Below are 258,055 nucleotides of genomic sequence, written 5' to 3'. Positions count from 1 at the left end.
ATCTATGAATTACATGAGAACTCCACATAAAAGTCTGGTCACAGATCTTATGGGGTACTACTATGTCAGTGGAAACGGTTGCATAAAGCCTTTTGTGGCTCCAGACGGTACTGCATGAAGTCTGATAAATTGCCCCAAGTGATGGCAATTGAGTCAGCATTGGACAGGTCTGCAGACTACAAATGCTTTGTGGGTAATGCAGTAGTCAGGTATTGACAAGGAAAAACAATGCATGGAATAAAAATGATATCTCTGGTCCTGCTGCATTGATTTAAAACCTTTCATAGCTGTCCATTGGGAGTCTGACAATTTAATAGCAGTGCTTTGCCAAATCTGTGACACTCTTTTAAAAAGGTGAAACATTTATAATAAGAGCATTAACATAGCAGAAAACAACTACTAGCAATATAAAGATCCGGATCGGGTTGCACCAAAAATAATGAATTGTTAAACCAGGTTAAATACTGCAAACTTCAAAACTAGCTTGAAATTAAAACATTTCTTCTAACTATGAAAAAAAGTATTTTTCCTTACTGTTCCCTTTTTTTTATTGCTCCATTAATTGGCCAAAAGGTTTTTCAAAAAGGAGGAGAAATTTGAGTTTTATGTCAAGCCATCTTGGGTAACGTGAGGCTGGAACTACATTACTTAAAAAAACAGATTTATCCACCTTGTTTTTTGTACAGATTAAACAAATAAGATACACCATGTAAATTAGTGAGTTTTGGAGGTGCTGTTGACTGAATTTGTTACATTTGCTTTCCTATTTCTTTATGTTAAGGTCAGCTAATCAGGCTCTCCATATTTAAAGTACAGACATATCCAGAGAGTCCATAGAGACCTTCTCATCTAACTCTCGGCAAGAAAGCCAATAAGCATAATTCCTATTTTTCTTTAAATATTAGATACGGACATGTCAACAGGATTAGGCTAAAGTCACCAAATTACAAAGATACTGCACATCCAAATGAAAATACCTTTCAGTGAGGCGGACACCTGAAGCCATTGGGATAACCACTCACGGCATTGATTAATGCCAAGACTATTAGAATGGAGACCCCGAACATAACAAGCCTGAAAAAGAGACAAATATTGTGTATTTATAACACCACTCAATATGGAATATGCAACGTTTAACATGTAGATCAATATAATATGTTTCAAGTTGTGTGGAGTGACTGACATGTCTGAGTTCGGAGTCATTCAACTGGTTGGGGCCCAGCCTGCTGAGGGCCCGATCCAGTAGGAGCAGCTCCATGGCGTGGCTGTTCAGCCGCCGGCCCATCAGGAACCCCGGGAGGCGTGGAGTCAGGAAGAGCAGGGGGCTGACGTTTTTCTGATGGGCCGTGAAGACAGACGGGAGAGATATTTGATGTGCAGGTTCACCGAGCCTTGAGCATTTCATGTCAACTGGAAGAGTGTTTGTTTGTGCAAACGTTGTGTGACGTTAGTGAAGAGTGAAAGGGTGCAACTGACCATCTGATCCAAACTCATCCTGTGTATACCCAGAGGCGGTCCAGAAAACAGGTTCCGGACTGCAAGGATTTCAGACACTTTGGGATTGGCTCCTCCTTGCACCTGAAAATGCACAGAGAAGTCAGTTCATCCCACTTTCATGGAATACTGGATACAGGTTCAACCTTGTTTTACTTGTATATGCAACCATGAAGAATGATGTGTGTTTCAGATTTAGTATTAATCTACAATGACAGACAGTGGCCATTTAGTCTGTAATGTTATATACTGTGTAATTTATATGAAATATAACTTAAAATCCGGAGAGTTAACTGCATTTTGATCAAGTGTCAGAACAGAGATGTTAACTATGTCGCCTAACCAGGAAAGGGAAAAATTAAAAAATCTTGACATTTTTGGACCAAATACCTCAGATTTGATTTTTGCACAATGAGATTTTTTATAAATAATCTTTAGTAATGTAAATATAACGACTTAGTGGGTAAAGGCAAACAATAGAACAGCTAGAAGAATCGGGTAAATTTAGTTCCATCAATATACTGCAATGTAACTTTTAAAACCAGGACAATAACGGTAACAATTCAACACCTATACCACATTAGATTATTCAAATCCAAGACGATATCTAGTTTCATATCACGATCTTACTTAACAGACAGTGTCATCTAAATAACAATTTGAGGCCAAATTCGGCCAAATTATTTAATATACTGTATAAAAAGAACTTGAAACTAGTTCCAACTAACAGCTACAACAATAAAATGCAAAAAAATAAAATTTAATAACGTAATATACAATACTATATCATCTTTGTGCAGAACGAGCTCTTTAACCTTTGATACTTTAAATACATGTAGATGATAGACCTTTGGGGTGGGCCTACAAAAACACGGAATCCTTGCAGCGCTTTAATTGTGTGAAAGGAGAAGATATGATCTTTTCTGCACACTGTCACATATTACTACAGTAATCCTGTAACCAATACACTCTGATGCGTTCACTTACTTTAGCACATAGGTGCTTCAGGCCACTCTGTAGCTGGCCGTCTTTGACCTGCTGACTTGTGTTCTCGAGCCCTTTGAGCACTGGCCAGTAGTGCCGGACCCTGTAGGAATGGTACAATTCCCGAAACTCTACTTGCTGCTTCTGAGTCCAGAAGTAAGGGACCAGGAGCTGGCGGGGGAAAAAGTACCTGGCAGTGTACAGGAGAGGATGGGAGCAGAGAGAGGAGGGACAGGTAAAATATATATCAACTGGGACACAATAAGAAGGAAATTCCAACACTAACCATTGAGGGACATAAATGAACACCATTTTCAAATCATTTCAAATTGCTTTGCTGAGTATGAATCAAAAGAGTGCCAATTGAAATGAAAAGATGGTCATTTCAAATTAACTCACATCAAGACAAAAACCAGGTAGTTGGCAAAGGGAGGGATTGATATCACCACCAGCGGAATGGCCTTCATTATGTCTCTGCGAAACTGTGAAACAAATGTAAATTCAGTAAAGCTTCTGTGAGATAACAAACATTATATAGCTGAAATTAAACAATAAAGGCAAAATATTACAATTGAAATACTGCTCACAAGTGAGGATATAACATTGTGAACATAATTCTATTACTGTGAAATCTGCTGCGGAACTTCAGAATTAATCTGATTACTTTCCTTTGTCATTTCAATAATGTATGTCTAAAACCATTTGTAAAATCTTCTTGTATACTGTCAGATGGCATCTTCCAAAGTAACAGTCTTCATATGAAATTTTACTTTAAAACTCAAGGGGATCTTCTGTAAAATCCAACTGCAATCCACACAATAGATGATGCTGCAGTTTTTGTATCATTAACTTGACACTTAAAATTGTTTAGTAAAGTGTACAAACATGATCAATAATCCATCAAATCATAATCCCTGTATCACAAAAGTTGTATACATGTGACAATATTTGGATATGATTAATGGTGGTGGAGGAGACCCACCTGTCTGAGCTTCTCCATCTCCCTGTAAGGCAAATCCTTGATCTGCACTCCATCAGAAAACATCCTTCCTTTGATCCTCTGCACATCTTTGGCATCTTGGAGCAGTACCTTGAATCCTGGAATAATGAATTAATGATGCAACATTCAGACTCCACATAAGATGCAAACAAAAAAGTGGATTAAAGTGACAAAAATGTAAAAATATAAATATAAGAAAGAGTGTTTCACAAAGTGAATTTGACATTGTGTTCCTGTTTCCGAACTGAAAACTATTCAACAATCTTAAATCAATTAATGTTCCATTCATTTTTTTTTTACTTTGGAACTTTGCTTACTGTTAAAAACCTGTAACTGCACAAGTAGCAAAATATTTGGTGTGCAGTTTAACTAAGATAAAATAAGATTTGCAAAAGGTATCTACAGTATATAACATTAGAAATATAGTATTCAAGATACTAGAGGTGAGTCAACGGTTGATCCTACCTTCCATAAAAGTGTGATAGAGCTGATAAAAGCGGGGAAAGCGCTTTTTGAGGAAAACTTCATATTTGGCATTGACACTCTGGAACTTGGAGACGACATATCGACCAATACCTCGTCTCACTTTGGATGACGAGTAGTGTCTGCACAGGGACAACCTGTTGAGTAGAAGAGGTGTACATGATAAATTAAATCATAAGCAATTAAATGCCAGAAATCTTCATGTTGTTTTGTTTTCATTGAACACACAATAACAGATATACAAGCTCTTGCAGGCAATATAATATGACACAATATTCACTTTTTATCTCAATAAAAGTGATACATTCAATACAATATTAAAATAGGGGGAACATATACACATATTTCGCCACAAAACCTTTCTATTTTACTAGAGTACATTGTGATGATAAACATATATATTTGAAATCATGTATAACCCTATGGTCAAACCCAAATAAAGGGGGACTCACTATTTCTCCACTTGCTCCAATAAATATGATATCTAGCCATACGAAAGATTAATCATCGAAATAGACGAGCTTGAGTTATCCATAAAAAAACAGAAATGTCAAAAGTCGGAATGTCATTTAACTTTAGTCATAAGCATTTTTTTAAATATCCATCTGTTTGACACATGGCATAACAAAACCACCTCCATTCTCAGGTGTTAAAGACAAACAAAATCACAGGTAGTTGTATGCTGGACGTGTTCTAATGACACAGCAAAGCATTATGATTAAAATATAAAGTCGACAACTAATTTTACATAATATATCTGTTTAAATATTTCTTATGAAACACAAACGTGTGAGCATGTCGTGCAGCTAGCTTAAGTTAGCAAGGGAGCAAGTCATATGCGAGTAAGACAAAGTGGCAAGTCGTAGACAAATTAAGTATAAAGCGTTTTTAACATACCTGGACCGACATGACACGTACGGAGAGTAAAGGCCATTAGTTATCGTGTTTGTCCTGAGACCACATAGTCGGGTCAAAGACAAATGGCTACACAGGCTGTAGCTGAACAGCGCCATGTTTGAGACACAGCGGAACATCCGCGTACGTTACCGTAATGACGCTCAAATACGGCGACGCCAAAAGCAGTTTAGTTACCGTAATGTCTACTGTATGGACTCGATTTACTAATATATATGAATATATCTGTGGATTTACTATTGTAGTATTATAGTATATGGTAGTAGTATGGTAACTTAAGACCAGTGGTGGAAAATAACATTACTCAAGTACTCTACTTGACCATATTAGTGTTAAATACACAAAAAAATCCATCCAAATGTATTGTAAGCAATGGTCGAAGAGTTTAGTAAAACAGTTGGTTTGCGACCAGTCTCTCAGACAATTAGATTTTTAAAATAGTTGATGCTGATCAAAATAAATTTAAAAAAAATAGCCCTTACATATTAAATCATCAAGAACAATAACACTTTACAACTGATAGGGATTATTCGTACTTTTTAAAAATGTAAATGTATAGTATTTTGGTGCTTTAAATAAATTTTCTTGCTAATACCGCTCTACTTTTACTTACATATTGTTATATTGCTACTTTTACCTGAGTAAATTATTTCAATACTTCTTCCACTACTGTACAGAAACGGTACTTGCTCATTTATTTCACATCTTTGGATTTCACTTAAGTTATTTGACAGATTTTTAAGCAGGACAGGCGTTTGTCGAACCGGAAATCACGTGACCTCACGACGTTCTCTAAAACACGTTCGGGGAGGGGAGACAAAATTATCAAACCCGCCGTGAACTGGTAGCGTGATCGATCGCTAGCTGGAGGGACGCAGACGCGAAACAAAGGTCTTTATAATATTGGAATGCGTGGAAATTACATTTGTCAATAGATTGTATTAAAACCAGCTGTTAAGAACAAAAATATTCCGTTTCAGAAAAGTAACGGCTCTTTTTCTCATCGGAATTAGCGTCTTGCCAAGTTTGCTAGCAAACTTGCTAGAAAACTTGGCGAACGTTACTAGCAAACTTTTTCTCCGCATGCGCTTTTTAAAGGCAATATTTGACGATTTACTGTTTACAGTGCAGTTTTTTTACGACTGTTTTTTTAAGAAAACACTCGTTGGAAAAAAAGGTATTAAAATGTATCTGCATTTTAAACTATTTTTAAAAAGCGCCTGATTGGAAAAGGCGCAGCCCTATAACGCAGTGGATCGGTTTTTAGAGTAAAACCAATCGTCAGTAACCAATAAATAATCTGGTGCTAAAGTAAAGTTGAATCTGGTGCAAAAATTAAATCAAAGCCAGTGGCGTCTACACTTTTACTAAAAGTTAGTGACTAGTATGCACGAAACGGTGTAACTATTAGTAGATTAGTTTATCATGAATGAACTTTAAAACCACATTAAAAAAAAGTATAGACCATATCTGCCCTCCAAGTTTACACTACGGTCATGTCTTACTATTCCTGTTTTGCATTCCAGTTGTACTACAACTACATGTGCTCAAGACCTTTGGTATAATATTGAAAATGAGCCTACACCTGCAAACACTTTCAGGAGGGAAATAATTTGGCACACCTGGAAAATTGGACAGTAACCTGCAGGTTAATTAATATGATTCGTTGTCATGGTTCTGCAGCTTTTTGAATGCTGCCACATGCTGTTGTTCTTTTGTCTACATTGGGTTTTTTTTTGCATTTTGTATCTGACTTTTCCAGTTAGCACAGCTTCAGTAAATCCCAGCTAGAGATGTCGACCACTATCAAATTTGGAACCACTAGCTCTCCATGCAACACTGCAGCTGCCGAGAGAGCAGAGTTGATCGAGGAAACTGGTAATATTCAAGACTGACATTGACTTTGTATTTTGCGAACAATTAATTCCGCGCTTGGTCTAAATGCAGCATTATATATTTTCAACATCTTAAGTTGTCATCTTTTTTTGGAAATATTAAAGGGTAACGTTTATTAATTTGTTCTCTAACTTAAGAAAGAGTAAACTGGGACCCGGAAAAAATTCTGCAGTGCCCTTTTGACAAGAACCACCTCATCCGGACCTGCCGCTTCCCTTACCATCTTATAAAGTGCAGAAAGGTGAGTTGAGTGATTGTTTACTGCGAACACCAGCAAGTATGGAAAATATTGTAGATTAACAAAGTGCAAGCATGTTTTGTCATGCATAATTGAACTGTAAATCTCCTTTTCTCTCATGGATGTAGAATCATCTGAAATTGGCCAGTGAGCTAAAAACCTGCCCTTTTAATGCACGCCACCTGGTCCAAAAACATGAGCTGATGCACCACACTGAAACCTGTGAGGACAGGATATCCGTGGACACTGAAGATGGTAATACAACAACTATATTGTAAAAATGTTTACCATGCAGAGTCAACATGTGCTTGCAGTGTTCCTGAGTGCACTATTATTCTGTTTGCAGAGGGAAGCACAAATGGGCATTGTAAATGGCAGGTCCCCGTCAGTACTTGGGTAAACCAGGACATGTCTGAGGATTGGGACACGGGTATATTATTGATCACAATTTATTGTTTTTGTACTTGGTTTCTGAATGAGTGAACAAACATGATGTGTTAATTAGTGAGTTGATTAGTTTGTCTTCAGAGTCAGGCTATTTATTTCCAATAGTGTTTATGCTAAGCTAACCGTTGTCTGCTTCATATTAAGCGTACAGACATGAGGGGTATTTATCTCCTTATTTAACTATCGGCAAGAAAGAGTATTTAAATGATTTTTAAAGGAACAATCGGTGCTTGCTTGAAATATTCAATCCACAGTATTATTTTTCTCCCTTGCATATGCTGAAGTTCTGAACCTGACTTTGTACACATTGCATTTATTTGTTAAGTTAACAGTTTTGTCTTGCAGAGGCTGATGATGCTGCCACTCCATTTGTGTGGGGTGTAAACACGGTCCTTAATCAAAAGTAATCCCACTTAACATATCATATTATATACATTTATTGCATTTTTGCACTCTCCTATTGTTTGTTGTTGTTTGTATTTTTATTTTATTTTTATTTATACCTTAATATGCACATACATACGCGCACTCTTGCACTTCTACTGTTTATTTTAATTCCTAAATTAATACTGTTATTCTTTCTCTCATACAGCTATTTTATTGTTGTTTTTATCTTTATTCTATTAGTATTATTGCATATATCTTTCATCCCTGTTTTGATATCTTATCTTTTTTTCTGTGTAAATGGCTGCTACGCGACACTAAATTTCCCTTTGGGGATTAATAAAGTATATATTCATTTCATTCATTCAAAAGTAGGTGGTCTGCTCCCTTTATTTTTTTAGCACTTGTTTGTGCATATTTTCGTTGTACTTAACTGTTTTGTCTCATTTCTTTGCAGACAGGAGGAGAGGCCCACCAACAACCTTGGTCCAAGTTTTCGAACTCCCAATACCCTCCCATGGTCTGGAAATTAAACCATAATGTATGTACCAGGTATACAATTAAAAGCTTAATGCTAGGCCTAGTTCATGTGATTTTGCACATTTTTTGGAAAGTTTGTTCTTAGCAAGTTTTTCTAATATGTTTTTAAAGGTGCAGTGTGTAGGACTTGGGGCAACTACTGGTGAGGTTACAGATTGCAACAAACTGAAACCTTCAGCCAATAGATCTCCCTTAATGCTACACGCAGTTTCTTTTTAATTTGCGGCACTCTAATTCGTAGTGCATTTTTTTCCGGCTTGCCTTCCCTGCTGTTACAGTAACAAATGTCACTGGTTGAATATTGTGTGCTTTTTATTAAAGATCATTTCAAATCATTTTGTGTGGTTGATTATAAAAATGTTTGCTTAAATCAATCGCAATGTTTAAAAAATATCAAATTGATTTGGTGTTCGAACGCAAAATTAAAGTAGTCTTTGAGCATGAGAGCAGCCTTGTAAACATGGTAACACTGTCACATGACCACTGGATGGCAATACTCGCCAAGCACTGACATCACTATCTAACTACTTCCCTTTTGAAACTTCATTCCTTTTGGTTTATTGCCATGATTAAAGTACCTCTTCTGGTTATCAAACTATTTTAAGACACTTTTATGCATGAAGTACAACATTCGGCATGTGCCTCACTGGAGTATTCAGATCCTTTACTTAAAAGTACTAATACTACACTATAAAGACTTTCTCTAAGTAAAGTCCTGCCAGTATCAGGAAAATGTACTTGCATTTTAAAAGGGTGTTTTACCTTTTCAGTTGATTTGAGGTTGGGTTATTTAACTAATGATTTTGTTCTTTATGTAATCTGCTTATTTTATTTATTTGGTTTGGCCTAAAGTGACACCTTCACAATGCTTTGTTTTTGTCGAATGAACAGACCAAACTTCAAAATATTTCAAATGATTTGTTAAATTGGAACCATCAAATATTTTTTAAGTAAAGTAGTTGCCAAATAACTAATTATTTCAACTTCACATTTACTGTAATTTATAGCAAAACACATTTTATAAACTTTGTTTTCTATGCAAAAAAAAAAGTCTTCATTTGTAAAGTAACTAACACTTTCTGATTAATGTAGTGAAAGACAAATAACTATTTCCCTCTGAAATGTGGTGGGGCAGGAGTAGAAAGTGCCATGAAAGACAAGTAAAGTTCAAGTACCATTTGTACTTAAATACAATATGTGTGCTTGGTTACATTCCACTAGTGGGCAGTTGGCATTAAAGTTGATCTTGAGAACATGTTGGAGAGCTGAGTGACCCCAGTGTGTCAAGTGTCAGGATAATCCAGGCTGGCCAGCCAGAGAACTCTGTCATATCTAAGGGACATTATTGATTTCATGTGATGACTGTCTATTTTAGTTGTGGCTATTATTAGAAGTGTTCTGTGCTGCCCTGTCACTATCTGTAAGGATGAGTATGGCTCCTCAGAGCGGAGTACATGCGGACAGCCCCCTCTATCTACCGAGGAAGCACTGCCTACTCTTGAACTTACTGTATTTTTGTTACTACCTGTCTGAGAGACATGTGGAAGCTTGTGTTAGTTCTGAACTGTTTTGTATTCCCAACTGAACCAAAGTCAGTAATGTTAGTTGGTGCTCAGGAGAACCCAGACCTCACTGTGTGCCATACTGGCAAGAAGGAACTGATGTTACATTACATAAAAGCAATTCGATCTGTACCAAGTTAAAAAAAATCTGCATTAAGCCAGATGTATACATACTGTACCTTTTTTAGATGTCCGATTTCTAAATGCAGTGGGTGTTTATCGCTGATCTTTTCTCTTGAGAATCTGTTGTGGAAGATGCTTTTCGATTTTACAACAAAGGGTCTTCAAAACAACATATTAAAGAAACAAACAAAAAAACAAATATGATTTTAAAGGAATACATTGAAATAGAAGACACTCGTATACAGCCACAACATATAATTCTGTATTCAAAGTAAGTCAAAGTACTGAAGTATTAGGAACTCAATGTACACATAACGTTTTGAAAGAACGTTTTTTTGTCAGTTTTATATTATTACATTACTCGAATGGACATGGGGAGCACATTTTTACTGCTTTGTATACCATTTTGTTTGTTCAAAAAGTAACAAGTTATACTATCTTTTGTTTTGTATAAACATTCTTAATCTGAAAAGTAAAATCTACAATATTTGCCCTTGAAATGTAGTAAAGTAGCATGCAATGGAAAATAGGAAGTAGCCTATATCAGAATTGTACTTACTTTTCAATGTCCATATTATGCATATAAACATACAATGTCAGTCTAATCTATGATGAAAAGGTTGGTATTTGTCCAATATAAACATTCTACCCAAAATCTTAGACCAAGCCCTTTTCCTCAAATATCAGTTTGTTCCAACAAAATCAGTAATAAATCATCATTGATAAAATATTGTCTAGAACAGTGGCCGCCAACCCGTAGATCGCGATCTACCGGTCGATCTCAGAGACTTTCCCGGTCGCTCTCCAAAAAAAAAATAAAAATAAATTCAGAAACACATTGGGCCTCATTCTCGAACATTTTCTGAAGTGTCTTCTGAAATGTTTTCTTATGGACTTCTAAAGACCAACGTCAGAAAAGATCTCCGGAACGCCGGAAAATGGGTTTTCAGGCGTTCACAGCTGTGCTCCCCGAACGAGGATTTCGCATGCACCTGGATTTGCATACAGAAACGCCCCGCCAGCTCCTTATAAAGGCATGCAACTGACGAGACCTGCGCACAATCGACAGACTCAAAGCGGAAAGCGAACTGCGGTCAACTCAGCAGACACTCGGATCTTTGTATTTTAATCAGCAGACAATACAATTGTATTACACCTCTATACTGACATTCACGGTAAACACTCAAACGACCCAGATCGGAAGCGAGCGAGGGTTTTTGCGAAGTTAGCGGTTAGCGGATAGATCCACGTGACCAACATCCGGTTTTCAAAATAAGGTATCGACAAATCGTATATATTGCATATATGGAAATGAGATTAAATTAATTATATTCACATTAAGTAAAACATGTGACCTTCAAGTAGTGAGTTAAAGAGAAAACACAACTCAATTGTGCCTGAAGTGTATTTATTATTTGATTTGAGGGTTAATGGAATATATCTGACTGATATTTATGTGTTCAGGACATTTCTGACCACATCCAAATAAAATATCTTAACTTTACCAATTCAGATATTTTACAAAGTAAAAGCTGAAATGATTGTGTATCTTTCAAATAGATCATTTCTAACATTTTGCTAAAATTATGCTTCAATTCAAACAGTTGATAAATACAACAGTTAATATTGGTAGTTCATAGCCTGCTCATTGGAAATGTGTTTTCTTGTTCATATTGTGTGCGGTTAACAAATCATTTCCTTTTTATGTTGCATTGAAATTAAGTAATTTAGTGTGTTCTTGGTTCCATCAAATTGAAAGCTGGACCAAAGTCAGGGGCTGCTAAGCCTTCTCTGCTGGCCTAAACATAATCACAAAGTTATAGCTATTTTATTATTTAATTTTGTAATTTAAAATTGTCTTTTTTTCTAAACAGCATCCCATCATGTGCGTATTTATGTATACGATATCAGACAGCAAGCCTAGGTATAAAATGCACGGCCCGCCACTGCAGTCTGGACAGTTTTTTTCTCTCAACGACTCAATAGGTAGATCTTGCCTGTCACCGAGGCAGAGGTTAGGGATCTTGGGCTTAAAAGGGTTGGTGACCACTGGTCTAGAAGTTTAATGTCAGTCCATATACAAATGTTTGCCAACCAGCACCATAAAATGAAACTATATAGCCTCAGTACAGCCTGTTCCAAATGGAATGTCCAGTCCAAGACTGTCCAGTCAGTACAATACTTGATATAACTTACTGATACTGATGACATTTCCATAAGCCTCAGCTGCTTTTTGTGCATCGTGCTAATGAGTGTAATAAGCTAATACATGTTATGATGTTAATATGCAAAACTAAGATGTTAAACAGTAAACATTATACTGCTAAACATCGGCATGTTAGCATTGTCACTGCAAGCATATTAGCATGTTAGCATTTAGCGCAAAGCACCGCTTTACAGCCTAGTACGTTGGCATGGTTGAGTCTTGTAAAAACAAATATAATATGATAATACCAGACTAACAATCAACAAACAAACAATTTTAAAATAAGGCTTTCTGCCAGTCTTCTTTTATTAACGTGACATTGTCATATTCTCCACGACATACGAGTCCTGCACATTGTGGAGTGAACAGTTTGGTCACGGAACTGGCCTATAATCTTGTAACTCTGTCTGAAGCATGTGATCCTCTATTATCACTGCCATTTCATACTCCACTCACACAAACTGCATTCAAGTTGCTCTCACTTTCCCCAGTTTCCACTGAGGCATGATGAGTAGATCATGAGAGAGCTGCCCTATTCACCTTATCGTTATCAGTGTCCCATCACCCATGTGAAGTATGTTCTGTAACTAGAGTGATGCTGGCTTTAACTGCTCTTGTTGCATAAGTCCGACATTTGTAAGTTATCAAGTCCTCCAACTTGTATATTAGGCCTACACCACAGTGGGCGTTACAATGTGACTACAGCTGAACGGGGCAACTGCAATTCAAAATATACACCACAACTGAAGTTAAATATACATCACAACTGAAGTTAAATATACACCATAACCCAAAATGTGTTCTTATTAATGCCTTTTAACTAATCTACAAATGCATCAAGGTGTAAGTGACCCTTTGTAAGAAGTGTACTTTCTTATTGAGCTGTAGTATTTCTCCAGTCATCTGAATTACTGCCCACATTTGAGTATTTTTCAGCTATTCAAATAGTTTTCAGGTTTGCCGCCCTATCTGAGTAACCCAGTCGGATATTTAAGTAGCTAACTTGATGACTTTATCTAAAGACCCCAAGTTCATCCTTTTGCGTCACCACCCGACCAATTCCTCTGAGCAGTCTGTAATGTCTGACCCATGGAATAGTGGTCAACATTCATCTCTACTACTGGGTCCATACAATCTAAATGTACAGTCATCAGTTATAAAAACGAAACAAAACTACTTACAGCAGGGCAGAAATGCACAAAATTCAACGAAACTGCTGAAACTTAGAGTCATTCAAAAGAACATTGCTATCTTATTATCTTGACGTTTGGCATTGGCTTGTAGTATATGTTGCAGTTTGTGTATGTTTTGACGACATTCATCTCCTCTTTCCCTTTGTGAGGGCAGACTGGATGCTAAAGTGACACACTATTACCTCTCAATCTATAAATGGAATTACAAGACTGGATGGGTCGGGGCAAGCTGGTTAACATGGTCATTTCAGTAGATATCTCTGCATCATTGCAACCTCTTCTCATTATGTTGATAATGACAGGGCTGTTAAAACAATCATCTTAAGCCTAGCTACAAGTACCATTTAAGGGCAGCAGTGGTAGGAAGACCTGGTTAAGAGACGAACTGAAAACAATTTGAGTTTACTTTAAATCCCCTGTGACCCTAACAAAGGAAAGCATGAAGAGGAAACTTCATTGTTAGCTCAGAAGTGATTTATTAATAAAATAACAATGCCCGTATTAGAGCACAATGAACCTAACTGGAGGAACTGGATTGTCCACAATTAGTTATACTCAAAAACTTCCTTAAACGTATGTAATGTAATCCAACAAAAAAAGGTTGAATGTCCTCCCTTCAAAATGTTAAAATCTAAACCAGGAAAAAGCAATGCAATAAAAGAAATCTCTAAAAAGGAATCAAACTCACTGGATGTTGGGTTGGGAAAAAAATATCTGGCTTTTTTTGCTGCTCAATCTTTGTGGTCCTCAATACAAACTGGTTTCCACAATTCTCTTCCATTTATTTCCTAGGTCACGCCCCTTTACACCTGTGGGGAACAGAGCACTTGACTGTGGAGGCGACAAGTTAAAGCAGGTGTAACAGTACGTCATATAGGTTCAACCTTGAAAGACTTTATTAAGCCCTCTGTAGTTAATGCGTTCCCTCACATGTGTGGTGGTGTCACGCTGTGGGGAAACCTTGCTTATAGAGGGCATTGTGTAAGCTCAGTGCATCTCAGTCCACAGATTCACAATGTCAGCTATCTTAGCCTCACGGTCGTTATTAACAGGTGCACTTTAATGATCTATATCTTATTGTCTTTTAAATAATCTTGTATCAACATTTACAAGATGTACATTCGTGGTGTATCACTCACACACACACACACACACACACACACACACACACACACACACACACACACACACACACACACACACACACACACACACACACACCATACAATGATGAAGTAGTCTGAGTCACTTGAGACCGGCCTGGGAATTCAACCAGATTCTAAATAGAGACCAGCCCATAACTAGGAGGGAGGTGACTGAGGGTAAATTTTTTCAGCAACTGGTCTGTTGCCAACTAAAGAATGTGTACTTCAGTCAGGCTTACAAGCTGCTGGCACACCAACACACAATGGATGCACACAATGTAAGATTAAACAAGAGACTAACTTATTTAATATTAAGTAAGAAATATTTTTTTTCAATGTTTATGTCGTTTACAAGTGCAAGTAAGGACGGATAGTAAAGATGACAGAAGCAGTTGGAATATGCAGTCTTACATTTTATTTCATTTTTGGTTGCAGTAAAATATAACTTCTGAGAATGTAAAAATAACCCCAAACAAATTACATTTCCCCCAAACTGCAGAACACAGTTTACGTGGCAACAATACCAGCAGGTTTAAAACAGATTCAAAATAATCTACATACAAGTCCAGTGTATAAGACGATAAACAATATATTAGCTGCACAATGTCAATTCATGATACATGAATGATACCACTGAATTTTTCTGTAGGCTTAACCTACTGTATCATATGGTGGCATTAGATATACAGCAAACTGGAGCTGGCAGGGACTCATGCTTTTGATATTGATGTGTGAACTCACCAGAGGCTGAGACGTGTATTTGAGTGGTTCTGTGAAAAAAAATGTAAACTTTGTGGAGTACCTGAAGTATTTAATCTGAATTTAAATATAATACAAAATTGTAATTGTTAAGATGAAGATATAATAATGCTTTGTAGGATATTTGATGTGCAATTTGCAGTCAAAATATTGTTATTAAAAAAGCAAGAGGATTGAACTTATTATATCTTTGAAATGGTGCATAATATGATTTGCATTACATTTGTAACTTTTTGGGCACCTTCTTGTATGTAAACAGTCACCTTTTGGTCCATGAGCCAGTCTGTCTGAAGAGTACACAAGTTCCTGGGAAAAATACTAAGAAGAGCAATTTCACGTACATGTTGCTTCTGCATGTTTTACAACTCACTTTATAACTCAGATGTAGGCCTTTTCCTCTAGAGCTGCATAATCCTTTAGGATTCTTTTTCATCAGCATCCTCAGTCTGTTCTCTTTGGCTCTCACATGAACTCCAGATTATATGTATCACAGCTCTTCCATCACACACTCAAAACGGAAGCGTATCCATGAAGATTTTGTCCACAATCTGTGGCGGGGGAACAAGATCTTCTAATTTAAGGTAAAATATACGCTGGTAGCCTTCAGTGCACAGAGTCCTGAGCTCAGGCAGCTTCCCGAGAAGTCTGGACAAATAATTTGGCCGCAACGAGTCAGAGCCGCAGCCAGAGATGTGATCTTTAAGGCAAGTGACGAGCTGGTTCTGCAAGTCCTCCACACGTTTTGGCTCCTTGAGACCATGTCGGTCTGCGGAAGAAAATAAGACACAGGTTTGAGTCAGAGACAGCCGTCATTATGCGTCATTGTTCTTAAATACTTTAAAACGCAAGAGTAACAAATCTGATCAATAGAATGTATCACGTTTTAATCTAATATGTTCCATTTTGCTCATTTGATTTTAATCAGCTATAAAAAGACTGCAACTCCAGGTTGATTTTGGAAAATCTTTATATAAAACATTACCTTCTAATAAGTGGAATATTACACCGCTAAAGCGGACACCAAGTGGTGTTGTCAGAAGTGTTAATGCTGCTGCATTGGAACAATCCCTTGGCTTTACATGTACACTTGCATTGTGGTTATGTTTAGTGTGCTGTGATATATTACTTCTTCTCTGCCCTATAGAGTACATGAGGTCGTGTTACATTCTGTCATATACAGCTGTCGTGTCAATCCTGTGTTGTGCAACAGCCTTGTATTGTCCACCAATGAAACCTTGTGCAAACTGTAGTTCTTGTTGAATAAAAATAACAATCAATAATAATAATAATCTGAGAAAAAAAGAGTGTGTTAAAGCCTGATATCTGCACTTCTTAAGACGGATGTGTACAATTGTGCTCTTACCAGCAATGATGACCAGGGCTGTGAGACAGGAGCAGGAAGAAATGTCTAGCTTCATGCGATGGAGACTTCTAGAAAACTCCAAGATGGAGTCAATCCAGTCACCAAAGCCTTGGACGCACTGCGTTTTGTGAAGCACTGCCCCATTGCAGAAGATGAGTGTATTCATTTCAGGATTGGAACTTTAAAAAGAAAAAGCAACACAGTTTATTGATTTTATCCAAGACATCAGGAAAAGTACACGCAAGCTGTGTAATAAACATGCTGACTTTTTTATAGGGGGGCGCACTCACCGATAAGCAAGACGCAAGATGAAGAGTTCGACAAACGCAGATTCCAGCAGCAGTTCCTGGTCTTCTGAGCAGAACTCAGAAAAACCTGGGATGCTCTTCGCCCACTTCCTTATGGTCTCCATGGAGGACGTGAGTAAGTCGTAAAACTGTTTGACGTCACTTACGTCAACTTTCTGGTTCGGACTGACTTCGGTTTCACCAAACTGAAATTGCACAGAACAGAGAAGTTCAAAGAGATGCGTAAGTCGGTAATACAATATGTCCAAAGCATTAAAAAAGCGGGATTGTGTTTGTTTCTTTTTTTTACCTTGGAATAATCCAGTTTCCCAATGCCAGGGTTTGAGTCGATATGGGCCCTCACAAGTGAAGCAATCATGCTCACTGGAGACACAGTGGTTGTCACATCCTGGACAACTTTAGGCTTTGAAGGCAGACGACCTCTTCGTCCTTTCAGGCTGTCCGTTCTCACAACTAAAAAAATGTGAGTTCAGAATCTAAATCAGAACTTTTTATTGCCAAGTAGTTACACAAACAAGGAATGTGGCTAGGTGAATGGTTAATAACAATAAACACAGTGCAATAGTGTGAGGTATATTTAAAAATAAGAATAATAGAAAATATGAAAGTTTACATATAAATATGGTAAACAAATAAACAACAGTACGTTAAAACATTCATCTTCACCATTCTAATTCTAGGCCATTCATCTGGGTTTCTAATGAACTCACCTTCCCTCACCATGCCCACAACGAGACACTTTTGGAAACGGCAGAACTGACATCGATTCCTCCTCCTCTTGTCTACAGGACAGTCTTTATTGGCGAGGCAAACATACTTGGAATTTTTTTGTACTGTACGCTGTGAAATAAAAAGAAGAATTACTCGTAACCTGCCTTTAAGACTGACAGAATACATGTAATCTTCTTTGCATTGAATTAGGGTGACTGTATGCATCGAAAAGTCTTATTACCTTGAAAAAGCCTTTGCATCCCTCACAGGTGCGAACCCCATAGTGCTGACAGGAGGCGTTGTCGCCGCACACAGCACAGCAGCCCTCATTTCCACTGGAACTTTGCAATTTGGGTGATAAGCTCCCATCAGTGCCATCGAGAATGCGTGCTTGCTCCATCGCCAAGGCAGGGAAATTCAGTGCTGACGGTTGAGGGTGGGTCAAAGTGAAAGGATCCTGCTCTTGCAAGTGTGGTTGACCCAAATGAGACATGTCCTCCACAGAACCAAAAGGAAAGAAAGTGGGCTCCTGTGGCACTGAGGAGTCCTCTGCCGCCCAGTATCCTGGACTGGGTGAGTATGGCCCGAAGGCTGAATCCCAGTTGGACGCATGCTGACTCTGGAACCGGGGGGTTGAAGGAGACAAAGTCGAAGCAGGGCTGCCAAAATAATCGGACCCACAAGGGGACACAGCTTCATCCGGGTAACTCAGCGTGAGCGCTCCAGGGTAGCAGCCGTAAACCTGGAGGTCATCCAGCTTGAAGGGGGTCTCCTGGCCAGACGACGGGGTGACGTGGGCAGGGGTTGCAGTAAACTGACATGAATATGCATCAAAGTCGCCCCTGTGAGTGTCCACCAGGGAGCTGATGCTTGGCAGGGAGGGAGCAGAGAGGCGGTCCCGTGGGCTGCTCATATTCACAGTCAGCCTGGAGATAAAGTCTGTGCTCTGAAGCTCCGAGCTGCCAAGGCTGTTCTCATAGAGCTGAGATCCATGCTGGGGGTGTATGCAAGTCATGGCTGCAAGACTGAAAAAGACGAAATAAAAACTGTTAGAACCAAACTGATTTCAGAACCGCTCAGCTAAACAACTTCACACTCGACACTGCGCCCCTACACCTGCCATGACTTGCATCCACTTGCAATGCTAGAGTATGTGCATTATTTATGCATCTAACAGTTAATAGGGGTCCCCCAATAGTGTGTTCATATCCCACTTCTAATAAATATATCTCGTAGATCTCAACAGCTCACAACCAAGTCTGCACCTCTTTGGGTCCACAGCAATAAACCCACGAAGAGTGAAGTCAATTGGACGAACAGTTGTCGAGAAAATCAAAGGACAAACATGCATGCATGCATACAGACAGACAGAGACTCTATCCATTTTAGTTTAATTTTAAAATTGTAATTTTACTTTAAGGTTAAATAGGTTACTATAATCCAATGTTCACACAGTGAATCAGAGACTTGGGGGGGCCCCAGTGCGTGAGGGTCCTGGTGGAGTTGCACAGGAGAAAACCAAGAGGGTGTTCTGCTCTAAAAAAGCAACTATCGTAAATCATTGTATCAAATAGTAAATATAGTCAGCGGCTCATGACTACAAGGTACATAAAGTGGGGGTTGACTTTCAGAATGGGGCTCACAACCAACCAACGAGGCACATGTAAGATACATGAATGGAAAACAGTTTGGTTTCCAAATTTCTATAACTCAAGCCCATCTTGGGACAATATAATTTGCATATTCATTTCACACTGTTCATACTGTATATCTTAACACTTTCATTTCTACCCTTACTGTTTATACCGTAGTTAGTCTATACCTCACTGTTTGAATTCTAAATATCACTCTGCACTTTACTGCTTTCGCGCTTCTGTTTAGATGCTGTACTGCATTCCTGCTGTACTGTGTGCAATGACAATAAAGTTGAATCTTTCATATATCATGAATTTGCCATGGTTTTTTGGTCCATAACAATAAACATAGTGTGAGAAAATAAAAAGCACTGCAAAAGTTAAGAAACATTCACAAAATATTATACTATACAAATATGCACAGTATAAGTTTTTAAATAATATATTTTGTGCAGGAATGTGCTAAATATTGGCAAAAGCTAATCCAATATATTTGTACAAAGTAGAGTCGTACTGTGACAAATGGGTGTAACACTGAGACCTGCAAGAGCTGTAAATACTTTCTGCTGAAAATAATAGGGAAGGGGCGGCTACTTTCTCTTCGATTTATACTAATTGTAATGCCCATGTGTTACTTGTAATATCTAAAAGAAATTAGTAGTTTCTGCATTCATGTATAATGTATTAATACAACAAATAAACATGTTTCCTACCTGTTAGGACCGTCTACAAGTGTTTTGAACTGTCTGTACTCCACAAACAGCCGTCAGTCATCTTCAGTGTTTCCCAGCTGAGGAGCAAGTCCCCGCAACACATTTATACTATCCGCTATTCTACCCATGACGCGTGCGAGGTTTCCACACAAGGCTGGCGGTGGGCGGGGAGATTTCCAGCCTCCGTCCAATCACAGCGCGCGTTCGAGAGAATAGACGCTGGATGACGCACTTCGGGATTCCGTTGACGCGCGTGTGCCGATGAACCGCAGCATTGTCCTCTCGAAACACACACACACACTCACACACACACACACACACACACGCACACACACACACACACACGCACACACACACACACACACACACACACACACACACACACGAACACAGCGCAGAGAAAGACACACAGACACACAGCTAAACAACTCAATAAAACTGAATATAGCTTCATATTTTGTGCAGGAGAAAGTTGACACACTGCCAGTTTGCATCAGTGTCTCTTGTTGTATAATACATTACAGTATTACAGATTAACTGAAAACATATGTTATGATAACAGGATGTCACAGAATCAGACATTATATATAAATAGAAACTGCTTATCTGGTGTGTACCAATGTATCTGCTCCAGTAGTTAACTGCATGCCCCAGGGTTCAAGAAGTCAAAGGGTGCAAGGGGCTCCAGGTTTGTTATGTGTGAGTTGGCATGTGCGAATTAAATTGAAAATGTATTTAGAAATATGCAAAAAGCACAATATCCTCTGACATGGTGGGTCCTGCTGTGAAGGCCTCTCTCAAAGAGGTGTCAAAAGTTGGTTGTTTTCTGTTTTGCATATTTCTATATTTATTCATGTTTAATCAAATTATCACACAGCAGGTATTCTTAGATAGGAAAACTGTGCACATTGCACAGGAAGTGGGAAGGACAAGAGTTTAAAAGGAGCAGGAACAGATTACTTTATCCAGTTACGTGTTAAAGCCATGTTCTAAAGATTGTATTATGGTATTCCTATAATTGAGTCTACAGAGGGTGGAAAAGTGTTTCACAATCTGGTGCAACAGAGAAAGCAGGCCACACACACTTCAAATAATATTTCTAAAACACGCTGAATATTTTAATAAAGGGACTCAGTTATGTGTCACATTGTCATCCTCGTTATTCTGTCTGTTCACAGTCATAGTTGCAAGAAGATCAAGAGTTATGTGGCTGCCATCTGCTTCGTCACAAAATGATTTGATGGTACACATTTTTGGCTTGTGAGCCCTTGGTAGTAGACGGTAGTGGAAACTAATCACCACTGCATTGACGAGGCATCTGTGATGTCATGCCAGCACTGGCTGAGCCTCCCTGCTGCACAGAAACTGATTTGACTGGTTATTTGATCTGGGTTACCAGATACAGGGCACATTTTGTGACAGTAACATCCTTTTGGCGCAGATTCAAGCAGTTATTTGTTAGAGTTCTCACTACAGTAACAGTTGTTGGTCTGTTATGATTTATCTTTTACTGTGTATCTGTCTGTGTTTGAGTAAAGTCTGACGTGAGAGTTGCAACGTTCTGTGATGTGCATGAAATGTGGCCTTTATCTGCAACTGTTCTCCCACACATGCACATGCACACGCACACACACTGTACTTGTTATGTATTATCACATGAGCATAGCCAGAGCTCAACCCACCACCTGTTGCTCCTCCAGAGTGCTATTTTTGAGTTGAGAAGATGTTTGTCATCGTGGAGAAATCCTCTAGTTCTTCAGGTCTACCTAGTTAAACCCTGAAAACCCGCCTCTGCTTCTTTATGGTGATATTTCACCAGCTTGACGTCTCATTTTAAATCTGCAAAGGACCAGGAGAACTGTAGAGGAACCAAGAGGCAGACCAAAGGGATTTCAGAGAGGCCGACTGCGCCGCTCTGACTGTTAAGGCCGGAAAGTAGTTTCAGTTGTTAAAGTAATTTTGTCTATTAGATTCCTGCTTTGCATACAGATGTAAATGAGGCAGTGGTAATGCTATCAGTGATGCTTTACACTGCTTGTGCACAGTTATTAATTGTTGATTTTCGCCTCATTCAAAGATTAGTAAATTAACAGAGATTATGGTTAGTTCCTTAATGTTAAGCGCACTATCTTTCGTTATTTTCATACCTGATTGTATAATTATGAGTGTCATGACATAAACTGATGATCTTTCATTAGATATGCAGATATATCTGATATAAGGCAATCTATCAGTGCACCAGTCTGAAACAATGCAAAACCATGCAATGAAAATGACCTCATCTTAAATATTTTAAAAGGATTATAAAAACCAAGCCTGTAGTTAACCTAACAAGTTGAGTTCTTCTCACACGTACCATAGCTTTTCACTGACTGAAAAGACACTGTGTATGTGGCATTAGTAAAGCAACACCTGATCCTCTACTCCATCTATGTCTGTTCTAGGACTTACATATAGAATGGTGTCTGACTCAGCTCATATTCTGCACCCAAAATATCAGCTTCTCCAGCGGGTAGAACATATGAAACTCCAGCACGAGGTGACTGGGTTCAAATATGCCTTTGTGCACACTGCTGTCTTCATGCTAAGCTGTCACATATAGATGGTTTATTGGGTGTGCAGGGTGGGGATTATTTGGAGCCTTGCAACATGATATGAAGCCATGTTTGTGTACATGTGTGAATCTTTATTTATTCCCCTGTGTGTTTTATTTACATGTGCACTAATAATCTGTTGTTCTTATACATTGAGTGTCCTGAACTATAGAAACACCTGCATGATGCGATGCAATGCAAAAGCCTTGTTAAATGCTTAACAAATTCAGTTTCAGTGACATGACATTGACATGACATTGGCATGCGATTGAGACGACCCAGCAATATGACAAACTACAGCCTCCAAAATGATCATAAAGTTGAACTAACAACATTTTGACCAACAACAGTTAAACATGTAAAGTAGCTCAAACTGACAAGCTTTACAACGGTAGCATTTAAAGGACTGTTTTTCCGTAACAATATTTGTGTCACTAATTTTCTGATTAATTAACAGTGTGTGTTTAGGGAAGATCTGACAATGACAAACTGATGTTTACCATATATACTGTTGACTATTTTCACTAATGTAGTTTAGCATGGTAGCATGCTATCATTTGCCAATTAGCATTGAACACAAAGTAAAGCTCAGGCTGATGGTAATATCATTTGTTTTGCAGGTATTTGGTCTTAAACTAAAGTATTGGGCAAATACAAAATATGATCTGATGAAGACCCAAGAGTTAACGTTAAGGGATCCATTAATCATAAAAGGGACATAATTGTCTGAACCAAATTTTATCCAATAGTAGTTGAGAAATTTTAACCTCAAGGGCCATTTCGTCAAATTGGTGTGATTTGCATGTCTTCACACTTCAAAATCAAACTTCATACCTTTTCTCTTTTTAGCACTCTGTAGAATAAACACTGACAATTGCACATGTTTGAAAAAGATCTGTCTCAGGCCATTTGATTATTCATAGGTTTTCTAAATGGAAGATGGTTCATATATATCAATATAATTCACCTTCATTCTCATAATTTTCATGTTTTTCATGGGGCACTTGTATCCTGTGTGGAAGCATCTGCATACTTTATATTTCTCCACTGATCATTAAATTATCTCTGCCAGGAGATAATGAGATCAGTCGTGTGTGCATGAGTGAGTGTGTCCGTGTGTGACTAAATGCATGTGTGCATCTGTCTGTCTCTCCAAGGCTAATTCATAGATTGTATAGAAGAAGTGGGCACCCACTGGTTTGTGGACTGCCAATTTTAAGCCTTGAGTTTGACGTTTTGCCCGTCGGAATCTCTGCTTTTCGAACTAGAAATGACATGAGAGAGTGGAGCAAAGTAAAGCCAAATGCTCATTTCTCATATCTCAAGAATCTCTCATGGTGGCTGTAATTCCCACTTTTTAAAATATAGTTTTCTTAACTTTTTCATATGATAAATTAACAAAATAAACTCATGAGTCAATAAAGATGCCGGTGTGGACAGCTGCATATAATCAAATGAGAGAGTATCCGATTACAGCAGTGCAGGTCGTTGCAGACACACCTGGTGAGGATCTGCACTCTAATGAGTGCACTTTTCTTGTTTGTCACTGTTTGTATTTCCCAAAGGGAGACAATTGACTAAATGATATCTGGGACAACGTATCATTGGCCAATTTGACGTTTGATATTGTCTGGTCTAAATAGTAGAATATGTAGGAAGGTGCTTTCATCTTATGGTGGTAATAGATGGAAAGTATAGACACGAAAAGACAGACACTACATCATGAAACAAACATGTTTCTTTTGTAAAACAGACATGTACAAATGTAAGAGGCGATTCCCATAGTGAAACACTGATCGAAGTTAGAAAAAGAACCACATATTTGAAGAAGCCGCTGTACCAATGACGAAAATATGACAAGTCCTCCTTGTGACTCTTCCTCTTTTTTTAACCAAACATACCAGGCATTTTTTTAGTCACTCTTATACTCTACCATGAGGCTGAAGTCACGACTGTCCTTATCAGGTTCCACTTTCCAGTCTCAGATGAAAAGAGGATCAGGCATCACATGTTAAAGATATTCTACATACAGCTCACATAAATGAGGGTCTAGTCTTCCACTTCTCCTCATCATAGCATTTACGGTCATTTTGTTAAACTCTTTGTTATGTATATATATCCGATACTATGTTTTAATCAGCTGTAATAAGTTATAAAACCGTTTACTCCGAGACAATGTATTGCTTTAGCACTTGTAAAGGACATCTTATGTCTGTTGTCACTTCAGAGTTCTCAACTTCTGCTGACGTGGCACCAAGGAGGGGCAGTTTCGCATACTCCTCATGCTCCATCTGGTGGTGCAACACGGGGCCATGACATTAAAAACTTTAAAGCAGTGGTTGGCAAAACTGCAATAAATTTGGCCCGCCAGAATAATTTGATAAGAAGCAGATGATATTATCAACTGTCAAAATATCCTTTGGAAAATATGCAGAATTAATAAATAAATAGATTTATTAATGGCATATTTAATTACCTAATATTGTGTGGCCATAAGATATGTTGCCAATGCAATTTAAATATAAGACAAATGTTTAGTTTTACCTCCACTGTGATCCAAACTAATACACAAACAAAGTGGCTCAAAAGTGGACCTAAGGTCCGAGGTTACAAATGTGATTTATTTTTCCATTCAAAGCTGTTGATGTTCAGGGTTTCAAATCAAGCTTTGAGTGTCTGACCTTTGGACTGAGAACTGAGGCAAAGAGACGAGGAACGCCTGATGATGACGCCAGAGTATGTCACTGCTGTTGTATTCTTTAATGCAGCCCAAAACACGGACATCCGCACACAACTGTAGTTTCTGACTGTGTCCTACACAATGTCACCACAGGGGGGGCCGTTGATTGAGCAGGTACAATTAGACACGCTGGAACTGTTCAGTAAAACATTATTAGACAAAACAGCATTAGTTTTTAATCAATTTCTTGAATTAGACATTGATTATGTCATCATCTAAAGCAAGGTTTTCAAACTCAATTTGGCTTGGGGCCACCGCTGGTATTGTGATCTCATCGGAGGGCCACACAGAAAGCGCACATTTTTTTTTTACATTCATAACATATTTTCGTCATAAAAAAGGCAACCAGCAGTTTCTATACATTTTTATAATAGTTTTTAACAGTGCAAATATCTGATCTCAGTGCAAATATCTGATCTCTGCTGCAAGTCAATAAGAATCTCCAGACTTTGGCCATCCAGCAGCATCTGAATCTTTTTTCTACTCCGTTTTTTCACGGAGCTATTTAATAGAAACGTGCAGTAAACGTTATCTTACGGGGCCGCGCGCAAACCTCAGAAAAACGCGCGGGCCGCACTAACACTGAACTTTGATGTCAAGAAGGGGGCCACAAACTATCGGCTTGAGGGCCGCAATTGGCCCGCGGGCCGCGAGTTTGAGTACCCTGATCTAAAGGCTTGGGACATTTTTTTCCCCAAGACCAAACTATCTTGATCCCTGCAGTACAGGTCAATATAGTTGTTGGTCTTGACTGCAAAAACAGAGCTGATTCAACAAGTAATCCCACTTCGCATAAATTGCAGGAAGACCACTCTTCCTCCCCTTGTTTACAGTCTCTGTGACTGATATATTATTGTATATCATATTATATTGTTGATACTGATGCATTCGTAGCATACAGAAGTGCATCTTACTGTTGTAGCTATTTTAATTGTATGAACTGGTTGGTTTATGTACAGTGTCAGTTTGAATACTGGTGACCCCTCCAAAGGGTCACAAGATAAATCTGAAGGGATGTGGGATGATTAATGAGAACGGAAAGACAAAAGAATTCTCTGACTCACAAATTTGTCTTCTCATTTTGGTTACCGAACAAATCCAAGAGGGGCATGACCGGTGAGATGGACAGGTACAGGCAACAGGTCAAAATGCAGGTAAAGCAACAACAACAAAAAAGCAGGACAGGAACCGTTCAGGTTCATTGCCAAAATCTGGCAGGGAATGATTGGGAATGAGCATGTGAATGGGAAAAGATATTGGATCTTAAAATGAAATGGGAAAAATGTTGGTTTTAACATTGGTGTGAGCACTGAAGAGACTGTACAAGTGGACATACCTGATACCTGACTTATAATTTTTTCCCATAAAGACATTTTGACGTTACAGTAGCAAAGAAATGTAAATAATAAAATTAATATATGGTTGAATCCCATTTTGCTGCTTCAGTTTCAGTGACTATCACGCTTGGATATAATAAGGACGTTGTTGATGTTATACCACCTGTGCTTTACTATGACAAGTCAAGATTTCTCCTGCAAAAATGGCCCTTTAGTTTGCTTGTATCCAACATGACATTTATGGTTGATCCCCCCCCCCCCCCCAAAAAAAAAAACAATGGCCTAGTATTTGTTCAGGAAGTGAAACATTACCTAACCTACCTCCTAAGACAAAATATGAATGAATATCAATGATGTAGTAAAATAAAATAAATAAATATGAAATATATGGAAATCAGACTGTACTATTACTCCTATTATTCCAATATATACATACATTTATTGCACAATAATCATATCTCTGAGGACAGAAAACTGTGTTTGTGAACCGATCTACCACTGGAGGGCAGCATCCTGTCATGACTGAATAGCCTCATCTGAGTAAATTTACTGGACTGACAAATTAGCTAGATTTACATATGCAGATGTAAAACATCAACAATTTTAGCAATATATTAAGCAATATTAGTTTATGTTGGTTAAAATATAACATTACATTATTAAAAGAAGGATACGATAATGACAACTATGTGTAAACAATAAAATACACATGGGAAACATGCTGCATGTCAGCGGCTGCTTATACACCTATAATGTAGGAAGAGAGAAATGGCCACAATGTACAAAATTAATTTTAAGCCTGAATTCAAACTGTAAGTGAGAGGATGATTATGTTGAAAATATGGCAACTATTCCCAGTTGAGATCCACAGAAATGAAAGTAAGTGGTTTGAAAGAATCAAAGATGTAAACGATTTACACATCTGATGTTATATATATATATAGATATATAAATACTAACGTGACAAACTATAACCGCCTTCTACATACTGAACTAAATCCCCAAACTCATGACAAACTCTCCACGATAGCTGTCAGTGCTGAACAATAATTTACCATCCAGATTAGATTAAGCAAAGATGACGCAAAGCTCGGCTGTGCTGTCATCAGAGACATTTAATCACAGCGGAGTTTGAATAATGAGCCTTGTCTTCATGCTTGTCGATGTCACCCGGGTGAACAAAATCTTTTCTGTCACCCGTTTGCAGGTCACAAGAATGTCCCCCTTTGAGCCTTCCCACTCTCACATTCCTCTCTCATCGGCTGCCCACACACACACACACACACACACACACACACACACACACACACACACACACACAAACAAAAAAACCCAGCTGGACAGTCCAGCACTGGGTTCCTTCTCAGGGGCCAAGCGGTCCATGTCACTGGGGGACAGTAATTGAGAGTCTCTGGGCACTCATAGATTATTGAGCAACTGTCAATCAGTTAAGAATAGGTGGTGGAAGAAGTATTCACGTCTTTTACCTGGAAACTAAGACGAAGGTCCTGGCTTGAAATTGTTTTTCAGCCAAGGACCCTACTTCAAGATAAATATACCAAGGGACCCCCTCATGTATGTCCAAATGGAATGATTTGACAGAGAAAAAATTGTACCCTTCCAGTTATGTGAACAGAGAAAACAAGAGAAATTTATGAAAGATATTAGACCTGTTTTAGGAATATTTGCACCATCGCAACACAGAAAAGAATAGAAACATAGCTATTCTTAGTTTTAGGACATTATATACTAATGAAAATAATATGTATATAGCTATGAATACTATATTCCACTTCTGACAATGTTTCCCCCTAAATGTTAGAAACCGTTCCTTTAATGGAGTAGTAGGAATCTGTAACACTTTACTTTAAGTGTAGTTTATTAAGTATAGTATATACGTCTTGTGGATCTTCTTAACTCATAGACATCTTTGTAGATACCACAGTTATCTCCATGTAGAGGGGTCATGAATGGGGTCACATGTGGGGAATCACTTTCTTAAAGCAGTCTATATCATAAATAATAGTTACATGTCAAATCTGAAAAGTAGCAATTGCTGTGAAATAAATGTGGTGGAATGAAAAGTAGAAAAGATTTAGGTAAAAATGTATATAAAATGCAAATATCTCAAAATTGTACTTTACTACACTTGAATGAAGTTAGTTACTGTCAACAGTCATAACACGTTTAGAAATACACGTTTAGGAAAACAACAAGTATACAGGAAGCACCTCTGCTTTAGTCAACACTCAAATAGGATCTCTGTCATCTGGTTTTCCGGTGGACACGGTTGTGGTCATCACTGCGGCCTCTGAGGTGTGGATAAGGAGTTGGAATGTTTTCCTCGGTTATAGGAAAACACTCAGGAAGCATTACATGAGGCCCCAAATCACTTGGTCAAGCCAGAAAGCCAGTAGGCAGCGCTGTGAACACCTCCAGGAACTCCCTATCTCCTCACACACAGGCCTGCACGGCCACACCGGCATACTGCTAGTGCTCTTGTTTTTGATTCCTCTCCAGGCCTGGGACTGTAGCCATCGGTGACTCACACATACTGGCTCTCGGCTGACTGAGGCCCTTTTTTCATCTTCAATGAGTTTCCTCTTGTTTTTCCAGATACAGTCCACGGATGAAATAGCGGTGTTATTGTCTCAAAGTTTCCTGGACCTGTTCAAGGTCAGGAACCAGTTGTTTAAAAGTAAGCAAGGGGACTTTATAAAGAGAGGGAGAGAGCATGTGTGTGTGTGTGTGTGTGTGTGTGTGTGTGTGTGTGTGTGTGTGTGTGTGTGTGTGTGTGTGTGTGTGTGTGTGTGTGTGTGTGTGTGCGGGCACAGGGGTTGATTGCACTGATGCAAGTGAAATCCCCAAACAATACAATGCCTTGCTTGTCAGTATGAGACAGGGATTGGAGAAACGTTGTAGCGGGTGGAAGAGAAATGTCAGCTGTTAAAGCCACAGCTGCCATTCAGATGGAAATGGATAATAGCTTTGCCCCAATGTGCTTATGTTTGGTCTCTTTTCAATACACAGTGAATTCCCCCGGTCTCATCAGCATGCACAGTACAGTCACTGTGGTGCTGAATTTAGCCTCAACAAACTGCTCTCACACTAAAGCAAAGAGACCCAATGATGGAACAGTGAGTCATGTGACAATTACCGGACTACAGGTGTTAAAAATTGGACGCAAAAGAGTGAGGACACAACCGTACCTCTACCATCTAAAATGATTGGAAAAAACAAGTGCAGTGACATGCTGTGAGATGTATTCTATTAATCATGTGATCTAAAACCAAATAGAGAGAAAAAAAGAAGAAGAAGCAGTAGTCAACAAACCACACATTGGCTAGACAGATGCACAAAGTTCCTCCTTTCTAAAAGATATGTTTATCAGTGAGGGTAGTTTTAGCAACACGATATCCCAACTTGGGGACTCTCTGCTTTCATAGTCGTCATTTGTGTGTGTCATCACCCACCTCAACGTTTCTTTTATTTCAATATGAAGTGTGTGTTTCTGGCTCATCATCACCATAGATGAGTCACTTCTACCTTCTTGGATTGAGAGTGAAGGCCTTTGAGGTGGAGTGAGTGTGGGCAACAAGTAAGAATATTTTGAATTGCGTCAGATAAGAGCAACTCTGTATACCATGAGCCCACTCAATATACAGTACATAGATATATACTCAGTGTGGTTCAGAAGTCAGTTCAGACCACACTGTATATCAATTTCAGATGGCCTTGATTACGTAAGAGGCTGTTTTTGTGGGTCGTCATCAAAAAAGCACAGTGTCATCTTCCTAAGAACAGAGAATTTCAGCTCAATGTAATCATTATGTTTTCTGGGAACAGGGTACAGTATCTCTGGGCTCCATCCTCTCAGTTTTCCTGAAGCTCGCTCTCGAAAAAAAAACCTGGTGAGTCAACATCCTCTCTCCTCTTGGACAAACACCACAGTGTACGGCATTCCTGCAGCCCAGACGCTCACTGCTCTGCAGCCTGGGATTTCAGGCGGGCATGCTGTTTTCATTTGCGCCGACATTGTGGGAGATGAGGACAACATGCTGTACTCGCATGTTGGCTGTACTGTTTCATCAGTGTGGACGTGGTGGTTGTATTTGCTCAGCATCCCCTGAAAAAAAAAGAATACGTTCAGAACAGGGTGATCCGCACCACTTCCTGTCTTTGGAGACAGGAAGAAGTTACTGCCGCCGTCGTCTTTCTTTCAAACTACGCATGGATATCTACTGGTCTGCACGTTGTTACACAAATCTATAGTTTTGGAGCTATAGATCTGGCTGTTTCAATTTCTGGGAATATGTTCCAAACTAAAGCCACATTGTGTTTAAAGATATAACCACATGACACTTCCTGCCATTGTATTTGAGGACTTTCTCTTTCTTCCTCAAACTCACAGCTGTAACATGTTTTATATAACAGCATTTCATTCCGGTGGTTTAGAAACGGCCCGGTTGATCCGTGGGACTAATATAGTAACAGTAGTTTTGCATATTAGACCTATTATACAGATATTAGTAGAATTTCATTTTTTTTTTTACATAGTTTAGTAAGCTAAGTAGCATAATTATTTGCTATAGTTTGACCTTTTATTGAAAATTATGAATAACATTAAACATTCTTATGATTCTAGTGTAAATATGTTTAGCATTAACAAAAACAATTGATTCAACTACAAGTGGTATTAAGAATTCTGAAATCTGACCTATAAGTATAGTTTAGTAGTGGCTAACATTTTAATGTTTTTCTCTCTCCGTGTGTGTGTGTGTGTGTGTGTGTGTGTGTGTGTGTGTATGTATGTGTGTATGTCGATCAGAGTGGAAGCAACTGAACGTTGGCAGGTGGTTCCTTATCTGACTTTGTGCTGTCCTCATAAAACCAAAACCTGTTTAATGACTGAACGTCCAATCTGAGGCCTATTGTATAACATGCAGCCTTCATGCTTCACACAAATATCACAAATCCCTCAAATTGAAGACAAATAACCTGAAAACTGTTAATTTTTTACATATTACTGAAGCTTTTCTAAGCAGGACATGATAGAGAGAGAGAGAGAGAGAGAGAGAGAGAGAGAGAGAGAGAGAGAGAGCGAAAGAGAAATGTAGAGTTTAAATTAAACACAGTCACATGTTGTATTAAGACTAAGTCTACGACTAGCTGTAAATTAGTCATTCATTCACCCCTAAATATACACTGACACTTGCCACATGCTGCTGATGTGTTTCCTGTGTTAGCATTAAAGCTAACTGGTCATGACTGTCTGACATTTGAGCAGCACAGGGAAATAAAAGCACAAGCTATTCAATGACAAAGACATTCACACAAATTTAAACAATAAATACATTAAATGGTTAGCGTGTGAGAGGGGTTACGTCTGTGTGTGTATGTGTGTCTATACACCAGCCATTTAGCATTGAACTATCATCAGGTGGGGGGACTCTAAAGACAGTTGGGAAGAAGAAAAAATAGTCCAATGATGCATTAGAGGCCTGAGATAACCAAAATGTTACTCCAAAACACTGCAATTCTCATGATGCAACTCAGTACATCATCTTTTATTAGACCGTTCCTGTTGCATTGGTCAGGACCAGGAGGCAACCTGCTGTGAAATGCTTTCACCCTAAGTGTTGCTGGAGTTTTAGACACTGTTAAAAAGATTTAAGAACTGTTAAAAAACCCTCAGTTACATTTAAATGTTCATCTTATATGCTTCATCAGGGCTGTGTGGGTGTTTGTTTGATTGTATTGATAACTCCTGGAAACAGTTGCAAACAAACCACACAACTGCCATCAGATGTTAATACAAACATTGCTCAACTTTGAACTGTGAATGGAAATATATCACTTTTTTTTCTAATTGACGACTTTCCGCTTTCAACCACCCAAAACAAAAAACACAGAACAGAAATCTTCCCTGTACAATAACCAGAAGACTTTGGAAGAAGATTGTTCGTGTTTGACGTCATCGCTCATAATAAAAGCTTTTTATGGACTGCATGAGTGGTTGATAAAATACAAAGTGGTCCAGCTTTTAAATAAAGAGGTTCTGACTATAAATGAAACATCCATTACAAGCTGCTCGGTGGAAATTATGAGCAGCAGTGTCAATGAAGAGGCTGTAAAAGCCACAAAGAGAAAATATGACCTTGAATATATCAGGTCACTGCTGCTGCTGAGAAACAAAATGCTGAATCTTTATCTCAGATTATGAAGAGCGTTAGTGTACTGATTCACTCAAACCCCGCTGGGCGGTTTTGTTTCCTTTTGTTGGTGCTAAACTCACTCTTTTATAGACATTTTTAGAAGTAAAGGATATTTTTTATCTGTAACCGTTGACCCTAAACATGTCGTTAATCCTCACCTGTTGTCTCGGAGGCAGGTGTGTAGTCTGGTGTCGTGCTTTCTCATTTTACTGCACATTACCTGTTCTCCCTCTTTGTTAAACACACAGCGACAGACAAACATGGAGATAATCACATGCACGCCATGCTGTCTTTTTTTTAACCGTTGTCTTCTCTTATCTTTATGGTGGATTTCCGTCACATTTGTCACCCACATCCTGTGCCTTGACGGCCCACTCAGTCTCCTATATCACCATCAGACTCCAAAGTGCCACACAGGCCGCCCACGCTTTACAACACCACAACTTTTTCAGTAATATTTCTCCTTCAAACTGGATTATTTCTTGCGTGGGAATAACGTTAGTGGTTTTGTCTGGTGTCATATTTTTGCATGTGTATAAATATGCTGCTAGTGTTGAGCACTATCACTAAACCGCTTCCTTATTTTTATCCAACAAGAACATCTGCACTGATCCATAAATTTGACCAGAGGCACTAACGGCCCATCAGAAACTGTGACGCACGCTTTGCTTGAGACAGAGCACTCTGGTCTGAGCCGTTTCACCACAGAGGCTCAACTACGTCCTGCAGGCTCTTCTGCTTCCTCTTCTCGAAGCTTCTCATTTCATATCGCTGACTGGCGGTAACAGGACCGGACCATCGCTACAGTTTTTTTGGTGACTGAAGACTGCAAATTCAGTTAGCATCGCACTGGGCCCCGAGACAAATAGCCAAAGTAATTTTTTTCCAGAAAATTTGCTCTTTGGCTTTCTTATCCTGCATAAATGCTCCTTGACAAGAACGAGAAAAGATATTGATCGACAGAAAATTAATCGAGCACAAGCAAAAATTACAAACATATGATGGTTGCACATTCTTGGTTCTAAATTATTGTTTGATAGTTGGGGTTGGGGTTTTTTTTGTTGCAGTATTTTGCTTTTAGACATCAGTGTGTAATTTTGTTGATCGTTTTGGGAACACGACACCTTTTGGAGCATTTTGTCTAAACAATGGATTGAAACTAATTCAGCCTCTCAACAGAATATATTTTTTTAGACATTCTAGTGACAATAAGACTCATTTAGGAACTTAATAAGTAATCATACATAGAATAGTGGGGAAATACGCTCAGGAAGCAGAAACTGACCTCCATCTGCAGTTCAGTCTTTGGATCAACAGTGGTGTTTTAGCAGTAGGGCAGCATTTACACATTTTAAACAGTACCGCTATAATTAGCTAGCCATCCCCTTTTGCTAACTGCCTACTGGGTTAATTGCCGAGCACCCTCCTTGTTTGGGCATTGTCTCTGTTAAATGGCCCTTTCAAACATTGTTTTTAGTGTACCATCATCTGGAATAATTACCCCTCGTTATGCATTCTGCCCATTCGCTCTAACCCCATGTTTCAAGCACCGGCAAGCTTGCATAACAATCCCTTATGTCACCCCCTCCCCGCTTCTCCTTAATGTCCACACAACAGTCGGAGGGCTCGGCTCCAACACATAGCCGCATACCATCGCTCACCATCATCAACGCTCCTGACGCATCTGTGAATGAGCGGCAGAGGACAAAAGAGATCAACGCTGGAGAGAGTGACCACCATGACCTCATGGGTCAGCTGGGAGCCAAGAATGAAAAGACTCCAACCAACCAACCCCCGCCCCATACACACACACACACACACACACACGCGCACACACACACACACACACGCGCACACACACACACACACACACACCACACACAACACGCCATGGGAATATGGGAGCGTGGAAGAGGAGGAATCAGCATTCGTTTGTAGGAGCTAAAAGAAAGCGGTTGTGTTTGGAATTTTTGGTCATGCCTTTCTCTGCACATTCCTCACTATCATCCCAACAATAAACTGTGTCATAGCCAAAACAACAGCCTCCCTTCTGGATGCCTCGCACCACAAAAAGCCTCAAACCGTCCGCGACCAGACATTCAACTCCAGAACTCGAGTGATAACATTCATAAATGGAGGAAGAGTTGTGAAACCTTGAAGACTTGCTCTATTTGAAAGCATCACATGCAGCCAGACACATTTCTGCTGGAGGAAATTACAAACAGATTGTGTGTGCACTCAAGGTCTGAGCGCTAATTTAAGTCTGGCAGCTACAATTCCCACAAAGTTGTGGCTTGTGAAATAAAAACAGCTTTTCTTCCAAGATCTGCACAAAATAACAAGAGTAAAAATGAACATTTGAAAATGACATAATTTATTTTTAGGAACCTCGACTTAGACGAAAAAAACAAAACATGATCAATAATCATAATCTAACATAGATATCAGAGTTGTCTCTTACTAAATGTCGTGTTGCACAATCAAATCGTAACGGGTCATTTACTCAGCTGTCAAAATAAAAAGTAGGTGCATGCAGTAAAAACTAAAACTAAATCCTTCATTCTGTACAGTAACATGTTAAAATAAATAAATAACTTAAAGAACACAAAGGAAACAAAAGTCATTTACAGCTGTGAAACATTAAGGGCTTCAGAACGTAGCCACATGATCATTGGTCAAACGTGCAGAGGTGCAACTGTAGAGCTATACACTTTGGTCTCGTCACTCTTTGGAGCCGCTTGCACTTTTTTCTTTGGCAATTTAGTTCGACAGTCAGTGGTGCTTTAAGTCTTTGGGTCTGTAAAGTTTAGGTGAACAGCTCCGTTTGCTGCTCACAGTTTGCTCTCCTCTTCCTCCAGCGGCCGGTTCAAGCCCGGGATGAACTTGAGGAGGCGCCTGCGAAAGCTTTTCTGTTTGGGCTTCCTCTGCAGCGAGTTGAATCCTCCCTGCTTCTCCCCCGAGGTGGACGACGCCGATGAAGATCCCCTCATGTAGCTGCGAGTGCTGGCGCTGCGGGTCAGCTGTGTCTTGGCAGTCGTGAAGAGTTCGCTGGCCGGTCGGAGGCGCTGCTGCTTCTGCTGAGGTTTCTGCTGCTCTTTCTTTTTGTCTGTGGTGCTGCTGACCGAGTCCACGCTGCGGTCCACCGGGTACAGGCAGGTCTGGTAGAGAGGGTCGTCCTCGGTGGCCGTGCTGAGGAAGCTGGCGCTGCTGCTGGTGCTGCCGGTGCAGTGCAGAGCTCTCGGAGTGGCGGGGCTGGGAGTGCCGAGGCTGCCGTACATCCCCGCTGACTCCAGGGACTCATAGACTGCAGCGTCACTGAGCACTATGCCTACAGGAGAGACAGGCAGGGTTAGGATGGTGGACACATATTTATTTACATAAACACACAGGCATGCAAGAAACTATTCAAACAGGGACGAGTACAAGGGATTTCTTAGTTTGAGTACATGGGAATGTTTGTTAGCTTGTTATTTAAAATGGATGATTGCAGGATTTCTCAATATGGACACTATGCTATGTTTTATATGTACAAGAATGTAAAAGCAGCATTGGCACCAAGTGAGTCAAGTTATCCTGGTGAAATCAAGGACGTTTCACCAACAAGACACATAAAACCTACCATGAACAAGCCTCTGCTCCTGCACCATCAACGACCGATATTCATCCCATTTCTCATGAAGAGTTTGCTACAAAAAGGAAGGCAGAGATATGTTAAATTATTAACAAACAATTCATGAACAACTCATTAAAAAATAATTACTTTCACCATGAAGTAACTTGTTTACAGTCAAAAATTATGCTGAAAAGATTTGCGCAAGTCAATTAAAACTATAACCGATCAACATTTTCCAGCTCATGTTTACAGACGTTTCAACAAACTTCTAAAAGCAACAGAAAAGTCAAACTATCCGTGTCGACACTGCAGGTGCATTGGGCAAAGTTACCTCTTGCATCAAAGGGACAGTATGTTTGAGACAGAAAACTGTACTGACAAATACACTACCAGGAAATGCAGGCTACAGCAAACAGGAAGATGACATAGTAGAGGGCTTTCTCAAATGCCACTAACTGACATGCAACTTCATTTGAAGATGATCGTAGCTCTTTTAGTTTTTTCTTTACCAGGGTACTATTTGTGAGAAAAAGGCGGGGAGGATTTTGAAATGTTATAGTCAAAAGAATAAATCATGGCCTATAATAACTACAAAGCATGTTGATTAAGCTGTTGAAGTAAAAAAAATGTAATGATTGTGAACTTTAATTAAAGAAAAATCTGAATTTGAACCCAACCACTGCATATGCAGAAATATTGATTATTCATATACTCTCTTGCCTTATCCTTTCCTCATGCGGACACATAGAAGATACCATCATTCCCGGTAAAAAACAAAAAGGTTGAATGCTAATTTAACATGCTAAAATTAAGTCCGTTCGTCCCCTTTCAATAACACGGATAGCACCACTCAGTGATGAATACATTTTCTGTTCCCGCGTGTTGAGCAGCAGGTTAATCTTTAAAACGTTGGATTTGTATCTCAGAGAGCGGCTGTGTTGCAGCTCTCACACACTTGTGGATTAGAGCGGGACAGCTGCTGTAATCTCTGAAGCAAAGCTGGCAGCTTTTTAACAGCCATGAGTTTGAGAATGTCTGCAGAGATCAGTGAACTGCTGATGCAACAGGTGGCGCTGGAGGGGAGACAGGTGTGGATGGGGGGTGGGGTGTCTATATCTAGCATGTAACATTGTGTGTGTGTGTGTGTGTGTGTGTGTATGTGTGTGGACATACACAAACAGGCCGACTCACTGCTGACAAATAGTGAAAAACTGCCGCAGCAACAGTAAAAACCCTCACCTTCAGAAACTGCAGCCGGGCTTCTAGCTCCGCTTTTCGGATTGAGTCACTGTAAACCGTCTCCAGCCTTTAAGCACAAGACCAGAAGGCAATAGAGTTATTATGCGTAACGGGAAGCACTTATTAAAACAACAAAGGGAGAAAATAGCTATTAAAAAAAAAAAAAAGTTGGGACCATATGAAAGGCTCTTCTCATAAGACGAGGCGGGAATGAGTCTGGTGTCAAACCGTTTACAAGAGAGGGAGAAGGAATATACAATTTCCACTCAAAACAGTTCAGCGAACCAAATCCTTTGAATTACATGAGTGGGTGACCAATTTATAGAGCTTGTTTTCACTTTAACAGTTTATAAAAGACCCCAGTTGTGAATGTCATTTGATGTCAGTCTATATAATCTGTGCCTACTCTGCCACCGACGCGGTTCACCTCACGTTTTCAGCAGCAGCTCTCGAGGCTTCACTAATTGTCCTTTTAATCTTTTACAGGCAGAGGAGGATGAGGAAGAGAGTGGGGTTCAGATTAAACCCCACTCAGCACTCAACAGCGATGTTCAAGATACTTAAACTATGGATGACAGCTCTTTTTTTAACTCAATAAAATAGTAGTAAAACAGGACATCTAAAAAAAAAAAAAAAAGATCCCTTTAATATCGTTAAACTTTTAAGCTACGACTAAGCTTTATTGGAACTGCTTCTGAATGTACCCCTCCAATTTGGGATTATGGGAGTCTGTGTCCGACTGTTTCAATAACTTTCTGAAACAGTCTGATATTGACACCTTCTTCACACAGGACCAGTGCCAGGGTTTGAACTCCCCCTCCCCCCACACACCCCCCCATCCTTCACACAACAATATTCAGCACTTCTGAGAGCCATTATCTCTGTATTTTAAACAAGATCACGTCTCATCCATCTCTGTGCTGACCGGCTTTTCAACCTCCTTTTGGCCATTACTATAAATACTTTTGCCTTCCTTATGTCTAATCTGTGAAATGTCAATTTCAGGCAACATTTTTCTTTTTCTAACTGTGTCTGACTAACAGCCCATAACACAAACATATGCAAATTACTAAATATAAACAATTAGAAGCAAGTCCTCACATTTTAGAAGCAGGAAGCAGCAAATGTTTAGTTTTCTTGCTAAATTATTAAACCAGTGGTTCTCAAAGTTGAAATAATGAATTCCTCCACATGTAAACTGACGTAAATTTGTATTAACCAATCATTAAAACTTGTAACACAAACTCAAATTTGATTGATATAACAATTTCTAGAACATCGCTTCCGTTTACTCATGAGCATCTGTTGTTTTTAGACACCAGGCTCTCAACTGAAGTGTTTGCATGTCCCTCTTGTAATTTACTTTATGTTTTCCTCTAAATAAATATTTCTAACAGCCTAGTTAGCAGCTGAACACTCTTGTTTGGTTTTTATTTCCACAAATCAGATTCTTTCAACTTTCAGTTTACAATTACCTTTATTGTTTCAGCCCCAGAATAAATAGAACATGTTCATTCATTAAATAGAACCAATGAAACCATTACGAACAATGATTACATTAACAATTGATCTGTGTACCTGAGTGTGTTGCCGCACGCCCGGATGAGCTGAACAATCTCCTTGTGCCGCAATCCCTCCACGGTGGCCTCGTTCACACTCGCGATGGTATCCCCTGAGAACACACACACACACACACACACACACACACACACACACACACACACACACACACACAGTTAACTAGCAGCCTCCAGGATGCACTTCAATCAACTGTGGCTTGAATTACTGCAAGATGCAACCAACTGAGGCTTGTTTGATTCCAAATGAAACCTCGACACATGTGCAACACAAATGTGGAAGTCGCGTGCGTGCAGTCGTTAATGAACTGAAGCTGATTTCAACGTGTTGAAGCCATATTTGTTTTCTTTATCTGGGAGACTTTTATTATTCCACATCAGACTTGTTAGATGTGGTGTGGACACTCATGCGTGACAGAAGCCTTTATGAGGGTTCAGCAGAAAGGCTATTTTCCTCTTTCAAAAACCACCACCTATTCCGCTTCATGCGATCATCGCTGTGTTCGCAGCGAGACACAGGGAACAATAGGGCGAGCATCTGAGGAATGTAGGAAGTGAAACTGAAGTGACATATGCAGGTTGACTAGAAGGAAGGAGTCGGAGGATCACCTTCCTCCTTTTTGACACACTGAGGGAAATGTTAACGTCGAGAGCGGCCAGCTTGTGACGTAGCGGTCATAAGTTTTAAAAAAAAGTAATGGAGGGCTGCAGGGATGACATATTTCTGTAGGCCAAACCGGAAGTTAGCGTCGCTCTGGATCCCTCGACAGAATGGGATGTTTTTTCATTGTATTTTAATGATTATTGTAGAAAAAAAGTTCTGTGGCAAACAAATGTGGACATGATACTTAAACGTTTGAGATCCGTGAAATCCACTTTTAGGATGTTTTAAGCATAAATAGAATCACCAGAAGTAAAAAGCTAATGTTATAAAAGAAACAACACAAGTCACATGGCTTCACGTCACCACCACTAAGCTAAAGGTGGCGGACTAGTGTTCAGGTGATGACGTTCAGTAGTCTCAATTAGCCACTTTTAGCAACCGCCTTTTTGAGACACATAAAAGCTTCAAAATTCCCAAATGGGACATTTACTGACAGATGTTGTGTCGTAGAACAAAACATTACAATTACGCTTGTGTTAACCACAGACTTTAATTCAGGCATTTAACCCCCCAAAAAAAACCCACTGACTTTGAGACAAAGGAATTTTTAGGGCAAAAATGCGACCTCATCTGCAGGTTTTGGGACTCATTCCTGCAGCACTTCATTTACACAAGCAAAGTGGACGACCTCAAACTCAAACACAGAGCTTCTTCTTCTCATCTCACTTTCCCAAATATTTACCTACTTACTTCTAAAATGACTGTCACATCCCATCATTGAGGTATATATTTATATTTAAAGATACACATAAGGAAACAACAAATGTTTGCCAATTAAAATAACACTTCCTTTAAAACTGGAATTTGAGCGGTTGTCTCTATCAATGTGTACTTCCCCAAACTGCCGGCCTGAAACGCAGGAGCGCGTTTGTTGACGTACGGTACACAAGTACCAGCTGGCAGACACAACAAGAGGGTGAGCTGAACCCAAAAAAAAAAAAAAACTCCTGACACGCTCACTTCCCCTCATGTCTATTATGAGTGTTTGCCCAGGCCTAAAATAAGTCTTCCATATAAAAAGGAGAAATACAAACACAAACTCACCAACTTTAAGTCCTGCTTGCTGGGCCGGGCTGTCATCGTGCACCTTGCACACAAACGTGCACATCTCCACTGAGTTCTGGTCTTGATGGTGCAGCCCGTAAGTCTGAAAGAGACACAACAACCACTCTGAAAACATATAGATGAATACTTCCTTCTACTTCATGTATAGGTCTGTCTCACACAACGGGATTGATGTCAACAGTTTGAAAATAACGTGGCCACGCACGACACTAGACTGACAAGCCACTGAATGACGAGCTGAGGAAGCCGTGATGGACAGTACAGGAAAGCAGATCATATCACTGATCATGCAGAAAAGTGGCGCAAACGTGCAAATAATTAACTTTGGTTCTCTTGTCTGATTGAACAGAAACTGCTGGTAGGCTTTTTCAACATTAAAGAACAGGTTCACATCTTTAAAAAAAAAGTACTGACATGCTTACATGTGCATTGAAAGTCACTGTAAGTGCCTCCTGTCCATGAATGCCTTCTGAATGCAGTGATTGGAAGAGATGGGGGATAAAAGCCTCTATCCTGTGATAAAATATACTCCAAAGTTGCACAAATGACAATTGTTCAGCGAATAATATGGTTGAGGCTTTAGCCAACCACGTTAGTCTTTTTAGTCCCTCTTTGTGTTACAATCCCTCCAAGAAAACACTGTCCATGGATGCACAAAGACCAAAACGTTTTGTATTTATCGGTACACATTTCTTTGTCCATGTGCTCAATCAATAATGGCTTATATTTTCAACTGAACATTAGAATGTATTTTCCATGTATTTCTATATAAATAAAGCAAAATGTATTGTTTCAGGGGGGTTAGGCCTCATAAATAGAGAACATTGTTTTAAGCCAACATTAAGTATCTAATATTTTGTTGTCTTAGAAACCGTTTTTTGTGTCACTTCCACTTATATTTGCATGCTCTTCCTTGTTTCAGACTACATTGTCTCTCTCTAAAGAAGGTCAGAGCACAGCAGGCAACAAATAGACTTCCCCTTCTCACGCGACCATCACTCGGTCAGTATGCGATTGAAATTGTTGAGTTCTGTTCCCTCAACAAAGAAGCTTGGTCGTTTTCCATCTGCTACATTCAAGTGCTCTTATTAAATGGATCCAACTTGGAACATTTGCAATGATTCAGATCTGCCGGGCTCATTTCCTTCTCAGCTGCCTGAAAGATAAACAAAACCAGGCAAATGTCGTTCGAACGCAAATATAAAATTTGCATGCTGGATCCTCAACTCCACATTGGCGTTGAGATAACCAGCTCTGAGGGTGTAAAACCACCAGGAACACACGAGACTCAAACTCATCTCTCTCTCTCCTGAACGTCAAACTGGCCCTTGTGATCTCACTTCCTCCTGGCCACAGGCGGGCAGGAAGGGTGGAAACCTCCGTTGAAACCGTAAATAGAACAATAAGTCTTTTCCTCGATGCAGCTCTCCACATCAATATTGAACCATTTCAGATAGCTATTTAAAGAAAGGAGTCTGCATAACAGAGCCGTTGTGAGGTTGCATCGCTTCAAGGCGACGGGGAGATGTCGAGGTTAAATGAGTGAAGCGTCGGCTTGCTGAGAGGGTGAGAGTGCAGCAGGTATTGGAGGCGTGTGAGCAAAACACTACTTAACATACGGACACTGGGACAAGGAAAAAAACATCTCCTCTTCCCTGCAGTCATGGGACTGACACTAGCATAGTTATTTGACTGATGCGTGACCTTTCACCCCCGCCAGAGCAGGCAAATGCTAGGATTAAGAGATTTACAGGATAAGATGTACACAAGTTTCAGCATCTGTCGACAGAGATGTGGCCGATCAGGGAAATCCTGTTAAATGGCACTCAAGATGCAACCAAATCCCGCCCTCTGGTATAAATCACTATTAATCCTCTTACCTGGATCTCAAAACCAAACGACTCCTCTTCATTTTTTTCCAGGACCACAACCTTTCTGGAACAAGACAGAGATTTATATTTATATCGATATACACTGCAGCTATCGCAATTTATTTTTCTACTCAGACACCCAGTAATCTTCTTTTTGGACTCATGGTAAGGATAATATTGAAAGACTCATTTATGGAACAGCATTTTTGTACATTACGCAAGGCCAGAATGAAAGGAGGTCAACACTATGTTTATGTCAATCTCTGGACTCCTCGCTTCCATATCTAAATTGCATTACGAGATAGCTCTTCTGGCTGCACAGGACTTCTTCTGTGTCCGGCAGCATCAAGACGTCACAGCTAAACGTACAGTACATCGGTCTGTTGGGCCGACGGACGTCAACACAGCATCTCACATGACGGGGCAGCAAAACACATGAAAATTCATGACGCCCCTCAAAGACGATTGTGCGTAACAATGGCTGCCATCATTGTGGATGAATGTTTGAATGAGGGCCTTTCACCGAGATCAGGCTGCTCATTTAGATTGAGGAATGGGACAATGTGGGATTTAATAAAAAAACACTTAATAAGTTGTTCGTGGTGAACTTCTATTATCGGAATGAGGCTGAATATTCTCACGAGTGATTGTCTAGCTCGCTATCATGTACTAGAGAAGTAAAAAATAGAGCCTGATTAAATATTACAGAAATGATCACGTAAGAAAGAACAGACTCACAAAATACTGCCATTAAAAAATTTATTTATTTATTCTTTATTTATGCAGGAGGACCTTGTGATTTATGATTCCCTTATTTAAGATGAATTGTTTTTCACAAAAAAGGATGTTCGCTAAAAAAAAAACGATGTCATATCTGTGACACAATAAGAAATACTTGTTTCTTACCTACATCTTAGGTTAAGTGATTCCAGTATGTTTTAGTGCCATTTTAGACATTTAAGCACATTTTGATGATTTATTGGGATAATAGCATCATAATAAGTTTGACCAAGCTAATAGTGACATGAAATATTCACATCGTCCCATGCCTGCTTGTGATCATTCTACGGTGGAAGATGAAAAGATCAGGGTAAAGAATATAAAGTATACGGGTAAATGTCAGTAAATGATGGAGATTGTACCTTTGTGGTTCCGGTTTCAGTGTGAGGGGTTTCCACTTCTGCAGCCCGCCACCCTGCGAGCAGAAAACGAAATCAAGACATGAAGCGTGTCAGACACCTGCGTGACGTTAACGCAAGATTAGTCATGAGGGTTTCCCCCCCGAAAGTACCAGGGCACACCTTTTGTACACATGAGTGAATCAACCGGTTCATCGAGTCTTGAAGCTACACACGTGTGCAGTTTGTTGTGTTCGTCTTTTCAAGCCACTGAGCCATTACGACGTGGTGGAAAACGTCAGAGGTGAAACCAGAAATGCGCGTCTGGCTCCTGTTTATTTACGTCACAGTCACAACATCTTAAGAGCATCTAAATTTAGCCTTAATGTCACACTAAATCTGCTACCTGCAGGCACTAAAACTGTGGACCCGTGTGAAACTTACAGTAATTTAGAGCAGTTTGTACAAATTCCAGCCCATTAAAGAAACAAATAAGACACACTGGGCTAAAATAACTGCCACAATGACTGCATTGAGTGAAAACTCAAGTCAACAGTAGGTCAGGACTGTGCCCTACCTGACTGTATAAATAAGGAAGGTATCTGTCCAGAAGGCTCCACTAAATCACTTACAATCAATCCTCCTCTGTTCCAACTCAATAATTTTCAAATGCTGCCCCTATGAAAGGCTACTTTGTGCTACAGTCTCTCTGCGCAGTAAAATGTTGCTTTCTTTATGTCCCAACACTTACAGAATTGTCCCGCTCCGGTCTCAATGAGTGCATTTATTCCCAAATACCCTCAGAGGCCGACGGGGGCTGCTGGAGCAGGATCTGTGTGCCTGTGTGTGCACAATGCACTGTTGTAGCCACAGTTGTATCCCTTCACTGTGTGTGTATGCAGGTTTGTGGATAACTGAGCCTCTCCCTCACTGTACACTGTCACACTTGTCTGTTCTAAACTGCTTTCCAACTGGGATGCCATAAACCCCAAAGGAAGTAAAGTTACAGAATTGGACAAAGCTTTATGAGAGACACAATAACAAGGAAAATGAGCTAGTTGACCCTCAAGCCATGCAAACTTTAAGCCAGTTTTATGCAACAGCAGCTGAAGCTGGTGTCATTCTGGACCATCGGAGGAGGGGATGTTAGTCCCAGCTCTTCATTCTTCAACATGGCTTCACTCATCCAGGCGAACATATTGTCATCACGTAAAAACTTTTGAATCGTTTATCTCAGATGAAGCAATCTTTAGTACGCTCTTGTTTTGAAATAGAGACAACATGCAGCAGAGTTTGAGTACTATATGATATATGTAGTCAATCTGATTTAAATATCATATCTATGATTTATATATAAAAAGGAATACTCCAATTTGAAGTTAATTAGTAGTTTCAATCAAGTATATAGTCTGTACTTATGACGCAAGTGCATTCCATATATTTTTAGACAAATTCCACATTTTAAGGTCAAAGTTAAATATCTTTTTAATTTTGGTCTTTTGGCCTAAATAGAGAAATTGTATATTCCATATGTTAGCATGTATTAGTACCACTTAATTGAGAAAATTCAATTACGATGATTACGCCAAAAGTTTGTAATGGTTTCTCAATTAACTACATGTAAATAATCTCTAAAAACATGTCCATGTCAATCTACTTCATTAGTCTGTGAATTAACCTGAAATCATTGCTCATGTCAGATCATCACTTTAATCTGTTCTCACATGAAGCACCTGACCATTATAAATCATCCAGCGTTTGGGTGGTCCCCACTTACCCCTGGATGGGCTACTGTTGACCTTTAGAGAAGATGACCTCTGTTGATAAACTGTGAAGCAGCAGAGCTTCCCAAACATTTTCAGAACCAAGAATATGGATGGAACGATTATAGCTAAAAAACAACAACAACAAAAAACACTCACAATAAATTGATCATGTGAATTTCAATTATCTGCATAATCATGATGATTATCTTCATGAGTGACTTGAAAAAGCTGCCTGGCTCGCCATCATGGCAGAGACATGAGTAATAGAGCCGGATAAAAAACTCACACTATGTTGCTATTTTGTATACTTTATTTATGCAGGGGGACCTAATGATTTATGAGTAATAGTAAGATTGTGTGTTCACTAAAAAAAGATGTGCCCCATCTGTGATGATACAAATATTAGTTTCCCAAAGTAAAACTGTAAAGTTATTCCAGTATGTTTCAGTGACAGTTTAATTAAGGACATACTGATGATAATTAATAGCAATTATTCTGGCCAGGATCACCGTGACATGACATTTTAATATCGTCTAATCAAGACTGACAACACTACACACCTCAGTAGACTGCACCCGACATAATTTAAGATGTTTACTTTTAGATAAAGCAACACAAAGCCCATGTGCGGTCTACACGTCATTACAGATCCTCCTTCAGCCAGCTGGAACAATCACTAAACTGGACACAAGAAAGCGTGCGTTTTTGCTTCGCTGGTCATCTTGTATCTCATGTTGTCCACTAACGTCCATCCAGAACCAGAACTGGACTTGTTTTGGCTTATTTCAAAGAGGAAAAATGTGATACTCAACAAGTCGAAATGGCAATTAGAGCTTAAAAGTTACTTTTAGCGGACAGCTATTAACTAAATTGATACCTTCAGACTCCTCGACCCCAATGAATGAGCACGCAGGAGAAGGGAATCTCTCAATAGTTCAATGCACTTTCTTACCTTTTTGAAGTTTCTGGGCAGCGTCCCTCCAGAGTACGCCAAAGTCTTGTAGTTGTAAACCTCCGAGGAGTTTCTCGGTAAGTCCACAGTCCTGCAACTGTCTGACTTTGACGAGGGGAAATAAATGTCGTTGTCTTGAGATGCGGGTCCACTCTCTGGCCCGCTGGAGTTCACCTTCTTCAGCCTCCTGAACGTCATGCTGAGCTCATATAAAGTTGTGGAAAAATAGAAGAAAAAAAAATTAAATGTCTTGTTGTCCTCTGAGAAAAAACAGCCGTGAAAGATGCTGACCGAGCTGTGAGCTTCAACGTGGAGCCAACAACTACAATTTGACTTGAGAGTGCTTCTTCTGAAGAGGCTGGGGGCGGGGACTTTTGTTGTGAAGGACACGAGTGAGTGCCAATAGGGATGTTGACGTGCATCCTCCTCTGCTGCCTTCATGAGCGCCTCGGACGTTTCTGTTTCACATTTCGGAAACTGGAAGTGTTTTGGTTTTGGGTTCGCGGGCTACTGTAATACAGCAAAACGTATTGGTTTTTAATCCAGAAATTTGTGGTATAACCAAAAAGGGGGGGGGGGGGGTACACAAAGCATGTAGTCAATGCAGAAGGATTAGTTTATTAATCAATTAGTCCATTGGTATTTTGTATTCATTTTAATCATAAAACGGTCGAATAAAATGTTGTCAGTTTCTCAAATGTGAGGATTTTCTAATTTATACATAATTTCAACCTGGAGTATGTCACTTTGATATTCAAGAAATGGCAATCTTTAACAATTGATCATGATAATAATGATCAGTTGCAGACTTAAATCAATGTTTTGATAGATAGATAGACAGATAGATAGATAGATAGATAGATAGATAGATAGATAGATAGATAGATAGATAGATAGATAGATAGATAGATAGATACTTTATTAATCCCGCAAAGGGAATTTGTTATATCAAAACAATGGCAAGAATTGGCCTAGTTCAGTGAATAGTTGTGAAAATGCATTGCAAAGGGACTTTACTCACCCTGGAAGATATTTATGTGATTTCTTGCACCTTGAAACGAAATGTACAAACACTGAGATTAGCCTTTGTAGTAAAGTAGGAGACAACTAAAATATGGAAACAAAAAACAATGTTTTTGTTTGTTTTTGTTTTATGTTTGTGAGACAAATTTGAAGAAGTAGTGCAATGCAGTTTTTTTTGGTTAAAAAGACAAAAAGATAAATGATTATTCAAAGCATTTTATATATCTTAAAACATGTCTTGAGGGGCTCTTTAATGGTCTAGCACATTCCCACCAGATATGAATAACATTTGAAGAGACATATGTAACATCATTAATCAATTTGGTAGCTCATGTTATGTATATCAATCTGACCAGCAGCTGTTCGTAACATTTCTAAACATACAGTATGGCGATAATGATTTGTCCAAAAGTATATGAAGGCAGCATTGGTTGCAGGCAGACCAAGCTCTCATTAAAGGTTTGGGGTAATATTACTCAGACAAAAAAAAAATATATTAATTCTCAGCACATATTTTTGCTTTGACAACAAAGAGATCAAGTTGTACAACGAGGAGTTAAGGAGTTAAATAGGCAGAGAAAACAAAAGTGTAAAGCCAGTGGAGCAGATCATGTTGCTGCTATCGGACGCCCCCTTGTGGTAAAATAAATAACCTACAACATAAATAATGACGTCTACCAAACACTGAAGTCCAGATGATTTATTAAAATCTCTACACAGTGTCTTATTTCAGGCATATTACATAAACATCTTCCAGATATATTGAAATTATATGATTGATGATTAAGCATTTAAATAAGATAAGTTGGAAGTGAAATATCTCTGCTTTCTTCCACACAAACATACGCACGCACACACACACACACACACACACACACACACACACACACACACACACACACACACACACACACACACACACACACACACACACACACACACACACACACACACACACAGAGGAACAGTTGAGTGGGCTGACTGCTGCAATAGATCAACATGCATCCCTCTTTTGGTACTGTTCCCCAAAACACTTTCAAGTATCTTTTGAAATGTACAAAAAAAAGTGAAATAACTATAGTCATAATCTGAAACATAATCTCATCCTAACCTTCACTTTTGGTTCCAAATTGACACAAATATATATCTGTCTTTCACATCATCTTTACAGCCACAACAAAAACACCAATAGTACGTGAATTATGTCCAAAGTGCACGTCTACACATAGAGCTCTGTAAAGTCTTCTACCAAAGCCATAACCATAGAGAACAAATTTTAAAGGCACATGAAGCTAAATATTTCTCCTTTAGAGTGATATTCACTTTAAACGTTACTTTAAGTTTCTACAGAGCAGCGTTTCCACTAACTGTGAAGCACTGAGACAGAAGTAGCAAGAGAGTTGGGTATTGATAAAAACACTGAGTACATTTGGTGAAAATATTTTTGCCACGATGCAAACATTTCTTACCATACAGTTGTATTCATACATTGCCATGCTTCGGTTATGTGTTACAGAGATGCAGTTATTCTAAATTTGACTGTTACGGTGCGATTATTCTACAACATACACATTCAAACTGATTTCCTATTTATTTTTTTAAGTGTCAGTCCTCTATTTACAAAAAAACAGTGCACGTGGCTGCTTCTGAGCAGTTTATTTGTAGTTGAAAAAACCAGATGATTTGGCCTGAGGACCCATCAACATACTGGCTTGGTTCTTGTGTGTGATGTGAATCTGAAAAGGAAGTATAGAAATTAATTAATTAATGTTTAATTTAAGTTATTTCAGAGGAAACCATGTCTTTGTGTTATGTACCGTGCAGGGAGGCTGCATCCACGGCTCTCCATCTATCTGCATCGGTAATGGTTTCTTCACCCTGAGGGTAAAGTAGAGAGGCGTCACGTAACAAAAATCAATGACCTTAATGTGAAATTAAAATGCCAAAAGGAAAGCCGACATTATGTAATAATTCTTATGTAAAGAACCAGAGGATTATCGTCAGCTGGTGATCAAAGCCTGACAAGTCTAAACATGTCTGTGAGGTTGTTTCTCACCTGATGGTGATCTGTGATGTTTTTGCAAGCCTCACAGCACTCTTAAGACCCGTGTATATCTGCCCCATCTCCATGGCTCCTTCGAGGCCGACCACTTCTAATCGACGGTCACTGAGATCTGACAAGAACACACAGCTTTGTAGAGACCAAAATCAGACCTAAAAAAAGTGTCAATATTAGGTGGACACAAACGTGACTCCAAATGGATGTTAATGCTCTGTGTATGCTGGACGTGTAACTGTCGGCTAACAAGTTGCCTTGTAAGCTTGTTGTGTTTACAGCTTGTTTCTAACTGACCTCAATTGGCCCAAAAAACAAGTTAATGCAGGTTGAAATACTAGAACAGCATGAAAACACGTCAGACCGACACTTTAATCACAGTGTCATTTACTGCATTTCATGATTTGTGCAAATTACCCTCTTAAAGAGATATTAATTGATTTTTTTTTTGAGCACTTGGAAGCAGCCGATCAAGCAGAAAACACAAAGTCTGACATCCGTTGTTCAGTTTTAGCAAACAGTAGTCCTGTTTGTGTCCACCTGACAAACGTCACACCATTATACACTCTCTCTTTGGCTCTGTTTGGTGCTGAACAGGTACAGCGAGTTCATCAGCACCTTTCTGCTAAAAATAGATGCCGGTTAATGAAAGTGAAGTTTGTTGGTGGTGAAAACAAAACAAAGAGCTGACAGAGGTTTAAAAGCTTCATGTGAGTGAATCTGCAGATGAATCAGATTAAATCTCACATGCACCCTGGTCTAATTTAACTAAAGACAAAATACCTTGGGAGGTCACTTTCAGGATTTCTGGGTCGACAACCACCTCGGGCTCTTCCTGACTCGCCATTCCCTTTGTTTCTCCTTTTTTGGTCTCACCCCATAGGTTAGAGCCACCGTGCATGCTGGGAATGTTTAGGACAGCAACCCCTTCTAGAGACAGGCTACTGAGGTCCAGTGGCGTACCAGAGCACTGAAGAAGAAACAACAGCAGGCCAGAGACAAATAAAGCATTAGTACTTCTTTTTTTTCTCTGACTACAGAAGTGTTTGTTTCAAAGACAAAATACAAAACTTGCATAAAGCTGATGCAACTCTCACCTCAATTGTTAGACTTTCGTTCAGTTTCTTGCAGGAAGCAGAGATGGTTTCTGAAGTGGCAAACTCAAAATACCACAGCTTGTTCTTCATTCTGCAGTCATAAAAAAAATGTATACTTTTTTTTTCTTCAGATTTAAGTGATAGTTAATTTTCACCGAACATTTTTTCCTTTCATCACACACAGCTCTTTAGATGGAGGAGGAGTGAAGTTGCAACGCTTGCTGCAACAAACATCTGCTGTCGCCACCTGTGTTCCTTTTTTTTTTAAATGATGAAAGTAAAGCTGACGTTCCTCTAGTCTGCTTTGTTGTTGAACCGTACATCTGTTAGAGGTCTGATCTTAAAACTGTATTGTGTTACAATACTGTGACTGGGACATTGATGTTTGTTTGCTGTTCATGAAGAAGTGCTCTAGAAACTCATACTATGTTTCACCAAATTGTTGGCTGCCTACCTGCTGTTAAATTTCTGGGGATGTTTCTCCCTCATTGTGTGAAAGCGGTGGGCGATGGAGGCATCCTGTCAACACAAAAAAACACAGTAATGGTCCAAACACAAAACTGAAAAATAAACACTTCCTCTTGTGTGACGTACTTCTGAGAAACTCACCACTCCAATAGAGAAGTAGTTGTTGATGATTTCATAGGGCACTGGGTCGCCCTTCTCCTGATTCTCATCTGGGATGACCTGCACAGTCCAGCGGTCCATCAGCACCTGTGAGCTCCCCTCGATGTCTTTAAGAATACGACTCAGATCCTCACCGTCATATCCTTCAAAAAGAAAACACAACATGACTAATATAGACAAATATTTGGAGAACTTCTCCTTTAATGAATCACATTCAAACAGACACATGAACAGCAACACCGGATGTATGCAGCAAGCTGTTTCATTATTCTATTACAAGAAAACACTCGCATTCATTTCTTACCTCCGCCCCATCGCAGACATCGTGCAAGGTCATTTCCTGTGCCCAAAGGAAGCACAGCGACAGGTGGTCGTACCAGCAGATTGGCTTTGTCTGATAGCAAGAAAAGGAAAAAGAGAAGCAGAAAGAGAAGCAGAAAGAGAAGCAGAAAGAGAAGCAAAAAGAGAAGCACGTCACAATTAACCAGAAGCTCATGGTGTGGCAGCTAACCTGTCCCTTTTATAGAGCTTACTGTTGAAGTGATCCATCAATCTCACCTATTGCGTCTAGAATCCAGCCAACTGTGCCGTCTCCCCCGCACACCAAGATCCTGTAGTCCTCCAGATTTTTGAAGAAACTCAGTCTTTAAAAAATATGATGGGGATTATAACAGCATAGCTTCATGTATTCAGGACAATGTGGTCTGAAATAATGTCATATTTATGTCATGCTGCTCATAATGTGTTGTACCAATTACTCACCCTGGTCCAGGTCCACCATTGCAAAGGTTGTGTACCTGCCGTGGATTCAGTAAATACTGAAATTTATGCAGGACTCTGAAATACAGGAAACCAGGCTAAACAACGTGCATGTATGAGACCTCCATTTCTTCATAAACACGTCTTTTTTTGGACTCACCTTTCTCCCTGCTTGCCACCACTTTTAGGGTTGACAAACACTAGAAGAGGATGGGTGTTTGGCACAGGGCTGATCTGTTGAATGACAAACACATGTTTGACTAACTGATTTACTGCACATACAGCCAAATCAAATTTAACCATGTCATTGTAAATATGCAGCATTGAAAAGGATAATAATAATACCTGAAGCACTTGTCCATCAGGAGTAGTATTGAGCTCGCTGTCATCTGTTGAGCCAGAGCAGCCATTTTTTACATTGTTTGGTCTCTCCTTTAGGGACGAAAACCAAGGTAAAGATCAAATATACCAGAGAAAATGTAATAGATCTTTCTGCCTTTTGAGTACAAAGAAAAATCTCTCCACACTACACTTGTCAAAATGTCCCACTGGTGAGAAAGGTTTACAAACAAGAAACAGCCCCGGGCTGATGTTACGCTCTGCGTTGGTGTGGCAGGCAGTGTTTGTATTGTACGTGTGCCCGAGGATAATTCTGTACCTTTATAACAGGATATATTGCCCATGGAGGCAGGATATGGTCTCTGAGGGGCCCACAGGTACACTCTGTTGGCTCCTGGTCTGCACATTCATCATGACGCTGTGAAACATAAACAGAGGCACATCAAATAAACTCCCAGCACAACAGTGATGACAACTGGCAGGATCCGAATTTATCTTTTTCAAGATTCATGCATTTCTGCTTCACTTACTGCTCACAGTGTAAAGGGACAGGGAAGTTAGGGGTTAAGAAGAGGAGGAAATATGCTTTTACAGACTGAATGTGGGTGCTTGATAACACAAATGCATCTTTTCTTCGCATTGCTAATAAAATATGCGTTCCTAAAAATCAGTCACGCGTCAATATACATCCTCACCATCGTGTGGCACCAAACGCAGTGTTTGCCCGTTAGGCCTTGATAGCTCTTGATCTTCTTCTGGCATTTTTCACACTTCCTAGAGTCACAGTTCCCACTCACCCAGTCGTGTGCTGGAACCTGAAATGTGAGATGAATGTGTTAATGTCCACATAAGAGCACTCAGACACGGGATAAAATCTAATATAGACTGTGAGTGTCACTGTAAATGTTGTTATGGAGACGAAGGCATACCCCAGTTTCTTTCTTTGACTTCACATACGTCCGGGTACAAGGGGCTGGGTTCCTGTTCGCACAGCGTCCGTGGACTGTGTATTTACAGCCTGCACAACACAACACATATCCCAGCTGTCATATGATGTTTGCATTATTATACATGTATGGCTGACAGAGTATCAATATACAAAGGTTACTGCAATTCTCAATTTTGACATGACAGTTTGATAAATGTCGCCCTCTTCTGGCGAGTTCAGGTACTCACAGGTGCAGCAGAGTCCTTGTTTCCTCAGACCCAGCAGCATGCTCTGGCACACATTGCAGTAAACAGGCTTATTGAAATGTTTCATCCTCCAAAGGTGCTGCCCATCATTTTGAGTCATCTGGTTGTTGAAGGAGCAATCATTAAATACGGTAATGCAAAAACAAAATGGTTGGAAAGCTTATTTGCAATAAATTAAATGTAACAAAATAAGATTATATCTGTTTCCCCTTTGTTACATTTTGGATCAAACTACACAAACCCTTTAATCATAAAAATTGTGGGCAAGGCCTGCATTTGTTTCCCACAACTACGCTTGGCTAACTTTGCCTTAATGAGATTGCTGATTATGCAGTATGTATGTATACATATCATGACATACGGTGTAACACCATATTCAAATCAACACAGACTATAATCTCAGATTCTTAACACAAGATTATTAAATTGCTTTCAATCTGTTTACAGGACGGCAAGTGCTTTTATCCGGATTACACACTGAAATGATTTTTTCCCGACATGATGAATCATCCTATCACTTACTGCATGACGCATTGCCAGCAGGCCATGAAAAAACACACAGCAACTGTGAGGGGGCTGAATTCAGCCACCCCAGGCTTCAAATGTCCATTGGTGGCTAGAAATAGCCTGAGGGGAAGTCCCAGGCATTGTTGTAGAGGCCAAACCCTGTGGCTGAGTCCAATCCATGATTTTAGACCGCCACAGTGAGCGCAGACACACAGTCTAACATAAGTGGCTCTTACATTCCTGGCAACAGATTAAAATCTCATAACACAAAACTGACCTTTTTCTTTCATGTATGACCGATTTCATGTATACACTGTTATCATTTATTTTACTTCTTTAGTCAGATATAGTTCCTAAAGATTGTTTTTTTATGCAAGTACTTTGTGAAATGTGGACAGAGATTCTGCAGAGTAAATGGAAAACACTTAAGCACTCTAATGGTTGCAGCGCGTGCATGAGAGGAGATGACATTACCACACCCTGTAACACTGAGTCGGCAAAAAGGCCCTTATCGTCTATACGGGTATTTATGGGAGGAGGCAAAGGACAGAAGAGAGGCATGCAAGGCCACGGTTTCACAAGAACAGTAAAAGTGCGTTTTAAAACCTGCTGTAAAATAAAATACATCTGAGTTAAGCATTTATGGCCAACAGCACAAAGATAAACATGCTGCTTTTAAAGTACCTTAAGACCCAACAAGACCAGCAAGGGAACATTGTTCATGCCCCCCTCCACCCACTCCTCCAGAGACACTGTACCGCTGCTGTCAGCATCAATTGCTGTCATCATGTCCTTCAGAACCTGATGAAATAACATTGGATTGTTATTATCCAATCAGCACACAAACCTCTAATACTTAACAAAAGACCATATGGTTTCTAAACGAGCTTTCATGTGTCTGAGGGACGCTTGCAGTTCAGAGTAGAGCATTCTGAGACTTACCGGCCTCAGCTCGGACACATCCCATCCGAGGTATTCTGCAGCATGCATCATCTGAGCAATAATCCTATCCACTTCCTGTTTAAAAACAACAACAAAAGACGTGTTTTAGTATTGTGGTGGCTGGTATGATACAGTACTACTAAGCCAGAATCTTTATTGTGATCTTGACAATCCCGCCTAAAAGACTTTCACAACAACTTACAGAGCTGTCGAGGACTCCGTTCCCGTCTCTGTCATAGAGCTTGAAAGCAACTAAAGAGTGAGGGGAAATGAAAGTGTAAGTGCTGGACCAAGTCATCACTCAAATTATCTTGGGCAGAAAAGAAACAAAGGACTCACACTCCAGCTTGTCCCGAGGCTGGTCATCCTCCAGCAGAGAGAAGTAACATGAAACATCCTTCAGAAAGACCTCCTCTGCAGGAGAGACAGGGGAGAGGCAGAAGGATGGCTGTGAACCATATCTGCACAAACAGCACTTCACACGCTTGTGGTGAGAAATGGATTTATGCCAAATAGGCCATGGCGTAAATTGATATGGACATGCTGCAAAGTAGCATGGAGGCAGTGAGCTGTGTTAATACATGGTGTATAATCTCACTGTCACTGTCTTCCTGGGTGGGTTCAGAGTTTTGGAAGGAGCAGAAGAGTCGCTGACAGAGGTCCACAGGGAAGTCCTCCACTTCTAAATACGTCTTCAGGAACAGACGAAAGCCTTCTTCATTGATGCACTGGAGGATTTTTTTTTAGCGGAGAGAGACAATTATTTTTGACTGTGCTTTTGGGAAATGTAAAATTAAATGTTTTAACCGTCTGTGTGTGTTAACTTCTGCATTTTTCACTAGATGACATTCACTATGTGAAAATCTTCTCTGTGATGTGTCATTTTCTCAAGAAGAAAAAAACACCCTTGTTTTGAGCTTGAGAATCATGTACTGCAAGTGTATCCTGTGGGTGTTGAAAGGCTTTTAAAAGCTCAAGATGTTTCTGAGAAACATTTAATCCAGTTTTCAAAGTTGGTGTGGTTGCAGGGTTTTCCCGTAAAAATGACCAACAACAAAGCTCCTGAATCCAGGTTTCCGTCCATCTGTTTGGCCTGGTAACTGGTATCTCGCATGATAATATGCTGCAGGACTAACAAGCAATAGTCCCTTGATAACGGTGAACCACAAACCCAATTATTGTTGACATTATATCATTTCCCTGGTTGATACCTCTGCAGTAATAAACCGCAAGACAGTAAGATAACAAAAACAAAAGGAAAAAAAGCCAAATGAAAGTAAGACCACGGAGTCAGCATCATAATTGAACACACACGCCAAAATTCACAAATAGCGTTATTATTCAGTGTGTTTTAAAAGCTATTAACTAGTACTTTATGGCAGCATTTATGCTTTCTCCAATAAAAAACATATCCTTCCAATTATCTAATTAAACTGGCTGTAGCCAGATTACCCTTCTGAAATTACTGCATTTGCTTCCTGCACAAATTAGTTGGCAGTGTCACCCCCTGATGCTACAGTATAGGAAAGTATCTTTTTCAATCACATTTGAGCTTACACTGCAGGGCAGTCAGCACACTGTGCGGCACAGCTTTGCTGCGTGGGCAAAACTGAGAAGGTAATTTACATTTGCAACCTCGCTCGATTGCGCTGAAGATATTTCTCTTGGACAGCTCATTCGACATGATCGATTGGTTTACATCTAATTAATTAGCACAAGAAAATGGGTAAGTGTGCAATATACATTTCTCAATAAACTGCTCTACTGAGAGATAAAATTCAGTTGAGTGATTTCTGTGAGTGAGTTTTGGACCTGATGGTGAACAGCAGGACACAGCATCCTGTCCCCTCACCTCTCCATGTCTGTGCCGGGCCAGACGGCCATCTGCATCAAATTCCCTCAGCACGTCCTTCACCTTCAAGCTGCAGTCTGGAAGCAAAGACACACAGGTCACACCGGGATGCAAATGTACTTGTGAAAGGCTAGCTCTCAAAAGTAGATTATTCACATATTATTCTACTGTGTTTTAACCATTTGTTATGCCACATTTCTGAAATATCATGTACGCATGCAGTATGAATACACAGAGAATCCAGAGTTATCAGGAAAAAAACCAAAAGATGTGAATGCTTTATTTGCACACAAAAAAAAGATGTGGTAGACTGCAACCTCTTCTAGATATGAGCGAGTGTATATGAGTGTGCATGTGGGTGGAAGTGAGGGGGGGTGGGGAGGGTGTTAAGCGCTGAAAAAGCTGCCTGCCCGCCCGCCTGCCTGTCTGTACTCACATTCAATGTACTGCTGTAGCTGGATAAAGTCGACAGGGTTCAGTTCCTTTACCTCTGGGTTTGTGGGGGTGGACATGGTGCCTGCTTCTGCACTAACTGCCTGCCTGTGTACAAGCAAGAGAAACAGTGAGACATAGTCGGATAGAAAGGAGAAGGTGGGTGCATAGTAGCCTGCCTCTTTGTAGAACATAAAAGCATGGCTGCAAGCAAAAGATAGCATCTCCCATTTCACGCTGTAAAATCCATGATTCTAGACAGAGAGAATCTCACTGAACATACAAAGTTTGTGTGAAGCAGAAAGAAGGCAGTAACTGCTAGAGAATATGTGGAGCCATGCAGAACATTTACTGTCAACACTGTACACATTTTTTAATTATAATTATATAATTATAATAGGTTTTCATGCCTAACCACCATTATATATTACTTTGGTCTATGTTCATAAACCCACAGTCCTTCTTTGATGTGTGTGTGGATACATTTATGCTATTTTGCTCTGAAATGCCGCTTCTCTGCCAAGCATTAACAATTGTGTGTTCTCACGTCTATAAACTGTCTTTATTTTAAATCTCTCACCACCTGTTCCAAGTGACTAGCCACTAAAAAGAGGTAGAAATCAGGTCAGGTTAACAGTACCCATGATACTTGGACACCTGGGATTCTCTACACCCTAAATTATCTTTCTATACTCACTGGCCCATATTTCATTTATAACATACCAGGTATAGGGAGCGTTTGGTTTAGTTCAGCTCAAAAGAGTACAATGGTGTTGAAATGTGGCAATACAAATTCTCATTGAGGTAAAAAATAAATAACTGGCTTGTCAAGGGACTGCCCCTCCAAACAAAAGGAAGAGACTTAAATGTCATACAAAGCAGAGAGTGAGCATGACATTTGAAACTAACAGAAAAGGAGCTTGTAATCACAGCAAGGTGGATACTGCAGTCTGCAGGATGAACATTTTGTGGGTTCGTTATGAAAACTTTTAGAAGTAAACATGCAGTTAAAGCATAATGGAAAGAGATTCACTAATGACAGGAAACAAAGAGACAAATGTATATCCATTAATCATTTAAGAAAGAGGAGTAACAGGTCAATGGAGGGGAGAAAGATGCTATAACATCCTGTACAACATTGCCGGCTGAAGATGCATGCCAGTAAAATACCTAATGCAGCTGATAATCATATAAAGGAATGTTGTTAACCAGAAAATGTGATCTTTCCAGGCAGGTCTATCCTAATAAGCATCAAGCTTAATGGTCATTACTGAATCAATTTAATGACTGCTGTACTCTACGTAACACCTATAGTTTTTACACTATGGCGTTTCCCCAGTAACCATTACAATCAATGCTTGTACATAGTTACACAATTACATAGTTTTGCTTAAAGGACCACAGCAGTGATTTTGCATGATTTTGCCAAAACATACTTAACATAACTGCTCTGTTATCTATCACAGCAAATTGCATTAAGTTTTGTCTAAATTATATTTTAGGGTACTGCAGTGAGACAATACACTATTTGTTTACACTACTTTCTTGGAGTGCACAAATTAAGAAAGTTTTAATAGTCTGCTAACTCATGTTAATACTGTATGGAAATTAATGGCAATGAGAGCCTGACACATAGTAGGAAAGACAAATTCAGAATGAGAAACTCTCAAAAGTTGATATCATGTCTGATATTAAAGACTATTCTATCATCAACTACCCAAAACTGAAGCATATAAATATAAAAGACTGTGTGGTGGTTTTCAGTCGGGCATAATGAATAGGACCTCACTGTAAATGTGTTGTTCACACTGTTGTCCGCAGGTGTTATCACACATTAAAGTGCAGCCGGCGCAGGTATCAGTGATGGCTGCCTGCACTTAACAGAAAATCTGAGTACTTTAAGGACAAAGAACGCACTGAGAAAAAAAAAAAAAAATCTCAAATAACACCCACCCCTTACATGTGATTGTATCCATTTGCGGTCTTTGGACTCTGAAAGGTTCACACTGTCCTCACTTAATTCCCTCAAAAGGTCAGCAGCGTTGCCTAGCAGTTCTGTGTATGCAGCCGATCAGGTGGGCCAGGACTGTATCAACAGCAAAGTGACACATGAAGGAATCATGAAAATCCATCTGGTACTGATCACCTGATCACAGCCTGAACCTCTGTATTCTAAAAATATGCATGTGGCTTCGTCTTCAACCACTGTCATATAAATTAGGTAAAAATAGTCATAAACCACACTTCTTTTTTTTAACTTGGGTGGTGTTTGTTCTCTCCTGTTTTTATGCTTTCCAGAGGAGCGTGATGTCGTGAGCAGCATCATGTCTATTTTGTCTCCTCGGCAGCTGAGTATTATCATCATTATTGTCTGGTTCAACAAGATCTCAAGCCTATCTGAGTAATCTGATTCCTCACTTCCTGATTAGATAATGATTTGCATGCACAATGCAGACTGGAAATCAGGACCAGAACATGGAGCACAGGAAGATGCCTTCCCTGCACTTAGAGATGAATAGTGTACTGGAACAAGCATGAATATTTTAGGTGGTTTGAGGAATGTCTAAGGCTTGTTAAGACTTAATACAGACCATGTGACAAACTGCTTCTGGGCTGGCTCTCAATAAGGTTACACTGTTGGACTTAACTTAAATGTCAGAAGCCTAATGAGGGATCAGTTTATGTTACTTTATAGAAGCATTTATGAGGTAGAGACTCTGTTTAAATGTGAGCTAACAAGAGTCACATAGCAATCCGTCAGTGTGATTTACTTTGATTCACTCTCCTGACAAGACAGAGGTACTATTTTGTTTGAACAAAATGTCACTTCATATAATCAGCACAGAATAAATCGTGCAGCACATGTTCTGAGCCACACTCTCCTGGCTTTATGTGGGGCCAGCGGTACTTCAAAGCAGTAAAGAACAATTTCAATGTTAAAATGGTTATTCGAGTAGCAACAGCTTGTGTGTGCAACTTCCACTCCCACATAAACCTTTGAAACCGTCTGTTTAGAGCCTGACACTCGCCTTTACTTCTGACAACTCAACTGAAAAATACCAAAGCAACTGCTATATAAAACAATCGACACAATGAAATAATTGGAGATTTGGAGTGGACGGTTCAGTTGGCATTTTCCTTCACATGCATGCGTTTAATTATGATCCCTTAATGTCTTAACGTAAAACTGTCAACAACCATAAAGCACTCTCTTCACAAGAATAATTTCAAGGTACACATGGGGACGACCTTTTTCAGTGCAGGCTAATATTTGTGCAAGCTGTCATGATGCCCACGCCTTATGTCAAGGAAATCTGCTGTTTTGCAACACTTGCAGGGTGCAAGCCATTGACTGTCATTCTGTGGTTGGAAAACACTGCGTAGGTTCTTTAAACAGAGAGCAAAGTCTATGTTTAATGTTTTGCATTTGTGTTCCTCCAGAAACTACATTTATTTTCACCGAGGTGCGTATAGATTGCATCAGTTTGACAGAAGTGGGAGGATGGACATGCTCGGTTGCTATGGAAAGTGTTTCCCTCCATCAGCTGCTCTCTGTCAGAGCACTGCCACGGGTGACTAGCAGGTAGAACGAGGCAGATAGGGAGGGCGCTGACTCTGGGAAGGAGGGGAACCCAGTCAGTATCTCTGTGGGTCTTTCCCCCCGCAGCTTCACCTCCTCCCACGCTATGAGCCTCGTTTGGCCTTCAAAACCAGAGGCCACGCTCTAAATTGCATTCTGCATGCAGATGCTACTGTGACTCATCGCATGAACACGGGAATACTCTCATGCTACTATAAATGGGCTGTTTGCTCAAGGGGTCACTTTGCAGGCCGAGCCAGAAGTTTCAAACAAGCGCTAATATTTGACTTCCTTAGTGGAACTATCATAGAAAAAAGCCACTTATACACATGTATGTATCCCGAGAGCCTCAGCCAGTAACCACAACTTCCCCTGGTCGTTTGATATCTTCACATGTTGCATACTAGAACATGTGTTGTTGATTCAACTGAAAGCATCCAAGCAGATATATAGTTTATATATTTATTTGTTAAATTATTTTATGCGTATGTCAGAGTTGTCAAGTAAAATATGAAAAAAAACAGGGTCAATAATGGCTATGCTAAATCAGAGCAACACAGGGTTTCCCTTGTCCCCTGCAATTGTATGGAACTATCTGAAGAATTGAGTGGTATGCAAACTACAGAAGGCGAAAGTTAGTAGAAACACTGGATAACTTGATCACAAACACAAAAGGGAAAATAACAAAAGACTATAACCACAGAATGAATCACAGATTCTCGGAAAATGTAGGCGAGGCTTTGTTCATTCCCTGGCTCTGCCCATCACTCTGAGTTCAGACTTGAATGTGAATAATATCATATTTTTTTTGTGTGGAGGCAGGCAGCCTTGTAGAACACCACGCTGCGCTCAGAGAAACTAAAACCTCGAACCTGCCCAGACTTGAGAGACTTCACACATGTTTGCACATATCAGGGAGTCTCGCCTGGTCCGCCCACAGATCTTTCCACAACTGAAAAATTAGACATTAAATGTCACTTTTTTTTCAATGATCCAATCTGAAAAACAACCTCCTCGTCTTCTTCACGATCGTTTCAGTAATTCATGGATCTGGGGTTATTTAGGGGATTTCAGTATATTTGATTATATTTGCTCATGTGAATTATTTTTGAAATATGAATGGGTGAGCCTCACTATAGGGACGAATACGTGATTTTATAAGTTGCAGCATTTGAGACTTGAGCTGCACTAAGACGAATTCTAATCACTTCTATGACGTGACAATAAAGTCTTGACTCGTGAAAGCAAGAGGGATTAAAATCAGTCATGACAACAGGACTCTGGCCGACACAAGGGAATATTATAATGAAGGAAGTGGAGGCTAAATGAAAGATACAACTATTACATTTAGAGAAGTGAAATAATCTACAAACAAAATGTATTCAAGCCATTGCTTTGCACGCCATATAGCAACCGCTAACATTGATCAAATAAACCGCAGATTGTAAAATGGGCTAAATTCTATCGCATTTACAGCATCCAGCCTCCGATGTAAACATGAACAATGTCCCGACCACACTATTGATCGTCTGTGCCTGAAAACTCTATTACAGCTAAAAACAGATGGATGCCACTTATCCCCTGCTTATCGTCATAAACACACAGCTCGACCAGGAAAGTGTAATTTGGGAATGAAGTGTCCTCAAATGAAATTGGGGGATTATGCAAAAAGGTGAAAACACGGAACTGTAAGTATCAACATGTTCCTGTATGTTTGGTTTGACCAGTTAGCATCATCGCTGAAAGTCCCTTTCACCATTTGGGAGCTTTGAGTTAAACAGTGACCACAGAGATGATGGTGGGACCGTGCTCACCATCATTGACGTCACACTGTGGAGGATTTAGTTATCCCACGAGTGACAAAAAGACAGCGGAAACCCTCTGAGGTGTTTCATGTCTATTTGGGCCGGGGTTTCACTGTCCCGTATGGAATAGCACCATATCCTGCAACAAGCATAATCTCAGATGGGTGTCACATGGGGCAATAACACGATAAATCTTGCTCATTTAAATCAAATTTACAGTGGAGTCCTTTGCACCAGGGTATCTTCAGACCCCAACTGCTTCAGATACCACCAATATCTAATCTGAGACTCTGTTCTCTAAATAGATTGAGAGAGGAAGGGTTCCCCGCGTGTAATTTAAGCAGCCTGGCATTAACAGTCATGGCACGTTGCAAATGGAACTAACATTATGAGGTATGAGTTTGAAAAAGAAAGGCATATGACTAACATGCATCAGGTCGGTTGTTTATTACTCTGTAATAATACGTCTATTCGCTGCCCATGCACGGAGCGGAAAGCCTTCCATTACTAAATGCGCAAATTGTTTACAACAGCACAAAAAAAAACAGGCTGACGTGATACACTGTACTAGACTGCGCTTCGTCTGCAGCGAGCCGTTCAGTGGCTTACACAGAAACTTCAATCAATGCGTCGGGTCCGGACCTCTTAACTGTGTGTTGTTGATCGTCGGTTACCTTTTCTGCCGCCACTCAGTTGTTATTTGACGGGATCGTCGCGGTCAGAAATCCTGCCTTCACAAGTGGCCGTTAACTTTCAATGGAAGCAGCAGCAGTTGGGCGAAGTGGAAGCAGTGAACTAGTGCGGAGCAGTGACTGAGCGAGCGGATCCCTCCTGTCAAGCACCGCCTCGGCTGCTCTGCGCCCTCTTTGCAAGCCAATACACACTCGCTGCACGAGCGTGCATCCATCTGCAAAGTTGCAAAAGTAACGCTCAGTTGAGTAACGCAGCTGTAACCTGTGACAACGCGGCACTCCTCTAACGCGAAAGGAAATCAATGCATTTTACATTACAGGCTACCAGTAGTATTATGACCTCATTTATAAGTAGTAGCTCCATTTTCCACATGGAGCCACAGTTCATTTGCAAAGTAGTAACTTTCTCAAAAGTATGTATTTGGTAACTCCCTATATGTTAGACTAGATAGAGATAGATATATAGACAGACAGACAGTTTACATACACGTTACAAATTAACCTACGATCACTGGTTTTAAGAAAGGGCATGCTAGTTTAGTTACTGTAGTTTAAATTCTTGGCATGTAACGTTGGCGGGAGTTAACGTTAAGCCCGACATGACACCTTCACTATTTTCTCATATCTGGACACCTTGTGGGAGCTATGTTTGTGTTTATTGCTTTTTATTATTATTATCATTAGTATTATTATTACAATTATTATTAGCCATTATTACTGATAGTCAGTAATAATGGAAGAAGGCGTGGTTGTCAACTATTACTACTATTATATGTCGTTTACTAGCAGTTCCAACGTGTTTTGCGCATTGATATAGAAGGTGATTAAACTGTTGATTGGAACTATGTCTGGAAAGTAACAAAGTGCAGTCACTAAAATACTGCACTATGTACACATTTTAGGTACTTGCACTTCAATTGAGTACTTCCATTTCTTGTTCTATATACTATACTTCACTACCTTTATTTGGCAGCTTACTCGTTACTTCATCAATTAAGACTTTACAAAATTGGTCTCTAAAATATAAAGCATTTTTAGATTAAACTACCCAAGAACATTGTATATTCCATTCTGCCAAAAAATACTTCACTCACATTCTCAAAGCAGCACTTGTACTTGTAATGCCTACCACAGATATATTATATTATTTAAAATTCTATCCATTTTCACATCTGCACTAATTTAGGTCTAAGATTCTCATCAAAATTGTCATTGCTTTCTGACTACTTCTCTGAACGGAGAAAAATCACTTTTTCCGTGTGGTAGTGCTACTTATACTTAATCTGAATACTTTCTCCACCAGGCATACAGGCCTCAAATATTTGTGCTGTACATTTTGTAGAAATGAATTAAGGTCAACGAAACACATTCATTAAATTATTCTGAGGTCTACTTAGCATGTGGCTTAGTACTACGCCTTGCAGCAACCAAACACGTCACATAATAATGTTTGTAGACAACACAACAGAGCCACGGGATTGGGTAAAGCACATGATTTCACATTCCAGTGACCACAATGGTGAGGGATTAGGCTCCACAATGAGGATGAGGCTGACAAGAGAGGATAGCAGACATGGAAAACATGTGGATGTCTGGGTTAGAGAAAAAAGGAGTGACACAGTTCAGAGCAGTCAGACCTTCATTGTAAAAGATTCCTCTTAATTATCTTGACCTGGAACGACAGCATTTCACATCCCACATCTCCTCCACAGACCAGATTACTAAAAGCAGCACTTGTTTTCTCAAAAATACTAATTTGTCTTCATAATCTATTCAGCTGATGTGCCCTCAAGAAATGCAGAACATGCAGATCTCTGATGACATGGTGTGGTAAAGTTAGGAACTGCGGGTATTTTCTCCTAATTAAGATGCTAAATACAAAATCTTGTTTTCCTGGCGAGCAAAATAAATTATTTTGGGATGAAGTTTGACATGTTTTATTACTTTCTTGTCTGTACAACACAGTACATAACAGACATAAAACAAACAAAAACATTTAAGAGGGAAAATAATAAAAGGGCACAATCTAAACGTATGTATACTGCACTTCTGTGGGCTTTCATACTGAATGGTTGAAGTCCTGTTTGTCTTACTACAGCAATAACTGACTAATAGCAAAACATTTTACCTCTCAAAAGCCATAAGAGTGACTTTACAAATATTTTTACATTCTCCAAGCTATGGTTTGTGGTGACATGTCAGTGAACAGATGTTTGCTTATTGTGAAGAATAAGATCAATGCCTATATTTCAAATCAGAAAAAAGATGTAAGAATTACCTAAAATATCAAGTGAACCATGATTTGTCAAACAAAACTCATTATACATTAGTTAAATCCCAAATGTTAAACTTCTAATTTAACACTTCAACTGGACCCAACATACAGACTATATTTACAACTGAGGCAACAAAGAAAACACAAAACCAATTTTCTTCCTGCAATGAACTTCAAATGCACCGAAAAAGGCAATTTCCATACATCAAATGGTAACATTTTCAAGCATGTTTGTGTAAAAGGCAACACAATAAATAAAACAAATGGCACAGAAGGTTTAGACAATCAAAACTCAGAAGCACAATGTCTTGTGAAATATTCACAAGAATCTAAAAACTAAAGCAAGCACACAAAGAATCTTCAGTCAAAGTCCCTGCAGACAGTGACACAAACTGACAAAACAGAACTGAGATCAAAAATCACAATCCAATTACAGTGAGAGGAATAAGAGAATGACATTTATAATTCAATATAGTATTTGTATTTACAAGCATTTATACAACTGAGAGCATCAAACTGGGGTTCAAGCTTATTACTATATTAGGACATGGAGCAGAACAATCAGATCATATAATGCGCCAAAATATAAACCTTGTAAACATCACATCTCACCTTTTATCTCAGATATCAGTCAGATTAAGTTTCTATTAGCCAGGTTCCTAATATATTTGTCCTTACTTTAAGGCATAGGTATGAAGCTTCGGAGTGATCCTCTTCTATGATTTTATTTGAAATAAGCCAGATTCCTTTCGAAGGTTTCACTCCAACGAGGAAAGCTCTACTCGTCGCAGCCAGCCACCGGGAAAAACCTCCTCCCCACGTGTTTCTGGATCAGGTCAGTACGCTGAAATGTCATAAGATCTCCTCCACTCCGTGTGCAAAGATCATGACCAGGCCTGGCTCCAGGATCATGTCCTCCCCCATATGCTGATTCTCACAGGCCATCACCACCACGGCCTGCTTGCCAGGGATACGCTTGGCAACGTAGTTTTCATAGTAGCGCCTGTTCATCTGCCGCGTCTCGAGCGTGGCCAGTCCCTGCGGCCAGTTTCGCTCGTGTGCATTCTCGATCAGGTCGTTCACAATCGAGAGAGGACAGCCGCTGTCGATGAGGGAGCGTTTGATGACTGCTTGAAGGACAGCATCGGGAGTGGAGATCATGCCACCCCACCGCGTCACTCTGGCAGGTTGCATGGAGTTCACCCACCTGAAGGTTTAGGTAAAGTGAAAACCACAAGAAAATTTAGGGACTGAGCCGCAGCTCTCAAGACAACGTTAATATTAGAATACAAACATTGGAGACTGTGAAATGTAACTTACTCCAAGATCTCGTTGTACTCAATGCTCTCCTCGAGGTTTTGGAGATTAGGATTAGCACTGCGGATTGCTCTCATGTAGGCTTTTAGCAGCTGAATGTCCCGTTTCTGGAAATTAAAAGCATCATCTTCAGTAAGTGATATCACAAAATACTCCAAAAGATAAACAGGAATATATAAAAAAGGCCTATCAATAATATTCCTGATCCTAAAACGTTTCAGCTTCGTCAGACTCTAATGTCGCTATCAAGAATATATATTGTAACAGCAGAGCTTTCCATAAACTACTAAATTATATACATTTTTAATTCTGATCAAATGGTTTTTGATGAACAAGCTGCAATTCACTATGCCTGTACATTTTACCACCAGACTCTGCTTTAAAACAATGCGAACATGACGACAGAGGTCCATATCGGTCTTTATCAGTCCCGCCCCAGATGCTCTACGAATAGGTTTGTGTGCGACAAGCTCAGCTGAGAGATTGCGTCCCGACGAGAAGAGAGCAGTCTTTAGTGTTGGACAAATATTTGCAAAAACAAATGACATAACACATTAAGAATTGCATTGATTGCACAGACAGGGGACATTAGTAATTAGACGGGCTACCTCGAAACTACAATTCAACAATCGCAGTGAGGATTAAAAAAAATCCACTGACAGCACTTCAGATGGTTACATGCCTAAATGAATGAGCAAATTAATGAATTATCTTTGTTACCATTGCACTTTTTACAGCAGAGCCATCTTTAAGATGCATTGCAAACACACACTAAAACAGTCAGTGTTGTCAAAAAAACAGGCCTATGTCTCCATATACATATGCCTATGAAAGTGTAAATAAATAACTAAATAAGGTGTAAATGCAAAAGTTATGATTAGTCAGGAATGGGCATGGTTTTAAATAATAATAGCTATTTACAGATTCTGTGGGCTCAAACGCACAAGAAGTTTGATTCTCCTTTACAATAATTTACTACCTGTTTACAATCCATTAGTAAAACTCAATAAAACATGCAATAATTAAGATGAGTGTGTACAATGGAACAGTAGTATTACAACTTGCTAGAGACCACCAAATGTGGGCTTTTACAGCCAAATTACCCCCCTAGCTGGCTACACTTTCCCACTAATTAATCCATATCCTTCAGTAAAAGGCCTTATAGGTTAAGTGATAATTGTGTATTAACATTCTGCTTCTTCGTAACATAACAATCGTGAAAAAATAAAAACTCGGGTCTCATTTAGTGATTGAATTAGATATAATGATAGCTACTACTCAGTAGAAAGCTTACTGTTAATATAAAGTAATCATGGAAAATAAATGTAGTATATAGTATTTCAAAAAGGTGTTCCACAGACGACAATATTTGGCTCAAAGTATTTTTTGGTGAACACATAAATGAGCAGGAAACTGTTCTTACTTGTTCCCCTAACTGGTGTTTATGTTCTGCAACTGTTTTCTCCAGATCCGAAATCTTTGTCTGTTGCTGCTGGACGACGCTCCGCAAGTGTTTGATGCAGTTATGGTTGGGGACCTCATCTTTGGGCATCTCAAGCCTGCAAGTGTCAGGGAGATAGAACATTGAGGATTTATTACCAGACCATACAGAGGACAGGTCATACATTTTTGCAAATCATATGTTTAACAGCATAAACATTTAACGGTGACAATTATTATTAATTTTGAGCAACTGATGTGTTCTGTTTAGCTCCACCTGCCACTTGAAGCTTTGGTTCAAAAGGGTGACAGGAAGTTCATAATCAATGTACCCAACCGCTACGACGATGAGTTCATTTCAGCCAAATAAAAAGCCACTAACCCACATCCGTCCTCGCAGTTGACCGGCCTTTTGGGGTTGTGCTGACAGTCCTTGAGGTGTGATTGCAGCTGGTCCAGCCGCAGTGTGGCTGTACAGCCAAAACCTGCATTGTCACAGCTGATCTGAAGTTTGGACAGCATGTTACGCATGATGCGGGGCACAGGCCGCAAGTGAGCTAGCGTCACTACCGTACGGTCAACAGGACATATCTGCTGCTGGGCAAACCACTGCGTTATACAGGCATTGCAGAATGCATGCTCACAGTGTGGAGCCTGAAATGAAGAGGAGAACACAGAGCCCAAAAAATTAAAACTTTGAAATACACCGATATGAAAAAGAGTGGGTAATCTTTCAGACAGGAACTTGCCTGCACTGGTTCTTCGAGCACTCCACTACATATAGGGCACAGTAGGTCTTCATCCACCTCCCCTTGGAACCTCGTAATGTCGTACCCCATGGTACATCACTGGGATCCACAACCTCCTGCGCAACGCACAAGCAAGAAAATTAAGATTTTCAGACAAGAAAAATAAATAAATGCGTAAATAAACACAAATATGTTGCGCCTACCTCACTCACAAAAGGCCTCAAATGCTTCCATTCAGCTCTTGGTGTAAAGCTGATCCATCACATCTGGCAGAAATAATCTGTCTGGTGAAAGAGAGACTCCCTGCAAAAAAATTATGATAGTCACACGGATTATTTTCTTTTCCATATACTATTGGATGTCGCTGAGCTACATGATGAATACAATAGATGCTGCTGATCTACAGACATATTGTCACGTTAAGCACTCTGATCACAATCAGACACGAACTAGACTCTTTCCCAGAATCAGTCTCAATAAAAGGCAACAACGAGAGGACTCCTTCCATCACAAACACATATTGTATTATAATGATTAAAATCTATAAAAGCTGTACAAGTGCAATGACTCAAATTTGAGCACACAGACACGCTTGAACAATCCGAGAGCCCACAAGTGACGTCCTCGATCCGTGTGGTTTTCAGCCTCATCCTCAACGTGTGGAAATGCACCAGTTTCCGAGGAGAGCCTCCTGTTGTCCCAGGTGACTTGTTGTGTCTGACCTAATTCCAGTGAAAGCAGCACACACCGGTCCGCAGGATATTTACAGATCATTTCCCCTCTCCCATCGCACTCAGCATGCCTTGCAAAACCAGCTAACCCTCCGAGCTAACGTCAGCTAACTTACGCGTATGATGCTATTACGCCATTACATATTCCACTACATCTCTATTCATGTGGGTTTGTAATGAGCTAAACTGGTGTCATGTTGAATGAACACCCCAACGCTTGAGTTCAGACGTCAGCATAGCTTTCTCGCCATGAATTAAACGAGGCTAACGCTTGAACAGCAGATAGCAGCGCCTACGGTCCCGTTGGTTTCCTCTGGATATTAGCCGTCGAGCTAACCAGACAGACCTCAGTCTGGACAAACCACACCGACAAACGGCTCATTACAACCGGCCACGTGGGGAGAAAACATTGTAACGGACTGGTGTACTTACTTGAACATGTGATACAACTGATCCTAGTAACGATGTTTGTGTGTTTTCTGACGTCTTACTGTAGCTAGTAGCTCGCTAGACACGTCCTGTGATACATCCTACACTTCTGTTTCGTCGCTACGCAGGCGGGTGGCTACGTCACGACGTCCAACAGGAGCCTTTGATTGGTCCGTAAAATCAATCAATCAATCAATCAATCAATAAACTAATCAATCAACCAGCCTATCTATCGATCTGAAATGTGTTCTTTCTTGAAAATGTTAGAAATATTTATTCAAAGATCATATGATAAACACATTTCCTACAACGGACAGGAATAACTAGTGAAATATCAGTGTTCATGGCATTAAAACATGCTTATAAATAAATCACTATAAGTAATATGTTGGAGTAATAGTATATCTCCATGATGACTGGATTACCTGTGGAATTAACTCATGTATATTTATTTTATTTATATATTCATTATTTCTCAATTTGTGAAAATGCATTTTCTTTATTCATTTAATAGTATTAGGTATGAAATGCCTCTCTCAGCCATGCACTGTTGCAATTCCCTGTATGAGGCAGAAGGTACACAGGAAGGAAATGAAGAGCAGCCAGCATGAAGTGCATGTAGAGTGTGTGAGGATATGGCCGAACAGAAGGAGCAGCACATTGAACATGTGAGTCATCATCAGTCAGTACCAGTGTTATCTCATGTCTTCACAATACATGTGGCTGTGTGAAATTAAAATCTCGCCCCAGGCATTGTTAATATTAGCTCAGTTAACAGGCACCGGATCACTGCTATATCTACATTTCTGTCTCTTTGACTTGAAAATGTTCTTTGGGCAAGTAGATTTCTGACCTAAAACATTAACGTTAAACCCAGAAGAACCTTGTTCAGTTGCGACATTTTCACATAAATGAAGATTTGATTCAAACTTTTTCAGACAAATATGTAGATGCGTTTTAAACTGTATTCAGCTTCACAGCTCGAAGCTATGCCAGTGAATTTAATGGAAATGCTAATTCAGGGTGAATCATGCTCGTAGGAGAACTACGTGATCCGAAACATTGATTCATCGTCAAGAATAACTCCAGACTCAGGAAATATTTAGCAATAGCACTTTTATTGAACACAAACAACCCTAAGCCACAATACTGAATGACAAGACCAATTGGCTGCAGCAAACATTTTATAAAATAGATTCAGGTTTAATGTCACTAAATTGTTTTTTTTCCTTTTTCTTTTAACGTCAGAAAGACAGATGCAGGTTTTTCCAAAACAGTGAATGATCTTTTACATATTTAACATTTTTGTAACAAATCATCATTCACATGTTTACACAAAGGAATAACAAGCCAAAGTGCTTTCAGGATTGCATTGTCAAAAAACAAAAAAAACAGAAAATGAATGGCTTGAGGTTTAGGTGTGACAGTGGGTGGGGTGGGTATGGGTAAGTGGAGCTGGACCTGTCCTGGAATAGGGGTGGGTGGATGGGTTTGCGGGGAGGGGGTCCTGGTCAGTAAACCTCAAACCTTTCACCTTGTCCTGTACCCCTCATAGTCTAATTGAATTTAAATGGCAGGGCAGTGTGGAGACAGGTGCCTGTAGCAGAATTTGGTTCGGCGAGGGAAAATGGATTCAAAGGCATCTGGCTCGAGGGGCTCAAACTCGCCCCCGTACAGAATTACAAATCCAACCTACTATCTTTGTGACAACCTGTGGTATCATTACAACTGCAGGGTAATCGATTGCTGACCCAGAATTAAGCTGTAAACGTTGAAATTATGCTTACTAAAGGGCTAGACAGGGAAGTAAATGTACAAGAGGAAACCAAAGAAATAGGTGTTAAAAAAATAAATAAAAAGCCAATGCACGGTTACTTATTTTCAAAAAAGATGAATCCTCTGACCATTCGCCACTGAATGTTAAAGGGGTATAGACTATCTTTATAATCTGCATCATAACATTGTCTGGCTTCACATTCCAGTGGTAATTTGTCGTATAAATGCTTCTCATAAATATTTTTTTTCAACGTCAAATAGACATATACACGTACAGCACAACCAAGCACACCTTTCTATGTATAATTACCATTGCTTATGATAAATCTGTATTCCTGTACTGTGAATAGCCTTTTTTTTTGTTTAAATCAGAACAGGTGGAGCGGCAAACAATACTCAAGGCTGCAAAGCAAGGAGGTAGGAGAAATGCTACTGAAAAACAGCAAGTGATGCAAACATGATCTTCCACTTAAATAATTGTTACACCAGACTTCTTGAATTATGCTCGTGCCAACAGTTCCTATTCCAGTCAGTGTTTAAGGAGTAGTGTGTCACAACTGAAATGTTAGATTTTCACCTTTTATTACTACTTTTAAATGAACACACAAAACAAAAAAATTGCTCCTCCTGATAGCTCAAGATGAAGACTGGTGTAGCAGTTGTGGTGATTTACTAACTGAAGAAATCTTAGAGGCTCATTCTGCCTTACAAAAATGTAAATCGTGTCTTATCCCTATACTTTCAGACTGGTCATATTCTAAATTGAGTAACTTCATTGGTCCTGTTGTCATCACAGGCGTTGAGAGCTGGTGATGGCATTGACTCCTTTACACACAGTAGAATAGTAGATTTGCAGTTTTGTAAATGAGGTAATCAGCGTTAGGCTAAATAGGGAACCCTGTCATTGATACACATGCCCACTTCTTTCACTAGCAAAAACAAAAAGATTTCCTCAATCAGCGGGATAGAACTCTGGAAAATTAAATCAACTTTGGAATGTTGGGATGGATGAGCCGTCTGTTTTATTCTTATCTGTTCTTCTTTGTTTTGTTTGTGATGGTGCACTGTAAAACTATTTGATTGTAACTCATCACATGCCCTGAATTCAGAGTCCTTCCCTCATATGGGCTCCTCTGTATTTCCACAGATAAGCCACTCAAAGTAAACAGGCAACCCTTTATCTGTCATATTTTGTTCTTTTTAATTAAAATGAAACAAGGCTGCCTCGGCAGCAGATCAGTGCCTGCTTTAAGTCCAGTTGTGAATGGATTGTTAATAGCTTGTGAGTTGCAATGAATAGGCAACATCTACAGTGAAGCGGACTAAACATAAAAACATGAAAGGGACTAGCTGCTACCAAAATGTCACAGAACATGCAGTATTACATCCTTTTCCTACAGTAGGCTATTCCTAATAGCACATTCAAAGGGGCTCCTAATGGACAAATTCTCTGATATGGCTCTGCTTTAGAGTAATCAAGCTTGGTGTGAGACGACCTCCATCAGCGGCTCACAGAAGGAGCAAGTCTATAAGGTGCTCATCAAAAGATCGCTGCCTTAATTCACGCAAATACGTTGTGTCATTCAGTTCAACAGGTTCAGAAGTAAAACACTGGAAAGTGTTCTGAACCTTTGTTTTCCTTTTGTGTAAATTATTCCCCCCACCCCTCCCCCGAAGACACATGCTCTGCTGGTGAAAACAAACGGCACTTTCAAAAGGGGAATGTTTTTCTAAAACCACAATCACAGGACCTCCATGTAACAAATTCAGAGAACACACAGGCTGTACAGAAGATATAAATCTCATGAGTTTCTTAACTGTACAAGCTTTAGGCTACACGCTGAAAAGGGAGGGACACGTAAGAACCCTTAATGCTTAACATTGAAAACAAATATAAGGCATTTCATATTTCCTTTTATCCGCATACATCACCGACAGCAGGTCTAAATATTTTTGAGAAAACATTTCATTCAAAGAGGAAGAGGATGCATATACACATCTACACATGCAAATGAAAATGTCTACCGGCTATAAACCAGAAGTCCAAACTATAATACCATCAAAGTCCATCAGTAAAAATCAAAAATATGCACCTATTCAAATCTATCAGTCAACTTGTGCACGGTTCTTTCTCTGAGCAGGCAGCTTTTAAAGTCGGATATCACAGTTTTAAGAATGAAATATCTCACACTCACACGATCAAATGCCACCTCTCTGAACACAAACAAAAGGACGACTTGAAATCCTTCATTTGCTACAGATGAGTGACTTTTGGTGTCAACAAAAAGGGCATATTAAATAATATTTTTTTCAACTGAGGAAGCAATAATAAACAAAAGGTTATTGCACTTTTTATCTTTTGTCTATTTTCAAAACGAGGTCAGCTTGAGAGAAGAGGATTCATGCCTTAATGTCGTGGTAAGACAACAAATGTTACGTCACTTCTATAGTATGATCACACGGTTATTAACACTGCACACAGCTACTACTGCAACCCTACTTGTAGTCAGTCTACCCTACATAACACAAAACAATATCTACAATCAATTTGCAACAGTCACAACAAACAGTTTGCCTTAACTTGATCTTGAATGCAGGTACCGCGTCATATCACAATTTGGTTCGTATTGTGAAGTTACTAATCGTCGATGAATACCAATTTGAGAAGAACAATCAGAGAACGGAGCTCTGAAATTCTAGACAATGGTCTTTCTACAGTTAATGTGTTACTGACAATCAAAACTCATGTTCTCTGCACTCAAGAGGAATCCAATGTTTTTCCTCTCATCTTTGCCTAAATTTGGTCGAAAGGCTCCTTCACGTCTTGGTGTTGGGAGAGCCAACCGAGCCCCGAGGTGCCTTCTTTGGATTTGTGCTTTCGTACAACTGATCCCCATCCACTCAATGTTTGATGTGCCTGAAATCGCAACAGTAATGTGCAATTTGTTCTGCCACCCAAAGGGAGCACTCAGTCACTGGAAATGCGTCATGACAACCAGACTAATACAGAAGGAGCTATTTAGGTGTTTTTTGTTTTTCTCTTCCTCAGATCACATTGGGTTGAAATAATCATGCTCAGAGGGAAAATGAGCTGTGTCGTGTACTTTCAATGTAATTTATTTTCCCCATTATAAGGCTTCTGGGAAATACAAATGGAAGACCGTACCTTTCGGTAGTTACAAATAAAAGGCACCATGCCACCACTGTGCTCGATATTACACAGGTCCTATTGGTGAGGGGGGGGGGGTTAATAACCAACTGTTCAGGCAGGGAAGGCAATCGGACTAGCATTAGTCATACAGTCAAATTGTATTGTTTTGACTTTCAGAGGTAAAGTTTTATAGCTACCTTCATTCCCCACCTTAGATTAGACTGAACCCTTTACCCTTTATGACCAGATAATAGACTCGTCTGTTGGTTGTAATGAAGAGAACGTTTTGAAACCGCTTTTCTGTTCTAAAAAGGGCATGTTTGTGAATGTTTAGGTTTGACATGCATATATTGAAAAGTCTCTCTCTCTCTCTTTCTCTCTCTCTCTCTCACACACACACACACACACTACAAGAGAGAAATCTACACGACTGGCATCAGGAGAAACAAGAAGAAATCACAGAGGATAAATGTCAGCGTCGTCACACAAAAGATCACTGATGAGGTAAAACTGCAGGTCCAATAAAAAGTACAAGGTGCAGTTGGCTGCCCCTTTGTAAGGTAGGAAACATGAGACATCTGCCAACACTAATCTAACACTTCCGCATAGATACATCTCTGATTTAGGCTGGTTTAAACAGAATTACACTACCCACAACAAGATAGACCACAAGATTTGAACTCTTTGTTAGCAAAGCTGTACAAGCATTTTTCATAAGAATTTCCTTTCCATCTGACTTTTTTGAGGTACACCACTTTTATCTCCAGGGTCCTTTGGCTCTGGATGACGGAGAAGCCAAAGTTGATTGTTTACGAGTGAATTCTGAATTCGTTCATTCACAGTGGCAAATATGGCGATATCCTAACCTCTCACAACAATCTCTGCACCATGGCAACCTTGAGCGATGTGCTACCTCAATTGATTTGTGTGCTTCTCGACACCCGAAGATGTCTGCAAGACAAAAATTAGCCAATAATTCTGTTTTTTTTTTTAATCAATCCAACCAAGCAGCTCAACTCGGCAGGTGATTCAACGTATCAGGTACTGCCAGGTATCGTTTCCTTTTTCAGCTTTTAAGGCAAAAGGCTCAACAGTGGATCAGAGAGTTGAATTGAAATTTGCCATTTACTTCAAGTAAGAACCGAGACTTCCATTGAGGCAAATCAATTCTATACTGTATATACCATGCTTTTTTTTTTGGACATCATTTTTTTTTCTCCAAGTAACGCGAGCGCGCACGCGCACACACACGCACACACACACACACACACACACACACACACACACACACACATTATAAACCATCTTGTTAAACAAACATACAACCAAGGGATTGCTTTGCCAATACCAAAGAGACTAACTATATTCTTCAAAAATGTCCAATTATACAATAGACTTCTATTAACACCAAATTTTAACAGAATACTTGCATTAAAGTACTAATATCCCATGCAAATATTTATAGTTTTTCCTTTGACTTATATAATTGGTGAAAAGACATGCAGCTCCAAACACAAAACTGTAATAATCCTGCCTACTTCTGAATTAGTTACTGACCAAGTAATAATGGTTTATGTCTAAAGGCAAATAAAGGTTTCTATGGCACTAAATGGGTGTAGCTTAGGTGCATTTTTGTCAAATATAGGCTATTAACGAGTATGTGTGATCATATCTACTGTAGACCGTTTTGTCCCTCTTGTTTTACTGTAAGGCAATCTCAATGGAATGGATGAACATAAATGTTAAAGTCATCTGAACTCTTCTCTTTCGTTTACCTTGTAGGCTACACTCCACACAAATATATATGTATAGAGAAAGAAGAGCGATATTACACAACAGCAGGCCTATTCTCCAACAATGCCACAAGAAAAAACCTATCCAGACCCTCAATGCAGGAAGACGACTACACATACTGTATAATATGTAGAGAATTAGGTTATTACATGCTACCTGTATAATCATATCTACACAAGACAAATGAAGGGCAACAGTTTAAAGTCAGGAGAAAACAAATTGTCCTGCTCGAAACTGACCCTACATTCATTTCAGTTAGAAAAATTCATGGCTCAGATTTGATGGTCAGACTGTAAACTCCTTGAAGATATGCATAAATCCATTGCTGCTTTACTAAGAGGTTGTCCCCTTTCGACACATTTTGGCAATTAGGCCTTATTTGTGACCAAAGATTATAACATCTAACCCGCATTTAAATCTTCCATTGGCATTTATGCTATGATTTACTGAATTGGCCTAAATGGATGGCAGTGCAATGTTTGTGCTGCACACAATTACACACGCACGCACGCACACAGACACACTCACACTCTATTGCTACAATTGGACCTTTCATTGCTTTTCCGTTTCTGACACCAGATATATTGTATATGCTCCACTCGCTTAAATTGTTACTATATCAAAATTGTGATCTAGCTCCATGCACAATCACTCAATTATCACTGGTAGACACAAATAAAATAAAAAAATGCATGTATAAGAATACTGTGATACATCAAAAGGATTCAGTTACAACTTGTATAGTTGCAGGGGCAATGGCTCCATTTACTGGTCAGATAAGGAGATCACAAGAGGAAAAGAAATCCCTGTTCGAAAAGAAACGGTCTGACAGCACCTACTGATGGCAGAGAGAGTGTGTAGTGTTTGAGGAGCCTGAGGTGTCTGTTGAATCACTGTGCTGACTTTAAGTGACTGAGGCCAGAGTCTGTATTATTAACAGTAGGCTGAGTAATGTAACCTTGTCACTTGTTTGGGCTGGTTGTCCATAGATAACACAAAAAAAGTCAGTGGGCAGTGGACACTGTCCCGAAGTACTTAGATACACTTTTTCTTTTTTTAAATAATGTATTATTAGAGTACAATTTCGTTGCAGCCTTTGCTGGTCTCTTGTAACCCTACCTTCCTGTATTCAGCAGCAACACACATGCATGTAAACATAAGTACATACATTACATCTGCTCTAATTTGCACACTTAGAACCTGAATGTACTAAAGTGCGTGCTTGACTATCTAATTAAGTGCTGTGGGATTACGGTTAAAAAGGAATTAAATTCTGGAACATCCCATCAAAAAAAAATAAAAAATCATCCTGCTGAGATCTGATTGAATTAATAAATTCTGCCTGCTGCCATTTCAGCACAGATCCTGAGATTACAAAACGTTTTGTACCTATCCCTAATGTTAATGTTCATAATATAACTGTTCCAATGAAAATCATAAATTGATCAAGAGAACAAAGGTTGGGGATCACCAATTACAGCAGCTCCATTTCATTTCTCCAGTTATGGAGGTTAATTGAAATGAAAACGATGAAACTATGACACTGACTGAGAACTCACTGCTCTGAAATGGACTTTGTCAGTTTTTGTAAATTAAGTAAATTCAAGATTCTTCGCAGGGGTATTTAACGTCATCTCCTAGTCTAGGTCCTCATCTCTCATCCAGTCAACTAATGTGTGCAATTGTGCCAGTTCATTATCAGCGGATATGAAGTTATCACACCGATGAAAACAATCCGACTCAGTGTAATTCAACCACCAGCAGATGGTAAAAAAAACAAACAAAACAAACAAAATAGCATAGATATAACATCTAAAAGTCACAAACAGCTCTAGTGGTCCGATACAATCATCTTTAGTACCAGAAATGGGATGAGGAGACAACAAAATGAACACCAAAAAAGCACATATTTGGATTTCTGCTATTCCTGAAATCTAAACAACAGGTATTGGCCGAAGCAAAGATCCCTCTCTCCTTTTCATCTTAGCCCTATCTGCCTCTATAAGAAATATCAACTCCATTGTCATTGACAATGCCGGGGCATATAAAGGTATGCCGAGCAATTCCCCTCCCACAAGATACTCTGGGTGCAACTGTGGTTCAATGCTGTTGCTATCGAATGGGTGGAAAGATAATCAGTCTCAGGGCTCATCGTATTCTGCCATTACGCAATCCAACTGAAATGATGTGTTACAGAAGGCATGGGTCAAAAGGCATTTCATGAGATGCCATAAAGGCAATCCAGTGCATTTGTGTTGACACTGACAGTAAAATGCCCGGCACACACAGAGCCATTCGTTTAGTCTTTAGGTAATTTTTTTTTCATGAAATAATAAAAACGGAAAAGAAATAAAAACACATTCCAGGGAAACAAAAGCCCTTGTGACAGTGATTGTCTATTCAAAAACATTAAAAAAATAAATAAAAAAGGCCAAAATAAAATATTGCTTGAAAACTGCCCAATGAAAATAACAGACATTATTCTTTAGCTGTTTAAATTGATCAGAGATGACCACCGAGAAGTTGAGACATGAGCTATTAGATGTTTAAAACTAGTTTACCAGCTCCAAGAAATACTCTTTTAATGCGAGTTTGTTAAAACCACAAAGCTGATGGCCGGTTCAACTTCAGAAAACAAACAAAAAGAAATACAAAAATAAACGTCACGAGTGCCTAAAAAACAAAACAGATTGCTCTTTTTCGATAATTAGGCCTTTTGAATTTGGAAATCTTTTCCAAAAAAAAAAAACACTTAAATAGATGGGAAATAAATTGAAATGGCTTGTTCATTTATGTGCTCAGATATATGATGCTTTGATGAGGTGTTGTTGGCAGATATTACTAGTAAAGCCCCCATCTAGAAATAAACAAGGCCTCAGTCAGTCACTATCCTACAGTAGTTCTCCAGTCCTACAAAAAGAGAACGTTAGGCCTACGGACCCTGGGTGAAGATGAAGCAGCTGCTAAACGAGTTGACGAGGTATATCAAGATCTATTGTCTTTCTCTATACAGTACAGTTCATCTCAAATAAATAATTTATAGCCATAATAGTGTTGATCAACTTTGGTCATAAGTTATATGCTTCGAAACATTCTAGCTTAACAAACACTTATTTAGCATCTTTAAAACAGGAAGTCAGCGTTAAGAACAAATCAATGTTACAACGCTGACCCAAATATTGCTCTCCTTTGGAAGGAGACATGCAAATGTATTCAGCAGCATTACCAAATTATCTTAAAATGCCAAACAATTCTAGGCCGTAAAATTAAAGTACACTATGGAATTAACATCTTTGTGACCCGTTTCCAAATTTCGGATTGTACTGTAGTACACAAGCATTGCACTCTGAAGCAAAATTTCGATTTTTCCCTTGTGTGGTTCCTTCATAAAAATACTAGACTAACGGACAATTAAAAACAAAAAAAAGGAAAGAAAATATAATCAAAAAAACAAACAAAGAAACTCTTTGATCATTCTTTTGGGAAGGCTGTATGTTCCTCTACAAGGTCACCTCAAATGATTTAACATGATATGACTTTCATATTGAGTGATATGAAGAGAAAGACGGGTGAGGATGCAGAGATTTCCATGCTCTTAGATGTTGGTTATATAATTATGTCGACATGGTTTTAAAGGGTTAAATTATTTAGAGACGGCCAGATTGCTAGTGTTTGTTTTGGATGCCACACTTCATCTGAGTGACCTTGTAGAGCAATCCGCCTATACATATTAAGCACTACCAGGAGATGGAGGAATGGGATCTAATTGCATATTAGGTTTGACTGCACCTCAAGAGAAGAACAAACACTCACACACACACACAGAGACACACAAACACATACATACACAGAGAACAGACATGTGGGTGGGTGCTCTCCTGGTCCTCTGGGCCTTGTTAAAGGGAGTCCCCCCCCTGGTGGTGATGATGGTGATAGCAGCTGACTGAGGGGGGCACGTGACCTCACTCAGACAGACACCCGTCCAGGCCAACCGGCGCACCGAGACGGTCTTTGACGTAGCCGTTGTGGAGGCCGTTGCTGGGCAAGGGGGCGCAGGCAGCAGTGATGCCGCAGTGCTTCAGCAAGTTGAGACCCGTGGAGGGAGAGACGGTGGGAGAAGGGCAGGAGCAGGAGGAAGGGTCCCTCTGGGGGAAAGGCTTCATGGTAGAGAGGATCAGAGCCAGGCAGTCAGCCACATCCTTGTTGGGAGCACAGGCCAGGGCTGGGGTATGGCCTGGTTGACGGATAACAGATTCACATTAGGGCTGAAACGATTCCACGAGAAAATCGACCATGGCTTTGTTTAACCAGTCTGCCCACACCAACTTCAGCTTCAGATATCCAACAGGTTCACCATATTCCTCTCACCATAAAACAAAAAAAAGGTAATGTCAATGATGTCAAGCTAAATCATTATTAACATTGTAAGACTCTTAGAATATCCAAACTCTAACTCACGTCAATGTAACACTTTATCTAATCAACCTGGGTGAGCTCTAAATGTCTAATCAAGCGTCGAAAGGCCTCACCTTCCTCATCCACAGCCAGCACAGTGGCTCCTCTGCTCAGCAGTGCCTGCACCACCGTAGCCAGGCCATTACGTGCTGCAAGATGGAGGGGCCTGGAAGAGGATGTGGGAAAGAGTGTGAGAAACAGCTGGCAGATCTGCTATTCATTGAGAATTTAACAACCACAAGAACAACTCAAACTTTCAATCAAAGTTGCAGCCTCAGAGTAGCGGTCAGATGTAAACGGATAACAAACATGGCATACACTATTTTTCAAGGCTTTTGTAGAAATGTAGGCGCACAATTATTTCCAGAAAATCCCAATAAATTCCATGTTCTTTGTCCCCTTTTTTGATGATAGCTTAAAAGTATGGCTAGCTTTCTCACATTTGCAGAGCGCTGTTGGTGGCGTTTATGAGTGTGGGACTGTGGATTTCCCCTAGAATCAGCAGGGCACACATCTCATGGGCCTGAGAGACAAAACAAAAAGAAAAAGTGAAAAGAATTGCGTGGGCATATGCCTACATACTACTTGGTGTATCGCATTACACTCAGGCGGTAATACTCAGCACAGTGGAGCTTTGCGTACCTTGCTGCAGGCCAGGTGCAGGGCAGTGTTCTTGTTCTCATCCAGCAGTGTCAGGTCAGCCTTAGCCCGGTGAAGAAGAATGGCTGAGGGACATCAAGACACAAAGACATTCATTTCCTGCTACTAAAGATGAGTTTGACAGCAATGTATTCTCAAGGAAACAAGTAGTTCTTAAGAACCCCACAAGAATAACCGGTCCAAGACTTACCCACGGTGCCACTGTGTCCCTTGTCAGCAGCTACCATCAGAGCAGAGCATCCACTGTTGTCCACTGCATTGATCTCTGTCCCATGGCGAAGTACCAGCTGAAGTCCTGCGACATCCTCAGCAAATGCAGCAGCATGCAGTGGGGTCCTGCAGGCACAGACAGAGACAGTCCAAACAATTATTACATGATCAGTGTTACAGCTTCAGGGGCTGTGTCAGTACACACTAGGCCTTCACGACCAATTACTTGATAAGACAGAAGTAGGATGACGTCTTGGTAAGACTACTTTTATGATGGGAAATAAATTTGATAATCAGCTTTAAAAAAATCTTTTAAATCTACTTTGCTTCCGAATCACAGTCGCGGCAAATTGAGAAAGTTAAAAGGGATCGTTTGGCTTATTTTGAAGTGGGGCTGTATGAGGTACTTGTGTGTGGTTTTTACATCACAATCGTACAGAAATGCCACCGACTCGTTTAAAAAAAAAAAAAGGCATTGTTATTTAATACGAGCTGTGTGTATTTTTCCATGGATTGAGCCTTAATACTTTCACAGTATTTATAGAGTACTTAGACATGTTTTATAATAAAAACATTAAAAAAAAACAAATAAACACAAAATCTCACTTCGTACAATAAATAACCTTTAAGTATTTGTTCTGCATTCTCACCTTCCTTTGGCATCTCTGGTGTTAATCATGTGGACCCCAGCAGACTCCAGCAGCCTATCTGCAGCACCGCTGTGGCCATTCATCCTGCAAGCAAGGCCGAAGGGGTTAATGAAATGATTTAATCAGAACCTACCTCAGTTTTGACAAAGTAAAACATGCAACCAAAGCACATGCCAACGTAATACTCACAGAGCACAGTGCAGGGGGGTGAAAGGGTTTCCCTCTTCATGGATAAATGTTTTAAATTCAAGTAAAACCTCCAAACAGTCTTCATGCCCTAAGAACAAACACACTCAGCATTATGGACAACAGATGTGACAGTGATTCATTGCAACATTTAGGGATTAGCCATTTCCAGTGGATTGAACTAAGCAAACCTTTGTAAGCAGCCCAGTGTAATGGGGTGTATAGTTTGTTGTCCAGCAGTTTATCTTGTTGGTCTGTTGCCACAGCGGCCTGCACCAGATTGGCCAGGATCTCTGTATGGCCTCTGGATGCTGCGTAGTGCAGCGGTGTCCTACCCTGAATGTCCCGACACAGTGCAGATGCTTTGTGCTCCAGCAGGGCTGTCACACAGTCATCATGGCCCAACACCGCCTGAACAAAGACCAGCAAAAGGCAATGAGATAATCTCCAGTGATACAAACAACTGGAACTGAGAAAAATGCCAATTATAACCACTTTACGTTATAGATAGACATAATTTCCTGCTCACATTTCTCTTTTAGGTATTCTACTGTTTGATCACAACAGCAAGAATAGAATTAACGCTATTTTCCTGGACATGGATCTATTTTTCTGAGAGCTGTCTTTGAATGATATTTAAGGTTTTTGAGCTACCATTTTTTGCGGTGAAAGTATTAACTCAGACAACAGAAGTCAACATTGACAATGTGAAGCGTTTCCCTTTAATTCTCACTACCAAATAAAAGTCACAACCAAAGTCTTGCTTGATTTTTTGTGCTGCAGTTTTGTTTTTTGACCTACCCCTCTGTGCAAAGATGTGCTGCTCCTCTTGTCCTTGGCATCTGGCAAGGCACCCTTCTCCAACAGGAAGTGGACACAGTCGGTGTGACCTCCCAGAACAGCTAGCATCAAAGGGGTCCTGAAAGGGACAGCAAGAACAATAAAGACATTTTTACTAAGTGCTGATTGGTCAGATTTGCTTGAGGCATTAAACTGTCTTTGAAAGCTGAATGTACAAACTGAAGCCGTGCTTTTCAAAGAAAACAACTCACTGGCCGAATTTGTCTGCAACATTGGTGAGATCTCCCTCCTCCCCATAATCAATCATCATGCGCAGGCAGTCTGAGTGACCATTGGAAGCTGGTATGACATAAAGCACAGGAGAGAATTAAAACACCTTTTCTCTGCAACTTAAAACGTAGACCATTCAGGGTAGTAACAATCAGAAACATTGCTGCGTCATGAAATCTTCCAGCAGAGAGCCGCATACCTGCAACATGAATTGGAGTCCACATGAGGCGGTTGTCATTGAGGAGACAGGAGGCCCCCTGAGCCAACAGCACCTCCACACAGCGGGCGTAGCCTTTCTGAGCGGCCAAGTAGAGCACAGAACGCCCTGCGGCATCCTGCATGTCCACATAGGCTGCCGTCTCCGTTAGCACACGCAGCGCCTGCCAGTGGCCCTTATCAGCCTGAGGGAGCAGAGAAGGGCAGTCACAACCTTGCATGCAGTCAGCATTAAGAGGTTGATCACAACCGGTTTCGACCAGAGTTGGTTAAATGTGAAACACTTACAGCGAGATGCAGAGGACTGACTGGAATGCTGCTCTCTATGTCTCCTAGTGCATTAAAGGACATCTCCAGGAGCTGAGAAATAAGCCACGAGAGAGGATTTCATTTAATTGAATTGACTGAGGAAATAAACAAACATGATACACATTCATATCAATCAAAAGTTAAACATGTTTTCATCATGCACAGCCTGCATACATTATCCCATTAATTAATCGTTTTGGCAAAACAACACGACTGGAAATATATTTCACTCAACGGAATAAATAATTGTGTCAACCTAAGTCGTATGGACCAGATCTGTGACATCTGATTGAGTGGAATACCAGGTTGAGTGCATTTAATGGGTGACATTTGAGTTTTAATGCACGTACAAAGTAAAGGGATTTCAGATAAAATACGTAAAAGCTCACCAGCTCCAGGTTCTGTTTGTTGCCGTGGTAAGCTGCATAGTGAACAGCACTGTAACCCTTTGAGTTGACCATCGATGGATCAGCACCGTTGTCCAAAAGATGCTCCAAGCAGCTGTTATTAGAAGACGACAAAACATGAGAGTATTATAGGAAGAATACCGCAACTCTCATCACTAACTTTTAACAGTGGTTGCCAGGCATCAGTTTTGGTTGCCGAAACTGAAAATACCGATTTGACATTTGTCATTTGGGTAACTGAGAAACAATGCAGTTATATCTCAGCTTAATAATTAAATTGTGACACGTCATGTGTACGTCGTATATGCTTTGCAGTATAATTTTTTATATACTTTTTTTTTTGCCGGGATGCCTCCCAAGTTCTAGTTTATTTTCATTTGACTCAATTTGCACATTTGTTTATGATGTTTGACTGTAGCGTGACAAGATTGACGAGCCTGTAACAACAAGTTGCGTCGCTGTTGTCTCTTTAACAGACAGCTGTGTGTACACAGCGTTGTCTAGTTCCGGTTCTCTCTGTTACAGCAATATTTAAATAATACTAATGCAACAAACTAATTACAGTCAACAAGGCCAAGAATTGGTGGCCAATTTCTCAAAATAGTTGCCGTACTGTTGAGCCTTGAGAATAATTCCATTCAGTGGCCTTTAGGTACAAATCTTCTCCACAAACAAACTTGGTGTCCGTTCATTGAAGTATAGCCTTGATCACATTCGTCATAGTAGTCATTCGTAGTATGACAGGAAAGACAAGAAAGAAAAAGAAAAAAAAACTCACAAGTACGACTCCTTCGCCTCATCCTCATCATTCTGATGGTTCCCAGAAAAATGACGATCAACTCTGAAAATAACAAGAAATGCTCTGATTCAATACACTTTCTTGATATATATATATATATAAATAAATAACATACACATCATTGCAAAAACACATTTCTCAGTGGTGTGTTGCGTAGATGGTTACACTGTTCTCTAATAAACCCAGGTCAAGAAACAACAATGTTCACCAAATGTTTGAATTTTATAATTGACCTGCAATTTGACAGTTTGACACAGAAGGAGGGAGACCAGCTGTCCAACCTGCTGAAGGCTTGGGAGGCGGCAGAGTAGTGCAGCGGCGTGCAGCCTGTCTGGTCAGGCTCGTTTACCTCAGCGCCAGCGCTCACCAGGGTCACAGTGCACTGGTACCTCCCATTAGCAGCCGCGTAGTGCAACGGGGTCCTATAGGGAGGATGAGAGGAGAGAGAATAGTCACTCAGAATAGTTACATGCATTAGGTGGCACGGCAATTACTGTTACAGCAAATGAAAAAATCTGACACAGATGAGGAGAAACTCACCTTCCCATTATGTCCCTCTTATTCAAGTCGGTACCACTACTTAAGAGCAAGTTCAGACATTCAACATTTCTGTAAAGGAAGATGATCATGGAAAGGAAATTAAGATGACACCAGAACATTTTTGGTCATTTTAACATGACAAAGCAGATTCTGCATCTTACCCTCCAGAGGCAGCAGCGTGTAGACAGGTCCTCCCAAAGTTGTCAGGGGTGTTTATGTCAAACCCAGCCGAAAGTACATGCTCCTTACTCATAGATGAAACTATACTGTACAGCTGACCTGTCGGGTAATAAAGAAACACACTGGCGGTAAGGGCTATGTCAAAGCGTATAAAATAGAGAGACTTAGTTAATCAGAGTGCACATTTTTGTGGAACAAAGACAAACCTGAGGAGAGTAACTTGCGACAACAGTCTGAAAACCCGTACAGCACAGCTAAGTGCAAGGGAAACATTCCATGGATTCCACGTCTGGAAATGACAAAAACATAAAAACAAAATATTAGAAATGAAACAGTCTGTTAAAAAGGGAACTAAGGATGGAGGGTTACGACTTTTTCAGTCCTGATACCGATACCTGGGCTGTAGGTATCGGCCAATATGGAGTACTGATCTGAAACCGGTGTTTAATTAATGATCTTAACATTCTTATATGTGTATGGCAACATCAAGCCTTAAACATTACTTTATAATTTGTAAAAAAACAATGTAATAAATAAATAAATAGATATTTACTAAAGTGTTGTTATTTTTTCTTAAAATAATACAATATAATTATATATATATATAAAATATAATTGTATATATGCAATATATATAAACATGTCAGTGCTGGCCTGATATCGGTGCATCCCTAAATGTAAACCTATTTATAACCAACTGTTTCACAGCATGTAAACATGAATGCTTCTTTGTCTTAAGGACTATACTTTACTGTGTTTTTACAACCTCATGGCACGATTAGACCCATCTGTAATACAACTTAAGACTTTTATGATACCTGGCCGTGTCTGCTCCGTTTGTCATGAGAGTGCTGATCAGCAGTTCATGGCCGTACTTAGCAGCAACGTGGAGAGGAGTATTGCCATACTTGTCCACACAATCAATTTCCCCACCTGATGGAAAGAAGGGAAGAATGAGTGACTAGAAGACTCATCAGGACAAACATCTTCTCACAGACAAGTCCGACAGCATGCTCACCGTTACCGTTTTGGATGAGGATCTGAGAGCGTGTGAAGCGTCCATGAATGGCTGCCATGTGCAGGGGGCTCTTCCCTTCTTTGCTCTGAAAAAAATAATGTGAATATAAAATCACATTATTTAATCTTGAGCGTAATTCAGTGATAATTACAACTGAGCATCTTAAACTTTCAAATTTACAACTTTGCATGAATATTTTGACAAGTTTGATGCAGAGCTTCTGCAGGGAGCAGTAGCTAAGAACAAGTAGTTTCCACACAACGCCATAAATTCATATCAATATAATACATTTTAACGTGAAAGGGCTCACTTTCTCATGGCATAATTTATAAGGTCTTATAAGCTATAAAAAGATGATTGATTTTCCTTCTCATGCAGTCCCTTTTCACACGTACTATGGAGATGTTCTGATTTCTAGCAGCTAAATACATGTGAAAGATAAATTCACAGAAAAAGAGTTTTGATAGGCAGGAACAGACTCTATTATCCCCATATCTACCCCCATATGTTAATAGAATGACTTTGGACCACAGCATCAAACCAAACACGTTTTCCTTTACATCTCCAATTTGAAATTTAGTGTACAAATCCTTGACAATGGCCAGAACTAAACTAAATGTAGTGCACGACCACATCTTACCATTTCATTTACACCACAACAGTAAGTAAAGTAAATTGAACATTATCATGTCCATGCAAGACATTTCATACCTGCTGGTTGACATCTGCCCCATTGTTGACCAGCAACTCCAGACAGAGGGCACCGTTGGTGGAGACAGCGGCCAGGTGCAGAGGGGTGTAGCCGCACTTGTTGGGCTGGTTAACATTAGCGCCATGGTTCACCAGCTCGGTAGCCACAGCCTCCTGTCCCATGTAGCAAGCCACATGGAGTGCAGTGTTTCCAAAGCTATTGGGCTCATCAATCTAACAGCAGAACACAATCAGACACCGGATCAGACTGAATCAAGAGCCTAAAAGGCAGGAGCCTGAGAAATCTTAAAATAAGTGTCCCATTTCAGCAGGTGATAAAAGACTATTGGTTAAACTCTGTGACATTTAACGATAAGACAACACAGCAGCTTAAAAAAAGAAGAAGTTAAATCCCTCACCTCTGTCCCCATCCTCAGTAGGTACTTTACAATTTCGAGGTGACCACTTGCAGCTGCAGCATGGAGAGGTGTGTAGCCCTGCTTATCCTTGCAGCTCTTGTCTGCACTGCGGGACACCAGCAACTTCACAATCTCTGAATGACCTACGGGAATCACAAAAAGGGAGAGAACATTTCAGCATCATCTTTAACAAAAATCATAATCACATTTTTTTTTATAAAAAGGATTCAAAGCAATAGTGGCCACAAACAGAGAGGTTTAAGTATGAGACACAACAATCAGCCATTGTAGTGTTTTGTCCCCAGATACTGACGCAAGTACTTGGCAATGTTATTGCTCATCATTTGAGTGAAACTTGTCATGAACAGTAGGGGCTTTTTGACAATGAAAATGTGTGCTGTGTGCAGAATTGGCAATAATTGGCTTACCCAAGTAAGCAGCACAATGGATAGGCTGTCTTTCCTTCTTATCGATGGAACTCAGGTTGGCCCCTTTGTTCAGCAGCAGCTTTACCATCTGTGAGACAAATAAATACAATTGTAGAAGAGGAAAAAAAAACTCATATTTTCTCAAGAAAACCCCAAATAGGAAGCCAATAACTGGAGACTCACCTCCTGGAACCCACTCTGAGCTGCGTGGTGCAGGGCAGTTCTGCCAGTGCGATCTGCCATGTTCAGGTTGCTCAGCTGGGACAGCAGTGCCTCTGCGCAGCGAGTGGCACGGTTGGCAGTAGCCACATGCAGTGGTGTCTGCCAGAACTTGTCTCGTGCATTTGCCTCTGCTCCGCGCCTCAGCAGCAGACCCACTGCCCTCTGGGGAGAAGGAAACCATCATAAGAGCTTAAAGCATACATTATATATGCGGTTTGCTGCATTTCCTTCGGTCAGCACAATGTTTTGGTGCATAAATCTAAATGAGTTCTATAATCATTGTGGGTGAATACATAATGGCATTAGAGGATGAAGTCATCCGACAAAGATAACTGGACTCTTCGAAATGGCAATGGGATATGATGTTATTGCTTACTTCATTCCTGGAAGCAGCCGCCCTGTGCAACGGGGTCAGCCATACATGGTCTTTAGCATTTACAGTGGCACCTGGCAGACACAAAAATAACACATTTACAGAAGTAACAAGGATTTTGTCAGTGGAATAAGCAAAACAACTGCAAGGTGAACTGGCAATGAGGGTCATGTTTATTGGAGTGGTGACAAAGTATCGAGTATGCACCACACACCATTAACACTGAGGACTCAAAATGAACACACAGACAAGTTTCAGTGATGCACGCAGCAGCAGCTCACTCACCTGATTCAATGAGGAGGTCCAATATATGGACGTCACCCACACAGGCAGCAGCATGAAGTGGCGTGCGGCGCTCTTGGTCCTGTGGGTATAATCAATTCAGGGGAATATGATTAAACCATCATGTTAACGGATATAGCTTAAAGGGCCCTCAGGGTCCTCCGTGATAATAACCCGTTTGCGTTGTAACTGAGAGTGCATCGTACATACCAGTGCATTGACATCCTCCTTTTTGTGCAATAATTGTTGAACTTCTTCAGCATTACGATTGAAGATGGCCTGGACCAGAGGAGGCTGCAACACAGAAATACCTGCTGAAATTACGTTGCACATCTCAACGTTGACGTTGATCCGGAAAGACGATTCGTTCGTTAACATGTAACGTCAATGCTCACTCTTCAGTGAAGTGGGTTAGTGTGCTATCGTGATGGTGCATGTTGCATTTGGTGCATTTACTGTAGCGGTAGGTACCGAATGCGATTAATGTTTCCTTCCAGGAAATACACCGAGCCCTGGCTGAGGCCTACAGGCCCTTGTCTACCTACTACGTCAGCCACCCAAACAGCTCTGGAGCTAACTCCGCTACATAGCTGGCCCCGACCCAGAACAGGGCCGAGAAAAGAACAGCAATAACGTATGTGTTGACGTATATATGCCAAACATCCTTGCTATACACAGGCGATTACATAATTATGTTTCCGACGTGCACTTAAACACGCACGACAAATAAGCTAAAACCGAAACCACTTGCTCCGCGAATAAAACGTAGTATGTTGCGCACAAGAACAGGGCTATGCCAGCAAATAGACTGCGCCACAGCACAAACACGGAGCGCCTGCTTTCATCGTACCTGGTCTGCAATGTTATGTACTCCCATCTCCCAAACTCAGCCAGGACGGAGCTCCTTCATGAGGATAAAACTTCGAGGTATATTGCGGTGCGCTACTGTATCCACTTGTCAGACTACACCCATAGCTGGTTGCAAACAGAAAAGCAGTCTTGATCTGTCACTGTTGTTGTCTGTATCCAATGTCTGGTTTGACGATACAGGCTACGACTGGACTGGTCCGCCTACAGGCGTGGCGGTCTGTTTCTTGCCTGCTCGGGGGAAATGGCGCCATCGCGTGACCGGAAACGGCACCGCGCTTACACCGAACGGAGGCGACAACATGGATGGCGCTCAGTTCTGCGAGGTCAAGTGAGACGTTCAGGGTCGAGGGGGGACGCGTCAGAGATGTTTAGTCAAAGTTATGTAACCTAGTTGTTATTGAGCATATTGTTTGTTGTAGCTTGAGAAAATCATTTTGTCTCACTTATTAGCGGTTTGTGGCGCATTTCCAACCGTATCTCAAGATTTTCATCAGATGTTATGTCATCATCATGGAGATGTTCCTGCCGTCATGATGGTCGTCAAGTCGTCTAATAATCATAATAATCACAATGTTATTAATAATAATCATATTTAACAATATCAGAGCTGTTCTCTCATTTAGAAGTTCCCATATCAAGTCAAATAAATAGTAAACTGACAATGCAAATAATTGGCATTGCTAGAAAATAGACTTAATGTAGGTTTAAGTCATTTTCACTGGAAGTTTTACATAAAAAAAAAATCAAATTAATGAGCTTATAAATTGCAAACATGAAAAGATCAAATACAAATACGTAGCTTAAAACCCTGAAGAAACATGAGCCTCCAACACAGTGGGGGCAGCATTTCACCCAGAGCCGTCTGGCCCGAACGCAGAAGAAAGGAACGGCTTGTCCCACCGGCGTTTTATTTAGACACAGAAGGTCGTTAGTAGCCGGGCGATATTTGACAATATTTAAAAAAAAAAACTAGCCCAAATAACTTTATTGTATTGCAAGTTTGTGAATCTAAACGTGGAGTGATGCGAGTATTGCTGTGAAATAACAGAGTAGTGCGGCGGCTCGTCGCGTTCCTCCAAGTCGGGGCTGGTTATGAAACCCTGTTAGCAACCGTTGGCTAACGTTACCGAGACGAACGTTGGTGACGAGCGGCAGGATTCGTCGTTAAAGTGACTACAACACGACTAGACGGTAAACCGCTAACTAGCTAACCTAGTTAGCGAGGACAGTCAGAACTAGCTTCTATATTACACGTCCGTCGGCACTAAAGCAGGGCGTTTGGACCGCGGGTCCTTGAATCCCACTGCCCAGAGAGAGAGAGAGCCCTTTACTTTCGCTTCGCAGACCCAGGATCGGTCTTCCTCGAACTGAGTGGCTGGTTTGATGGCAGCCACGGCCAGTGCCCGGCGGTTACCCATGGGCGTGCGGACGTTTAGTGACTTCCTCCAGATCGCCTCTGTGGGCTCCACTCGCTCGTGTCGCGCCGGGCTGCAAAGAGGAGGATGCCTGCGACAGAACATCAGGTAACGTTAAGTCTGTCCTGGAAACACCTCGAGTCCGACAACACGGAGTCAATGACACCGTCTCTTTTGCACCGAAGGTCATAATTGTCGTATTTATGTAATTTCTAAAGTATGACGAGGACTTATGATATACTGTTAGCTAATGTAACCAGCTATACTTGATAATTCATAACACGTATGTTGCATATTCAAGCAGAAGACACCTGTGATGTAAAAGGTTTATGTTGTCGAGTGTGAGAATGTCAATTACAAATTAGAATAAATCAATCGACCATTACAATTGTACGGTAATTTGAGTAATGTAAGACCGAGATAGTTCAGATAGGAGGTAGTTTCTCCACATTTCACAAAGCTGAGTGAGAGTCAGACATCACGTGAGGAGAGAGCAACAGCTTATTTGAAGTCTAAACAACAACAACAAACGTTATCTATGGCAGCAGCAATTAATAACAACGTATTTATCATGATTTTATCCCATCATCATAAATATGTTATTGCAAAACCACCTTCATAATATCGTGATATTATCTGAAGGCAATATCAGCTGCTATTGTGGACTACTAATAGCGATGCATTAGTAGTCCATAACACAGTTTGTAAGATTCTACAAGTTACCTACTGGAAAACACATTGCAAAGTGGTATTCTGAGCCTGAGTGGGTGTCAAATTACATAGCTTTTTGCTATTCACAGAAGAGGCCCAACTCAGAACACACCAGCACAGACACAACACAGAGACCTTCCACGACCTCCTGGTTCAGCACATTATGTGCTCTCATTGACTTTAGTACCTGGAAAATGGAACATAGTGGGCCTTTCATGTTGTCTGTGGCAGGTTGTACTCTTTCCAGAATGTGGCTTACAGAAAAATATATCTCTTACTTTTTAGACACCTGTCGTCATGTGGCATTTTGATGACAAGAACGCCCAAAGTGCTCTGCCTTCACGACTTGGACACAATGACAACGGCTCCTCAAAGCAGAAACTTCATCAGTCTCACCAACAAAAGGAAGGAGTACTCCGAGCGTAGAATGCTTGGGTAATTTTTCAGCATGTGCTACTTATAACTATCATTTAAGTGTTGTTTTTTGTGTGTTTTTTTTTTTTTTAATTCCTTAACCATGCAATGCTTTCTGCCATAGGTTCTCTATGCAGGAAATGTATGATGTGGTTGCCAATGTTGACGATTACAAGCACTTTGTGCCCTGGTGTAAGAAGTCCCAGACCGTCATGAAAAGAGCAGGCCACGCCAAAGCTCAACTTGAAGTCGGATTTCCTCCAGTGGTGGAGAGATACACGTCTATGATCACTAATGTCCGGCCTCATCTAGTCAAAGTAAGTGCCAGTACCTTCACTAAGTCTGTCAGCCATGCGAATGATTTTATATCTGATGTTTAACGTGATATCGATGGATGGAATATTGTATTGCGATGGTTGTGTTTGATGTTACTGCGATGTGAATGCGAATAAGTTTAAATGTCAGCACCTGACTGAAAGCAAAGCGGTTTAAGACACAACAGAATTGTTAGTTTAAGCGAATAATGTTTTTGATTCGAAACAAGCACTCATTATTTATACATCTCATTTCTAATCACATCATTTCTTTCTCTTTTGGGGGATTTTAGGCAGTGTGTACGGATGGAAAGCTATTCAATCACCTGGAGACGATATGGCGCTTTAGTCCTGGTATTCCTGGTTACCCTCGCACCTGCACGGTAGACTTTTCTGTAAGTAGCCTTCGGCTTGCTTCCTGTGGTGAAAACACTTTAGTGCCAAAAGTTAATGAGGAGTTCAATACCATTTTCAAGTCTGTACAGTAAATATGAAACCTGAGCCAGCAGATATTTGGCTAGCTTTGCATAAAGACTGTCGGCATCGCTAGCCTGCCTGACGTGTCCAAACGGCTCGTTCTGGTTTTTCGAGTGGTTACGTGTGGGGACATTTATTTTTATTTTTCTCTCGTGTCTTTCCTGGAATCTTCTATGTGGGGAGATACCCGGAAGTCCCTGCGCCTTTCTAAAAAATACTTCACCTCATAACCGTAGATACCTTTAGACATAGCCACGCTAGCCGTTTCCCCTTTTCCACTCTCTATGCTAAGCTATGCTAGTCTGCTAGTCGAAGCTTCAAATGAATGACAACAAAAAAGAAAACTATTCCTAAACTATCGTATAGTTGCCATATTTTATGACTTGTCTACTCTCTCTTCAAGTGATTGTTTTTGTATCTTCAACAGATATCATTTGAGTTCCGCTCTTTGCTGCACTCCCAGTTAGCCACCATGTTCTTCGACGAGGTTGTAAAGCAGAATGTTGCCGCGTTTGTGCGGCGAGCCGGTAAGCTCTACGGCCCAGAGACTCGCATCCCGCGAGAGCTGATGTTTCACGAGGTGCATCAGACGTGATCTCAGCAGCTGCATGTTCTCATCTGGCCTTAAACCATACCAACCTTTATTCCCTTTATCAACACAAACCTGCATGATGCCTCTTAGTCACCCATCACTTTACGACTCCAGCGCCACATAGACATACTGGCCTCTGAATATGTTAGACATCCAACTCTAGTAAGCATTGTGTTGGACTTCCTTCCTCAACACACTCTTGTTTATCTCCTGTGTGTTAAGTCTCTCCATTTTCTGTCTACCTCCACTCAAAGGATGCTTGTTTATCAGAAGGAATCCACCATTGCTCTCGCTTCCATGGCAGTTACAAGCTGTACTTATGTAAACCAAACTGTAAATCATTGCAACATCATGTTACCAATGGTAGAGTGGACTATTACTTTAAACGAAAAGCACAGTGACGCTGAACAAAACAGCCTTTTGCTCTCTACAGGGATCAAGTCTTATCGTGTGATCTCAAGGTTGTTATATGCCACAGTAACACGTTATCAAATCTCAGTGCGTCAGCTGCTCATACCAGAATCGTTGCCTCTACTTTTACCATTTACATTAATTTCAAAGTGAAGTTTCAATATATTATTTGACATAACGTGGTGCAAAAGGATCATTAATATCGTCCTATTTGATTTATTCATCAGTGGACATTTGCAAATTCTTACTGTTTTATTGGGGTTCAAATTAACGTGCCATGTTGGGGGCGTTGAGTGTTGTCACTGTATGCTGTGACAATATCTTTGATGTGCAACATTTTTCACAGGGAAAAAGGTAATTTCTTCATTAGTCAGCTGTGCCCTCCATTAACTTGAGGTTTGGGATGTTTTGCTTTAACCTGGATGTTCATATGCTGTGGGAATTGTGCTTTTGGACATTGATACTTGGCCTGCCAATTTGAACAATGTCTTATTTTGCAGCCCAGAACAAGTAACTATTAGGAGATTAATAGAGGCGGGGAATCTTAACCTTGCACCAACCAGAGCACCTGATCGACTGGAGAGTACTGTGGGGATTACAAATCTAGATTTTATATATTTTTTCCAGGTTATCACTAAATAATCTACTTTATATCACATAATTTATTTTAATAAGCTGAGTTATCAAATTAAATTGATAACTGCCTCGTTAACATCAATATTTAATACATCTTGTAAAAGTTTCCCTACTCTGCTTTTTGTATTTTACAGTTCACTGAAGGTCATCAGAAGGATGTTACATTTCTATCATGAACATTGTTGATATAATATATACTTGTGGGCTGCAGAATAAAACATTATCAATAATGTATCATTGTCTATGGGTTTCATGCTTATTTTTGTGTGAAGTTTCGCTTTTACTTATATACATTATGATGCATTTATATAACTAACAAAGAGGCAAAAACTGTTTTGTGTAGCATTATTTGTGCATGACTTAAATTCGGATTTATATCTAATTTGTAAGCATCCCGTGGCGTTGTTCCATGATAAAGGGCTCTTACGGTTCATTGATTGTATTTGTCGTTTTTAGTGTTGACTATGTTCAAGTTGCAAAATGTCAATACAAAAAGTCCGTATTTGACCTTCGTTATAATAGGCAGTACATTATGTCCACATGCTCCAAGTTTCATACCCTAATAAAATAGTATGTTTAAAGCTGTATTTTGTCCCCAACACTGACGTGCTTTATTTTCTCTGTTTAATTTGGAAATTAAGAATAGTTTATCATCAAAGCATGAAGAATGTTAATTCAATCAAACTTGGTCTGTGAATCACTATGACTTAAAAAAAAAAAAGGAAAATGTCCAACTTTTTAAAAGATTGTTAAATGCTATTTTGAGTGTTGTATCTTTATGGATCAAGACATGGTGCTCATTGTCAGCAATGTTGCATCTTGTAAGAATGCATTTCATCCCAAGTTTGTTGAAACATGTTTTATTTTCAGTATATTGCCCAAAGATTGAATTTCTTGCCACGTTTTTTTTCTAGTAGTTGCCGATACTGTGTAGATCCAAAAGAGATAAAGTATTATATGATCACCGCAGTTTTCCAGCCCCAAAGTAACGGCAATTGTGTGAATGACCATTAGTCTCACGGTGGCAGTCTAGTATGTATACAGGGATGCACATCACTGTTGTATACAATAGAATATATTATCATCTTTCATACACTTAAGCTCATACTTTTTTCTGTTGCAAGCTTAAGTGTATCCTTGTAAATACTGTATGTATTTCAGAGCTTTGTTATTTAAATAAAAAATGTGGAATTTGTTCCTGTGTGCATTTTGTTTTTATTTGCAGAGTCAAAGACATTCAAATGAAGCATTGCTGAACTTAAACGCCACAAACTCGATGTGTCCAGTGTCAAAGGGCGGACATAGCTCTCCAAAAGGCAGCTGACCGGCACAAGAAACCAGAGCAGGGGGATGGTATGTGGGACAGTTATTAATAACAGCACATAGAAGAGCTGGGTGTTCGGACATATCTTCTTTCTTAATCATGTCAATTGTATTTATGATCAAACTCAGGTCTAACCAAACATCTTGTTGCAGATGAAGATGCAGAAGTGAATAGATGGAAGATTGATGGCGCACCAGAAATGAGGATTGTCCCTGGGGATTCAAAAGATTGTTTTCAAAATGCAATTGTCTGATACTGCAAGTTTCAACAGGAGTGACTCAAAGTTTGGAGTAAATGCACCGTCTACCTTATATTTAGACATGTGCACGACCCTGACCTTACGCTTCAGTGGTTGTGTGCGCAAATAATTTAGAAATGCCACATAGTTGGAATGGTCTCCTTAAAGTGAGCGCAAAGCATTTATTTTACAGGGCCTTTTCTATACCTCTAAGAAAATGAGATCCAAAAAGTGTTGATAAAAACCTTTATTCATTTTTTTGTCATTAGGTTTTCCTTAAGTTTATCTTGCCCTTTTGACACATCCAGTCCCAATCCAAAGTGTTTCTCATGAATCCACCTGCAATGAATTCTTATGTACAACCATCATGTTCCTCTACGATCAAAATAACCACGACTCTTGAGCACCCCACAAGAAAAAAAAAAAAAAACTACAATAAAACAAATGCGCCTGATAAAAGCCAGAAGGAAGATGGAAGCAGAGCAGCGATTCAAACATCTGAGTGAATTACTGACTAACAAGAGTACTTTGAAAAAGAAAAAAAAAGTATGCACGAACTTAAACTACACAAACATGGAGTGTTGACAAACCCAGAACTTAAGAGCAAGCTTGAAAAATTCAAGTGAAACACCTGAAAAACCAACAGAGCAAGGCAAGAAATCGTGTATATACAAGATAGCTGCAGTTTTTCTTTTTGTTCGTTGTCAGAATGTCACAGCGCACCTGGACATTAGTGATGGACACTACTTTATTGTTGGTAAACTATGGTAATCATTGTGGTCATTACAAGCAAGTGATCGCACAAAGCTCATACATTCAAGCTATACATATATATACCTATGTACACAAAGTATAAATAAAACCACAAAATGAGCCCAAAGATTATAGTTTTATACATTTTCATCACCAAATAAACTCTGTAGAAAGGGACACAATCAACAAGGGGGGGGGGGGGGGGGGGGTGTCTATGAGACTAGAAATTAGGAAATCCAATCAAGCAAGTGCTCATTTTGGAGTATTTGATGTTTAAAGCGCTCTCCTGTGGGGATAAAGTCACAAACATACACTCAAATAAGACAGGACTTCAACAAATACAAAGCCCCCTATCGCACTTTTCTATTCAAGCTTGCTCTTAAGGATTTACTACAGGTTGTCAATTACAACACCCTTTGCTCAAATCTTTATTATTACTGTACATTCTTTACCATTCAGAAAACCTTTTGAGCAGAGACCCATTAAAAAACAGGAAAGCATGTTAACAAAGAAGAACGAATAGTTTCTATATAGACAAGACAGTTATTTTGATCATAGAGGCAATACAGGTCACGATTTAAGAAAAAAAAAAGTTGGAGAAAAAGGAGGGACCAACGATTTAAAAAGGGGCAGTATCTTTTAACTGATTTTCACAATTTTGAATATATCTCTTGAACAGCTTGGTAATTATATTGGTAAGGACCTTAAGTGTTAACTGGAGTGTTCATAAATGGGAGTGAAACACATGGATAGACTGGGAGGGATGACATCTAGGACCATTGCATAGAAAGAAACTAAGCGGGGAGCCTGAAATGGAGGAAAAGGGTCTTTTGCTTGGGGATATCCTCTAAAACAAAATCACTGCATTAGCCAAAAGCAGCCACGGTTGAGTGCCGTATTTAATTTGAGATTTTTAAAACAAATACAAAGGAAGCATTATTAACTTCCACAATTCCCTTTGAATGCCACTGCCTATTTATAGTTCAGACCCAGTGCCCAGTGACAAACACAGCACTGTAGAGGGGATGCTAGCAGACTTATAATAGTACATAATTTTAGCCTATTATGGAGGTACATTTATGTGTCTGAAGTTTTCACCTCTCATGTTCCAAATGTGGAGACCCTATGGGAAAACTGGTCTTTTAAACTAAACACACACTCAAACACTAAATGGTGTGACGGTTAAAAAAGGCCCTCCTTTTGTGAAATGACAATAAAAGTGTACTGTCTCTTTGAATCCCATTGAGTCCCTCGAGTTGGAAATGACAGGGGGGTCAACCACTTATGTCTGCCTTTTGATGTTTCCACCTTCTCCCACCCTTCACACTAACCCCCAGCTCTTTTCAGGCAGTTCTTCAGCCTGACTTGGCTCCCACCAGTGTCATCAGTCCATTTGTACTCATGGACTTGGGGCGCTCCAAGGGGAAGCCCAGGGCTCTACTCCACACCAGCTGAGCCAGCACGCCGAGGGCCCGGGACACACCGAACAGCACAGTGTAGTAATTCATCTCCGTCATCCCATAATACTGCAGACAGAGGAAAGAGAGTCAGGCCTGTCAGGATCTGTAACTGCCACCCAAGGGTTGACAAATGCACGATCACCACACATCTCTTACCTGCAGCAGCACTCCACTGTGGGCGTCCACATTGGGCCAGGGGTTCTTGGCCTTGCCTTGCTCCAGAAGCACATTGGGCACAATCTTGTAAAGCTGGGCAACCATCTTGAACAAGGGGTCGTTGGGCAAGTGCTTCAGGGCAAACTCACGCTGACAGGTGTAACGTGGGTCAGTCTTCCTCAGGACAGCATGGCCATAGCCTGGCACAACCTACGAAGAGAGACAACATGTTCCTTGAACTTCTGAACTGTTCCAACTCCTTCTGCTCGTAATCTTTGCACAGCCTTTTAGAACAGTTATTAGGGTGTTAACGGTTGGTTGGTAATCTTATTTAAAACATCCGGTATCTGTCGCAGAACTGTATTAAGCCCGTCTAAAGGGAAGAACAGATAGACATCTTTCACATTTGTATTGAGTTTTAAAACTCAGCCTATCAAAAAAATCAAATAATCTAATCATCTTTAAAAAAACAATGTTAGTATGGCAGATATGAGCACTGAAGAAAAAAAGAGCAAAAATATAACTTTTCCCTGATCACACTTTCTTTTGCCACAGATACAAATTGCCGATCTTGATGATGGTTAACACACTTCTAGAATTGGTAGAGGAACTGGTGTCTTTACCCTTCCAGACTTCAGAGTGTTCCAGATGTAATCCCTCATCTTCTCATCAGACACCTCTCCGCCCAACTCCTTCTGCAGGGCAGTCAGCCACACCAGTACCTCCTGTGGGATGCCGAATATAATACATTAAACACAATTAACATTAATTCTTAATACCAGAACGTATTATGAAGAATTTAGAGGTAAATGCATATCATCAAATATTGGAGATTTCTAAGTGGCTATTCTTCAATAAAATAAGTCTGCTAATACTGTAGGGTGGAAGCAAAAGGGAGCAGCAAAAATATTAATATATATATAATATAATTTTCAAGTGTGGACACGCATATGACCATTTTCAACTTATCATTGAAAAGATGAGTGTAACTACGCCCTTTGCCATAGTAAGAAAAGCACAGGTGTTACCAATAACATTCCAGATATGCTCAAGTGTCCCAGTAAGACATGGACACCAAAGCAGCAAAATGTCCCCTGTGAAAGAAATGCCTATTGGGAGACTAGTTGAGGGATGTTTATAAAATCCGCCTTTGACAAAATTGCATTTTCTGTATGTGAAAATATTGATTTGCGTGGTACAAACCTGATTAGCCAGGCCATGCAGAGGACCAGCCAGACCATTCATGGCAGCACTGAAGGACAGGTAGGGGTCAGACAGCGCACTACCCACCAAGTGGCTGGTGTGAGCACTGACATTGCCTCCTTCATGGTCACTGTAACGTTACAAAATAAATATAGACATTCAAATAAATAAAAAAATTGCCCCAGCAATCCTCAAAAGTGACATTTTGTCTGAGATTAAACTGGCATTCACTACATTTTAACATTAAGTGGCAGACGTCACTGATTGTAATAGAAAGAGTGTCTATTTACCTATCCCTTATGTCTAAACAGTATATTGGTGCACCCCTCCATGTGCAGTGTGATTGTGAAATAAATTCACCTTTGATAGCACATTCTGCTTGGTACATAGGTTTGATGCTTAACAAAACTGCAGGTTGTGTAAAATCATATCACAGTATTTATTACTGTACCTCTTTGAACTTGTGTGGGTAGCAGCCAGTTCAGGAAAGCAGTAGATAAGAGTAGAAGTTGCACCACACAAACTTTGGCTGACATGCCCATGCATGGCTAAGCAAGACCTTCATGTAAGGTGCCTTGAGTTATTGATGTTAACTGAACAATGTTTAATGGTCCAAATGTTTATGTTTTTACAGATTAGCTCTAGATATGACAGGCTTTAACGACACAAGGGTTACTTGAGTTAAATAACACTCATTATTTTAGTATCAAATGTGATTTAAGTTTAAAATTAGACAGTTATTTCAGTTGCTTGCTTTACAAAAAGCATTATCCAACCCAACCTGCTGTATTGTTCCCTGCTCCTTCACCATCTCCAACAAAAACAAAATGACCTACAAAATCAAAGCTAGTTTACAATCTGATAGGTAAGCTTGAAGTTGCACCTGTGGATGGTGAGGTAGAGCCTCATTAGCTCAGTGAACTCAGCATCGCTGTAGCCCAGCATGTTGCTAAAATTGTGGGACCAGTCCAGGTTTGAGTCGATGGCTCCGATGCTGCTGCCTTCACGGTACAGGTTGCGGTAGATCTTGGCAGCAATGCAGGGCAGCTTAGCAATCAAGTCCATGGAGTCTTCATAGGCAAACTAAGAGAACAAACACAAAAGGGATGTACTAAATTAAATGGCAATGCATTTATGAGTCAAGATATCTCACTTTGGCCACACGTGTTTGATGAGAATTTAGAGATTTTCTGTATGAGTGTCGACATAAACTCACCTCCCAGTACTTGGACTTGTGGACTCCCTCAGAGTATGCCCGTGCAAAGCTGCTCTCGCTGTTCAGAGCTGTGATGGCAGCACTGAACTGAGACATGGGGTGCAGGTTTGTGGGGAAATTATCCAACATGGTGACAACGTGAGAGGGAAGTGCTGCTCTCTTCGCCCACTCTTTGGACACCCAGTTCACCTGGAGGAACAGGAGCACACGATCTAAGAGCGGGACCTATATTCATTCTCTGTTCTTTCAACATCTCATGATAAGATAACAATGTCTGCTACATGCATGTACATATATTACATTGTAACAGAAACCACAGAGCAGGGAAAGGTAGAAGGACAATATTTTGTCAGGAGAAAAATATAGATCTAACTTATTCTGCAGATGCATAAAGAAACAGAATATCAAAGAACAAAGGGTGAAGAGGAAAAAGAGTGAAAGGTTGTCAACAGCTTAAAGGTGAAGGCTTATCAGTCAGGTGACCCTTATATGACTGTTCAAGGAGATAGCTGGAAGCAATAAAATGTCCATTTAAAAAAGTAATGAACGTGTCTTGTTCCCTAGTTTTAAAACTATCTTCAGTTTATATAAGATGATTTTCTGGAGTCATACATAACTGACGAGGTCATAACAAGAACATCTTGTGATCCACCTTCCCATGTTTATAACAAGGCAAGAGTAATTATGTTGCCACTCACATTATATGAAGTTCCTCTTTGAAGCACATGTCACCTGTAACTCTGTGTGTCTCTGTGTGTGCCTTCGATACCAGCACTGACAGATGGATGGAGCGAATGCACAGCTGCACAGCCCTCCCTTGTTACAACTAGGGCACAATTATCTTTGAAGCTCCAGCGCTCCTCTGCCACTCACCTGCTCCTCAGTGGGCACCTGTCCTGTGACCAGCAGCCAGAAGAGGCCTTCGGGCAGCGGCTCTTCGCCTCCTGGAGCTTTAGGCAGCATCTTCTGACACTCTGGAATGCTGTAGCCCCGGAAACGGATGCCCTGTGTATCAATGGAGAGAGAGAAAAATATACAAAGTATCTTGAAATACACCATCAAGTGAGTGATGACAAGCTGTCAACATGAGCTCTGACTCTACCAATGAATATGTAATTCCATGTGGTGGCCGGTTAAAGGCGGGGCTGGTAACCTTCCTCAATTTAGTTTTTTACACCCCGACAGCAAACAATGAATCCAATGTGCTTACAAAAAAAGAAACAAAATCCTGTATCTGCGGCTGGTGCAGGAATGTAATAAGCCTATCCAAGCATTTGATTCGCCTGAATGTAAGGATTAGACGTGCTACCTGCTTGTCTACCCATCTGTGTGTTATTTGGCCCGTGCACTCATTGCTCGTCACCAGAGACTTTCACAAGCTGTTAGCTTGACAGCTGACAGCAGTGTGTCGTTTACATGTATTATGATACGTTAATTAATGATTAATGATGAATACATTTTGGGGGAGTGACTTTGGAAAGAGGCCTTAAGGGACAGGCAATCAATCTTGTCGACTTTCCTTCTAGATTTAGTGACTTCTGGAGCTATTGCTGCTTGCTTATTTCATTGGAAAAGAGTTGGAAACACTGGGTTGGATATTCAGTGAGATAATTTTGTTAACCAGCATAGTTTTTCAAGATGACCAACCATGTCTCGAACAAGATATATGACAACAGTGCTGCTTTGCTAATGAAAGCTCTCAACTTCATCAAGATAAGTGTCTATGGGGCCGGCTAATCTCCAAAGAGCATTCAAATTATAAAACCACCTGAATGCTTTGAGACACTTTTGAGGGAAACTGACCTCATCAGGATCCAACACAGAGGTCTCGTACACCAGACCCTTCATCCCCCGCATACCTCCATAGATCTGTGGGTGAAAACACAAGCATATCGTGACCTTACATATTGAAAACAGTCTTGTTCCATGCAGTTGTGTGTTTGCAATAACAACAGTTATGCAACATTAGACCTTTAAAGCCCAACAGCAAATGTTGGCAATGGCTGCCAAATCTTTATTTTATTGATTCATTATCAAGCATGAAAACGGGTCAGGGGTGAAAAAGGTGAGAAGGATATTACCCCTCTAGGGGGGTCCGGGGGCATTCTCCCCCGTAAGAAAAATTTAAATATTCCATATTTTAAAGCATCAATCTGATGCATTTTAAGATGCTTTTTTTTGCCAACCTGGGGTGAGCTGGAGAAACTTAACTTCAGCCATGAGTCAGAAATTATTATGGCCTCCTTACTAAGTATTATGCAAGCCATTTCATGCCAGCCTGTCACTGGGTCAAACATTTACAGTCAGACCTGCAAACTCATAAGGGGTGAAAAAGGTGACACCGGCAGGGCGGGGGCGGGGCGGGGTGGGGGGGACTCATTGTCCTCTCCTTATATGTAGTCAGGTGTCGGTAGGTAGAACCGCCAGTACCGCTGACTTGCCGCTCTCCTGTCTGACGTCACACGCTGCCACGGACTCTCCCTGCCAGTAATCTCACTCGCTGTCTCCCAACAACGTTAGCTAACTTGTTAGCAAGCTGACTAGTTTGCCATTAAAAAACTGGTGGGAGGGAAATGAAGCCGCTGTAGACATCTTAACGCTGATTGGCCAAGACTCGACACGTCAAAGGTCTTCTATTGCTAAGATGATCACGACCTCAGTTGTTTTCTGTGTCCCACTCCAATCTCAGAAACGGCGGACAGTTGACGCCCCACCCCTCTCTCCCAAAAACAAAAACTCTTCGGATCAACACCATTCATGTAGGTTAAATATTTTGGTTTCAAAACGGCGAATTTCGCCGAAAGGTGAGGGATTTTCATGTCTGATTATATAATACCCCCCCGACTAGGCAATTAATCCAATGACAAATTCATCGATCATTATAATTTTCTTTTTTACATTTGAGGTTATAACAATTAATTTACCCCAAATTAATATCTTGGTGTAATTAATATTTTATTCTATCATCTTCTCCTAAAAACAAACAAATCTAAATGTCAGATGCCAGACTGGACCTCAAATTCAAAAGGATTGCTGTGAAGCATTGATTCATATAATCACTGTATGTTATAACAACCCTTTCTCTGAACTGGAGAATCAGTATATTTACTGAAGTACTTCACTTCAAACTTTAAACGATTTGGACATGGATTTATTTAATCACGAGAATAACATACAGTTAAGATAATCACTGGCTAATGTACTTTTCAATCAATGTGGGGCAAGAGAAATAATCAAAAAGATTTACACACTAATGACACACTTTGTTACGCAAGTTTAAATTGATGCCTTTACTATCAGTTTGTGCATAGCAGTTGTGAGTTGTGTGGTTGTGAGAATCCATGTCCAATTTGGAGAGCTTGCAGGGCACCACATTGTTGGGTCTCCATCTTAAATACTTCCTCACTAATGATGATTGTGGATTGCTGCAGCTTGTTTTATGGAGGAATGCATGCCATGACCGGGCGCAGTCATTCTTGCAACATACAGACACGCGCTATACAAATGATCTTATTTTGGTAATGGATGACCTTGGTGTGTGTGCACAAGGATACATATATGAGAGTTGGCAGTGTACAGTATAACTTTGAGTGACTCAGCTAAAATGTCTCTGTCGACACAAAGCAGTATAGCTTCATATTGTGGACTCTGGGGAGATGACCGAACAGTGATACCTGACCGGATACCTGAGTAAATAAGGCTGTACCGGCCTAGACAGATTAGGTGACGCCAATATGACCTTGTCTAATCCACATCACTGTAGATGGCCTAGATGCTTGCTCCTTCCTTCACTGACACAGTGGATCAGAAGCATCTTGGCTTTGTTGTTCTAATTTTATTCTGATCCCTTGACACATTTAACCATCCAACACCTCAAGAGTCACTCACCATGTCAACATTAATCTGTCCTATGTTGGTTTTGCCATGCTGTTGTTTAAAGTTCTTGATCCTGGTCTGTTCTTTAGGGATGAGGTCTGCCAGGGTATCTTTCAGATTCTGTAGAAAGAAAATGTTCAATCAGTCAAGCCCTGGTGATCGTGCATCAACGTAAAACACATTCCTCCAATGTGAACTGGGGTTAATTAAACAGACTTTATGTAAACATTTTAGTAAAAAAAAATCTGTCGATACACAAAGGTCAGCGTGTTCCGTTAATACTACAGAAAACAAACAAGTGTCTTTTCCAAATGCCACAGCATAATAACCAATTTATAATTTGAATCAAACAGACTACTCCGGAGTGAACGTAGTATACTTACTGTTGTTGATGCGCTGGCATTTCTGGCAGCCACAAGGAAGGAGGTGGCATTCTGTGGAGCAGACAACAACATAAAAGGACTATTAGGAGTATTACTAGCACAACCACAAATCCTAATGAAAAAAGTAAAGACCACAGCAGCATCTTCAGGCTTATTATGGTCCTTACATGTAAACCTAGACAACCAGCTCACATCATGAGACACCATCATTCTGACCTGTTTACATCAAACTGACTGTGACCACTTACATGCTTGGCGTTAACTCTACCAATTAAACATGGTAGGGTCTACTCTAAATTATAAATCCTTTATTCCTCCCTTACATTGACATGCACTTCCTCTCTAAAAATACATCAAGTGTTTTAACGATCTCCATTTTCATCCCTTTGGAACGGAGTTGGCTGTTCCTATGTTAAATGATGGTTAAGCCTTGGACTGTTGCTGGAACAAGACTCTGGGATGTATGAGAAATAAAAAACAAAAAACTACTGTCTCTGTTTATGAAAGAGTTTGGCGACTAGTAATCTCATTGAAAGCTCAGTTGTGAGAAGTTGAGCTTGCTGCTGCTCACTATTGAAACGAGACTCCTCTGCCAGTTTATCAAAATCATCAATGGGAAAAAAGGGAGGAGTCTGAGCCTGGGGGACATGGGACAGCTGGCTCTACTCACAATGGGATCCCCTACCTTGTCACCACAACTGGTAAAGGACCAACAAGCCTCAACGAAAAAACAAAAGGGATCTTGCGTCAGCACACACATTATACAGCCGAGTGAGAGATTACGTAACAGCTCAGGGCCTTAAATATAGAGCAGCAGTTTTACTCAGTCATTCCCAACGTCCTGTTTGGGAGACAGGTTAGAGCAACTACACCGCTCAGAAGGGTACGGGAGTCAACCCAGAGGCTGTGACTATAAGAAACACATGAAAGTTCTCATAAGTAAACGAAACTAAACATACAACCTGGCTGAAGATACTTTGTTGATACACAAAAACACATCTTCTGAAAAACTGGTTTCACCTGAGGCCAGAAACCATATTGACACCACCACACGAGTACTGTCCCTGCACTCAGAGCATGCATCACATGATTTTCAACGAACAAAACATGTCATGGCCAAGAAGAATGTGCTCACTACTAATATCTACATAGTCTTAATTACAAGACTGATAACTGGGAGACGATACCCCCAGTTCAAGGAAGGACATTTCGTCACTGATTGCTTGAGGGGGTTGCAGGGTCATTCAGTGTCAGCAATGTAGGCTGAGAGGTCAGTGGAGTACAACACTAGGTGTCAGTCAGCACCTTTATCAGTGATTGGAAGTTTCAACATACGAAGCCTTGTGGTAACATTATGATTATACCAAGTTAATTATTAAAGCAATATATTAATCACACGCTAAAATCCGCCATCTGAGGCAACACATGTAAAACTGATCTTGGATGTCTCAATCCAGACTAAAACACTGTTTCCACAGGGTTGTGCCACTTCTACATTTTTGGAGAACACGCAGAATATTTGGGAGAACCTCATCAGACGATGTGACGCTAGAGAACTTAGAGTTCTCAACCTGAAGGTCGACGGGGGTTGAGAGTTGAGACCGGAGTTAATCAGTGTCTGTAGCCGACCATAAATAATACTTATTTACTGATAACAATGACACGGAATATGCGAAGTGGTTCCGACTTAAAACAGTCTAACGTAAGTCACTTAACGTCTGGTGAAAGAAACATGCCCAAACAGGCGGTGACGATAACAGGCCAGCACAGGGAGCATGTTAGCTAACAAGAGTTCACCAACAGTACAACGCAAACGTAATCATTACAGCATCCCCGTATAAAAACACCGATACATCGAGGATACTTATAAAAGCCGTCACACTGTTTTTCGTATAATTATTAGCCGAGCTCTTAGTAAACAGGGTTCACGGTGTGACTGACAGGGCTAAGCTAGCTCACGCTCACTAGCTTGCCTTGCTAGCCCGCTAAACTAACGTTAGCTTCTGTAGATAGCATGAACAACTTTGACTTATAAAGTGGCATCAATGCCGTTTCCAAGTCCTCTTACCTTTGTATTGAGAAGTTTAGGCGCTAACCTACTGACAGTCAGAAACGACATTGTGTCTGTGTGACTCTGTTATTTCAATTGTTCTTTAAAGCTAGGGAAGCCGCTGCCAGTGCACCACGGAGCTTGTTGAAGGTGCCCCTCCAGAAAGCAGAAGGTTGAAGGGGGATTCAGGCCCGCACCTAGAGCGATGTTGATTGGACGATGGGCTGGGTCAGGCGCAATAGCGTAAAGGGATTTGATTGGCTAGTAGACCTTTAGGTGTGCGTTGATTGGATAACGGCTCTTTCTCTGACAGTGACGATAGGTGCAGATCAGGGTCTGTTCAAGACCGAGGTTTTAAAAACTCTCTCCACTTTTCTATCCAGTTGAAGAAGAAAATATCGCGATACTGAATACAGTTGACGAAGCGGTTGCAACGACCCTTCACCTAGATATTGTGGCAAGGATTCTCCTCTACACTCATTTTAATTGATCAAGTTTGACTAGTACCAGTGCTACATATGTACCGGTGCAGTTAAAGGGCGTCGGGGATGTGGCTCCAATACATTGGACTCTGATCTTTACTGAATTTAATTATACTTTATCCCTGAAGAGGAAAACAATGTATGTTATAATGTTATATATGCCTAAATTATCGTAGGCCACATCTATGCATTAATTATAAATGTATAGTGATCTTTTTTGCATTCTCACCTAAAACTATTTTATATGGATGTGTCTGAAGAAATAAAGTTGAATACTATCAGTGATCATGATCTATGTTGAAAGCAGTAATAGCTGATAATATTAGCTGTGAATGCCACACAGCAGTACTTTTGCAGAGATGAAAGTCAGTAATTACCAAGTGTTAGCACATGATCGGATTGTTTTCATAATTATTATCTATCCAAATGGCTATGTTAGGCAGTCATGGTGTTTAGTGAAGGAACAAAACTAGAGTTTTGCTGTAAAAGAAGATGTTCAAACTTTATTGTCAATGATTGTTGGAAATAGGAGTGGCCGGTTGTTTAGATTCAAGGGCATTATTTTTCAAACCCACTGCATGCAGTTTACCGGTATGGTTTGGTTGATAGTTTAATGGTCAAAACCATGGTCAACTTATTTTATGGACTGTAAGGTAATGGCTCAACAAATTGTTCAAAGATATAATTTAATTCTGCAATACACAAGAAATGTTTAAAATGATAAGATGTACCAAAACAGAAACATACTGTACTTCCCAACACAGTAAAAAGATAGTCCTACATAGATGTTCTTGCACCAGAGCTTGTGGTGTAAATAATCACAGTTGCATCCTCATTATTTATCACAAAATGCAAGTGATGCAAAAAGAACTAGTGGATAAAGTCCACAAAATGTATTTGGCACATTAAGAATGATCCATATCAGTCATTTAACTTTATTTAAAGACCTAATACAAATAACTCAGATTGTACAATGTTACTTTAGAGATTGTGGAGAGTCTGACCAGGAAAGTGACCAGCAGGGCCAGGTTGCATGTCATATTAGAGTTTAGGATTAAAACATCTTGTATGCATTGTACATTTACATTTTTTCGAGGAATGGGTCTGTATAAATCTGAATATTATTTTGTAGTCCAATTGTGTCAATGTGTTCCCTTCTGTTGGCATATTTTATACTTTTAACCCTGATGGATGAAATGTAAATCTGCAAAACACAGACAATGCTATATAAACTAATCCACATCATGCAGCCATTATGACATGCATGTTTTTAAATCTTTGTAGACCTTTGGCAGAATCAGTAGCCTTCAAATTCACACCATATCAAGTGAATTTTGTAAACAAACTGCCTCAAACTTACAGTATAACAGCAAACATAACTGTGTGCAACAAGATATACAGTACATCAATGTTTCCAGAATGTATAGGAGGTGATCTGATGTGCTTGGTCCCCACTCTTCTGCTCGTGTGCCTGGTAATTCGACCCAAGGTAATGCATAAAATGGCATTCAGTCCAAAGATAGTCCTTCCAGAAGGAGGGAAGGGGCTCTGGTCTCAGTCATCTTCTTCCTCGTCTTCCTCTACGGGATCTAGGAGGATGCTGTGCTTCAAGCAGGATTGGAGGTAGTTCACCACTGTCCGCTGGAAGTGCTGGATGCTGTGTGCCTCCCTCAGTATGTGGCCCTCATCTGGATACAGCTGCAGGGAGTAATTGGCTTCCACCTTCACCAGTCGGCTCAGGAGCTCCGCGCTGTGCTGGAAGTGTACCCTCGCTTTGGCCAAATACACACATACATTGCAATTAAAGGTGAGAAAATAGAATGAAAAACATAACATGTCACACAATCTCACCATCTGCAGTTCCATGAAGAATAAGGAAATTCTCATCTTTCAGCTTGTTAACCTCCTCCAGCAATGAGGCAGTCTGAAAAGATATGCCATCACAATAAAAGTGTTTTAGGTACACTTAGCTGAAACTAATGCAGTCTAACAACAGCCCTACAAAGAAACCCCACCTTCATACACATTTATATGTTGTTAAATGTTCAGTTTTTGTTGAAACTGTCAAGACTGCATTGGTTTTGGGGCAAAAAAAACAACTGTAACTGAGAATATTTCCACAGCCTCACCGAGTAAGCATGCTCCTCCTTAGCTGGAAGGCCTAGATACCTCTCTGAGAATGCAGCACCTGAAATAAATGGAACAACTTGTACTCAAATACATGAATTATGTCCTTTTCATCACAATTCCCATGGACTTAATGTTTGAATAGTTAATGACATAATCTCAACTCACTATAAAGCCTGAAGTCAGTTATTGGTGCCACAGCCGCCGTGCATTGAAAGAGCTTATCTGTTGCAGCTAGCATCTTGAGAGTTAAATATCCGCCAAATGCCTGCAAGGAGAAACCGAAAAGTGCTAAAACAAACAAAGCATGCAATAGCTTAAATGACTTCAGTAGGAGAAATTAGTTTCTAAATATAAAAAAATGCTGTAACCTTGCCATAGAGGACCATCCGACGATCGTCAATGTAAGGCAGTTGCATCAACAGCCTGTGGATATATCATTAAATCCTATTAGTTAACCAATTTACAAGCCATATTCTCACATGTCAATTATAGAGCTTTATTTTGTTTGCATAACTAAACTTACTCTACAACTCCCAAATAATCTTTGACTCTAACTGAGCCAAGCTTGCGCGGATCCACGCTGGTGGTCTTTTGTCCACGGCCAACCCCACTCCTGCCGTCCACCCAGGCCAGGGCCACATTGTGAGTGCCGGAGAGGACCTGAGGCCAGTCAAGGGCAAATTCTTCTGTCACCGACTGACTGCCAGGCACGCCATCCCTGAGCGACAAGACAAACAGGATCAGCAAGTACAGATGCTAGGGGTGGAAGAGTGAAGAAAGTCCAGGGATCATAGGTTGCGAAACAGGTGACATGAAATAACTCTTAGCTGCCGCTTGTACAGGGATGCTCACACAATGACGAGGAGAGGGTGCAGGTTGGCCTCGTAACCCTGAGGTAGAGATAGTTTCAAGTGTAGATCTAAGAAAAGAAAAATAAGGTCAACTGTCCACAGACATGTGAGGATTGCAGTTACATATAGAGCCTCTGCCTGACATACATCTGAACCTCTGAAGCACATACAAACTTCTAAAAAAAATAATTAATCTGACCAAAACATGCACAATCATACAAAGAGAATAATTGGCGCTGGCCCTTGAGCAGAGGTATGACTCAAATAAATAATTACCAAATCACCAAATATTTTACAAAATTAGTTGGACTATATGTGTCCCTTTCCAGGCTGAGAAACCCTTGCAGCCAGTGCTTAATATAGTCTGACTGCCTGAGAAGGGCACTCAAGGTGATCTGTGATTGCTTGTATTTGTGTGGCTAATATCCTAAACATCAAACCATATCAAATAGAACCACTGTGTCCTTTGTTGTACCATGGTTGTCTGCTGGGAGTGTCCTGAACAGAGTCTCAGGGAGCCTCTTGTCCTCCAGAGCTTTAGATAGAGGGCTGTTATCCTCCAAGACGACGTATCCTACAGGAGATTAAACACCAGTGTGTCAGATAATTAATACTAAATATCAAAACAGACGCACTAAGCTGCCAGGTTGTGGGCCAAATGATCTCCATGCAAACAGCTCTAACTGAGCGCTACAGACAGAGGGCAGTGTTCACAAGCCTGGGATTAAATAGTCTACATTCTGGTGGGCTTGAATATAGCTTCATCTGCAGGCTGTAGCAGGAAACTGCAGACAAGCCTTGTGTGTGCGCGTGTCATTATAAAATGAGTCAGACAAGCAGATGTAGCACTCACTGGAGGGGTCCTTTGTACTGTGAACCGTCACTTTAGGTATTCCTGGGCCTGGAGGATTTTTCAAAAGAAAGAAATTCTAAAACCAACTGTCTGAGCAGCGTGAAGCTTGAAAGCCTCCTCCTTGCTTTTGTGTTTCTCAGTTACCTAGACAATAGAGGATGAAGTGGGTTTGATTGGGGCTGAATTCAGCTTTAAAGAAGCGACATCCATCCATGAGAGTACAGGAGATGCACCGGCGCTGAAACACTCCATCCAGGTCCACACTTGGACACAAGAGAAAAGGGGTTATTGACCACACGGTAGAGGAATAGGACAGTCTGACGTGGTTTGATTAGCGCCAGGAGAGGGTCAATTAATTGCCAAGGTATTGAGAAAAGGTGTCAGTGTCCAGAGTCTAACTAAGCAGTTGACTTTTAAGGAACAAATGCGTGTTCAATAAGACTCAACATGAAAGCGGTTATACAGATTGCTCTGTATCGAGTCTCTCAACGACCCTCTCCTTACACATTTCATACAAGATTAATTACAGGCCAAGTTTAAACAAGCCACAGTCCCTCCTGCAAACTGTTGTGCCATCTCCTGAAGCCCAAAGCTATGTAATCTAATAAAAAGAAGAGGGGTGGATGAGGAAACAGAAAAGTGCATCTTAAATGTCAGCACAGATGGTCCTAGTCCACTGAGAGGGATGGGTTTTTTTTATGAATGTGTCAAGAGAGCTCTTGGCCTCGAGCATGTACAGCTCACAAGAATAACGATTCACATATCAACACATTAATGTGCACTTACTCTTCTGAATGCTTATTGAAGGCAATGTTGGCCAACTACTTTGGTCTAAACTGATGAATTTCAGTCCAACTAAATGTCAGGATGCCAAGAGGATGAACCCTTGTGATTTCTTTCATCCTCTGACTTTTCATCTAGCACCACCATAAAGTAAAAATGTCCACTTTACCACAAAAATATCTCACAAGATGGATTGGCATATGTTGTGTACAGACATTCATGGTCCCCAGAGGATACATTTTCAAAATCTCTCATCAACTATTCAATGGATTGACATTAAATTAACTTCCTTCTAGCGCCACCATTAGGTCATACCGTATTATATGTGCAACACTTTTATTTCTAACTGAATGCTAAACTGATGAAATTCCATCAGCATCCGCAATACGTTGTGTTTAGTACTAATTATCAAACGCTAACACGCAAAACAATGAACATGGTAAATATTATACCGGCTACATCAGCATGTGAGCATGTTGGCTAGCTGATGTTAGCATTTAGCTCAAAGCTCCACTGTGTTTTGGCTGTAGACTCTATTTCAACGTTAATAACAAGACGTGCTAGCATAGCTACTGTTCTAGCAACAACACATATCTTTGGGGTAATGTCAATAATTTGTCCGTTTAAATAGCTTTGAACATAATCTGTACTCTATCGACGCTTCAGAGGGAAACATGTTTACCTATAAAGGTGTCTGCTTTGTCTGGATTCCTCTGCACTCAGGAAATAGCTGATGATGAGAAAAACAAACCACAGACAAGTTATATCAACACTGAACCCCTTTGGGCATCTTAACGTCATCATACTTATTCTGGATATCAATTATTCATGACAAGAATACACAGATTTACATACTTCAGCATGTTAAATCCCACTTCAAATCAAAAGTGAAGTGAATGTGCATCAACGCATCATATGTCAACTATCCACCTCCAAGTAAAGTGCTGTGAGACAGAAAGACTTGTGTGGAGGCAAAAGCCGAATCAGCCCGTGGGCTTTGGGTCGGCAAACAACTGACTAGATCTTCAATTGACTTTGCTTGATTGTCGGTGATGCTCACGCCCCAGTCAGTCGGTTCATGAGGGGTTTCTGCCCCAAGCAGGGCAAAGACAGATTTAAGTGATAACCTGCTCTCTTCAAATGTAAGCTATCATTTAGTCTCTTCAGTGGCAAAGCATTTCCACAGCAAAATCAAGGTTAAAGACAGTTATTTTGACCTTTTTTCCACAGAGATCAATGCTACATGTTAAAATTGCACTTTGAGTTATTTTTAAAAAGACAATCTTATGTGGACCATTCACTCAGTGTCTGGCCTAACAAAGGAGTTGCTCTTCAGGCACTGACACATCTTGAAATTGCTCTCAGCTTACAGCGAGAGATGGTCTTTTTAATGACGGACACTATTCTACTCCAACCCCACTATTCTATTCATAGTAAGGAGCTGCAAGCTGTTAAAGCGCTGAAAGGTGATTAAACCCATCTCCGCACATTGTGACTCTCACATACATTTTTCCAGCCTTCTCGTCGAGGGCACAGAGCGAGGTGACGTCCCAGCTCCCTGATGTCAGGAAGCGAGGAGGGACGGAGGGGATGGCAGGCTGTGTTACACAGAGAAACAGAGAGGAAGAGCAATGTGGAAACCAGCCGATACGCAGAATAAAGATAGGTGCAGCGATACAGAAAGTGTGTGTCAGAGGATGGGGAGCAAAGATAAAGTTCATAAAGTTAAACCAAATATAGGCACTGATGGCTACAGAGAGAGTTCAGGAACAGAACATTTTAATGACAGTTTTTTTGACAATGGAACTGAAGTGAGCGTAACACAAAAAAGAAAACGTATGATTCGAAGCAAAGCCACTAATGATTTGTATGAGCCCAACGGTGTCACAACCCCTCAGATCTCTCCATATTATTTGCTCAATATTCTGCCTGGTTGTCTATGTCATTAACTGCCTTGTAATTTTAGGCAGAGTCTGTCCTCTGTCCTCTGGTTACCCTTTTCTGCCAGTTCCACCACCTGACCTGTTCCTCACCTGCTTCCCATTTCACTGTATACAACAGCCGTATTTATACAGGTCCACTTCCAATAGTTAGTTACTAGATATTTTTTCATGTGAAAGCTAATCACTCCAGCCAGCATTTTGGTTCTGATCCTGTTTACTGTACCCTGTTTTTGGCTTCCCAGATCCAGATTCCTGTCTACTCCCGGCCTGGTTAGTTTGCCCTGTTCTGGTTGCTTCCTTGGTTTTTGACCCTGCTTGCTTAGAATAAATCTCTTGGATTTTGGACTTTACCTGTGTGTGTGTTTTGAGTAGTGATGTGGGTTCTCACCTGTTCTCTGCCAAGAGACCCGGCAGCTATGTAACAAATGCTACTACACATCTGTCCACTAATGACAAAATGGCAGCAACAAATAAAAAAGAATCATCAAACCTTTTTAATTGCCCTTCTGGGCATGCATTAATTGCTAAATAGAAATGAACTTCCTTCCATGATGTAAAAAGCAAAACCAGACTTTGTAAGATCTGTGATCACAGTGTTTTATGTGACTCCTGTTGAAATATTTACGACCAATTTTGTCAGAAATCTTTCAAGGATGAAATGAGGAAGTAAAAGTTAACTGCCCTCAAAACTGACCTGGGCTGAAAGACCAGCGATATGGTGAAACTCTCCTCGAGCACCCTGTTTTGCTGGCAAGATTGTATAAAACACAGAGCCGTCTGCTGAAAACAATGGCACATCCTGTTGAGGAAAAGTATTGGGTTAAAGAAACAGACAGTCGTGGTGAACAGGTGTAATAAAATGTGAAGCAATGTGGCCACAACAATACATACCTGTCGTTTGTTTTGCATAATGTCCATGGCCATTTTGTGCTTCTTTTGATTTAGAATCACACAATATAGAGAAATGTATTAATCAAACTGTTTACAAAGCTAAAGCTAAGTATCATTGTTTAAATAAAGCTTATTATAATATTAATTATTAAATATAGAAATAATAAACTGTTGGCAATGGGTAACTGAAATTTGTGAGGATTTTAACGAAACGGAACAAGCAATATAATACAGCACTACATCACTGAGAATTCTTCTCATGCAGCAAATTACTTTAAATATGAATCCAGCTAGTAGATGTTTGAGAGCTTAAGGAAATCAATCCTTGCTCCCAACACAGTGTAAAAGAAGCAAAAATTATTTTAGAGCCGTATACTGCAGCGGAGGCCATTTGTGCATTACTAATGCTGAACGACTGATGACCGCTCACCTCTGAGCAAGCCCCCGTGGTGGCCTCGCACACGCAAAGCACTGATTGGTTCTGGGCACGATTCAGCCAGCGAACCGCGAGGCGTGTGCTGCTGATCCAAGTCACCATGGAGATGTAGCTGTCTCTGAAGAGGCGATGCAGAAAATGATACATGGGCAAAGTGGTGCAGAGGAATGAAAAAAAAAACAGTGGAGAGAAATATTGAGACATGAGTAATAATATCTGACAGGTGATGTCTAAAGTCAGCATTAACATAATGGTATCTGATACCAGATGGGCCTGTTGTTGCTGATACCTTATTCAGCAATTTAAGTCAGTCTCTGTGCATCTCTAGGTCTTACATTCAGAAAGAAGTTGTACCTGGCCCTGAGAGAGTCAGGAGGCATCATCTCCAGAGTGTGAGCTGGACCATACAGATTCACCACAAACAGACTGACTGATGGGATACTTGAGCCAGCCTGTGAGCACAACAAAAAGTATATAAAAAAACAATCAAATAAACTAATTAAAAAGTGGACGCGCCGGTAAATCCTTTTAGCCATTGCTTAAAGACAGTGACCATTCTCTGCCCCTTTGTTCCAGACTGTAATGTCTTGACAATTTATTTTATAAATTGACAATTAAATTTGGCACAGATATCAATGGTGCCCACAGAATGAATCCTTGTGACCTTGTTGCTCCCCTGACTTTCTTTCTCTCGCTCCACTTTGAGGTTGACTTGTTTAAGCCACTATTGGATGGATTGCCATGACATTGTAATAATTGGTTTAAAGACCTGCAAAACTCATGACATTCCCATCAGCCTCAGCTGTCCTTTATGTTAAGTTGCTAATACTGTGAACATGGCAAATATTACACCCATAGACTGTATATAATAAGTGGATGTACTCACTCACTGTGACATCACCTATTGGTTTGTGGATATGGTTTTGATGCTTTGAATTTGGCATTTTGGCCTTTGCCCTCTTAGATTTTTTCACTGTCCAGTTTTTTTGGAACCAGAAGTGATTCATATAATAAATAGGACCATAACCTGCTAAACGAATGTCATACTGTGTTGAAGAAAACTTGAAACGGGTGATTGAGACCATAAACTTGTGTTAACTGAGGTAATAAATCAAGTTAGAAGTAGGGCAATGTAAAACATTGTTACCTTGGGGTAGGGGAAGAGCACATTGGAAGGGTAGAGACCACCTAAGAAGTGAGGTATTTCCATCACAGGTGTGGCAGAGTTGTTGATGGTGAGGTACGCCAGCCGGGCCCCGTCCATAGACCACCAGTGGGCAACATATGTCAAAAGCACTTCCTCTGTTTAAAAAGAAAGTGTATGTTGTTATATCAGACTCAAAGCATATACCTGCTGTTCATAATCACTGTTGTCAGCTTGGTTTTACAGATTGTTCACTCTTTAGTTTAAGTGCTGGAATACACCCAACCTTCATAAGTCCAGTCAGAGAGCCCGTTCACCACATTCTGCTCCAGGTCAGTGGTGGTGAGACGCAGGGCTTTGCTGGTCACACTCAGCTTATAGTAGATATCTCCGTCAAACACATAGGCCTGGCATGAGCGGCACAGAGAGACAGAGCGAATCCATTATCAAAGATGGTACGGTTGAAGGCTTCGTCGCATGGCTGCCAGAATCGAGCGCCGGTCGGACGCCGTCCAAGAGTGAATGAATCATTGGCCAGCACAAGTGAGAGCCAATACATCTTTACTTGCCAGTTAATATGCTGCAGACGTAGCAGCAAAAAGCCAATTACATTACAGGGAAGGTAGATGAATGATATTATGAGTATAAAACAACTCCATTATAGCAACACAGTCTCTGCAATAACCCCTGAGATGGAGATCATCTCATAATGACAGAGACATGATACCATTGATGTTATAATTATGAAAATGATGTCAAAGGACTTTGTTATTATGGATTGTTGAGGTTGAGAAAATCTCCTTATCATATTGACAGGTGTAGCTGATTTAGATGATGTAGACAGCACATTGATCAGGTAAATGAGAGAGGGCTTACCAGCTGGCTCCCCTGAGGCCCCCAGGAAGCGTATTGTAGCACTGCCTTCTCCCTCTCCGGAGGATTAAGCTCCAGCAGATCCCTGGAACACACACAAACAATCATTACATAAGCCCTCTTTTAGGGACAAGTGTCCTGTTTACAGCTCTCTCAGGTCCATCCATGCCCTGGCCTTGAGCTTTGCTTGAGAGAGACACTGCACTGTGAGGACAAAGGAGCAAGATGCAGACAGGGAAAAACAAAACAGAGAATGGAGTTGGTACATGCAAGAGTGCAACATTTCTTGTTACATATTCCGAGCTGCACTTTTTTTCTTCCCAAGGACAGGCAAACATTTTTCTCCAAGGCATACTCAGGCAATGAACAATACTGCAGGTCCTCCCGAATTCCTTTATCAGAACCATTCCTCAGAAGCTCCAGGGATCATCCACAGCTTTCCACTGATATAATGCTGATTATGAATCTCAGGCAGTGAAATCTGAAGTACAGTGCAAACCTTATGGAACCTGGAAAGACCACTCAAGAATGAATGCATGTCTGACGGAAACATGAGGCTCTGATTCGATGAGACACACTCTGGGGGAAGTTTTTCAATCCGCAGGTCTGCTTGCATTGGTGACGCTCATGCCCAGTGCAGCCCATGCATTAGCATTCATGATTGCACCTACCCATTAGCCACATTGTAGATAGCATAGGAGGCTGTGAAGGACTGAGAGAACACCTGAAAAAGGTAGAGGATATCATGCACACAGGTGTGCCACACTTAGATGACAACACACATGTATTTTAGTGCTCACACATGCGTAAAAATAATGTGAAATACAAATGAAACAAAGGTTAGGGAGGGCCCTGCCGAGGCCCACCTTACAATTAAACAATAAGCAACAGGAAGATATGTTTGTTTCTTGTGACTTATTGCTTTTTTAAAGGGCAGCAATATTATGCTATAAAATGTAGAAACCTTAAATTATTGTATTAATAGTAGTTTAATAACAATGTAATGCTATCATTTCACCTAAAATAAGCAGTAGAAGCAAAGTATCTGTAAGTGGTGCATGATTACCAAGGTTAACAATTAAGCAAGATAGCAAGCGTGAAAGATAGTGCAGGAAACGTAAAGGCATAATGAAAAAAATGTACAATTTACAATATATCAACCTATTATGCCATTTATGCCACACAGCCACGGAACTCTTTTAAGACTGGCCTAAACACCTTTTTATTCAGGAAAGCATTTTTTGACAGCTATACATTTTTTATTATGGTTTGCATTAACTATGTTTTAACTATGTTTATATTTGTTTTACTATATATTGAGAACTGCAACACTACAATTAAACACAGCTTATTTGGGAGGAAAAAACAAAACAATCATTCTGTGGGTCCACAAAATCTCCCATTCAGTGTCTTTGGAGCAGCCACAGACTTAACACTCAGTGACATAACCAGTTTAAAACTTACTTCTCTGGTTTCTGGCTTTGATAGAGTAGCTCTATGTTCACAAATATTGATAGAAAACACAGCGGAATAATATATAGGAATTATTTATGTGGGTGGGGTTCCCATTTAAGAGAGAAACTAAGACAGACATTCTTATTAAATAGCATCGTTACAGCTAATATCTTTCCCACTGAGATCTATGGTAGCTGGCAACCCCGACACAGGCATCAGCAGCTCGATGAATAATTCAATTAACACGCTGAAAAAGACTAAAGTTCCAGAATCAATGTGTGTGAGTGTGTGTGTGTGTGTGTGTGTGTGTGTGTGTGTGTGTGTGCACGTGTGTGTGTGGGTGTGTTTGTTAACTGCAATTGACGACAGCATTACCTGATGAATTCTCGGTAATATATTGATTTGTATTATTAATTTTTTTCCTCTAAGGCAAAGGGTTGGGAACAGGCTATTTGCCCACTGGGCTCTCAAAGCCTGACCCTTCCAAATAACTAGTCCCCAAAGAAATTAAATGTCACATTCTCTATACAGCACACTTAGCTGTGAAATTGGATTTTTCCCCTGTGTTGTTTGTCTGTTGCTAGAAAATGCATGGATGGAAAGACACAGCGATAAAGAAAGAAAGGAATTCTAAAGGCTATCTAAAGAAATTGAAATCTGATTGCGACGTAAAGTCTGAGCATGATGGGCACAGGGCGTACAGCTGTTTCAATTACAACCAAAAATAACTGCAATGACACGAAGAAGAAGAGGATGACTTGGTCGAACACTACGGGAAAAAAGGGAGGGAGGGAGGAAGGGAGGAAAGGATGCAGAGACAAGGACTAATCTTGGTCCTGACAGGGAGTATCACTCTTCGAGACCACGGGGGGCGGCATCGCCATGTGCAACATGTTCAATCAGCTGTTCATGATTTGTAAATGAACCCAGAGATTCTGCTCATGATTTAACATCATGGGGCTGGTGACAGAGGCTTTACTTTATTGTGCGTTTGTGTGTGTCAGTGTGATAAACAGAGAGACAGTGAGAGCATCTGTCTTGGAGAGGAAGAGTGGATTCTAATGTGGCTGCCTGTAACATATAATAAATCCTCCAGATTGCTCTGCCCCCACACACACACTTTACCACCCAATCCATGTCTACAAAATGGGGGTGGGTGCATACAACACAGATTAAACACTCATAAATTAGCTTGTTAATACCGAGTTAAAGGAAATGTATTACAGCACATGTAACAGGAGCACAGCTATAATATATATTGTACCCTGCATGATACACAATAATATACCCAATAGCAACCTTCCCTTCCCAAGCGTTTCTTAGCAGCCCCATTATGCGCTGCCTTTGATACCAGCACCCATCAGCGTTTGCTGCAGAGTGTAGACACGACTCTGTTGGCATCTTATTTGTCCCTAAACTGCACTGTCTTGGCAGGTGCTGGTCCGTTTGCCTCCGCTCAACAATCCGAGATTGATCTTGCATCCCTCTTTTATAAAAAATATGTGGGACTTCTCTTTCTTACACACAAACCCATTAAATTCAAACAGGCTTTGAGGAAAGACATTTTCCTGTGTACAGGAAATCTGCTTGCTGTCGTTCCTATGTGGCCAAATCCCCAATTCACTTCTATGTACACCCTCTTATCAGAATCCATTTATTTTCACCCACCAGGCACAAAGCCCTCCCTAAAGCATCCAGAGCTAACACAAAACCCAGAGAAGCCTTTTAACTTTACCCAGAGCCTGCTCATGCATTTCTCACCGCTGCAGCTTTCTCCTTTTAGCATCTTTGTCTTTCTTTGATAACCATTCTGATTGATTTAAACTGGGCAGTGTATTTGAGGGGAAATGGTGCATATCCTATTTTTCTGTGGCTTCCCCCACCGCTCTCTCTGTTTTTCTCTCTCGTTCTCTGCCACTCTCAGCAACGTGCCGCTCCTCTTTCGAACAGCAAAGCTGGTGCCTGGCGCAAACTGCTTCAGTCAGCACAAATCCCCTCCAGAGATGGACAGAAGAAAAGTGTCAGAGAGTGAGGAAGAAGGAGCGAAGAGAGAAGGATGGAGCTGGAAAGATGAGTAGAATAGAGGAATAGCCTCCATGCACACTAAATGCCAACCATGCTAACGCAAACATATCCATTTCTAAATGACTCCAGGTGGCGTGCCCACTGTCTCGGATTTCCTCCAGTGTGAATACGCACTGAGCATACAGATGAGAGTAGATAATTCCTGCTGACATTAAAGAAAGTATGCTAATAGAATAAATCTAAAGCAATCCACAGATTGGACAAAGATCTGAGCCCTTTCTCTCCAGAGATATCTGAAAAGTGATTGAATGTATGTTAATCACTGAATAATGCAGTTAGAATGGATACACTGTGTTTCCATGATCATTCACCCCTCCAGAAAAGAAGTAACTAAACAAATGAGAGTGAGAGAGAGCCGCAAAAACTGATTTCTGGTTTTTAATAAAAATGGAGGGAAATGTGCTGAGGGATTTAATTTCATCCCAATTCTGTTCCCCTCTGTCGGTGATTACTTGCAAATAACACAACTTGCATGTCCTTTGAGGAAAGACCCAGCTATTTATTAATGGTGCGGGTATTTGCAGTGTGGGGCGGCAGGAGGAGCTGAGTTATGTGGTGTTAAAGTAAAGGGAGCAAAAATATCTGTTTTGTGTCGACCCAAAACCACCTGCGATTGGGATTCTTGTCAGCTTCTCATTAAAATTCCCCACTGAACTAGCGGGGCGATTTCATTACTGCAGCTCCAACTTTACCCCTCAATCTCCTTGATATCCCCTTCCCACATTCCTCCCCCGCTATCACATGGATCACTCACTCTAAGCTTTCCTCAACCCCCTGCACCTTCCGCCATCAACCAGTTTAAATATTTAACTAACTACCCATATGTTATCCCTGTCATGTGGCGGGGGGTGTTATGGAGCTTACGAGTGCCGCAGTAGCAGAACCAACACGCACGCACGTGCACACACGCAGAACCAACACGCACGCACGTGCACACACACACACACGGGCTTAGGATGCAATTCAGAGTTATTTTGCAGCAACCGGTGGGTGGGCTGCCAGACACGTTGAGCCGTGTGAGCGGTAACAGCCTTTGATATTAGGAGGATAATGTATGACCCTAGATGTCTTCTGAAGGTAAAGAGGTTGACGGAGCTTATTCTGGAATAACTCTGAGTCAACTTGGCATTCGGAGAAAACTTACCGGTCGAATGTTATACGCCAAGAGGACAGACGTCTTGTCAGCAGACACTTGAAATTTAGTAGCTGTCAGGTCCTGTTGAAAGATTAGACAATACATTATCAGCAACTTTCATTTGTTTTCCTGGGGAGACAACCCTGTCTCCTGCAAAATGATATTCCCTTACAGCTAAACTGCTTTCTCAATTACATTTAGAGGTAAATGTTCACAGGTTCAGATTTAGACCTGCTTGCTCATATCCACTGCGCAGAGGATTATGGGTCAGAATAGCCGGAACAGCATGCTCGCTAAAATACTGCAAAATGTTGCAGGAGGATGTCCTAGTATTTTTGGCATACTGCATTTGACAAATTTGGACCTACTAAATAGTATGGTTGTATTGGTATTAGAACGTACATATTTTCTCCTGGATTACAGCTGTATTTTAATGTTAGACATGGAAAGACAATTACAAAAAGCAAAAGATATCCTTTCTTATGTTCAGGCAACAAAACTAATTGGTTTTGTTACAAATATCATATTTTGGCTTGAAATGATAAAAGAAACCTGCAGCAACAATACCTGATTAAGTATAGGCAACAAAAGTACTTGTGGGGACTCATTTAATTAAAACTTAATTGTGATACGTAATCCACAATTTCCCTGGAAACGAACAATGAAGATATTTTTCTTCACAGTTAGACATTTTACAACAGCACTCAGGTTTCCTGGCTTATAAATTGGGGTCTTTTTGGATTCCCGGTTGAACCTTGAGAAACTTTTCAGGTCGGTTCTATTGTGCTTAAATTCTAATGTCTATGTTTGACACTATGTAGCTAAAATTGTGTCAGCCATTCATTTATTTTGGGAAATTCCATATGCATCTTGGTACTTATACAGGAATATTTATTTTTCTGGAATTAGTAAGAGCAGCAGAGATATCAAATCATATCATAGCGCCGAGGAGAGACTTGTTCTCAACCTGACAACACAACCCTGCTTTAAGCTCCTCGGCGATGACCCATATAAATCTGTCAGTGTCGCGCAGAGGCGGTGTTCAAAATGATGCCCTTGCTTGGGAAATTCTCTTTGAAGCCACATGTTGAGAGGGCTCACAGAGCAGCCATATTTGGGGAGAAATGAGCTGATACTGTCACTCTGCCAATTCTTTATTTGTCTTAAGTGTGGGATGTGGAAAAGTGGCACTTCTCTCTCTCTCGATCTGGAAGCGCTTATTGGCCAGTCGATTTGTCCAGCTGTCTGAGGATACAAGCCAATCAATACTGAAAGCTGTCCACTGTCCTCAAAAGCTGTGTTGCTGTAACTCACCAGGGAGCTGTTGTCCACCAGAGTCGAGGTGAGGTTGCTGTTGAGGCTAAACGACAGGACGTGTCCTTCTCTAGTGCCGAGAGCCACTTCATTTTCTGACAGGGTTAAGACAGTTCAGGGAAGAGGATCCTGTGTTATTACAGTGATGGCTTAAATCCACAGAGGCAGAAACAGCTGCTAGGTCTGCAAAACAGTAGCTCAGTTTCAGGTGAGATCGATAAAGTGGGATTAAACCAGCATGAGCACTTTGTCAGTCAGGAGTAATTTACGAGACCTTACCGTTCAACCATGCCACACAGGGGTCATGAACTTTCAACTCTTCACTCTCTAGATCCTCCATTGTGAGATGGGAACGGAGTAATAAGTGAGATTCATCTTCAGAGACAAACAGACAAGAGTTAATTAGTTCATCAAACAGAATGTCATGTTTATAGTGAAGCAAAGCCTGATTGTGTTTGAGCCTGGTCTAAATATCTGCTTCGGTTTGGTCTTTTTTCCACATTGACTTTATTTGAACGATTGAAAGACATGCAACAAAGGTCACTTCCCAAGGCACTCCTATTTTTTCTTTCATTTTTAAAGAGACGAGATTGGGAGCATTTCTATTCAAGCCTCTCAAAGACTTGCAACATGGTTGCTTGGATAACAACGCACACACAGAGGGAGGGCAACTTCCTTTTCTACTCCAGGTAGAAATTACTCCACCATATCTTTACATATCAAATAGTTGTTTGCTGCAATATGAATGCTATAAATGTCGTTTAATGCTTCTTTAATGTCATTAAACATTTGAAACATTTGTAAAATGCTTGCCTACGTAACCGCAAGTTCGACTTTTTGGGATATATGCCTATTCGCTTCCTAGCTACTAACTGGAGAGTTAGATCACAAGATGGATACCACTCTCACAAGTTTAATTGTGCATTAAATATAAGGCTACAGCCAGCAGCTAGCTATCTTTGCTCGTCATAAAGACTGGAAGCAGCTAGCCTGGTTCTGTCCAACAATAACAAATATGAAACCTCTGGTCCATTGCAGGCTGTTTGGGGATTGTGGTTGTGGATCTGCATACCTCTAAAGCCCCCTTTAACACCAGGCAATGGTGTTTATTACTTACATGACATTGGAAGACGCGTCAATAGAATAACCACCACCATACAATGGGTGAGATATTAGCAGACACATATAAGCCCTCAATATAACTGATATGTCACGCAGCTCTACTTTCAAATTACAGTCTATGTATGGAACAAAAAAAAGTGGGAATTTACTTTTTAAAACTTCCTTTTTGAAACAGATAAAATAAACAATATATCATATTTTAATTTGAGAGCTGTAGAGGTGTTCATTGTGTCGCGCTTCTCATCTAACTATATATATATATATATATATATATATATATATATATATATATATATATATATATATATATATATATATATCCCACTAACCCTTTAGTTCCCTAAATTCAACACATCTCTGCTTTGCTGCCTTTTCTCCTCCAAACAGCTCTTCTTACCGGGTGTGAGGAGGATGACAGAGAGAATGACCAGAGACATAACAGCCAGGATCACCACCATGGCTATTCCTATGCCCTTCCAGTTCCGCGGGGGACCATCTGAACTCCCCAGGTCCTGATATGAAAAGAACACACACAAACACGGGGATGAATGCGAGCACAGCAGTGGAGGAGAACATAAGTGCTGCTTCATCTCCACGCTCTCACAGAAATTTCTCCCTGACAGGCACATCAATACAGCAAGCCCCATAGAGGGGACTGAGACCAGTCTTTGCTGAATTACACACATTTTCCGTATGAGAAATGTATAAAATTGTGGCATAATATGACGGATCAGAATTTGATTGCAGCAGCAAATTTGGCCGCAAATGTGTCTTTATCATCGCCTCATTTCACCTGATACATGACTGATGGGCATGTGGTTTTGCAAAAAAAGAAAAGAAAAGAGTGACGTGGTTTAAGTTATAATGATATATGTGTTGCCTGAGTGCTTTTTATAGGAAAAGCTGCTACCTATTTCATCTGCTTCAACAGCAGTGGATGAAGTTGTTAACGAGGCAATGAAAATGAGGAAGAAGTAGATGGGACTATATAACTATACAATAAAATATAGACAAAGCTTCAGTTATAAAGAGAGAAAATGATTCTTCAAATCTGTGTATATCCTGCAAATGTGATCAGGGAGAGCTGATGAGAAGCCAGCATCTGTATCAGTTACCATTAAACACAATGGCATGCTGTTCCCAAGCTGCACTTCACTCCCTCATAACGAGTGGCTGGCACTGCTAGAGCCACATAGACGCTGGAGTCTGAGGGTTCAATCACACAGCAGCTACAAATTCCAGTCCTCATTATGGCTGCTCCACCTTTTGACGTAACCCTCACAGCCTTGCCTGTCCAGATCACCTTCCTCCAGGCATTAGGGAGGAGGGCAGCTGAAGGAAGGCATCTTGGCCTGCTGGTCAACAGATGGATGCTCCTTCGTGCTCCCTGCGTGACACCAGCTGTCCCTGACTCACCTAACAAATCCTCTCCACAAACATACACTCGTTTACCCCCATTGACCACCTGACTTAAAGCTGCTGGCACATAGTGTTTTAAAGTGCTGAAAACTGAGAATGCGCTCACATAAATGGAGTCAAAATGTCTTAAAAATCCATTTCAGAAAACTGAAACATGGTGAATTCAGCCGGGGCTGATGAGTAAAGGTCAATGCAGTTGAACCAGAAGCGGCAAGGTTTCTCCATTGTCTCTATGCCTGTTTGCCATTTATTTGTTCAGATAAAAATCCTCCATTCACAATGTGTTTTTTTAAAACACTTTTGAGAATTTGTCTCTCTCTCTGTAAAAAATCAAAAGCTAAGGCATGAAACCAAGAAATAAACTGTCACACACTTAGATGATTGAAACAAAAAGGCAAAGAGCAGTTTTATTTTATACCCAAGATGAATGGAAGACAAACAAGGTCTGTTCTATCGCAAGCGGTTGCCAGCACAGAACTCCTGCCAAGGTCTCATCTTTAATATATCTTCTTGGCTGCAGTATTATAACATATTCAAATTAAAACCACTACCAGTTACACATGCAGGAACAACTTTTAAGTAAGGGTTGAACCTTCAGGGCCCGTGTATCCATACTGGTCTTTCTAACAATTGGTTTTGTCTCATTCTACTGCGATCTCAGCACACAATCTCTCCACCATTATCCTCCCATCAGATAAAGAAACCTACAGCAGTATATGAAGGCTTTGGGAGCAGTCAACTCTGACTCATACTGTATCTTCAGCACTTTCTGTTTGAGTGAACGGTTAGAAATTTGGAAAATTGAGAGCTGAATGTCTTCTTACAAACTGGGTGTATGTTGTGTAAAATTGCTAAAACCATGAATAGCAATGTCTAAGTCTCTTTGTTCCACAAAACATATAAATAATTATATTCCAGGATCTCATAGTAGAAAGGAACATTTTAAATTAAATTCCTCCACTTGACTGATCCCAGCACACAGTATTTTCAATCCCAAGTCCTCCATCTAATTACTGTGAGCAACGTGAGAGCGGAAACATCATCCTAATGGGTTACCCTCCTATCATTCCCCTGAGCCGAGACATTAGACCGTACTTCCAATTAAGGTCACATCGTCGTTGTAACAGACCTGGGAGAATCCCACGTTTGGGAAAATGAGGAGTTTTGTCACACTTGCAAATGCGGTAGAGATGTACCGAGCAGAATTCCCAAAGTGAACATTGTCGAAGCTGCCAGTGCTGACTGGTCGCTGATCCCAATGCATGAGGGAATCTAGTGCAGCACAAATTGCAGGCACAGGGGAACAGATGACGAGCTGGGCTGTGTGAAGGGCAGGCTTCTGTCAATCGGGTTTTCTTCGGAGCAAGATCAAATATGAATCTAAGTGAGGCATCTAATTTATTCAGCCTCTGAAACCCCTCAGGAGTTGGAGAAAAAGCCTCGCTGAGGTGTCAGCCAAACACCAAAGAGTGTGAAAATACAAATCAAAAGGTAATGTTTACAGATAACTCTTCTGAAGGAATCCCCTTGAGAGGATTTTTTTGGCAAACCATACAGAACTGCATGAGAGAAGAGAAAGCTCTTCTGTTTGCCAGTGGAGCAAGGGGATTTGAACTCAACCAAATGAGCGAATCGATAAGATGGACGGTGGTGCACGGTCCAGAGGGAAATAATGAATAGTGGTAATACAGCCATAGAGGAGACTTCTAGGAAGACCCGCTCTGTTAAACACTGTTTCTTGCCAGGTATGACACCTCCATGTGGAAGACGCAGACCAATTCTGACATTTCTATCATTTCAACTTAAGAATCACAATGATCGGACTGGAAGCGTAAATTAAACTGCACACAAACAGATTACTGGCAAGATAACTGGCTTATTCTTCGCGGAGCACTGCACACAAAATCAAACAATTCCAACTGTATTGATTGAGGAAAAAAAGCAATCCACACTAAACACAATTTCTCAATCTGCACATCGAGCAACACAACTAGGCTGCGCAGAATCAAGGCAGTGCTGAGAATTCATAAATTAGACTCTGGAGACCTCCTAACTCCATCTTCGGTGTCTTTGAGGCATGAAGAATCCGACAATAAATCATAAGCAGAGGAACGAGGGAACCATTGCAGGCTCTTTGGGGCTTCTGGTTTTGGATTTGCATACCTCTAAAGCTCCCTTTAACATCAGGCAAATATGTGTAATACTTACATGACTTTGGCAGCTGCAACAATGGCATATCCACCACAATAAAAAAGGGGGAGATCTATTGGCAGACACCTCAATATAAACTATACGCTCCTTACTTTAACGATACACTGTAATCGCTCACAAGGGAAGGCTGTAGATTAGCAAGTACCATACGTATGTATTACTATGTCAATATCGCTCAGTGCCTCATTTAAAATAAAGGTCGTCATTAGAGCAGGCTGTAACTTTCGTGTGGTTGGGATAAATTGTAACCAATCTGCTGTAGTAATGAGATACTACAGCTCAATATCGATTCATATCTAGGATATCTTTCATCACATCCAGACACATTTCTGTGCTCCCACTCACTGTGCCATGTCTCCCTTTGTGTTTGTTAAAAATAAATAAAAAAGTGGGTGGTATAGACACCATATGAGACTAACTGGGCAGATTTATTTGCCCTCGAGGCCATTACCAGACAATGCAGCATACGCCTTTGTGAAATGAAAGACCTGCTGCTTTAGCCTCTGGCGCTGCAAGGCCGCGCTGTGTTCCTCTTTTTATGCTCCCCATCATGCATAAGCAAATGACTGTACAAAAGGGTATGAGTATGTATGAGGGAGCTTTTCCTCAGTATGTCCAGCCACTCTGTGACTAAGTTCCTGCCTTTAATAAACCAGCAGCATCAGTCAAATCCATGTGGGAGAGTTGCAGTTGACATGATGTATAGTGTTTCAGTGAAATATGAGAACGATATGGCATTTGTCACTCGGCTGAGACTCTTCATAAATACTCTAACAGTAATGAATAGGTTTATAATATGCTCATTATACACACAGATAATACACTTGGTCGTATTATCACATCATCAGTGCTGAAGATGAATGTTAAAACTATATTGACTTTGAAAAACAACTAATTCAATGTTTAGAACAAATGTCTTTCTTCATGCCAGGGATTAACTGAACCAGTGCATTATGTATTCCTGTCATGGCATTTCTGATGTGGCTTTCATATTTGACAGAGGGTGGTGACACAAGTCATTTATGTTAACGCTCTTTCCTCCTACTGTATTATGGAACGTCTAATACTGTGACACACAGATGTATGACACAAGTAGCAACACAAATCATGCCATAAATCATTGCATCTTCTCCTAAATGGAGACCGACAATCGTAGCCCAGGGTGGCCTCATTAAATGCTTCATAGTGTAAAGATTGGTTAGAGACCGTGACATGAAATGTTGCGACATTTGCAGGTAATGGATTGTTTATAATCCCCGCAGCCTTGTGTGGCCCCCTTTCAAGGAGACAATAATGCTGCAGTATTATCACACAGACCCTTCACCACGAGTAGAATAAACTAAAGGTTAGTGCGACACTTCATGTCAAACATTACTATGCTCATATTGCATACCAATTAGACATCATTTAACTGCTCCATAGTCTCTCACACGCTTTCCCCAGGGCAGCTCTGCACTAATCAGCTCATGATTGAAAATCTTTCCCAGGAAGGATGACAGTTTGTTGAGATTTGTTATTTAAGAGAGCTCACTTAGTAAGGTATTCAATTGTTGCTCAGCACTGTCAAGAAACAGCAACACAAGAGTCACATTTTTGGACAATAACTGGAAAGTTTGATTCAAAGAGGGAAACACTACATGTTAGAGGAGCTACATACATCATGCAAATCCAATTAAAAACAAAGTGTGATGTTGATCAGTGACAGAGATGAACTGTCAAGGAAAAGTCACAAAGGAGCAGGTGTGCATGTTATTTACAATTGAATGGGAGAGCTGTGTTAAAGAATAATTTACATTATAGATATTTCATTAAAGCCAGCATTTGGCATAGTCGATGAGGGCTAATAGTGTGAGTAAAAACACAAACAGTGGATGTATTGGCTCATAATCTTTGTTCAATGACAATACACCTACACAGCAGAGGGATAATCAATCATACAGTGCAGGCTGCAGGTTTGAGCCTCGTTGTCACTGTGCACGTCCAGACTGGAGGGGACATTTTTCTACTGGGACAAATCATTATCTGTGATTATTATACTGGGGGGGATGCTGATGCAGATATCATGGTATAAAAGTCTCCACGGGACAGAGGGACAATAAGAGTGCGAGGCTGTGGACGTCGAGTTAACACACCAGCCTGCACCGCAGTGCACAGTCAAGGCTGTCCAGGAGATGAATATTGACGGAAAAGTCTGAGTGGGCGAAATGACTAAAACACTAATTGATAGTCATCGTATTATATGAGGAATTCCCCACTGCACATCAGAAATTACACACATATACACGCGCACGCATGCACGCACGCACGCACGCACGCACGCACACTGGTCTAAATCTGAGGAAAAACTAAGTAGGGATAGATACCAAATTTAAAAAAGCACACATACCGGCTCCGTGGTCATGTTTTGTTGAGTTGTGGCAATCATTGTAATCCGCAACAAGCTCTGCTTCCGCTGTGGCTTCAAACCTCGTCGAGCAGCTGCACTGTTGTCTTGCAGAGCTTTTTCTGCATGCTCTGCTTCTTGCAAGTTTGTCCTCGCTGGGCTGGTGGTTTCTCTCTCTCTCTCTCTCTCTCTCTCTCTCTCTCTCTCTCTCTCTCTCTCTCTCTCTCTCTCTCTCTCTCTCTCTCTCTCTCTATCTCTCTCTTTCTCTCTCTCTCTCTCTCTCTCTCTCTCTCTCTCTCTCTCTGTGCACGGGTGACTCGTTCAGTCATCTATCTTTTTTTCTTCAGATTTCCAATCTGATAAAAACTATTGATTGGCTGCTGAGACAGGAGGTTTGGGAGCCATGGGCGACAGAAGCTGTTCCAGTATTCCTATTATTTACAAAATATTTAACAGCCACTTTTACACGTGAGTATTTATATTTTGATGCTATGATTGAAAAGTGCAATATTTGAATTGCATTGATATAATGATTAGAGAAACTAATCATAGTGTAAAACTACAATAATATAGCCTACCTAATCGTGTAGTGTATGCAATAACACAATAATACACGTACGTATATTAATTAGAAGAAGGAGCAATGCTGCAGTGCCTTAATTTCCAAAAAACCTTCAATGACATACTGAAAACATTTCAATACACCATATGTCGTCATGCACATGTCCAGGTATAAGTGGCCTGTATTCTATCAATGGATGAACACCGTGGTTTTCAAATGATAAATAAATTGTTCAAATAAGAATCACTTCTGTTCATGTCTTGTCATGAAGCTGATTGAGCAAAAATAACGATAGTGTTAATTAAAAACACGTTTTTAATGCTGCCTTGGTGACAGAGATGCAGGGCATTACATCCCAGCCACAGCATACTGACACTGTCATCTTAATTCCGCCTACAGCTTCTGCATATTCGTTATTTTTCCATTAATTCAAAGAAATAACAATTTCTTCGCCAGAATGGAAAGTATTTTGAAAGTTGTCACCGGAAGTCTCACGTTATTCTTCTCATTCATTCCTGTTTTTTTTTTTGCATTTTTGATCAGTTTGTTTCTTTGATTGTTGGATAATTTATCAAATGTTATTTCTAAACCAAACTATTTCATATTTGTGGTAATTCTGGGATCGTCCTTTCTGTATGTTTGTGCCTTTCCGTGGGATCGACGTTTTATTTTGAAAAACAAGCTCTCGGAAGTTATTTTCTTCCTTCTGTCCTGACGTCAGCGCAGTGGTCGTCGCTCATTGGCTAGCGGTGAAATTTGAAATGCAACGCGCTCATTGTAATTGTGTCTGCGGAAGGATGTGGACGAAGGCACGACAAGGTTGTCGCTAAAAACGAAAAAGAAGATTTAGGCGTTAAACACCACCAACAGGTTTTTTTTTAATCCTCCAGTACCGTAACGGTAGGTAACTGTTGCTATCTAATCTTTGCTAACATGTGAGCTAAGAATAACCGCCATGTTGTTTTTCAGTAATAACGTTACAGTTGGAAACGCTAAACTAACGTTAACTCGAACAGAAACAAAAGAAAGCCGTTGAACTAAACACATTGGCAATAAGGAATAACGCATGGTATGTAAATGAGCTTCTGGGTAGCTTACATCGCGGCTTATAATTACATGCATTGTTATCGTTGCCATTGTGTTTGAGAATAATTCCCATTTCCTCTTAACATTTGCCAGATCTTGCTACGTTGAAAACTAGTCATGCACCAGCCCAATCAATGTAGAACCCCTGTTCTATTAATTAATTTAACTGTAACAAATGTATCTCTTTGAAGGGCCTTCAGTTATATACCATCATGCAGACCGCCGTGCACAGCCTCCAGAGTTTATATGATCAGCTGAGGACGCAAATTGACATTCTCAACGAGAATATTGAACCCAGTAAGTAACGCTACTTTGTGATTATTGGGTTTATCTTTACTGTCTATCATTTGAGACATAGGTTCCGACACAGACGTCTGTCACAGTACTATGTGCCTCCTTTTTCCCAGACTTCATCCAGCTGGCACAAAACTTTGATGACTGTCGTCGCAAATGGCTGAGGGCAGAGCAAGACCTGGGCTCTTGTAAAGAGGTGCTTACAAAAGCGGAGACGGAGAGGGGAGCCTTGGAGGTCAAACTGAAACATGCTCGCAACCAAGTCGATGTGGAGATCAGGCGCAGACAGAAGGCTGAGGCTGACTGTGAGAAGTTGGTATGTTGGAGCAAATGCAGACCCTTGTTTGTTGCCATATGTTGATTTAGTCTGCTGTTAATCCACCTGGTTCAAGCAGTCTCTCATTTATGTTTTGCCTGCATTTCTATATTACAGGACCGTCAAATTCAGTTGATCCGGGACCTCCTGACTAGTGAGGGATCCTCCAACAGCATCCAGCTGAGTGCAGAACAGCGCTCAGCTCTTGCCTTCCTGAACACAAACTGCCAGGCAGCAGCCAGCCTGAATACCAGCCGAAGGTAATGAACCCTGTTGTCTGTTGCTGGAGCCATATGATAAAATACAGAGTACAATGTTCCCATTCATTTACTCTTCCATCTATTTATCACAGGAATAAAAGCAATTTTCAAAAATGTTTTTGAAGTGTAAATAAACTGTGTGGGAAACACTGCTGACTGGCTTGACACATGCATTCTGTTGCTCCTGATAGACTGACTACGATAGATGAGTCTGCCTCCATCTTGTCGGATATCAGCTACGACAAAACCGATGACTCCCTTGTAAGTACTTCCCTTTTTTAGTATCATGTAGTTACATTTACATCATATGCAGTATCAATGATTCTGATGTGCTTGATCTATGACAGGACTGGGACTCCTCCAATGTGAGGACAGTGCGACTCAAGAAAAGAGAGAAACGGGTATAATAAGTGCATGTTCACCATTTCTCTTTTAACATTTTTGTTTGGAAGATTGACTTCGAGTTCACTGGAGATACAGATGTCATGTCTGCGGTCTTAATTTCAGCGCTCCTCGAGAAATCATGTCGATGGTCCCCCAGGTGCCTCCAAACGGTCTCGATCAACAGGCAGAACGTTAGAGAGGGTAGGGAAAATCTGATATTTTGTTGCAAGCCTGTAACCAGCTCCTAAACCATACTGTTGGGCCCTTGCATAGTCTGGTTGTATGTTGTTGTTCTTACTGTTTTTGTATTCATTTGTGACAGGGAAATGAGACCCTGGTGACAAAGACTACAGTGACTGTCCCTGGGAATGGAGGACCTGTTGAGGCTGTTTCTACCATTGAGAGTGTTCCTTATTGGACTCGCAGCAGGAGAAAGACTGGTAAGATTCTTGTTATAACGGCGGTAAGCGTGGTTTATGATGGGCCTTGTTCTTCATATGTGGCTCAACTAATCCAGGCTAATCTATTGTGAGCCAGTTTAAATGACCTTGTTTATTTGAACACAACTTGATACAAGTAATTTGTTTGGGACAATTATATTATTATTTTTCTGTCAAAATCAGAGTCTCAAAATGTTGTCTTCACTCTGCCTGAAATTATTTTGTAAATCTTGGATACAATCCATTAAAAGTATGCTTTACATTTCAAGCCATTTTAAAATAACAGACTAATCTAAATTTATCATTCACCAAAGCATCTACCATACGGGGCCCTGTTGTACTGCAGCCAAAATAAAAATGTTTAATCAAAAGACACTGCTCACCTTCCTATTATTTGCAACGTTCTCATTATTTCTATGGGTGTCTTGAACATAAATATGCAGCAGCAGTGCTTTAACGGTACATTTTCTTATAACCGCAGTGGTCATGTCAGGTATTTATTTTTCTATCTCTTGCGCAGCTGCCATGGAGTGGGACTCTGAATCCGTCAAGTCTGAGGATCTCTTTAAGCAGCCTGGCAACCCTGAGGGAGAGATAAAAGCGGCGCCCAGCACTCCGCAGAGCTACGGGGGTGTCCGTCTTCACGAGTTTGTCTCCAAAACTGTACGAATGCCATTTAATCAGACTAGAAAAGCACCTCAAGGACAATATCTATTTTTGCCTTAAGGCCAATAAGTTTGATCAAACTTGGCACTAAAGCATGTTATTGTCTACTCTTAGAAACTGTGATGTCTGCACATGATATGCAGTGCATTTATTTGTCAAAACAAAGTGTAAGACCCACAATCTTTACTAGTGTTCTAAATCATGTTGGTTGTCTTTTTTTTTTTTTAAATTCTAGGTCATTAAGCCAGAATCGTGCGTACCTTGTGGCAAAAGGATCAAGTTTGGCAAGATTGCACTGAAGTGCCGTGACTGCAGGGTGGTCTCTCACCCCGAGTGTCGTGAGCGTTGCCCTCTGCCATGCACCCCCAACCTGGGCGCCACACCTGTCAAAATTGGGGAGGTGTGTGTGTTTCACTGATTTCTCGTTGGTTTACTTCCACTCTGGAATTGTATCCCAGTGCTGACTAGGGTTGGGTACCGAGAACCGGTGCTAATATGGCACCGGTTCCAACACGTCCGGTACCTACCGGACCGAAAAGCAACGCAGATTTCGGTGCTTCCTTCCGGTGCCTGAGCCGATTTAAATACTTTTTACCGTTGCACGGTATATAGATACTAAAAAGGTAACGCGGTACCCGTACGTTAAAAACGATTATTAAAATAGCGCGGATCAGAGTGCACTCGCTTCGGCGCTCTGTCTGCCTGCATGCAGAGCGGGGCTCAATGGGGCGGGGCTTAAGGGGACGGGGCTTCCAGCGCTCGCACACAGATCGCTGGAGACACGAGCATGAGCTTTTGAACGTCCATCCTCGGCTTGCTGGAACAAATCTCTGAAGTTGATATTAATGGTGACGTGTAGTCCAGTAAAGCAGCAGTTTGTAGAATCCAACAGTGTCTGAGTTCTGTTGCACCAGTCCAAATCAGGCCACCTGATGCTTGTGTCTGTTCATTTTTTAAATATATATTGTTTATAGTTTGAAGTTAAAAGGTTTGAAGCTGTAGTTTGAAGTCAAGTATATTTTGTATTTATTTATATTTCTACTATACTTAAAACAGTTAATATATATTGTTCAATTTGAAGAAAAAAAATTGCCTTGGCAATAAAAAAGTATCGGTTCAAGCACCGTTTAGGCACCAGTATCGTTTTAAAAGTATCGGTTTAGCACCGGTATCGGAAAAAACCCAAACGATACCCATCCCTAGTGCTGACAGGTTACCCCATTTCTCATTTGTTCCCAGGGTGTGCTTGCAGACTATGTGTCTGACACATCACCCATGATTCCACTTCTCGTAGTCCACTGTGTTAGTGAGATCGAGCAAAGGGGCCTGCATGAGGTGAGTGTCGTTTTCTTGTCCTAAAACCATGCTGAAATGTGGAAGTTAGTAAAGCCTCACACCCCAGTAATGTATTTCCCTCAAGCTGCTACAGAGAGCTGTAACTAAGATTTGACAATCTGTTCCTGGGAGATTAGATTCCAATGGCTCCAAATGTCTTGATTGCTTTCTGACTGTGCTGATGGTCTCTTTTTTTATATTTTATGTTTTGCTACGGTCTCACTTTCTCAAGATTGATATCACTCTGCTTTCAGTACAAAGCTAGAGCAAGGAGACCATTAGCTTAGCACGAAAACTGGAAGCAGGAGGAACCAGCGGACCTGATGCTGTCCAAAATGATGTCCGCCAATTGAATAATTCTATTTCTTCCTCTCAGGCTGGACTCTACCGTCTGTCCGGTGCGGATCGCACAGTGAAGGACCTGAAGGAGAAGTTTCTACGCAGCAAAACCGTTCCAGTGCTCAGCAAGGTGGACGACATCAATGCCGTCACTGGCCTCCTCAAGGACTTCCTGAGGAACCTCAAGGAGCCTCTTCTCACCTTCCGCCTCAACCGTACTTTTATGGAGGCAGCCGGTATGTGTGTGTGTGACTGGTGTTAGAAAAAAATGCTGTTGGTAGCCGTTTCTGTTGTGAAGGGCTTCATAAGGGAAAAAAAAGAATGGCACACAAAATATTTGCAATTCATAACTTGAAAACTTTGTGTAACCTTTTAATGGATGGCTCAAATTTAACCAACATAACTGCCTCTATTTAGTTTTTGAAATTTGTTTTGATAAGTGATGGAAACCTCCGGCATGAGTTTGCCTGGAACAAACAAGAGTTTTATCCTTTTTTTAATTTTTTTATTTTTATTATTGGATTCGAATACATTTGCTTTCAAGTTGTTAATAAATCCATACAGCCTCCCTCTCTGATAACAAAACAGTTTTCTTTCTCCCCTTTCAGAGGTTTCAGACGATGACAACAGCATAGCTCTGATGTACCAAACCATCAGTGACCTGCCACAACCCAACAGAGACACACTGGCTTTCTTAGCCCTTCACCTTCAGAGGTTAGTACTAAATATAATACTAATATGCCTAATTTAGCGCTACGCATATCCTAATACATCTGTTAACAAAATCCTAAATTGTGCTTTGTGCCTGGTATATTCCTGCTACAAACGTATTGCTGATATTCACAGAAGTCTCTCTGTAATTGACATTGTTTTCATTTTATTTGACTGTATCCTCTGAATTTAATTGGGTTGAATTGCTCTTGGCAAAGATGTGCGTTTATCTCATTTTTTAACTTTACATAAGGCAATTATTTTTATTTATTATTAAATTATATTTAACCCAGGGGTCTGAAACCGTTTTGATTTCTAATGCATTTCAAAATGTTCTTGTTCATCAGTGTGCTATTTCAACATTCCCATTATGTCACCGCAGCGAAATGTGTATCTCAGATCTGCAATTATATTATATCCACATAGGCAATGTGCATGGCTTAATTTTTAAGAAACATTTCCGGTGGCTGTGAAAGAATCGGTCTTATCGGCATTTTCCAAAAAAGTCTCTTGCACACTTGCTGCTGTTGTCCGTTAGTTAAGCCATCGTATGCCTTTGGTTGCCTACCCATGATTTAACCTTAAAATACATTTTTAAATGTTGTATATTGTATTTCATATTTACCAGAGACATAATCTAATAAAATCTTCCAGAGTTGCTGTCAGTTTGGCCACGAAGATGAACATCAGTAACTTGGCTCGAGTATTTGGACCAACTATTGTGGGTCATGCAGTTCCCAACCCTGATCCGATGACGATCCTTCAGGATACCAAACGACAACCTGGGGTAAGCCTGAATGGTGCATGTCTATTGCAAGTCATGTTTCTTTAATAAGGTAGAACTGTAATGTTCTGATTGTAACAGCAAGTGTGATTAGGTGCTACATGTCTCAGAATCCTGGGGGCAGCAAACACTTGTTATAAAACGGCTTCTTGTCAGAAATCCAACTGGTGTTTCTGGTAACTGTGTAGCTAACAAACACACTTTGTTTTGATAACGAAGCCAGCCAATAACTGCCCTTTTTCCATCATGTCATGAGCAACCGCTGTCTGATGTCATGCTGTGAGCTTGTTAAAGGGAGTTAGTCACCCTGCAGCACTTCATCTAACGGCTCACTGTGGCTGTACACATCGGTTCCTGCAATTGAATGCAATGCTGGAATTTTTTACTGATTTAATGAGCTAATTACAGAATGTAAATTAATTCAATGGCCACTGCTTAAAACGATGCCAACAGCAAATACAGACAAAAATGCATCATCGTAACTTGCTTTCTGTCAATCATAATGTGAGACAAAACTCAAGTTGCAAAGTCTAGATGAGGTAGGTATGTATGTATGCCCTACAACAACTACGAAGACCACCAAAATGCTAAATACTACATAGTCCTACACTTCAGAACATAATCACAATACTCTAAACTCTTTTAGTAATCCCCCTCTCTTACCCAGGGCATCTACACACAGTCAGCTCAGCACTGTTGTAAGAGGATGAGGCAACTCGCTGAAATATCCCTGATATTTTGCTTCTCTCTCTGTTCAGGTTGTGGAGCGTCTGTTGGGTCTGCCGGCGGACTACTGGGGCCAGTTTTTGATGGCAGAAAACTATGCGCCTAACTTGGACCACCTAATTATTGAGAATGCGAACTGCTATGCCACCCCTGAGAGAAGTACGAGCTCACTAGACTGTGTGTTTTTTTTCCTGCCGTGTTTACATGAAAGTCTGTGCCCAGTTGTTTGCTTTTTGATATATCATTGTCATATTTGTACCGTTGTAGTGAGCATGCTGGGACCTCTGACTACTCCAGAGCACCAGCTCAATAAAACCCCCTCCACCAGCTCCTTGTCTCAGCGCATGAAGTCCTCTCTGACACCCAGGTAAACACGCGCACACGCCCCTTCTGCCAATTTTTTTTCCTCCATATTCAACGGGCCTCATGCAAGAACCACTTGTACAAACTGATTTGTTCTGTAGGCATGTACAAAGGATTTAGGAGAACTTGCTGCATTCAACTATTTTCTCTGTATTATGAATTTTTGCTTTTGTAGGAACACAATATCAAAGTGGTCCAGACTAGTCATAGGAGCCGTGCAATTAGTCTAATGTTTTTCACTCATTACTTAGAAGCAATTTTGAGTTTGAAAAGCCTATAATTATGTTGACATCATTTTGTTTGACTTTAAATTAAAGGCTAATATAATTCTAAATGTATTTATATAGCCTAACGATATCGCCATTCATTTAAATTGTCTATTGTACAACACTACGAAATCAATATGAACATCTCAAACTGTTTTTGAGTTATTTGACCCAGTCATCAATTACCTTGCTGTGGGAAGATGTCTTTCATATCAGACCATTTCTTCTTCATTTCAGTGACAGTGTGACTCTCAGGTGACACGTCATTAACAGCACACTAATGTTTTCCCCCATTTCTTGGCTTTAACAGGTCCCTAAATTCTACTGATGACTATATACTTTAATTTTATGGATCTCTGAAAGCAGGACACGTAGCCTTATGTGGTATAATTGGGACATTAGTTATGCTGATATACAATTCTCATGAACACACACCTATCATTCCTCCTGTTTACGCTGGTCAGTTACAGTTATCTGATGTTCGTAGTGTTTGCTGAGTATGACGTGGTACACCTGTACGAGCCCAATAGAGGTGAAGGAAAACGATACAGCATCGTATTGAGATTTTTTGGCGTGGAAATATTGTATCAATACGTCAAGTATCAATCTTTTCTCCTATAAACTATTAATAAACCTAAATTGTTCTTGCATGAGGTCCAATGATCTTACAAGTACCCTTAGAACAACTGTTGTGTGCTTTAAATGTTTAATATATGTATGTCTGTATTTTCAAATTTAGATAAAAGATGACTCATTTGAACATTTAATCTACTGTTTAATATCTCATTATCAATCATTGACTGATTTATTTGCACCTAATTCAGTTAACTGCCACTATGTGCACTCTTTGTTGCAGATTTGGGAGCAAGAGCAAATCAGCAGTCGGATCTTCTCGTCAAGGAAAATTCTTTGCATCTCCACTCCTGAAATAATCCAAAGCAGCAACACAAACCTCTTCTTGATACTACAATAACAACAAATGTAATTTGCATTTATGCAGAAAATATGTTATGGTACCGCTTTTCAAAATTACTATAAACACCTCCAGGCTCTACGTCTTCTTATAATCGTTTTTAGTGTTTCACAATAGAAAGTTTTATTTTGTATATCGTGTTAGGAAAAAAAGTTATCCTTTTACAATCTATGCACACTTGTGTGTTTTGAGAGGTAAATGTTTAACAAGACATTCTACTTTCACCGCTTCACACATGGGAATGTACTGTTAAATACTATTTTTGAGAAATATGTTTGTAGGTGAAAATATGTACTGTATATGCACAGTTTTATTGGGACCTGCTTCTAAATTCAGTGATTTCTTCAGGCAGTTTTTCAACTCATGTGTCACTCAGAAGTTGAATAACTAATTTTGAAGCATTTCATTCTAGGTTGTAATTGAATGTGTGACTGCTCGTAACATTATCTTTTAATTTTTTTTTTGTCTTCATCCTCCAGAGAATTGTACATGTTTACAAGCTTGCTTTCCTTTTCATACGACAAACAGTTATAAGACGTCAGTATGGATCTTCTGCAAGCTTGACTGAGTGTGAGGTTATTGTTAATTGGCATTAATCTCTTACGAAGAGGGACATTATTATACCTTCCCTTGCAGCAGTTGTGTTTAGCATTGCCAGTGAGCATCAGGATTATTTACTGGTTTATGTCACAGGCTTCAATCTCTACGTTTGCTTCTCTGTTTATTGCGCTGTGTAATGTTTGTACTCTGGGTGGATGCTTATGAGCAGTCTCATGCAAAAGGCCATTACTTTGTAAGATTAGCCAGTTAAATTGTCGAGGCATTATTTGATTAACTATTGGCGCAAATGTTGTACATGTTTTAAAATCCATGTAACTTTTAAAATACATTTCTAACCTTTACAAAAAATGTCTCATGTGCCTTCTGTTAAATGATTTGTGCTGTTCCCTAGCTTCCTCAATCTAAAAGTTGGAGGGTGTAAAGGGAGTTTGTTCTAGGTTAACTCCGGTTCCAGTTTGACGTACTGTAAAATGGCCTCCTGCAAAATTACCAGATTAAGACACCATTTACACCATGATCTGTTATTCTAACTCATGACCATCTTAACGGCCATCTTATTGCAGAAATGCTCAACCTTTAAAACTTAAAGGTTACTCTTAGTCGCAAATAAATCTTACACAGAAGGCTGTTATGTAAAGATGAGGTCTGAGTTTATTTTACAAAATAACAGGACACTTTGTCAAATGTGTGCATATAGTTTGTGAGGTGTGTGTATATATTTGGTACAGTAGTTGAGTCTTAATGTCAACATTTCGGCCATGGCCACAGAAGAGGAGTGTTCTGGATGTAGTCCTGGAAGCCGGGGTCGGATCCCCACTTCCTCAGGGCCTGCTTCTCCAGGATGGGGATGCCACTGACGAAACGTAGCAGGAACCAGACGAAGAGAGGCGACACCACGCTCAGGTACTGGGGACCCTCCATCACAGACGAGGCTGAGAGCCAGAGCCCTGACCACTGCAAGATCTCCCCCAAATAGTTTGGATGTCTGCTGTAAGCCCATAGTCCACTCTGGATGAATTTCCCCTGGAGCCACAACAGTAAATTTGACCAGTTACACACAGCTAGTGATGCATTAAGGGGTTGCACAACACAAGGTCTATTAACTTACACTATTATCTGGGTCACGCTTGAAAAGCCATTTCTGTTGGTCAGCAATAGCTTCAGTAGCAAAGCCGAGGCCCCATACAGTCCAGCCAATGTAGTCCCTTGTTCCCAGAGGCGCGTCCCGCTTCTCGCTGTTCAGCATGAGGGTGGGCAGGAGGGTCATAAATACCCACATGGCTGAGCGAGAGGAAAAAATGAATAATCTTCAACCAGCCTTGCCTTAATACCACCATGATCTAAATGCATTCAACTTACTGCAACAGACCGCTCTTTTATAGAATACAAGCATACTAAGAGCTAGAAACTAGACTGATTTATTTATAAAAGGCAACTTGGGTGCTGAGTTGGTTCAGGACTATGGCAATGAGAGGAAAGAACCTGCATCACTTCACAAGTACCTTGAATGGTCCAATATATAAAGAAAGACCCTGGGCTGTCTCTGACATTGTTGAACCTGCGATCGTGACCGTCCTTCAAGATCCGCATGAAGAGGAATGTCCCCAGCCTGCAGAGCGGACATAGTTAGCGTCCATTCACATTAACCAAAGGCATTATTCATTAACCTGACGTTAGGGTTTCACGTTCATTAGTTCATTCTCTGAACTCGCCAAGGACCCTCCGTAACTTGCACCGAACTGTAGGTGTTAATAACGGATGGCATAATGGCATTCTCCTGTTTGAGTTTTATTCATCTGTGCAGGGGGCGACACTGTGTTTAACATTGGGGGTCAACTCTGCTTTACTGACCTGAGTCCCCATGCTGTCACCAACCCAGTCTGCACCTTCTGGCGGACATGAGTGGCTCCTCCCCAGACACGACTCAGGTGGGCAAGTAGTATAAATGTGCCAGATCCTGGAAGAAAGAGAGAGACAAGGTGCAGACTTAGGGCAGTCGGGACTTGGGCATGGCGGATGGCTCTACTTGTTGCACAGTAAGGCGTGTTCAATAAATCTTTTACTCAGGATACTGCAGACAATTGGGTCCAAAGCTCAAGGGTAAAATATCTCGGAGCACAGCGCAGAGTGGAGAAGAAGAAGAGGACAAGTCAAGTGTCGAAGTGATTCACTTGGGGAATTATAGAGAAATCAGTCATTGTTGTTGACAGGTAAGCGGCACTGTTCGTTCTACATGTAACACATTCATTGATTATTATTTGGTTTTCAGCCTGCAGTCACCTCTAACTTCGTCATTGCTCATACACTTAACTCTTTTAAGCTGAGACCATGTCACGAGCAACAATCACCTTCTTAAAACGGAAAACTAGGACTATGACGACAGATTATATTTATATCATTATTGATTAATCGGCTAAATCTATAAGATGTCAGAGAATGAGGAAACATGTTGATCACAATTAGCTATGACACCCTGTCACTGCTTGTTCGATCCGACCAACTGTTCAAAGCCCAAAAATATTCAGTTTACTAACGCATGAGAAAAAAAAGCTGAAAATCCTCACAACAGAGAGATTTTTGCTTGAGAAAAAAAAAAATCAAGTAATTGACTTCTGGTTTCAGCTCTAGAGCAGTGGTTTTCACGTTTGGGAACCAATGCTCTCGAGGACATGAATGAATCAGAGTCAGTCTTACTTGTTTAAGACTTTGTTATGTACCAATGCAAAAATGAGACCAGGAAGCAGTAATTACTAGTGGGGAGGCTGTGTCCATTCTTAATTGAGCCCCACAAAAAACTATAATAATTGGGGCCCCCTTGTTTTAAACAGAGGGTCCCGTGATCTCTGTCCACGCCCCGGCAGTGACACAGACCAGTTAAGTGGAGCTGATTGGATCTGCATGGCGCTTCTTAACATGAAGGCGGAGCTCTCTGGCTGTTTCACAACAAAGCTGCTTTAGATAACACGGGTTTCATAATGGTCACAATTTTTAAATTAAATAACAACTCACACAGCTGAATTATAGTAAGTCGCCTACATATAGAGGACAGAATATAAATGTTATTCGCTTCTCTTTCGAGTCGAGTTTACACGAATTCAACTGTCCTAAATCACAAGTCAGGCTGCACAATGTGACATTTTCGCCAGTATTTTTGTTTTCATTACCTGCCAAATCATAAAACTTCTCGGTCCTGAAGGCTGCAGCCAGGGCCCAGCCGGCCCACTGGATGCCCAGGTCGGTGGCGGCACATTTGACCAGCGTGCTCCCCATGATAAAGTCCTGCAGGTCGGCGAGCAGAGCTGGAATCTGATCGGGTTTTATCATAAGGCCACTCCTCCGACAGCAACAGACATATAAACACTCTGACTAAAGTTCACCGCTGCCGTTCTGCTCCTGGGAGCGGCTTGAACGCGGGGAACTCTGGGTATTGTAGTTATCAAAGGATTAATGCAAGAGGGAGCATCCAAGGGTCACTGAGTATGAAGGATAGAACCTACACAAACATAATAATTAAATGACTTGATAAACAAATGAACATGCCATTAAATGTACACAATAAATGTGGGCATTGATTAATTTATAAAATGGGACTACTCTATTTCTGTTTTTATTTGGTTTCATTTATTTGTTCATATTTTATTTTCAAGTTCTGTCGCTCCTAAAATGAATGGCAGAGGTTTACATTTTCCACTATGTTATACTTCTACTCAGTAATGGTAGTGTTCAGAAGCAAAATTAGTATTACCTCACTGTAAAATACCTATGCATTGATGTGTTAACAGCATTACATTGTTTATTGTAGTTGGTCATGGTAGAGCTCATTTGACTATAGTAGTATAATCTGTAACAATATATAATATTTTATGAGATTATCATGTGTTTTGTTAATATAAATCTTAATCTGAAAAATATCTACTACTAAACACATATGTGCATCAATTATTAAAGGTTAAGTGCCATACATTATATGATACAACTCGGAAATGGACAATTCTGCTGCATACTTGTACTTTGATAAAACACTAATTATATTGTAGTAAAGCTTTGAGTGCAGAACTTTGTATCACTTGTAATGGAGTATTCTTATATTGTGGTACTTTTACTTGAGTATAGGATCTGAATACTTTTTCCAACACTGCTGAGAGGCCTCCAGAGCCCAAGCAACATCAGAGCTTATCCTGCTACTTTGCTCACTGAGGTGAATATAAAGAGATTATTCAGATATGCCTCACTCTCCCCATTTTTCCACCTCATCTGATATCTTTAAGTTTAAATACTCTTTTGAAAAACCCATGAGTCAAGTGGTACAGCAGCACAGAGGTCAACTATAGAGTAGAGTGGAGTGATAGCATTAAAAAACCTATAGACATTTCCCACAATATCTAGGCATAACAAAATATCCAGTAGTAATATAAGTATATCATGTTATACATGTGTATAAGGATATAATATAATATAACATAAATATAATATACAAGTGCAATACTAATATGTAGTAATACAGTATCATGTTGTGATTTGAGTGCGTTAGTACTACTCCTATAGTATTAATACTAATTTATCTATAACTGTGCATATGGTATTGGTATGTTGTTTTGCATTAAATCAAATACTGGGTGGTCTTGATGTATTCGATATATACAAAAGTCTCTATAGTGAGCTCTGAAGGTCGGAGAGGGTAAACAAATGTAAAGTCTTAATTTGGTTTGTGAATATGTGAATGACAATTCTTTCTTCTCTGTTTCTCTTCATCGTTCAGGAATAGACACAGTCAAGTCCAAATATGGCCGAGAGCACAAGTCCAAAAGGCAGCACTGGCGACTTTGCTAAAAAAGTCCAAAGACAGCTGAGCAGAAGCAAAGAAAAGGTAACAGTCTGCACGTTTCTGTTACCCAAATAGCAAGAGGAAGGGAGATATTGCCGTAGCTGTTGCTTTGAGGTATGTACTTTTTTCCAGGTACTGCAAAAGTTGGGGAAGACAGTGGAGAGCAGAGATGACCACTTTGAACATTGTCTCCAACAGTTTAATGACCAGCAGGTAATCATTGCCCCGCCTAACGAGATAAGGAAAAATGTAGTTACTTACTGTTTGTTTTGGACAATAAAGTAGATTAAATTGTTTGAACAATTGGAAGGGAAAAAAAGACTGTCAGTTTAACACAGATCTATTTCCACTGCTGTCTCTACTGTGTATGTCAACACTGAGATGATTTATACTCAGAGAACCAAACACAATGAAAGTCAGAAATCCAAAGACAATTATGCAAACCTCTTGTCTATTCGCAGACTGATGGGAACCGAATGTACAAGGACCTGAGGAACTACATTAATTCAGTTAGAGGTGAACATGCTTTTTGCTTGTATATGTGGTAGATGTGGGTCCTCTGCAGGTCTCACATGGACGAGTCTTCTTTTTACAGACATGCGTGAAGCTTCAAGACGCCTTTCCCAGTCTCTGTATGATGCTTATGAGACTGGCTGGGCTGGAGAGGAAGATTTAGGAGCCATTGTAGAGGTCAGTACGATTATCAGTGATAAACTAAAGCTCTGCCACATTCACATTAAGGTTTTACAAGTCCAAAGGCAGCAGGATTTACACAGCTAGGGGACCAAAACCCCTTCTTTCTCCCTCTCGTCATACATATTTAATGAAACATTTATCCTGTGCCTTTTAATAAGGGGGAAGACCTCCTGTGGAATGACTTCGAGGTGAAGCTATTAGATCAGGCCTCACGCACCATGGAGTCCTACGTGAGCCAATTCCCAGATGTCAGGGTAAGACAAGAGGAAGCAACGCATGCAAGCAAACAAAAGTGAATACACAGACAGACAAAAGGCCTGAGAGCAAACACGCAAAACCCTACAAAGACACACAAGTACACCCAGGTACACACACTCACCATCTGTGCATTCCAATGCCCATCCTGTATTATTTTAGTTTGTCCCAATTCAAAGTATGTATCTGTCAAAAGAACCAGGATGTGCTACTGCATCTGGTGATATTTCGCACTATGCAAGCTTGCATTCTTTACTGTCTATTCTGACCCACAATCCTTTGAGTAGCTGATATATGAGCAAGAGCGTCAAAGTTACAGGTGCAATGTTATAATGGACTACATCCTAATTGAATATCTACTGCATGCAACAGTACGTGCTTTTTAAGGGCAGCTGCAGTATGTGTTAATAGTAAAAGTATGCAATTTGCCAATCTTTTCCAATCTGTAGGAGAAAATAGCCAAGAGGGGAAGAAAATTGGTCGACTACGACTCTTCCCTTCACCACCTGGAGGCACTGCAGACTGCTAAGAAGAGGGATGATGTCAAGATCAACAAGGTTATTGATAATTTTCTTTCTTTTTTTACTGTGCATTTCAACCTTCATTTGCCCAAAAATATACTTATATTTTCACTCTGAAGGCAATAGAAGAGATGAATGCTGCCAAAAGTGTCTATGAATGGATCAACACTGAGTTAAAAGAAGAGCTGCCTGGGATCTTTGAAAGGTTTGCTCCAATAATTTTGTATCTTTATATGAATTGATATATATATATATATATATATATTTATATATATATATATATATCATTATATAAAATGTGTTTTACATTATGATTTTATTTTTCTTTCTTAGCCGTGTGGGGTGCTTTGTGACAGTCTTCTCAGCTGTAGCCAATTTAAGAGACACCTTCTATAAGGAAACAAGCGCAGTGAGTTTTTCTTAAGTCAGTAGGCAAACAATATACATTGTTATGTTTTTTTTTCTTTTCTTTGATCAGTTCTGTCCTCTTTCAGCTCAACCTTGATCTACAGAATGTGTTAAAGGAGCTTCAGGCTCAGCATCCGGACAAAATGTTTGCTTTGAAGGGAATGCAACGGTGAGTTGTTCTTTTGAAATTTGAAATTTTATTTGATTTGACATTTTGAATGACAATAGTTCACCAACAAGTTATGTCATTTACTTATGACAACTGAAGCTCTGCTAAACTTCACAAAACATACAAAGTCTCTTCTCAGCATCATAAACTACTGATGCTAACAGGGCTTTTTTTTAGAAACATATTTTGGGGACTGCATTATGGGCCCAAAGCTGCAATATTCTTTTGCGAGACAAAGTGCTTTCCGATGGATTTTTTTGCAATGAATACTAAAGTTAATGTCTCAATTTGAGGATAGAAGCAAAATATTCAAATAATTTACTTGCTTTTTGTCTCATAATACAAAACCTTTTAGCTATGGCTCCCTGAGGAGACGGACTCTGATGTCCCCTAAGGCCTGGAAATCCAGCTTCTCTGACTTTCACAGGAGCTATAGTCCTAGACCCGGACCGAGGTTTAGTTTCAAGTCCCCGGATAAGCCTCGCCACAGCTCTTTGTCCAGAGAGAGCAGCACCCTCGCAGTCTCACCGCACTCGGCCCTTCCGGAATACCCCCCTTCTGAGTGCGGGGACCTGGACGCAGAGTCGAGCCACAGTGAGATCCACAGTCCTCCTGCACAAGAAGACGCTGCAGCTGGAAATGGGCATAAGTCTAGAGAAGACAGCAATGATGCGGAAGAGAAGAAGGCCACCAAAGAGGAGGAGCCGAAGCCTCCCGCAGATGCTGAGAAAGCTCCACCAAGTGAGAGCAGCTCTGAATTGCTGAACAACTCAGGTGATTCAGAGAGCTTGGAGCTTCAGCTGTCTGCAGCAGAGAACGGCCCGCTGCACATTGAAGAGAGAGAAGACAGCCCGGTAGAGCTCGACACCCCAAAACCAAACGGAGTGGAGAATGGTGACGTTTCTGGGTTCCACTCTGATACTAAGGATCTGAGCCTTCCTCTCAAGGTTTGTCATTTAGTGAGCTGAGGAATGGTGACACAGACCTCTATTCACCATTGTGTTTTTGTCATGACTCATATTTCACATTACTTTTCAGGATGCTTCTGCAGAAAAACAGGCAGCTCCAGACTCAAAGAGCACAGAGGTTTAAAGTATTCGGACTTAAGGTTCGTATATGATTAATGCATTATTATCAGTCATATTGTTTCCATCTATCTTCTTCATGTAACCATGTCTGCCCTGTGTTGATTTAAACAGGGAAGCAGAGGAGATTGAAGTCAACAGCTGCACAAGAAAAAAAATATGGAGACAGCCGCACTGAAATGATCAACTATAATTTCAGGAATGATGGACATGTGCATCGACTTGTCTGTTAGTTTTCTTATTTATCTTTTATTGAAATCAGTTGTATGTACAATACCGTTCATAGTATGGGTAAAGTCATATTTGTGTAACAGCCATGTTTCATTTGAAGTTTTCTTTTAAAAGTATAGATTATAGATTGACTTTTTCACAGGTTCCAATATATTCTGCACCAAAGATGTGAACATTTATAAGCAAATAGGTTGGCATTGTTAGAAACATTTCTTACTACAGTATGGTCACCGTATACTAATGTACATGTGCTGTAGACTTAATTTACCATTTTGGTTTGAATTATGTGGGAGTATATTTGATCTTTTTCTCTCACAAACTGGAATCAGTTAATTAAGTGTGCACTGTAAGATGAATCATTATGTAATTCTGAACAATTATCTTTTTTGTATCCTGTTTGTACTCATTTTTTGAAATATAGAAATTATTATGAAATGTGTGCCCAATAAATTCTTCTGTTTTAAAATGATCGGGACAAAAACAATGAGTTATCACTTAGCCCGCATTCCTCAGCTTTTTGTCATTGTGAAGCCAACATAATTTGCAATAGTTTGTATTCATTTATTCGCATACAAGCTACGATTATCTTCTGCTATAAGAGTCATTAATCTTTCATATTTAAAAGTTTATTTGAACCAAATGTTGAAAGAAATTTGAATTCCAGAGCTAAAACTTTGAGAATAGTCTGACCATTACAGGTCTTTACCAGTACAGTTCAGTGAAATACATTTGTGTTTTTGTTAAATTCATTCAAAGAAAGAGACATGAGACGTGAGAGTCATGTGACCACGGTATCTCTCACTTCCAGAATTGGAACAAAAAGGAGTTTTATTTTGGTAGTCAGAATCAGTTTGTGAGAATTGTGGCTGCAAATAACCTGTTTTGGGGGTGGGGGGGAGGTTGAAAAACGTGATTGTTTACCATGCAGGAAGGATGTTGGGTGCGACTCGAAAGCCGACCAGCACAGTGCTGGTTTTAGCCGCTTTGGCGTTCCCAACCAGCACACACAAAAGAGTCTCATGTAGACATATTTCACATTGCTGAATCCAAATAGAAATGCCATTCCATTACTAATACTGAAAAGCTGTGACAATATTTAATCTGACACGGCAAAATGACAGCAAATGAAATATGCTAGCAATTTACCAAAACTTGTATGCTTGACCCATACTAGGAATTCAAAATTGGCATCTCGCCCTCTGCTGTAACGATTTCAACCATTCTTTATTGATTGATTTATTTTAAATCTGTCACTCCCAGGTCCTTCAATGTCCATCCATCCATCATCCATAACCGCTTTTCTATTTCAGGGTCGTGGGGAGTCCTTCAACATGCAACACTAAATCGCTTAAGTACAGGTGGCTTTTAGCATTCAGCTACATTTGAATTGACTGTTTTACCCTACATATTTAAAAAAAAAAAAGATTAGTCAAATTAATAAGCAAATAATTGAAGAATCAATAAATCAAACAATTGTTTACTTTTCTTTTTTTTAAAGATTCTTCAAAATGGCAAAAGATTCATTGGTTGGAGCTTCTAAAATGTGAATATTTCCTGTTTTTGTTTTCAATGATAATAAAAAAGGAAATACATATATTCACAGTTACTTAATAGATAATAGAATGAACAGTAATGATAAGTAAATATAAAAAATATATCTTTGTTAATTTGCTAACTAGCATGCTCCTACTTCTCCACTCTGTTTACCATTTTGTTCCCTTCGGAGTGATACATCTTGCAATGAGCCGATCTTTGGCACGGAGAAGGGGAGGAAAGGGAGGGGCAGAAATCGAGCGAGTGCGCCGCATGACTCACGAGTGCTGCGAGAAAAAGTAGAGCTGCTTACTGTATTTCATAGGCGCAGTTTCAGACGCCTCAAAAGACTCTCACGCAGCTTGAATTTGAAACTTAAGTTAGCAAGTGTGCGTTAGTTTTCTCCAACTTGAGGTTGAAACAAATCGGATTGTAAAGCCAGCTGTTTCCATTTGCTCCGCTGCTGCCAGGTAACGTTAGGTAAGCCCAGCTGTGATGAACAAAGTCTAATTGTTAAGTGTGAGAAATGCGTCTCTTGAGAGTGTCACGCAAGTTTGAACGTAGTGTTAGTTGTTTCTTCTTCGAGGTGACATTGTGTCAAGTAAAGTAAGTTGGTCGGGACGAAGACGTTTTGGTTCCCTAAAAGTACTGAGACAAAGAGCCGGGAGGTCGGTAGTTTTTATTGGCGTTGACGGGTTAATTTCCATGTGAGTGAAACAAATGTCCAACATGGTTTCTTGAACATTGTTTGCGGAAACATTAGTGAGTAGTGTGGTTGTGTATTGGTTTGATTGTACGTGTTTCTTTTTCAGGTGAAGATAACCAGTTAGTCAACTGCCACTAATCATGAATAGTAAGTCCACCTTTTTATAAATCGATGTTAATTAAGTACTTCTGTCTGTCCTTTTTGTGTGTGTACTGCTATGACACAATTGTTAGGGTTGGGTGCTACATTTGGTAGAGTAAAATATTGAGGTTTTACTTTTCTGTAGTCTTTTAATTGCATGTTGCTTAATACTACCATTTGATTAACAATTAACATTAATCGATTAGTTGATCAGAAGTTATTCGGCAACTATTTACATCAAGGATATTCTTTTTTTTTTTTAAGTGACACACATTTGATGCTCTGTTTGTAAGATGTAATTGCTGTTTTTCTTTGTCTCACATTTATAGTAAACTAAATATTTTGGAGTTAGAACTGAACAAAACAAGACCATGGATGATGTCGATTTGTGCTCAAGGATTAATCAATTCGTTTGAAAAGTAATCTTCAGCTCAATTGATAAGACAATCACTAGTTGCAGTCCAGGACTGCATTCCTCTGAAAGATGAGATGTAGTTACTTTGCAGATTCAGCTTTTTACATACAAAATGGTTGTCCATCTTATACATTTATTTGTTGTCATTGACAATTTACCTGACAGTTTTATTTATTTAGTTAAGACCAGCTCCACCTCAACCAGATACAATAATGTGCCAGTAATAACACTCCAATAATATAACCTAACGCTCCGATTAGCGCCTCTCTGCAGGCTAATAGCATACTTTTATTTGTGATAGTTTAAATACCTTTTGCTGATCAGCGGAGCAACACTCATTTAGTCTATAAGACAATGATAAATACCCATCACAATACCACAAGTCTTGTTTTGTTCGACCAAGATCCAAACCACAAAATATTCCAGGAAATTCACACATTATAGAGCATTTAAAAAAAGGAGTACATTTTCTTTCAATCAACTTGTATATCTGAAAATACTTCTTTACTTCTACCTAGTAGAATTTGAAATGCAGGACTTGTGGCATGTTTTATAATGTTGTATTGTTACTTTTACTAATTTAAAGCATAGGTGTGGTCTCTGATTAAGTTGTTGCATCACACAGGGAATAAACAAGTGGTTGACAGGTTTGTTTCAGTGCGAGTCCTTAATAACCAGATTAGTGTCACCACACTTAATTTTCCCTCCTCGGTTGGCAGCAGTTACACAACTCTACTTGCAGACTGTGTGCTGAAGATAGCGCCCTGTGACATTCTTAACACATTATTTTAATCTTCCAGATTCAGATATGGCTCCTTCGACAACACTCTCCACATATATAAACACAAATGCGACAAAAGGTGAGTACAGTTTTTTTTTTTTTATTTATGATATGAACTCACTTGGCTCTGAGTTGCAGCCAACAAGTATCCTAATATCATGACTTTTAAACTTTGTGCTGTTTTATCAACGCATGTCATGCTTGTGTTTTGTCCAGCATCAGATATGGGGCTTTTAACATCACTTCCCACACAAGCTGACACCACCATGATTCAGGGTAATCTTTTTTTTTTTTTATATATATATATTTATGGCACACAAACCAGTCTCCTCCTGGAAACACACTACTTCCCCTCCTGCAAAGTAGAACAATCAAATGAACTCTTATACATCGTCTGTTATCAGTCACCAGCGGTTTAAAAAAACGATCTTGTCTTATTTTCCCTCAGTGGTAACGACAGCAGCCCCCAACAGTACAGACGCAGTGGTAGCAGGTAATCAGTCACATTTGAATCTCAACCTTTTCTTGCCTTAATGTTTTTGAAGACGGTATTTAAAAACAATATTTTTGCCTTATTTGTCCAGTGGTTATTGTGCTCATCCTGCTGACAGTAGCTGCTTTGGGATTCCTGCTTTACCGGTATCTCTGCCACAACAAGGGAGACTACAGGACGACAGGGGAGCCGGCTCCGGGGGAGGACCCCGATGACGAGCAGAATAACCAGGCCGTGAGCGAAAAGAAGGAATACTTTATATGAACCTGGTCAAGACACGGGTCTGTGGAAGAAATAGGACTGTTTATTTATCTATGCATCTGTGTTTTGAGGGAAGGCCGTGACTTTCTGCACACGGAGGGTGCAGGAAAAAGAAGGAAAAAAAAAAACATGTTTAAGATGTGTGTTGCAAAAAAGGCGGAGGTGCACAAGCAATACCAAAGATAAGATTGTTACACAGAGTGAATATCAATGGATGAGGAGCAGTTGACAAGACAACTGGGGTGTGTTTAGGTTTGCAGAGCTATGCATTAAACAAGTGGTGGGATTTTAGTATGCCACAGTTACATGATCAGTAAACACAGCCACAATCTGCTACACTTTTTATCCGCCATGTTTCAATTGTTCCCTCCACTATCTGCAAAGTGTTTCATTCAGTTTCCTCACCAAAAGAAACTTCTTACAAGCTGCGTTATGAAGCTATTTGGGTGGGGGTGACGTTACTTTTATATTGATTTGCTTGTAAAATTATAGTTTTTTTCCGATGCAATTATTTTATAAGTTAGTGAAAAACAATGTCCTTTTTGTATTGTTGCTATGGAGACACGATTACTGATTACTTCCCCATTTGAGATAAATGTGGAAGGCAATAAAACTTGTTTTTGGGCTAATGCCATAATACAGTGTGACAGTTTGCAGTGATGTTCAATGGTTCTCAAAGTGGTTTTCAAAGTTATAAACCATCAACCTGACTTTGAATCGGTGGTCAATGCACTGACGACTCAAATGTTTTACACCGTTTGTTCGATACATCTAGCTCCAATGATCACGTCCAATAAAATCCCATCCAAAAGTCCAGCACAAAAAAAAAACACTTAAGCATATGTTCCAATTTTTGTTGATAGTCGAGTAGATAAGCCGACAAAATATTGGACATAACTTTCCAATAAGCAACGACAAACTACAGAATCAAATGATTACAATGGATGTTAATCCAAACCGGACAGTATCAACAAGGACTGAATTTAATATGCTTCAGTAAAGGTGGGATTTACTGTGGACTGTTGGATTAAAATGCCAGATGCAATAAACTGGCGACTGTGTAATGCTCAGGTGATATTTGACAAAAATACAGATCCATATTTGACTCAATTCCTTTTATATCAAAGTGACAATATTTGAGTTATTGACTCTTTCGTACAGTATGTATACTAAACTAAGGTGGGAGAATTATTTATGACAAAAGTGATATTGGTATTAAGGCCAAGCAAGTAGCATCCACTCAAACAATCAAGTAAGTTGGTTAAACGATCAATTACCTGTGACGCAGTCTGGCCAGGGAAAGGCAACATTTAAGCTATAATCACAACAAAACAATAACCAAAAATCCCAGGTGTTATCGCAGGTCACAATCTTTAACTAAAAACCTGCCCTGTTCTAATACAATGTATATGTATAGAAAATTAAACAAACATGCAGCATTTCAAATTTCCAAAATAACCTTTATTCTAAACTTACATTTTAAATTTTAAGTTTAGTATAAAAAAGTTAAGTGCACCTAAGACCTTTTTCCAAAGTATTCCATCTTTTTGACACTCATCTCCTTTAGTAATCTTAAAAGATAGAATGTGTACCAAAGTCTGTCACATCACTTTAGTACATACATCTATTTTACAAAGTATTGTAAAGAGAATCCCTGAACTATAAATGTCCATAATCCTTTAACAGAGTAATCCATTTGCTGGCTGTGGTTGGCATAGCATCTACTGGTCAGCTGTAATGTTCAGTACTTCATATTGCTGGGACAAAGCCACCATTATGCTGCTTTACAAACAGATGGAAAAAAAAGAAACCTTTGCCTGAATAATGTTTTTTTATTAAGTTTTGATAGCTGTGGCCTCTTCCCCAGCGGCGCTGTATGAAACGACAGCGTGAGTGAGAATAAATGAACATTGAGCCATTTAAAGAAAAACACCCGAGTGACACGTCGGTCGTGTCTGGTATAGTAGCTTTTGTTTATGAGCTGCTGAAAGGAGTTCATCAGATGAACGAAGCACGTTTCCAGACAGCTGCTCTCTCCGACCCAACACAGAAATAACTAAATGTCGGTTGACAGCAGCAGCATTTGTTTTCTGGCGGCCACAGCTGTTAAAACTTGATATGGTGTGTCGGATACCCAGTGACACGTCGACGCTACCACACACCAAAATTAAGAACATCTACAAATATACGTTTCAAATACCATATTTACGTTTGCAAGATAGCGTATTATGCAAATATTCTAAAGTTTAATTAGCAGCACAAAAACGTGTTGGAAATGAACAATTATGCGGACAGTGAAATAGCCCAATTGCAAGTTTGTGTACACTTTAAGGCTACTGAACAACACAACACATTTTACTTTCAAATGGAATTAGACTTGATAGATTTTCTAGAAAGGGCCAGAATGTTTTTTTCTTCATGAAAACTAAAAAAAAAAAAAAAAAGAAAAAAAAAGTAGCCTCTAGTCTGCAACTACTCAGATTAGCTTTGCAGCGCTGATAAAAAAGTAATCACATTTTTACATAGCAACGGTGCAAAATGATGCATCAGTTTACAGATGTGATTAATCCACATAAAGTGACTAACACATTCTCTAACAATTGCTGTCATGTCAAGCTGAAGGTCTTGGTACCAACCATCACATACCTGCTTATTCGAAGACATGTCTGCTTTTAAATTGTGACATCTTAAATTTCAAGTAATAACCAAACATAAGTGCATTGTAGACCAGATTTTTGGTACAACCAGCTCATTGGTTATACAACAAAAAATGATTAGCCTAACTAACTAGTCGTGTAAATGTGGAAAGTAATGAAGGAAAAAAAGAAACACTGAAATATTTATTAAAGTCGCCTCAACCTTTTAAAACGACAAGAAACTAATGCTATCACAAAAGGTGACACTTTTCTACGGTGAATAAATATTTAAAAAAAAATTGATTTATGATTCTAAATTATACTGTGTAAAAAGACAGAGAAAACAGTGGAGGGTAGTTCTTGAAGTCTGTACAATAAAACATTTAGTGTATAAACTCTGGGTATCCGACTGAAATAGAAACAGGAGAAGAAGAAAAAAAAAAAAAAAAATCTAAAAATGTTACACCAACCACCCCTTCCCATTCAACTTACTATTTGGATTTACTTTAAATTTCTTTCCTTTAAGTTTACTGAAGTTAATTTGCTTTAAATTAGGGATATCCCCAGTGCTCTTTGGCACTTCACTATGTTCATCTACAAATTGCCCAACAAGGTACAGTAAACCACTTTGGATATTGCATGAAATCTTTTCTTAAATTATTTGCTTCAGTTTAGCTTACTTAATTTACAAGTGATTTAAATGTAACAATCTGTCATTTAGACTGTACAACACATTTGCTGTGATATTTTGGATACTGTGCAAAGGACGAGACAATTCTAGCTAAAAGCATCCAAGATGCTTATTCTTTATCTTTTTTTGTATAGTTGAGATGTAATTTCTCATGATCATCATACTGGTATTTACATGAAACTATTACACATCTATTAATTTAACTACACTAAAAGTTTTTCAAAAAAGACAAATGGATTTTTTTTTTTTTTGCGCTTCAACTGCAACTTTGTAACTGCATTTCACTTTCACCATAAAGCAGCTAGACTATAACGCGGGTCTGATATTTCAATATTTAATTTACGTTGCTTTTACAGGTATACAAGAACATCTCAATGTATTTTGTGATCCATTCGATCAAAAGGAGACCAGGTCTCTTGAACAAATACAGATGCCTGAAAGAGGTCCAATCTGGAATGACCAAAAGAGGTTAGACCCATTCAAGAATTATGGAATGAATTCTACGACATTAAAAATTAGCTTTTGTCCTCTCCAGGCAGTGGCATTCATCATTTGATCTCTAGGTCAGAAGTGGAGTACTGTACCTTTTACAAGGGCGCTAAAATATTACATTCCGTTAGGTGATATCAGTATTGTGGCATGGCCAAGCAGCCTGAAGAGGGAGGCGTATGGGATGGGGGAAGAACTGGGGCATCATTTGGGACGGGGGCACGGTTTAGGCATGAAGGAGGTGTTGAGGAGTTGCCGTTACCAGATGGTATAACCTCCACTGGAGCCACCCAGGAAGAAGTTATTCTTGCGCTGTGCCATTACAACATTGGCACCCTGCATGGCAGCCAGCTGAGCTGCATTGGGGGGATGTCCAGGAGGTGGTGGCTAAAGGAGAGAAACAAGCCCAAGCATAAGCATTGGTAGAGTGCTGATAATTTTTTTGATTTTCTGATAGTCTGCAAAAGCATCCTAAGTGCAATAATCCTGAATAATTGGGACTTGGTGGATACTCACTGGAATGGAAACACCGCTGCTCGCTGTGAAGCGTGCACCAGCATCAAAGCCACCATCCACCATCACTGTTGAACCAGGGGGGTACACAGCTCCCATGGGATAGTAAGCCATGGGGACATTCTGGCCCATTTGCCCAACCTGCATATGTGGCTGCATGGGCATAAACATCTGAGCACCAGGGTAGTGAGAGGACATCTGTGCCACCTGACTGGGCACCTGATGTGGAAGCATATATCTGGGCTGGTATATCTGTGGACACGCATATGAAAAAAGAACTGAATAGAACTGTTCACTGAGTATTCTTGTGTTATCATAGGATACATCAATGTAATAGTTACCTCAGAATATGCAGGTGGTGTGTCTGTGTAAGGAGGTGCCTGAGGAGACATTTGCATAGCAGGAGGGTATACAGGTGCAGAGCTCTGCTGAGGGTACACAGCCTGCTGAGGATATGAACCTGCAAAACAACATTTTACATTAAGCCAAATGCACGTCAATTAGTCCCCACAGTGACTGGAAAAACCTGAGAATCATTTTAGAGGTCAAATGTTTGTCAGAAACAACAGAAAATGTAATGTTTATTGTCAGGCTAAAGCGAAGGATGCCATATGTCATGCAGTAGTAGAAAACAGATAAATATTAAAATATGGACTGCAGACAAATTTAGCACATACAGCCTTGCTTGAGGGGTAAACACTAGTCCCAATTTCAGTGCCCAATGATTGATAAAGCCCACAAGCGAGATTTATTTTACTTTACACACACACACACACACACACACACACACACACACACACACACACACACACACACACACACACACACACACACACACGGGTTAACTGTTAACTACGTTTAAAAATACAGTTGGAAGTTATTGTTTTAATTACAGGGATTAAAAACTGACAAAACGTCAGAAAGAAAAACACATGAGCATCAACACAAACGTATATGACATATCTACATGAAGTTTAAATGCTTAGTCGATTATTTGCCAGAAAATGTATTTTGATGATTAATTAATAATGAAAGTTTTTTTTTGTAATCAAATTTTTTTTGTATTGTATTCTCTGGTCCCACTTTCCCCAAAGTAAATATATTCCGGTTTTCTCTATATTACTGTCCGGGTCTGATAATGAACGATGAACATCGTGTGCTATTTGCCGTAGCCACACAGGCCAATTATTCGAGCAAATAATCGGTAATTAATCGATCATAAAAAATAATCGTTATTTGTCGGCCTCGGCGCTTCCATCCCCGGTAGCAACAAAGGATCCGAGTATGCTCAAATAACGAGCATACAGCCGAGCAGAGCGACACAACACGCCGCATTATACACAGATAAATACGGGATACGTCTACACATACTGCATGTGCAACGTGGATTGAAATGATGGATACACATTTACATTCCCACGGATGTAAACTATAAAGGTAAAATCCTTGTTAGCTTTGCCTGTAAATTCTGCCTGTTGTGAGTGATGATGGCTAACTGGGAATATGTGACCTGGACACTAATGCTACGCTGATATATAAGGTGACAGTATATTTGAGCGGTCATTATTTACATCTTTAGTATGTTATAATAAGATATATACCCGCGATCAATGCGTGCGCTGAACAGGTAGCCAGAAAACGTCAGTGTATTGTCATGTAACCCCAACGTAGCTAAACGTGAAAGTCCGCTATAGATGGCCACAACCACAGCTCTTCATCCCGAGCTAAACCCGTCAGCGCCGGAAAACGGACAGCTGACTAATTATCCAGACGAGGTGTGGAGAAATACCTTTGTTGTTCATTGTTCTTGACTGATGCGGAGACTGAGGAATTTCAGATTAAACGGAGCTCTGCGTATCTTGTCACGGCCTTATAACAGGTTACGGCTTCACAATCATTCACTTCCTTGTTTTTCAGCTTCTTGTTGTTGTGGAAGTGGTGACGTCAGTCGTTCTCTATCTGTGGTTCGGCGCACTCGGTGTTTTAACTGCGCGCGCCCCCTACAGGTAGACTAAATATGGGGGGGTCCAAGAGTGACAAAATAATGGGACGTAGCTTTTCATGGTGAAGAATACAGGCTGGTATTAAATACACACACACACACACACACACACACACACACACACACACACACACACACACACACACACACACACACACACACACACACACACATTTTTGACAGATAGCTATACAGATGGATAGTTTTACTGCAGCCAGGTAATACATGAGACTGATGAAACAAAAAAACACATAAGGAGACACACTTATATATGTAATAGGAATACAAAAATAACTTAATTGAAAATGTGGCTATAACTAAAAATAGGGATAGTGCCTGACACTATTCTGTATGGTCAATGCATTATCTTGTATTGATAAATAACTCAGCAGTAATATACAAGGATGTTAATACTAATATTGATAGTAGTAAACTATCTGTGTTACCCATGCACAGATGGCCTGTGTCAAAGCAGACCGTTTGACTTGTCATAGTAGGAAAAGCATGTGTCACAAAAACATTAACAATGACTCTGTTTTATTTAAGTGTCCCTTTATGCCATGGCAGTGTGACAGCCAATTTCATAGTTGGTTTTCATGTATTTAGTATACTTTTTTATATTGTATAGTTGTCTACTGATTGGTTGGATTTCAGCTTATTTTGTGTGCTTTTTGTCATTTATCTTTTTTATTGTATTTTTTCTAAATTATGTTAGTGTATTTTTTGTTATTTTTTTGTTTTTCTCCATACGTTGTGACGAGGACCATTGTATACGCTTATGATACTGACCTCTCCTGTCACATTTTTATTTTTAAGTCTTTCGTCCAAATAAAAAAAAATCATCTCTTGCGTTTCCTTCTGTGTGTAGCTGATATAGCGCATTGGGCCATTGTTAATTGCTCTATATCAGTGAAACAGGCTCATTTGTAGTCCTTATTAAAGTGAGTAAGTTTGAAAAAACACTTTTTCCATTTACACTAACATTTTAATTTTATAACATTTACCCATTCATATTAATATTAAATTGAGATAATACAGTTATTATACTAACCTATAGCTGCATAATTGATTTGTTATAGCTATTAATATAGTAAGTTAAGCAAAGAGAAGTTTTAGGCAACTTTTCGTGTATAGCATTATCTATTATTTCACTGTGCCAATGCTTCTTTCTCCTCGGATTGTACTTTCGGTACTTCCCCTTTAAGAGAACCATGGCAGCTTGCAAGTCGAGGCAGACATTTTTCAATGCAAGATTTTTTCCGTGCATAAATTATGTTCATGACGTAGTGCTAAAGGCCAATTTTGTTGCAATTTAGTCCGATTTTACACCTCAAATAGGATTTTGAGAGACACCTCAAGGATTTTTGATTATCTGAGCTGTTGCAGAAAGGGCATCGTCATTAAATATTAAGAGAGCGGAGATCCCAACATTGCAACCCTCCTTATCAATGCAAATACCTCTTTTGTGTGCAGTCACAGCGCCTGTCTGGGAGCTGAGATGCATTTTTAATTATGTGTAACTGAAACAAACTGTGACAAGGACCTTTATAAAAGCGGAGGATTACAGAAAACAAGCTGCATTCACGCGGTAAGTTGAACACAATAACCGGAGTCTATTCGAGCCTGCGCCTCGCGCATAGCAGCGAAATGGCAGAGGAAATGAGTTTTGGTTAATATGCAATGTTCGTAATTAGCATAATTTATATATTTATGATAAAGAGAGGGAAATACGTAATATTCGGTCTCTAGGCACGGGTAGAGATGATTTCTGTCGCCTGTACTTGGTGGTTAGTGCTCGTCTTCAAAAGTGGCCGACGCGGCGAGACTTTTATTGGCCAGGATGGGGGTGGGGAGCTCAACAACACCCGCTGAAGTTTTGACAGATCCTCATTTCTAACAGGGCATTGCAGCAGGAAATGCACCATCTTGAATCTTTTTTTCTCATCTGCGATGAAAATGTAACCACTTCATGCCGATGATCAGCGTGGTTCATCACGTTTTCTGCAGCTGAAGTGCAACACAACATGGCCTGTTTTCCGGCCCCTCCAAATAGTCTGGTCCTGCAATGACAGAAATAGCCATGAATAAAAAAAATCTGTGCATGTGGGTTTGTTTAAACCAGGATTTGCCCCTAATTTGGAGATCATTTGGGGCTAAAAGGGGACACTCCAAAGAAACTTGATATTTATTTTTGAAATGGCAGCAAAACATTTGAAGGAGTGGATTAAGTAAGTTACATGGGTTATATGGCATCTCTACAAACTGTGTTACAAAAGGATACATGATTAAAAGAACAACAAAATATGGGTATGACACACACTTTAACAGGAGAAAATGACAACAAAACAATAGAAGCACCAAAGCTATAAACAGGGTCCATGACTCAAACATAAAAGCACATAGATACGTCTTCAGCTGTGACTTAAACCACCCAGTAGTGTCTGCTCAGAGACCCAGGACAGCAAACGACCCCTTGTGTTGTTAGTCCTGAACTGAGGTACAACTAGCAGGTCTTGTTCAGGGGAGCAGAGGTGTACTGCATTATCACTATTGTACTCGGGAGCAAGACTACTCAAAGCCTTGTAGACGAGGAGTAGGACCTTAAGGAGTAAGGCAGCTACATGTTTGGCACTCAGCAGAAAAATCTCTCTGAGCTGTCCAACAAGTTGCCAAAGAAGGAATAATTCATTATGTTTGACAGTACTCAGTTCCTGCCCTCTGAGTACTACCTCAGACAACCATAATGTCTTTTTTTATACCCTTTGCCATTCACTGCTCACATTTGTAAAGTACAGATAGCATCAGCACATATGTTTGTATTGTGTGTGTGTGTGTGTGTGTATGTTTGTTGTGTTTGAATTAGATTTGTTTTATCTTGTGTGTCTTCCACTGCGTTGTTATTTTTGTTTATTGCCACTGTGGCAGAAAAAATGGCCCCTCGGGGAGAAATAAAGTTCCTGAACTTGAACTAGAATTGGATCCTAAATTTAATCTGAAGCACATGAAAGTCGCATCATAACAGAGACGATATGAGAGCAATATGAGGTCTTATTGAGTAGTCTCGATGCAGTCTGGCAAGACAAACTGTAACCGGGTATCAGCATCTTGGCTTAGGCAGGAATAAAGAACATTGGAATAGTCTTAGAGGGAGGATACAATAGCATGGATAACCATTTCAAACGGCTGAAAAGATAGCAGTGGGTATATTTTTTGCAATATTCTTCAGGTGAAAGAAGCAGGTCAGAATAACTGTCTTGACAAACCATGTTCTATAAGTGGCCGATGGACGGAGGTTTTGGAGGATGTTAGTAAGACCTCGTCTGGGGGTAAAACACAGAACTTCAACTTTACTGTGAGTTAATTAAAGTATATTTTGAGACATCCATTAACTTATCTCAGCCAGACCCCTGTACAGCAGTTACATTTGACAGGTCACCGGGCCGTGTAGCAATGATACAACACACAACCAAATTGACGGATCAAGTGCCATTAGTAGTCAGACTTTGTTTGTTTGTTTAATGACGATTTGTTTTCCCAGAATGTCAGGAAAACAGTGACTGTGGTGGTGCAGCGAGCCATGGACTCCCAGGACCCCCCTGCCAAAGATGCCCCACTTACAATCAATGAGCAGGTAACACTCACCTGTCTGTTAAAACACGATGAACAGCCTTCTCTTCCCGCTGTAACCACTCTGAGCTACGCAAAAACCCTGATAACTTATGTTGTCTTCAAGTTCTTTGCTGCTGTTCACTCCCATCACCCTCCATGTGCCAACATACCATATCATAAAGGAACAATTAGCTTCCATTAAAGTTCATTGAAAAACCCTTTAGTGTTTTATCACCTAATAATGCCTGCTGCTCTAAGCTTGTGAGCGTTACTGGTCTTTACACGGCCATACTTAATATTTACCATACCATCATTTCTTGTGTTTTTTCTCCTTCTAGTAACATTCTGTGTAGACATAGTCAGCAAACAATAGCAATGCTCTTCACTGAAGTACTGAGGGGAGCTTGAAGAAAGCGTTGCTTTAGCTGCATGCTCTTATCATTGCTTTTTTTTTACTCATGCACTTTTCATTTGTGTCTCTTTTTGTGTGTGTGTTATGTTTTGTTTTGGCTCATTGTGTCCTAACATGTGCTCGGCTTCTCTGTTCTCCGTAGCCATTCACTGTCTGACTGCAGAAGTCTTTTTTCAGCCATTTAAATCCTGCACTTTGAAATTCCCTGCAAAGGCTACCAGGTATGCATCCTCCTCTCTGTTCCTGCACTGTGTCTCTGCACCTTGTCCTCCAGCCCAGGTTGTCTTGCTGCCTCTCCTCTAGGTCTTTCATGATTGCATACCATGAAATCATCAGTTAAGTCAAGTCATCAGATTTACCACGTGTGAATTATAAGTAGAGAAATACAAGTTATTGTTCAGCTTTTTGTTGCTCTTCAGGTGCTTCATCAAGTGAGACAGTGTTTTACAAACTACTCACACAATTACAACAAATGTATCCACTATAAAATTCTCGTAGAACCCAAAACATAATAATTAGAATAGAGTAGTTTTGCACATGAGTCATCTCATATTTTACTCCTAATTGCAGGTCATTGTGATGTCCAGCCATGAGACTATCCGTGTGCTAGAGGTAGAGGTCGATGCATCTCTGCCATCATCAGTGCCCGATGGGAAGAGTGAAGTCAAAGCTGAGGAGGGAGTGGCTCGACCTGCAGAGCAAACTGAGGCTGGCAGCTTACAGGACGGCCCCACTTCGCCCCAGAGCACTGGGGGAGTAGGTAAATCATGGCCATAGTAGAAAATGATGGAATGCAGATGACTTATTATTTATACTTACATGACACAGTTGTTCTGAAATGTTAATAACAGCTGTGAAAACCACTTAAAATGTCAGTAAGAACTAACCCTGGCTGTGCTCCTGCAGTGCTGAGTGAGCAGCAGGTGGTGTCTGTCGAGGTTCCTGCCCCTGCTGTCCAGACGCTGACTCCTGCTGTTCCCGTCAGTTTGTCCCTGTCGCAGCCCCAAGCCGCCATGCCCATCACTGTACAAGGCTGTCCACAGGTATTGAATTTACACACTGATTACATTTTCGATATTCATTTGAAGTCTTAAGAGAAAGAATGATGTAGTCAATAGTGTTGTTGTCTCTTTCGTTTATACTTTACACAAGAGCTCGGGTTGTATCAGCTTTGAAAGTGCGGGAAATGTCTTTACATGTCAATTACAGAGGAAAAGAAAACATAATACAAGGCAAACAGAGCTTTTAGGGAGGAATAAGACTTGGTTCCATTTTGACAACATTACTATTTATGTTTTGATTTATACATTAACAGTTTTCCCCAGACTTTTGCAAAATACTTGAACTTCATTTTTTTTTCATTTTTAACTTGCTGTCTGAACTGTAGCTGTTCTTCACCACTAGGATATCATCTTTAGAGGTCAGCCATTGTTTGTGACCTAGTGCATCAGTCTTGAGCCAGTTCTTAGTCTGGCAGCGAGTAGAATCTTGACCAAGTATTGGTCTCCTGCATGCACAGTTCCTTCCACGTGTCCCAGGAATAAATCAAGACACGATCAGGGTATATCCTAGCCTAAATCCTCAAAAAGAACAGAACGTGTCCTATCCCAGAACGGTTACATTTTCTCGTAACACCCAAATAAAAGTGTTTGGTTCCATGTGATCACATAGTCTCCATCATAGTTGATGAATAGTAATTTTTCTCTAGTGCATTGTAAATGTGAAAAGTGGAACAGATCTGATCCGAAACACCTGAACAACATAAAACAACATAAAAGAAATACTCAAAATAAAAAAACACTCAGTAGTGGAATGGAGATATATGGGAGTATTTGAGTCCAAATGCAATGAGAATGTATCACTGTTTAGTTCAGTAAAATGGCCTCTATAGAACTACCAGAATTCCAGTAAACAGATACAAATTAGGTAAAAAATATAATCTGAAACAACATTACTCTGTTCATCCCAGTCAAAAAAAGTTGATTATACTACATTAGGTGCTGACCCAAGAAGGTTTGGCCACTCTGATGACTGGTATGATGGCCCAGACCGGATCTCTGGGGCAGCCCTTGCTCATCCCCCTCAGTATGGCGGGCTCCATCGGGGGCCAAGGAGGTCTGGCCGTTCTCACCATACCTACCACCAACGTAGCTACGCTCCCCGGGCTCACAGCAGCTAGCACAGCTGGAAACCTTTTCAAACTACCCTTTGCTGGCCTCCAAGGTAAAACACAAACGATTGCACATTAAGGAGACTAAAAACATAACCTTTTCTAATGTATTTGAACTCCAAAATATATAAATAGAATAATTGATTGATAATAATGAATGCTAATTGAATTGTATATGACGCCACAACACTGATTTTATACATGAAAGTGTTTAGATAATGGCCTCGGCTATGTCTCTGGACTAGTCAAATAATCTGCAGGCCTGTACCTCATAGTGGTGCAACAGTACAGCGAGCGGTTTGTACGTCATTGAATGGTTACTTTGTTTATGGTACAGTTTTTTGCATCCCTTGTGAACATTGTATAGAGTACACCTGCTAAACATCAATATTGTCATAGTGAGCTTTTAGGTTAGCACTTAGCTCAAAGCACTGTGTGCCTAATTACAGCCTCACAGAGCTTCTCGCGTGTTGGTCGACTCAATAATAGGTTGCAAAATTCTTGCATTTTTACTCAGCTGCGACAGTCCTGAACTCTGTCCAGCCCCAACTGCAGACGAACGCTCAGACGATGTTCCAGCCTCAAGGTGCCATGCAGGTGACGTCTCATCCGACACAGGTGACCAACGCACAGGTTACCGCCGCTCAGGTGGCGGCGGCCCAGGCGGCCACTACCGTCTCTCAGTCCAACATATCGTTAGCAGCGCTCCAGACTGCAGGGCTCTCTATCAATCCTGCCATTGTAAGAATGCAGAACAATGAGTTATACTTTTTTTTTACTGTTTATTATATAATGTCAGTCATGTTAATTTCCTGCGCTTCTTACACGTTGTGTTTTTATGCTCAGATCAATGCTGCGTCTTTGGGAACTCAGCCCCAGTTCCTCAGTTCCCTCACCTCCACTCCTTTCATCACTAGTGCCATGTCCAACATGCCTGGCATCACCAGCCAGCTCATCACAAATGCTCAAGGACAGGTGGGTGCCACAAAATAATGCTTCTCAGTTTATTTGTGTTAGTTTGGATTTGACTTATGGTGTCTCTACTTTGTACTTCCAGCGTAAGGAAACATACGGATCTTTTACAAAGAAAATAACATAATTCTTCGTAGTAGTGTATCATAAGCCAGAATAGACTTTGACAAGAACATATGAACATATGACATATTTTGCAGGTGTTCATTTTGATGCATATTGATTGGTAGTCACACCCTCTCCAAAATGCTTTTGTGTTGTGTTTCTATTGCTGGGAATAAAAAAACGGCCTCAAGTTAACATCAATCAGCAGTGCTATTTCAAGTCAGTGGAGCATAAGACAGTTTCTGTGAAAATGGATTTGCCCTCTCAAATAGTTCCATGAATCAATCTTATCATTATTGCAGCTCTTATGATCTTAAGACATTTATTTTAACATTTTCAGGTCATAGGAACCCTCCCTCTTTTCTTGAACCCAGCCTCTCTGGCTGGAGCGGCTGGGACACCCACCCTCCAGGGTCTCCAGGGCCTCCAGGGCCTCCAGGGTCTCCAGGGTCTCCAGAGCCTCCAGGGTCTGCAGGGTCTGCAAGGTCTGCAAAGCTTGCAAGGTTTGCAAGGTTTGCAAGGCCTGCAAGGCCTGCAAGGTCTCCAGGGTCTGCAGGGCCTCCAGCTCCAGACTGTCACCCCACAGCTGCTTCTCAACTCCCAGGGCCAGATTATTGCCACAGTCGGGAATGGATCTGCAGTTGTAACTTCTGCTGCAGTTCTGCCCAAAGCTGCTGCTCCCCCAACACTTACCAAACCAATCACACAGGTAAACAACAAGCATCTGTCTGAATTTAGTTTTGAGGTCAGAAAGGACCAAGTCATTTCTGCTTTTAGACTTGAAAGCTGAAACCGACCAAAAATGACTGAATAACTAATTGGCAGATGTAACTATTATAATATGAACTATTCCTAAAGGTATTTAAATATGATTAAATATTGTAATTTGCATAATTGAGGTTATATACTGTATTTGTTTCCTCCCAGGCTTCAGTAACAACTGTCACTCAGTCACCAATTGTCATCGCCCCTCAGCCGTCTGTACTGAAGAATGCCACCACGCTCTCCTCCACAGTACCCATCACCTGTGGAGACATAGCAAAAGTGGGACAGCTTGTCAGCAGTATGTACACCTGCTTCTCATTTCCAAACATACGGTAGATCCATTTTATGTAGGTAGTTATTTTTAACCAGATTCCCCTCAACTGTAGAACCCCAGCAGGTAGTCAGCAGCGAGGAGGGCATCAATCTGGAAGAGATTCGAGAGTTTGCCAAGACTTTCAAGATCCGTCGGCTGTCCTTGGGGCTTACTCAGACACAAGTAGGGCAGGCTCTCACTGCAACGGAGGGTCCTGCCTACAGCCAGTCTGCCATTTGCAGGTAAATTACTCCCTAGTTCATGCTACCCTGTCTATGGAAGCTTACTTCAGTAATGTTTTGCAAAAACAAAGTACTCACTAACACTATTTTCTCTTCATAAAGTGTACAGACAGAGCATTTAATACGTGTATACATTGACTTAGGAAGTCTGTGATTATAATTACATGGTATCGCAAATCATAGTTTAGATTGTTTATTTCTTGGAAACAATTCCTTTAAATTAACATTTTGCTTCGGCTACACTCCATACAGAAAGAAATGCAGACCTCTATGAGGATAAGTTTTTATGAATTGTTAAAATGGTTCATGACCTTAAAGTGGCACTTTAATATGAACAGTAATGGAGTCATAATTATATAGAGTAAAAATAGTGAGACATTTTTTAATAGGTTGGTTAAAGCTCGAACCCGAAATATATTTTATAGCATACTTACTTCCCTGCAAACTGATTCTTTGCGAATTGAAAATGAGATGCAGTTAACACTGTGTGTGTTCGCATTAAATGATTTAACCTTTGTAACGCAGGTTTGAAAAGCTGGATATCACGCCCAAGAGTGCTCAGAAGTTGAAGCCGGTGTTGGAGAAGTGGCTGGCTGAGGCTGAGCACTGGAACCAAAAAGGCCAGCAGAATCTGATGGAGTTTGTTGGCGGTGAACCATCCAAAAAGCGCAAGCGGCGTACTAGTTTCACCCCGCAGGCAATAGAAGTTCTTAACTCCTACTTTGAAAAGAATGCATTGCCAACAGGTCAAGAGATTACAGAAATGGCAAGAGAACTAAACTATGACCGAGAGGTTGTGCGAGTATGGTTCTGTAACCGGCGGCAGACACTGAAAAACACAAGCAAAATCAATGTCTTCCAGGTTCAGTAACGACCTCGTTCTGGGAGGGTTCGCCACTGATCCTTTTGGCATTTTTGAACATTTAATACAGCAACACATGGTTGTGAATTGTGTTGTAACTAAAGGCCAAACTCCATTAAGGAGTATGTACTTTTTTTTTAGAAAATAAAGGAAATTACATATAATTCAAGTGTAATGACAGAGTACTACAAAAAAGTTGATATTGTATTTTAAGACTGTACATGTGTACACAACTCCTGTGTGGTGGGTTTTAAGTCAGACTGCATGGTTCTTTTATCATATTCAGTGAGGATAATACAGCGATAACGTCACATTTAAAAACATTTGGTGAACTTTTATACAAGTGATTTTATAGGCTATCCCTCTGAATTATAATAAGTGGCAGTGCATTGAGTCACATTGATTTTAGTCACATAATTGTCACTTTGTCACAATGGGTGACATTACAATGATATTTGAATAACATGCTTTTGCCAATGTGGATATTTTCAGAGTTCTTGCCGCTCATTTATTTTGTATTCATGTAGTATTTCTACTCCATGAGCAGCTTTGCAAACATAAAACAGCCTCTGTAGACTAAAAATAGGTAAAAGCATATAACCTTATTTTCATCGGAATTTGTTGTGAAATTAATGCCAAAACTGATTTTGCTATCTATGGACCCCTGACTCTGCTACAATCTTTTGGGACAATCATAATTTTGATATTTTATATTGATATTTACAAAGATGAGCTTAACATCTGTAGTCATTTCATGTATGTCCGGAGAGTAATTTTGGATGGTCCTTGGACAACAAATTCTTATCAAAATATTATTATAGCTCCAGCTATTGCCTATTATGCCACAACTGTAAACATGTTTTTTGTTGGTATTTTACAATGTTTGATTAATTTGTTAGTTACTGATTGTGCAAATGCACATACTTATGTGTGGGTGAAACGTGTGAATTCACTACAGTCTGCCTGTTTTTACACTTTCTGTGTCATGTGCTGATAATACTCTGAGAGTATTTCGTGTTTCCTCTTTAGTCACAGTTGTGACTGCTCCCTCAATGGCTTAACAATGGTGCTGCAGCATTATTGTTTCATCTCAAATTAGATAAAGTGTATGTTAAAAACAGGAACTTAATTGGACTATTATGAAGGCAGTTTAAAACATTCTTGCATTGCCTAGAAACCCTAGCACCAGGTTTTGAAATACTTATACTAAGCCGAATACTAATCAAATTACTAAAAATGCAATTACCGGTTCAGCCAAGAAAGGGGTTTTGTGGTTTAATGACTTTCAATCTGAATGAGTGTTTGCATGTGCAGTATGAAGTTATTTTCTGTAGTAACAAAACTATGGCCATTTTCTTTATCTTTGCCAATGCCAATTCTTCAAGAATTCTTTGCACTTTAGTGACAGTAGGGGAAGTAAAAGGGATACGAATGGTTTATGTACAGTGCAAGGTTTAGTAGTTATGAATGTGGAAGATTTTAATTTCTGCATTTTCATGTTCTTGAAGAGCAAGAATATTTGCTTTGAAAAATGTAGCAGTACTGGCAATTGCAATCATCAACTTAACAAACATCTATCACTAAGAATAATGTACTTTTATGCAGAAGAAATGTAAAATACTGCAGTTTAAATGTACATTTTAATATGAATTAATCACTTTTTCTGATCTTGTGAATTACATGGTGCATATTTGCCTTTTAAATTTTTTTTTATAAATGGGCTTATTTTGTAATGGACATGCAGTGTACCTACACATACAACATGATGAATATTACAAAGTTCTTGCTATAATATGTGTTTTCCTTCATGTTCAATATGGGAGGACAATACATAGTATTGTTTAATATACTAAGTTCTTAATAGAGAAAATAAGAGCTAAATTATAATAATAAAAAAATGATAGTCATTTGACTCTGCAAAGCACATAAAGAGTTCAGGTCTTTGCAAGAAAAGAGAAAAAGGGAAGTTGGATGCTTTTTGTCATTTCCTGTCAGATAAATAAACCCTGGTTTTATTAATCACTCCTCGTTGTTGTGTATTGATATATTTCATCATTTGCAATCATTGTAGTTGACAGTGACCCCTGGTCTACATTAAAAAATGGGTTGTTTTTCAAAGTAAAATAGCATTTCTAAAAGCAGGAAACTCCCTCGTTCAACCTCATGTTGTACCGGCCACAAGCGATGGGTGGCGGTAATGAGCGCCAACGTTCTTTGCTCGCACTAGGAAATAATAACACGAAGAAGACAGACGGAAAGTACAGCAGCTCCTGTTCCTTACGAAGCTAGATAAACAAACAAAAGCAAGACATTTCATGACATACATGTAGGAGTCTGAGCTCATTTGGACGTGTCTATATCCAGATATGTCTATCAGGAGCAACTTGTTCCCGTGAATCCCCAATAAGTGAGGCAAAGCAGGGCTAGCATCCTTCTCGCTCAGTGGTTAGCTCGTCATGTTTATTTTAGTGCTGGGGCGAAGGAGCGCGACATGATGGCATGAAACTGTCGCACTGTTAGCAAGTAGCTATCCTCCGCTCACCTAAAGGTATGTGGGGTTTATTTGTATTTTATTACGTTATTTAACTAAATAGAAAGTTAACAAATATATAATATTTCTTTCCATAGTTTGTTTATATTTTAACAGCGCACGGTTGCACTAAACGCGTGTGACGTTACCGTTTCCCTCAGTAGCTGTGCATTGTTCAGCATAAAAACCTGTTACGTTTCTGTCAATTGCGTCAACCTGCTGTTTGATCCATGTGTCTTGTTCTAGTTGGGTACGCTCTTCGATTAAACATCCACATGTTGCTCTATTTTCACGATTCCACATTCAATGAAAGATAAACTTATTATTTCACTTTTCCGGAAGGTTGTGGGGCACTTGGCGCAAGTTTAAACCGCAACTGCACTCCGAAAGATCAGCTAATCGCCACCATGGCATGGGCTCTGAAGTTGCCCCTCACGGACGAGGTGATCGAGTCCGGACTGGTCCAGGACTTTGATGCCAGTCTGTCGGGCATTGGCCAGGAGCTCGGCGCTGGGGCATACAGCATGAGGTACTGCACGAGTCATGCTCTTTACGTCTGCTGTTGGGCAGTAATAGTGCTGCAAGTGATACGATATTCACCAAAAGATTGTCATCTGATTTAATTTGTGACTATTTCAATACAGGCTTTACATTCAATACATAATGTAAATCTACCTCCAAAGTGAATCCACCTCCAATCCTCACTTTTTAATATTTTTTAATATCTTTTTATCTTTTTATTTTTGTCATGTATATTTTTTTCAAACAGTTATTTTCAAAATCCCGTCATTTGCAGAGAACATATTCTGTCACTTATATGTGGACCAGACTGGAGATTCTATATAAAGGTATTTGATATGATGGGTGTTGTGTCCACACGTATTCAAACCCCTTCACCTTTTTATGTTGCAGACATATCCTAAAATCCTTGTCAATCATCACTCAATGAATACAACGAAGAAGCAAAAACAGGATTATTTATTTTATTTTAAATGAGCAAATATATTAAAATCAACAAAAACTGAAATATAACATTTACACAACTATTCAGACCCTTTGCTATAACACTTGAATTTCAGTTCCTACACATTGATTGGAGACGACCTGTGGTAAATTAAATTGAACGGACATGATTTGGAAAGGCACACACCTGTCTATATATAGACTCACAGCTGGCAGTGCATAGTGCAAAAACCAAGCCAAGAGGTGGAAGGAACAGCCTGCACAGCTCAGACACAAAATTGTGTCAAGGCACAGATCTAGGGAAGGATACAAAAAAGTCTGCTGCATTGAAGGTTCTCAAGAGTACAGTGGCCTCCATAAGTCTTAAGTTGAAGAAATGCGGAACAACCAGGACTCAACCTAGAGCTGGCTGCATGGCCAAACTGGGCACTCAGCCTTTTTAACCCTCTTAACCCCAACATTTGCTGGCGGGACTAAAAAGCACGTTTTCTTGAGACAATTGCCAAAACTACAGTTATTTATAGCCAGAAGCTGTAATTTTTTTTAAAATTATTGTCAGATTTTCATCTTTGTTATGGTCCTTGAACACATCACATGCAACAAATGCTTCGGTCAGAAAAAGCATCCTAAGTAAAGCTTAAAATGTAATCAAAAACACTTTATTTGACATGCCTCATTGATGTCTTGCCCCAAATAATGGGTTAAAAAAAATCCCTGAAACTGCTTGGAGTTAAGAGGGGTGACGACATAGACCCTGATCTCTGGCAGAGCTCCAGAGATCCTGTGTGGAGAAACTTCAGAAGGACAACAATCACTGCAAACTCCACCGACCTTGGCTTTACATTAGAGTGAACAGACAGAAGTCCTACTCAAGAGCCCTTTAGGTGCTTTTTTTTTGCTAACTCCAATCTGGCTTTCATTGAGTGTGAGAAACATGATTCTCTTGTCTGCTGAAATCAAGATTACACTGTTTAGCCTCAATTCTAAGCCTCTGGTCCGGAGAAAACAAGGCCCCACTCATCACATGCCTGTAACCATCCCAACGGTGAAGTATGGTGTTGGTGGCAGCATCCTGCTGTGGGCTGTTTTTCAGTGGCAATGTTTAGGGACAGCTGAATGGAGCAAGGTGCAGACAAATCCTGAATTAAAACTAGGTCCAATCCTTAAATCCAGGTGTGCAGAGCTGGTTGTGTCATAGCCGAGAAGACTTGATGCTGTAATCGCTGCCAAAGGTGCTTTAACTAAGTGCTGAGTCAAGGTGTCTGAATACCTATTGTCAAAGTTTTATATTTTAGTTGTATGTTCTGTATGTGAAGTCCTGCACTTAGTGATGGCTGAGTGGAAAATATGCTGTATATGTGCAGATGAATTGCAAAGATTGGTGACTATCAGACAAAGAATACTACTTGATGAAATTTGAGTGGGGCATTCGACTTGTCCACACTACTATGTTTGCACTACTTTTCCATTGTGCCACTATGCAGCATACTACTGATACATCAATTTAAATAGATCTGCACACTGCTGTTTTTTTGGGGGTATTTTTTAAAGAGTTTAAAGTCTAAATATATATTTATGATGTTTGTGCTCTTTTTTTTAATGATGGCAATTATGTGAAATACACTTAGGGTTTACTGACTCAAGTGCTTTGCTTTGCTAGAGAAAGATTCCTCTGTATTGTTCCCTTTCTTGGCTGGTTAAGTGCTCTGTTAAATGATACTGTTCAAGCTACAAAGTGCATGCTTGTTCCTGAAATTCCTCTGTTGAGGAGCTATGAGATGCTGACTTGGTATTTAGTGGTGTTGGTGTCCTAGTTGCCTCCAATATACTTAATCAACTGCAAAGCAGACTAATGCAATAAACCGGCATTCAGCCTCAAGTGTTGTCAGACTCTCCATTTGACTCAACACTTTTTTTTTTATCATGAGGTGGAAAATATTCCGTTCTTACAATCAAATATCAGCATTACATCGTCATGGCAGCTCACTAATAGTGTTGTTCTTCTGTCTCTGTTCCCCAGTGACGTGCTTGCCCTCCCCATCTTCAAACAGGAGGAGTCCAACCTGCCTCCAGACTCCGACAACAAGATCCTACCCTTTCAGTATGTTCTGTGTGCAGCTACCTCGCCAGCCATTAAACTGCATGATGAAACACTCACCTACCTCAACCAAGGTCAGCATCAGGATCCCTGCCACACTGCACTTTTCAAATCTATGTAAATGTTTCAATATCAAGGGGTGCTTCAAGGGCTAATTCACAAAAGGATAGCATGGCTTTTGCAGCTGCTAATCCTGTACAAATGACAAAAACAGATTGTGATTCTTAAAGCACCCGTTAAGGGTGAAATGCACTCCTACCTGTGCTGCCAAGTGCTCATATGCTATTGCAATCATTTAAATGAGCTATTATGTATACAATTGGGGCACAATAGGCCCCTTTCTGTGCAAATGAGCCCCTTTGCAAAAACCACGAAGATCGGCACCAATAGCTACAGTGAAGTTATTAGCCTCTTCAGAAAGATGGTGGTAACTGAAGCGCAGAAAGGGTGTCCGCCAAGATTAATTATTGTGGGATGCAGTGGCGGAATGCAATGGCAGTTGTTTCATAAAAAAGTGTGTTTAAATAATCAATGACGGTATGCTAGTGTGCCTTGTGCGTAGCTGCATACAACTTACTAACTTATCGTTTCTGTAAATCTCTTGAAATAAGAGAATATTATTCATTAAAAATGTATAATTTCCCCCACGCGCAGTGGCTTATGTGGGCACAATGAAAGGAGTGTGAGTCCGAGCACAGCCCGGTCTTTATGGGCCGGTTCTAATCGACTCAATGTTCCTGGCTCTGGCTGACTCGCATCTGAAGCATTGGCCTCAAGTGCACTTCTACTTTGCAACACGGACACACAAAAAGGGCAATTGCACTCCGCTGCAAAACGTTATGGCCATGTTTACACTTTATTTTCATTATCGCAATGTCTTTGTGAATACAACTTTGAGACGAGGCAATAGCAAATGATGCACAGTTCATGGTGCTATCAACGGCCGCAAACCATTCTTTTTTAATTCGCCCTTCAGTTGCCTTTTGATATTTATTCTAGATATTCTATTAACTGGTTGACTGTATATCTTCATAGACACATTTAATGACTGGAAATTAGGGATAGGGGGGCAAAATCTAAATGGCAATTCAGCCTGTTTGTTAGTTTAATAATTTAGGGGTATATTTTTCTTTTGTGATACACAATCATGACTATCTTGTTTATGTGGTACAGCTGAATTGGCTTTATTTAATGTCATTCTGTTACCATGGTCAATGTACTTCACCATGATAACATATCCTATTGCTAAATAAATGAACTATATGTAAATTATGCATTATTATGATTAGTATAGCTTCAATGGTTGGATTTTAATTGTAAATATTTATTCACTGTATGGATTTTTTATTGCAGGGCAGTCCTATGAAATTAGAATGCTTGACAATGGTAAAATTGGGGAACTTCCAGAAATCACTGACAAAATGGTGAAGGTAAGATTCAGACACGCACACGCATACATGATGACGTATTTGCACAGGACCGTGGGGACAAATCAACATTCACATATTACCTTCAATAGCATTATCACGATCTGCCTAATTCTTTCTAAAAAGGAATCTCATTAAATTTCAGAGCATCATCCGCGTGGTGTTTCATGACAGACGACTTCAGTACACAGAGCACCAGCAGCTGGAGGGCTGGCGCTGGAACAGGCCCGGAGATCGCATCCTCGACCTGGGTGAGCACGAAATGAAAAATGCTGGTCTACTTTGATGGCTTAAGAAGGTTCTGGTTCTTATCTAGTGTATTGGATTTGTGTGTGGAAAGATTTGTTGCTGTGCAGCCTTGTATGCATGTTAACCATCCAGTAGTTTTCGGGATAAATTCAGGATGTTGACTGTTGGCCTGAACTATAAGTGCAGGGTTTAGACATTGGCAATATTATCGAGAAGATGGTGTGCATCAAGAACTCTTTTGATAACCGCCTGTTTTACATTGATCCATTGCAGATATCCCCATGTCCGTCGGCATAATCGACCCCCGGGCTAACCCTACTCAGCTTAACACTGTGGAGTTCCTTTGGGACCCATCAAAAAGAACCTCAGTTTTTATCCAGGTAGCATGACAGACAACACTTTGGTTTTCCTTAATTACTTTCATTCATTAAAAGACAACATCAGTAACCTGAGGCAATTGTAATCATTTTGGCATCATAAATCTAAGCTTGTTAACATTCAGTTCACTTGACATTTTGCACAAACAGAATAGATGCCATTCTGCAAGCAGTAATTACTAATAATGTTTTGTAATGCAGTTTATTTCTGTATTTGAGTTTATGTTTTTGTCGTCATTCTTGTGCAGACTTTTATTTTATTTTAAATTCCTTTCCTTTTTAGGTACACTGCATCAGCACAGAGTTCACCATGCGCAAGCATGGAGGAGAAAAGGGTGTCCCTTTCCGAATCCAGATAGACACGTTTAAAGAGAATGAGAATGAAGAGTACACAGAACACCTCCACTCTGCCTCCTGCCAGTTCAAAGTCTTCAAGGTGAGGGGAATGAGAGAGAGAGGCCAAAAGTGACAGAAACAACATTGATGTACTGCAATGCAAATATTTTGTTCTCTATGACCACCACCTGAATTGTTTCCACATGACCTGTTTCAGCCTAAAGGTGCAGACAGAAAGCAGAAGACTGACAGGGAGAAGATGGAGAAGAGGGCGCCACAGGAGAAGGAAAAGTATCAGTCCTCCTATGAAACCACAATCCTGACAGAGGTTAGCACATTACTAATGTGTGAAAGGGATGCATGATTAGATAAATAAACAAGTCATTAAAATTATTGACTTGTTTATTCAGCCGTGCCCAGCTGTTAAACGGCTGATCTAGACTATGACTCAGGGCACTGAAAACGCAGGTAGAAATCCACTGAGATGTATATATATGTGTGTGTGTGTGTGTGTGTGTGTGTGTGTGTGTGTGTGTGTGTGTGTGTGTGTGTGTGTGTGTGTGTGTGTGTGTGTGTGTGTGTGTGTAAGTAATAAATAAATAAATATATATATATATTACATATATACACACGGTTTATATTGTCTTAATTTGTATTTGTCCACCACGTTGCACTGCACTTTTACTGCTTCTCTTTTGCACTCTGATCAGATACTAAACTACATTTCGTTGTCCTAGTACTTGTACTCTGTGCAATGACAATAAAGTTGAATCTGAATCTGAAAAAGGTCAATGCAGTGTACAGACCCTGCTGCAGTTAAATGAGAGATTTTCCAAAAGGGACTCTGATACCTGGAAACACTGTTGCCACTGTTGTCCACAGGGACCGCCAAAATCAACACAAGATGAATAGTTCTCGTAGTAGCTTTAAATGTAAGGGAAAGCTGCAGATTGTAACTAGTGGCAGCATAAATATGTTTGGTAGGTTATCTGTATGCAAACAATATCAAAAGTGTTGTTCTCTTGCAGTGCTGCCCCTGGCCCGAGGTCACATACGTCAGCAACTCTCCATCTCCTGGCTTCAATACCACACCCAACAGCTTCACAGTGCCAGAAGGGTACAAGTGTTTCACAAAACCTGCCAATGCTTCATGATTAACACTCCTTGAATGTAATCAACCATGAAATACACACAGTAGTTTAGTGGTTTTGGTTGGTAGGGAACACACCTGATGTTTAGATTCTTCTAACTCTGGATTTCTGAATTCTTACATGGTTCTAACATGGTACGTTCTTCATCCTTTTTAGAAATGGATCGCCAACCCACCAGCCTGAGCCTGTTGTCGTTCAGGTAGTAGATGTAAGTTCAAGTGCATATTCACTGCCCGGCTACCTCTCTGAACCACTGCATAGTAATACTGACAAATGCAAAACTAGTAGATAATCTCAGGCCTAACCCTTAATAATGATGGACCAAAAACACAAGTTCAGCTCTTTTATTTGTGTTACAGGGAACCAGCTAATTATTCTATGTGTCTATGTTTTAACCTCGAAAGACAACTTGATAGACCATTTCATATTGTACATGCAATATATTTGGGCAGATGTCGAGCTTGCACCTACTAAAATATAAAGACGCCATTATAGGTGGGCGATGTCACCCAAGTAGGATTAGTTTTGATTAATACATATTTTAGAATGAAAGAATGACTTTAAATTTTTTTTTACAAAAAATAATAATTCAAAGCAGCAGGTTTCATTCAAGCTTCACAAAGCCTCTCAAAGTCACTTCACTTGGTTTAATTTGTCTGACTGGAAGGACTGAGGCCTCTCACAAACTTGTTTCATCATGACAATGTTTGCAGTATTTCAGGATATGCACTCTCCAAATCCTGCCAGTCATATTTTGGCTATTTGGAACATGGTTCAAAAGCTTAATTTAAAAATCCAGCAAGTTTGGACAAATTGTCATTGTTTCATGGCCTATTTTGCTCCAGGACCATGCACATGTTTAGAATTAGTGGCTCCCCTTATTGAGTGATGTTCAAAATAGCTTTACACACCCTCTTCAACACTTTCATGAAACCTATCCTCCAAGTATGTTTTGATGAGACAAAGAAATTCTGATTTACAGTTTGATATGTGTTGTGCTATTTTAGTGCCACCTAGTGGAAACTTGCAGTGTATGTTTCAGGTACATCTGTAGACATATCCTAATAGTGTTGTGATGATTGGACCAATGTTTTGACTCTGGTCCAGTTATGGGCTGAGCCATGTCAATATCTTAAAAACTAAATAATATATTTAAAATATTTTTGATATCCAATAAGGAGCCACAGACAAGTTGGTGACAATTACAAGAACGGTTTAGGAGGCCGTTTCCAGATCCTATAGGTTTTTTCTTTTTTTTTTTTTTACAGGAATATCACGATTTAGTCAAATCTGCCAATTTTGTTGTGTTGTTAGATGTCATTTTAAATGTTTTCTCATAGGACAGTATGAATAGTATGGCATGAGGTCATTTCAGATAATGGCAGTAATTTCATATGTGACTCGTACAAGCTAACTCTGAGATATCATTTGAGAATTTTGCAATTAAATGTTTAATTTTTTCCCTCAGAATTTGTTACCCACAGCAACACCACAGGATGCACAACAGTGGCTTTTAAGAAACCGCTTCTCACCCTTCTGTCGGCTCTTCACCAGCTTCTCAGGTAGTCTGGCTTTTAAATACAGACTTGCAAATTAACAGCTTTCCTTCAGAGGCCCCCTCTGACTTCCTCTAAACAGCTGGACAACAACAGCCCCTGTTCATTCCATCCCTATTACTTGTTTTCACTCCAGCTGCATGAATGAATGAAGACATACATCCACACAGAGTTTAAAACAGTTTTTTCAGTGTTCTAAAACTCTGGCAAAGTATGAACACTCAGTGTAAATGTAGCAAAAGATATGCGTTTTAAAATGGAAACATAGTAGTGTGGACATGGCCTTAGTGTCCTTTAGCAAGACACTAAATCCCTGCCAACCCCTCGGACTGTGGTCTGTAGGTGAGCCTGTATGGGGACCTCCCTCGTGGTAGGATAAGTGAAAGATGAATCCTTTACTTGCATTTATGACATGATATTTTGATAATCTTTCTGCACATTTGGCAACTGCTGGAGCCCCCAAAACCAACTTGTAATGTGTAATTCTTAGAGGGAAGGGTGTTATGCTCTAAAGCAAGGTCTTGTTTTTGTGTCCCAGGGGCAGATATGTTGAAGCTGACCCGGGAGGATGTCATCCAGATCTGTGGGCCAGCTGATGGTATAAGACTCTTCAATGCACTGAAGGGACGGTGGGTCTTCTTTAATCAAATCCCATCTTACAAAATGTCAACTTCCTAATGTATCACAAATGAAAGGTTTGTTATTTTCTCTCTGGATGCTGTTGACAGGGTGGTGCGCCCGAGGCTGACCATTTACGTTTGCCAGGAGTCTCAGCAGGCGAGGGAGCAGCAACCGAAACATGAAAACGGAGATGCTGCAGCGAACACTTTCTTTGGTCAGTGCATGCTCATGCCACCACATCCATCAAACATTGCAATAATAAGAAAAGCAATATTAGTATGAATATCCTCAAATACATGAAACAATTTGACAATATATTGTCTGATATGTAGTCATTGCTTTAAAACAAAATTATCCCACTGGCCTTCACAGTCATCAATTGAATAAGAAACAGCTGTTTCCAAGACTGTGACGTTTTATCTTGAATTTCCTTTTGCTGACATTTAAAGTCATACTTAAACATTTTGAGAAATATTGGAAAGATTAGCCTTCTTTCTGAGAGTTAAATAAGAAGATTGATGCTAATATGATGTCTGGACAGTACATTTTAATTGTAATGACAATGCTTATAGTCCTGCCATCACCGTGAGGGGGCCATTTAACCAGCCGAGACTGTGACCGTGTCTTAGAAATACTTGGGCATCCAAAGAGGGGGAGGTCTACTGTTCCGTGAATGCCATATGAGAGCAGTGCAGAGTGGCGGCCATGAGCAAGCCAGCGGGGCACACATGCTTAGACTCTCATGCATCAACATGCACTTATGACTGGCTAGGTAAACAAAACGCAGACCAGCTCTGATTTCAACAAACAAGGAGGGAGAGCTACTTAATTTATCTGCTCAGGATGCCATTACTCCACATGATCTTAACATGCTCTCAATGTTGTATAGACAATCACATCTGACAAACTCATGGTTATTAGAGGCGGACAAATGAGAACAAACACCACAAGATATCAGAAAGTTGCAAAGCAGCAGTGAGACCAACATGTTTTTCTCTTCAGATAAAAGAAACAGGATTCGTTACATTTAGAGATATAACTTTTTAATTATTGAACTTAAGATGTGCAGATTGTGATACCTTTGAACTGCACTAACTGGCCAAGCTAACTGGCTGCTGACTGTAACTTCATACTTACCATACAAACATTATAATTGCTCTTGTCATCCATGCCACTCATGGCAAAGAACAAATAAGCGCATATTTAAAACGTCAAACTTTTCCTTCTAATTGAACTGTATCTCTCTGCACTATTCTTTTTATTCTGCTGTGGTAGCTGCTCATGCCTTCTACTTTGTTCTTGAATTATTGTCCAACACGTTGACGTAGCTTTTAAACAAAAATGCATCACTTGCTGTGCAGAAGGTGGATTTTCATTTACAGAATAAGAGAATAAAGGAGCTATATTTAACAATCTAAACAATAATATAACAATGAACAACTGTTATATATGTAAAGATATAGTGGAGTAATGTCTATATGAGCAGATAATTAAGTCTGTCCCTCTGTGCGTGTGTTGTTATCCGAGCTTCTCCGGCCGAGAGTGCTTTCGGGGAGTGTTGGTGCATGTTAGCTTACCGCCGCTGCCCTGCTCTGCCCTGCCCTGCCCTCGTACGGCCGTCCTGACCCACGGTGTTGTCATTCAAGCGTCCACCTTGTGTACACTATTAGTGGGGTGTTCGCTGTGAGCCACCGGCTCTCCATCGAAATGTTGAGAGGCAATTAAAATGCTCCCAATCTTAAATCTTGCACCTTTTTAATCTCCCTAAATTCATATTGTCATCGCAACACATACTTGAGTGAGAAATATAAACGTGTGCTTTTGTACCTGTTCTTCTCTGCAGTATATCATGCCATCTACCTGGAGGACCTCACTGCTGCTGAGCTGACAGAGAAGCTCGCTCAGCTCTTCAACATCTCACCCAGGCAGATAAATCAGATCTTCAAACAGGGTCCCACTGGCATCCATGTGCTAGTCAGCGACGAGGCAAGTAATCCTTCTGCTCGCTGCCTGTAAACTGAGTATACACTGTACGATTTCATAAATGTTGTGGTTTCATTCCAACTGTAACTCATACATCTGCAGTGTAAAGCCAAGGCTCACATTGTATTTGCTCACACTGTATGTGTAAAATAGAAATATAAAACGGCCCGTCAATAAAGATTTGTTTGAAAGCTCCAAGGCAGGTAGAAGTTTGTCTGCCAGCAGATGTTTGTAACGTTACACCAGCAGGGCTCACACACATTAATGCTAACAAGGCAGCAACGTGCTGCCTTGATGATCATCTATGCCACCCTGATGCAACGGGCAACCTGGCCTCCATATTTTCTGTCCCAATGACGCGTTGTGTCGCCATGATAATTTCAGAAGCTGTGTTTGCCACACCGTGCAGAATCGGTGCGATAAAAGGCCCTTACCTTAGCAAATCCACTTCAACTGTGCCAGAGCCTGACGACGACCGACCAAAGTTTCTGAAATTTCTGTCACTTACACATTTTAGTCACAGATGATGCCAAACTGATGGACTAGGTGTCATTACACACGCTAGCAAACAACGTTAGCTTGTTTCCCTCCGACATTAAACATTTACACTCTTTTTAACAGATGATTCAGAACTTCCAGGATGAAGTATGTTTCGTTTTGGACACAATGAAAGGTAATTGAGTGTGGCATTAATGTGTGTCTATATTTAACGTGGAGCCTTGATGAACTTATCATTGCAAGTTTATTTATAACGCCCTCCTCTGCTATGTTTTTTTTTCCTTCTTTCCCTTTTCTTTCCAGATGACATAAACGATGGCTACCACATCATCTTGAAGTGAATGCTGCGCAGGAGAATAGCGTTGTTTTCTCCTTTTAGACCCGATCCAGTCAACTCCTCTAGTGCTTCATATTCTTCACTGTTCCTGGAGTACGTGGGGACGCCCCCTGAGAAACGTCTTGAGGCTGCTAAGAAGACCATGTGACTGAAGCACCGGGCCCTCTCCTCACTCTACCTTGTTGTCTTACTTTTGAGGTAGTGACTGTTACCACAGTGAAGTGAACAATCTTCTTGTCATCCTACCATTGTCTCCCTTACATGGTTGCGTTTTCCTTGGTTGCTTATGTCTCGTGAAAGAGGTTTACGGCACTACATCTGCTATCACTGTTTATTTGTTATCTGGTGCGCCAAAGCTCTGTGCTTCAGAAACAGTTTGTCATCTCTTTTAAAAACCAACAACCAAATATGCAAAAAAAGAATAATGATATCAGCCACTAAAGAGTTACTCTGACAGTACTTGACTTTCAGCCTGCAATGCAGCGCGATTGCTCCTCTTCATGCTGGGTTGGCTTTCTGGGATCCACTGAAGCCAGTCTGCAAGAAACACAGTTTAGCTAACACAATCACAGTCGCATCAAAGAATCACAAGAGACATAAAATCAGTTATCAGGACATTAAGAAAAAACGTTGGAATCCAGCTGTCCTCAATTACATCTGTGAGTCCTTTGAAAGCGAACAATGTCAGTCTTTCACTAGTTTTAAATGTTACTTTTGAGGAGGGAGAAGCTTTTCCTAGACTCCCAGACACTGTTAAATCCTTGTAGTTGGTGTAGAGTGTTACCTATGGAGCTTGAATGATAATGGAACACTTTCTGTGTTCGTCATCTCAGTGGCCACACCAGCAAACTGTCTCCTGTTCATGTGGTTTAAACTTTATTTGTAAATAGATCATTATTTTAAAAATGTTTTCATAAATAATGATGTGTTTCTTTGGCAGTTAAAAAAAAATATTTTAACCAATTATTGTTTTCGGATGTTACCACATTCAAATACTAATACATGTCATGGAGCTGCATGTGAAAATACATGGTTAGTTTATGTTCAGTCCATTGTACTGCTTTCATGAAATTGATAGCTTGACATTTTAGATACCAATTTTAGCCCCATGCAGCGTTATTAAAATGTGTCCTTGAGGTGTTTGAAAAGAAATAAATAATTGGATTTTTTTTATTTTTTAAACTATCGTAGTTCTTTATGGAAAACGGTGTCATTTTAATTAATGAATATTATTAAAAGCAAATGTTTGCCTTTCCTGGTTAGATGTGCAGTATATGCACATGTAATTTGTGTTGCCATATAAACTGTAGCTTTAACATTACATACTGTAAATCAGTCAGGTTTATGTTAAATGCTTTCTTATTTTACACGTCTGTTTCTGAACCATATGAACAAAGAAGCAGGAGAAAAAAGTAGAATCACTCCATTTCCCAGCATGCCCCAGCGTAGGGCATGCCTGTGATGTCACAATAAGTATATATACGGCTACAGGGAAGAATTTCTTCCTCCATTGTTACATTGTAACAAACCGGGCCGGGGCGAAGCCGAGACGGGGAGAAAGGCGTCTTCTCGGTCCAACATTTGCAACATTTTGACACCAATCTTAAGAAAGGAGGGAGAGAGGGGGAAAAAAAGCTAGCCAATTTCCGCGTTTAATGCGAGACAACGGCGAAATAAGCACCGCCGACTGAACCCGCCCCGGCGAGAAAAAGGATAAACGAACACAGATGTCAACGGATTTCTCCATCGCAAGCAATTTTTTTACATCAGGAAGATAACGACATTCGGCTCCTGTACATTATTCACGTTGCACCGAAAAATGTTGGGAAGTAAACCGCAGCTGATCATATGACGTTCCCTCTTTCTGCAGTTGGTCCTTTAAATAGATAGGCATGCAACATTTGAATAAAACATGCAGGTCTAACACACAGCTCCTGCTTTCTTTCTCCGCGACACATCAGTGTGCAGAACAATGAGCATGGAGCCGAAGTAGCCTAATATAGTCAGATTTTAAAGTGTTGCAAATTGACAGTCACGTAAGCTTTCGGCCAGACTACTTTAGGTTACCGTTGCACCACGGTTGCAGTCCGGATACTCGGTTTTGACACACAAAAGCAACTCATAGGGCGTTGAAAGATTGATGTGCAGCTAACATTGGGAAGGGACACGACCTACGAGTTGGTTGGAATAAGGGTCTCTGTTTCTGCCCCAGGTAAGAGACTTTAGTATTTCATTAGCGGTTTGCTATTGTGTTTTCTTTATGTCTGTGTGTGTGTGTGTGTGTGTGTGTGTAAAGCTGGTAAACTGGAGAGAGGGCGGTTGAGCTGTTGCCTATTAGACTGATTATATCCAACCTCCCCCAACGCAGTCAGTTGCTGCATGTACACAGTTGACCAAATACCTCGCCGACACTGCACATCCCTGAAGTGAAAAACGTTATACTACGAAGTCACAGTTGTCTGTAAGCTACTGTTCAACTCTGTCCTTAAAGGAACAGGAGGGCGAGTCTGATTTTCACAAGGGAAATGAGCCTCCTGCCATCAAAATCCAGCCTCTGCTCTATTTGCCCCATTAATGTTGGAGTCCCCAGGTGGAAAATGGTTCACATTCATGCTACAAGCATAATAGCATCTCGACTGAACATTTGAGACATTGCAGCCCCTTCAGGTGTGTTCAATAAAATATAGTTGAAAAAAACATGGATGAAAAATCCACATTAAAACTGAATTTGTGTACAGTTTGAATGATGAACAATACAACTACAGCATCCACCCTATGCATCAACACATGAATTAAACGACGGTGGTGCCATAGCTTTAGTTAGAGATATCACATCCTATTTTCTTATTTGTTCTCCTTTTACTTGTTCACACACGGCTGCAGCAGTTGTTTAATTATTCACTGTACTCAGAGCAGTTCCAGGAACTGTCTCTCTGTGACATCTTTCCAACATTGTCTCTCTATTACGCTTCAGGACAAACTACACTATACCATAGTATACCAATGTTCCATATTAGTCGTTTTTAAGGCTGGAAAATGCCTAATTTTGAGTTGACCCAATTAGGAATGAAGATGCAGCACGTTGCTGTGTGACATGTTAACCCAGACCCATTTAAACATGTGCCTCATACGGATGTTGAGTTGCATAGTAAACTAGTAATTACCTTTTGGAAGTGCCTTGTTCTTAGGGGATACTAATATGATGAGCTGACGCATGGGCACACTGTCTTTATGGAAAGCTGTCATGATTTCTCATTTATTTGAATTGAAAATACAAACCTTTGTGAAATGCAGTTTGACCACAGACCATAATATAACATGCTGCCTCCATTCACCTTGGTTGACCTCAACCTGCCGGTGAGATTGATCGTCTTAGCTTTCTGATTGACCTATATCGACCCCCTCTGCATTGCTCATAGCAGAACTATATGCGAGTGAAAAGCCAGCGAGATCATTTTTTTCCGAGGCTCTGCGTGTTAACCATGCTTGCCTAGTTGCCATGGTGACGTTTCTAGACTAGATGGTTTCAAAGTAGGATTTCATGTGAGACGTGGGGGGGTGAGGAGTGGGGGGGCAGAGGGAGGAAATGATGGAGCTGGAATACAGATGAAAGGAGCCCAAACAGCTGATGTTACCTTTTTGTTTCTGCATGGCATTGACAGCTTTCCTGACACAGGAACAGTTTGGCTTTAAGGTGTTCAATTAGTAAATATTACACGGCACCAACACACGTTATACACGCTGCCTCTCATAGATAAAAGGGTTTGAGTTATCCACCAGGAACTGCACTTTTTCCACGTCTTTTGGTTCTCATTTAGTGGAGAACGAGTGTGTTATCTGTGAAGGTGGATTATGAGTCAAAGGGCCCCTGGGCACAGACATGCAAAAGGCCCCAGCACCTCTCCTACATAGGAGACATACAGACTTAACAATTATTTAGCCTCTTTCTGGTGTAATTTTGAGTCTCTGTAGTCATTTTTTATCTGTGTGTGTGTGGTTATTTTCTTTCTCTTTGTGTTCGTTTTGTCCCTTTTGTTAGTCGCTGTGAGTCTCTTTGTGAGTTTTATGTTTCTTTGTGTTCATTTTGAGTCTCTTCCTGGCTTGTGCGTGTCTCTTTGAGTGATATTTTGTGGTTGAACGCCCTGACACCTTGAGCCCCCGGCCCTGTACCCAGTTCAGTAACCCACTCATGCCTCTGTTCCCTCAGACACCACGTTTCCATGGAGGCAGGTTCGTCCCTCAGCCTCAAACGAAGATATGAAGAGGTGGACCACAGCTCTCCATTCTCCACACCTAAAGACTCCGACGATGACATTTCCAGCAGCGACAGCGCTGATAGCTGTGACAGCCTCAACCCCCCTTCCAGTACTGCATTTACCCGTAAGGAACAGCAGGAGACAGAAGTTAAAGGCAATACACTCTAAAACCCACTCAAAACAATTAATTAGCAAAAGTAGTTAGTTACGCATGTGTAACATTGCATCCCAAATGTCCCCCCCCCATTTCCCCACTTCAGCCACCTCCATCCTCAGACAGCACAAGCCGTCACCGAGGGGGAAACGGGTGCGTTTTGACGTGGTGACGGTGTATTACTTCCCCCGGCGACAAGGCTTCACCAGCGTGCCCAGCCAAGGGGGCAGCTCTCTGGGCATGGCCCGGCACCACTCCTCCATCAGGCACTACACGCTGGGCGAGTTCGCCCGCGAACAGGAAACAAGCCACCGGCACACGTTACGCGAGCACCTGCGCCAAGAGAAGCTTAACGCTCGCAAGATGAAGGTATGTTTCATTAGATCAAGGGGTCTTGTTTTGCTACACCGTGCGTTAGATGTCTTACAAAATGTCACGCACCATTGATTGATCAAGATAGCGTTTTGTAATGAGCCCTTTGTCCTGTTTCACTTGACATGACTTGACACGAAATTTGAAAGGGAAAATATTGTACTCTTTAATCTACTAGATATATCTGTTTAAATTACAGGTTTCTTTTCAGTTTAATATTTTACATAATCCGTCCAATGTGCTTCGTAACGTTACTACATAACCTCCCCTCAGTGAGTCTGCGACTTGCCGTACATTTTTTTTTTTACGAAAGTAGTCTGCTACAACGGTCGCAATGGCAAACATGAAAATGGCCGCTGCTCTGACCATCCTGCTACGTTGATTTGAATGTCCGGTCTTCTCCTATTTTATTTCTATGGGTAAAACTCTCCCAATTTTCATCAGAAAAAGTCCGAAGAAAATCTACACAGATTTATGCAGCGGAACTGTTTTATCTTCCTCCTACCTCATTAATTATCTCAAATCTCCCTAGATTTATCTTGTGAGAGGTCACAGCCCCTAAAATGGATTGGAAGCACTGGAATTAGCTCTCAAAATATTACGTCAATACAACCAAACCAGCTTCAACAGCAAAATGCTGCTTAGGAATCAGCTACAAGTCCCAGTATGCTGCAGAGCAAGTACTTTCTGGTGTTATACTTTGATTGAAGGGCTTTCACTTTCATCCAAATACTTTTACATTGTAGTGTTGATACTTTTACTTAAATAAAGGAACTTCAACATTCTATACATTGGTAGCTGTGTTGTAATCTTAATCTAACATTAGGCTCTTAATCACATTCACTCTCCTTTCAAACTGCTATAACTGGAGAAGTTGGAAAGGACAAATGAGTAGATTCATGTTTTTGTCACAAGAAAGAATTTCCATAGAGCCACATTTTTGGTTGAGTCATCCTTATTTCAGACCAAATACAGCCACTGCCCTTTAAATTATGGCTCTGGTTACAAAATGCAGTTCCTTGATTTCTCCGACATTGTCCATTTGAAGGTTTTAGTCTGGAATGATGAAGCTGTTTTTGAAGTCTTTAGGGTAATTATGATGCACTTGAGCTTTAAATAGGGATTCAGTCGCTTGCTTTCTCGAGCTCACGCTCTAACTGTCGTCCACAGCTGACGAGGAACGGCACGGTGGAGTGTGCTCAGGCGGACCTGCTGACTCTGGAGGACGTATCAGATGAGGACCTTGACGTGGACGAGATGGAGGTGGACGACTGTTTCTTCCTTCAGCCGCTGCCCACAAAGCGCCGCCGAGCCCTCCTGCGAGCCTCTGGCATCGCCCGCATCGATGCCCGGGAGAAAACCGAGCTCAGAACCATCCGGCTCTCACGGGAGGAATGCGGCTGCGACTGCCGCTTGTACTGCGACCCTCGGCACTGCGGCTGCAGCCAGGCTGGCATTAAGTGCCAGGTAAGGGGTTGGCTTGTCTGTGTGCCTGTGCAGAAAGAAGAGAGCCGCTGTGCAGTTTCCTGAGGCTCAAATGAGTCTTGAATGCTGCTGATAGCCAGACTTGAATCACATTTGAAGTCATGTGGAATTCATTTTTCAAAAGGCCTTTTTTCGGGCCCCCAAAATGATTTCTATGTGGCAGAGAACCGCCTAAAGGACCTTTTGTGCGTGTGCACTACAGTCATGGCAGATTTGACTGTTTCAATTTGGTAAAATGAATCAGCCGTCATTTGTTCTTTTTCTTGTTAGAAATTGTGAATGTTGTATTCAAAGTATTTCCGTATGATACAGGGCTGCAGCAAATCAAATTAATTTGCTGCAGAGATGACATATTTTTGTTGGACAACCCCAGAAGTTAGCATCACACTGGTTCCCTCAACAAAAAGCCAATGGGATTTTTCCTTTAGATTATTGCAGAAAATAAACTCTGTGGCAACTATTCTGATAGTAGATTAATAGTAAGTCATTTTACAAGCTAAACATTTGATGATTCAAATGTTCCAACTTTTTGAGCTATATATAAATAAATAATGCACAGGTACAGCCCAGGTATTGTTGAGGTTGTTGATAGTTGAACACCTGTTAGAGGAATCATAAAATTCTTTCAGATTAGGGAAAATAAACCTTTTGACTTTGTGAATGATCTTTCTCTTTTTCAAATTTCACTCCACCTCGACCCGACGTATTACACAGTAACCAGATATGATCTCTCTCTTCTGTCGGCAGTTCTGTGTCATCTGTCTTTGTCCTTTGCACATATAACTTGAACTCAAACTTATCTAAATTAGTCATTGAAGTGTTAACCTTCTCTTATTTAAATAAAATAGAACTGGAACTGAAATGATCTTGGCTTTTATCCCCAGGTGGATCGAATGTCATTCCCATGTGGCTGCTCCAGGGATGGCTGCGGCAACGGAGCGGGCCGCATCGAGTTCAACCCTCTACGTGTCAGAACTCACTACCTGCACACCATCATGAAGCTGGACCTGGAGAAAAGGAGGATGCTGATACAAGGGACTGGGGACCAGTACGCTGAATCTGACCAGATGTCCTCCCCCTCCTCCACTTGCCCCACTTCTCCGGCCCTATCCTCCGTCGCTTGCCTGGATTCTGAGCTGGAAGAGAGTGAGGTGCAGACAGTGGTGGAGGTTCAGGATCTGCTGGCAGAGCAGGACATTCTGGAGCGAGAAAACGAGACAGCCGTGTTGCACCTGCAGAGCGCGGAGGAGCAGGAGAGGAGGGAGAGGGAGGAGGCCGAGGGGGAGACAGTGCAGCAGGAGCTGGGCGCTGGGGGTCTGGCGGAGGTGCCGGGTGTGGAGCAGGTCCTCCTGCAGGGGCCTTTCCCCACGGGGGCCACTGTCCTCTGCATCACTGACAACCAGGAGGAGAGCCCTTCTGACCTCCTCAAAGACTCCACTTCTCTGCTCTACTATCAGCTCAGTCCCATAGAGCCTGGAGCCTTTGAGACCCAAGATTCAGGAGGAGATGAAAGGAAACAAGGAGGAAGAGAAGAGGAGTCAAAGCCTGAAGAGATCAACTGCAGGCAGAGTTTAGGCAAGTCTTTGACCAATGTGATTCTGTGCTCGGAGGAAGCCGTGGAGGAGAGGCCCTCGAGTCCCCAGCAGAGCCTCCCTCAAGTGCAGTGCCAACGGGAGTCGTGCTTGGAGGGAGAAGTACATCCACTGCCTCCTGAAGTTTAGTTCTAGCTTCTCTGCAGATATTTTGCACAATACCTTCATCTAAGATGGGAAAAAAATTAATACATGTTTCACATTTATTACTGCTATCATCAATAATTATTACAGGTTGCAATCTCTTGCAGTGACTGTCATTGAATTAGGTGGAGCATGTGGTCGAGTATTACAATACATGAGGGAAGGGGGATGCTGAAAGCACATACCGATCACTAAGTAATATGGAAGTAATATGGATGCAGTTACAAGGCAACAATGTACGTAATTCAGTTGGGGGAGATGAATGCGGCCTTAATGGAAAAAAACAACATGAAAACACTTGTGTGTAGGAGTCATTTGTCAATGAGAAGGTACAGCAAGTAGGGCTTTGTTAATTTCCAACGTAGCGAACAGAAAAACACAACGTATGAATGCTGACATAAGCCTTTTGTTTGATGATGTCGAACACTATCAACACTAAACGCACACTTTTTTTGCAGTGTGCAAGAAGCTGGTAACTTCAGGGCTCGACAGCAAGGGTTGCCAGGTTGCCATTGGCAACCATTTAGAGAAATTTGCAACCAATTCTTAACCTGTTCAAAATAGGGACAACAAACATTTTATAATATTTGTTGAATTAGTGATATTCAATTATTTCTGTTCGAGTCAGAATCAGACAATGCTGCACGTGACAATGGCGCACGTAGGTTTACTAGCATGCACACAGTCATCTCTTTTAGAGACACTGGTAAAGGACAGTGGACAGTTTGACTAACCCATCTACATCACAAATGAGTGTGCTAATTGATTAAACTGACAAAGAACCAGATGAACCTGAACGAAAAAGAAAATTAGCGAAGTATCCCAGCATCTTGGAGCTGGGCCAAGAATTATCCTGCAAAGCATGTACAACACCTCGATAGCCAACACATCAAGTCCACTAACTCAAAGCAACGCGGGCAGGTAGCTCAAAATCATATTGAGATGGAGGCTGCGAGAGCTGGCACACGAGCCGGTGATCCATTCGCAAGATTTTCATTATTAAGCTGGCGTATAAGTGCATCGCATCTTATACTCAAAATATTAAAATGGCAACCATATTTCCAGTTTCAGTAACCAGAAGCTGATGCCTGGTTGCCAGCCTGGCAACCACTTTTTTTAAAGTTAGTGTTGAGCCCTGTAATTTAGACACCCAACGGCTCACTTTCCATTGCAGCAAACATGTGCCATCAAGCCAAATGAAGGCCTCTGATAGTGTCATCTGTGGAAAATAGACCTAATAATCCTGGAAATACTTGTTTTTGTGTACTGTATATGTGTTTGCAATGTGCAAGACGGAGCCGAGGTTGCTGCTTTAAAAAAAAAAAAAAAAATCTGCACGCACATTGTGAACTGAGGGCCGCGGGTGTTGTGCTCTGCTGTAATGAAGGTAAACCAACGCAGAGCGGCAGACTAACAATGGCCTTAGCTATTGCGCTCGCTCACCTCGGGCTGCTGGTGCAAATGCAGTCGAATCTGTCAAAAAACTAGTTTACCTGTAGTTACAATGCCTATGATATTACTTATTATTTCTCTGAGTAACGTGTCTTTTGTGGATTTAGATACTGTTGGTTTGAAGTCCTCACAGTCTTTGTTATTTTTGAGTGAAAGAAAATGGCTTTCATAGGCCACTGCTACACTGTACAACCATGTAGTCAGTCATGTCATGTGATGAAATGCCAGAATAGATCTTCCAAGTCCTCTCCTCTTTTAATAATACTGTAAGGAAGAGATGAATCAAGTCAAAATTCATAAGAAAATAGCATTTAAAGAGTCAAAGAAAGTAGTTATACAAAATGATGTGATGTTACTAATTTATGAAATAGATTAAAAACAACCTGAATTTGTATATTTTATGTTTAATCTGTACAGTATGTGTGTACTTTACATTAGTGTGTCTAAGTGAGAGAAAGTTGAGTGTGCATCTGTGTGTGCATGTACACGTGTATGTACTGTATTATGAAAAGGGGGAGGATACATATTTTATTCCTGAAAGGTGCTGATGTTCCAGATTTACAATTCACTGTTGTGTTTTCTCTCCCCACCCTCATGAGAAAATAGGATTTCATAAAGAACGCTTCTCGATGACTGACGTTAGAAGTAAAAGTGTTGGAGAGCCTCTTGTAGGAACGCAAAAGCTACTGCACTGCAAATCATTAATGTGGCGCTTCTGGAACGAGGTGTGTGTAAATGCAACATTTCCTGTCTTTTTTTTAAGATATGTCTGATTAATACTGATTTGCGTAAGTGTGCCGACTCTTCTTACACGAAATCTGTCTTTTGTTTTGCTGCCTGAAGTTACAGCTGTTGCTTTTTTGCGACGGCTCGCCAAACACAAGATATGCTGCCGTGTGTGAGACGTCTAATGTATTTCTTTGCCTTTTTTTTTATTGTCCCAATATAAATCTGCTTAAGAGTTGCACCAAAGCAGTGGTTTCAAACCTAATTAGATGATGCTCTCAAGCATCCCATTTTAACAAATCAGTCTCCTGTAGTTATTGTGAGGGTTTAGATTTACTGTGGGCCTTTTGTGTGTTCGCGTGACTTGCCTTGACATCGTGCCATCTTTAAAATGGTGATGATTAAAAGCTGCCTATTGTTGAGCTTTTGTCCTTGGCTTTCCATTGATAGACTTAGGTTTGGGACCACTGCATCAAATTAACTCCAGTACACTATGTGATTGTGTGTTTCTCTGTGTGAAAGGGGTGCGATTGTTGAAAAGAATAATACATTTAGACTTCATCTAAAAGCAATGAGAACTACTCTCGTGCTAATTGTTGCCTAAAGTGGAAAAAACGTTTTTTTATACAAAAATAAAAACAATAAAACACTCATTTTAAAAAGGTTGTAATATGTCTCTTGTGTTGATTTAAGTATCGAATCAATCTGTTGGGTTATTTCCATGATTTAAACCTTACGTTATTGATTACCTTGATTTGGCTGAATATAGACCATGAAGCTTGTGATTATGATCCCTATTTGTGATTTCAGTGTTCTCTCAACCATATGAAGGAAGCTGTGGATCTAATATATTTTCCTTAACAGTTTGAGGAGAAAGCTCCAATGAAACTATAAACGATATTTAATCTAACTGTAAATCAAGGAATCCCTGTCTGTCCTTCTCATATGTCAAGACCCGTTCATCCGGTCCACTTCACATTGGGTTGCATTGATTGCTTTGAGACTGGCACGTGCAAGTTGGGCACGCGACAAGTTCAACATGAATAGACTTTGATTGGACAGGTGTGCGTACAGTTGTCTTCAACATGAGCGATAGTCCAACTGGAAGCAGACTCCCTTCACTGCGTCTCCCCCTCGTGAGTAAACCTGCAGCGTCTCCTCCATGACTCGATACCAACTCCAGTGTTACAGCACAGCTCGCTAAATCCACGGTACTTTGTCACGTTAATATTCAAGCACTCGCCTCCATTAAGTGTATTGTACTGGTGTTTCTGAGCGCGAGTTACTGCGAGGGTTTTTCATGGGCGGGGTGATTTGGTGCCACTGAACACGTCTGGCTTTACTTTTCATCCTCTCTGTTACTGGAAATGTTGGTCTTGGCAGCGGGGGAAGAACTACTCAAAGCTTTAGTCCTAAAGGCCCTGAACACAGCAGCCATTTTGACACTGTAGGTTAAACACGTGATAGTAATAGATAAAGGCAAGGCACGTTTATTACAATTCAGCAACAAAACGATTCAAAGTGTTGTATATAACACATCATAAGCCAAAGTGCAAAATAAACCAGTTATAAAAGGACATTTAAATACAATTGTCATTTTAGTGATGAATAGCACACAAAAAAAGCTAAAAAGAGTAAGATGGGTATAAAACACAAGTTACGGTGATGAAATGAAGGCTGCACCAAACAGAAAAGTCTAGTGAAAAAAACAAAAAACTGACCGCTGCTTCATATTTAGTGTAATTCAAAAATGAATTATGATTCAATTCTATTCACTGTGTCACGCTCATTCAAGTGAGCCAGCACAATACCAAGGCGCTGGCCCACCCACATGGAACAAGGGCCACAATTAATGTAATTAATTACACCTGTGTTTCCAATGCTATGACGTCAAAGCGGCTGCTGTAAAAAAATTCTGAAGTAAGAGGATGCAAAAACTAATAATACTGCACAGTAAAAGTCCAGCATTCAGTGAACGAGTGAACGAGCACCGTCAGTTTAATGTACTTCAAGGTGCTAAATACAAGATTGGGAGCATTGCTGTCCTTTCGACAGCTCTCAACATGGTGACGGCTGAGCCGTAGCTAATATAATGCTGGATAGTTTGATGAATAATAATGAATTACACTTGAATTGTTATATTTTGTGAGTCAAATCTGAATCAACAATATAACCAGTATTTCTCTGGCAGTTACATGTATACAGATGGTTTTCTTTAAAGTAGAATTGCACAATGAGTAATTAGGCCCAGGGTACCGTTGAGTTAGGGGCCTTTTCTGAGTTAGAATTGGAGCAAAAATATTTAGTATTTTTCATATCTAAACATCACAATATATAGCTATTTGGGGCCTTCTTAGTCAAGTTGCCTACCTTGCCTCATGATAAAATCTGCTCTTGGTAGTCTGCCATTTTTTCCCCATGAACCACAGTGTATTCCCCTGTTTCTGACAGTAAGCAGCTGTGACTTCAGTGTGTGGCGCAACTATGTCATGGCTGGTGTTTTGCTCAGGACCCAAGGAAGCTTAGTGTTTTGTGTGAAGTTAGTTTTGGGCGATTCTTGAGAAAGCTGCAAGTAGCAACACACGGGCCAGTACTGCACTATTATTTTAGAAAATAAAAATGAGATAATGATTTTACTTAGTCTTTATTTGTTAGTTTTATCATTACAATCACTCACTGAAAACTGATGTGAGTGACCTAAAAGTGTGATGTCTATGGATTATAAGTAGTCGCTCTAAAAAAGAAAATGTGTCCTTGTTCAGACACTGGAGGTCACATCTGACTGTCTGCTATGCAGTGCATTCCCTGGCCACTAGATGGCCCTATAAACTCAGTGCACTCCTTCTCAACACAACCTGCTCTCTACATGTATGTCACATAGAGTTGTCATTCGCTGCAGTTGTTAGTCTGAAATTTGAGGCATTACATCTTATCCACGGCAAATGATTACAGTAACACTGGAGATGGTCTATTATGGCTCAACTGGTTTATTTTACTATGTGATGCCTCTTTCACAACCTATAGTTTTCCACTGTTAATCAGCTGGCTTTGATTCATCAGAATAATCAGTGGCAGTGAGAAATATCTTTTTCAGAAACGCCTATGTTGTCTGACAGTTTTGAGGGGGCCAACAACTGACCGTGTAAGGGAGCAATATTTGCTCTCTCCTCTCTTCAATGTCAGGAAGTTGCTAGGTCTCTACTCTGGGATGCAGGATGCAGAGTCACTGCTCTGACAGATACTTCCCTTCAAATAGCTTTAAAAACCAAATACTGATAAGCTTGGGTACAAACATTTTTCAAATACGTAATTGCAAGAATTCCTTTAAGATTTTTTATTATCTTAAAGAGAGCGATTGTATTGTTATATTGAAGGGCACAAAGACGATTTTGCACATGAAGTTCAGTTTACTCGTCCTGAGGATATTACTCAGCTTGTGAAAACAGAGTGTGAAGTTTAGTGGAGAGGTGAGCATTTATCAGGTGGGAAGACTTTAACAAAAGATGCTGTTACGATGCATTATGGGAAGTGTAACATCCAGTGTTTTTGGAGCTTGTCTCGTGTTATAAAAGGACTGCTGCTTCAACATGGATAATTCAAAATTTCCCAACCTGTTAGTTGCTGGTGTACAAATTGTTTCTTAACTTAAAGTTACCTGACTAAAATTCCCCTACTCCTAAGTGCCCGTCACTGTGTCCCATTATTCATTGAACAAACAGTTTGAGAGTAGGCCCAGACGCACCGGAACAAACACCACAAACAAACTGCCTCTGAACCTCTGGAACAATTGTGGAAGCAGTCCACCGCTCTGAGAACTATGCATCATCTGTTTAACCTTTCCGGCCTCTTGCTTTCTATTGTTTCACCTATCCAATGGCCGGAAGAACTCTGCCGGGCCTGATAGCTTCAGTGCTGATGATGGAGAGCATCTCGAGCCTGTGGAAATATTTTAAGAGGGCATTAAAAAAAAAACATCACAATCAGAGCAGAGAATGCACCCACAGCCAGAGTGTGTGTTGACAGATGTGCGAAATCACCAGCTTTATCTGGGCTTTAATTTGACTGTTGTGACTGGACCAAGCCATTGAGAACAACTGGACCTTATAGTGACGTATGTGAAATGGAAAGTTGCCACACCACTTCACCCCAGTCTACCAGTCTGTGAGTGCTGCTCCAGCGCCTGGAAAGAATGCTCTCTCTCTTTCCTTCTCTCTGTGACGCCAGTGCTATGGCATCATAAGGCCTTCACCGAAACCAATCCCTTTTAAATGGCACTATTCATAAAACCGGCTCATGGTATTTTCGCTAGTCTGCTGCCATGCTCTTCACATGTTGGCTGAACCGAGCAGGGCAATCTAGACCCTCCGAAACAAAGTTCACTCTGTGTGCTCAGGAGAGAGGATCTGAATATCCTGAAAGCGGGAAGAAAGAAACAATGACGGCAGTGAAAGTCAACACATAACTGAAAGCTGCTCAAACTTTCTCTTTGGGCCTTTCAGCGAAAGGACAATATATCATCCTTGACTTGTCTACATAAGTGGCGCCTATTTGCAAAACATAATTCTCTGTTACAGTCTGTATTCTCTAATATAATAAACTATTGTATATTTCTGTCAGGGATGCATGTAGGCTTATGAGCCCATAAAATGGTTGGTTTCTTTCTAACATAGAGTAGCTCATGTGTTATGGCATTAGTTGGTTGGACATTATTTGACATTAGATACATTTTTCTTTCTCAGATTGTTTCTTTTTCTTTCTTCTTCTTTTAATTTTTTTTATTGTATTAAGGTCAAAAACACACATTCCAGTATATCCAATATTTGATAGGAATCCAAAATGTGTAGTCCGTTAAGATTTCCTTTACTTCTTTATCCCTTTTCATGACAACTTCACCTCTACTTTCACCCACTTACACATTCAAACACACACCTCTCACAAGCACATCCTCATCTCTAACCCAAGCCCCCAGGAGGGACGGCATGTTTTGAAGCAAACGCTAGTGCGCTTGCTCTACGGGCCCTTTTTCCTGCACATCACTGCTTCTGGGATTGTCTGTCCCCAAGGATGTCCAGCAATTGGAAACTGGGTCGCCTAAAAGCTAATGTTTTATCGGATAAGTCAAATATCTCCCTCCAAAAGCTATCTAAGAGAGGGCACTTTCAAAATCCATAAGCGGATTTCCCAAAATGTCGATCCATTGCATGTATTACTAAGGAAATTGGAAAGGCAATTCCCCTTCCCATTTGTCATGATTTTCACAGTAACAGCTGCTTGTTGTCACAGAGAGAGGAGGATGGGCTGTTAAAGATCAGTCGGTTTTCAGGTGGTAACAGGTAGCCATGCTGGGGAAGAGACAGCTTTATTCTGGAAAACAATGTGTGTAGAGGAAAAGAACCCTGCAGTCACAGACGAGTGTTACCAATACTGGTCCTCTAAACTTCTAAAGAGTGTAGCAGCTTCTTTATGTTCTGCCGAGAATGATTATTTATAAATTAAAGTACATCACTCAATTGGCAGTTTATTATGTATAGCTTGCAGTCTAAAAAACAGTTTGTTTAATACATGATGATGATGTTTATAATAATTTTGTCGTGCTGTTGAATCATTGCGCTTCATACTGAGAGGTGTATCTATTATTTACTCTACCCTCATTTGTATAAATGTGTTGGATATAAGCTTAGGCTTTAAAGCAAAAGCTTTCCATCTGTCATTTGGGATAGTTGACTCTGTAGCATCGAATGCAGTCCTGGTTTGACATGTGCAAGAACTCACTGAGGCCAAAACCAAAAGATTTCTATTAAGCCATCACGCTCTGGGTATAAGATGGCACTTCCAGAAGTGGCAAAAAAGGAAAGTGAACAAAAGCAAAGCATGGCAGCATAGTCGAGTGACTCCAAGCAGAACCAGAAAAACAGCTGTGTGTCCACAGCTGTGTGAAATATGGTGTGTATCGCTCTGCCTGCTGGTCCCCAAGGACACGCCTGTCCCGGCTGCATCCAAGTTCCCTCTCAAAAACTCCATATACTGTGGAGGTTGCTTTAAAAAATAGCATGTAGTTTCTGTTCCGCGCATGTTTTTTTTATTGCTCCATGTTCTCGCTTCCTTTCAGTCCTGTAATAAAAATCATCCCATTAGCTAAGCAACTGGCTGTGTGCCCGGCTTTCATCGAGGTGGAGGTTTAAATATCTATATGCTTACATAGCCTCTTAACAGCAGCCAGCGGGTAACCTCATGCTAATGTTTTCTGTCTTAAGGAGAGAAAAAAGGTGACTTCATATCAGAAGTATCTGGAGAAAGAGAGGAATCTGCATCTCTTGTGTGACCTTTGAAGCTTTGAGGATACTTTTTATTTATGGAAACAAATCGTCAGTCTTTACAAACTGGCTGTTAATTTGTTGAAGGCGGTGAGTAATGTTGGCTGTTGACTGTTTTCAAATGTTTGAGGTTTCTCATTGATTACTTTATTCTTTATTTAAGTTCTCAACTGGCAACTGAGTAGTTATGACGTTAACGGGACAAAAGTGGCACATTCAGGAACTCATGCATTAATGATGATATTCCCTCATGTGGTAATAATATATCATTAAAATCATTTTTGTTGCAATATTACATGCAGATGTGGGAGGTTTTCATGGGCTCAAGGGATGGTAATGCTGGTCGGTTGGTCCACCGTTTTGGTTGGATTGCCATGACGTGGTACAGGTCAAAGTTGAATAACTTCGTAATAACTTCTAAGATCCCCCGACATCTCAGTTTACTATACTATATATTTGGTTCAAATACCTTAAAAACTTGAATTTCCATTATTCCATTCCAGTATTTTTTTTTAAAGCTGCAATAACTGATTCTTTTTTTTCCACATTGAGGCGGCGGAAACAAATTGCGAATCCAACACTGATTTTCTCCACACTGATTTTCACTTTTTAAAAGGGTTATTATGTTCATTTTCAGTTTCATACTTGTATTGTAAATACTATTGTATCTAGAACACGTTTACACGCTTTAATGTTAAAAACACATATGTATTCACCCTCTGTCGGAAGTGCTCCGTCTCTTTAAGCGTCTTCTCTGGTATTTCAGTGTTTTCCCGTCTACTGCATCTTCGATGTCGCCATCTTCACAGCGTCACTGCAGCCACGGACTCACTGAGTGTGTCAACTACTTGGAGTTTAGCAGCACTTCTACCTTCTTAGTTGTGACATGACAATCTTGCATACATCCTCACGACTCATTTTAAAGGTATTTGCTGGAGGCATTTCTCTGTGGAGTGAGCGTTTTGGTGCTTTCACAGTATTTATATAGCATATCGCATATTCAACACACATAGTCTAAATGCACTATCTAACAATGTTAGAACCGAACTGTTACTGCTCTAGATCTTGATGCTGCTCTCGCCTCTGGCTCACATGATCAATAGCATGTTTGTGGGGGTCAGACTTATGTTGCAGATGTGGTGGGAATAAGAAGGATATGTTTTTTTGCAAATCTGGGAAAGGATGTAGAATCACTTCCTGTCTTTGCGTCCTACTCCCTCATGGACAATTAAGTGAATCATGTAAAATTCCCTCATTGCTTGTGGCAAATGTCAAACCCCCGTCACGTCTGCGAAGTCACTCCTCAACCTAATTAATACCATATTCCTACATACAGTACTTTTGTGTTTTTTTTTGTTCTCTTGCTTGGGCAAACCTGTGCAGTGATAGTCACTCAGCAGGGGTCAGGCTGTGCTGGATTTTATAGTTCAGTTTTCAGTAGCACTCTTGTTTTTCGATTCTTTTTACCAAATGACCTCGTTTCCTGTAGCAAAGGGCTTCGGTCTACATGTAAAAACAATGCTTTGCCCTGTCGTCTCTGTGACTAAGAGTTTCCATACTGTGTGTGTGTCCGTGTGTGCGTGCGTGTGTGTGTGTGCGGGCTACGGCTTTTTTTTACCCTCATCGCCCTTGCTGTCATGGAAACATGTATGCAGAAGCAGAGAGGTGTGGAAGGGATGTTGGGGGTGGAGGGCGCTTTCCATTTGTGGAACAATCTGAAAGGGTGGAGTCTACTCGGGAAGCGTGCCGCTTAAGGTTACAGGTGCAGTTTAGTTTAAAGCTGATAAAGAATATTGTACTTCAGATAACTGCTTAGCATTGGAGTAATTAAGGTGATGAGATATCACAGATGTTTTTTTCAATGCATGCTGGGAATGAGGGCATTTAATAATAAATATAAAAACAAATTAACACAATATTTTAAATCATTTTGACAAATTGTATTAATTAATTTTTATATTTTATTATTTATTTTCGGTTCACATGTATTTCCATTTTTATTAATTTCTCTATGTATTCATCAATTAATTTCCATTTATTTGATAATTGATGCATTTAGTTCTACATGTCTGTCTTTATTATTTCACTGATTTATTGATTGAGTCATATATTTAACATGGTCCCAGTTTGAGTCCTCCATAGATCTCGGGTTACTGCTGGGAAAACAGCCGTAGCATGAGTCCAACAGGTGATGGACTGGATTGAGTGGCTTGTCATAACACTGCAGCACTTTTTCACAAGGGAACTACTGCTGAAAATTAATTACACATCAAGGATGACTTCAGGAGATTATTTATAGCCTCTCTCAAGGGTTTTTAGTGGAAAGAGGATCCCCTCTGAGAGAATGAAAGTATCAGTGAACTGCTCGCCTGCATACTGACAACATCCCTTTGACTTAAGAACTAAACAAAGTAATGTGAGGTCATTCATAGTTTGGATTTTTAAAGCTCTGCTCTGCATCTGTGCGCTGATGTTAAGTTTAAAGTGTGAGCAATCAGTAACAGATAACAAATAAGTTCAACCAAATGAACGTGACGTTAAGCTCTCTTACACTCTGGAATGCCAAATTGGTTTCTGTTTACTCTGTTCTTCCTTCCTTCTGGGCCGTTTTTTAGTTTAGGATTCAGATAAATCACTAACTAGCAAACCAGGCGCGAAATAAAGACAACAGAAGAAAACATATTTCTCTGTTCTCAAAGACAACTTTACTTGTATTGTCTCTGCAGGATTCAGAAGACATCAGTACTGGCACGCAGAGTTACATGAGCTGTGTAAACTGGAAAAGAGGGGCAATTATGCAGCAGCAAGAGGGCAGAGTTAGAAGGTCGTAACACTGCTCAATGTCAATTTGATCTCCTTCTTCTTGCTTTAATGACCAGACACTCCCAGCTGCTCCCAGAGAAAATGTTATGGTTCAGCACTTCCGTGAGATGCGATGGCTTTCCCATTGACCCCTCTAGGGAATCGCAAAGAAATCTTGTTACCGTGGATCTTCATTTGTCTGGGTTTTCAAGAGTTAACCGAGACGGATGAGGCATTCCTGAAAAACATCAGAGGACTCCGCTGTGATCTTGGTACAGATCTGCTTGACTCCTGTGTCAGACAGCATACTGGGAGCTGATAAAATATTTCAATAGAAACCCAAAACGCCGTCCCAGAGACTAAGCTCCAGGGGAGAGAGAAAGAGACGAGGAGTTCAAAATGCCATAAATTCTTGGCGAAATAACGTGAACTGGAGAGCGACTAGATGGTTAATGATTAGAATATGTAGCGATCTGCCTCATTTCCCCCCTGTGGCACTTTTTCCCACAGGCCATCACTTTCCTTGAGGTTAAAGCACTGATAAGTCATTGTTTGGAGTGAGCACAAAGGGTTGAATTATGTGCAATTACTCTTTTTTTCCTGGCCTGATAAAACATTAAGATTAGATTTTTGCCTGTATATATTTGGTGTTCGACTGCTCAGGGATTTTAAGTGGATACACTTATATTATGCAAGCTCCTTTCTGAGCAGATGACATGGCTGCCATCCCAGGGAGTTATGGGTATTCCCCATATTTTAAACCCTTAGCTAAAAGGTTTCTTCCCCAACTGTTCCACTATTAAAGTGATTTTCCACTTTAAAGGAAATTATTTAGACACAGTTCTTAAAAGGTAGCGTTCACCCTAATTATGAAAGACCATGTTTGCATGCAGAGAGTTTAACTGAGCAAACTCCATCTGCGGATGAAGGACATGTGATGATGATGTGATCAAATGCTGGTCCATGGGAGGAGATTGTTTTTGACAAACTTTGTTTTTATCCATGTTTGGAGATATTTGTAAACAGAGGACTGGAATTAAGACAATCGCTGGAAAATGACATTGAAGAAAAATTTAAAGCTACTTTTCTTGCCTGCGAATGCTTTGAAGAGCACTACGGCTAAATCAAACATTTCCCCACACACGCACGCACGCACACACGTGTGCCGTTGTTAGGTGTCTCTAGACATTAGAGTGATTAGAGGGCTCTGTAGTTTCACACTGACATCAGACTCTGACCCTGCAGGTCTTTCTTTACGTTCAGGCCCCATCATTAAGCTCCTGCAGAGTGTGGCCACTCACCCAGGGAGGGGAGGTCGTCTCCCAGCTCTTTACTAATCACAGCTACAGACCGGCCTCACCAGCAGCTGGCAGGTGAATCAACGCGCCCTTTGTCAAATCACCTGAAGGTCTGTTTTCTCCCCCTGAATCGTTGTTTTGTTTCTGATTACGGGGTAAAAGCCAGTGAGTCAGAGAAGTACCGTTGTTGGGTTTGAACTAACAGCTGCTCCTCATTCATTTCCTTAATGTTTCTTTTCATCGTGGAGGAGTCTTGTGAGGCACGGTCGTGTACTTATGTGGTGGATGTATACTTCATGGTGTTCATGTTTAGACCAAGCAATCCTCCAATTTATCTGCTTGTGTGTGTCATCATGAATTTATGGCTCTCAAATAGAGATTGCTGCAGGGCGGATGTATTTTTGGAGGCCAACTCCAAAAGGTAACCCTCGACAAAAGGCCAATGGGATTTTTCCATTGTTTTTAGGATTATTGCAGAAATAAAGCCTGATGGCAAACAAATGTTTATGATACTTAAAAAAGATAACTGTTGGAAATCACATACCTTATTTCAGGCATCGAACCCAAAAAATTATTCAAGAAACTCACTGACTTTAAGACGAGGGAACCGGAAGTTAAAAACACATTTCTGGGGTTTATGACTCTTTCCAGCAGCACTCTGTTGTTAATGGGCTTAAAGTTAGGGAAAGAACAATGAATCACATCACATGTAAAGGAAGACAGGTGGAGCTTCATGGGAGGGAGGAGAATGATCATTGCAGGATTGTGACAGGTGATACATGAATGTGGAAGGTTTGGGAACTCTTGCCGTCAATGATTGGCTTTAAATCACTGTCGGTGCAGGGTGTGACTCTATCAGAGAATACGGGAAGTTAGATCCCCATGCTGTGCTAATGAGGGTGCCCTAACCCAGCATGGGTGCTCCTGCATGTGGAGAAGGTTGCGGGAAAATTGAGCTGCAGAGTAAGGAAGTCCACAGGATCTGGGTAGAGATACCATAAGTACAGAGAAAAATGCTCCACAGTCTTAAAATGTTGACGTGAGGAAACTGAAGTCATATGTGTCTTTCATCTGGATGGTTCAAACAGTTATACATGTTATTTTTGAATGTAATAAGATTTAGGTAAAGTATGCTTATTCACAGTTATGAAGCTATATAAAGCGGCGGTAAACAGCCTGGCTCCCTCCAAAGTTAACAGAATGTGCCCACAACCAGGAAGCTAATGAACATGTTTAATCTTGTTTGTTTTATCCCGATAGAAACTGAAGTGTTAGAACTTTACAGGTGCTGGTTGATGGGTTTTGTTAACTCAATGCAGACAAAGCACGGCTAGCTGTTTCCCCTTGTTTCCAGTGTTCATTATAAGATAAAAGGACCGGCTTCTGTTAGCGCCATACTTATGCTAACGGGCACTGTTAACTAGGAAAGAAAGCAAATAGCCAAACTATCAAACCATTCCTTTAAATTAATCTCTTTGTTTGTGATGTTTGGATGAGTTTACACTTCATTTCTTTAGCTATTGTATATTTCTATTTAGAAGAATATTATAAAAGACTTGTGGAATACATTAGTCGGTGATTTCACAATAATAGTCTTAAGAGTCAGAATCAGATTTAGTTTTTAAGATACACATTATTGCTTTTTAATGCACTGCCCTTAGAATTGCATTCAATCTGTCTGATGCTTATTTAATAAGGAAAATAGTCACACATTGACAGCAGTACTTTCTTTGGAAGCCCTCAGTTGAGTAACGATTGCAGGATAATAAAATACCTCTCTGCTAAGAGAATGCTGTTTGAACATAAATTAAAGATGTTTTCATGGATAAAAAGCAGATCTCACATGTTGTAAAATATATGCCCCCAGCGCCATTGAACCTCAGTAATTAACACAATCTATATAATTTGTTTCATCACTATCATCACTTGTTGTTTACCTTTGGACAGAGACAAGTTAGCTGCTCCCCACTTTTTCATGTATTTGTGCTAAGCTAACCAGCTGCTGATGTTTAGCTTCATATTCACCGTTCGGTCACGAGAGTGATATCGATCTTCTCATTTAGGCAAGAAAACCAATGTGTGTTACCCAAAAAGTCAAACTTTTCCTGTAGTTTTCTGATGGTAAGATGCTTACTCTTTTCTGTTGAAGATGGCTTCCCCTATGTATCTTCTGGGAGAATACATTCCTGACAGATTCGCTTTGAAGCAGGAGATCAGTTTTATCTACACTCAGTTATTCTGTTATTCATTCTGTGTATGTCCAAAAGGCAGCCGCAGAAAGAATCAGCAACCTCCCATCTATGACAAGACTCCAGGAAGTCACCGCGCCCGGTCAAGAAACACGTACAGCACGTAACTCCCTGTAAAACCTGAATGTGTTGCATCACTGATGTGTCGGAGTGCAGCCACAGACCGAAGACACAGACAAAGATGCATCTTTGTATTACATGTCCTCATCTGTAAGGCCGCCTTTATGACAAACCACATTTACCAATGCATGCAATGGTGTTATTAACAGATGATCATGAGTGTTACATCTTTTACTTGGTGAATATCAGCAAAGAAAGTGCAGACCATCCTCAGATTAGTGGTAATGTGGTGAAAACACTCCAGCTCCCAGGAGTGGCGAACAAAGTGAGCTGCTGTTCTCATGAACTTACTGTTCCAGCTCGTCTTTCTCAAGTTTCTATGTGATGTGGGGTGAGAAAGACGTTGGTCTCAGTTTTCAGTGCATTTTCGTTTCGCTCCGTAAAGAAAGACGCACATGTTTGTCCTGGTGCCACCTCGACCTGCTTCTATCAAAAGGCTTCTGCAGAGAGATGGAAACGCCTGGTAGATCGAGGTTGGAGGAACCAGATGGCACCTGCGGAATTCAGCCTCCTTACCTGCTGCCAGGGTGTGAAGCGCCTAAGCACCTAAGTAGACTACACTAAGATAGTGTAGTCTGGGCACTGAGTTCATTCTGTTCGTCTAAAAATATCTGACTGACATGTGAAAAGATCATCTTTAGAAGCCTTTGCAGAGCCAAGGATCAAACATGTCTCTTGAAGTGGAAACATAATACTTTATAAATCATGTTCAATCTGTTTCAAATCAATATATCTCTGTTTGAGGTCTAAGGGCCTTTCACAATTCACAGCACTGAATTTACCTCATTCTTTTTTTGCTCAGATCGTGGTGACTTTAATTGGCTGTAGGAGTTTGCGGTTCAAGACATAAGGACGCCTGACATGACTGCTATGGAAATAGCACGCTATGAGCAAAGGAAAGCCTTACTCATAGAGCGCACACGGAGAGATCTACTCTCCAGAGCTGTGTCATCAACATGCAAGCCTCTCAGCTGAGCGAATGGGTCCTCCACAGCCAGTAAATGACCCCACCCAGCTGGGCTTTGCTGTCCTCATCCAAAAACCTTCGCTCTCCACCTCTCTCTAGCATTATCAGCCGGGGCCTGCACCACAACTAAGAGACATGAAAGCAATTATAGCAGCAGGCACGGGAACACACTGTGTAGGCAGGGTGAAGTCGAACCTGGGTAAGAAAAGCTCTGCCTCTGTGTTTGCATGTCAGGTTGCTGATCAATGATTCAGGAGGTTGTCAGGAAAAAGAAGGAAAACTACTTTTGATGAATGTCATGATTCAGAAAATGCTGAGATTATTGGAGCACATGATGATCAGTTTACCTGTTACTACAGCCTTAGAAAACTGCTGTGTAATGTTCTCTGTGGCTCTGGAGAAGCTTTATAAAGTGAGACAATGATGATGTCATCAGGATTATCTCAAGCCTTCACATTTTCAACGGAAAGCCTGCATTTCAAACTGTGGACGTAAAGTTTGTAAGACTGTTTCCCAGGCAGGGAGGGTCTGATGATGCTGAGATGAGTTGGATTATGGGAACTGTAGGTTCCAGATATTTGGAGCTTGACTCATTTTCGGACTTGTGCTTATTTAACGTTTTCAGTGTCTTTTTTCAATTGTTCCCAATGACCGCATGCAATAACTGCACCCAGCGTCTTTTCCTCTAAACGCTCCAGCCGCTTTGACCGCTTCTTGTTGAAAATCTTTTCAGAAAAGCATTGGTGACGCAACTGTAGAAAATGGAGGAGAAGCTTGTTTTGGCTGTGTCGGTCGATTCTGAACTTTATATGTCGCACAGACACCATCATAACAAAGGCCTGAAAGCCCATTTTTGGGAGCAGATTGGCAGGGCTGACAACGGAAGTGCAACACTAAATAGGAGTGCCTCTTTAGAAGCAGTATACGTGGCACTTTTGCGCTTTTTATCCCATCAAAGGATATAGGTTCCAACTCTGTCTTAAAACAACAATTGTGTGCCCTCATCTACTTAACACCGAACCCATTTTTTCCTCATGTGCCTCCAATGTCAAGTGATCTACAAAATCCACAGTCCTCATATTGAGCAAAGTTTATCTGAAGCTAATGTGAGGCTCCAGCGCTCTGGGTTAGACAAATCAAGTGAGTTCTTTTTTTAAGTACCAAATTCCCTCTTTTTGTTATCTCACCACTGTGCCTCAACAAGGAAACACTGTCCGTGCGAGGAAACCCAAAGAGGAAATATCGTTCTAAAAAGATTGTGAATTTGGGAAGACACCCACCCTCTCACTCAGACTGCTGAAGCCTCATATTCACTTTGGAGAATATTTTTGTGGAGTTTGTCCCCCATTGCTTTCATTGGAAGCAGACATGTGTTATTGCTAATGGTGATCATTGAGGGCATTTAGAGTAGAAATCCAACTTTAGAATATTTGTATTATATTTCTGTGTTTGAACATATTTGTTCTGATTGGGTTAATGGCCAGTATGGACAGCTGTGTGCATACTGTTATAAGAAAAAGTTGAAAAGATGTGAACCTTTCCCTTAAATATAAACCCCTTATACTTTACCTTCAATGCTTTTTAAAAGCGTGTCATACATTTATGGATTGACTGCAATTCGTCCTGGTACAGTATTATCAGCCATCAGATCTCAGACAGACAACTCTTAAAAAAAAACAAAAAACTATATGTTCAAAGATATTAGAGATTAATCCATCCTTTTGTTAACAACCCTTTTCTCTGGTGCTTACTTTTCTGGCAATAAGCAGTCAAATCTAGCATTTGCAGTATGATAAAACAATATTAATGACAGTGTGATTGAATGCCTATCCTAACAAAGTTTCCAAGTCTCATTAAGCTGAAGCTGCCAATAAGAAAAGCATATCAATCTAAGAGTGTATAGTATGCTTTAAAAATGGTCAACAGTAATGTATAATATGGACTTTACTTGTTAATGGTAAAAAAATAAATGCAAGGCCAATGATATTGAAATCACTTTTAGTTTCTGGATCCACCCCAGTGGCTTTCATTCTCACAACATCTATCTTAATATTTCCGAATCCAGATGATAATTCTCCTCAACGCTCACTTCTCACAGGCTCCTCCAACATTTTCTCTGATCCTCCCATCATCCAGAGGTCACTATTGTTCACATCACATGGGGGTATTACAAGACAACAAGGTATTTTTTCCAATCTCCTCAGCGGCTGAGGTCGGGCCAGATCCTGATGAGTCGAGGTGGGTCCGTCCAAAGAAAGTGGGCGCGCCCATGAAAGCAGCTCTTCGGGGAGTCCACCGCTCCTTGTTGCCCATGGAAACCAATGTATAACACAACCGAGTTCACTGGGAGACTCAAACGTTCCGGGTTGTCTTCATGTCCCCTGGCTGCAGGGACGTGACAGTGGATTTGTACATTATATAAACTGCATGTGCACATGTGTGGGAGTCAAAGTGAGAGAGAAAAACTGAGGTATGGGGGCCGGGTTTTAAAAGGGAAATTTCTGCCTTAACAGCTCCCGTACCTCGGCAGAACGCACGCAGAGGGCTATGCCAAATCACTAATAGAAACCAGACACATGGCGCATGAGGAGTGAGCCTTTCACGGCACAGCTCCAAAGGGAACCACTGGAGGAGTGACGCAAGAGAGGAGGTGGGGAGGGTAAGTTAAGCAGGCAAAAAGAAAGAAAGAATAGCGTAGATAACACACTTTTAACCGTTATTTAGCCTCACAGGCTGACTGAGAAGGGAGCGTTAACTCCCTATTAGTATCTGAAATTTCTCCATCCACACAAAAAATGAACACACTGACTGATAAGGAGGAAGCCAGCATAGCACTTAACTGAGATAACTTTTTAAAACTGAGCCTGCTGTAAATGTGAGAAAATCCTATTTTTCTTGACATCTTGTTGATTTGGTTTAAGGGATAAATCGACCTAACCACAACCACATGCACACACACAGATAACCACCCAGCTTCAGCTTTAAACTCACAACTGACAGCATATTGAAATGGAGCTGGCAGCGTGTTAGAAGATACACAGGGACAGAGAAAATGGGAAAAGTTGAGTATGGTGTAATACTGTTTTTTTATTTTTATTTTATTGGACAAAGTACGTCTGAAATGAGGAAAGAACTGGAGTACTTGAGTAATTTGGGGCGTTGGGACATCAGATCAGATGATTCATCTTCATACATTTTATGAATCAGATGTTTTCTTAAAAGAACCATGCCTTTTAATCTCCTTCCTCCTTAAGCTTCTTCCCTTCTCTCATTTTGTTTAAACGATCACATTTTCTACCCACATACTCTACTTGTCTCGTCTTCTCTTCTTTTGTCTCCTCTCTTCTCATTTCAACACAAACAATCACATGTTCTACTTGTTTTGTCTCCTCTTCTTTCCTTACCTCCCCCCTCTTCCCATTTTTATGTATTTTATACCATCTTCCCTCCCTTTGCCCGGCGAAGCTCCATGCCGGTCATGTGTGAGACATTGGCCGGGTACGAACAGAGGCTCCACTTCAGTCGGCTTGAACTGCATGTCAGGTCATACGCAGGGACAGTGAGTGCTCGTGAGTCTGGAGTGCTACTGAGAAATACACTGCCTTATTTAGAATCACAGTTGGGAGAGGTTTTGAGTCACAAGGCATCTGCAGCACAGTCTCTCCCAAGGGAATTCATTAGGGAGAATGAATCAGCATTTAAGCACAAACATTAGGTGTTGGTGTTGACGCTCAGCAGTCCTTGTCTGAGAAAAGGTATTACCATGAATGGTCAATTCTATTCGTAGTGAGACATTTAGTCTCCAGGTGGAAGAGATGAATCAGCTTTCACAGCTGTGACATCACTTCCTGAATGAGAAGGGGGAAACATAATGGTAATATTGTATTGTAGTTACATGTCGAACAGCTTGTAATGTAGTGAGGCTTTGAATAATACAAACGTGGAGGGGAAGATACAGCAAAGATCTGGCTGAGCTGATCATTATGAACTTTATTGTGTCACTTAAATTGTATGGGATATTTCATTCTTTTCTCTAGTTATTAAAATTGGCTAGTTTTTATAATGTCTTTTCTTCATGCAATGGCCCCTTTACCACTATTACTTTACTACCCTACTTCCAGTGCCCTTGCTCGGAACACACCCATCTTCATGTCAACCTTCATTTGAATCTAAACTAGACCAGGTTGACTGAGCATGGCAAAAGTGCCGCAGAGGTCCTCAACCAGTTTATCTTTCTGACCCTTGGAAATAGTCTCTGTGAATAGGGCTTCAGACAATGATTGACTTTTAAATTCGTGACATTACCAAATCCAGTTTGCCCGGGGTATATTTGAATCTCAGATTTTATGGAAGTAAACAAAAAACTCCCCCTTCAGTAGAGAAATGTGAAAACACCTCTCCAGGGCAAAACACATATAATTTAAACATAAAAAAAAAACATCTTTTGAGCAGAAGGGATCTTCAAGTAATTAGAGGTAGGAAATCTCATGCATATGTTTTGAAACTGCACTCATTAGTTAGTAAGACTGCAGCACCGGTGGTCCTTCGCTAAGCCCTAAACTGTGTTATATTACATTATCAGTTATGTGTGGTCAGACTAATGTGTTTTGTTGTTCTATAACCATAATGCATAATCGTATAATTACAGCACTATTACATAAACGCCAGATTCAAGTAAAGTGGGTGTGATTGTTGCGTTTTAAAATGACAAAAATGACACAGCATTAATGATGGCCTCAATGAGAGCGATCGTAATTGGAGACGTCAACACATTTTGCCTGAACAACATGTGACGGGAAATAAGCTGCAAAATGAGTCTCTTTTCCTTGGAAGAGCTGGCAATTCATCACCAGCACCAAAGCACAACATTCCTCAACACAAACACAGGAAGAGTGGGATTGTTTGTGCTCATTGCTCAGCTGTGGCCGCATGGCACTTTTCTAATAACGCAGCACATATTCCCCGCTAAAACATGCCAAGCGCGGCCAATCAATGTCGTATTCACAAAATGAGGGTTAAGCAGTGCTGAATAGGACCCGGCACTGTGCTTGGGATGTGGGTTTGGATAAATCAACCTTTGCTGTGCAAAATAAAAGTCAAGCTCTATTTTTAGTACAGTGCATGCTGTTTGAGCTATAAATTCCTTTCAGCCAGGCGAGTAGCCGAACAAGTATTAACGACTGTCCCAAAAGCAAAAAGGCCCACTTAAAAGATTTTCCATGGAGACGTCCTAGAGCTAGATGCAGAAGCAATAAAAATACCGTACTGGATTTTTTCCCTCAATACTACCTATTCTTTGAATTTCAATGATGATTTCAAACTGAATGTTCACGTCATATAATCTGCTGCTGCTCACGACATCTGCTTCCAGGCTCTTGTCATATTATTGAACAAATAAATGTGTAGAACAGGTGGAGATTTGGTGGAGATCCTTTTCTGATATTTTAACACATAAACCTGCGATGTGTCCGATTTCAAGTGGAGGAAAAACCTGCAGCTGAACCATAATAATACCGCTGACCTTGGACCCTTTCATTAGAGAAGACACTTCCCCTCCACGCTGTTTGCTTGTGTGCATGCTTTTGGTTTGTTTGGGATGTAACCCTATCCAGGTAGACGACATGCTCTGTGCCAAGTCTGCTCAAACGCCTTCATTAATCTCAAACCCCCACCAAATAACTGACCATGCCAATCATTTCCCAGAACCCCTCATGCTCTGCCTCGCTGGGACCCTTGCTCATATAAGGGAGGGGTATGAGATACTTCACCAGACGAACACGGGATGTGACCTCGCCATGACTTGTACATTAGCGAGATGACAAAATACCCTCTGCATGTTGGTTCACACCGGCTGATACTACTAATGCACTGATCATAAACCTCTGACGACTTCTATATAAGGCTGTGCAAGTGTTCGTGACACCTCGGTGGTCTGGACAGCATTAACATCAACATTGACTTATAAGGAGGAGCAGCACAGATTAACAAGGGGGGAGGGGGGGGGGGGGGCATTTTAACGGGCATTGTGACTCACCATCTCAAACATTGTTTTTTTAATGTTTATAGAAGATGACACAGATGAAGACCCCCCTGTGTTATTCATCAGCTCTGTACAGGACACACAATGCATCAGGAAGTAATCAGATAAGTAAAATTAGTTGGAATGATGGATATTTTAGTGAGAGTCACCAGAACTCATCATGTGAAAATTATTTTCATATTTGTCAAGCCATGTTAGTGGCATGACTCGGAATGGCAAAGTTGGACAAATGGTCAGTTCACTGATTCAATTCAGAATTAAATTCATGGGATGAATCCTCATTACCGGCCACGACAGTGATGCTGGAATTGATTTTACCTTGTGAGTCTGTGAGTGAGTCATCATGGCAAAATGTGGTCCTGTAGTAGAGGACTACCGTCTTCTGTAGCGGGAACTACCAAAGAAGCGGTTTTGAGTACTTTGTCAAGTGTTTATATGTCTGTCTGTGGACAGATATTGTCACCGCGATAGCATCACAACCGTGCAAGATGCGTTCCAAAAAAAAAAAAAAAAAAGGTGTGTAGTTGAGATCAAAATGAAGGTTGAGTTTGAAGATGTGTGTGTGGTCCAAGCCAAGGCAAGTAGGGGGTAGAATGTAGGGAAGGAGCCACTGCCCCCCTCTTTACAACCCTGGCCTGATTTAGTGTGGAGGCTTGGGTGTTCTGAAGATGGTCTCTAGTTGCTTCAGTAATCCCCTAATATTTCCTCTATAGTGCATGTTTTCTAGACTTCACTTACTTTCTCTATCGATAGATTGGAATAATATTTTGAAGAGACATGCATCGTCGCAAGATGATGAATCCTCATGACTTTGGTGATCCTCTGACTGTTCACATTTTAGATTTTAAATTAAATATCCAAAAATATTGGATGAATTGGCATAACATTTTGTACAGACATTAATGCCCCCTCAGGATGAATTTGAACAACTTTGGGGATTTCTTCACTTTGCATATTGCGCCATCAAGTCAAAATAAGATACATTATGTTACTTTGGTTTATGACCGCAAACCTGCAAAACCAAAACATTCAGTCTCACTACTTTGTGTTAGTGGCAATTAGAGTGAGCAAATATTTGCATTCTTACACATTAAGCCAAGATCTTGAGCATGGTCAATATTATGCCCGCTAAACATGTTAGCATTGTCATTTTGATATGTCAGCATGCTGATGGTAACAGTTGGCACCGCTGTGAACAGCCTCTCAGAGACACTGGGAGCTGAGGGCTATTGTCTTCTTACTATATAAATATATAAAAAGAAAACCTTAAAAATGTCTAAGCATTTGGCATGCTGTGTTGAGGGATCCTGCACTGCTTGGCTTTGAACACAATAAATCAGAGTGATAAATGTGAGCCTCCACCACAGGAAGAAACTTAAACATATGAACTAGAAACATTCAGGAAACTATAGTAATGCGTTCCACCCATCGGTGGAGATAGCTCATGATGATAGCAAATGGTGCTTTATGTCAAGCTGTCTCACTGCAAACACGTAGACGAGACCGTATGGTTTATGCCTTCATTGTTGTTCTATCATCAAGAAATGTCTCCCTCAGTGGAGGAAGTGCATGTCGCTTATTCAGCTGATGAAGTGTTGAAAGTCCCCGTATTGTGTCTACTGGTCCCATCAACCCTCCATTATCATGAGATTTCTCAAGTCACAACACAAGTGGCGCAGCCAAAGGCCTTTTCAAGGATGCTCTGCCCTCTTCAATCAGACATCTAATACAGATGTGTATGGTCTTAAAGCAGCAGTGGTTGATGCTCTGTCATGCTGTTTTTGTAACAATAACTTGAGGCTGTAAAAAAAGAAAGAAAATGTTTATGTTTATGTCTATGACTATAAGAAGAAGCAGTATCTATATTTATCTATTTTCACTTTAAGTGCAGTTTGTTTTTGTTATGGGAAGTTGGGCGTGACTGTTTCCATATGCGTTGTGTCAAACATGTGGCCAAGTGAGTGGGTGTGGGAAAGCAACGGCAGCAAATTGGAGGGAATGTATGAATGGTTAAATGTGTGTGTTTATTTGCGTGTGAAACAATACCCAGAGGCTCCCCTGTGATCACATTGATTCACTGCCCTCTCCTGCTGTACCCCCAGATCCACATTTTACAGCCACATTCCTTCACTCCGAGGCACGGCGGCTGCCCCGCGGCACGCCCGCCCCAACAGCAAAACACAGGAGGAGGTCACGGGGGCCACACCATTACTCGGAGAGACAAATAGGCCATCCAAATAAAACATGACACCCCGAACACGGGACCTGAATACAAAACCTGGACGACTGGCTGTGCACACATGGCTCGTACGATGTCATCTTTCAACTCAAAGACTCTTCTTTGCAAGTTCTTACAACTGGTTTAGGAATCATACCCTCTGAGGTTTATTTTACTGTTTACTTTCATTATGACAACCTGCACATCTTGCCTGCTGTGATTCAACTCAGAGTGTTACCAGTTTTACTTTTCACTGTTGATTCTGGTATTTAAGAGGATTTTCTTGTAAGCCGAGCTTGCTTCTTTATTTGTTTGCAGCCGAGTGATTGCATCTTGTCTTGGTTTGTCAGCTGGGCCACTCTGCCTCAGTGACCTCCCATTAAAGCATGTCAAGCATTTTATGCCGCCTCTTAAGGAGTTGTGTTTTCAAGCAAACAAGTCCAGTGAGGTTGAACAGAGACTAAACACTGCATGAAACCAAGTGCTGGCTGTAATTGCGGGCAGGACAGGGGACCCTTGAGTGTGTGTGTGTGTGTGTGTGTGTGTGTGTGTGTGTGTGTGTGTGTGTGTGTGTGTGTGTGTGTGTGTGTGTGTGTGTGTGTGTGTGTGTGTGTGTGTGTGTGTGTGTGTTGCACTGTAAAGGGAGGCTGCCGGAGCTGGTAGCGCCTCCCAGCAGCTTGCAGGCTGCTGCTTTACTGCTCTGCACCCTTTGACTGATTAGCAGATGTATATAAAAACACAACAGCTCATTTTAGGCGTTTTGTGGCTATTTAACAAGGCAACTAAATAATGGACAGTGTTTGGATCCTCTTGCGCCCCACACACGTCTGGGTTGACAGTTAAAGCTGAGAAGACGAAGCCATAATGCAGAAGGGCGGGTGTACTTTGCCTTGTAAGGAGCCTACAGGATGATTTCTCTGTCTAAAACAATCATATGATTCACTCAGCTACTATGTTGCTAAGAGCTTGTGTTGAAAACAGTGGACAGTGGATGTAGCAACAGGACCGCTCAGGAAGTCCACCCCTTCATGACAAATCTATCATCCAGTATGCAATGCCTCAGACGGGCTGCAGTGATCAGCGACACCTCATCACCCTTTCCTCCTTGTACATGGGGAATGTTACAGAGCTGAGGGGAAAGCAACGCCGATAGGAACATGCTGTGTGTTTGTGTGTGTGTGTGTGCGTAACGGAGAGGCAAAGAGTAGGCACTAGCTGAAACAGGAAGCCCAGGCAGGCTTTTACATTGGAGGAATTTCCTGCCTGTAAGATGTGTATCGCTGTGTTTTCAACGATTACAGGGAAACGGAGAGGAGGAGGAAGAAGAGAAGGCATTTCATGGCAGGTTTCAGGCTTACTGTTTAGATCAAGAGCTGGTTTGAATCCAAGCCACAGTAGCCCGTTCTTCTCAAAGACTAATACTGTACATGGAAGCTGACACAGTATAGCCTCATGTTCAGAAACCCCGTTTTCCATCATTATCTTTTAAATTTTCTTGCTCAACAAGACATTTGATCCACAGCAAAGTGAGTCCCAAATCCACTACATCCGAAAGGCTTAAAGGGACAAACACAAGTTAAATGCTCCCTGCCTCATTGTTCTTACTGTTGTGTGTGTACAAGCTAGTATCAAGTTTCCTGTTGTGGCCTTTTATTTGCCGTCTGTTCCCGGGTGGTAAACTGGTGTTTATTCTGAGACTTAAAACACTAACAGTTGCCTAACGGCAGCCATCAGGGTGTCTCCCCACCCGGCTCCTGTGGAGCCCATGGCGTCAGCTCACTGTTTGTGCTACAAAGAGAATTGACATGCTGGGGGTTGGTGCCTCGGGGAATAAAGATAATTTGAAAGTGGCAGATAGATGCAGTGATAGTTTGCTGAATTGGAGTCACAAGAGCGCACCTTAGGCCATGTCCACACTACTACGTTTCCAGTTTAAAACGCATATCTTTTGCTACTTTTACACCGAGCGTCCACACTACGACCGATTTATACTAGAGCACCGAAAGCGGAGGAGGTTGGAAACACTCCCGAGGGCAGATAAGTTTGAACACCCCGGGGTTACGTCCCAGTGTGGACGACACCCGTGTTCGCTACTTGATTGGGTCTTAGCAGGCACGACGCGTCCTTACCAAAGACAAAGCAGAGACCTCTCTGGCCCCTCTTTTCGCCGTTGCTGTTCTTCCTCCGCTGTATTTTCTGCAACTCAACCAACTGCAGTGTGTTGTTTAATCTGAACATTGGACAAAGCCAGGTTAAAAATATGGATACCTCTTTTTATCAATCCATAAATCAGAAAATAGTCTCAACAGTCCAAAACAAAAATGTTTTGCCATATTTTTGGAGACATAATGTTCTTTAAATCATGTTATGAATGATATATGGACAAACCCCTCAGTGAAACCCTTCAGAATAGATAGAAATGAAAATGGATTATTTGGTGTATGTATGTGCTAATAAAGTGGAGATAGCTGGGTCAGAGTACAAACAAAACTTTCACTTTAAATAAATTAAATTTTGAGAAAACAGCTTTACAAGATATGGATTGTAAAATGATAAACATTTTGACACTACAGATGCAGAGAGTGAGATGATAAGATCAATACCACACCAAGTGTTGATTATGTAACTGGAGCCAGGAAGCGGTTAGCGTATAGCTTAACATAAAGAAGCAGGGTGAAGCGGCTGAACAGCAGTTGCATGAGCAAACTGAACTCACACCTTCATATCTTGATATAACTGTGAAGATAAGGGCATTAAGTGGCCTTCTGGTTGTGCTATTAATAATTTGACAGAAAGTATATGCTCAGTTAGGAAATAGGAAAATCAATGTGTATGTGTGCATGAGCCTGTACATGTATATGCCTGGCCTTGCAGAAGTGCCAATGTGTCAAGTCTATATTTAAAACAGTTGGCCAGCTGTATAGAGTCCTGTAAAATGTTCTCTAAGTGTTTTGCTGCACTTCAGATCTGTTGCCATAGCAGCGAAATGATGATGTCAAAGCAGAGGCATTGGAATAAAACCACACCCCCTTTTTCAACAGAAATCGCAGTCGGAGGGAGATGGAAAATACTGTTCAGTTAGCCAGACCCAATTCCGCGTCACCAAAAGCAGAACAGGCTCTTAGGCTTCTACACACACACACACACACACACACACACACACACACACACACACACACACACACACACACACACACACACACACACACACACACACAAACATGCTTCACACTAGTGTACACTTGTGGCTTGGAGGTGAAGTTGCTACTGGATGACACACATGCAGACGTGTGAGGGAGGAGACGGAGGGGGCAAAACACTTGAAAGGAATCTTTCTCCTATCTCCCGGCAAATCCAGATCCTTTACGATGTCAAATAGATGAATGTGGGTGGATTGATAACATTTGAGCTGTGCCGTTTAATCAGGCAGACACTAAAGCAGACAGTGACTGAGAGCTGATACCATATTATCTCTGTCCAAAGGGTTTGTTCGCCCCCTTCAACTGACCTCATATATGAGGTCTGTATGTAAATGACAACGCTGCAGTGGCTTAATGCAGTGACCACGTTCCACAGTACACGCTGTAATGATGAGCCCGAGTGCACCTTACTTATTATGCATGTATGACAACAATATCAAAGAAAATAAGAAAGGATTAATTTGATTGAATAACTGTATATTTTAAAGTTTTCATAGTTTATGTAGATAGGCATACAATTTTGCTAGTGACTTTACAAAAAAATAAATACCATAGGTTTGCCTTTTTGAGGACATAAATAACAAATGGCACCATTTTTTTATTGTAAATATTTTTTTTCTTTTTTCCACGGCGGACGAGATGTTTTGCCAAGAAATGTACATTTACCAAGGTGCCAATCTGAATCAATTTCAAAGACCCACCCATTGGCGTCACTTTAGCGCGATTGGTAGCCCAGCACGTCAAACTCTGACTTTCCACTGCGGCAGCAGCGGATACGTTACTTGACAACCCAGTGCATCTCATACAGACGCTTAAAGGGAGCCGTATGCATCGGTATTAGACGTGAAGGGGCGTGACAAATTGTTGGTATTTGGCACCCTGGGAATACGAACGGGCTGGTCTGCACTGTCTATATATACGCCCCTGCTCTAATGACCTCCAGTGGCTTCAGAATTTCAGAAGTGTGTTTGTGGCAGATTGCACAAACATCTTCTCATCTCAAAGTTTACATACGATGGGGATTCTGAAAACCAAACCGTGACTTCAGAGGGAAAGTTTCGACTCCAAATAATGTTGATGGCTATTCTAATCTGTCTTTTCTGTCAACCACGCCTTGAATACTCTTTACAACTCATCCCGAGGACCTAAAAACAGAGTGAGAGACCCCTCAAGGATTAAGGCTTTGAACCATCAAGTGCCACCAACAGCTGTGAAGCGCCCCCCACCCCAGACACTTTGGATTTCTCCCATCAGTCTACGGTCAGACTTCACTCCCTGTGTCGGAGAGCTTCAGACAGGTTATAAATACGAGCAGCACTCGACAGAGAGTTCATGTTGCTTTACTGCCACACAGCCAAATTTGGCCCCTGTGTTCAATGCCCGAGGCTTCAAGTGAATCAGCTAAACCAACAGTTACTAATTCCAGCCGGCCAGGATAGGTTTATTAAAGGTCTCATTTCAGTGAGTAGTTGCTTTTTCGCAGCCTAACCACTTTCCTCGGTCTTGTGTGACTCAGAGGCAGGAATACGACATCTTCCCACCTCCCTCACCGAAGCGCACCAGAGGACATCATGTGTCCAAATCAGATGAACGCTGCCTGTAATTAGATATAAATACATATGGATCACACATTGAGATGTAAGGGTGTGTGAGAAAGGTGTAATTAGTGTGGAGTTGTTCAAATAAGTCTTTGAGAATCATATATTTGGGAGGTTTATTTGACCAGTGGAGAAGTGGCAGTTCATATTGCTAGTTGTATCAGGTTTATGGGATCATTGAAGGATCTGGTGCAAAAAAAGAAGAAGAAAAAAAAGTCAGTGAAAACCTCAAAAGATAAAGATCCAAAAGAGTACCTAAGTCACAGCTCGCCATCTCAATAGTTGATCTGTTGGTTGGCCATGTGAGGATTTCTTGACCTTCCCATCACCTATCTAACCCTCACCTGAACCCTAACAGTCACACAAGCTCAAGATAACTGTGAGATAAAATCAAAAGGAGGATTTTTGATCCATTGTTCTTTTTAGTTAATAATCTTGTGTCACAGATTAAAAAAAAAAAAGAAAGAAAAAAGTAATTGAACTCAAAAGTGACCACATTTACACCGCATTGGTAAACATGATAGATTAGTGGACCAAGAAGTGTCCTTTTCTTTTTTAGGGAACCACAGGCTCCTCCTCTTCCAAACTTTGTCACCGCTGTGGGAACTCCTCGCTGCTGCGCGTCTCGTGAGGAGGTGAGCAGAGGAGGCGTGGGCCCGGAGAGAGGAGAAGCAGACTGAGGAGAGAGGAGCTGACGGAGCATTAATGAGACATTGGCCGGTTACAGTCACAGGGATGCACTTTTAGCCCTAATCCACAAACATTCTCAGGCTTGATCTGCGGACTCTAACGCGCAAAAAAAAAACTGGGACAATTTTGACATTTCAAACCAATTTGAGAGGATTCATTTATTCTCAAATATGGGCTTGGAACGGTTTCGCGTAAAGACGCCGGGGATCGCAGCCCTCCTCGCCCGGTCGCTCCTTTGTATCAGCGGGCTATTACTCTCTGTTTCTGTATGCGAGGCGTTTAACTTGGACGTGGAGAACCCAGCTGTTTACAGCGGACCTAACGGGAGCTACTTCGGATATGCTGTTGACTTTTATCTGGCCGATTCTGCCAGGTGAGTTCTTTTAAACAGATGTACTGCCATTTCCCTTTTTTTTTATCTCATAAAAACGTAGCAAGGGGCTTCTCAGCAACAAGCCCCAGTGCAGACTGAAAGTTGTTAATAATTCTATCCGGGCGCCTCGAGAAGCCCAGTTTCTCACAAATATGTTGCGCGCCGCAGCGTCCAAACTTTCCACGGCGGACGAGATGTTTTGCCAAGAAATGTACATTTACAACTCTTCTGTTAAAGTTATAGAAGAAGTTTCCAATAGGAAACACGCAGCTCGTATGTGGGATGATGTTGTGGCGGCTCTGGCATTCAATCCATAGACTGTATGTATATCGGGGTTTTGTGTGTAAACTGGAAGGATTCATGCCCGACGCACATCGCACACGCAACTTACTGCAATTGAATATACTCATAAGTGAATTTGTGTTTTAAAAAAGACTCCTACTTTTTAAATGTATATATTCATCATGAAAATATAATTAACCAATATATATATTTTCAATCTTCCTCAAATCCTAATCTTATTGCTCTACAAAATGACATTTATTTCTGACCTTTTAACCTGCCTTCGCCTTTACACGCCAGGGAACAAAAGCCTGTTAACTGCAACCTTTCGCCATCATGTCTTATTGGTCTGAAAAGCTGCTGCTGATTGTGATGCTTCTTGGCTCAGTGGGGATGGGATCCCTGTGACACCCAGCATGCTGTGATTGTCTGGCATTCTTCCTTTTTGGCATCAGTCCTTTTGAGGGACTCATGCATACATGCCTGTGGTCAGGTCTAATAGTAGCATGAGGAGAAAATAATAGTGTGGGACATTTTGACTGTCCTAGGAGCATGTAGTGTTTATATCAACGTGGATGCAGCGAAAAAGAAAACTAAACCTTCTTGACATATCTGCATTTGTTTTGCATTACATTCAGTACACTTTGGTGAGCCTTGGACCCAAACCTGCAGTCGTCATAATCATTAACAAAAGGTTGTGCAGCCGCAGTCAAGGTTTCACTCAGACATAATCAGACTTCCTGGCGGAGTCTGTGTCTGCTGAGCAGCACCAGCGGCCCACTGTTCAACCAGCCAGCATGCTGGGATTTGAGGAAGGGCTTTGTGCCGAGTGGGCCGCCAGCAGCAGCTCTAGTTTCCCTGTTTCTCCTCTCCACTTCCCTGGACGGTCAGACTCTCAGACGTGGGGACATCCCCCTACTCTTCCCCTGCGCTGTCTCTTTAAAAGCCTGCTGCTCTTGGTCTTCATCTCTCTGCCTGGGAAGCAGCAACTTCAGGAGAGCGGTATGATTTAAGATGTGAAGCTTGAACGCATGAACCCCTCTTCTCTCTTCAGCCTCCCCCTCCTTACTTCCTCCTATGCTGATGTCATTCTGCAGCAGGGCTTTTTAATTCATCCATCCCCCCACTGTCTAGCCGCTCTCCCCATCATCTCTCCTCGACTCATTAAGTATGAAGCCGAGTAGACGTCATCTTAATGATGACTTCACCTGAACTTTTTCTCCAGATGGGATGCCATGCTCATGGGGGAGGAGATGAGACAATGCTCCTGTAGAACAAGAATACTGTTTAAATGTAGCCTCCTACAACTCTGAGCCCTGTAATTGTCCTGTGGATGATATGTATTCAGAAGTCAAATGTCAAACCAAACAAAGTACGCGAGAGCAGAATTAAGATCATGACTCATCGCTTTATCGGCAAACCACTCGTGTCTGCCACTTTTCAATCACAGTTTCTTAGAAGTGGAAGCATATCAGTAGAGTCATGAAATGAGTTTCTGTTATCTCTTGTTTTTTTGCCATCACATCATCATCGCCCACACTTGGGAGACATGGGGAGAAGCGGGGGAGTAGCTGGAATCCAGGGGTGAGGTCAGTTGAGGGTTGCACAGGGAGTTTCTTCTTGTCAGAAGGAGCTGCTGTTAGCCTGGCGCCGAAACTTGTGTTCATCACTGGTTGGACTGCAGCAGTTACATGAGCAAAATGAGACGGATGGCAGATGCAGAGACGAGGGAGGAGGATAATTCGACCATCCATAAATGCCTCTGACAGGCCTGCGAACACAAAGGCTTACTTTCTCCCAGTTTGACGCTCATCCTTGACAACAAGTTTATATACGCGGTGGGGTCTGTCGTGCCCTTCGGCCTGGTGTAATCAAATTAAGTTTGGACACTGGCATACAGCCCACCATGGAACAACGCCTGAGGATAGTCTCTGTGAACTGTGTATGAAGGCTCTTGTCAGAACACACAGGGAAGGCAAGAGGATATATGATCCCCTGTTGAGTCAGTGTGTATGTTATTTGGTCAACTCACATGCTTGTATGTCAGTCCCACGCACACCCTCCTCATCATCATGGGAAGAACTTCTGAGGGCTGACTCTCTCCTCAGATAACGTAATAATCAAACAACAGTAACTGCCTCCTCTTTTACTTTCGCCGGTGCCAGGCAGGGATGAGGGAGTGGATCACACTGAAGATAGGAGTCGATGGGTCAAGGGTCTGTAAATAATAACAGACCTGGTCTGGAGTGTATGAAAGGACAAGACAAGTTCTGGTGTCGGTTGAATGTTGGACTTTTGATAAAACATACATTTATAACCACTTGTTTTTAGACTTGAACTGCTTTGAGTGAGATTTATAGTGCCATTAAGAAACTATGTCCAATGATGGATGACCCTCTGATGGAGATAGTAATATGTTCCAGTCCCTGTATGCGCTTCAGTGACATGTCGGATGTGCACGAGTTTACGAATTGTTTGGCCATGACCAACACACGCTGGGGTCAGTCTGTCCATTGAGGTCCATTGAGGTCCCTCTCCTGAAGTTTACCCTCTCAAACAGAACAGGGTTAGAGTTGAACTAATGTTGACATTGGACTGAGGTCTCTTTTGGCCACTAATGCTGCAGTGTTTTCTCACAGTGGTCCCTCTCCACATATGATCACTCTCATTTGTGTGATTGTTTTCATTGGTGTCCTTTTCTATGGCCTTGTTTTGAAATGAAACCAGTAAGTGTTGGAGCTGCAGGAGCACAGCTTGTATATTTGTGTTGCCAAGCTTTTCTTCATCCAGGTTCTCGTCGTTGCATGCAGACAATGGGGCCCTTTGTCTGATGGCAGAAATTGTTTTCTGTTTTCCATTTAAGTCATTTTCCCTATGACTCATTTCTTTCTTAATTCATGGTCTTCTGACAAAAGCTAACTTCACTTTGTGTTATCAACCTTTGTACACACCTATGATAATCAGGCCAGTAGGTTGCGAGCGTTCGTGTCTGCAAAGGTCAGTTGGGACATACTTAGCTTGGCTACACTGCAGTCTGTCTCGAACATAAAGTGCCTGTTTAGCGTTGACTGGTCTGTAGGTAAAGGGGGCGGGGTTTAAATAATGAGCCTGTGTGTGTTTCACTGGAAAAAGATGTCAGTGTGTTTGGTGTTGATGTGTTTAAAGGGCCCGTGGACCTTGCTGTCACGTCTGCTTCATTGAGTTGGGAATGCCCGGAGGACGTCATGTCTACTTTGGAATGGAGTTAGCCGTTGGTCAGGGTCGTCCTGACTCATACGTTGCTAGATTTAATCTCTGACTGCCAGGGGGCCTGGTTTATTTTAACCCCAGATGACTAAATGACTCACATCTATGGGAACCTGATAAAGACTATCCTTAATATAGCAATACGCAAATGACGCCATCGTCTGCTTGTGCCAATATAAAATTCCACTGGCTGGAATTCAAATTAGCATCTCATTTTTGGAATGGAAATGTGACGTAACCTCTGGCCATTACTGTCTCTGGATGTGCATTTTATATGTATGCATGTGGGGGTGCACAGACAAAGTGTTTCAACAGCTGCATCCCCCCCCATCATCACGTTAATACAACAGTCTCTCTATCTCGAGGTGAGAGGACTGGACCCCCTGACGTGGGCATTGTGGAGAGGTGTGAACCACCAGCAGTTAAAGGATTTTAGAGCGGCTGGACTGTGAAAAGGGGTGGGAGGGGTTGCATTTAGGGGTAGAGGTGGGGAAACAGTATGGTATGAGAAAATGTGGTCGCTCGACCACGAGCCATTTTGATGTTTTTCAAGAGTAACAGGATGTTTAAAATGTCTCACTTGCCACTTGTGAAATGCTTCATTTTTTTTTGCCTTGTTTGTGGTTTAGACAGAGCAGCTGCTGGTTTTCACACATTAACTGCAAAAGCAGCCATCAGGATGGTATAATACAGACAGAATGATTGCTGCCAGCTGAAAAGTCGGAAGTTAAAGCAGCAATCATGAAATCAGCTTGGTGTGGACTTTGCTGATTCAGTTACCAGGATAGTGACTTATTTACAGCTACAGAGTAGCGTAAAATCATTAAGGCACAAAAAAACATTATTTGGCTACCTTGGCCAGTAGCACTTTCTTGCTTTTGAGGATACCAGGCAAATGGTTTTGTGGTGATAGCGGAATCAGATCCTCGACAGACTGGACTGTTTATCTGATCCACACTGGTCTGTGCGGGGCCACATCTCAATGGCTCCTTTTCAAGTACATCCTGGAATGTGGAAACGTCTATAGGTTGTCATAAAGGACTTGCTCCAGGCCTGTAAGCCACATACAGAACTGTTATCTGTTTTTTACCGTACCATCTGACCGTTATGACAAGAAATGTGGCTTCAGCTCCGCACAGTAGACTCTCTGTAGTCAGCACACGCCATCCCAGCAGGCACTGCTACTCTCATCATCTTCAGGCTCCTGGACAGCAGCACTGAGAACATGTGTGTGTGTGTGTGTGTGTGTGTGTATGTGGTTTGTGTGTGTGTTGGTGTGTGAGTTAGAGTAGACGCTCGTCCATATGGCAGACGTAAGGACTCAAAACGCTTCTGTTTGGCCTTGGTTCTGGGAGGACGTGAGGATATTCGCGTGGCTCCATATGGTCTAGAATAAGTCATCACACACTACTTGTCCTTCTCATTTCTGTCACTCAGCTGATCTCACTCTAAGTGCCCACGCGTGCTTTCAAAAAGTCAATATTGCTGCAAGATGACATCATGCACTTATTCATTAATTTGTTCAGCGTTTCAACTAACTGTCTCCTCCCATTGATCCAGGTACCATTACATTCTGTGGGTGAAGGGATTCTTTTGAGATGTTTGTTGCATTTTGCCTCCGCTGAGGGAGCGAGAGCAGTGAAGGTCAAGAGCTAGCTGTCTCTGGCTCAGATCAGGTCGCTGAATTTGAGTTTCTCTACTGATATGGAGCCACTCCAGTGTTTAAGCACTTGTTGATAGCTCTGTGGTTTGAAGGACACAACTCCTTTGTCTGTGCCACAGCGTTCGTTGAGCCGTGTTTATGACTGCAGGTGGTGACTGCAGCCGGCACTGGCAGGCTTAACATATGCGATTTGTCCTCCCCCTCTTTCTAGCTTAAAGCGGTTATAATAGTGTTCAAGTGACATCAGCTTTTGCAGCTGGGTGGAAGACAATTAAATGTGGAATGAGGCTAATGGGGCGGGGGGTAATGGAGGAATTTGCCCTCTGACAACCTCCTTCTGTAACCTCATCATAAACCGTATTAGCCATGGCCATGCGCGAAAGTGTCACATCAGCAAGTTCCAGCACTCTGCATCACCCCTAATCTCTCAACCCCACATAAAATTGTGGTTACAGTCTGGCAAATGTGGTGTGGGGAAGGATTTCTTTGTAGAATGTCCTCTGATTGCTGAAGCTTCAAATGAGACAAACCCAGTTCTCAGTCACAGTGAAGCTGTTTACGCATTCCTTCCTTGCAACCCGAATCGCTTACAGTAGTTTAATTAATGCTTCATAAGTGGCTGCTGTATGGCAGCTGGTGGGGTTGACTATACTCCACATGTTGAAGCTGCCAATGCTTCACATCCTCCTACTACCCCACTAGGGCATTGCTCAAGTCGCTCTCTGGTGAAATGGATTAGATATTCGTCAACGGCAACATGGAACTGACAAATGAGCATGTGAAGAATGGTTTAATTCTCCAGTAGACAAAACATGTCAGGGAACTAAAGATTGGTCATGGCTTTTCAGATTCATCATGAGTTTTGTCAGCTGTGATCCCCATCAAACTTGTGATGGTTCAGCTTTTAATCCCTCCGAGAAGAGAACAGCCTTTTGTCTCCCAGCTATTCTCGACCCACTGGGCTGAGGCCCCCTGGTGGCCCTTAGAGCGCCATCTAGTGGTCCACACGTAGATTTAATTAAGAAAATGTTAAGTTTTTTTTATGTGCTCAAGAATTCCTGTAAATGAATAACGTCAAATTAAAATGCTTAGTTTTAATGACAAGTTACGTTTGAACCTCACCACAACAATTATGGCACGTCATTGGGTCGAGACAAAATCTTTACTGTTAGCCAGCCAAATTCCTTGGGATGCAGTGAAATGTATCGGTATTTGAAAGGGAAAACTAATGTGGCAGTAAAAACTCCAAACCGTGTGGTGAGGAAGTTTGACCCTGAATACATTCAAATGGATTCCTAATAGCCAGAAGTGATGGGTGACGGTAAGCAGAATATTTATTTTCATTACAGCGGATAGTGGCATAACACACATTTACAGCCCACAGTTTCTTTTTTCATCATGTTTTTTTATTTATTTATTTATTTGGGAAGGGTGTCCTCAGAATTGTTTTTGAACAATCAGAAGTAGGAGTCAAGTTACAAAGCTTTCAGAACACCTTGGCCTAGACTCACTTTAGCCTCAGTGGTTTGGACACAAACTGATGAGTCTGTCCTTCAGCTGAACAGCTGAGGATTGCATGCCCCCCTACCAATTGCATATATTTGCATCCCCATACCAAGAGTCGGTCATACACTCCGCCTCCTTTCACAAAGGAATTTGTAATGCAGCACTCAGCCGACTCCGTTACAGCTTCATTAAATGCTAATGATACCCAATTCTACCTTTTTGAGCACACAGCTTGCTGATTAGGTGGAGGGCGGAGAAACACTAGTTTAGTTCTAGACTGATCCTCACCAGATAAAGACCCATTAAATGCTAATTCCTCCTCATTTAGTGCCTTTAGATTGTTATCAATCTGTGTGTGTGTGTGTGTGTGTCCGCACATCTGCGCGTATCTGTGTATGGTATTGAAAACTCGCTTCAACCGCCAACTTGCTGATTAAAGCATGATCTGCTTGTTATGTTATTTCCTGTTTTTTTCCCCCCTTCCTTTGAAAAGCTGCCTCAGCCAACTATGGCTGGACTGTGTTCAGATCTGATTCCACAAAGAAGATGCTGCTACTTCCAGTTTCCTTGGCATCGTTAGTGTATACATGTTCCTCCAGTTGTGTTGCTTTTTGCATACATGTGGATTCAGATTATTTGGAAAAGGTTTTTACTGTAGAAACATAAATTGGTTTCTGTTCTTCTGTCCGCTCCGAAACGTGTACGGCCCTGTTGTTCTTTTATTTAGTGTGGTCTGCTTGTGTTAAATATTTACTGACTGCGTGCATATCTGTGTGCGAGAGGGAGATCCTTAGCTCTCTCAATGTGAGAATCCCTGACCAGGGAGCCCCTCTGATTGTTAGATTATTGCACAGGTGGAGCTCTGATGCTCCACTTGGATATTTCTGGCTCTGCTTATGTGGTCAGAAAATCTCAAAGTCGTACTGGTTTGTTTCTATTTCTCTCTTTCAACATGTTTCTGCTCCATTTGGATTTGGCATTGCAGTGTATCTCCTCTCTTTGGAGGTATTGAGGCCATAGTATTGGTGTGGTATTAAACCCATATGCTCTGCTCTGTGACCTTCCCTTTGTTCTACACACAAAGCGCAGATGACGAAATGATTTGAAAGCTTTGTCCTGACCACCAGCGCACTCTGGCTCCCTTCTAAAATTTCTTCGTTAAATTTCTTTCCATAAGCCATCCCAAAACCTTCGTGCGTTTTGTCATCTGAGGTAATAGATAGGTTCAGTGGGATTAATTATCGTGGATTACAAAGCCTTGGAATATTGCATGGTTTAACTGCTGTTTTGACTCATGCTGGCTTTCCCGTCTTCCCCTGAACCCTGCTGAGTACCCTTCGGGCAAGAATGCTAAGTTTAACCAAAAATGTAAACGTTCGTGCACTGTTGGAAGATCTGGGGCAGGAAAGGGTGTGCTCTTCCTGTTTTGGAGCCCCCTAGACACCGTCTGGTCTCAGTGGTCCCTTGCCTCCTTTACCCACATCAATGCCAGTGACTGCATCTGTCTCTGTGATGCTTGTCGAGTCAAGTGGGTCCAGAGTGAGGTAATGGCTAAATCATCCACTTAAGACACATTATCTACTGGGGGATATTGTGTCCAACGTTACCATGCCCAAATCTCTGTTTTCTCCATTATCGTACCATCCCTCATGTTTCTTCTTTCCTTTTATCTCTGAAGACTCACCTGCCACCTCGCTGATTTTTTTCAAGTGGTCGGCTGCCCTTGTTGTAGTTGTACAGTGTAGCTCCCAGGACATGGAAGTAAGTTTAGTGGCACAGCTGAAGAAACAAGAGCATGACTCCACTTAGCCTGTCTGCTTTTCTGTTTTCCTATTGAACCTGTCCCAGAGGGACGCTTGTGTGACCATGTGAGTGCCTCTCCTGACTGCACAAATGAATGTGTCTGTGAGCATCACATGTGCACATGACATAGCAGCAGTTCCCCCTGGTTATATGGGGATTATGTAAAACAATGCTGCAACCTGTTAAAATGTTTTGCTTGTGAGTCAGAATACAGCTTGCTAAGCGGTTAAATGCGTTCATGCGTCATGTTCAAAGCTGTGGAGTCGGAGGTCCGGAATGCAACTTTTAATTGAGGCCAGGCTAAGAGCTACACACCTTAACAAAGGGTTGGTAAAGAAATGCGGATAACATTAGATTAATAGCAAGTTGTCTCTCTTTCTGTCATTCTTTTGCAGTGTGAGTGTGGTGATAGGAGCTCCAAAAGCCAACACCAAGCAGGTTCAGGTTACAGAGGGAGGATCTGTCTTCTACTGCCCATGGAGCCTCAGCCAAGCAGATTGTCACACCATCGAGTTTGATACTGAAGGTAAGCATGAGAATAGAGCTGTTGGGAAGGTCTGACGACTGTACAGCCAAACCAAATGCTGTTCTAATTGTATGATATTTAATTGTACACAGATTGCATGTGACTACCTGGTTTAAGAAACTGGATGTGGTGTTTAAATTCTCTCAAAACAGCAGAGGTTTGCTGCTTCTCTGTATGCCTTTGAAGCCATCGGAGCATTTCCTCTCTGCTCCTGTTGTCAGCAAACAGGTCCGGATCAGGCGTCAGCGTTCCACTCCACTGAGCTATTGTCAGCTACTTTGGGTTTTTGGACGCAGGGTGAACCTTTTTTTCCTGTTCCTGTTCTCTCTTTGGGGATGAAAAGGATAATGGGGTGTTGAAGAGGTTTTTGAAGGATACTCTTTCCTTCACCTAGGTCGTGTTTGTGTTGCCTTGCCCCTGGAGCTATGAGGGAGATAAGCAACCAATAAACAAATAGTTCTCACAAAGAAATGTCCTGTTTGTATGACGGGTGAAGCAGACACCGCCGGTGGCTCCAGTTGAATTCAGAATTAGGTGGTTTGAGAGAACACAAGGACATTCAAGAGGATGTCTAATGATTGGATTCATGTTTCAGTATGTTGTCAGGCTGCCCATCAGCCTGTGCACTATAGAGCCATAGCAAGGTGAGGAAAGGGACAACCAAAGTAAAATGACTGCTAGCTTTTAGATTGAACTTGCCCTAAAACACACACACACACGCGCACACACGCACACACACACACACGCGCACACAGGGACAGTTACCGTGGTGCTTTTGGCTTCTTTCCTAAGAAATCAAAGCGTAGCATCGTGGGCCAACTTAAATTCACTGTCTGTAATGCACAATAGGGAGGAATATTCCGCTGAGTGTTTCACTAGCCTGGTTTAACAATATTCTTTTATTGGACACACCACTGCTGGGTACCCTTTGCTCCACTATTTTTGCACGTTTTTTCCTTGCAACATAAAATGTGTCGTTGGCTGGAGGCCACAGTGAGTGATGTCATGTGCAAGCAGCAAGGCCTCACAGTGAAGGTTTGTCCCCTGGGCTGTCAGACAGTGTCCTTCATATTTTCTAAGGGCCTTTTGAAGCAGCTGATCAGAGTGCCAGAGCCGGTTCCAACATCTGGATCACAGCAGAACCACCATACAGCCGAGGAACAATCAAAACATGGACATATGCATGCAAATGGCAGCTGTTACATGGATGACGGTTTTCTCTGACGATTCTGACAGTAAATACGAGAACAATACAAAAAGACAGCGTAGAATCTTTTTTATGAAGTCCCAGCGAAGTGAAAGTTAAAGCATCTTAACTTCTGTCCTACAGAATATTGTAGTTCTATACAAGATACATTTATATCAAATGTCTAGCTACAGAGGACTGTCTCCACACACACCTTGTTGCTAAAAGTTGTAGATTGAATGATGGATGTCATGATACTATTGGTTGAAATGTCCTGGTGCTAGCTTACGTAAGCACACTTCCTATTTTGTTTTACATGAAAAAAAGATGATTGGATATATTGTCAAATAGGAGCACAATATTACCGCGGATGTAAACAAACCATTTTTCATTTCATTCAACTTTCTCCACTACGAATGCTATTGTAAAGGAGTGCTACCTTCTACTAGCGTATAGTCATAGTGTATGTCATAGGTCTCACTGTCTCTCGGTGTGTTTGAGCTCTGACCCACAGTGCATAGACCCTCTTAATTAGCCTAACTAATTGGGTCAAAGTGGCCAGAGACCCCCTCCCATCCACTTCCTCCTCCATGGAGATAAGAGCCTGTCTATGGATCTGGGAGGAGCAAAGGCGAGCGAGGGCAGTAGGGAGGGTGTGAGAAGGGCACATACAGGATGGGAGGAAGGGAAGGAGGGTTAGAAAGCCAGAGGGGAAGAAGGAAAGAGGGAGAAACTAGAGCCTTGTTCCTCCGCTCTGTCCCCCTCTGTTCCCCTGCTGTCGGTACTCCCACAGGGGCAGCTGATGTGATGAGTGAATTTGGCCATTTGTCTTCAACCCAACTGAAGCACACACACACACACACACACACACACACACACACACGCACATGCACATGCACACGCACACGCACACACAGAGGCTCTAACTCCACTAATGGCTGTCGTCTCACTCACGGTTCAAAGGCGAGAGTGAGTCCATGGACGCACTCCAGACCCCCACACTCCTCTGCTAGTCCCGGGAGAGACCGGGCCCGGCACCATGTCACATCAGCGCATCGTTCTAACCGGCCTCCCAGGGGGACCTCGGTCAGATGGCATGTTGTTCGTCTCTGGCTTCACCCCTCTATCTCCACTCTCAATCTCCTTCCGACTCTCCCAGACAACAAACATAACTTCTCATCACCCTTTCTGGTGACACAGAACTAATGCTGCAACTAATGCTACCATGCGAGAGCTTTAGCTTAGTAAGGCATTATGTGCCTCCCTCTCTTTTACATGGATAGATAACTGATCACAGTTATGCATTACAAGGGAGTTTTCTGCTGCTGCTACTGGTTGCTTTGGTAACATGACTCATACTAACAGAGTCACTCGCTGCCTACGATGCACGAAATACTCAACATGTGTACTATCTTTCAACCTAATTTTGGTATCTTTTTGATTGATTTGATTTTGGAGGCAGCCACAGCTCCTACCGTTCCCTGGTGGCTTTGCACTGGCCTTGTCAAAACAAACACCCATTAGTTATGAAAATATTAAAGTGTATGCTTTAAGAAAAAGTAGCATGCAGTTGAAGCAGATTAGTTAAAGCAACATGCGTACAAGGAGCCGTTTGAAGTGCTGGTGATGTTATTAGCTGTATGGCTAAAACACTTCTTTTCACACATGAAGGCAGAGCTCACAGCTGTAGGCTCATGATGAATAATGTTTGCAGGAAACCCCGATGTTGGAGATTAGGCAGAAATACAGTTGGGTTATTAAAAAACTATCAGCTCTCTGCATATTGCTTATTAAAAAAAAAAACTATAATCTCTCTGCTTATTGTCTTGGGTGAGGGGCAGCAGCACAGGAGAGAAAAGGCCGTGCAGACAGGGAGGCTAGGGCGAGATAGTGTCAGAAAAATGAATAGGAAGATGGAGATAATATTGAAAATGAAAACAGAGAGAGTGAGAGAAGTGTGTGCCTAAACAGAGATGACTGGGAGGTTGCTATGAGGAAGCCGGGCCAGAGTGTTATCCTTGGACTCCAGCCCCGTCGCTGTTTCGACAAAGACCCGGAGCAGCTCCAGGCTGCTGAGTTGGCTGGGAGGAAAGTGTAGGGGCCGACAGCCTGCTTTCTTTCTTCACATCAACATAGGTCATGATCTCTTGCAGCATCTAGCGTCAGACCCTGTTCTGCTCTTTTGCAATATGCCTGTGGTTTGACAAAGTCTTCAGAGGGTTACGTGGGAGTGGCTCGGTTGCTTTTGACCTCACATTTGAACTTCCCTTAAAGATTTCAGCTCATACTCTGAAGCCCTCAGTGTGTGTGAGTGTATATGGAAGGTATGTGACTTCCTTGCCGAATCAATTTGTTTGCATTTCATTCTCTATTGCTGCACAGACGTAACATCTGTCCGCCAATAAAGCTGTGTTTTTCAATCTGACTCCCCGGACCATCTGTCATGTCACCTGCTACTGTCAAAGCGTTGACGTGGGAGATCAGCGTTAGTGGCCAGGTGGTCAAACAGAGCGAAGGGTCAACGAGGTTAAGCTAGTGCAGTCCAAACCCGGCCAAGCTAAGAGAAGTACTATCTCCTGAACAGTGGCCGAGTAGCAAATGCCATACTTTTCAAATCCTCACCCTGTTTGTCTTTGCATGAAAAATTGTGTAACAACTGGTGTTACATTTTCTTTCTGCCAAGTGTCCAGATGTTTCCAAGGGCCTGGGAGGGGGATTCAGAATTTTGAAACTCAAGACCCACATGAAGGAATGCATGTTATTTCATAGTGCTATTACTCAGTGTCATTTTCTCATGTTTTTCCCAGGGGATCGCACCGTCCTGCTCAACGACACAGAACATCAGGTTGATTTCAAGTCCCACCAATGGTTCGGCGCCACTGTGCGTTCTCACGGGGACACCATTTTGGTAAGTTGACCCTCTCGGGGGTGATTTTGGGGGTTGGCCCGCACCACAACACTGGTGCTTTCTGCTGTTATGATTATGGCTTTCAGTGAACCCTGCTTCACACTGTGAGAAACAGTCTACTTTGAGTGATGTCTCACTCAGACGTTGTGTTCTTTTTGAGAAATTTGTCTCACACATTAAGTTGTTGTCACTGGGGTCCAGTTTTCACCTCCAGTCTCAACACACCATAAAAAATAGTCAAAAGATGAGCCGGCTCTTGTTTGGTCTGATAGTATGGGTTGTGACCTGGGTTGAGTTACGGTGGTTACCCTGCTCCAGATGTACCGATGACCTCAGTCGAAGTCTCCTTCTGAGTTCACCAGTGTGATGTTGCAACTAGGAAAACATCTCCCACCTAAAAGCTCACCCCATTCATCACCTCCCCTTTTCTTCTCCGACAATCCCCATCTCTCTCCACCTCCTCTCTCACCCAGGCTTGTGCCCCTCTCTACTCCTGGCGGACTGAACAGGATGTCCCCCACTCTGACGCTACAGGAACTTGCTACCTCTCAGTCCATAATTTCACCAAATTTGTGGAGTACGCTCCCTGCCGCACAGGTAACTGTCAACTCTCTATATGGGAGTCACATAAGGGGAAATGTTTTGTTGATGCAGTAATACCTAGAAATTAGAAGTTCTGGATTATGAAATAATTATTATGTCAAATAGTTCATGACGCACCACTCCATTCCTGCGTGTTTCAGAGATCAGTGATGCGGTGGGACAAGGCTACTGTCAGGGAGGATTCAGTGCTGACTTCACAACGGTAATAACAAAGTATCTGTTAGTGAACCACCAGAGGTTTCTGGGATTAATCATTGTAATAATTTTGTGAGTTTTATCTTCCAGGATGGCAGAGTGGTATTAGGAGGCCCAGGCAGCTACTTCTGGCAAGGTATGTATAGCATACCAATTAGCTACGTGAAAATTAGAAAAACCAAGCCTCGAAATGTTCTTCCAAGTTGATTTTTTTATTGCACTTTGGTCTTACTTCAGGTCAGGTGATCACTGCAGCTAAGGAGGACATCATCAAAGCGTACTATCCGGGCTTCTTCATGCAGTCTGTGGAGGGTCAGATCCAAACCAAACAGGTGAAGGCTGAACATGATGACAGTTACCAAGGTAAGGGAAGCTATGGTGCTTTAATAATGAATGCACATTTTACATCTCATTTGTTTGCCATTCAAGCCGAGGTTGACGTCTGTCCTCTTGTCTACAGGCTACTCCATTGCTGTCGGGGAATTCAGTGGTGATCAGGTGGAAGGTAAGTCAACAAAATAGGCATGCACGCACATGGCCAATGATAGGTGAGGCGTGCAGAACGTAAAACGCATAACGGCAGTCGCATAGCAATGCAAATATTACAGCTGGAGTGAACAAAAGCTACAATATTTTACATGATTATTGAGCTGGAAACGTTGTTAATATTGGAATTCTCATACCCTACTTCTGGGCTTGACGTGTATGTTTCCCCTCCGTCCCCCTCTTAATCTTCGCTTCATGTCTCTATGCACCTCAGATTTTGTGGCCGGCGTTCCAAAAGGACTCATGCTTTATGGTTCGGTAAGAAAGCTTTTTGGCTCCCGTTTTGGTGCTTTTAGGATGAAAGGCCTGGGCTTTAGATTTGGCACCGATACAGGAAAGTAAAAGAAAGAAACCAACCGTAGTAATGTTGTCACAGTGGGAATTATTTTTGCAGTGAATTCCATACCAGAGACTGTGCTTATATTAGGACGTATGAAAAGAAGTTCACCACATGTGGCTGCTGTTTTGCAGGTGTCTATTCTCAACGGAACAGATCTGAAGACCATGATTAACTACACCGGTGAGCAGGTGAGTCGGAGAGCTCCAGCTTCAGCAACCTTCATGCTCCACTTCCTCTGTGTTTTCATTTCCCGGCTCTTCATCAGAGCTCTTAATTTGTTGAGACAGTGTAAGCAAAAACAATTTCCTTTACAACGTTCTCTTAACTAGATTTTGGTCTCTTTCGTGGTTTGCTGTAAAGCTCAGTTATTGAGGGGAAAGTGCAGTGGCAATTTGTGCAAATGGTTGTGAGAGTAGAAAGGCACTGAGCTTGTTTAAACGGTGATGATTGACTCAGCTGAATAAATAAAATTGCAAGTGAATTTGCTTACACTCTGGTAATTCACACTCCTCCTACAATGTGCTTTTCCAACTCAAAGTTCATGACAGAAAATTCAGGAAATTAAACTGATCTGGAACAGAAACGGCACCAAACTGGGCCTCGCCTGTTAAACCCATCAGGCCTTCATGTTTTCTTCAAGCCTCCCTTTTTTATGTGACGCAGAGTGCAGTATGAGTGCTTTGTATTATCTAAGCACAAACCAAATATGCTGTCAATGTCTTATGATGAGATTTTCAGTAATGGAAACCTTTTTTTTTTACAGATGGGATCATATTTTGGGTATGCAGTGGCAACGACTGACATCAACAGTGATGGGTGAGTAGTTGCCTTGCCCGTTGTCTGATTTTCTCTCCCTTCCTGCCTTCCTCCTTCCCTTCCTTGCTAGATAATTTTGCTGGCAGAGTCGAGATTGGATGCCACCATCAACCCATTACAGGCGTCGATGGGTCTAACCTTAAATTAATTTGTGATGTTCCTTTCTTGTCTCCAGGATGGCTGACCTGTTGGTGGGAGCTCCCATGTTCATGGTCCGGGGCTCCGATGGCCGCCTGGAAGAGATGGGCCGGGTCTATGTTTACCTACAGCGAGGCCCCGTGAACCTGGAGCTCCAGTTACCTTACCTGACAGGCACCCAGGTGTATGGGAGATTTGGCAGCACCATTGCACCTTTGGGAGATCTGAACCAAGATGGTTTCAATGGTAAGAATGGGGATTGTAGCAGGGGGATTGATGGAATATTGAAAGTCAAATTAGTTAGCATTGTGATCTATTTTTGACTTAAATGGTATGCAGGGGAGTTTTAAGTAGTAGCAGCTTTTTAAAGGGATTAGTGTTTAGTAATAAAGCAGTAAACAAAGGCAAATAATTAAATATGTATGTGTAAATAAAAAATAAAAATTACAATAAGATATTTTATATTCCATTCTATTGAAAAGCTTAAATATTTACAAGTGTGATTCATTTGAAAAATTGAGGTTTGGTAGGTTAATTGTCTAACTCAGTGTTTCCCAAACTTTGTCTTTTGAGGACCAACTTTTTAACAATGACAAACCACCGCTACCCAATTCATAATAGGCCTCTTTCTATGACAGGCCTTTACTTATGAGAAGAGCAAATTTGAATTTCATCCTGAATTTGCTAAAACTTTCGTTTATGACCAAATACCAGCAAAACTAATGACATAATTAGCCTCAGCTGTGCTGAAACCCAGCATTTAGTTAAGCCGAAGTATAGCCCCACAGAGCCGCTGGCCTTACACTTTAAGGCTTGTTAATTAAAGGAATGTTCGGTCGTGAGTTAACATCTGCACAGAACTACATGTGGCTACAGTCTAATAGTTTTCCTGTCTTTTGACCTTTGGCAGATGTGGCTATCAGCTGTCCGTTTGGAGGGGATGATCGGCAGGGACTGGTCTACATCTATAACGGATACTCAGAAGGACTCAGGGAAAAGCCATCTCAGGTGATAACTGGCCAGTGGGCTGCTGGTGCGATTCCTGCCAGTTTTGGATTTGCCCTCAGAGGTGCCAAGGACCTGGACATGAATGGATACCCAGGTGAGTGGGGTTGCAAGTATGCAATGGCCATCACTATTTTTTTTAAATATTTTTAGTATGTTTTCTAATTCTGATCCTTTATTCCCTCAGATCTCATTGTTGGTGCCTTTGGTGTTAATAAGGCAGTTCTCTATAGGTACGTTGTTTTGAATCACATACTGTATGTAATCATGAAGTCTGTGTGTATATTTCCTTATTCCCTTTCCTTTTCAGAAATCCAATGTGTTCAGTAAATGTACTGTTATTCTAGTCTAGCATGACTGGGAAGAGAGGGAACCTGCTAGCCTGGCTTTGTCCAAATCCACCTACTGGCACGTCCAAAGCTCACTTTAATTTACACATCTGTCTTGTTTAATCAACACAATCTGTGTAAAAGCACATGTTTTAGAGGTGCTGGTGTGCAGATGTTTTACCCTTGGGCTAGCAAGCTGTTTCCCCTAGTGTCTAGTCTTTGTGCTAAGCTGAGCTAACTGTTTACTTAGCAGACAGAGATGTGTGGTGTTGATCTTCTCATTTAACTCTCAATAAGCATATTTCCTGAAATGTCAAACTGTGCCTTTTTAAAATGCTAGTGTGTATCATTTTAGGGGATCTTTGAGCAGAAAGGGAATACAATATGTATAACTATATTTGTATTAGTTTATATTGACCTGAAAATAAGAAGTTGTCAGCCCTTCATATCTACATAGGGAGTCTTCTTCATGTCTTCAATCTACCTTCTTTTTGTTATACACAGATCCCGCCCAATAGTTAACACCAGTGCCTCTCTGACAGTTATCCCCACCATGATCAACCCTGAAGAGAAGAACTGCATGGTCACCATTGGAAACACCAGCGTTCCTGTTTCCTGGTGAGTGTTCATCAACTTTTCCAGTACTACCACTCAGCTTCCTGTGACTCTGCTTTGGTGCCGCTCTGTTGGTATTAGATTAACCCAACTGCAAAAAAGATGGATGCGTTCTCATTTCCCCACCATGCATCAAGACTCCTATCCTGACAGGAAGTTCTGATAAGGAATACCCTTTCCATCAGCGAATCACAGTATTTATTTGTACCCCCACTTATCTGACCTATTCTCAGAATATCTTCAGATGACAGTGTTTCTGTTGAGGAGCAGAGAAATAACTTGCTGAATAGCAGCATTGTTAGCCATTTTTTGGCCTTAACCAAATGTGCACAGCAGAAAAGGGGGGAAAGGAAACAGACGACGGTTGCTCGCTGCCCGACATGGTTGATACCACCCTCACGTGTCTGCTTTCCCCCCCTTTTCAGATCCTGATCCATAAAGGAAACTCTTGTATACACATGTGTCTTGATTACACTACGTTGCCTGGTGATGAGGAGTTTTTTGTGGGGGTGAAAATAGAGCACAAGGGATAATGGGATGGGGAGGGGCTGGAAGGCTTTTGCTGTTGCTTTTTGAATGAGATATTGTTTGGTGGTGGAACACAGCTGGGAAACATCAGGACCCGTAGACTCCCGTGAGCGTGAGCACACAGTCATGCAGAAACAAGCAGACACAGGAGCTTATAAATGAAGTTATTACTACTCCTCGGAAGAAGTCATAGTACACTCTGTGTCTTTAGGTCTCATTTTTCACCTCTCTTCCCTTTCCTGTGTTTTATTTTAACGCACTCCCTTTTTCCTTTCTCACTTCCAGAGTTTGCTCTGCATCTCTTGTGTGGGTTTGCTAGTTAAAGGATTGGGGGTTTCGGGTTTTCAGACTTTTGGACAGAAGCAGAGTGTTGTGCGGCTGATGTCATGGGAGAGAGCTACAGGCTTATATAGACTGCCATTGACTGGTCAGCACTGAAACCTGAGTCGCCCAATTTCACCCATCTTAACTCTGCTATTCCTTGTGTGTGGTTGTATGTGTGTGGAAACGGAAACAAACCATTCTATCAGCTTGGCTGGCGAAAGCGGTCAGATGCCAGTATGTCTCCAAACATTTGGCATGCTTTCATATTATGCATTGTATTCCCGTTACGTCTCGTGCCTTGTAATGTGAAACATGTAAGGAGCTGACATGAAAAGTGGGCCATGCGAGAAAGTGAGAGAACAAGTGAGGGCAAGCAAGGGGTCTTGTGTGTACAGTGCATTTATACTGAATCTCTGCCATAAATGAATATGCATCCCTCATCATGTTTTTGTCCCCTTTGTCAAAAACAGTGTGAACCTGAGTTTCTGCATATCTGCTGATGGGAAGCACCTACCAGACATCCTAGGTGAGCCAATTTTGCACATCTGCACTTTATTAGAAGGAAGGCCACCAGTGGTAATATTTTAAATCCATAACGGTTTGCGTTTCGGCAGGAGATGTGGCTTTTTGTGGATTTTGTAATGACAAAAAATGAAGCGCAGTATGCAATTGATCCTTCCTTTATATACAAGTGTTGTCTGTGCCATTAATTGGAAGTTGCATTTATGTTGACATTGTATGTCCTTCAGAGTATTAATGGAGCTCTTTCTTTTAAAACTTGTCTATGTGTCTCAAGAACATGTGTCATTCCATGAATGCTTATTTGTGTGTGTGTTCCAGATTTCCAGGTGGAGGTGCAGCTGGATAGTAATAAGCACAAGCAGAAAGGTGCAGTAAGGAGGGCTCTGTTCTTGGATTCCCAGCAGCCCTTGCTCCAGACGAGTGTGAGCGTGCGCCATGGCGAGCGTGTATGCCACAACACCAAGATCTACCTCAGGGTATGCTCTTTTTCACACATATATATATATATATATATATATATATATATATATATATATATATACACCATATAAAAGACATCTATAACTGTGATTATTTGTCCCGTGACTCCTGTGTCTAAGCATGTTTAAAAAAACGAAAACATTGAGTAGTAGCTGTGATTATTTATTACGATTATGATGCAAACCTGAATCCTGGGATATTCTTGACCAGCAGATTCCAATACCAGTATCAGAACGCCTCCGTTACAGCCTTAAATGATGGATTGGGTATCGGCGAGTATGCAAGTCTTTGCACTGATCTGATATCACGTTACCATATAATTTACCATACCACGTTAACATATCATTTACCAGCTCATTTTTCAGCTCATTTACGCCGGAACAACAACACCGGAACAACAACACATGTCACTCACTACCCGATCCGTACGTTCTGCCCGATCGCTACTGCCCGTGTGCAACTCTCAACAGAAAAGAGAAAGTAGTGAGTTATCTCTCTTGTCAGCTCCTTCCAAAATCAGCTGTTGAGAGTTGCACAAGTGCTCGCGAAAAGTGTAACTTTAGCCGGAACTGGCAAAATGTCAAACTAGATAATAAAAAAAGTTTTATGGCACTCACTCTTTGTATACATTTGATCATGTTCACCAGACAACAATGATGGCAGTCATATACATTGTTAGTAGTGTACAGCTGTTATTTATTTTGAACGGCTGTATACTACTAACATCTATGACTGCTATCATTATTGTGTATGTGTATGTATATGTATTATGTAAATAATGCACACAGTATTGGATCGGTACTCTGCTCAGGTATCAGAATCGATGTATCTCAACAACAATTTTTGTGCAAACTACATCTGACAAAAACTCTGGTATGTTTCTGTGATTGTAGGATGAGAAAGACTTCAGGGATAAACTTTCCTCCATTTATGTGGCCTTGAACTTCAGCTTGGATCCAAAAGCTGCCGCTGACTCCCACGGACTGCGGCCCATCCTTAACTATCAGACCACCAACGTAATTGAGCAGAAGGTATTTGAACTCGCACCACACTTCTTCAATCTTCTATCCAGCACAGTTAACTAACCCTGGAGAGATCTATGGGACTTCTAGCACTAATATATGGTAGAGCAGTGTTCCCTATTAATGTACATGTTGGTCTTGGATTCACACTGAGCTGATGATAAGAATATCCCCCACGTAAAATAATCTCACTGGCTCTCTCCTGACCCAGGTGAAAGAGCCTGCTATTTGTAATGTACATTCAAAACTACTCTACTGGGAAGAGGTCCAGAGTGTCTAGAAAGCTGTTTTCAAAATGAAAATGTGAGGCATTTGTACAATCGAGTGTTTCCCTTTCCCAGCAGGAATTGCTTTCAGCTGCGTAACGGTACATAGGTGACTCGACACAGAAGCTTGGTCGATATTTCAGGGAGGGCCACAGCCAGGCTATTTGCCCATCTGGTTGAATTCTGTCGGCGTTATGCCAGTTTTCCTCTGGCAGTGAGTAGAGTTGGCTGAACAACACGTAGGCACCCGTTCAGCTGTGGCACAGCATGCACCATATGCGAGTTCAGCAACAGCCATCAGTTTGGAGCATTTGGGAAAAGGCAATCAGAGTAGTTTTTATCAACCCCTCTTTCTCCATTTCTCTCTCTGCCGTGGTTTGTTTCTATCTTTTTAGATCCGGACTGAACCCTGTCATTGATGCCCTTCCTAGATATCAAAGCTTTTGGGCCTGCAACATATGTGGTCTATTGCTGTACTGAGACCTTGAGACAAGCCTCTGCTAAAAATCATCCTTAAACCTGAAAAAGCTGATCTGTGTTTATGTGTGGGGAGTAGCTTCAGACTGCCAACATATTTCATTAATCTTGCTTTAGACTGTATTAAAACAGTGAAGGGTGACTTTTATACCGCAGCCTTGGCCTTGATCAGATACACGATGCCCTATTGATTCCCACATATGCTTTGAGAATATGTGGCAAGCCCATGTAACATTTCAATGACTGCCAAGTTCTTTCTCCCTTTTGAGCTGGAGTGAGAATGAGAGATGGTTAATGTATTGGCACAGTCTCAATCTATGTCCTCTTAACATATTCCATATGTTTCCATTAGGATTCAAGACATGATGATGGATCTATTAATTGCGATCATTCTCAGATCTTGTTAACGGGCATCTGCAAAACCAGAAAGAACCCTTTTTAGAACTTGGAAAGGGCTGAAATTGTGCATCAATGGCCTCGTTAACCAGCCCATGAACTGTAAGCTACCTAATAGTTAATAGTAGTTTTGATTGATGAAAAATCTAATTTGCCTCAAGCTATTTTCTGTTCAGGTCATGGGAATTGCGGTTGGTAAAGCCATATAGCACCGGGCATACCGTAAAAGTCAACACAATGGGAGGAAAATGCTTCTGACATTGAGTGCTTTTCAGCTCTGAGTTAATTTTTTTCAACTTGAGGTATTCAAGGCAGAACAACGTGAAGCACTCAGAAATGCAAAAGCAGTTTATTTTTTTTATTTTTTAGAATTAGGTTTATATGAAAATGTTCTTGCTTGAGTTTCAATGTTCTTCAAATAGTTTCATCTGACGAAATTTGTGGGAATTTGACTATTTGGATTCCATTCATTTTGCTAAATTTGTGTTTTGATTTCAGTGCGTGATGCTTGGCCTTATTGTGTTGCATGCTGAGGTCAGGGTTGTTGTTCTTTAACTCCAGCAATAGGCCTACGAATGGCGTTGTCTTGCCTTACACTGACATACAGACCCAGGGTGCACATGTGGCCAAGTTAGCTTGGTGGATACTATGGTGTCCATAATTAGAGCCCCTGGACGGTGTAATGACAAGGGGGGCGTTTGGCTCTCTCTAATCTCCTCCTCTATTTCTATTTATTATCCTCATCGTCATGAACATCATCACACTGTCACAAGCGCAGCGGGATGCAATTTGGTTATCCGCAGGGCTTTGCCTGCCGCTGGCCTGCCACACGTTCAGCGGTCAGCCACTTATCCAGCAGTGTTTCTGTTCCTTTCTTGTGTTTCCCTCCACTGTAATCTATGAACCCCCACTTCTGCTTTTCAGGTCAACAGAAATATCCAATGTCTCAGTAAGTTTCTCTAGAATGAAGGCTCCTCCCTCTCCATATGATCATACTATAGAGCTGTGGTTTGCTGGGTGGCGTAGCGTGTGGTGAAAGCGCGGTTTGCCACATAGCGCTGTGATGTGGGACTCTGGTGGGGGCGGGCAGCTTTGTGCTCAAGCTCCACAAGACTATCTCCTCTGGCACGGCCTCTTAGGGCTGGACTCTTCCTCTGCTCATCATTTCCTTCTCTCGCGCCGCAAACAGAAAGCATGTGTGTGCCGGGCCAGCTGGTTCAGGGGAGTGCGTCTATGCCTGTCATGACTTCAGAGTCAGACAGTGTCCTTCCTTTTAACTGTCTGATGATGCAGTGATGATGTAATGTTGACAAGGGGGACTGCAGTGCAGGTGTGTGTTGGCAGGTGGTCTGGAGGCTGGTCGCTGGAATGCATTAGTCATAGCACATGTTGCATCTCGCTACACACATCCTGTTGTCTCCCATGAACAGCCATTTGATTTATCATCTGCGCCTAATTCTCTTCACATGTAAAAGTGTGTTTTAGTCATAACCCACTGTATGATTATCATGGTCTGCGGCCCCTATTAACCCTTTATCACCCCCACAATGTGTATCTTATAGGCTCAGATTCTGTTGGACTGTGGAGAGGACAACATCTGTGTTCCTGACTTGAAGCTGGCAGTTCACGGGTGAGCCTGTTCATTTCCTCATACAGTATATTTCTACCAATCCCATAGCGTATGGATTTTAGGAAACATATTAGAATGGGATGGATAATGCATGGTAAACTATGAACGGAGTTACTGAACTCTTCACCTCCATACGGTGCTTGAATTTGAGTGCTAAAGTGTAAATACAGCTGTTTTTGTTGTTCCGCTGCTTTGTTTAGTTTAGCATACCAGAGAGGAACTGTTAATAGCCCCGCAGTTGCAGTAGAGTCGGAGTAAATAGTGCTCTGAAAACAGGAAGCAGCTCTGCTCTACAGGTGCTATGTGGACAGTTAAGGCGATCAGACAGAAGAGATGAAAGGGAAAGTATGGAAGCTGTGTCAGGAGCACGCTGCCTTCCACACTAAGATTCAAGGAATCTGTTAGCATTTTACTCAAAAATAACAACCTCCCCAATACTCCCTTCTCTGCTCTGTCATTTAGATTTTACATTCCTATATTTATCTACCATCTGCCTCCATTTCTTTCAATGTATGGCTGATTCATCACATGTGGAGCAACCTGCTGCGAGTGCATGCGAGTGCTGCGCTCAGTCCAAGTGCAACTCCAGAAATTGAGCTGCAGAAAGTGTGATTGGTGCGATTTAAAGTAATAGCTCAATGTTTTTGTCTGCTCTGTTATAAATTAAGAACGCCTCATAGGAGTACAAGGGGTTGACGGAATGGCTGTGATTTAGCGGAATTTCAGATAAAGTATCCATCGTTCCTGCAATGTTGTTTCTTCTTTTCCACTGCCAAAGCACATAGCATGTTCAACCTCTCAGGGAAGCTTTAAGGTTTTGTGCTGTTTTCTAATTTTGAGCCTTTGTTTGGTTTAAAAAGCGCAATGCCAGTCAGAGTAAGACTAAAGTTGACTTGTAGACTGGCAGACAATCAGTTCCAGAAATCTTCTCTCTCTGGCTCTTATGCTCTGCTTTATGGGAGCGCGGCTTAATTAAAAGCGTCTGTGTGGCCCTCCAAATGGAATTTCTCATTGTTCTTAGCTGTGGAGCGAAGTGGAGAGAAAGAGAGAAAGGAAGAAGGGGGAGGTGGTTTTACAGTCCTTCGCTGTGTTATTAGGCATGTATGACTTTATTACCACATCGGAAAAGTTTTCGTTTAATGGTGGGGCTTTGTGAGTTGAATCGATTGTATGTTTTTTTTGTAGCCTGGCTCTTAAAAATAAAAATAAAGATATGCCAAGCACAAAGCCTGAGTGTGTATTCGTTTCATTAACGCAGCTGCAGTTTATTGGCCACTCTACTGCCAGCAAACGCAAACAAAGACTCATTGTATTCTCATCAGCATAAAACAACTTACTAAATATAGCTAGGGTTGGGTGATGTGTAATAAATCAAATATCACAATATTTCTCACCAAATAACTTATTATCATTATTGCGGTATATTGTCGGGTTGACCATTGACAAAATGTTAATACAATGAGATTTTTGATCAGTGATGTGGATATGTTTACTAAGTGGGTAAAGTGCAAATAATACAAATGCTAGAACAGGCTGGTGAGGTCAGAAAATGACATAGCTTTATTGTAATGTAACCCATAAAACCATATCATAAAACCATATCACAATATCGATATAATATTGATACAATTACCAGTCCTACATATATATTTGTCGAAGGAGTCCTGACTATTTAACCCTAAACATCGACCCTATTAATGAACTTTTTCTCTGTCTGGGTCCTCAGGAACAGGAAGGAAGTCTACCTGGGTGATGACAACTCGCTGACCTTGACTTTCAACGCCAAGAATGAGGGTGAGGGAGGGGCGTACGAGGCAGAGCTCTATGTGGTTCTGCCCCCTGAAGCTGACTACAGCGGTATTGCCCGCAACAATGAGGTGAGTAGGAATGCAAAGCACAGAGAAAACCCCCAACTTCTAGCAATTGAGGTACTTGGGGGTCTTTTACTCGATGATATTCTTTTGCTGTGGTCTGACCAATCCTCTGTCCTTCTATTTCTCAGAGCCTGGCCCAGCTTACCTGTAGCTATGAGACGGAGAACCAAACCCGATACCTCAGCTGTGATTTGGGCAACCCGATGAAGTCTGGTACCAGTGTATGTACATCACTGTCTTCTGACTGTATTTTCCCCCTTGTTTGCTCCATGACTGATAAGTCTCAGCGTTGAAGGATTATGGTAAACAGTTGACACTGGGGGTGTCCCGATATACTGGTATTGACGATAACAAAAATCCAACATTGACATCATGCACAGATGATGTAATTGTGTGAATGATCCAGCAGCTCTGAAATCCCTACACTTTGATTTTGCAATAATATTGTTATCGTGAGTTATTTTTGCCAGAATAATCATGTAGTGCATATCTGATATTGTGACAGCCCTAGTTGACAAAACATCATGATTTCCTGCTCTTGTTAGGAAAACGTTGTAAGCTATCCCCATGTTGGGTGTGAACAGCACAGGAAAAGTCAGAATGTGTTCGGAAATGTTGTGACAGGAAGAACAGACTCCCATCTGTGCCCTCAGCTCCCCGCTGGGTAAAGCTCCCTTTTTAATGAAAGAGTCACATGCTGGCATGCTTTTAATAGGTCTGTAGAGGAAGACTGTCAACACAATGTTGACTGGAAGAGGATGCAGACTCTCCATTTTAAAAACAATTTACTGTCCTGAAATATGTTTGCTTGTTCTTATGGTAAAGGTCTCCGGTTGTAGTGTTATTGATCTGTTTGCTAGATGCAGAGAGACAAATGTACCAGTGTGTGTGGAAAACAAATGGATCTGAAGTTATTGATAAAGAAAGGGCACATTTTGAAACTGCCCACGTGTAATGCGTCTGTGTGCTGAATAGATGAGCAGTTCCCAGACTGAAAATTACAAAATCTATCTAATGGATGAGATGAGTACATTAGAGAGGGAAGGAATGGCTGCAAGAGAGTCTAACATCAATATTATTTAACCTGGACCCTATTTTCCCAGATTTTTCTGTCTAAGTGACTAATAAGGACAACACTTTTTAAAATTAGTCCAGTATTAAACAAAGCCGCAGACGGCAGCCTCGCAACGGGCTGTTTGTTTATTGAACGCCAATGCTACGCTATGATTGGCCAGTCTGTGTTGGAGTTGGACAACGTTAATGTATGTCCACTAAAGTGCTTTTTTTGCCACTGACAGGCTCAGATTGTTATTATTATCATACATCATCATGTTTGACATAATTATGGAAAGGACCTATTGAGGAATACAACGTTTTTCTGTACCTTTCACTTGATTCGATCTGTTTAGCACATGAAGTGGCTTCAGCATTCTCGTGTTGTCAGTTTCCAAAAAAAAGTTGTCCCGATTACTCACACAAAAACAATAGACTGTAGAAACTTCACACAGACCCACATCTTCTATCTGTTACTTTTGAGGTAGTAATGGAAAATATAACGTTTTGGGATTTACTTTTTTTTTTTTTTCAAATAATGTTGTTGGATCTTCCTCTTTGCAGCTGTGGGCAGGTCTGCGCTTCACAGTGCCACGGCTGAAGGACACACACAAAACTGTTCAGTTTGAGCTGCAGATCCGCAGGTACAACTTGCTGTCAACATACATCAGAGACACTAACATGCGGTTCAGCAGTGCTGATCTCCACAGCTCTCCAATTACATCAGCTAATCAGAATATTTTCCTCTCTCTGTTTCCACAGTAAGAATGAGAATAATTCCCACAGTGAGGTTGTGCCTCACATGCTGGAGGTGGTTGTTCAGGCTGAAGTCATTCTACAGGGGTGAGTTCAGTGTCAGGATTCCCTCATTTGAACTTTTTGAATTTCATTAAGTCTCTGGGGCCTTCCTATGCATTCTCTCACATCCCTACTTCTCTTTTTAAGTGTGTCTCGGCCAGATAAGGTCTTCTTCCCACCGGCCAACTGGAAGGTGACCAAAAACTACGAGGTGGAGCAGGACGTTGGGCCTACAGTGGAACACATCTATGAGGTAATCAGCTCATGTTGTTGTTAGCTGTGCAGACTCATCGGGGCTGAGCAGATTGGGTCCGAAAGCAGATACTACTGTTCACAAAGCAAGTCGACTTCCCAGGGCAGCAATGAAGGAAAGCAAAAGAAAACATACTCCGATTACGCACTGTGATTTATTCTCAGGTTGTGCTAATCCACCTTCATGAGATGTAACAGTGCTCCACTTTAGGTGACCTATTTGTAGATTAGAAAAATATGTCAAATATGAAAGAAAAATCTGTTGCAACCTCCCAGTTATTACTAAAATATGAAACGATCAAGCTGCTTTTGAAGTTCCCTAATATGCCGCATACTAAAGTTTCCTTTTTCATTTCCTTTTTCCAGCTGGTGAACAACGGGCCCAGCCGGATCAGCCACACCCTACTTGAGCTGCGCTGTCCCCTCAGTGTCCAGGGTCAAACTCTCCTTTACCCTCTTGACTTCTCCATTGAAGGCCCCATCAACTGCACCGCTGACAGAAACATGAACCACTTACGCCTCAAAGTAAGTATCTCAAAGTCAAATAAGGCCAAAATCAGAAGGTGAACATCTCTCACTGGTTGTATGATTAACAGTTGTGCCGTCCCGCTAGTTGGCCCACACCCACTTCCTCCTCCCAGCTTTCTAGCCCCACCCAGGACACTAACCCCACCACCACTTTGAAGTCCCAGCTCTTCCCTGTGCTCAGAGCAGCTTGATGAACCACCTTACCCAGCAACTCACATCCAGCACCGCGCCCCTGATACCAAGTTGTAGCTTTGGGATTTAGTGGGCAAAGCATTGCAGCACTGTTGTTTGTATTTACATTCAAAGCTTGACACATGTTGAGCAGGGTTGTGAGTGGTCATCTGTCATAGCTGTGTGATCTAATGCCCCCCTCCCATGGTGAATTGCTAAGTATTTCCCTGGGAATCCATGTGGAGTAGAGCTCACATGCTTTTGATTAATGACAAAAAACCTCAGGGTCATGCTGACATTAGGTCTTATATTGACAGAAAGGGTAGTGTGCTCTTCTGCCTATAGTGAGGTCAGTGTCTGTGTTGTCCTAATCGGTGGTGTGTTTGTTCTCTCTACTCTTTTAGCTCCAGCACGCGTCCACAGAACCACCTATCCTTGCACTAAAGGCACAGGAGCACCGCGTCGAGAGGAGGGACGTGCACAGAAATCAGCTCGCTCATTTGACTAATCTGGTAAGATGCATAAAGTGTGAATTGGTACGTTCTATAAATATAAGGGGTTATATGCACGGATGAACATCGTCAGGCCAAAAGGTTTAGTCTAATGTAATAGGTGACTTTAAAGTGAGGAAATGAGGAGCTTGAGTTTACAGTTAAGGGTTTAATGTGGTTATGTGGTGAACATTATTTTTGTGTCACTTGCAGAGCAGGACGTGTCCTCATTGGATAAAAAAAGGTTCAAACTATATAGTTGCCCTAAAACATGGCTGTTAATCTTTTTATATTTGTAGAAATTCTCTTTACATTCCGACAGCAATCAATAAATTAAATTCTCTGTAAAAAATAAAGAAGAGAAGTTCAGTTTGCTTTAGTGTGTGCACTTTGTCCAGTTACTCACTGCGCGTCACAGGAGTCCTCCACAAGCTGCTAGCTTGACAGCTGTGAGCACTAACAACAGCCATGTTTTTTGTTTACATTCTTGACGACAATTTTGGGAATGCCTTTGGAAGTAGGCCTGACACTGTTCCGGGTGGTCAGTGTTGCAGATTTGGGGACTTTCTCGCTAGATTTAGCGTTTCTTAGAGCTCGTGCTGCGAGCTACTTTCATTGGAGTTGGCAACACAGGGCTAAAATCTAGCTTACTCTTGCTGGTTTTTAAGATCACCAACCCTAGCTTTAAGTTAAGCGTGCAGGTCTGGATCTAGTTTGGTGACACTGGCCTTGGTCTTGCATGAGGCTCCTGGGATTGGGTAATTAGGTTATGATGTCGTTAAAAGGGAGGGGTCAGAGGCCACAGGCTTGTCCCGTTGTGGTGATTAACATTAAAGAGTCTTTAGTAGTGGTGGAGGGGCGGAGAGGCTGATGGGACGTGGGAGGCTTTTTGCTCAGTGATGCACTGGTTACTACACAGACTGCTCTCTAATTTTGGGCTCTGTGTGTTTTGAGACCCCGAGCCCCCACACACTGGCCCTATTGATCCAACCAGCTGCAGGTAGCTTTTCTCTCTGCCTCGGTCTGTCGATACCTGCTTCCACCAAAGAGGTCTTTGTCTGCGGCCGATCGCTTCTAAATATGCTCGTTTATCAAGCTTGTCCAATGACACCTCAGTATGAAGGACCCCATTCTCCTGTTCCCCGTATGTCTGCACTTTTCCTCCAGAGACATCTCTGTTCAAAGTGTCTCTTAATCAAAGTGTGTTAGTGTTTAGCCATGCTTGGATGACGCTTTCACCCAGGTCATAGTGTGATCATTTACAATGACCTGCTTGGTCTTTGAAGAGCTGAGCTATGCATAAAGAACAAATTATTGTCTTTACATGCACTAATAATTGAAAGGCATTTCATGATTACTTGGATTTATTTTTTGGATTACGTTGTAGTACTCTCATAACATAACTATTAGAGTATGTCTGGCACCACTTTCTAATACGCTAACAGTGCCAACGGTTTTGTGTGGTAACTAATGTCTTTATTGATGGTAAATAAATTGTAATGAAGGTCCTCTAATAAGCTGCTTTTTGAAAAACCTGCAGAGGATCGAGACCAAAATGTATTTATTAACTTAAAAACATTTGGAACTGTAAACTTCTTGGTTTATTAGAAAGTGTGCAACCTACATTTTAGTCAATAATGTTTACTAACAATTATAACTGTATTACCAAATGCAGTACCAACTGTTTTTTGTATTATTCATTATTATTAACATTCTTTACTGTGCTATTACAAAATACAGTAGCAACAGTGTACAGCAGCTGTGTAGTTATTTTACGAAGCTGTGGGAACAGCCTCCAGGCCCCCAAACTCCAGATCTTCACCACATAATCCCACCAGGGAGGATGTGTGGGTCTTGAGTCTGAGGCATCTTTGGCACTGGTCCATGCTCAGGTCATTTCCACAGCCCTTTGTGGCCCCGGTGCCCCGGAGCTGTAAGGCGGTCTACCAGGAGGAAGCGGACTGATAGGCTCCCTGTCTTTCTGAATACCCTCATTAAGTCGTTCTAAGACTGAGCCTAAAGGAAGCAGCACTCTTTTCTCCTCCTGAATTTGCCCTACTTGATGTAATAAGTAAACTAATGTGCTCCCGCTGGAAACCCGCTGAAAGCTCTCTATCTGGGGGTGGTCTAGCTGCAGCAGGACCCCTAAAACACACTGAAATGTTAAATGTGCCAAGTTGAGTTATGGGGATCTAATTAAGATTGTATATTCTACAGTCTTGAGAAAAATTTGCCGGTTTTAGCGTTTGGGCAATAATGTGGAGAGAGTGGTGCGTGTTGCATTTTTACAGTCTCATGACATTCCTTCAATCTAATTTGAAGCAGGCGTGGAATAGTGATCATAACATTGGGCTCTTTATTATATTTATTTGACCTGCAGCATGAACATGGCTGTTATTTGTCCTTCCTAAATTAGTTCTATCAGTTTTCACTTTTGCCTGTATGGCTTTCATCTGTATTTAGTTCCGATTGGGGACGTTTTGTGGGAATATCTTTATTTAGATTCCACTTATGCACAAGAATGACTTAAAAAAAACTAATGTGGCATTCAATTAACATTATCGTAACTCCTTTGTGTCTGTTTCCGTAGTCCTGCTCTAATACGGAGTGCTGGGCTCTCCAGTGCACCGTGGGTTTGCTGGAGAAGGGGACTACTGCGATCCTCAAAGTGCGCTCCCGCATCTGGGCCGAGACCTTCACTGAGGTTTGTCAGAGATGACCCTTGCCTGGAAAAACTCACATTTACTGTACACTAACACATACTCCTACCAGATGACAGGAGGCTTAGAAAAGGAAGTGGCTGTGCACTAAAGATTAGTTTTTTCCCACCGGTGCCTGTGTATTTTCTCATGTCAGGCTTTGGCAGGAAGTTAGAAGCCATTTTTTTCTCAAAGTTCAAATCTCAAATTTGAAGCTGGTAAAGCTTGAGTAGTCTCACACATATGTTTGTATTGATTCTGGATACAATTTGAAGGCTGCCGTATGCACAGTCCCACATATTTGCCTCAACAAATGGGACAACAGTTTCTAACGCAATGAAGATTACAGTTTCCACAAATTTACATTTTTTTGCTGTCTGCATGCCATATTGGAGCTACGCACAGATCATTACCCACCCTCTGCATGCTTTAAAACTAGACGTATGCATGAATGTATTGAACATTAATTATCTAGTACCACAGCTGCTTCTAGGGTTAGAAATGCTGAATGGATTTTCTTTGGAAAAAGCCTATGGTCTCTGTCGCCACCTAGTGTATAAATTGTGGATTGCGTTAATTTTGAATCAAATTTTCTGAACTTCTTTCAGAGAGCTTACAAGCAATATGTGCTGGAGTGCCTTGCCAGATACAGCGTGGAGAAGATGCCGTATGCCATTTTACCCAGATATACTCCCAGTGGACACAAAAAGGTATTTTAGATTTTTTTTTTTTTATTCTTTCTACAGGGTCTACTTCTAACAGTTGTATTGTCTTAATTGTCTTTGTTGAAAGAAACTGACAAAGTGTGTTGTTGTCTTCAGGTGGTGACCCCAGTGGTGTGGAATAAGCCAGATATAGAGAACTCTGTTCCTTTGTGGATAATCATCCTGGCCATTCTGGCTGGTTTACTGCTTCTGGCGCTACTCATCTACGTGCTATACAAGGTCAGTGCTGCTGTAAACGTCAAACAAAAAAACATTTTGTAAACTGTTTAGGTATTTGCTCATTTCTAATTTTGTCTTTTCTAAAAAAAAATGTTTCTTGTAGTTCGGCTTCTTCAAGAGATCTCTACCTTACGGTACCGCCATGGAGAAAGCTCAACTCAAACCACAGGCTGCCTCTGAGGCCTAAACAACAACCATAGCTACCAGAACCACAGCACCTGGCCTTATGATTGCAAATGGAGAAACACAATGGAACAATGTAGACTGAAAGAGAAAGCAGTTGAAGAGAAAAGTAAAAGAGAGACCACTGGAGCTCCACTGTGCTGCACTAGAGGAAGACACACATCCAAAGATCTCCAAGCCAAATGAATGTTTCATTTTTTTTTTGCTTTTTTTAATTTATGTCTTGTTTGTTGGCAGGTTGGGATTTTTACTAAATAGAAACTGTTCTCAATGCCTCAACATTAGACTGAACAATGAGAAAGTGACTGCAAAATACGCGCAGGCCTGCGGATGCAGTGAGATGCCTGTTGGGTTTCCTTGTGCAGATTCACGTGGTGGAGAGTTCTGTAATATCCCTTTAACTGCCTTATTTTGGTGCTAATGATCTCCAGGATATGGCCACATGTAGCTTATGGCAGCCAGGAGCTGTGGATCACGCTGCCTGCTGAGGCCTGAAAGTATTATTCTGGTATCTCCTCATCACATTATTGACAGATCGGTAAACAGGTTTCAGGTGAGAACATTAACCCGGCTATAGCAACACCCACATTACCGGCCTAGATGTCAAGAATCCATCTGTTTAATAGCTCCGCTTTTAAGAATACATTTCAAGTTTTACACAAGGCCCTGACCTGCTTGAGGTGTTCCCCTGATTCTTGTTGCTTAATGCATGCTGGGATATGCTCCAGCACCTTGCAGCCCTGAACCGGATAAGCGGGCGTAGAAAACGCATAGATGGATGTTTCTTAACTGATCTCTCTCTGCCTCAGGTTGGTGGACAGCGCTGGGTTGAGTTGTTTTTGCACTCAAAGGAAATCTACTGATATAATTCCACCTTCCAAGACTGACTGACTGACCTTCCTTTGAGTTCTGATTTTGACTCCTACTGATCACTTTGTTTAAATCCTGTTCGTTCACGTACAGAGTTACCAATGCTAGCATCATCATCGTCGTTGTGTAGTCGACTGGGATGGGACTGGAACCACCACAGACATGCGAAACCTCACATTAGGCTTGAACCAGCGTGGTGCTTCAGTCAAACAAAACAAAGTGGCGTTCTCCTGAAGAATATTTGACTCCTGCTTGGTTTGAATCAAAACCACATGCAAGCAAATGAAGATTCGGGGAAACCACAGGGTTGAATGGTGTGACGATGTCTTGAACCAAAGACGTGACAATCAACAATGTTGTAGCTTTGGCCGAGTTTTAGTCTGAGAGCAGACGGGATCATCACTCTGTTAGAGGGCTGGGCGATACGGAGAAAATCAAATATCACAATACATTTGACCAAATACTTTATTAGTATTGTAGGGTTGACCATTGGTGGTTTTACAAAAATTTACACAATGAGATTTTTGATAAATATTCATCAGTAATGTGGATATAATGACGAAGCGGGTAAAGAAACAGCACTTCAGAAAATGACCGTTAAAACCTTTAATAAGCCATATTACGATATCGCCAATCTCAGACGATATCTAGTCTCATATCACTACATCAATATAATAGAATATACTGCCCAGCCCTGTTTGAGTGTGAATGATCCATTTCCAGCTCACAGTGTGTGTTACTGTGTTATACTGTACTTCTGATGGCCTTTTAGAGTAAAAGCTGCCAACGTTTAGAAAGAGAAATGGCGGAAGCCATCAGACTACCAAAAGGCTACAGGGACTGAACCGTAAAATGCTCTGTTATGTGTTGGTTTCTTTTATTTGTCATGTACATAGATTTCACGTGCCTTACATGTAAATACTTCATGTCCGTGGGTAAGAGTTAGGGTTGTGTGTGCTTGCATGTGCACATGTGTGACTTCATGCATACATGCATTTGTGTGAATGGCATATTTATAATTGTTTGTTTTGTGTATGAATTGGTTATTACCTTTCCCACTGCTTAGTCCTGTTCATCCCAATCTGTAACTTGAGATTGTTGAGGTTAATCGATTCTGCATTACTATTAGTCGTGATGGCAGAACTACAGTCTAGGTGACTTGTTTAACTGCATGGCAGCAGTCAAAACAATTAAAACCTCGTTGTAAATCAAAAGTAAATGACATTAAGGCAACCGTCCAGATCCTACAGAAGGGGTGGCCAATTATTTGTGATTATGGGTCATATACAGATACAAATATATAGCATATATGGAGTCTGGTCAAACAATAGTAAATGTGTAGTTTTCAAAAATCAGTGCATCTCGAATTAAAAACTAGTAATACATTCTAATTAATTCTAACTAATACATACATTCTTGATAGCAGTCTATTGGTGTACCCATAGATTGCACAAAGTATTTATTTATCTGCTGTTCTTTAATTTAAATGAACTTAATACTTTTGAGTATTGAAGATGTAAGTAATAGAACAGGCAGAAATTGTAAAATATTGGTTTCTAACCCAAGGGGATGAGACTAAGATAATTTCACTAAATTCAGTTGGCATCTAGTGTAAAAACTAGGATGTGCAATGTCCATGGTGACATTTGTTAGAAACATGCTCAAGCCATATTCTAGCTATTGAGGAAAATGTACAAGCCATTGTGTGGCCACCCCAAATCTACAGGAAGTCTTACGTACCTCTAACAAAGGGATAA

At 40.9% G+C, this 258,055-nt stretch overlaps 19 protein-coding genes across 22 annotated transcripts in view; 9 read left to right on the top strand and 10 right to left on the bottom strand.

The window, feature by feature from the left end:
* Window positions 1-4,974, bottom strand: part of letmd1 (LETM1 domain containing 1) — a gene marked incomplete at its 5' end in the record, with an annotated part of 6,194 nt that extends 1,220 nt beyond the window's left edge. Inside the window, 8 exons of the mRNA XM_079226404.1 lie at window positions 978-1,074; window positions 1,184-1,336; window positions 1,477-1,578; window positions 2,482-2,668; window positions 2,878-2,960; window positions 3,461-3,576; window positions 3,944-4,098; window positions 4,859-4,974. Of these exons, the coding sequence (XP_079082530.1) occupies window positions 978-1,074; window positions 1,184-1,336; window positions 1,477-1,578; window positions 2,482-2,668; window positions 2,878-2,960; window positions 3,461-3,576; window positions 3,944-4,098; window positions 4,859-4,974 (1,009 nt within the window). The remainder of the gene's footprint in view (window positions 1-977; window positions 1,075-1,183; window positions 1,337-1,476; window positions 1,579-2,481; window positions 2,669-2,877; window positions 2,961-3,460; window positions 3,577-3,943; window positions 4,099-4,858) is intronic.
* A 1,695-nt stretch (window positions 4,975-6,669) lies between these two features.
* On the top strand, window positions 6,670-8,559 carry gtsf1 (gametocyte specific factor 1; the record flags this gene model as incomplete). The annotated part of the gene is made up of 6 exons (XM_079226540.1): window positions 6,670-6,754; window positions 6,910-7,013; window positions 7,139-7,265; window positions 7,357-7,440; window positions 7,803-7,860; window positions 8,299-8,559. 6 exons carry the CDS (start codon window positions 6,670-6,672, stop codon window positions 8,372-8,374), a joined length of 534 nt encoding a protein of 177 aa, XP_079082666.1. The 3' UTR covers window positions 8,375-8,559.
* Window positions 8,560-15,010: 6,451 nt separating this feature from the next.
* nr4a1 (nuclear receptor subfamily 4, group A, member 1) lies at window positions 15,011-20,166 on the bottom strand. Its single transcript, XM_079226821.1, has 7 exons — window positions 20,099-20,166; window positions 17,993-18,776; window positions 17,751-17,880; window positions 17,330-17,493; window positions 17,023-17,225; window positions 16,733-16,911; window positions 15,011-16,135 (listed from the first exon to the last, which is right to left on the bottom strand). Exons 2-7 carry the CDS (start codon window positions 18,764-18,766, stop codon window positions 15,879-15,881), a joined length of 1,707 nt encoding a protein of 568 aa, XP_079082947.1. The 5' UTR covers window positions 18,767-18,776; window positions 20,099-20,166; the 3' UTR covers window positions 15,011-15,878.
* Window positions 20,167-35,343: 15,177 nt separating this feature from the next.
* tamalin (trafficking regulator and scaffold protein tamalin) lies at window positions 35,344-47,047 on the bottom strand (the record flags this gene model as incomplete). The annotated part of the gene is made up of 8 exons (XM_079225990.1): window positions 35,344-36,312; window positions 36,604-36,670; window positions 37,837-37,903; window positions 39,415-39,508; window positions 41,122-41,224; window positions 43,023-43,077; window positions 44,156-44,208; window positions 46,850-47,047. The coding sequence occupies 8 exons, from the start codon at window positions 47,045-47,047 to the stop codon at window positions 35,816-35,818; spliced, it is 1,134 nt and encodes a 377-aa protein (XP_079082116.1). The 3' UTR covers window positions 35,344-35,815.
* A 1,294-nt stretch (window positions 47,048-48,341) lies between these two features.
* On the bottom strand, window positions 48,342-63,852 carry dgkaa (diacylglycerol kinase, alpha a). The gene is made up of 24 exons (XM_079226176.1): window positions 63,737-63,852; window positions 57,682-57,785; window positions 57,246-57,322; window positions 55,992-56,121; window positions 55,733-55,807; window positions 55,596-55,645; window positions 55,394-55,468; window positions 55,136-55,252; window positions 53,927-54,044; window positions 53,680-53,768; window positions 53,446-53,565; window positions 53,070-53,168; window positions 52,757-52,843; window positions 52,572-52,645; window positions 52,415-52,489; window positions 52,211-52,296; window positions 51,957-52,046; window positions 51,635-51,795; window positions 51,480-51,544; window positions 51,026-51,116; window positions 50,712-50,898; window positions 49,929-50,046; window positions 49,690-49,750; window positions 48,342-49,608 (listed from the first exon to the last, which is right to left on the bottom strand). The coding sequence occupies exons 2-24, from the start codon at window positions 57,755-57,757 to the stop codon at window positions 49,528-49,530; spliced, it is 2,202 nt and encodes a 733-aa protein (XP_079082302.1). The 5' UTR covers window positions 57,758-57,785; window positions 63,737-63,852; the 3' UTR covers window positions 48,342-49,527.
* A 2,733-nt stretch (window positions 63,853-66,585) lies between these two features.
* rnf41 (ring finger protein 41) lies at window positions 66,586-69,625 on the bottom strand (the record flags this gene model as incomplete). Its single annotated transcript, XM_079226770.1, has 5 exons — window positions 66,586-67,236; window positions 67,350-67,453; window positions 68,770-68,905; window positions 69,169-69,440; window positions 69,536-69,625. 5 exons carry the CDS (start codon window positions 69,623-69,625, stop codon window positions 66,882-66,884), a joined length of 957 nt encoding a protein of 318 aa, XP_079082896.1. The 3' UTR covers window positions 66,586-66,881.
* An 11,753-nt stretch (window positions 69,626-81,378) lies between these two features.
* Window positions 81,379-91,408, bottom strand: ankrd52a (ankyrin repeat domain 52a; the record flags this gene model as incomplete). Its single annotated transcript, XM_079226203.1, has 28 exons — window positions 81,379-81,650; window positions 81,946-82,037; window positions 82,312-82,394; window positions 82,514-82,596; window positions 82,722-82,867; window positions 83,392-83,475; window positions 83,581-83,668; window positions 83,769-83,988; window positions 84,379-84,496; window positions 84,630-84,717; window positions 84,848-85,049; window positions 85,153-85,224; window positions 85,563-85,674; window positions 86,359-86,421; window positions 86,661-86,801; window positions 86,920-86,988; window positions 87,081-87,198; window positions 87,306-87,388; window positions 87,918-88,032; window positions 88,124-88,202; window positions 88,829-89,041; window positions 89,227-89,369; window positions 89,655-89,742; window positions 89,838-90,038; window positions 90,253-90,323; window positions 90,535-90,613; window positions 90,742-90,825; window positions 91,382-91,408. The coding sequence occupies 28 exons, from the start codon at window positions 91,406-91,408 to the stop codon at window positions 81,379-81,381; spliced, it is 3,234 nt and encodes a 1,077-aa protein (XP_079082329.1).
* Window positions 91,409-92,774: 1,366 nt separating this feature from the next.
* Window positions 92,775-98,436, top strand: coq10a (coenzyme Q10A). Of its 2 annotated transcripts, XR_013771094.1 has the most exons (6): window positions 92,775-92,924; window positions 93,813-93,962; window positions 94,066-94,258; window positions 94,549-94,650; window positions 95,160-97,724; window positions 97,848-98,436. XR_013771094.1 is itself a non-coding variant. In XM_079226615.1 (5 exons), exons 1-5 carry the CDS (start codon window positions 92,785-92,787, stop codon window positions 95,325-95,327), a joined length of 753 nt encoding a protein of 250 aa, XP_079082741.1. In that variant the 5' UTR covers window positions 92,775-92,784; the 3' UTR covers window positions 95,328-98,436. The 2 variants fall into 2 exon arrangements, 1 of the variants encoding a protein (XP_079082741.1); XM_079226615.1 differs by having other exon boundaries at window positions 95,160-98,436.
* cs (citrate synthase) lies at window positions 98,166-109,174 on the bottom strand. The gene is made up of 11 exons (XM_079226614.1): window positions 109,049-109,174; window positions 106,981-107,031; window positions 106,610-106,717; window positions 104,525-104,590; window positions 103,595-103,726; window positions 102,722-102,910; window positions 102,389-102,588; window positions 101,506-101,635; window positions 100,926-101,027; window positions 100,303-100,512; window positions 98,166-100,212 (listed from the first exon to the last, which is right to left on the bottom strand). Exons 1-11 carry the CDS (start codon window positions 109,097-109,099, stop codon window positions 100,042-100,044), a joined length of 1,410 nt encoding a protein of 469 aa, XP_079082740.1. The 5' UTR covers window positions 109,100-109,174; the 3' UTR covers window positions 98,166-100,041.
* A 1,892-nt stretch (window positions 109,175-111,066) lies between these two features.
* On the bottom strand, window positions 111,067-132,582 carry LOC306744238 (inactive dipeptidyl peptidase 10; the record flags this gene model as incomplete). Its single annotated transcript, XM_079226843.1, has 25 exons — window positions 111,067-111,284; window positions 111,364-111,436; window positions 111,642-111,700; window positions 111,808-111,907; window positions 112,011-112,065; window positions 112,166-112,360; window positions 112,495-112,561; window positions 112,969-113,067; window positions 113,347-113,394; window positions 113,491-113,609; window positions 114,812-114,859; window positions 115,636-115,727; window positions 116,767-116,871; window positions 116,964-117,005; window positions 117,394-117,517; window positions 117,754-117,851; window positions 118,547-118,701; window positions 118,830-118,950; window positions 119,420-119,501; window positions 120,088-120,140; window positions 124,101-124,172; window positions 125,406-125,500; window positions 125,685-125,780; window positions 126,925-127,039; window positions 132,544-132,582. 25 exons carry the CDS (start codon window positions 132,580-132,582, stop codon window positions 111,067-111,069), a joined length of 2,370 nt encoding a protein of 789 aa, XP_079082969.1.
* Window positions 132,583-134,400: 1,818 nt separating this feature from the next.
* racgap1 (Rac GTPase activating protein 1) lies at window positions 134,401-142,882 on the top strand (the record flags this gene model as incomplete). Its single annotated transcript, XM_079225957.1, has 16 exons — window positions 134,401-134,485; window positions 134,596-134,798; window positions 134,916-135,058; window positions 135,250-135,319; window positions 135,406-135,459; window positions 135,566-135,643; window positions 135,765-135,882; window positions 136,403-136,545; window positions 136,784-136,948; window positions 137,788-137,883; window positions 138,260-138,458; window positions 138,831-138,936; window positions 139,588-139,720; window positions 140,476-140,620; window positions 140,711-140,810; window positions 141,929-142,882. The coding sequence occupies 16 exons, from the start codon at window positions 134,401-134,403 to the stop codon at window positions 142,002-142,004; spliced, it is 1,914 nt and encodes a 637-aa protein (XP_079082083.1). The 3' UTR covers window positions 142,005-142,882.
* Window positions 142,883-143,245: 363 nt separating this feature from the next.
* Window positions 143,246-145,879, bottom strand: LOC306743237 (uncharacterized protein). The gene is made up of 5 exons (XM_079225737.1): window positions 145,771-145,879; window positions 144,458-144,563; window positions 144,109-144,215; window positions 143,715-143,887; window positions 143,246-143,629 (listed from the first exon to the last, which is right to left on the bottom strand). The coding sequence occupies exons 1-5, from the start codon at window positions 145,874-145,876 to the stop codon at window positions 143,351-143,353; spliced, it is 771 nt and encodes a 256-aa protein (XP_079081863.1). The 5' UTR covers window positions 145,877-145,879; the 3' UTR covers window positions 143,246-143,350.
* Window positions 145,880-147,389: 1,510 nt separating this feature from the next.
* On the top strand, window positions 147,390-150,572 carry bin2a (bridging integrator 2a; the record flags this gene model as incomplete). The annotated part of the gene is made up of 11 exons (XM_079225592.1): window positions 147,390-147,473; window positions 147,564-147,644; window positions 147,893-147,947; window positions 148,027-148,121; window positions 148,286-148,381; window positions 148,832-148,939; window positions 149,023-149,108; window positions 149,237-149,312; window positions 149,398-149,480; window positions 149,836-150,427; window positions 150,519-150,572. The coding sequence occupies 11 exons, from the start codon at window positions 147,390-147,392 to the stop codon at window positions 150,570-150,572; spliced, it is 1,410 nt and encodes a 469-aa protein (XP_079081718.1).
* Window positions 150,573-152,676: 2,104 nt separating this feature from the next.
* On the top strand, window positions 152,677-155,751 carry LOC306744269 (uncharacterized protein). Of its 3 annotated transcripts, none has more exons than XM_079226880.1 (6): window positions 152,677-152,799; window positions 153,142-153,182; window positions 154,392-154,451; window positions 154,589-154,648; window positions 154,821-154,865; window positions 154,957-155,751. In XM_079226880.1, the coding sequence occupies exons 2-6, from the start codon at window positions 153,176-153,178 to the stop codon at window positions 155,127-155,129; spliced, it is 345 nt and encodes a 114-aa protein (XP_079083006.1). In that variant the 5' UTR covers window positions 152,677-152,799; window positions 153,142-153,175; the 3' UTR covers window positions 155,130-155,751. The 3 variants fall into 3 exon arrangements, with proteins under 3 accessions (XP_079083006.1, XP_079083005.1, XP_079083007.1); XM_079226879.1 differs by having other exon boundaries at window positions 152,698-152,809; XM_079226881.1 differs by lacking the exon at window positions 152,677-152,799 and adding an exon at window positions 152,978-153,036.
* A 475-nt stretch (window positions 155,752-156,226) lies between these two features.
* On the bottom strand, window positions 156,227-161,334 carry dazap2 (DAZ associated protein 2). Its single transcript, XM_079226145.1, has 4 exons — window positions 161,245-161,334; window positions 159,797-159,915; window positions 159,459-159,707; window positions 156,227-159,329 (listed from the first exon to the last, which is right to left on the bottom strand). The coding sequence occupies exons 1-4, from the start codon at window positions 161,255-161,257 to the stop codon at window positions 159,201-159,203; spliced, it is 510 nt and encodes a 169-aa protein (XP_079082271.1). The 5' UTR covers window positions 161,258-161,334; the 3' UTR covers window positions 156,227-159,200.
* Window positions 161,335-165,034: 3,700 nt separating this feature from the next.
* pou6f1 (POU class 6 homeobox 1) lies at window positions 165,035-170,916 on the top strand (the record flags this gene model as incomplete). Its single annotated transcript, XM_079226594.1, has 10 exons — window positions 165,035-165,088; window positions 166,049-166,238; window positions 166,355-166,521; window positions 167,476-167,701; window positions 168,166-168,389; window positions 168,495-168,623; window positions 169,066-169,434; window positions 169,653-169,788; window positions 169,877-170,045; window positions 170,571-170,916. 10 exons carry the CDS (start codon window positions 165,035-165,037, stop codon window positions 170,914-170,916), a joined length of 2,010 nt encoding a protein of 669 aa, XP_079082720.1.
* A 2,422-nt stretch (window positions 170,917-173,338) lies between these two features.
* On the top strand, window positions 173,339-186,215 carry tfcp2 (transcription factor CP2). Its single transcript, XM_079225943.1, has 16 exons — window positions 173,339-173,455; window positions 173,780-173,966; window positions 176,421-176,572; window positions 177,852-177,928; window positions 178,071-178,176; window positions 178,448-178,554; window positions 178,835-178,987; window positions 179,105-179,215; window positions 179,916-180,004; window positions 180,195-180,246; window positions 181,507-181,600; window positions 182,133-182,223; window positions 182,323-182,429; window positions 184,059-184,201; window positions 184,820-184,871; window positions 185,000-186,215. Exons 2-16 carry the CDS (start codon window positions 173,845-173,847, stop codon window positions 185,035-185,037), a joined length of 1,494 nt encoding a protein of 497 aa, XP_079082069.1. The 5' UTR covers window positions 173,339-173,455; window positions 173,780-173,844; the 3' UTR covers window positions 185,038-186,215.
* Window positions 186,216-187,127: 912 nt separating this feature from the next.
* csrnp2 (cysteine-serine-rich nuclear protein 2) lies at window positions 187,128-193,021 on the top strand (the record flags this gene model as incomplete). Its single annotated transcript, XM_079226539.1, has 5 exons — window positions 187,128-187,245; window positions 189,241-189,413; window positions 189,550-189,812; window positions 190,986-191,282; window positions 192,185-193,021. The coding sequence occupies exons 2-5, from the start codon at window positions 189,254-189,256 to the stop codon at window positions 193,019-193,021; spliced, it is 1,557 nt and encodes a 518-aa protein (XP_079082665.1). The 5' UTR covers window positions 187,128-187,245; window positions 189,241-189,253.
* A 29,859-nt stretch (window positions 193,022-222,880) lies between these two features.
* itga5 (integrin, alpha 5 (fibronectin receptor, alpha polypeptide)) lies at window positions 222,881-255,432 on the top strand (the record flags this gene model as incomplete). The annotated part of the gene is made up of 30 exons (XM_079225622.1): window positions 222,881-223,083; window positions 231,979-232,109; window positions 236,103-236,203; window positions 236,677-236,800; window positions 236,947-237,008; window positions 237,092-237,137; window positions 237,239-237,364; window positions 237,462-237,506; window positions 237,762-237,805; window positions 238,019-238,075; window positions 238,651-238,703; window positions 238,879-239,087; window positions 239,752-239,943; window positions 240,034-240,079; window positions 240,680-240,793; window positions 242,113-242,168; window positions 242,483-242,640; window positions 243,538-243,675; window positions 246,368-246,435; window positions 248,162-248,312; window positions 248,438-248,530; window positions 249,927-250,006; window positions 250,125-250,205; window positions 250,308-250,413; window positions 250,779-250,937; window positions 251,516-251,623; window positions 254,193-254,306; window positions 254,910-255,011; window positions 255,123-255,245; window positions 255,349-255,432. The coding sequence occupies 30 exons, from the start codon at window positions 222,881-222,883 to the stop codon at window positions 255,430-255,432; spliced, it is 3,174 nt and encodes a 1,057-aa protein (XP_079081748.1).
* Window positions 255,433-258,055: the final 2,623 nt, after the last annotated feature.

The sequence above is a fragment of the Taurulus bubalis genome (assembly GCF_910589615.1).
Source record: "Taurulus bubalis genome assembly, chromosome: 11".
NCBI lineage: Eukaryota > Metazoa > Chordata > Actinopteri > Perciformes > Cottidae > Taurulus > Taurulus bubalis.
The sequence above is the reverse complement of the archived record's forward strand: the minus strand, read 5'-3'. Positions and strand labels throughout refer to the sequence as shown.

What these genes read in the sequence shown, in the direction of transcription:
- nr4a1 (XM_079226821.1), bottom strand. Translation starts at nt 18,766, where the DNA reads ATGACTTGCATACACCCCCAGCATGGATCTCAGCTCTATGAGAACAGC. An exon ending in ATCTTGCGTCTTGCTTATCG is followed by an intron (nt 16,912 to 17,022) that starts GTGAGTGCGCCC and finishes TTCTTTTTAAAG; the next exon opens with TTCCAATCCTGAAATGAATA. An exon ending in AGCCCTGGTCATCATTGCTG is followed by an intron (nt 16,136 to 16,732) that starts GTAAGAGCACAA and finishes TTTCTTCCGCAG; the next exon opens with ACCGACATGGTCTCAAGGAG.
- dgkaa (XM_079226176.1), bottom strand. Translation starts at nt 57,757, where the DNA reads ATGTCCACCCCCACAAACCCAGAGGTAAAGGAACTGAACCCTGTCGAC. An exon ending in AGTCAAAGAAAGAAACTGGG is followed by an intron (nt 53,566 to 53,679) that starts GTATGCCTTCGT and finishes CTCACATTTCAG; the next exon opens with GTTCCAGCACACGACTGGGT. An exon ending in ATGTCTGCGATGGGGCGGAG is followed by an intron (nt 51,796 to 51,956) that starts GTAAGAAATGAA and finishes TTCTTTTTGAAG; the next exon opens with GATATGACGGTGAGGATCTG.
- coq10a (XM_079226615.1), top strand. Translation starts at nt 92,785, where the DNA reads ATGGCAGCCACGGCCAGTGCCCGGCGGTTACCCATGGGCGTGCGGACG. An exon ending in TCCGAGCGTAGAATGCTTGG is followed by an intron (nt 93,963 to 94,065) that starts GTAATTTTTCAG and finishes TTTCTGCCATAG; the next exon opens with GTTCTCTATGCAGGAAATGT. An exon ending in CCTGCACGGTAGACTTTTCT is followed by an intron (nt 94,651 to 95,159) that starts GTAAGTAGCCTT and finishes TATCTTCAACAG; the next exon opens with ATATCATTTGAGTTCCGCTC.
- cs (XM_079226614.1), bottom strand. Translation starts at nt 109,099, where the DNA reads ATGTCGTTTCTGACTGTCAGTAGGTTAGCGCCTAAACTTCTCAATACA. An exon ending in CTGTGTTGGATCCTGATGAG is followed by an intron (nt 103,727 to 104,524) that starts GTCAGTTTCCCT and finishes ATTGATACACAG; the next exon opens with GGCATCCGTTTCCGGGGCTA. An exon ending in AGGTGCCCACTGAGGAGCAG is followed by an intron (nt 102,911 to 103,594) that starts GTGAGTGGCAGA and finishes CTGTTCCTCCAG; the next exon opens with GTGAACTGGGTGTCCAAAGA.
- LOC306743237 (XM_079225737.1), bottom strand. Translation starts at nt 145,876, where the DNA reads ATGGGGAGCACGCTGGTCAAATGTGCCGCCACCGACCTGGGCATCCAG. An exon ending in GTGACAGCATGGGGACTCAG is followed by an intron (nt 144,216 to 144,457) that starts GTCAGTAAAGCA and finishes TCCGCTCTGCAG; the next exon opens with GCTGGGGACATTCCTCTTCA. An exon ending in AGCGTGACCCAGATAATAGT is followed by an intron (nt 143,630 to 143,714) that starts GTAAGTTAATAG and finishes TTGTGGCTCCAG; the next exon opens with GGGAAATTCATCCAGAGTGG.
- LOC306744269 (XM_079226880.1), top strand. An exon ending in TGACACCACCATGATTCAGG is followed by an intron (nt 154,649 to 154,820) that starts GTAATCTTTTTT and finishes ATTTTCCCTCAG; the next exon opens with TGGTAACGACAGCAGCCCCC. An exon ending in TACAGACGCAGTGGTAGCAG is followed by an intron (nt 154,866 to 154,956) that starts GTAATCAGTCAC and finishes TTATTTGTCCAG; the next exon opens with TGGTTATTGTGCTCATCCTG.
- dazap2 (XM_079226145.1), bottom strand. An exon ending in CACCACCTGCATATTCTGAG is followed by an intron (nt 159,708 to 159,796) that starts GTAACTATTACA and finishes GCGTGTCCACAG; the next exon opens with ATATACCAGCCCAGATATAT. An exon ending in GCAGCGGTGTTTCCATTCCA is followed by an intron (nt 159,330 to 159,458) that starts GTGAGTATCCAC and finishes TCTCTCCTTTAG; the next exon opens with CCACCACCTCCTGGACATCC.
- tfcp2 (XM_079225943.1), top strand. Translation starts at nt 173,845, where the DNA reads ATGGCATGGGCTCTGAAGTTGCCCCTCACGGACGAGGTGATCGAGTCC. An exon ending in TTCAATGCACTGAAGGGACG is followed by an intron (nt 182,224 to 182,322) that starts GTGGGTCTTCTT and finishes TGCTGTTGACAG; the next exon opens with GGTGGTGCGCCCGAGGCTGA. An exon ending in TGCAGCGAACACTTTCTTTG is followed by an intron (nt 182,430 to 184,058) that starts GTCAGTGCATGC and finishes TCTTCTCTGCAG; the next exon opens with TATATCATGCCATCTACCTG.